The sequence below is a fragment of the Sinohyriopsis cumingii genome, chromosome 2 (assembly GCF_028554795.1).
Source record: "Sinohyriopsis cumingii isolate HCF-2022 chromosome 2, ASM2855479v2, whole genome shotgun sequence".
Classification (NCBI taxonomy): Eukaryota; Metazoa; Mollusca; class Bivalvia; order Unionida; family Unionidae; genus Sinohyriopsis; species Sinohyriopsis cumingii.
The window spans coordinates 57,997,771-58,286,128 of record NC_142962.1 but is presented as its reverse complement, the minus strand read 5'-3'; the positions used below and the strand labels follow the sequence as shown (position 1 = coordinate 58,286,128).

At 36.0% G+C, this 288,358-nt stretch overlaps 6 protein-coding genes across 13 annotated transcripts in view; 3 read left to right on the top strand and 3 right to left on the bottom strand.

Annotated features, from left to right (window-relative positions):
* The window catches only part of LOC149804946 (exportin-5-like), a 119,081-nt gene extending 59,819 nt beyond the window's left edge, over positions 1–59,262 (bottom strand). Inside the window, exons 1-15 of the mRNA XM_089946115.1 lie at positions 59,081–59,262; positions 53,819–53,940; positions 47,863–47,935; positions 42,543–42,680; positions 37,771–37,953; positions 36,611–36,829; positions 33,098–33,174; positions 28,174–28,273; positions 21,938–22,021; positions 21,388–21,513; positions 18,108–18,198; positions 16,377–16,499; positions 10,716–10,885; positions 7,736–7,831; positions 4,286–4,417 (exon numbers count right to left, since the gene is read on the bottom strand). Of these exons, the coding sequence (XP_089802241.1) occupies positions 4,286–4,417; positions 7,736–7,831; positions 10,716–10,885; positions 16,377–16,499; positions 18,108–18,198; positions 21,388–21,513; positions 21,938–22,021; positions 28,174–28,273; positions 33,098–33,174; positions 36,611–36,829; positions 37,771–37,953; positions 42,543–42,680; positions 47,863–47,935; positions 53,819–53,940; positions 59,081–59,182 (1,836 nt within the window). The 5' untranslated portion in view covers positions 59,183–59,262. The remainder of the gene's footprint in view (positions 1–4,285; positions 4,418–7,735; positions 7,832–10,715; positions 10,886–16,376; positions 16,500–18,107; positions 18,199–21,387; positions 21,514–21,937; positions 22,022–28,173; positions 28,274–33,097; positions 33,175–36,610; positions 36,830–37,770; positions 37,954–42,542; positions 42,681–47,862; positions 47,936–53,818; positions 53,941–59,080) is intronic.
* A 78-nt stretch (positions 59,263–59,340) lies between these two features.
* Positions 59,341–93,523, top strand: LOC149804945 (uncharacterized). Of its 4 annotated transcripts, XM_089946095.1 has the most exons (4): positions 59,341–59,382; positions 65,958–66,033; positions 82,962–83,051; positions 87,579–93,523. In XM_089946095.1, exon 4 carries the CDS (start codon positions 88,039–88,041, stop codon positions 89,560–89,562), a length of 1,524 nt encoding a protein of 507 aa, XP_089802221.1. In that variant the 5' UTR covers positions 59,341–59,382; positions 65,958–66,033; positions 82,962–83,051; positions 87,579–88,038; the 3' UTR covers positions 89,563–93,523. The 4 variants fall into 4 exon arrangements, 2 of the variants coding, with proteins under 2 accessions (XP_089802221.1, XP_089802217.1); XR_016417306.1 differs by lacking the exons at positions 82,962–83,051; positions 87,579–93,523 and adding an exon at positions 74,106–76,263; XR_016417309.1 differs by lacking the exons at positions 82,962–83,051; positions 87,579–93,523 and adding an exon at positions 66,325–66,415.
* A 40,247-nt stretch (positions 93,524–133,770) lies between these two features.
* LOC149804944 (uncharacterized) lies at positions 133,771–136,968 on the top strand. The gene is made up of 2 exons (XM_089935649.1): positions 133,771–134,114; positions 136,712–136,968. Exons 1-2 carry the CDS (start codon positions 133,859–133,861, stop codon positions 136,798–136,800), a joined length of 345 nt encoding a protein of 114 aa, XP_089791775.1. The 5' UTR covers positions 133,771–133,858; the 3' UTR covers positions 136,801–136,968.
* A 1,409-nt stretch (positions 136,969–138,377) lies between these two features.
* Positions 138,378–141,231, bottom strand: LOC149804943 (uncharacterized). Its single transcript, XM_089933384.1, has 2 exons — positions 139,426–141,231; positions 138,378–139,106 (listed from the first exon to the last, which is right to left on the bottom strand). Exons 1-2 carry the CDS (start codon positions 141,229–141,231, stop codon positions 138,378–138,380), a joined length of 2,535 nt encoding a protein of 844 aa, XP_089789510.1.
* Positions 141,232–145,324: 4,093 nt separating this feature from the next.
* On the bottom strand, positions 145,325–180,836 carry LOC149804942 (uncharacterized). 4 transcript variants are annotated; one of them, XM_089946052.1, is made up of 6 exons: positions 180,796–180,830; positions 157,696–157,729; positions 152,617–153,095; positions 150,498–150,668; positions 149,233–149,426; positions 145,325–146,209 (listed from the first exon to the last, which is right to left on the bottom strand). In XM_089946052.1, exons 3-6 carry the CDS (start codon positions 152,972–152,974, stop codon positions 145,997–145,999), a joined length of 936 nt encoding a protein of 311 aa, XP_089802178.1. In that variant the 5' UTR covers positions 152,975–153,095; positions 157,696–157,729; positions 180,796–180,830; the 3' UTR covers positions 145,325–145,996. The 4 variants fall into 4 exon arrangements, with proteins under 4 accessions (XP_089802178.1, XP_089802175.1, XP_089802186.1 ...); XM_089946049.1 differs by lacking the exon at positions 180,796–180,830 and adding an exon at positions 155,752–155,907; XM_089946060.1 differs by lacking the exon at positions 157,696–157,729 and having other exon boundaries at positions 180,796–180,836.
* On the top strand, positions 180,017–286,032 carry LOC149804941 (kynurenine 3-monooxygenase-like). 2 transcript variants are annotated; one of them, XM_089946039.1, is made up of 14 exons: positions 180,017–180,246; positions 184,930–184,994; positions 190,975–191,162; positions 195,382–195,430; positions 217,910–217,997; positions 226,904–227,072; positions 229,924–230,117; positions 234,457–234,514; positions 235,304–235,393; positions 246,826–246,883; positions 249,917–249,999; positions 258,384–258,485; positions 262,459–262,518; positions 279,179–286,032. In XM_089946039.1, exons 3-14 carry the CDS (start codon positions 191,052–191,054, stop codon positions 279,320–279,322), a joined length of 1,206 nt encoding a protein of 401 aa, XP_089802165.1. In that variant the 5' UTR covers positions 180,017–180,246; positions 184,930–184,994; positions 190,975–191,051; the 3' UTR covers positions 279,323–286,032. The 2 variants fall into 2 exon arrangements, with proteins under 2 accessions (XP_089802165.1, XP_089802159.1); XM_089946033.1 differs by having other exon boundaries at positions 180,018–180,246; positions 184,930–184,999.
* The last annotated feature ends 2,326 nt before the right edge of the window (positions 286,033–288,358 follow it).

Here is a 288,358-nt window from a genome sequence, read left to right as displayed (position 1 = left end):
CGATACTGACTCCTGCTTCGATGGTGTGGTTGAATATTACAACATCAACGTCATTGAATGCGTTATTTATGTCTGAGAAATCCTTTGCTCGTTCTGCCGCATTGGTATCGGCGTGATAGTATTTGACACGATATTTTAGATGTTGTAATTGTTTCGCGAGTTGCTCAACGGAATACGACCCGTTCAGTTTGTTATGTGTAAAGATTACAGCTCGTTTTCCGCTTGATAAATGTTTCAGAAGATTAACATAATTATCTTTATGATCGTTCTCCACGATGAATTTCTTACCATGATCAGGTTTATATTTATTCATTACGAATTTCATGTCAGGACGGTTTAGTTTATCGCAAAATAGAATCAAATCCTCGTTGTTCGCGTCGGCATCGGCCACGATTACACGAGGAGCCATCGCGATCAGTCCAGTAAATTTATCAAATAAACTTTTGTTGCAGCCTGAATAACATTGACGCATTATTCCGTGTAATTCATCAACGATAATCACATCAGGAACTCCTTCTACGCGTAACAAAGACTCCCACTGAACTATTACTTTTCTTGATTTACCGAGTACAATATCACCTGTGATGTCCCTGTAAGATTCAAATCCGTAATCGGCCTTAACTTTCTCTGTAAAGGTGATTCGGTAGGACAAATGCAACACAGAGTCGTCTTCGTTTATCGATGATATCGCCGCGATAGATTTTCCCATACCACAGTAAGATCCATCCATGTAGTCGCCGCAGATGATTTTACATCCCGGTCCAGACTCATGTAAGGGTTTACTCGTGTAATTGTAATCGGATGTCTTATCGATAAATGTTCCAGGGTGAGTTTTCTTCCTGTATTTGGCCGACATCAAATATTTAACGTATTCCGGATTTTTCTGGTCCTCCGGTAATGATTTAACTACATCATCAACAACGTTATTAGTTGCCCCTGCAAAGTACTCGTGGATCTGTTTATCGTAACTATTTTGTATGATTATTTTTCCATTACTACGAGGGCAGGTAACAACAAAGCTATCTGCGTGGACATATATCAAGCAATTGTCACATTTGTCCTCAGGATGATCATTAATCTCATTCCAACCATGACGTCGTTGGCATATATTGCAATAGTGTCCTGGTCGTCGTTGTACCGTTAATCTGTTTCTTGATGACGAAGTGACGGTAATTAATTGATCTGGTTCTCCAGTTAACTCTATCAATATTTTCTCGAGATCCTGCTGGGAGATCTCATTGGCATAATCACCAAGATCAACATGCGCTGGTTTGATATATTCTATTTCACGCGGTTGTATTAACGTAGGACAGACCAATAAATCTCGCGCGGTTGTGATTTGTCCTGATATTAATCTTTTACAAACGGAATTGATTTTATTCGATTTTGTCCCGGATAACTTTATGCTATGTAGTCCAGCCTGTTTATCTAACTTCCATGTTGGATTATCCTTACCAGCGTTGTTAATTAATTCTATCTGATCATCGAACGATACGGGTTCACATTTACATAATACATGATATCCGTGTGTTGTTGTGAATAAAAATATTTTATCGCGGTCGCAGTTGCATAATTGTGAAAAATAATCAATAATTTCTTCGTGAGAGAGTCTTTCTTCTGAATCTTTCGAGGTTCCCATTAAATATCCGTAATTTATGCGTTCTCGGTATTGTTTGAAGAACGAATCGATGACTAATACAGGATATCTCAATCTGAATTTCGGTATAATTTCAGTAACGGATGATAGCCCTAAAAACTTATCCGCGACTGATTCAAAGTCTTCGTTGGACAGAAATTATAAAAGTTTTTAAAGTGCTGAATAATCACACCAAGAAGATGATATGTTGATTTACATTCAGATTGAAGACTCTGAATTGCTTCTTCTTTAGTTTGTACTGAAACAGATTCATCTAACGTTGAGGCGGAGAAAATATTATAATAATTGCACAACATGAAATAACTTCTTCTAGATAACACACGCGCGTCTTTGTTGGTAATGTTGTCGAATAGCGTGTCTAGCGTAAATGTCGGGTCGTTCTTGAGACACAAATATTTTTCTTTTAAAGATCTGCTTGAAAATATACTGGTTGTATTAGTCACGTCACAAATAACATCACAATTTTTTTCGCTCATTAGATTTAATATCCATATATCTAATTAATTTTTCTTTTAATCACCAATTAAATAAAGATATTAAATATAAGATGGTCAATAAATGTACCTGGCTTCTTCAGGGTTCCACTAAATTATGTGGAAGAAATTGTCGTGGTGATTTTTGTGGTGATCATAAAAAAGTATCAAGAAAATCAAATAATTCACGAGATCCTCAGAGATGTTTTAGTTGCTCTTGTGGAGTTCATGGTAAAATTCCATTGTGTATAGATTGCGGCGGACCAAGATATCAATTATTAATTGTCGAATATAACACAAGAACAAATAAACCAATACCATCGTTGGAGGAGTATTTATCATCGTGATTCTGCCCCATATGATGACTGCAGGAACTTCCAGAAACAATATTATTATTAGGATTAAGGAAGATTCTGCAGCGAGATGATGATCTCGAGGGGACAAAAATAATTGTTTTTTTGTTATTGAATTTAGCATACATGATTATGGTGATGGGGGAAGTCTCATATTTATTAATATTATATATTCATGGGAGTTCCACCGAACAAGAACGAATCATTGGAGGAGTATTTATTATTGAATTTAACATACATGATTCTGGTGATGGGGGAAGTCTCATATTCATTATAATATTATATATTTATGAGAGTTCCCCTATGTCGTGATGATGATCTCGCGATATGAGATTATTTTACTTCCTCGCCGGTTGTTTCCATGTAATTTGTTTCCGTGTAATTTGTTTCCCCAGCGCCAATTAAACGTTATTTTGTTTCCTTGTGATTTGTTTCCCCAGCGCCAATTAAACGTTATTTTGTTTCCACATGGACTTCTCGTAATGATGATGTTTCTGTGTGTTATTATTTGTTCCCGCGGTGCTGATTTCACATTATTTTGTTCCCGTGATGATAAACTCATTTGTCTGAAAACAAGCCCGGGTCAAGGAACCACTAACAAATGTGATAAAAAATGTCATGGAGAATATTGCAAAAAACATAATTATCTTATGAAGAAAAATCCACATGCTGGTCCACGAAGTTGTGTTGAAAACAACGGCATGAGGATTATATCAGATTTGCAAAAATTGCGGTGGAGATCGATACAGAAGTTTGATGATATATTACAGAAAAAGAAAAAACATAAATCCAAAAATAGAAAAACCACCATCAGAACTTGAAATTTACTTGAAACATAGAACAAATGAACATAAAGATTCCCAGGATTCAGATGAAGATTCCCAGGATTATTCAGTATAACATAGCAGCAGAGAGGGCCTTGTCTACAATTCTGTTTGGGACAAACAATAATCATAGACGTGGTATTGACCTCTATGAAGGGTCACTATTTTTTTTGTCTAAAAACAAGGGTGACCATTCCCTAAAGTGGTCTGATCGCCCTCTCTGCTGCTATAAGGCTGCACTCAGAATGAAAGAAAAAAAGACCCAGAATGGATAAGCATTTCTTTTGAATGCTTTCTGAAGTAACTAATCAAACACGTTTAATGTGAATGTTGAAACAAAGAGTTCTGATGCATTGTTTGATCCTTAACCAAAATTGATACAACTTTTCTCCACATTTATTTCAACAGATGATACGATCTGTAAGGACTTATTCTTACCTTCTCAAACTGAGATAGCTTAATTACTTAATTTCTTAATAACTAAATAAAACCAGTACAATCATATAGCAGGCCTTTAATGCATGAATGGGCAACAAAGTTTAATTTCTCAAAAAAGTGGCAACTCATATAGAAATGATACATAACAATGTAAAACTGGAGACTGAAATGACTAAAGTTTCTGATTCTCATCATGCAATTCAATTTACTTGACCAAGACCTATCTGCATCACATGCTGAGTGACAAAACTGAGTAAAGAATGTGTGCTACTGGAGGGTACAGATGTCTGTCACTGAACTCAACTGACAGCTTTCTTACCCTTTCAATACCACATGCCAGTTATACAAGGCAGAAAGTCAGGTACAATGGCAATAAAATATGGCAACTTACACAATATAACTGAATGATCAGATCTTATAAATAAATTACAAAAAAATAAAATAAATGAACAAAAAACTTTTTAATTCAGCTAAAATCTGAGTGTCATGTTCCACAGATAATGATGAAAAGAAAAGCACTGCTAATCCAGGAATACTTACAAACAGCAATTCGGAATACTGCCGACAGATTTTGACTAGTGCTGAACATGCATGCTGCCTGACATTCTTGACGGCCTTACTTCTGGTGGCTTTTGTTTGTCCTGGCAAATTGAAAATAACTGCAGAAAATACCTGAAACATATAAACGTATTGTTCTTAAGTTTGTATTATATATGTTACCCATAAATAAAATGATGGAAATCACCCACCCCAACTCCAACTCGCTCTCAGAAATGGATGAGCCTGCAAAGATCCTCAAATATCATGTATCTGAGAATTAGTCTGTATCAAGAATGTATCAAAAATATGGCAAATAATCGTGGAGCGGTGATGGGAAAATTGGTGTGGACAAAAAGCCTCACAAAATGATACATGATGTAGAGACAAGTATGCAGACAAATGGAAATGGTGATGGTGATTATAACAATGCACTTTCATTTCAATGTGAAGTTTAAAAATTTCAAAGACTAATGTAATACTAAATTCCCCTTAATTTGTGAAAGACATTTAATAAGTGAACTGCAATACGCCTGCATAAGATATCTATGCACATTTTTACATGACAACATATAATTTTAAAATCTTACCAGTCTTTGATAGAATTTCAACTTTAGACATTCCAAAAATGTTGCTTCTAAAAACAAATGTTTGATCTCGACAGATTTCCTCATAATCATGCCACAACACTCCATAGGCCCAGATTATTTACTGTCTCATCACTATTATATTACCATCCTTTCCCTGGATGTTTTAACTGCCATTTTGACTGAGTTTTTTTAACAAAATGTTTTCTGACAACCAATACCTTTTGCAGAACTAAGTTTTTCAAGCTTTGTTACTTTTGGACATTATTTTAAACAAATTTTATTTATGCACTTAAGTTTTCTGACAAAACAAGGTTCTCAACTCATAAGAAAAAAGGCTTCTGGAAGGCGAAGGAAAAGCTTGCTTGTACCTGTTATTAAAAGGAGTGTGTGTGTGACTTGGATTTTTAATGTAGCTTTAAGTTTTTCAGTCATATCACTATGATGTCTGCAGTGGGACAGTTTATAGTGATATCTAGTAGTGGGGCATCATGCTGCAGACATGTAGCATCATGTCCCACCCAGACACATTTTCCTGACACCAGGCCAACTAGTCCTGACACTAACCTCATAATGCTGAGTGCCAAGCAAGGCAGCTGCTAGTACCATTTTCATAAATCTATGGTATGACTCAGCCAGGGTTTGAACCTGCAACCTCACGCATCTAATGTGGATGCTCTAATCACTTGGCCACTGGAGTGGTATTAAAAGAAGAAACCACTGAAATTTAAACCATCACTAGAAATGAAATGCATAACAGCTCCGTCATGGTTATACTAAAACTTGCGTCCAGTCATATATAGGGGCCACGCAGGAATGAGTTTCACTTCAGAATAACTTATCTAAACCTAGAGGAATGGCGAACAATTTGCTCATGTAAATATAATCCCAACCAATAGCCTATAAATAAAATGAGTTCATAGTAAAGAAAAAGGCAAAACCATTCTGAAAATGGAGTTTCATTTTCAATAACTGAACATGGTAACATGCTCTTCACCAGGAATATTGACTTGGCATTGCTGATTGCCACAACTTTGGGTGAATTTCAATTAAAATTCTGCCACAATGTATCTTGAATTGTCAACTGATTCTTGGCCTAATTTGAAAACTTGAGGCAAAGCAGAAGCTGTTTTATCTGCATGTTGCTTTTTCAAATAAGATTAAATATTTGTGTTATTTGGACAGTTTTGCATTCCAAACAAGCATATCTCTCTCTAAGAAGATAAAACTTTTCCAAACAGCTGAATTTAATGAAGACAGGGCCTGAACAGTTTATAATTTTGTTGCCATAGATACTTTACAATCAAAAATATGCAAGACAAACATCACTTATATAACTGCTGAAATCTACTGTAGAATAAGCTGATTTTACTGGAATGAATAAATTATACATTTTTTCTTTTCTTTCAGTCTTTCATGTACATGTTCACAACTACTAAAGTGAATCAAAATGCGTATAAATACAAGAAACAGTGAAGAGGAAGAAGAAACCATTTACTGGGATATATCAAATGTATTCAGATCACTCAAATGTACATATGCTATTAATAATAGATGTTACCTCATGAAAGACTAAATTATTTGTAAACTTAAATTTAACAAGAATATCATGTTGCAATTACTTAGGTAAATATAGCAGGTTTAAAAAGACAAAACTACAAGAGTCCAAAAAATGGCCTATGTATTACTGGCAGAGAGATAGATAGTTTTTTTATTTATGGTTTAAGCAGCCTGGTAGTTTACTGAGACAGATGAAAAAATGTTCATTTTCGTACAAGTTATATTATTTAGTTCATGTGTCATTCACAAAAAAAAAATCATTCTGTATCAAGAGTTTGAGTCTGTATTACAATAACACTATTGCCAGAGAAAATACTGATGTATATCAATATGTCAATCATATCAAGACAGCCATACCTGTATTTATTCAAAATAAAGTTTCACTTCATTGACTGCAACGATTGTTATTTCCTTTCATCCAGGTAATGTCATCACTCTTCAGTATACCATACATGCTCACTTTTAAGTTGTGACCAACTGAAACTGCACCAAGCCAGACCTGCCACCACATAATGCATTGGCAGATCTGGGTGTATGCATGCTGTAAGGAGTAATCAGTAGAACCAAAACCACAGACCCTGATCTGCTGGCAAAATAAGCAATGGCAGATCATCATCTATGCTGTTTTAGTTGGACTTACAAGTGCATGCATATGGTAATTACAAATTAAAACAATTACTGTCTTTAAGTTCAAGGATGATCACTTGTGAAACAGTGGAAAATTACATAGTTCAGGATCCAAGCCAAAAACCACTTAAAAATTGATTGGTTTGTCTTCTTGTCCTACTCCATTAAAATCTTTCCTCAAGTAAATGTCATAATATATAAAAGTATATGAATCACTAATTGTCCAAAAAATAATGATAAATCAGTATTGATAAATAAATCATATTTGCACAGGTATAACACAGGTTTTATGATCAAATTTATTTGATGCACACAAAAAAGGGCCAATTTATGGCAGGTCAAAAATCACTAAACAGGACTCTTATGAGGGTTTAAAAATTGGACAAGCATTTTTTTAAATTTATTTTTTCATTAGTGAATAGACACCAAAATCACAACCACGCCAATTATGTCAAATGTTTCCCAGAGTTCAAACCACTATGATACACTCAGGTAAAAAGGTAATGATCATCACAATGTGGCAGTGAAGAAAACATTGTCTTCACAAAAGTGGACATCCTTATATGATTAATTGTCTAACAACTGGAGATGTCATGCTATTCAAGTGTAACATGACATGCTATGGGTGGAGAATTAATCCTGTCACTTCCAAACATGGAAAATAACTGTGCAATCATACCTTCCGAATGATCCTGAGAAGTGTCTCTGGAGTGTACTGTAAATACACAAAGAGGGCCGATATACATGACAGCAGGCATGATAGGATTAAGGGATCCTGAAATGTAAGAGAAAATAACACCAATAAAAAATGTACTCTTCTAATTGGAAAAACATTTTTACTAAATTCTAGCCAAGAGATGTGTATTTCTTTGTTCAAATGCTTCACTTGTTATGATGAAATACAAATGTCCACCGGAATCACGTTCATCACATAATGCTTAGCTTTATAATCATCATAACAATATATCATAAAATCATTCAACACACTAATGTCTAACACTTAGCAACATCACCAAGTCATGCAAAGAAATATAATATTAAACTTGTATCCATTGGAAATTAATTTTATTACACTTGTTGAGTAATATTATATGCCACTCACTGCAATCAATTCCTGGCATACTGCAGTATTCAATGAGTTTCATACTTTATATCAAATGAACAACTGTGAGCTATGCTCTGTTTCAGGGCCAAGCATATCCCATAGTCCAAAATTGGAAAGTTGGTAAAATTGTGTTTTTGATAAGAAGTCCTATAAACTAATAAAGACTTGTCCATTATTAATAATAGTGGCCATATTACATAGCAAATCAGTATCACTGGCACAAAATTGAAAGAGAATAAACAGTTAGATGAGTCAGTGAAATCTGCATGTCCATCAACTAAAAACTGACTTAATGAAGCTAAGAGAGCAATACATGAAGTTGTCCAAAGATAGTGAAGCTCAACTACACATATTTATCCTGTATGTAGCATATGTACATGCATGTACGTCAAATATAACTGCCAACAATACAAACCCTGATCTGTCATCACTTAATGCACCTGCAGATCAGGGTCTATATTGTTGTTCTACTGATTACTCGCAACAAAGTACACAGACCCAGATCTGCCTGTGCATTATGAATGAAAATAAATAAGGGATTATATGGTAATCGGTTTATCTTCACACATGGTTTTCAACTTTTCATACGCAATAAGGAGAAAACAAATTTGTATCCATCAAGCTGCTGTAAACATCAGCTACAGATAAAAACAAAACTCATTTGAAGGGATGGACCCTCTACTGTCTGAAACATTTTTCTAGGAAATCAAGACAAGATCTACCCTTCTCCTTTTATCTGCTGCATTTTGTAACAATTTCTGATATTCTTGAGCTATGAGATGTTCAAATTTGCCATACTGGATGTAAGATCAGCACTATTTAAGCATTTAAGACAAACTAGACATTATTAGACTTTGGTGAAAACCCCATGTTGATATGAACATTCATTCAAAATAAGACACAAGATTTTCAATATGTTCATTGTGATAGGTAAATTTGAGGTCAGGTCCACACCACAGTGGATGTCTGTACAGCACCATTTTCATTAAGTTGACCTCGAGATGAATGTGCGTGTAAAGTTTCATGACAATCCTCTAAGTCGTTTAAGAGCAGCAGAAACTTGAGCTAATAGATGGAGGGATGATGGATAACAAGCTCTTCTATCATCAGTGGAGACAAAGAAAACAGGAAAATAATGAATTCATTTATACATGAAAATGTATGAATATTATTGGATGCTATTACTTTTTAGTTTCATTAATTAGTGTGAGTCGACCATAACAACAAACTAGGATGTTAATTCGATTTCAGAAACCCAGAAATAAATTAAATTGAATGCTCATCTTCAAAACAGACCCCAGAAGAAGAAAAAAAGAACATACAACACAATTCTGTGTAAGAATTTACACACAAGCAAGACATCCAGAATTATCAAAACATACAACAATATGAACAAACAACACAATTCTGTGTAAGAATTTGCACACAAGCAAGACATCCAGAACTATCATAACATACAATAATATGAACATACAACATAATTCTGTGTAAGAATTTGCACACAAGCAATACATCCAGAACTATCAAAACATATAATATGAACATATCCTCTGTTGTCTCAAATTTCTAGTTGCAAATATATTTAAAACAAAAACAATTATACTCATTCTCCATAAAGGCACTATAAATGCACTTGATGCAAAAGCCATAAAAGACAGCCATAAACCTATCTTTCATTATGGTTCCAGTGATGTACAACTTGTGCATAAAGTATATTTCATTAAAGCTGACAAAATGAGAGAATTTCAGACATAGCATCATCTAAAGTATATTATCCAAATATTGATTGGCTTTAGATATCAGCATTATGATTTTCTGATTACTATAATACAGCATGTACACTATCATGTGCTGAACACATGCTCCATAAACCAGGTTTCAAATAGTGCACTTGAACCCATTTAAAAGCACAGTAATATCTCATCAACCAGTCTGCTCTAACTGACTCATGCCAAAAGAAGTAATTTGAACTTTTGAAGGCTACCGCATGAATGACTCATTTACAAGTCTATTCAAATTTAGATTTTTCATGCCTCAAAAAAGCCAACCACTGATAGTAAATAACAGGTGTTGGAAAGCGGAAACTGTCATGATTGTCAGTAAACATCACAAAATGTAACAGTGCTGTTAAAAAAAATTTATTTATTAGAATCACCATTTTCACAATGCATATTGATATGTTTGAACATTTCACTAAATACATATGTCTAAACATAGATAACAGAAAAGAGATTAATATAGTTAAATGATCACTCATTCATTTGTGGACATACCACAAGTCCAGGGCTTGCCACTAACCAGAACCCAATGGTTGTAGACCAGTGGACCCTAGCTTTTACTTTCACCTCCTAATCTAGTTCTGTTTTGAGTTGATAAAGGTTTGAATATACCCATCTTTCATACTCCAGGAGAACCTTTAGATAATGTATGCTTTCATCAACTTCTGGTTTAAGCTGACAAAGCTTTAACCTTCCTCAAATTTTACACTTCAGTTAAGAAGTTGGTGTATGCCTTCACCAAGTTCTGGTTCTGGTTTATAAAAGTTTGAACATACCTGTGTTTCATACTCCAGGACAACCTTCAGAAGCTGTACACCCTCCGCTGAGTCTGGTTTGGGCAGGTCAGACAGCATCAGCTTGGACATTACACTCTCCAAAAACACTGTCATTGCATCCCAGTCAACAAAGGATGGGGAACTAAGGTTGCAGTTTCCATTCTCTGAACCTAATTCCAATTTAGAAATATGATTACCATGAATGGCACACTATATGCTTGCCCTATGTTTAATGATCATCTATGTAGGCATTACTATGACATGATTAAATTATTGATCAACACATCTCAAAAAACATAGACCATCAGTCAAGGTATGATGTCTTATCTCAGCTAACTGTCCAGAAACCACTATTTTCATACTACTTCATCCACCCTAACCCTAACTTTGACCCTTGATCTACCCTAACCCTAACCTTTGACCTTAAGACTTGCAATATTTTTTCTTCATTACTTTATGTGCAAGTCATCCACAAAGGTTTGTCAAGAAACTTACTCTAAAACAAATGTTAATCATCAAAACCAAAATGACCTTGATCTCTGACCTTTTGATCCAAATATCAAAAGACTACTTCTCCACATTAAAGTGCAAATCATTCACAAACTTTGCTCAAGACACACATGTTAAGAACTAAAGTTATTAAGTAAAAACCATTTTTCTTCTTTCAATCACAGTGAAATTGACCACTAATCTTTAGACCCCAAAATCAACAGGCTTCATTCTTGCCCAACATTCAGTCAAGCAAGAGAACCATGAAGAATGGCTTTCATTTTGACCAAGCTGATGTAAAGAACCTTTTCTTGGTTTGACCACTTGCTGCTGACTGTCAAAACGTCTGCTGCCCACCAAGCTGGGTTGTGAGCAGATTGTGAACTCTGGTTGTAGGGCCTCTAATGACATTCATGCCTCAACCCAATCCATGTTATGCCACTTAGACAGGAAATGTTTGATGTCCATTGATATCACAATGCAGTTATTCAGCGGAGCATATCTTGGGCACTACTAAGAGAGGAGTGCCATCTGCAGGAGACATGACATGGCCTAAGGATATTAGATCCACCACTGCAATGAAGAGGCAGAGTCAAAGAAACTCTTTCACTGTAACAGCTGTATTAGAAGAAGTCTGTTGAGACATTAGAATTTTCTTGTGTATTTGCATAGAAAGAAAATTAATGATATTGATATGAGTAAGGAATTCCTACCTTGATGAATGAAATGCTGAGAAGAAATGATGTCTGACTTCTCCAGATTTACTATCGAAACCTAGGCAGCAAAGTAGGTAAAATAGTTTGTTCACATCTTGAACAAAATCCTTTCTTACCATATACTTTTATGATATATCATCCAGATAGGCTGATGTCATGGATGATGTCATGGATGATGTCATGGATGATGAAGTTAGTCTAAAGCATGTTACTTTGCAGTCCGGTGAATGCCAGTGAGCTAATCCTGAAGACGAATGGGTTAGTTCAGAACTAGTACATCACTCTGCAGTAACCAAAACAAAGGTTGATTGGAGAGATGAAAATCAGCATTGGAGAAAACTAGGTTTCTCACAGGCAGTTTCCATTTTGACTTTGGGTGCTCCAACAAAATGATTTAGGTTGTTTTGGTCTATTACAGGTCACAGTATCCTGTTGGGTTTAGCAGCCAGGAAGAATCTAGCGATGAACCCCAGGATACCAGGTTTTGAACCTCAACTGCCAGTCTCTCTAATAAAGTGTTGATCTCTTTCTGTAATGTTTTCCCCTTCATGGAATTGCTGGGAATGTCCATCATGAAGGTACAGAATTAAATGGGAGGGGTCTGACAAATGATATCTAAAACCCATCCAAACTAACTAAAGCAACCAGTCATTGTATGTATGGTAGCAAGCCACTCAAAATGGAAGAAACCTGGCACCCACCAGGTGGGTGACTGTGGGAAGTAGAGAGGGCAAAATTGTTGAGGGACTAAAGGAAGGAGAAAACTAGTTTTCTCCCTTCTCATTTTGTATGTGAGAAGTAGCTGGTTACAACCACCTATTACTTACTAGGCCACTGTGGGGTGATCTTGTCTGAGAACATCTCTATAATTCTGCTGGCATTTATCATCCCTTTTCTGAAATGACTCTTGGCCAGGGTGTAGTGGGAAAGGGGCCTGGACTGATAGCTGAAGGTGTCAACAGATCCAGTGGTCTAAGGGGTTAAAGTACCTGCCTCAGAAGCAGGAGGAGGCGAGTTCAAACCCCAGCCAAGTCAAAACCAAAGGTTTAAAAATGGTACTAGCAGCTGCCTTGCTTGGTGCACAGCATTAAGAGGTTAGTGTTAGGACTGGTCGGTCTGGTGTCAGGATAATGTGGCTATGTGGAACACTATGCTACGTCTGCTGCATGATGCCCCAGTGCACTATAAACTGCCACACTACAGACATCATAGTGATGTAATTAAAATTATTAAAGCTACATTAAAAATCCAAATAACACTAACACACACACACACACATTGAAGGCATAGTTCCTGTGCCAGTTATTTTCTTTCTCAATTCTGCCCCCACACAAGGGGAAAGCTGAAAGAGAGACAGCAAATGGCTGTTGTGTGGTGTTGTTTGAGTGATGATGACTGCAAATGAGTCCCTTTTAACCTAGTCTTAATTGCAATGAGCCATTTGAGCAGTCACCATTGTGTTGTGTGCTGCCCTATTTATCACCCTGGAGATGTGGCTAAAAGCTTCCAAGCATGGTCATTTCTTGATTTTCCCACCAAACAATAAGTGACAAGAGATGCCAAATCAAGAAGCAATAAAATCGAAATGATGTTCTTAACCAATTCCTATGTGGCATTAAACCACCTTGTGGTACGGACATATTAGAGGCCATTATATCCTTATATTTTGTAGGAACTTCTGTACAATAAAAACTGGTATGTAATATACCAATTTGGTGAAAAGGAGCTAAGGGTCTGACTGGCAGAGAAAAAAGCCTTGCTACTGCCTGAATCAAATGTTTTGTCAGCAAGTCGACCAGAAGTTTCAGCAATCTATGAAGACTGCAGGAGAAATTTGAATGACTGATGTTCGTCTGCATCTTCTGCATCCAAGGAAGTTCTCACTTTGTAAGTTTTGTTCACCACCGGTGGTGGAGGACATTCAAAAGGAGTATTATGTATACATGCATCCTGCACTTTTAAAAAAGGCTTATCCCAGGATGAAATTAATTTTTTCAAGGTTCACATATTACCATTACTGAATGGAATTAAAGAACATTTTAGCTAATAAAACATGCATTTTTTTCAATCAAAAGATGTTTTTATTTCAAGACTTGGCCAAAATATCTAGGTCAGAAAATATGATCATACAACCAAACTAAAAATGTATCACATGAAACAAGTTCGACTCCTGTATATTCCTATAAAGTCATTTCAATGCAGAGAATCAAAATTCTAACTTTACTTTGCTGATCTGCATTATGATGGTACAAAGAAACAACATAATGAACATAAATTAGTTTTGTTTCCTTTCAAACCTTTTAATTCTTAAGAAATCAGAATAATCAGTTGTAAATCAAGAGAGCAATCTATATGCATATTACACAAAATAAACATTTCCTATCACAGTATAAAAAAACAATAAATGCAAAGTATTAGAATCTAATCTTCTAAAGAAAAAAGTTTAAACCCTAAATTCATCTATGCCAATAAAACCCAAAACAATATATTTCTAACCACCTAACTCCTTAAGAAGATTTGATTAAAAATCCATTACTGAAAAAGACCTAATTACAAAAGGGTTGATTTAAATTTTGCCAAAAGGACCTTCAATATTATATACTACTGTATAGACAAGAACTGTATTTTCTGTAAAATCAACATATATGTCTGCCTGCATTGTGATAAACCAGTCCCCAAACCTGTATTAATATTCACAGGGGCTTGTATTGTTTTTAAATACACACAATACAAGGGACAAAAATCTCCCATTTCTCCTGTGACCAATTTAAAATCTAAAATCAATGCATCAAACTACATATTAGTGTAATAGTTTAGCACCAAAGTTCAGCTAAGAGATTCAACATTTCGGACTTTTAATTTGACTTAAAATGAAAGACAGTCTGTTTTCTAATCAGGGTTACCTATTAATATATACCCATTTTTCACATTGGGACATTTAGGTTGGTATGTGGGGTCAGACCAATTGCCCATCAAAAAATGAGAATTTGCCAAAACCATGCAGTAGTGGCAAATGGTAGTCACTTACCTGCAGGCCTAGCAAAATTAAACAACGTTACATTGAGTCATGCGAGCATGAAATCGATAGGAAAATGATTTATTTTCTCAGAAATGGCAAGTACTATAATTGTTATGTCTTTAATCCACTGATAGACTAGATGAAACTACAGCATTGACGAAACCTGGTCCAGTACTTGCCATCTACATTACTAGTCACATGACTAAACAAATCTAAGACTAGGACACCTTATGTGCAATAGTCACAAATTCCTAATGTTGTACAGTAATTCAAATATATTAAATGAGTCAGATACCTTTTGTAAAAACCAGAAAAAAACATATTTCACAATGTAATTATTTGGAAAACAACAACCAGAAACCTGTCACTGTTGCAGCAATCTCGACAGTCAGATTCATCAAGCAGAAAGCACATGTCACATGATACAACAAAATCTGTGAATAAATATAGAATTTTCTGTTCCTTCATCAAACAGGATAAGACTTTCATTTAATAATGTTTTTTCTTTCTCCAACATTTGAAACAGGTTATTACTGATATCACGTGACTACTAATCTATGATGTCATGAACAAGTGCATTGCGAGATTGGTATACTTGTGCAACTCACAATGCATAAAGTGAGTACCAGGTCAAATTACATCAATGCCATAGTTCCATCTCATCTTTCAGCAGATTAAAGACATAACAATAAAAAACTCGCAATTTCTAACAAAGTAAATAATTTTCATACTGATTTCATTCAGAGATATGACTCAATGTAAGAGTACAAGTTTGCTAGGCCATCTTGTAAGCATCTATGATTTGCCACCACCACAATGGCTTCTTGTGATGCTAGACTGGTTTTCATTCCTTCTGTGAAAAGAAGGATACCAATATAAAGTTGTCTGTGAAATAACCAGTCTACTAGACGAATCCAATCCACTGAGCAATTGGATTGATTCAACAAATATGCTTATGGCAAGCACCCAAATCATCCATACTACAACCTGCGAATATTCTAGTAAGACTCAATAAATTGAACTCATGATCAGTTCAGTTACAACTCAATTACATAATTGTTTCTGGTGTCGAGTGGTGGCAGAAAATGTCTGGGTTTTCCTGACTTTCATCAATATTTGCAAAATTCAAGGAGTTTTCACGGCTGGGAAAAAAATGACCATCTCTCCCAACATTTTCCCAATAGCATGAGAACCCTGTACAGATTTCCTCAATCACAGCTTGGAGACTAAATTCTTTTCACTCCGTAGTGGGTTTAGAATTTTCAAGGTCTTAGACCATACAGTCCTCCACTTGTGGAGTGATCTCCTCCTGTAAATTGTTTTCCTCCTGTGACAAAGACCAATGGAAGAAGATATAGCTGGGAAGGGCCAACAAAAGCAGTCTAGAAGAGTTGTTAAACCTACATTAAAAATCTAAAATCCATCCATCCATATTACCTTCACCAACATCAATGGGTTTTCTTATAATGTTCATCAGCCAATGGTATGCTATGCTAAAGGTGATCTTAGGCCGTAGTAACGTGGACAAACGAATTATTTCTGCTACCTCAGCTCGATACTCTGCAAACATAAAATTACAACTATTTAAAGGACAGGTTAAATTAATCCTTTCAAATAAGAAATGTGTATGGATGACATGAATTCCCTCCCAAACCCGCCAACCCTTAAAAAGACCTTCTCAGTAAGGCAGTCAAAACATTTCCACAGGTTAGACCAATTTTCATTAAGATGTAGAGAAGTTCTGTGTGCTGCTATTGTCTATGTAGAAACAGGCATTTAAAAATTTCAGAAGTGTGATCGGAAACAAATGCAGCAAAGTAAAACATTATGTTCAACGAAAAAGTTCATTAAGTAAACTTAAACTTTAATTATCTCCATTAATTTTAGAAACTGCATTTCCAAATCCCACAGAGATCAAAGGCTTCTTACTAGATCTCTCAACTTGATGATGTCTCTGGGTTTGTATTACTTTGGGGTTTTTTTTGTTTGTTTCTTCAATTTCAAGTGGTGATGGCAACTATCTCTACTGCATATCCCAATCAACACAACGTGACAGCCAATAAATGCAATTATTGCTTTTCCTGCACTTTTCCAAAGAATACTTATATGCTGACCATTTAAACGCATTATGAGACCTATTGTCCCTTTCATCTTCAAAGTTCACTGAATGTCATTTCTAGAAAATGTAATAAACATTTTGCATGAAAATATTGGCAGTTTAATGCATCTGAGGTACTACTGTAAAAAAGTTAGGCTGGTTTCCTGACCAATTCCACTAAACCTAATATGAACCCAGATCGAGATCAAACACAGAAAAACCAGTTTCCAGAACTGACTACAATGATATTTTTTTCAAAATTGTTGCTATTCTTCCATATTTCCATAACTTAAGGGTCATTTCAGCAAGATTTATGGTCAAAATGTAAAGACTGGCAGGTTTGTCTTCCCAATACTATTATGATGCAATAGAACAACAAAGCACAAAGGAAAACAAGAACTGTAACTCCGTTAAATTTTGCTGGAAAAATGAAAATCAAACTTGACTTAGGACTTCTTAGTATAAAGCTTTGTTCCAAATTTTGTTTCAGTCTATGACAACCTTCAAAAGTTACTTAAGAGAAATAAAATTCAAAATGGATGATAAGACATGACATGTGATGATATGATGTGATAGGATCTACATATTCAAGGTAATACTATGAAGGGGATCATTCCACAGACAAGGTAGGGTTAAAAAAGGACCAATCTGTATGTGAAATTGTCAGCAGCTTAACACAATTTTCTAATCCACATAACTTAAAGTGATACAGGGGAAGAGTTTATCAGAACTAATATGGAGTGATATGTTAAAGATTCATATTCAATCTAACATTGTCGTACACAAAAATTTAAATCATCTGAAGTAAAGACTTTTATCTTTGATAACAAGAAATTTCAGTTTTTGAATGATTTATAGTTGACTCATTTATTTATACCTATTTTTTGATTTGCTATTGTTTGTACTTAATTTTTGCTTCTTATCTTCATTTTGAAAATCAAATTTTGGACAAGATGACATGAACACTGAACAGTCAAGAGCTTGTGGGGTTTTACTTAACATCAATGAACTGTAAAACAAAAGTGTATAAATCACAAATGGAATAACAGTTTCAAACATGCGAAACTCACTGGCATAGAATGTGTTGAACTCTTCATCACTATCAAAATCAAGCCTTGCATAATCACAGCTTACTGAATTAGATTGGCTGGGGTATCCCACCTGAAAAAGATGTGGGTTGTATAAGTAATATCAAGAACATAAGATAACAACAAAAAAGCAAACAACACAATGCTGAGAATACCCTACTCTGGTGACATTTCAAAATAGACAAATTTATTTGTCAGACACACTGAAACAAGTAATTTTAAAAAATTGTAATTTTTTTAAGCAATTTATTTGCCTATGAAGAGCATTCAGAATTAAACTTGTGTGCATTCAATTAACATTCCATTTCAGATATCATCTCACCATTTTCATTTTGTGTCCCTAAAATGGATTCTGACTTTGCATTATTTAGTTTTATTCATTACATGTATTTTGTTTAATTTTTTTCATTGCAAAGAAATGGAAATGCATTTGCGTCCATTTCCAAGGGTTCAAGGGAAAAAATTACTTTCATCACTATTAAAAGTCTGTTTTAACAAAATATGAAATTTATAAAATGCAAAACACAGCCATGAAGTCACGACAAGTAAATATATAACTGTAAAACTATAGTTGTAGAGTCTCTTTCAGCAAAGTACATTTTCATTCAATAAAAACTCCACAGATAAACATCAACACATCAATGGCAGCTGATTATGTCTGCCTCAGCAAGAACAATATCACAGCTTCGATGTGTGAAAAGTTATATTTCTGTGTAAAGAATCTGATCCTGGATTAACATTCTAAAGTGTAAATTAATGGAATATCAGTTGCATTATGTTTTTTTGGCATTCGTTATTTTGCATTTGCACTGTTTTGTTACTATGCGTTCATTAGTTTGTGTTCATTCTGTATCTGCATTATTTTCCATTACTTCTTCATTCTGCTGCATTCCAGTTTTGTTTCACTAGTAAAATAACCGATTTCATGGTCTGTTGGTATCTCCTTTAATAATGTGAGATAAAACCTATCAAAACTTTTTATGTTTACATGTGATTACTTTAATTTGTTTAATCCTGGTTTTATAACATTCTGCCTGTTTTCCCGATGTAATCTTTCTCAAAATCATTACATTTGATATAATAAGCCACACCAGATCTCTTCAAATTTTCAGTTTTGTCCTTCACATGTGTAAGTTGTCTTAAAGAGTTGTATAGTTTGTCATATACCTTGATCCCAAGTTGTCTGATTACTCTCACTGGGACTTCTGATGTACAATGGATATATGGCATGCCAATGTTGGTTCTATTAAGGCTACTCCTGGTTTTATGTGATGTTTTTATCAGCTTGTAAATCCACCAGGGTTCCTTAACCTGAACCTCAGCCTTTTGAAAACTAAGTCCAGGAGTCCTTTAACCTGAACCTCAGCCTTATGAGAACTAGGTTCAGGAGTCTAACCTTAACCTCAGCCTTATGAGAGTCAGGTTCAAGAGTACTTTCAAAATCAGGGGATGTTAACTGGAACACTCAGCCATATGTGAACCAGATTCCAGGGAACTTTAACCATAACCATCAGCCTTAAAAGCTCTAGATTTTGGGTGAAATTTATCCTGAACTCATAGACTTAAGAAAGGGGATTATGCAGGGTTCATACAGAATTCTGAATGATAAATTCAAAGACCAGAAACATAACTTTCCAAGACATATTTTTGCCAACATTTTGTGATGGTGCTGACTTCCTTTGATGAAGGGTGCATAAATTTTTTTTTGTAGATTGTAGCCGGTTTGCTTTGATGAAGAGTGCATGTGTTATTGAAGTCGACGCCAAGGCCAACTTTGGATGGCCAAACAAATGCTCATTTGTTATTGCAGTGGCAATGAAACTGAACAGGTCATCAAAAGAAAGAAAACAAGAAAACTTGATTACATCCGAATCTAATAACCTTGGACAATTTTATTTGTGATTATGAAAAGAAATTAAAATGTTTGAGTTTATTTCAAGTTTCAAAGACTTTTAAGGGCAACATGTTTGATTTTCCCAAACTTTCAAGGCCTTGAAAATGCTACTTCATTTCTCCCAAACTGTCAAAGACCTTCAAAGACCATAAGAACCCTGTTCAGGGTATCTTTAACTGGAACTATCAGCCTTACAAAAGATTTGTAACTGGAGATATTAAGCTGAACCCTCAGTCTTATGAGAGCTAGGTTTAAAGGGACTTGAAATGGAACCATCAGCCTTATAAGAGCTAGGTTCAGGTGACTTGAACCTGAATCCTTGGCCTAATGAGAGCTATGCTCAAGGCTGACTTTAACTCCCAGTCCTATGAGAGCTAGGTTCACGGTTAATTTAAACTGAAATGTCAGCCCAATGAGTGCTAGATTTAGAGAGAGACTTTAACCAAAACCTTCAGCTTTATGAGTGCTAGATTCAGGGGTGTATTAACCATAACCCTCAGCCTTATGAAATCAAGGTTCAGAGGGGACTCTATCCTGAACTCGCTCGCAGACTTACAAGAGCTGGTAGAGGGTGGCTTTAACTCGCAGACCTATAACAGCTGGGTACAGGGGACTTTACCTGAATTCACAGACTTATGAGAGCTGGATACAGGGGGACTTTAAATTGAACTCACAGACTCAGGAGAGCTGGGTACAGGGGACTTTAACCTGAACTCACAGACCTATGAGCCCTGGGTACAGGGGGGCTTTAATCTGAACTCACAGACCTATGGCTTTAACCTGAACTTGCAAATTTATATGAGCTAGGTACTAGGAGACTTTAGGAGACTTTAATCTGAACTCAGATTTATGAGAGATGGGTACAGGGGGACTTTAATCAGAACTCACAGACTTATGAGAGCTGGGTACAGGGGGACCTCACCTGAACTTACAGACTTGTGAGAGCTGGATACAGGGGGACTTTAAATTGAACTCACAGACTCAGGAGAGCTGGGTACAGGGGTCTTTAACCTGAACTCACAGACCTATGAGCCCTGGGTACAGGGGGGCTTTAATCTGAACTCACAGACCTATGAGCCCTGGGTACAGGGGGGCTTTAATCTAAACTCACTGACTTATGAGAGTTGGGTAAAGGGGCATTTTAATTAGAACTCACAGACTTATGACAGCTATGTATATGCAACTTTAAAAAGGTACTAAAAATGAAAAGGGGTAATGATTCTGCTGAGTCATCTTGTGAATACTACAAGTTGATGTAATAATATACTACAACTACTAAACATTTAAATTTTTGATGGTTGTCATTTCTGCAGCAATAAATGATTGGAGTGTCTTACATCTTCAGCAAGTGAAACAAAGATTGCTGACCTTAAGTAATGTCTTTGATGCCGATTCCATAATTCTTGGAATGAAAGACAAGAATGCTTCCTCTGTGGAGATCTGCTCATGACGTAGAAAAGTGGCCCATAATTGCTGAGTTAAACTGCTCAGCATCTGTAATTATAATGTTTAAGTATGCCACATCATGTTTCATAAGAAATGAACAGGTGCTAGATGCCTACATTAATGACAAAGTAAAACAAATTATGAACAAATTATACTGGACGATGTAAAGCAGTCATTATCAACATATACTTCAGTAACAGTAACATTAAAAATAAAATACTCTTTCTTCGAAAACCCATCATTAAGGATCTGGTTCAGTTCCAATGCTGAACTTTAAAATAAAACATTTTCTTGAACAAACAGAAGCTCTATGAAACAAGTTGCTTTTCTACAACAGTAAAAATGTGTCAGTGTTTTTAGTTCCAAGAATTTTAATGTATTGTCCTGCTAACACTTTATAATAATAATAATAATAATAATATTACTTATTATTATTATTAAATAAAATATCTATATCGCTTAATGTACCTACTTGACTAGGATGTCGTGTGAATGCTAACAATGCTTCTAAGTACTTTGCAAAGTTAGGTGGACATTTCACATCTGGAGTGGAACCCTGAAATATAAAAAGCAAAATTTTGCTCTAAAAATATCATGTACATACTGCTCAAAGGAAAGTAAATTAGAATTCTGTATTATGTAAAACATATCCATGCAACTTGCAGGTTCTGACCCCATCCCTGAATTTAAGCCTCTTTACTATGTTCCTAAAGGCACAGATATATGGTACAATGTCAAGTGCATATCTCAATTTGTTTCTTTCATACCAAGTAAGAGTGTGTGTATATGTATATATATATATATATATATATATATATATATATATATATATATAAACTGTTTGTAGGATATCCAAAATGGAAACAAATATCTCACTTCATAAACAAAAATGTAAAAACAATCATTAGCAAGTTTTTTAAACAGTCCAGTATGTGAAACTGGAGATTCTGGAAGCAGGATTTGCACAATAGAGAAAATCTGTATGTACAGTTATAGAGCGAGGATGAGTTGGGATCTTAAAAGTTTCTTTGTCATGACCCAAAGGCTAAATCCCTCTGCATTACAGAAAGACTGCAGGGTATCACCAAGTGGCACCAGTCTGAAACTTGGATCATTCACTGGTCACATATTCTAAAATATCATTGGCCCAAGGTTTTGTCTAGTGTAGAAGGAGTTCAAGGGAATTACAAATATACGTACATACAAGAGGTCTGGAATTTGTTTTCTATGTGTAACACTCAAAAATATTGACCTTTATGAATACTTAACACTTAAACAAGTGAAAAATACAAGCAGTGTGCATGAATAACACCCAACCATGAGCACCAATAATACTGATTTGGAGGTCAAACTATTTATATCCACAACCATGAAAAAAATCACTAAGTGTTTATCCAATTTCACAAAATAATTATTGCAACATGTAGAAAATACATTTTTACACAATATTATACTAACTTTGTTGAAAGACAGTTGAAAATTACAAAGATGATCCCTGAGTTTGGGAGACCAAGCAGTATGATGTGGATTTTACCAAGTGAAAGCTTAGACTAGTAAACATTTGGCCAATGGTTAGTCATTTAGTGGTGGCAAGGGGAGGTAACACTTTTTTCACTTCATATATGTGTTCTATAGAGAGGAATGACAGAAATTTTGCTGGTACCGTATTTTCTGGCGTATAAGTTGATACTTTTTGACTTGAAAGTTCGGTCTTCGTCTTATATTCCGAATCGACTTATATATGGATTGTGTCATTGAAATTGCATCGACTTATATATGGATTACAGTATCCGGTATGCTATTGACATTGCTCTATAATCGGCATAATCGAAAACAGGTCACACTGAAGTACAAATTCATGTTAAATTACTATGTCAATAAATTGTCATAAACTAATACGACTGCATTTATATTTGTAAGTTTTGTCATTATTTATTTTGCATTCTGCGTGTTTTTTCTTATTTCTCAAACATAAAATAAAAGAAAACAATCTACCGTACCGGTAAAAGCTTCACCGGGCCGCATAGCACACTTACGGTCTATATTCTATAGTGTACTGTACTAATTCAAAGCATACTGTTTGTTCCTAAAAAAAGAAGATATGAAATAACTGGTCCATTAATATTTGATTTTCCAGTATAATGTTGGACACACGTGACCAATTACCGGCATAGCTTTTTCATTGATCCAATTGATCCTACAAAGGGATGTAATCCATATTAACTCGAGCGTTCTATGATTATTTATAAAATAATGTAGATCATGCATTCTACTGAATCCCCCAAATTATACGTTTCTAATTGTATTTGACAAAGTTTCTCAAATAAATTAGGTTTAAACTACACTAAAATCAGATATATAGATGGACTACCAGTACTCATAGATCATCAGTGATCCATGATTTTTAGTTTCGCAATTTAGTTTAAAGCAAACTGTAATGTCAACACTTCACCTATATTTATTCTTAACCAGCTGACGATTCAGTGTCTCTCTTTGATTATACCGGTTGTTGATAAATTGGTCTTTGGTTTCCAACAACAATCAAAGCCAGTTGCCGCAATTGTTTAGACCTTGATATTGGCTTTAGCTACCGATACTAGTTACCATATTGCCGGTACCCCATTGTTCTTTATCATTAATCCGCATCAATTACGCTACCCTTTTTTAATATCAATGGGATTAAGTACAACAGGAAATGATGCCCACTCCCTTCTCTAGATGTAAATAATGAATTTAGCCATGGGCGTTGTTTTCATTGCTACAGTACGGGCACATTTTAATGAGTTCGGTATATTTTGATCAATCTTTTCAGTCATAATCATTCATATAAATATCCCCATACAAATCATACAACTTATCTCACAATGCCTCCCGTCAAATCACACAAGTCTTACACAGCGGCTTTTAAGCTGGAAGTTTTAAAGTTCGCTGAAGAGAAAGGTGGGAATATGGCTGCTCACAGGAAATATGGTGTAAGTGAAAAATGTGTCCGGGATTGGCGTAAAGCTAAGGTTGCATTATGCGCTACAAAAAAAACAAAGAAAGCAAATTGTGGCTGCAAAGCAAGATGGATTAATATTGAGGATAAATTAGAAGAATATGTTTTGACACAACGTACCGCGTGTCGTGGAATGAACTCTGTTGATCTCAGACTCAAGGCAAAGGAAATTGCAACTGAATTAGGAATTGAAAGTTTTAGTGGAAGTGTGTCATGGTGTTACAGGTTCATGCAAAGAAGGGGACTTAGTATAAGACAACGCACTACTATGGCACAGAAACTACCAGTAGACTTTCTGGAAAAATTGAACAATTTCCGTGAGTATGTCCAAGACAAGATTAAGACTGACAATTTTGAAATGTCTAACGTGATAAACATGGACGAAGTGCCGTTAACATTTGACATTCCAATGAACAGAACAGTTGAGATTAAAGGATCTAAGACTGTTACTATTAGGACAACAGGTCATGAGAAGTCAAACTTCACTGTAGTTCTCTCCTGTAGTGCCGATGGCGGAAAGTTGCCCCAATGCTGATTTTTAAAAGAAAAACTATGCCAAAGGAGAAATTCCCCAGTGGAATAATGATTGAAGTAAATCCAAAAGGATGGATGGACAATACCATGATGGGGAAGTGGTTAGATAAATGTTTCGCACATCGAGTTGGTGGATTTTTCCAAACTAAGAAGTCTCTCCTCATTATGGATTCTATGCGTGCACACATTAGTGCCAAGACAAAGTTGAAGATTAAAACCAAGAACACATCGTTAGGCATCATCCCAGGTGGTATGACAAAGTTATTACAACCACTAGACATTTCCGTTAATCGATGTTTCAAGGCTGAGCTTCGGAAGTTGTGGGAACATTGGATGACGGCAGGCGACCACAGCTTCACAAACACAGGATGTATGCGGCGCGCTACATATTGCCAGGTTGCGCATTGGGTTAAGGATGCATGGGACAGGGTTCCTGAATTGGCTATTGTGAATGGCTTTGCTAAAGCAGAAATTGTGAGCAGGATAGAGAAGCCAGATGAGGATGATGAGCCAGATGAGGATGATGAGATGGAGACAGACGATAATGAGAACATTTCTAATGATATGAGCCCTGATATAGCTGCCATTTTTCATTCCGATACGGAAGACGAAGACTTCGAGGGATTTTCAGATATTGGAGATGATTAATTTTATTTTCTTACTAATATGTATTATAAAACTGTACATTTGTGTAAATTTGATACTGCATTTCACAGATATGTTAAAGTATAATAAAAAGTATTTTTATTTATTTTTTGTTTGCAACTTTTGTTTTCTGTCTCCTCATTTTCTTCACATTTCTGATTTCCCTATGAATTGCCTTATTTCCCTATTGTTAGCCTCACTGAGTTTATCTCATCTGTTGAATGTTGCACTCAAGACTGGTTTCAACTGGAAGGAATAATCATAGCATGCACAGCCACGTAGCTCTTGTTGCTGTTGTTGTTTTGGGGCTTAATGCCATTTTTCAGCACACGATAGGCTATACATGGCAGCCAGTATTAATGGTGGAGGAAGAACCCGGGAAAAACCTGGAAAGAACCACCGACCCACGAGAAGGCTCTTGTTGCAATGGATATCATAATTAAAACAAATATGGTTTAAACTAAACTAAAATCAGATATATTGTGAGCGCGCACGTGCTTGTGTGTGTGCGCACGAGAGAGAGAGAGAGAGAGAGAGTGAGAGATGAAAAAAATTGTCCATGTACAAGATCGTTCTTTTATTCAGGGCGGTTTTTATTTGTAGCTTTTGCAAAGAGAAAAAAGACGGTATTTTGAGTTACCTGACGATTGTGATAATCCTCATGTATTACGAGCCTACTATATTCCATTATCAATAAACACCTCTAAATCAACAATTCATTCTTGTTTTAATTACGATGTACATTGTCACAACAACCACATGGCTATGCAGTGTTATTTACACGGTAATTAAACATGCTTAGCGCTTTGGCTATAACTGAAACCAGATTGAGGGCAAGAATCGACAGAATAGGTCAAATCAGTGAGGCTGCCAGTAGGGAAATTAGGCTTTCTTTAGGGAAATGAAAATCTGTCAACATTTTATTGAAGTCATTGTCCATACAAAATTTGTTATAAGGACAAGAGATCATACCCATCACTTTGTATTCGAACTCGCCGATAAAGATAATAGTGGGGTATATCACTGAATAGATTAGTAATAAAATGTTAATTATATCCAAGTCCAAACAGAACAAACACTTAAAAAATAGTATACCGGTATGTATATATATATATATACGAATCGATTTAACGGAGTCTGTGACTTTCAAACTTACGATAGAAAATGACAAGTTTGTATAAGTTACGTTCGTAACTACAGTTAATAAAATGAACTACAACATGGATGTGCTTTCAATTATAATAAAACAAGCATGGACTGTTTATTCAGCTGTTTCAATTGATAACAAAATTTAGCATTTCAGAAGTAAAATCACAAGCATGTTAGCATCGGTAATGCAATTTCACGATTGCCAGTAATATGGAATATCATACAACGATATCATCAATATTCATGCAACCGGAAGTTACTAGTATAAAATACAAAGCCAAGTTATTGACCTGGCCTCGTCTTATACTCCGAATCGACTTATATATGGACAAAGGATGGAAAATTTACAAAATTGGTCAATTCGACTTATACTCCGCATCGACTTGTAGGCCGGAAAATACGGTATTTTGTAATCTATCAAAACATGAATACCATTAGACATGTGTAGCATATACAAGGGTTTCTGGTGACTTGGTACATTTGCATGGATGGATGAACTATGACAAAATCCCTCTGTAGCATACAAGCAAAATTTTAATAATAAATAAAAAATAAGACATGAATCAATTTTACCCAAGTGTTCCACATGAGCTACAAGATGGAGACCAATAGTTATTTGCAGTCCCATGTGTACCAAAAGTGTGAAGCACCTGTAAAATAGTTCTATCAAATCAGATTAGATAATCAACAGATGAAAGCAACAACATTGGGCATGTAACATTTTCAATCAAATCAGATCAGATAATCAAGAGATGAGAGTGACAACACTGGGCATGTAAAGATTTCTATCAACTCAGATCAGATAATCAAGAGATGAGAGTGACAAACACTGGGCATGTAACATTTTCTATCAAATCAGATCAGATAATCAAGAGACGAGAGTGACATCACTGGGCATGTAAAGATTTATACTATAACTTTAGATTAAGAATCCAAGGCAATGAACTGACATTTTCTTTTTGCTTTCAATCTTTTCTGGTAACTCTTCACCACACTGAAAACTTGTGATGACAATTCTCAGTAATGACCTATGACCTAGAAAGGTGCAAAAACATAGATACCTTCCAAAATAAAATTGTTGGGATTTTTTGTATATTTTTGGGGAGAGGGTTGGGGAATAAGGTGCATGTACAAGCAGCAGAAAATTATCCCAAAAGTCTGATTTGGTTGATGAATCAAGCTACACAAGTTACCACTGATGGACATGGGTAGATTTTAGTAAAAACCCATATTTTAATCCCAAGGAAAATGGACATAAAAAGGCATTATGAAAATGTAAAGAAAAGTGAAAACGAAAGAAATGGGAATTGTGTGACTTCAATTTTTGTCCAAAACTTGTTTTACAATATGAACAGATCAGAGGAGGATTCCATTATTCCTACCCATAATGCACACAGCTGTTTCCCGATCTCTGTCAAAACTTGGCACAACCTCTTCAAAAACAAGTAGTAGTATTCATCTTTGGATTCCTTCTCCGCAGCTCTACGTAAATAAATGAAATTATATAAAACCAAAAGAAATCCTTAAAAAATATTCCCTCTAAAATATGATCCTTACATGGACAATATAAGCAATCATCAATAGATTTTCACTGCATACCATATATAACCACTTGTAAGTCGAGTTCAACTGCAGACTGCACAGAAACAGATCGACTCAACTGCAGTTGGACTCAACTTATATGCATATAATGTAAATAACCGAACTTTAGCAAATTTACCAAACAAAGTCAAGTAAACTTTAGTACTCCTATAGATGACAAGATCTCCACAGGCATCAACTTGAGTTAAATCATGCTAAGAAATTAAATCTACTAAATAATATAAAGATAAACAAAGAATAATATACAAATAAGTATAAAAAACATACAGACACTTTACATGCTTAACGTAAAAATGCATGAAAAAAGTTATCATAAATCCTGGTAAGGTACTAAATGTATATGGGTTAACATCTAATAAAATCATTGTGGAGCAATAGTCTCGTGCACCATATTCACCCACTGTATTAAATCAACAATCTTTTCCATAAATTTATCAGTGAAACAAACTTTTAGAGTAAAAAATATTTCTTTGAAAATACGTAACCAATCATAAACTGTTAGGAGTTCTTCTACTATCTAACAAATCCAGGCCTCCCAAGCAAAAAAATACATTAACAGTTTTTGACTTCCTTTAAAATTAAAAGTGCTACATTGAAACCTGCAAACCAAAAAGGAAGTCAGATGAGAGTGGTTTTAATACCCTAACCTCAAAATGACCCTGTCTTTGGTCTCCGGTGTGAGCAGCAACTTCAAGTCTCGTAAGTGCTAACTGATGATATCCAAGTTGTCGGAAGGAACCAGACTGTCCCTTCCTGATGGCATTTCCAGCCATCATCAAAAGCCATTTGCAATGGCTTTCATCTCCAGAAGCCTGATGTACATGCAATGCTCCTAACTGGAACAAACCCCTTTTATTTCTTCAAGGGCATGAGATGGACACCAAGGCCAGATGTATTGGCATCAGTGCAAGCTATGATTTCTAATGGCTGATTTTGAAATAGCATGCCCACTGTAAACCATGAGAGGTATTACCGTTTTACTGAGATGGAGTTATATGTAATCTGAATCTTTGATTGTTTAATCTAGTTTGCATAGGTCTCATGAATAAGTATTTAATTTAGTTTGCATAGGTCTCATGAATAAGTATTTAATCTAGTTTGCATAGGTCTCATGAATAAGTATCTAGTTTGCATAGGTCTCATGAATAAGTATCTAGTTTGCATAGGTCTCATGAATAAGTATTTAATCTAGTTTGCACAGGTCTCATGAATAAGTATCTAGTTTGCATAGGTCTCATGAATAAGTATCTAGTTTGCATAGGTCTCATGAATAAGTATTTAATCTAGTTTGCACAGGTTTCATGAATAAGTATCTAGTTTGCATAGGTCTCATGAATAAGTATCTAGTTTGCATAGGTCTCATGAATAAGTATCTAGTTTGCATAGGTCTCACGAATAAGTATCTAGTTTGCATAGGTCTCATGAATAAGTAGCCCAAAAATGATCAGCAACCACAGAGAGTCTTGACCTGATGATTCGATGTCATGTATATACAGGTAGTCCTAAAGTACAAAGCATCTCCATCCATAACTCTGGTGAACATCCAAGGACCAATGTTCAAACAAAATACATGACGTCCCTGTAAGCAAACCTCACAAACTTCATGTATGCCTTGTGAATTTAAATATGCAAGAATATATCTTGGATATCCAGCTGATTGTGACTGCAAAGTCTCCCTCCTTGACAGCAACATAGATAGATCTTGGGGCTTCCATCCTGAAATTGGGTGCCTGTGTGTGCTGAGAGAACTTAAGTCAATCACTGGTTTTAGCTCTCCACTGGACTTTAGGACAAAGAAAAGTCAGGAGTAAAATTCCAGTGGATTTATGTTGTAATTAATTCTACTGATAGTTTTCTGGAGGGAAGAGTTTTTTTCTTTCTGCAGGTGCACCTTGGAGAACATCTGTAGAAAAAGGTCCCTTAATACTGAGAGAGAGTCGAGGAACATGAATATGTAGGCCCTTCAAAACAGATTGTAAACCCACAGGTCCTCAAGACATATGCTTTCCTGCTCCAAGGTGATAGCCAATTTTAAAGCAAATTATTTCTTCTCTGAGAGTAATTACCCTATCACCTTAACATCAGGGATATAAGCATGCCCCATTAAAACTATTTGGTGCTGTTTCTGCTGTGCATCTGTGACAAAACCGGGATTGGAAGCAACATGGCCTGATGTCAGACACTACTGAATTCTTGGGTCCAGGTTTAGGTTATGTTGGTAAATCAGATCACTGCAGTATTGATGCTGGAGTTGAGAGGGAGTCAGGCCAAGGCAACAAAGATTACTGGGCCAACATTTTCATTTTCAATATGTCATCATAGAGTGAATACAACATCATGAAATTCACAATCAGGGCTGATCAATTATGCATCCTTTTTGGAATGTTTTCTAGTTCTCTAGTTCTTTCTATCTCCCTCTTTAAGTATCGTTCTCGACCAGTTTTTTGTTCTCACCCTGGCCAAGGACAATCAAATCTTAATTGATAGCAATCACTGCTTACCTGTCCTCCAATCAAAGAGTACACATTTCACAGGTGCAGTTTGATTGTTACCTCATTCAGGTAATGTAGGTGGAGTGAGTATACATTGACAGCTAAAACTGCTTGCACACCACACATCTAATACTGCTTATTGTCACATATAATTCAAGAAAACAAAACAATGGCACAGAAAAGCAAAATCAATAAAGCATCATGCAAACCTTACAGTTAAGTAGGCAAAATAAAAATAAATTAAATGCAAGAGCGAATTACTTAATAGATTTTAATTCTGTAAATAAATGATCATTAAGCTGAAATAATGTGTGATAAGGTCAAGTATTTGGATGGATCAGAATGACCATTAGAATGGAGAGTTAGGATGGTGCCATATTCCTTACTGCACAACGAAATAAGCAAACAAAATGTAAAATAATCATGTACAATGTAGATAGATTGAAATTTAGTGATAAAATAGATGGGAATAGTATATACTTCATTATGATGAGAAAACACAGAGTAAAATTCAAAGACAGAATATACAGTGTATACTTCCTTAAGATGAGAAAATAGACTGAAATTCATTGACAGAAAAATAGTGTATACTTTCTTATGATGAGAAAACTGAAATTCTGTGACAGAACAGATGGTGTGTACTTTCTTTTGATGAGAAAACAGTGAAATTCAATGACAGAACAGATGGTGTGTACTTTCTTATGATGAGAAACAGAGTGAAATTCAATCACAGAACAGATGGTGTGTACTTTCTTATGATGAGAAAACAGACTGAAATTCATTGACAGAAAAATAGTGTATACTTTCTTATGATGAGAAAACAGTGAAATTCTGTGACAGAACAGATGGTGAGTACTTCCTTTTGATGAGAAAAACAGAGTGAAATTCAATGACAGAATTAACGGTGAATACTTCCTAATCATCAGAAAACACAGAATGAAATTCAATGATGGAATAGAAGGTTTATATTTTTTTATGATGAGAAAACTCCCAGCAGAACCCAGACTTGAAATTTGTTATGTATAAGCATGCTGTCAAGATGCCAGTGGAAGTAATAACTGGTGAATGCTAGGATTTGGCACCATAAGAAGACCAAAACTGTCTGACGTCTGTCTTGATAAATAGACAACATTTTAGCATTTTCAGTACTGAATCAAGTCAAGAGACACAGATGATATCTTTTCACTAGTGAAGGCTGGAGTTGTAAGAAGTGGAACCACTCCCACCATATGATGATGGGTAATTTTTTTAAGGAAATGGAAACTCTTTAGATTTTAGTGTGTCATCATGTTCACTTAAAATGCTAATTACAATTTCCATACTTTACATTTTCTGATGTTGTATGCTGATAGTAAGAACAACATTATACTGCTGTCACCCTAGGATTCCTAATGATTTTAGTTTTGGTACTGTATACACCAATCTGCAACATCCAGATCTACCATAACATATGCAACAGTTTTTCCTCTGACAAGGAGACATTTTCTGGTTTTAAATAAAGCAGTTTTTAGTGTGTGTGTGTGTGTGTGTGTGCGTGCATGCATGAGATATAATTTTTAATGAATAAAGATAAAACTTCCTTTTAGGCCTTGCAGTCATGTGTTATAATAATGGCACTATATCATATGCATTAAAACTGCATGACTACATGTAACGCTAGATACATTAACACTGAACACTAAATTGCACGTCTGCAAGGTAGAATATTGCCAAGTGTTGCTGGTAAAATGCTTTTTGTGACTAAATAATCAATAAAAGCAGCTCGTTGTTCAAATATGGTAAGTCACTTAGTAATCACTTGATTACAGCAGTTGTTCTGGAAATCATGCACGCACATGACCAGACTGAGGTCAGTTAATATTAATCAATGTTATGTGTCTTGTTATGCACACAGCAAAACGACTACACAATTTCCACTGCAAAAACAAATTATGGAGAGGATTATTAAATTCTGAGTGTATTCATGGAATTGTGCATTCTTGCAAAAATACTGAATACATTGCAAAACTTGTGTCTACGCTGTTCCCACAGTGAAGAGAGTAGCCTCAGATTTGACAAGGCATTATGTAACAGAAGATCTAACCAAATGTTTTGCACAGTCATCTGCCCAGTATGGATGTATACAGACAAAACATATTAAATATTCCAATACAGAGCTAGTGATAAAGAGAAAACTAGCATTATGATTTGAAGAATCATTTTGACTACTTACACTGCAGCATTCCATATAAGACACATGGCATCTTCACTAAACAGAATGAGAATAGGTTTTCTATCCTCCAACTTGCCCTACAGAAATGAAATACACATCATTATTCTATATTACAGTAAGATTGTAAAATATATTAGTGGGAGAAAAATTATATTGCCACAGTGGTGATACACTTTTGGAACTTCTTTCTTCCCAATTAGAAAATATATCGGCACTTAATATGTTATTCAAAACTTTAATTCTATATTTAGGGCTATTTCATCTCTCTTCATCTGCTCCTTCTCTCCCTCCATCCCTTCCTCTCTCTCCCAACAGATCAGTTTGTATAGCTCTTAAAATGTGTCAACTGAATACCCTCTAGTGTACACTTATGCAATTAATCAGATGCCTTCAGAAATGCCTAAAAACAAGCATTAACATTTTTATAATTAGTTTTCTACAGAAATCATGGAAACTGTCAGTGACTGAACTTACACAAGCTGTTGCTATGTGTCATCCAAACAGTATTCCTTCTATACCTGTAATATTTTATGACACATGGTACATATTTTGTGTTTAAAAAATTGTGATAGTACTACAATTTTTAAAGTAGCAATTTTAACTTTTGCATTACAATAGTGTTAGAAACCAATGGATAAATTGGGTGTTGAGCAGTGTTGATTACAAACTGAAATTAACTGACAATCAAAATACATCTGCTACTAAGCTAGAGTGCCAAATGGATCATTTAGTATCAAAGTTGGTGGAACTGAGGTGGCTTGAGTTCTTTCATATGCAAGCTACTGACATTTTTCTTATAAAAAGTAATTACAAGTTTGCATAAATATCTGTTGAGGGTTTACATTGGCATGACACTGCATTAATATAGCAGCACAGTCTGGTGATTTGGAGCAAGCGAAAATCAAATAATTTGGACTTCTTTGTCTCTTACCTTCTTAGATATCTGACTCACAATGATGTGTTAAAGTTCAAAATAGGGAATCTTTCTCCACATCAAAATGATGCCTAACTTACTGAAAAGTTTCACAGTATATGAGAACATCTTTCAGAAATCAAAGACTTGTTGTGAAAAAGAAATTATTTAGTAGACTATGTTTTTCTCTACTTATCCAATCACATCAACATTAGTAAGTTACCATATACACTCAAAAATAAGCCTGTTCACGTATAAACCAACCACCCAAACTGAACAGGTATAAACATTGAAAAGTACATGACCCGCGTATGAGCCAACTTACAACTCTGAGGCATCTCAAGATGCATGAGGCAAGTTCTAAATGCATTTATTTAGGCAAACTTGTATTTTAAAAAATTACAAGCATACTTATCTCAAGGTTGGCATGCAGGATTTTTAAAAAGAAATGGTATAAACTTGTTTGAAAAGTAATTTAATTTTCTGTTTTCTTATTGTTTCTGTCTAATTTAGGTTTGTGTATAATTTGATAGAATGATGACGAATTTAGCAATCATGAGTTTCTGTAACACAACCTCTCCCTTTTGACTCAATTATTGTTTGTATATGCATTATTGCATTGGACATTTTATATCAGTGCACCAGTAATTATGTTTTTACCTTGCTTTGAAACCGTAAATACCTAAATTCATTATAATGTAATCCCAGTATGACAACACAAAGAACAAACAATATGGTTCGATTCAATGCTCTCAATTAGGCTACTGAACATATTTGCATAATGGGGCCACCGCATGTACATTGTAGGTTTGATTACTTGATGAATTAAGTACATCCTTTTAGAGTCGAATCATGGGCACTATTGCGCTCAACTTTTATGATATCTCCAAAATACATTAATAAAGTTTCGGAAATAATGCTTCAAAAATTATGCTAATACCATAAAAGCTGAGTTGTTGTTTGCTTTGATGTAAGCGACCTTACACCATACCCGTCAACTTTCATGCCAAGAGGGAAAAACAATTCCTGATTTTTGGGGTCTCTCCAAGCCTACCTCCTGATTTCATAACATCTTCCAATTTGTGCAGAAAACTCCCGATTATTACATTAGGTCTTCGATTTTCATTTCTTCTAAACAAGAAAAGTACTACATATTCTGTTTTATCACCTGTGAATTATTGTTGTGACAAAATAATTATTTTAGTATAAAGAATTCGCTTCTTCACTAAATAGAACGTTAAGTTTAAACATTATTCATGTAAATTAATGATTTTTTTACCTCTACAATAATAATAAAAATATATAAAAACCAGAACAAAAAAATAAACCAAAGCAATAACATTGTCCACAATTAATTTCAATCCCAAGAATGATCACTACAAATGCTTTAACTCTATATGCTATAGCTCCATTCCCATGAAAGAAGCTTACACGAGTGAACACTGGCATATTTGTACGGTATATACCAATGTTAAACTGGTATAGTTACCAGTCAAAATTCATTCTTATCACAAGCCAGTTTCAGGGTTTTAATGATTAACTGGCCTATACTTTCAAAAGACACTCACAGGGTATGCACTGTGGTTGAGGTTCACCCATCAATACCATTGTATGAATCAAGTACGTGTCCAATATGCAATCAGTACAATACCACCTCATCCCTCCAAATAGTTCTATATGAAGGATGCTAATCTCCAATGATGGGTTTGATGTTCTGCAACTTGTTTGTGGAGTTTTCATTCCATATATTTTCCAAGTATAAAGAACATACTGATTTGTATAATATTCACAGTCATTGTATGGTCTCATCCATTTGGAAATGGGTGATCATACTCAATTTCGTTTCTTATAATGGTCCCATATTATGTGGAGGCTGATGTAGATGGGTGGTAATTCAAGCCCCTTGTCCCTGTTTAGTCACACGATCAACATTAGTTGCTGATGAAGACAGTGTGATACTGCTTCTAAATAAGGACAAATATGGGTGTCTATGGGGTGATGGCATGGAGGGGGGAAATACACAATCAAAATTGTCAGAATTTGTGATGGTGAGCTGCTGCGTTTGCTGCAATTTACCTGTCAAGATGCCAGAAATGTCGACTAAACTGATCCGTGGAGAATATTGCTCCTGTACTATCTAGGACCTAGATGAGCAATATAAACCTCATGGAACAACCAATATTTTACACTCAAAAAGGTAAAGGTGTTAAAAAAAGAACAATTTAAGATTAGACAATAAGACCATAATTTTAACACATCTGCATATGTTAAACTTCATTTGCTTCATCAAATGTTAAAATGCAATCGTAAAATCCAAGATGTACTGTTAGAAACTCCAAGAGTCATTTGATATGATGAATCTCTGTCATGTGGTGCCATTGCGAATTACATAATCGCATATTTTTCGTGAAAATGTGTTTGAATGGAAATAATATTTTGCGTAAGATTATGGCTATTAATGGTGATTATGGTGTTTGAAAATTTTTAAATTCCACAAATGCATCCCCCATAAATCTCAATTCACAACAGTTAAACCATCACTTATATTCTCAAATCCTCAAATAAAAGATTATTATGCAATAATTCTTAGTATTACTTACCTTCCTACTGACAATTATAAGTAGACATTCAGCTGCCTGCAGCTGTAACGATGGGTTGCTGAGCAACAAACACAGCATCTGAAGCAGTACATTGTCTTTCATCAGAATGTGCGACATGTTTACCCAGTCCAGATAACCACCCATTGTGGTCAATATGGCTTCACTGACCCTCGTATGTACCTGACTCAATATTTTATCTGAATTTTCTTCTTTCTTCAACTGAAATTATTATTACGGAAACAGTTATTAATTTTGCTGTCTTTATAAGATCGCAAAAAATAGAACATAATTTAAAGGGAATGTTGATGTTACACTAATATTGGCTTATTTTTTAAAAATAAAATGCAATGGTAATGTATTTGATTAACTAGCTTTGTTTTCAAACATTTATCATAATTAATAACTGTTCATCATAGAACAGTGTGCTGTGTCATAAAATATTGTTACTAAAATTATGACATGTTGAGATGATGGATGGTTAGTTCCTATTGGCACTTTTAACACCTTACTGGCCACATAAGGTTAAAGAAATGGGCCTTTCTGATCAACATACAGAAACAGCTGACACAAGCTTTGGTAAGTATCACAACTCATGGATTCTACAGTTCCCATTATCTAGCCACTTACCCACCACTTCTTCCAATACACAGTGATGCAACACAGTGCAACATAATGTAAATAATAATATTGACTAATCTGAAGTCTCTATGATAATGTGATTAATAAAATCTCACCCTCACAAGACACGATGAACCTTGCTGAATAATACTGTCAAGTTATTTTACAGTGAAGTATTCATTATGGTTATTTTACTGAATGAGTACAAGATGTTTTGAAAAACATCTAATGGATATGACCCTTCAAACAATGCTGGATTTCAACTTGTACAATAAAAATTCATCAAATAAACTTCAATGAAGAATATCTACATGTGAATTTAGTTCAGAAATTAATAATTTGTTTTGTGCAAAGGAACATATCGTTTTTATGATGAACAGTTATGAATTAGCCATCTCAGCTATTGTAGAGAACTGACCACTACAGTGGGTTTTTCCTTAGCCAGAAATAGGCCCAAGGGACAAGTGATATTCCAATGTTAATGCCATAAATGTTGCTAATCCAACAGAAAACTACTGCAGCATAATAACATAGCTACTCACAAATTTTTGTGCCTTGTCTGTGTGTTCCTGTAATAATGTGATGAACAAGCAAAAGATATCTGCCATATTAGCTGTTAGAGCCTGCATTATCTCTCTGCGTCTCTGTGTTGGAAGATTTTGGAAAATTACTACGTCTTCCACCAGTCGCAAATACACTTTGAGAACTAGTTCTGTCTGCACTTCCTGGAATCATACAACAAATCATTTTAATTAAACCTTAAGTAAATGAAATATTAGCACAAAATGAAGTATTAGACAACTATATATTAAAGTGTCCATTTTTACGCATTATGCAATTAATCTCAAAAAAGAAAAGAAAAATCAATCTCAGTAAAAATTTGTAAAATGCTCCTGTCTGAAGTTACATAATAGTCAAATGATTTGTGAAAAAGTTTGTGTGAATCTACGGGACATCATCAACCTGCAGTAAGTTTTGCTTGCCGACATGTCATTTTGAGACCATTTTTTAAGATATGTGACATATACATGTATGCAAGGTTTTTACTATCATTTATTTACAACTGTAGTTACTATTCCTATATTTACTTTCAATGTCAGAAAGATATGCTGTGTAAGATGTTAACAAAATTCAAATGAATGCATGAATAATAAGCGTATACACAGTAAACCTGTCATGAGCGACCTCTGCTATGAGCGACCACCTGTCATTTCCGACCACAATCATAATGCACAGATCGATTTTACTATATAAACGCTGTTATGAACGACCACCTGCTGAACACGACCAGCGACCGCAATTTCTTGGCAAAATATGCATTTTGACACTGCTATGAACGACCGCATTGCCAAAAAAAATAAACACACTGACAGCACTGACCTTAACTTAATCCTTTGTAAACACTTGAGCTCGGGATAATGTAGTATGCAAACAAAGTGCACATTAAATAACACTACAGTTGAACAACCATCTATCGAGATAAACACCTCTAACCATCATTTAATCCTTCGTAACAAAGACTGCATAAATAGTAAAGATTGCTCCAAAATAGTAAAGATTGCTCTGTTTAAAAAGAATCTGTCTTGCTACAGTACCAGTTTTGTGAAATTTATAACTCCAGCGTACGGTGTCATTTGTAAACTGCAGTAAACCAAACTAAAGTACATGTCAAAAACCGCCATTGTAGTGCCAAAGTCATGTGAATAGCCAGTAAGAGTGACATCAAAGGGAGTAATGATGGATATACGCAGTCAATTTAGAGGTTTGTATTTCTTCTTTATCTTTATGAAAACTCACAAAACGCCGGTAGTCCTTATGTCCCAGTGAGAAATCGTTTGAAAAGGCTTCAGTGTAGGTTTGAGTACATCGTTTGTCCTTCCAGTTAATCCATAATGCCTGGAGGGTGAATGAGCTCATTGTCTTTAATACTAGTAAGTGTGAATCATTTCCGGATTTTTTTAAAATTATTTTTTATTTCTTTTGTTAGTGTTTCACAAAGCCACCTAAGCGTCGGTAAAACGCAAGTTCAAAATGTAATCAAAGACAAGGAGTCCATTAGAAACGAATGGCAGAAAGGTGCACAAGCACAGAGGAAATATGCCATGGCACGACAGACAATTTACGGAGATCTGAACGAGCGAGTATGGGAGTGGTTTTGTGTTGCAAGGAGTAAAAACATACCAGTAAGTGGAAAGTTGATTCAGGAAAAGGCAATAATTGTCTCAGCAGAACTGAATTATGATGACTTTGCTGCATCAAACGGATGGCTGGAGAGCTTCAAAAATAGATACAATATCACAGCAAGTGTGCTCAGTGGAGAATCAGCTGATGTGAATTTACAGACAGTTGATGACTGGAAAAAAAGACTACCGACCATCACAGAAGGGTATGACCTATGTGATATTTTTAATGCTGATGAAACAGGACTCTTTTACAGAGACTTCCTGACAGGTCCCTAGTGGTGAAAGATGATGTTCGCAAAGGAGGGAAAAAAGCAAAGGAGAGGTTGACACTACTGTTAGCATGTAGTGCAACTGGAGAAAAACTGGGCCCATTAATTATAGGCAAATCGCGCAACCCAAGATGTTTTAGGTCATTTAATTTAAGATCTGTGGGTGTTGCCTATGAATCCAACAAAAAGGCTTGGATGACATCAGACATCTTTAGTAAATGGCTTGTAACTGTCAACAATAAAATGAAAAGGAAAAATCAGAACATTTTAATTATTGTAGACAACTGCAGTGCACACCCAGATTGTCAGTTTAGCAATGTAAAACTGGTCTTTCTGCCCCCAAATACAACATCTAAACTACAGCCTTGTGATGCAGGGATAATTCAGACTGTCAAAATTCATTATCGGAAGAAACTGCTGCGACACATTCTTTACAAAATGGATGAGTGCTCTACAGCAACTGAAATATCTAAGACTGTCACTGTTCTAGATGCCATTTTATGGATCAAGTCTGTGTGGGATGCTCTGTCTTCATACACCATTGAAAGGTGTTTTGCCAAGTGTGGCTTTTCTGTAAGTGTTGAAGCCATAATGCCAGAGAGTGAAGAGAGCGAAAAAGATGTGCATCCATCAATGGAACCTCTTCTCAATGGCATGACATTGGAAGAATATGCCAATATGGATCACAGTCTAGAAACTTCTAATGTATTCCCAGGGCCTGACTGGGAGAAGGATATTCTTCAGAGAGGTAAATCTGGTACTTCTCCAACTGCAGACAGTGATAGTGACAATGAGTCATCTGTTGGTGAAATTCTGCCTCAGGTTATTTTACATTCAACAGTCACAGAACATTTAAAAGAGATTAAAGAATATGCTTTACAACATGGTGATCCCAAAATTTTGCTTATTTGCTCAGAAATGGAGATACATGTTCAGACCAAACAGCTGAGTAAAACATGTCAACAAAGAAGTATAATGGATTTCTTAAAAAACAAGTGAATAAGTGTACAGAATAAGATATATACATCATATCTAACTGTTCATTTGTTGTATATATTAATGTGATGTTGAAATATAAATTTTATTATATGCATGCAATATTTAACAAGATTTATGAATAAAGGATATGATACATGTACATTGAGTATGGGTATTATTTATTTTTCAACAATGCTAACTATTGACCCTGAAAACCTGTCCATTTTCACACACCTCTTATGAGAGACCATCTGTCTTGAGAGACCGCTTTTGGTTGGCAGAAGGGGCGGTCTCTCATAACAGGTTTTACTGTATAAACATTGCTTTTCTTTTAATGGGTTTTAATGGCACTTTTAACATGTTATCATGCCAAAAGAATGGTAGTTAAGTACCTTTCCCAAGGATACATTTAACCATCACATGGTTATCAAACCCATAACCCTTGGATTACAAGCCTGACACTCCACCAACTGAGCTACTTTGTATTATACTAATACTGAACGATTGCTCTAAATTCATTCTTAACTTCAATAGCTATTATACTAATCTTGAACGATTGCACTAAATTCATTCTTAACTTCAATAGCTATTATACTAATATTGAACGATTGCTCTAAATTCATTCTTAACTTCAATAGCTATTATACTAATCTTGAACGATTGCTCTAAATTCATTCTTAACTTCAATAGCTATTATACTAATATTGAACGATTGCTCTAAATTCATTCTTAACTTCAATAGCCATTATACTAATATTGAACGATTGCTCTAAATTCATTCTTAACTTCAATAGCCATTATACTAATATTGAATGATTGCTCTAAATTCATTCTTAACTTCAATAGCCATTATAATAATATTGAACGATTGCTCTAAATTCATTCTTAACTTCAATAGCCATTATACTAATATTGAACGATTGCTCTAAATTCATTCTTAACTTCAATAGCTCAAAATGCAAAGTTTGATCTTCAAAGTTAACAAGTATTCAGAATAATATTCAAATAGAAATCAGTGAAAATTCACTTCTTTCAGCTTACAGAGAACAACAGTGTGAAACTTAATCTTAAATTTTTCATACAGGTACCATAATCAGCTGTTTTAAACAGTTGTTGTTGTTGTTGGGTTTAATGCCATTTTTCAGCACATGATAGGCTTTACATGGCAGCCAGTATTAATGGTGGAGGAAGAACCCGGGAAACCCCAGAAAGAACCACCGACCCACGAGAAGCTACTGGCAAGCTTTCTCACATACCCACATTGGCTGAATCTGAGACTCGAACAAGTGCAGACAGAGGTGAGATGGCAGTGATCCGTAATGGTGAGAGCTTTAAACCACTCTGCCACTCGAGGCCCCCGTTTTAAACAGATAACTTATGACAATTTTTTCCCACTTTGTTTAGTACTGCCTAACACAGATTTCTGAGTACATTTCAATTTCCAACATGAATTTGAGAGCTGAACTTGCAGGCAAACATACCAGTAGTCTTGATATATATTATGAGCAGACTTCAATTTAAATCAAAACTAGCACAAGACAAATCATATAATTACATTATTTACAACAGTACAAAGATGCTACTAAATTTAGGACAATAAAAAGATGATACCAAATTATGAGAGCAGTGAGTTAACATATCATGGATGTTGGAAAGTTTGAATACTTTAAGATAATTAAAAGTAAAGTACAGATCATAACAAATGCTACGAGCAAATTATTATAACTACATACAGTCACCATATTTACCAGAGCAACACAACAAGCAGTGTTTTTATGCTCAGTCCTTCAGTACTTAAAATTACATTTATGTGTCCATTATGTATTTGGTTATTATTTATTTATTTTCCTTGAAAACATCAACTCATATGTAATATACACTTACCCCTTGTAAACAAAGATTATAGAAATCAGAGAGGAGAGTTGGCCAAAGCTGAGGCCACTCATGTTTAATTATCTCAACCATGACTCGTGATACTGCATCCTTAATATGCATGGGTTCCTCCAGTACACTGCCTGTCCCCTACATAAACAAATAAAACATTTAAATATATGCAAGATTCATTTGTGAAAAGAATTAGAATTTTGTTTATAAACTGCAGCCTTAGTGAGCAGAGAGGAGATCAAATCTTGGATCAATTCAATTAAATGGCACAAGAAGTTTATCTGGTTATCTACCTATGTATACTGACAGGCTTACCAACTTTCATTTGCCTTGGGCATGCAGTTTCTAAATTTGTTGACAAGTTATGTCAATATAAAAGGTAATTTTAAAGGAAAAATTCAATCATATTATGCTCATGTTTATATAAATGTAGCCAGGGAGTAAAAATAATTTCAATTATGTAATACTTATGTGCTACTACTGCATTGCTTCTCCTTTTCCATGACTCCCAGTTCTCAGTCCAAGCTATTTATTCCCTCCTCCGATTAGTATTGGAATGCCAAAATTGAAAATGGCATGATCCCAGTCTTACTTCTTAGTCATAATCTACATAAGAATTACCTTCCTCTTTTGACTTTGACCTAGCCATCAAGACATCAGAGTGGCTTGGGAGAAGGGAATCTTTGCAATAATAGCAGGTAAGTATTACATAATTAAAATTAGCTTTACACACCCAAAAGTACAATGCTGAAGTTACCAGTTACAAGTAGACTGACAACTCAACAAATCTGGTATAGAAAACAACTGCACTTACCCTTGTGGTAGGAGTGTTCACTACTGTACTCTGGTAGAAGGTACCACATATTGTGCTGTTACCATAGGACCCCCCCCTACACACACACACACACACACAAAATATGCCTTCATTCTCCTTAGTCAAAGACTAAAGGTGAAAGAAGGTTGTGTGACTGCCAGAAGGCTGTTGTTGTAACATCATTCAAAGAAGAGTGATTAAAATTCCCTCAAGATGTAGTAATAGACCTAACTTCACGGGCTTTAATTCTAATGATGGACTTACAAGTTCTCTTTATATCTGCTGATATATCAGAGGAACCCTTTAAAAGAAGAAATAGGCAATTCCAACCGTTCTGTCTCCCTTTAAAGGAAGACAAATAAAACTATAAAGCTCTGACTGGACCAAGAATTCTATCTAAATCATTACCAATACAGATATCGCTGAGACTGGTTATCTCAATACAAAGTGAAGCTACTGAAGGTGGCTGATACTTAGCCAGACACCAAGGTTGGCAAAGAAGAGAAACTGAATCATCATTACCTTTGAGCCATAAACACCCATTTTCCATTGACAAAACATGAAGCTCACCCATGATTGTTGACAATAAAATGACCCAGAAAAGATTCTTATGAAATTTTTTATCAATTACAGCTTCACTCAAAGGTACAAATGGGGTTTTGACATAACAAAAGAATCCATATAGACAGCAAGCAAGATATCAGTCTCTGCATACCTGATGAGATCAGAATGATAAGGGTCTGACCAAGTGGAGGAACCCTTTTGAGAATATTTGGTGTGTTTGAAATGACTGCCCAACATCCCCCTAATAGTGGACACAAAATATTCTCTTTCCTCAGAAAGGAAAAGAAAAAAGGCTTCATCTGCATTTAATGTGGGACAGCTAGGATCAACTTGTTTGCTAACAACAATTACATAGGATTTTCCACTCTGCAATACAAACCAAGGAAGCAAATTTGCCTTCTAGCCTGGATGATGCATTTGGCAACCTTTCTCAAAAAATGAGTCAGAGAGAACCCCTGTGCCTCAACAGCATGGCCATTGGGGTGGGGGAAAGCTTGCCCTCCTCTGTGGCAATCACTTGGGCTTATTGACCAGGAGGTCGCTTAAAACTGACCACTGGTGCCAGGGGAGAGGGGCTACCAGGATGCAACAAGAAGTGGAGATCTGCCTTGGTGTAATACAAAAAAAAATGCACAAAATAAAACAAAAACAGAACTCAAACAGGGTAAACAATACTTATCACATCTTTACTCACCAAGGTTCCATTGTGTCAACTTTTTCTACACCTTGGCAGATTGATCTGATATTTCAGTGCTTCAGGTCTATGAATTGCTGCTCCATCCAAACAAAATAAAGTTGTTCAAATTTGAACTGTTCCTACATGATCAAGACAAGGGCAGAACACAACTGGAATGGACTCATAAATAAGTAATTTCTACTGCCAGTTGGTGCTCAAAGAATTTTTTTTTAAACACAGGTCCAGGGCTAATGACTTAAATAAGCCCACAAGCCCTGACTGAAATTTCACAAGCTCAAACTCCAATTTCCACATGCCCAAAATGTCCCATTTTTCAATATTGTCACAAAACATTGCAATAGTTACAATTTGAATATAAATTCAATTGGGTTCAAAGGGGTTTGATGGTAATGCAAGTGTCATTAATGATCATCACTACACCCACTGGGGACTGGACTTCTCTGCTGGATTGTGAGTCTATCTGTTCGTTTGCAGTATGTGCAAAGCATTAATAGCGGCCCACCTCCCTGTTATCTGTAGGTTCTTTTGTTTATTTGGGGTTTTTTTGTATTTGCTGGTGTGCTTCACAAAGTAAAACTCCATCAACCAACAGTTCTGAAATATATTTTTGTTATGTTTTGCTGACAGTTAATTGCTTCCTCAATTGGCTTAAAAAATGAATTACTCTTGGACACTATTCCAACAACTGAAATGATCATGCTTTGTATTCTATATATGCAGTAAAATCCGACTTCAAAGAAACGTCACTATTCACAAACTTGTCAAAAATATAATACATAAAGCTTAAACATTCTCATTCAAGGCAAAGAAATAACTTTTATTCCTGAACACATATCTATAGCTTTATTTATATTTATCTATAATGGGTTGTTCCACTTCCTGATCCTACCTGTGCAAATTAGCACAATGGGCTCACCCAATGCAGCTTTCAAAAACATGTCATTAGCTATAGTCAGACAATTAAGTAATATGTGAATTGGTGGTTTATACCTGACCTTATTGTCTTAAATTGCCACTATTTAAACTGCCATGGGACAGTTTTACATCAGCTCCAATCATGACTGTTTACCGTTTATACATGGTGCATGTAATGTGCATATACTGAAAGTTGGGGTGGGTGGGTTGTGGGTCTATTTTGTAAGATTACTGAAAATTGTGTTTTCTTGAATCACAACCATGTCTGGGGGGTTAGGGAGTACAAAATCATATTGTTAGCATGACACACCATGCTTCAATTTGATTAAAATCAGACGTCAATTTCACACAGAACAGTGGTGATCTGATTCATAATTCACATTGTTATTGCAGGTATGTCAACATCTTGAAAATACCTTTACACATTTCATCAGCGAAAACAAAGTTTCCTCAGGAAAATTATAATCTTTTCACAAGCCCAATGGGCACCTCATGTAGAATACAGGACGGACCCAATCTAAAATATGAGGGCCCCATACATCTGGCTATTGGATTTTTTAGCACTGCTGCCAGCCCATGTTCATACAAATATATCCTTTCCCCCAAATACACCTATAATGGCTTTTCTGGTATGTATTCACACTTTCAATATTAAACTTACAAGTATCCTTTTGAAGACAATTACCTCCACCATTTTTGGCCGATGTACACTGCAGTTGCACGCTATTGATTTGTTGGCATTACCTTGTATGGGAGACAACTCATGAAATGAAATTGATGTTGCTAGGACAAAACACTGAAATACCTGATCAATCCGCCAAGGTGTAGATTGGGTTAACATGCCAGAAACTTGAATAGTGAAGATGTAATTACCCAAGCACCAGAACTGTGAAGGGGAATGCAATTTACTGAAGTGTCACATGCTAAGCAAAGTAAAAAATCATTCCAAATTAACAAAAGGAACACAGAAAACACTTATATAAAGCAAGGACTGAGGATATAAACACTCAGTCAACTAATAATGGTATCTGACATGTCTAAAAGATGTTTAAAAATGAATAGAAAAAAAAAGAATATCAATGAGCACTATAGCACACGCATGCTACACATGAGTCTAAGGAAAATTAGGAAGGTATTTACCATGTTTGCTATAACTGAATAGATTGGAATTATGTCCTTTTCAATTCATGCCCTCCAAAACCAATACTAACTGAAGTAGAATACTTAGCTTGGATTGGAGACTAGGACTTCAGAAAAGGAAAAGCAATGCAAATGAAGTAGGTAATGTATTACTGCTATAAAAACAGACTTTCAAATTTTCATTTGCCTAGATCAATTTCAACCAAATCATGCTGACGAGTTTTACTGAAAAACGTCCAACAAGCGCAATTACTAACAGCAAATACAAAATCCAATTAAACAGCCTGTCAGCTGTATCAGGTCAACTGATGATCCATATAAACAAGCATATAAAATTTCACAGGACTAGGTCAAGTGGTTTTCCTGCTAATTGTACTATCAAGGTGTTAAAAAGGCCAAGTGTACCATGTGTGCCACCCTTACCCCTTAAAGAAACCTGAAGATTACGAGCACTGCCGAAATTTCTTGACAATCTCAATGGGTCACTGACACATAAACAAGTTTACAGGATCTGATTTATCAATCTTAGGCCATTCTGAACTATTACAATTTTTAAAAAAATTACATTCAGGGCTTCATAAATCTTAAGCTACATGCTAAATCTGGTTGAAATCCAATATAGTTTGGTGAAGCTATCACATGGAAAATATGCAATTCATGGACCATAACTCTTTCAAACTACACTAAACCCCTACAAGGCAATGTTCATACCAAATTATATCCAAATATGTTGAATGATTCTTGAGCTATGCCAGTATACTGAATAGTTCTCGAACTATACTAGTTACCAGGAACATCTAATGTGAAGATATGCAGTTAATGGCTAAGGATGATAACTATCCAAAATGGAGTTGATAAGATGAAAGCCATAAAAAGCACATCTAGGTACACAATGGAATAAATCTGAATATGCTGAATGGTTTCTGGGCTTTTTCCAAAATATATTTTCCCCCCTGTACTGATTCAAATGGTTTTGTAATTCCCAAGCTTTCTTACATACATATCTTTTAATGCAAAATTCACTCATATGTGAAAATTTACTTTTACAATTGCAAGACAGCTAAAATTTCATATGGTTTCAGCAGATATGTGTACATTTTATGTGGAATTCTCTTATCAGTGAAAACAGTTTGTAATCCCTTTCAATCACATTAATGATCTATTTCAGCATATGTATTAAATCAACTCACAAATGCAATCATTTCAAGAGAATTCTTCTTCAAAGTTTCTTTTTCTTCTTTGCGTAATGAATTCCAATTGAACCTGCAAGATACCAAAAGTAAATATCGTAAAGTATATCCAAGACAAAGGAAACAAATATGGGATTCACTGAGACCCTAAACCTTGCCTGAATATAGTGTTGTAAGAACACCTGTCACACTAATACAGATCCTAGCATAGCAAGGTACAAATGTAAGGTGTACAGGAAAACTACTGTACTAAAGATTCAGTCAAATGAATAAAGTGGTATGTACATGTAATCAGTACAGTAACTTGTTCTATGTGCTTGTATCACACTGAGTTTGATAGAGGAAGGACATTTGATCTCGCAAGACTTGAAGTGTTGAGCATGATCTGATGTCCTACTGCCATCAAATGAGATTCAATACAAGCACCTGGATCCTGTTACTGAAGATGTGTTTATTATATACCCTACACAATTATTTCATAACAAAAAGACAATGTCCTACTGTGTTACTGTTCTTTTACTTAGATTCTATCCACCTACTCAGATTGTACACTGCATCTACAAGGAGCATGACTGTTGCATGACTTTTATTATGTGATGTTATCCTTGACAGTGAGGAATCTAAATCTGTATTACATACTGATTTGATACAAGGTTTCAGAATCAGATACTCATTTGATACAAGGTTTTAGAATCAGGTACTCATTTGATACAAGGTTTCAGAATCAGGTACTCATCGGATGAGTCTCAAAATCAGATACTGATTTGATACAAGGTTTCAGAATCAGATACTCATTTGATACAAGGTTTTAGAATCAGGTACTCATTTGATACAAGGTTTCAGAATCAGGTACTCATCGGATGAGTCTCAAAATCAGATACTGATTTGATACAAGGTTTCAGAATCAGATACTCATTTGATACAAGGTTTTAAAATCAGGTACTCATTTGATACAAGGTTTCAGAATCAGATACTCATTTGGTATGTCTCAAAATCAGATACTCATTTGATACAAGGTTTCAGATTCAGGTACTCATTTGATACAAGGTTTCAGAATCAGGTACTCATTTGATATGTCTCAAAATCAGATACTCATTTGATACAAGGTTTCAGATTCAGGTACTCATTTGATACAAGGTTTCAGAATCAGGTACTCATTTGATATGTCTTAAAATCAGATTCTCATTTGATACAAGGTTTCAGATTCAGGTACTCATTTGATACAAGGGTTCCGAACAACCTCAGGAAAAGTAGCTTTTATCATGACTTGCACAAGGTTTTATGACTTTCAAAAACTTCAAAGTCTTACCTACGTCTCATTATCTACTAAATTCAGGGTCAACAAATCATTCAGTACTGAGTATTTTACATAAATGATTTTCAGTCATCTTCCACTCTGCTGCTAGCTCAAAAATGCAAACATGCTGATACTGAAAATTTAAAGATTTAATGAAAAATCATTAAATCTTTTGATTGTGCAAATTGAGTTAGAGAGCTTTAGGACAAGTTACACTTTATCCAAAATTTAATAAGAGCTTCTAGCAGTGTATCAAAAAATGCCCTATTCATTTCAAAAATTTGGCTTTAAACTGAAGAACTTCTTTGGAAAACCAAAGTTTGGAGATGAGACATGGGTCTTTAATACTCATAAATCTTCTAAATAATGGTATGGAAAACTAGAAATCTAATTCAGAGTCTCATCAGTTAAAAGGTCAGTAACTACTCTGGTTGAAATACAATATTCTATCAAAATCAATGCAAATAATTGCCCTAAATGACAATGCCCTAAATGACAATGTGGAACAATTAAAATGAGACTCATTCAAGGACTCATTAAAATGAGACTCATTCAAGGACTCATCAATATAAAACTGCATGCAAATTTGATTGAAATGCACCAAAAACATCATGGACAGGAAATAAAAGTCAGGAAATTGGCAATCATAACTCCTGTAATGTGGCACTACAGTTCTGCATTTTGCATAGGGTTAGAATTTTAAAGAAAAAGATTTTCCTCAGGTTCCCTCACTGGCTATAATGGCTATTCAAAAAAGACCTTGTATATCTTAGGTCTTGTTCAAAGAAACTTTAATTCATTTTATTTTCATGTTGTTGTTGTTGTTGTGGTGCGTAACACCATTTTTCAGCACACGATAGGCTAATTTTGGTGTATGGATGTAATATAGGTTGCACAGTATACAGCTTGGCCTTACTCCACATGTGCACCTTTCAAAAAACTTCTATCACCACTTGGTCATTTTCTGAGGTAAATTGTAAAAAGAAAGAGCCAATAACTTTTTCTTTACATTTTATATTTTTGGTAATTCATTAATTGCACTCTCAGAAGCTGGTATAGTCTAGTCTGACAAAATTCATTTTCCCCTTTTAAATAGCTGATAAACATAGCGTACTTTAGACCAATTCAGGCCGATTTTTCGAGCACAAGAGAGCAGATCATGTACAATTTCCTCGAGTATAATATCCAAAGAAATGTCAGCCACATTACATTAAAGAGGCATAGAGGTATGCCAACATTATCTCCATTGTGTACGTTTCAAATGCAAACAACTTCACCTCACATACGTCACTCTTTCAAACGTACATAATAACTGGTGAAGTGCCCCCTAAGCGGAATGCTACAAACTAACACTCCAGGTAAAGCCACATGCAAAATCTGGTTGCATCAAAATATGCTGAATAGTTACTGAGCTGTGTTGGTTACAAGAATGTGTTGGAAGCTCAATGCAGTCATAGTAAGATGTGAAATAAAATAAGTTTCAAAAGATACAAGATACAAGTTTAGGGACTCCATCCAGGAAACTGGGAATTCTTCACCACAAAATGTGTATTTTGGGAAACTTTTATACATATGCTTATGGTTTCTAACTGCCTAACCCTTATAACTGATAATTTTTGGGTGTTCAGATGTTCTTTTATTATAGCAAATAAAAAAATTAAATTGTAAACCAAAATTACCAGTAGTAAACAAGTTGTCTTTTTGAATAATAGTGGTAGTAGACATTGCTTTTGTTGCTGTGGACTAACATTTTTTTTATTGTTACAACATGAACTTACTATTAAACAAATGTATCCATTTATTCATCTAGCATAATATAAATTTTAGCTGCACTATAATAATTCTGTTTGTTGCTAACAGGTGCTATTGGAATATGGCACAATTAAGTTTACATTAAAACAAAGTTCTCTGTTTAAAAGAATAGGAATCTTTACAGCATATTTACCAAGAAGACATAAGTCAACACAATAAAATATTAAACACCATCTAAAACCATATTCCATTTTAATTGTGAAAAAAGCATGAAATAGAATGCTATTTAAAAAAAACAGTTTGGTTCATGAGAATTAAAGTAGTTAAAAAGTCATTCAGCGTCTCACACTAGACCAAGTATACTGTACCTTGCCTAATGGTGAAGCAAGAGCCAAAGTTTGCGATGAACTAAAAATTGCTGAGTTGACACTTCAAGGTTGGCTTAATGACGAGCAGAAGTTTCAGGATTGCTTATATGATGTTGATTCAGATGATGGGATCAAACGAAAACAAGCATGGACTGCACAAGATACCAAATTAGACGATGCTGTGTACACACGGTTCACACAGCAACGTAAACAAGGTGTTCACATCTCTGGAACAATTCTCAAGGCCCAAGCAGAGAAAATGGCAAAAATTATGGACAATGAATCTCCTTATAGGGCAAGCCAATGATGGTTCTGGAGATTCCAACGCCAACATGAAATTAAATAAAATTAGTTGTTGGGAGAGATATGCTCAGTGAATCAGGAAGCTGCATGTAATTATCCAAACCAACTCAGAGAGATAAACATCTGTGAACAATACACAGAAAACCAAATTTACAACTATGATGAGGCTGGTCTTGGCTACAGAATGATGTCAGACAAAACGCTTGCTACCAGTGATGACCCACACAAAAAGGAGGGTTTCAAGCTGAACAAAGAGATTAACACTTTTGTTTTGTGTGAAGAAAACTGGTACACACAAGATGAAACCGTTATGTATTGGCAAATACAAGTCCCTTCGTTGCTTCCATCATATGAACATAGACAGTCTTCCATTTGTATACAGAAACAGTGGATGACTGCGACCATATTTACAGAGTGGTTTCTCAAGTTGTTTGTCCCAGCCATCAGAATCCACAAGCGCTCCAGGGGCATAATGGAGAAAGCTCTACTTTTATTGGATAACTGACCAGCCATCTCTCTGCTGATTCACTTGTAACAAGCGATGGAAAGATCCGGGTGAAATACCTCCCTAAAAATACAATATCTATAATCCAGCCACTGGATCAAGGAATTATCTGCACTTTTAAACAGAATTGCCATTAAAAGAGGCTGTATTCATGGGTGGTCAGGCTTGGAAAGCAATCACTCCTAAGATCATAGAGGGGTGTTGGATTAAGGGTTTTGGAGCTGCCTTTAACGTAAAGCGAAACAGTAACCGAGACAGTGACGATGATAGTGACTTTGAAGGTTTCAGTGAAACTGATGTCATTACTGCCAAGGCTGTTTGGGAGAAATTTGTACAGACTCATGGTCCTGAGATGGGCGTTTCTCTTGATGATATGGAGTGGATTTGTGGTGACAATGACTGTCCCACAACCAAATACATGTCAGATGAAAAAATTATTAATTCTGTAATGAACAAATCTGCAGCAGAAGACGATTCTAAAATGAGTACCAACAGTGTTAAGAGTAATGCAAACGCAGATGTTGCACCACCTCCCCCCTCTGCACAGAAAGCAATCAAAACTTTTAATATTGCCATATGGTGGCTGGAGACGCAAAATATTGACTATGTAAAGATCATACAGTTGAGAAATCTGCGGGATTTTGTTCGGCGGCAGAGAAATCAAGGAAGAACACAAAAAACTGATTTTTTTCAAATGTGAAATTATATTTGTCAAGCGTGTCACAAACGGTAAGTATTATCAAGTTCAAATTTACGTCGTTTTAAATTTGTAGACCAATTCAATTCATGTTGGTAATGATTAACCCCTGTGATGTTTTTTTTTCATTTTACTTCTACCACAATTAAATCTATCAATCATTCGTTTGTTTGATCAATAATGTTTCTCGAAAAGAGTGTCGATCTTCTGTATTAAAAAACCCCGTCTAAGTTGGATCAAACAATAAAACTAGAATGTATCCAATTCAACATACAAATCAGTAACGTAGTACACAATGTGTATAGTGGTACACGAACTTGAAACCGTGTGGAATAATGTTTTTGATGATCTCCTCAATATACTGTAATTTATCCTGAAATTAATGTTGCTCTATGAGTTAAAAATAAACAAAGTACACCGTTATGAAGAGATATTTATTCACAGTTAATCTCAGCATGATTATAAATTGAGTATTTAACACTAAAACCTGCCAACCCACCCACCCCCTTTTTGCTGCTATGTTGATCCCTTTATTGGTTCTGGCTTTTTATATAGGTCCCTCAATAACTTGTGCCTCACTTATAGTGAATAAGGAATTTTTTTTTCTCCATAAATGTTTGATAATATTAAGTCATTACTTTATTATTCACTAATCTTGAGCCACTATTTTGAACTATCTATACACACTTGCACCTATTTTAGCTAAATTCATCTATTTTTCCAGCTTGGACTCTGGTTTATTATGACAAAGTGCCAAGTTTCTATATAAATAGGATGACCTCTGGTATAGAAAAGAGGTAAAATAACAGTTTCTATCCAATAACACAGGTAACAGATATAAATGGAATGATGGAAAAGTGCTGGCTAGAAAGATTTACTGATTTTAGATTCTGATATTTCAAAATAAAACTTCTGGAGCCTCAAACAAATTATTCAAAGCACTTCAATTCATTTTACATTATTCAGCATAATTAATGCAGAGAAATCAATTTTGCAATTAGGAATTGTATAAATGAAATCTATGTTCTGCTTACCTAACAGAATGTTCTAAAAGCTGCAGACCAAAGTGGCGGATAATGGGCGAGTACTCTTTTGAAGCTAAGATGAAGCCACACCTGATACATAATGGGGTGTTCTCCTTGAAGCTTTCACACATCTGAAATTAGAAAAGTATCTTATTTTAATAATAACATGCATTTTTTTTAAAATCTGAAATAAACATGTACTATAACACCTGAAAAATAAATATATCAACGTCACAAAGTATGTGTGTGTATGATTTGGATTTTTAACGTAGCTTTAACAATTTTTCAGTCATATCGCTACAATGTCTGCAGTGTGGCAGTTTACAGTCATGTCTAGCACTGGGGCATCATGTCGCAGACATGCAGCATTATGTCCCACCCAGTTACATTATCCTGATGCCAGGCCGACCAGTCCTAGCACTAACCTCTTAATGCTGAGCACCAAGCAAGGCAACTGTTAGTGCCATTTTTGTAAGTCTTTGGTTCTTTGGTATGACTTTGCCAGGGACTGAACCCATGACCTCCCGCATCCAAGGCACACGCTCTAGCCACTAGGCCACTGGAGCGGTCTACATCACAAAGTAAAGTCCTCCATTTACTGTAATACTAATAAAAGGAGCCATGCAACTGACCTGCATAAAAAGACACAATAACTTTAAATTGAGGTATGTTCTGCCAAAGCTGTGAAATCAAAGTGTACATTACATATAAAAACACAAACAAGGACACTTGATGATGTTAAATTGGTTCCAAATAGCAAAACATTACTCAGATCAAGTGAAATTACATTGCAGCAATAATAGAACAAAATTTAACCAATTTAATTGAATCCATGACCATAGCTGCATATTACATATTAAGGGACTTCATAGTCAAGGAATACTGTAGCAATGTAAATTATATGTGTTTGCCAATGTTGCAATCAATGAGTAATTCATGCATTTTCCAACCAATACCCTACAACTGAGATTTTCCCTCATTAACAATTTTAAAACATGTGCCCATTCAAAAACATTCTGAACTGTCTCCGTTTAGAGCTAAAACTTCCCATGTAATACATAAAAAAAGTCTATGAATTTATCAATGAGCAAAACCAAAATAAAAACAAGAGCCCAGAGAATGGACTGTTATTGTACTATCTGAGAGGAATTTCCAGGAATTCAAAATAAGATCATTTCTTCTCTTTAACTGTCAAGTGTTAAAACCAGCTCTGATATTCTTGAGCAATAAAATTTTCAAATCAGCTGCTGTGGCAACCACATTGACTGTAAGAAGGGCATCATAACTGTCCAATGAGATAAAATAAAGTACGACCGAGTAACATTAGTACATACATTAAACTGCAAACATAAAAGTAAATAATTAGTAACAAAATTGTTAAAAATGTTTATTGTGCTCTTTATTATTATTCAATTACAAATTATAATTGCGGTGTATACACTGATATAAACAGAAAACATGCAAATAATTGTGTATTTTAGTGTGTAATTTGGTGTTTCTAGTAACCACTTAGGCAGTCGTACTGTACTGCATAGAATGTGGGACTATTCTGCCCATAGCTGAGTCGGCCCATTAACTAACTCAGTCTACCCAAATCGGTCCATAACATACTTGACCCATAATATACTTGGTCCGCATAACGAACTCGGCACATTATGTACTCAGCCCATTATATGTTCAGTCAGCCTTTCAGTCCACAATTGATATAACAGCAATGTGGATTACATGTTTGTGTTCAATGGCCATTTAATTATTTATATTGTTGTACGTTTCTGTCAATGGTAATTTATTCTGCAATAGAAATATAGTGGAAAAAAATAAAATTCCTAGATTCTTTAAATTATATACTGCATAGTCAACATTTTGAAACTGTCCATGTCTAGCCTCTATTAATTATTAATTGAGTTTTACAATAGCACATGTCTGCTCTACTCTACTATTTGTAACTGGCATGTGTGAATCTGATTACAGTCACACTTGCCATCCATATACCATAAATTCTGTATCAACAGTATATATTTTCCATTATTCTAAATTTAAAACTTCTTTGTCCTTGTAAACCTGTTATGTTAATTGACTTAATTAGTAGATATTATATTTTTATAAAAAAGATAAGCACAATGACAAAGCAAACATGTCAAATTTTTGTGTGTTTATTCTTCTAGTACAATATTTTGCATCTTTGCTGGCCTTTGCACTATTTTTCCCTTGTTTTCACATAACCTCACATAACATATGCATTTTCATATTGCCATTTTGATTCCCTAGCCATGTAACTGACACCTAACAACATTGTTCTTCCTACATAATTATTAACTCATTAACCCCTGGAGTTTTTGTCATTTTCGCCTGACATGTGAGTAGGGAACACATTTTGGGGGCTATTTCTGAATACATCCTAATACATCGACTTCCAAGAGATTTTCCATTAGCCTAATGCCTAGTTGTGTTAGAAATTACATTTTCCTTTGGTTATTTTGCTCACGCATAGGCAAAGGGTTAAAAGTTGGAATTTGTTTGGGGTTTTTTGCATAATGAACCTATCATTTTCGTATCAAGACCACTCTTTATTTCAAATGCCCACCTTATCCTACTTTTTGCAAAGGTTCACCTGTCTGTGTGCAGTTCAGACTAGTCTGCCTTAGATCTGAGGTCAAAGAGTCTAAAATTCAGACACAAAATGGGATTATGACCACGAGCAAATTTTGGGTAAAAGAAAAAAGTCCAAAATATTAGGTTTTTTCCTCTGTATTTTGTAGTGCAAGTAAAACGTCCAGATTATCTGGTATCATTGTAGAGCTACATCTGTCTACCTTTCTATAATACCACCCACTTTAGTGATTCATACATGACCTTGACGCTTCAGAACTTGGCAGTAGGCTACTACCTCCTGCCATGTAAACACAGCACCAGGGGTTAATGAGTTAAGGCAAGTCCCATTTTGTGCGTAAGGATATCTTTAAACACCACATTGTTATGCATGTCAACCACATGAAACTGAATGCGTTGACTTTTCCCTCTTTGTTCTTCTAATAAAACACTGAAATTTCAACCATCCTTGTTATTATTTCATAAACAAACATATAAATCAATAAACATATGCATAAACAAAATGACAAGTTAAAAATTATAATGATTTTCAATTTTCATGGGCTGAAATCAATCATTTAGTTATCGTTTTTACTGCATTAATTTGCTCTGCTTTATTTATCATTTGTTAGGTGATAACCATATCAAAACTGACAAAAAGTTAGAATTTTTCAAATACTTTTTCATTGACACATGGATAATAGTTATCATTGAACTGATAAAATAAAGACAAAAGTCTGAATTCGATTTGAACAAAAGCTTGATTTTAGGCAAGCTTTAAAATATTTTTCTCTACATTTTCAGGTATGATAAAAAAAACATCATTGGGCAAAAGATATTCTAAATGTCCTTGTGATCGAAATATGGGTACCAAAAAAATGGACTGTAACATATGTGTATTACAAACTCTTTGTTGCCATGAGTTGCATGAGTCGCAAGCAAGTACATACTGCTTTGCAGTTACAACTCTTGAACACTCCACACAAATGTCTTTATGTCTTTACCCACGAATGCACCGACATGGTCATTTAATTTTGGGAGCAGATGGATGTGTGTATATATATATATACATTTCAGCAGACCATTTGCAAAAGAATGTGACTGTTCTTCTCATCAAACCCACAAAGTCTGCATACTCATTAATGATTAACTAATTAGTAAATTACACGTTTGGATTAAATATTTCTTGTTCAATAACAACAGGTGTGACAAACCCATATAAGATCACCAAAAATACAAACTTTGGTCCAAAATGGATATTACTGGCTAATTATTGTTCAATAGCAATAGGGTAATCTGGCCATAATCTGACCACTGAAGTCGTTGACACGAGATTGACAACTTCATTATTGAAGCCAACTACTGTGAACCTAAAAACGATACGGGAAGCAGTCAATCGGGCTTCTTGCAACAAGTTTCACTATTCAAAAAGCATATTATTTGAGTTCTTCTTACTGAAAAGTGATTTTATTATGACTATATACGCAGGGTGTAAATCCAACCATCTTGTGGCTTATTCTGACCTCTGATATGTAAAATTCTGGCTATCATATACTGACCATGCATATACAAGTTTCATCTATAAAATACAAAGATTTTGTTCATCTTGACAAATTTTAAAAGCTTTAAAGCTTTAAATTGTTTTTATTTTTATCAAATAGAGAATTAGCAGAAAGAAAGAAATATTTTTATATTGATAATTGTGGATGTTGTTATAGAGATAATTATGGAGAGAAGTAACATTTTTATTTTTTATTTAGATTTATACCTTTGATTTTTATTTATTGTTTTTAATTACATATTTATTCCTGGGCTTTTATTTTCAAAGTTCAATACAAACTAATTATAATTCTACATTTTCTTTAAGCTTGTGTTAATGGTCGGAATTACCCTCTTATGATAAAGAACCTGGGGTTAATCCAACCACTATACAGAACAATAATATTGTTATTTATCATAAAACTGGTGCATTTTTTACTTTTTTTTTAGCAAGAAAAAGCATAATTTTAAAGCTACAATAAAATAATTATTATGTTATTGAAAGCTATACAAATCTTGGAAGATTGATGCCTGACTAGGGTCCTGAATAAAAATTGTGATGAATGCCATTTCCGAACTTGCATGGAAGAGAGAATACTGAATCGATTACAACATTTTGTCACGCAATGCCCTCATCCCCTTGAAACATCTTTACTAATTTGCATATGCATGTGCAAAAATAAAAACAAAGAACACAGCTAGTAATTTGCATATCTTTGCTGTAAACAGCTGGACGTACATCCACGGTTGGTATTACCCTACAGGTCGGAATATGACCATGTTACCCTAAGTGTTACGAAACCATACAAGTGCATGTGTAAGGCATACTTTGATGCTTTGTTTAAAAATGTCTTGTTCAAAAGCTACAGGTGTTACAAAGCAATACAAGAGCACAAACAATAAACAATTCGGTCCAAAACTGACATTGTTTTACGAAGCCATACAAGATCACAAATTGTACAAGACGGTCGACTTTGTTGTGGACCACTCTGTAATGGGCCGAGTATGTTATGGGGAAAATTCTTAATTCAGTGTGTGTGTGCCGAATCTCTAACGGGCCGACTTTGTTCTTGAACCGACTTCGTGATGGGCCCACACCTCAGACCACACGAGCCCATTTTATAAAAAGGAATCTGTGCGAACCTCGTGTGCACGCTGCCGCTCTTCTGGCGAAACAGTCGGGTTCATAATGGTTTCCACTGCCCGTGTGAGGGCTGGAATGATCTCCTTGAGTTTTGGATCCATCTTTGATGGAACACCGATCTACTACAACATTATTGCAACCTGTATCTGTTTAGCATTGCTGTGCTAGTAATAGGGTGCTCTCCCCTGTCCTGACTTTGACTGGTCTTCAATAAATTCATCTAAAGAAGCAATTAAAAAAACAAGAATTGAGTACCCACGTGTCATTCTTGAAGCCACTGAAAAACCAGTTGTTAGTTTGAGTATGGTTTGGGTTTTTTCCTTTACATAATTTACATATTGTTAGTTTTTGTTTTGATAGTTTTAGTGAATTATCGTAAAACGTACCTTGCCAAATGTACGATAAATTGACGGTAAAACTATAGCCAATAGTTTTATACCTATCTTTTGGTTTCGTTCTTAGTCATTCAATGTAAGAAGCCTCCCCTGACATATTTTTAGGTCGACATCTTACTGGCTAAATAACGACGTTGTGTAGCGTGTTCCTCGGTAAACTTGGCAGCCCATATTGGCAGTTTTCCACAGATTAAAGTCATATTGTAGGGATAACAGGCCAAATGTAAAATTTCATCTCGGGTTAATAAATATGGTATTTTTTAGAAGGTCAGAGCATCAGAAATAACAGATAAAGTATACTCCTTTTCATGGTTTTTGCTCATAGCAAGTGCAAACAACTTATTTTATTGCCTGCAAAAAAACACCTTAATACTCCAAAATGTGATCATTTTATATACAGTGTATATATTGAACACAAATCCAGTAATGGAATGGTTTTTTGGGGGTTAATTAATGAAATGGGTACTAGAGAATATAGCCAGACTGTTCGGGTATAATTTACAAAATATGTGGTATATAAAAGAAATTTGGGGGAAATGTGCCTTGGCCAATCCAGAATTTGCAGCTTTAATTACTCAGAATTTACAATTATGACGGTATGTCCAATCCAAAAGCCAAATTACGTGTAAAGCTCATTTTTATTCATGTTTTATTCACGTGAAAGTGAAAAACAAAAGAGATTGGTAATATCTACCTCCTTACTTTAAATTTTTTTTTTATAAGGATGATGTAACAAGACAATTCAGGTATTTATTCCTTATAAATGCCTACCTGAATGAGAATTTTTTAGACTAATTCATCAAAAAATATTGTTTTTATGACTTAAGTTCACATAAAATATTTATTTTTCTATAATAATTTCTATGAAAAGTTGTATAGAGTACTGTATATACTTTTTAATTTTTATTTATTTATTTATTCTGCAGTTGCTTTATTTTTATTGCATAGTTAGATTGTGCTGGCATGTTTTTTTGTACTAACACATTTTTGAAACAGTGTAAAATAATGATAAAATCACAGATGAAGATGTTTATGAAGGGGATATGGCTGCTACAACAGCCTGAGCTGTGAGCAACCTTAAAAACTTTAAAAGTTTTCTTTTAAATTATCACAGGGTGGGGGGTCTTTTTCTTTAAACAAAAGATACAAGTATAAATTTTTATTAATCTTTTTCACTACTACATTAATTTCACATCCAGAGGTATCAAGCAGGTTTGATACTATTTTGTAGCAGTAGTAATAAAAACAAACTGCGGGTTAATGGTAATGGCAGCAGCAATATTAATATTCATTGAGTATATAGTTGCTACCAAATAAGTCTGACATTTTACAGTAAAGTACCTTACAATAAATTGCCTTATATGTACTATAAATATGTGTATATTTATTGTACAGATAAGGCGTTCTTGTGTTGTCACAGATTTTGTTGTATCTACATATGTTTCAGCAATTTAGATTTCAAACCCAGCAGCACAAATCGTGCCTCACATGGCTGGTCTTTTTGGTTTGTAGAATAGTCCATTTCAGTAAAACCTATTGTCTGCTTCCAGTATTTGCAATGTGTTGGTTTAATGTCTATAAAAATAATTTGACCAAATTAAAAAGAGAAATTCTTGTATACATGTGTTCAAATTTAAAAAATTATTACAGTTATCAAAGACAGTGAGCTATACCACATCTGTTGCTTGAAAACATACTCGTTCATGTAAATATGGCAACCATGTTGCTAAAGAAGCTAATGTTTCATTAAAACTGCCAGCAACATGACAGGTTATGGGACCCCCTGGTGACAGTTTTGTTTGAAATTATCAATTGATAAATAAAAAGCTTAAGTGCATTTGTTAAATCCTTGATGCTTTTAGTTTTCTGAATCAGTAGCAGAATACAAACTAATGGGAGGGTGCACAAATACTATAGTTCGATGCTACATCATAATCACATATTTGCACCTTTGCAACAAGTTATTTTAGAAATACGCATGTCATACTGATTTTGAAATGGTTTTCAGAGTATTTGTCAGTTGTGATTAAGGGCTGTTGATAATGCGAATAAGCTTAACATTTTAGTGTGTGGTATAAACAAATATCAGATATAGTATGTAATAAGTGAAAATTTATAAATTATTAACTAAAAAACATTCATTTAAATATTCTGTTTCGAAAGTATATATATGATCTTAAATAGGTAATTGGATATTAAATTTTATGTGCAAGAGATCATGGCATTAAAATAGTACTGCAGACCTGGCAGCCCTTACAGTTTGACCATAAGTCTTATGGAAATATAATTGTTGCAGTAAAATCTGGATACTGGCTTGTCCTGTTGGTTTCATATTAGAATCAAAACTGCACATACTTTTTCATGCACAAAATGTCAGCGTAATCTGGCTGTCACTAATTTTTTTTAAAAAATGCTGTCCCGACAAACAACTTGTACAGAAGAATAAACAACAGTATTTAGAATTCTTGGGATGAAAGTAGAAATGGGGACAGTTTATTGAACATCATGAGTTCATTTCAGTGTGTCTTGTGGCAGGAGATATGACTGCTGTTACTACATGAAATTAACAAAAAGTGTAAACATTTACATACAGTTTAGGGACAGCAAGAAGCCATTAAGCTCCATACGGGTTTGGAAATGCTGTTTGTGGAATTAATTATGGTCTACATGTACTGTTGCTGTATCGGTCTCAAAATACACTTCTGAACTTAAAATGTGTATTTGTGAACTGGACCATATCTGTTATCAGTACATTATATATTATTTGACCTTACTAAAAACTGATCTGACTTGCTGTAAAATATTAATTGCCTTACTGAGAAGGTCTTAAGGTTGGTAGGTCTGGTACTGAACTATTGCATTGTAATTAATATTGTGCATGAAGACTAAGCAAGATGCAACAGGTGTTAAATTTTTCATATACATTATGCCTTACATTATAGTTCACAATGTCATATAATGCCATATTGGTCTTTTTTTTTGTGCGTGTCCTTAAAACACTGGTAGTGGGTAAATTAGTTTTTATCGGTCTACAGTGTGGTCATTTGTAATGACAAAGGGTGCTTTAGAAACCAGGATACAAGAAGGCAGCTTAGTCTGGCTGGTGGTCTACATAATGGGGAAATATTAGTCCAGATTCTTACATTTTGTCTTGAACCCATTACAACGATACCAAGAATTGGTATAGAGATTGAATCTCAAGACTCTTTAATAAAGTATAGAAAACTGAAAGTAGAATAATAGATGTCTACACAACATGTGTTGAAAGATAAGTGAATAGAGTATGAAATATTCCACACTGTTTATTTTGGGGCTCATCAGAATGTCTATGACTAAAATTTGTGTCATTATTAGTTTCCAAAATATATGTGGAATTATGTCATTGTCTTCATCATTAAATGCTGCTTATGGCAAGTTCAGGCTCACTACCTCTTTTTAGGAACTACTGTCAAGATTGTTCAGGACAAAATCTGTTTATTTAAGAACAGTATGCACAGAAACACAGCTGATGTTTTATTTCTCCATCCACTTCTCCTTGCCACTAAATGAATTATTCTTGTGTCAGTGACATTTATTTTTCACTGCATACAGACTCCATATTGCTGTACACTGCATCAAAGTCTGTGGACAATATGTTATGGAATTTGTTTATTGTAAATTGTTCTTCCAAACACTGCTTACTAAATGTTGCAGAATATTTAACTAAAAGAAATTGGACATCACTATTACCTTTGTTTAAGCCATTTTCTTCACAGAGTACCATCCCTCACCCATTTATACTAAACTCTGCATTACCAATAGCCTTTGGGTCCAATAAATAATTATGTTTGTTCTGGCTACCTGACAGACTATTTTTACCTGCCAACCCTAAATTTGGGGTGGGGGGATTTGGAGAAAGAAAGGGATATAACTGTGAACAAAGTTAAATTCAGGATGCAAATAATGCTTACTGTCCAGTTTTTTGTTTGATTAAGATCCATACAGACCAAAGAAAAGTTAGTACTATCTTAACTTACCAATTTTTTGTCCATTGTAACGAGAACCACACATTGTTTTATTTTTTTACTTTAATATTTGTGGAAACAATTTCCATTGTTTGGTACTTTGGAGAGTGTTCAGTGGTGTCATTAAGTGTAGGGGTCTTGGTATTTACCCTGGCAACTTCGCTGCTAGTACCTGCCTATATTCAGTAAATCAATGAATGTTTTTTAAGACCAAAAAATATTAAAAAATCCCTCCTGATTTTAATGAAAACCCTTGTTCTTGTAAAATTAAATAATACTCTGAGTGCTGTATATATGTATATTATGTGTATTACTTTCCTAAGAATAGTTTTTGTAAGGGTCATTCAGTTAATGACATTTCGAACGATGATATCCTTTGATCGAAGTTTTACATAAGATGAGCCCACTATAAATACATAGATCCATTTTTAACTTCCAAAGTTGTTTTGTGCTCTAAGTACAACAGGGTTCCCATGCATGTTTTCAATTCTGGAAAGGTCTAAAATTTGACAGTTGCTATTCAAGGTCTTGAAAATGTTTTGGAAAACTAAAAAATGACTCGGAAGTCTTGAAAAAGTCATACAGATTCATTATTACAACCATCTTAGAACATGATAATGTGACTGCTCTTTTGTGTTTGGGAGAAGTTTTAGTATATGGATTCTGAGCTCTTCAGAAATTGGGAATTATTTAATTTTTTGTATGGAAAAGGTCTGAAATCTTTTTCAAATTTGTGGCAGTAACTCTGGTACAAGTAAACATGATCTGACAAGGATAAAAGTTTTGGTAAAAGGCAAAGCTGACTTAGTTCCTTATTGGTCAGTGTTATAACAGCTGATCTGTTCACTGATAAGAGTGATTTCAAAATACCAAGATGGTTCATTAAAGTGTCTACGAATGTTCTAGTGTCCTAGTCAAAATCACCTGTACTGAAGTAGCAGTTATTTATTATTATTATTATTATTATTATTATTATTCTGCAACGGCTCTGGTGGCCTAGTGGTTAGAGTGTCACCTTTGGAAGCGGAAGGTAATGGGTTTGAAACCTGGCCGAATCATACCAGAGACTTACAAAAATGATACTAACAGCTGCCTTGCTAGGTGCTCAACATTAAGAAGTTAGTGTTAGGACTGGTTGGCCTGGTGTCAGGATAATGTGACTGAGTGGGCCATTATGCAACATGTCTGTAGCATGATGTCCTAATGGTAAATATCACTATAAACTGCCACACTGCAGACATCATAGTGATGTGACTGAAAAATTGTTAAAGCTACATTAAAAACCCTAATCACATACACACATATTCTTATTATACTGTATGATGCCTAGTCACGTGAGATTAAAGGGTATTTAAAAGGCAGATAAAGTAGCCATAGCTACCCTGCAGTCACCCATTTCCAAATGGAAGAATCCATATATTGACTTGAACTATTGTATAGATTAGCATGTTTGTAATACTTGGCAAAGTATGTGGAATGAAAACTCTATAACCATGAGAACATCAAATCCTCTATTGGATAGTTGCATACCTGGTTTACAGCATACATGTACTGGAGAGATGAGGTGGCTTTGTGCTAAGCTGGAATAGTTTCAGTACCTACTTGACTGGTTCTGGATGATTTCTGTACTGCACATAAATCTACAAAACGGTATTTTGTTCTACCTCTGGTAGAATCATGTGCACGTTAAAGCTTAGTGAGCACTAAATATAGGTAACCCAGGTAATCTGTTCCACATAGATCACATGTTTTGCTTTGTACACAAAATCTACAACTTTCAATAAAAGTATGATAGTAGGCAATCCTTATAAGGGTATGGGACGTACATAGGGATAAATATTAATAACTTACTAGTCTTTCAACATTTTGAAAATAAATTTCCCCATTTCATTGGCACATTTGAAGTGGGGGAGTAATGAGAGGCTGCCCTTATGCGGTGGAGAAAAATAGGACTACCCAGGAGAAACCACCATGCCACCAGAAATAAGGGTAGACACCTTTGCAACACATCACTTTTATGCCATTCACAAGGTTCAGTCAGGCACACTGTATGTCATTCTGATGTTTGATACAGTTTACATTCTAGTGAGTTGAAAACCCAGTGTTCATTACCACCCAGCCACCAAGGCCACATTTGCTTGATCTATGCAGATTTGACTCTTCATAACATGTTTGAAATAAATTCTTTGGCTAACTGCAAAATAAGCAGTGTAGTCATACTTCTACAGAAGAGAAGATTAACATTCTGTTAGTGTCTATTATTAACTTTTTTGTCTTGGTATGGATTAATACAAAGCTCATATTGACGAGCTGCCAACATGTACATCACAGGTAAATGTATAATCGTTGACACTTAAACTAGTTTACTTGTAACTATACTGACAAAAGGATGTTTGCTGTGTTGTCTGGGGAATATAAAAAGATTAACTGAACCATTCTTGACCAACAGCTAAAAGTAATTTATCTTTTTCTTTCAGATTATCCATACGATTGATAGAAAGTAGTTTCCAGCACAAGTTAAGGCTCTGAGTGATGTACATCACACAAGAGAAGGTAATTTTAGCCATTACACCATTAATATGAAGGATAGGGATGCAATTTTGGCAATTTTTTTATGGGGAGCACTAACACAACAAGAAAAGGTCACAGTGACCTGCATTTACCACCTCCATTGTTGTTATCATCAGTAAGCAGTAATCATCACGAACACTGTTATTCACAATGTTTTGTATCTGCATAAATATGAGGTGAGCTTTGCTGTCTTTCAACAGTTTCACGAAATTAATGCATAGGTAGAGAATTGTGTTTTACCTATATCAAAGCTGCATGTAATGTTATTTTCAGTTTACCCTCAAAGATTAGGTAAAAGCTCTGGTTGTGAAATCTATGGCATCACCAATTATTCATCTTCACAATGATTGCCAAGAGAACAGATAAGTGGGATAATTAACTCATTCAACCCCAGCACTGTTATCAGTATCACTGCTGCTATGCCCAGCAGCACTAAGCTGTGTCTAGCTGTTTTTGACCCAGAGAGTTTTTACCTGTTTGGAAAATTTTGTAAACATCATGCACATACATTCACTCTTACCTTAATTTCTCTTTTTATATCCAATAAAAATCCACAAAATTTTCACCAATTAATTCCAAATGAATTAGTCTACACAGTGATGTATTTTTTCCCCTATTTGTTCAAGTCTTTTACAACTTATTTATACACTATTTACAAAATTATTTGCAACATTTTTAGAAATATCATGTCATCAGCCCTTAATTTCATCATTGCTATCAGCATCCTCTTCTGACGATTCAGTCTCATAAACTTCTATGTCCAGATCTAAATCTTGCAAAATATCCAACTGCCGAACATATCTTTCGTCTGCTTGCTCAGTATTTTCAAGATCAAACCCGCACAACTCATTTTCACTCTCATTGCCATCATTTATGATTTTTCATGAACAGAACATGTGTAGTGAAACTGCTCTCAATTAGTAACCCTTGGCATCTGAACAACTCAGATTTGCCCAAAGAAAAGTAAAATCATTTCTGATTGGTTTAATATTGGTCTGATTCTTGGGGGGAAAAAACATTTGTAACCAATCAGAGATGTATCTAACACACATTCACCAAGACTGGAGACAGGATTGGCCATTGAATGCAGTAAACAAACCACGGCTACAAAAGCAGGCTCGGACATTGAATGCAAAAACCGGGTCACGTGTACAGATGAGATCAGGGCCAAATGAGTTAAACTACATTATTTTGAAAATACTGTGTTAATGTTTCAAATTTTTTTTAAAAAAACAAGTCCACTTAAATACAAATTTCAGGGCTGAAAAAAGAGGAGGGTTTACATGATAAAGAGACTATCAAAATATCCCAAGGGATTACAGTCCAGCAATATTGCCACATAAGATATATTGACATTGACACATCTGATAAGTCAGAATCTAAATCAAAGTCAAACACGGAATTGGTTTTGTATGTCGGCTTCTTTTGGGCAATCACCTGTTTTGGGAGGTCACTTGTAGTTTCCCAGAGGTAGATGTATGCATGTACATATGCAAGTATGTATTTAAATATGAATGTATGAGACTTTTACTAAGGCTGACTTCTTTACTAAGGTCAGCTTCTTTACTAAGGTTGACTTCTCCCTTGATAACATGTGCACAATGGGGTCCAGAAACATAGACTGCATCATGGGTGAAGGTGCAAGTTACCAAAGGATTTCAGAAAAATAAGTTGAAGGGCTGCAGGTTAAGTGTTGAATAATTGTTTAGTAATCACACTGGGAATAAATAGCCTTTCTGTGTAAATTACCTTCATATTGAATTATCCAATCTCTGCAAGATATTTTAAAACATTCTCCAAATGGTTTGAATATATATGTACCAGCAAAAAATTATATCACTCCTTTGCCAGTGAATGTGGACATATACTGAACACTCTGAGGACCAAGGCATTTGACACATACTGTACTCTCTGATGGCCAAGGCAGCATACTGTACACTCTGAGGGCCAATGCATTTGATACATACTGTACACAGATGGCCAGTATATTTGACACATACTGTACACAGAGGGCCAAGGCATTTGACACATACTGTGCACTCTTATGACCAAGACATTTGACACATAATGTACACTGATGACCAAGGCATTTGACGCATACTGTACTCAGGGCTAAGGCATTTGGCACATTACATTCTGAGGGCCAAGGCATTTGACACATACTGTACATTCTGAGGGGGGCCCCAAGTGGTCTAAAGCGCTCTTTGTGATGGATCACTGTGGCGGTTCGAGTATCAGATTACGCCAATGTGGGTATGTGAGAAAACTTGCCAGTAGCTTCTTGTGGGTCGGTGGTTCTTTCCAGGGTTTTCCCAGGTTCTTCACCATTAATACTGGTCGCCGGGGGTCTCGGTGGTTCTTTCTGGGGTTTTCCCAGGTTCTTCCTCCACCATTAATACTGGCTGCCATGTATTGCCTCACATGTGCTGAAAGATGGCATTAAACCCCTCAACAACAACAACAACATTCTGAGGGCCAAGGCATTTGACACATACTGAACACACTGAGGACCAAGGCATATGAAACGTACGATATATTTTGAGGACCAAGGCAAAGTTCATCTAATGCTGAGCAATCTGTGTCAAGTAGAGTTTTTTCAGACCTTACCTACCCCATTTTAGATATTTTAACAGCAAAAATGTCAATATTTAAAATGAGGTGTGAAAGCCCAGATAAAAATTGGATTCTGCCAAGTGAATTGTTACTTTGGGGCTAATGACTGCATACAGATTGATTTAATGGGTGTTTTCCCATCTGTTTCACTGAATGAGCTTTGAATGGAAAATGTGTTCTGTTTTGTTTGGGTGTTTGCTATCTTTTATTTTGGAAACATTTAGACTTGAAGTCTTTGTTAACTACAGCACTGAGATTCAAAGATGATCCAGCAATCGAAGGAATGATCATGTGCTTTGAATATTTCAAAATATTATGGTTGGTAAAAACTTTATATGATTTAAGAAGAAATCAAGTAGTCTGAATTCTGAGTTTGCATTTGTTTTGTTATTTTTTCTGTCTTTCATTATGGTAATGCACTGCAGTAAATATTTACATGTCAGACCTTTTGGTTGGACCATTCTTTGGCGAATGCAGACCTTGGGGGTCCTACTGGTTCTGGAACAGTGAGACAAGAGTGAAATTTTCAGGCCCTGCTTTTATGCCAATATGAAGACTTTATGTGCATTCCAGGCAGGGCTGAGCAAATATTTTTTTTGACCACTAGTCCAGGACAAGTGGTTTCAGATAATTCACTAGTCCCACCTTTCTCATCACTAGTCCCACCTTACTCTTCACTAGCCCCACCTTACGTTTTCACTGGTCCCAAAATGGCAATCACTTGCCGAGATTTGATGAGATGTATGTATTTAATCCATAGAAAAGAAGGGGAAAAAAACGAAATAATATACAACATAATTATTTCTTAAAAGAATTTAATTTTTCAAAAACATTTGTTGTTGTACATTTCGCTTCTTCAGGTTCATGTATATATGTTTTAGCTGATGGATTTGAAAATATGTCCAAGTATATGTCTGCCACCTGCACCAGCACTAAGCCAGCAGTTGATAGCTGTGTCTGGGTTAAAGTCCTCAAGCTCTTGTCCATTTGCAGAAATGTTCATTAGCATTTGTAAACTCTTTTGGTTTAAGGAATTCCTCAAAGAAGTCTTCTCCGAATCGCCGTTATTACCTTCCTTTGGGGGGGGGGGGCACCAGACAGATGTCCCCCACCACTTCCAAGAAAAAAGAAAAAGGTGCTTTATTTACGTGTGTACCCCCTCAGATATGCTGTGTGTTGTTGTTACAGAATTTTTTATCAAAAATTTATTTTGAAATTTTTGATGGAGTATTTTATTTCCTTCCCTTGCGAAAATAATTTAGCAAACTCATTTTATCCACAGAGTATCAGCTTGCTTGACAACTACTTATAAAGTGATCATAACATCAATTTTCTCTTTTAAATACGAACTGAAACAGCTCATTAATTAGCATAATTGTTTTGCTTCAAACACAATATCACACGTGGAAGTTAATCATCAGTATAATCAATTATAAATTAAAGAATCATTACTGTCATTTAATCAGTTCATAAAGGAAACCAACTCTGATGTTGGTAAAGTACCTTTCATTAATTTAATTACACTGACTCGCTGGATTAAAATCATAGTGAGCCGCTCGTTATGATCTAGATTGAGTCAACTCATTGCAACAAAACCGCTTACACACTGCTAATCTAATTGATCACACTGGCTTTCTTTTGTTTGACGTGTTTTGATTTGCCAATAATTTGGTCGCTTAGCCCAATATGCAGTCTAGTGGTAATAGGATGTAAATGTATACACGAAGAGGGGTAGAATCAAGTATTCAGTACGCCCGGAGGGCAAGTTTGGCCAAATAAAGGTAGATATAGTGATTAAAGCACAAAAAAAAAAGGACTAGCCCGACTTTTTTAAAAAGCACTTGTCCCAGACTGTGTGACCTGGAAAATTTTACTTGCCCGACTTCAAAAATGACTAGTCTGGGACATCGGGCTATGGGATTTGCTCAGCCCTGATTCCAAGTTAAGTTTAAACAGTGTAGCATACTAATTTTGCATCATGATCTTCAAAAGTTGACATCATCGATATTTATACTTTATTGCAAAGTTGCACACTAACTTCATGAGAGGGAGGCATTGTTTACTGTTTTTCCTTGAGTGGCTTAAATTTATCCCATTGTTACAAAGGAAATGTACTTCAATGAGAGGCATACATTTAAATTCAAAATATATGCCACTGATATTTAAAATTAAGAAAAGAAGAGAAAATGCCCAGAATTTGTACAGCTTTGAACAAGCATAGCTTTTGAGTATGTGTACTGTAACAGGGATCTGACCTCAGTGATGAAGACTTAGGAAGCCATTTTTAACAATTATAAATATTGATGAGAATTGGATGTCCGTTTCAGATTCTGTTTTGGTAAAGGTGTCGTGTATATTACACAGTGTCATATGGCATTGAGTATCACATTTAACAGACCCATTTATAGCCTTGCATTGCACATAATTCAACTGATTTAAACTGATTGCTGAAATGAATAACATGAAGATTGTTGTGATTTAAAAACTAATCTGTATGTCTTGCATTTTTGTTTTTAGGCTTACAAAGTATACAGTGTTTGGGAATAGAAATGGATTTTTTTATCCCTTTTTACCAATCATGGTTAATTTAAAACACTGAAATTCACTTTTGTCTGTAACTCCATATTCTGCAGATTTTTTGTCACTGTTTACAGCTTATGTTTTGAGTTGAACATACCAGTGCTCACAGGCCCCGGGCTGGTGACTTAAATAAACTCACAAGCCCTGACTGAAATTCCACAAGCCCCGACTCCAATGTCCACCTGCCCAACATTTCCCATTTTTTAATATTGTCACACAACATTGCAATAGGTACAATTCGAATATAAATTCAATGGCATTCAAAAGGGTTTGAAGGTAATGCAAGTGTCATTAGTGTTCATCGCTACACTCACTAGGGACTGGATGGTCCTGGTGTTCAAAGTTCTCTGATGGATTCTCAGTGAATCCTGGTCAGGACCATGTTAATGTATGTTGATGTGTTATTTGCAGTACATTGTATATGCAATGAATTAATAGCCCCCAGTACCCCCCTTATCTTTTTGTTTCATTTTATTGCTTGGGTGCTTCACACAGTAAACCTCTGTCAACCAAAATAATGATCATACTTTGCATTCTATATATGCAGTAAAAATCCGACTTGAAAAGAAACAGTGTTGCTGTTCACAAACTTGTCAAAAATATAATATGGCTTAGACATCCTCATTCAAGGCAATATTCTGTAATAACTTTTGTTCTTGTACACACATCTAGCATCTCTTAATGGGTTGTTCCACTTCCTGATCCTACCTATGCAAATTAGCACAATGGGCTCACCCACTGCAGCCTTCAAACATATTTCACTAGCTATTATAGCCAGTTAAGTAATAGGTGAAATGGTGGATTATACATGACCTGTTTGCCTTTAATTGTTGCTTTTTAAACTGCCCAGGGGATAGTTTTACATCAGCTCCAGTCATGACAGTTTACCATTTATACATGCTTCATGTAACAGGCATATACAGAAAGTGGTGTTGCGATTGATTTTTTTGTTGCTATTTTAGAATTGTACCTTTCATTTGAACCATAATCTTACTGTTGTTCTGAAATACTGTCAAACTGCACAAAATCTAAAATTTAAAATATCACATACACTTCTCTCGACATCCAGTTATTCAACAATATTACTTTGGGTCTGAGGATGTTAAATGGGTAGTTATTTACTTTGATACCTAAAGAGCACCTTGAGTATGTAAATGGGAAATCCAAGGGACCTCAACCATGGCAACATAATGTCTACTGCAACAACCAGAACTCTCTTTTGCTTTTACTATAGAAGTCTGGTTCATTCATCTTCTAAACCTAGATGTCTCCTAGTTAAAAAGGCTGTAGTCAGACAATTTGTTGAAATAATATTGTTCATTACAAATCAAAAATGTATTGAGTGTAGTAGGTAATTAAGTTTCACTCCTTTTTTCTCACTTGATGTATTTATATCTTAACTAGGATAATTGAATATCCTGTAATACTAACCAAAGCATTTTCTGGTATGAAGTTTTGGGTTCAGTATGCATCATGTTGAGGCACTTAAACATCCATTCTCTGGGATCCAGTAGTAGTTCTTAAGGGTACACAGGATGCAAATGATTGTTCAAAGAGAGGGTCCAGGACTAACTTCTGGGCATCCATGATGCACAGCTACTGTATACAATTATCCTGTTTTATACTTCCAACTGCAAACAACATAGACCCAGATCTGCTTTTGCATTATGTGATGGCAGATATGGGTTGATGTATTTTGCAGTTGGACCTGACTTGCAGTAATGCATGCAAAGAGTTCTGATCCAATATATAAGGAAAGTGAATAACATACCATGTGTTTTATGAACTTCACTGCTAGAAATTCTTAAGTGGAAGAGATTCATGAGACAAATGGACATGATATGAGAGCATGAATATGTCACTAACCTTCAGGACTTAAAACAGTCACACTTGATGTTCAGAGCAAACATCCATCATTTCTAGAGACAAAAGGACATCAGTTTTCTGCCTGCTTTAAGTACAGACAAATATGCCCATCATATGACAACACATAAAGGACCTGAATAAAAAAAATAATCCACTGACCATTTAAGACAGTCCTAGGACATAGATGAAAGGAAAAAATTTCAAACCGAAAAGCTCCATTCAAGCATTGATCATAAAAAGCATATAAACACGTGGGTGACTGGCATGCTGCCCTGAGATATTCCCAGACCTGTATTCTAAGGATAATTTTCAGAAAGGAAGTAATAAATTGCTTTGTATTGATTCAGAAATGTATTTAGATGATATTTTGGGCATTTCAGTATTAGCTGGTAGCCAGCAATGTGTCACCTTTATACTTGTACAGGAATCATCACCTACAATTCCAGAATTTCAGAAATGTTCATTTTATAAGTTTTATAATACATCACCATTTTCTGTTGGAGATAAGAGTATCATCTTTTATTTGATATAGATCAACCTAGGCCTGAAAGATGCCTTTTCAAATTGAGAATCCATTAATGAGAACCATAACTGTATTATTTCTTGCCTTCCATGCCCAAATGATAACAAGAAGGAGTGATGATCAAGTGATAATAATGAAGTGAGGAAGGTATTCACTTGACTTCTGACTAAATTAAAATTAAAAATCAAAATCAAAAAGTGATCTATATACATCATTAAGTTCTGTATAATTGTGCAGTGTGGAGAGACAAACATAATAAGACAGGCAAGTCATCGCGTATTGATACATTATACAAATGATATCACTGATGATTGACTTGGCAAATATTTTGGGATTATAACAGTTCTGATTAACACGTATGTTATTTTTAAGTATATGTAATAGACAGTAGAATAAGAATGGAATTGTTCTATTCATCAGTTTCATGCTTAACTGCAAGGAACCAGTGAATTTTCCTGTCTGTTCATTGCAGAATATTTACTTGATCGATGAAAATGGAGAATCAGTGCTGACCTTAACAACTTCAAGCCAAGCCTTTTACTGACATCAGGCCAGCATCATCATCAGCTCATGGCCAACAGGCATGTTTTTGACGCAGACTATGACGAGTCAAATGATTCATACTATGACAATTATTCTCCAAAAACGCAGATTCCAGAAGATACTTTTCATGGTACATACAGTCGTTATGAACTTGAGAATGCTCGTAGTAGTTTGGTAAATAATGTCTTGGGTGCCACAGGTGGCATATGGTTTCAGCTTAAGTATAAATTAGGAATGTGTAATTATAACGAAGGTGCAGGCTATAATAGAGGGGCAATGCACCAGTGTATGTTTGATATGCATTCCTCTGAATGGTGCCATAGTCCTTTGAATGACAAACGATCAACAACGACTTTACCTCCATTTAGAAGGAATTCTAATGAAATCACTTCATCGCATTGTAAACCTGCTGATGTCGGGTCTGGATCATCTCATGGAATCAGTCCTGCAAATAATAATTCAAAGATTGTAATATCTGACAACGATGAAGATGATAATGAATTAAATGCCAGTTCTCCAAAAGACTCGACAGTGTCAGGCCAACAGCAAAAGAGACAAAAGGAGATCGTGATAGATTCAGATTCAGAGCCAGATTATTCAAATCTTGGCTTTCTGTATGAAAACTAGAATTATCAAGAACCTTATTGTGCTGGCTACAAAAACAGATTTGATGCAATGTGTGAAGGCCATTCAGAAGGGACAACCCAACATCTTCTATAATAGAAGGGCAAAACCAAGACAGGGAATAAGAACCAGAAAACAAGTTTTATTAATAGAAAGTTAGACATTGAATTTCAGACAAAAAGCAGACAGACAGGCATCTTAGCAATAAAATAAACTCCAATTATGGTGAAACCTGTCAATTAGTGTTACTGCAATGACAATGAATGTACACATCACAGACATCTTTCACATAAAGTTGTCACCTCAAAGCCCTTTGCATTGATACAATTTTAGACTCGGTTGTCATGTAGACAAATAATTAGACATGTTTACTCCAAACAGTTTAAATAACAGTTGAAACATACTGACAATTAATGTTTATGATAATGATAGTGATCACTGTGTGATCAGATGAAATGGTGGATATTATTACACATATAGCCATAATAAAAAAAATGTGCACTTGACAATAAACACTCCGACTATGATTCCAGGGAAGCATTGGATTTTATAAAGGAATCTGTTTTGCCCGAGTTTATTTCTTTGGATAATATTAAAATAGTGCTTGAAAAGTATCCCTGTAAAGGTTTTATTAAATTTAAAATTGCCATGATTGTTAACATAGCTCAGCATCTGTGTTTAACATCTACAGCATAGCTGATGGAACCATACAGACGTGAATATTTTCAACAAGAAATCAGGATTCCCACCATTTTAGCAGAAGGCGTCTTCATTTGTCAACAATATACACCACTCCCTCGATAACACATGCCAGGACGACTAGCAAACCCTCTTATAACTCGGGGGGGGGGGGTAGGGGTCCCATTTTGTTAAAATTAGAAAATACAAAAAAAATTGGCCACTAATGTATTGAATGCAAAGAAAATCACACTCATAGTCAAAAAAGGTGGTGTGTACCTGGAAGTTGTAATCTACATCATAAAATTCTCAGAATGAATAAAAAGCTACATATTTGTTAAATTTTCTTTCCAAACATTTTCTCAGCATTGATAATAACAATATTCAATTAAATTTCAACAAAGAAAATCTCACTAATGTCTACTTGTGGCAACACTTCGATAGATGAATATCAATTAAACAAGTTTTGTCAAGTGAAATTCATGTTTTAATTCCCTCTTTTAATGTGGTTTAAGTATATTCCTCATAAATGCAATATGCCCTGTTGTATTTAAACATTACAAATGTCAATCTGCTATGTCCGCAAGTGTTTCTGTGAGGACCTTATTAATTTACAGACTTCTGATTTTTAACTTACTGACTTATTGAAGTTATCTGTTGTATTGTTAAGACTTGTTTAAAAGCAGATCTTCTTTGTATTATTTTAATTGTATCAAAGGAGATAAATGGTGCACCAAAAGAAGGCATGCAAATTGAACCTGCATAAGAGCCGGCAGCGACAGTTATTTGTCAGATGCTTTTGTTTCAATTGATCAATTGAAGACTTATAAATATTATGCAAGTAATATAATTTAATAATATAACAAGTACCTTGAATCAGCATTCTCATTCTCAAACGTGATCAAAGATAGCAAGGCAACTAAATTAAATGAGTACTTGGCGAATAAAAAGCTTTATTTCACAGATACTGTTAAATTATGGAAAAGATTTCCAGAGTTTGTAGTGGACTTAAAATTCCAGAATTACCACTTAGTGATTTCCAGAAGAATAAGAAGTTTCACTATTACAGCATACATCAGTATTTAGTAACAGAACACTAAAAAAACAGAATAAAGTTTAAACTTTAACAGTTTGACAAGATTAATGTCCAGTGTTTTATGAGAAAACGGAATTTTGTTTTGTGACTCAAAAATGACAAAAAATGCAGTGACACAATGGTTGTTGAAGCCTGCTGGAGTAATATCTGTAAAGATCTTTCCGAGGTTGCTTGTCTTGGAAATAAAGAAGACAAACACCTTCATTTGAAAAGTTCAGTAAGTGCATGAAAATGACAATTGTTGTGAACATAAAATAATGAACCCTCTTAATTGTACAATATGCCACGTCAAAGAATATAGTAAATATGGCATTTATCATGCATTTATGTTGTCTCCCTGACCACAAATGAAATATCTGGTATGATTATAATAATAAAAAAGAACCATATGCTAACAGAGGTTATTAAGGTGTGATTGGTGTGCTGGAGATTGCTGTCCCATTGTTGTTCAACATCTCAAATAGAGGCATGCATGTCGCAAGACACTGAATGCAGCAGTGCTTTGGCAAGCATCACCTTCAGCACAAGCGGGGGGGGGATCGCTCCAAACTGTTAAGTTTCTAAATATTAGTACCGTATATATTAGTGATTTCAAACTGCAAATTACAAAGATCCTTATCTACCATAGCATAATGGACCTGCAGATCAGGGTCTAATTCCTAACAAACTGCACATACCCAGATCAGCAGGTACATTATGTGCCGGCAGGGCGAGGTATTTACAGTTTGCAGTTTGACTCTTCTTGTTAGTATGGTAGTCATGAGAATAATTACACATATTTTTTTAATGAAAAGCTGTATATTTAAGTAAAATGCAACCTGATCTGCAAAATTGGCAACTTGCATCATTCATCCCTTACAATGGCGCTCTGCTTAAGTATAGTGTTAAAACATACTCGTATGTGTTTTCAACAAAACTTTTTAAATTTTTTGCATCAAGCCATTTAACCCAAATAGGAGCGATCACTTTGCTGCCAGTGTGTATCAGTCCATATGTCCATCCAGCCATCCATACCCCTGATTGAGATCAATGTTGTTTTTATTATACATTATGATTAGTGTAAACGTTTTTAAATTTCTAGGTAAATAAAAGATATGTTAAACAGAATATTGAATATCTTGTTAAACAAAATTTAATACATGTGCTTAATTTGATGATGTGCAGTAAGAAATATACAGGTCAAGAGAAAGGATGTATTGTGGTTTTACTGTGCATTGCAAAGGTCTTTACAATGTTTGTTTTAAATTCTTTTAGGGAAAATGCACCATTTGAGGATCACTGTGACAAGCTTTTATATAATTTTTATAGTTCGTACAATCTTGAAAAAGGTTTGAATATGATGGGTTGCCTTGAAAAGTGTTCAGTTTTGAAAAAAGTTGATTTTATTCTTGAAAAGTTTGAATTTGTTGAAAAAATCCTTAAAATTTTCCCCCAGGAATTTTACAAAAAAGTTCATACTTACTAAAAGAAACTAAGAACTTTTAATTTAGAATTTATTTTATTTACTTTTTCCAAAAAATTATGCATAAAATGAATCCAATGGGATCAAATTAAGTTGATCAAATGGTGTTGTGTGCTAGTTAGTTGCATGTATTTACTTGTATTTTTGTACCTGTTTGGGCAATGTTATACCAAGTAACATCAGAAATTTCCATTAGGAAAAGTACTTGTAAACTTTAGAAAGTCCTTTAAATAAAAAACTACTCACTGCAGCTGTGCCTGGCTTTTACACATTGTTCAATAAATTCTGAATATTGATGAGCACAAAACTCGTTTTCTTTTATTTATCAGGGGAAAAGTTGCTGTTATAATCTTTTAAGACTGGTTGATAAAACAAGTTTTATTTATGCAAGTTGACCTGTCTCTATTGTCAGTTGCATGGTCAAGAATATTGGATGTGGTTATTTAATTTTTAGTTGTACTGGTCATAGATTTGAAGAGCTTATGTGATGGCTTTTCTCAGGCTGTCATATGGTATGCACTGTCTGTTGGCACAAGTTCGTTATTGCTACTCCTAAGCTACGTTGATGAATGCCATGTAACAGGCACATTCATCCTAAGGTCTAGTTAGTCTTAAAAGAAAAATGGTGCACATCAGACATCCAGATATATACATCGGCACATTTAATATACTTGGCAAACATGTGGAATTAAAACATTGCAGACAAGCTTTGAAACATCAAACCCATTATTGGAGAATGGCATCCTTCAATACTATCTATACTGGTTTATAAGTTCAGTTGCGAAGACCCAGATCTGACATTGCATAATGTACCAGCAGTACTGGGTCTGTGCAGTTAGGAGTAATCAGTAGAACAAAAAATATAGACCCAGATCTGTAGGTGCATTAAACCTTGGCAGATTGGGATCTATGTTGTTTGCATTTTGGCTCAACTTATTAGTGAGTGTAGATGGCAAAGATGAGAATATTATACCAGTCATTTATAGAACACTGATATTTGGCTCATGCATATCTGTGTAGAGTGAATCTCAATCAGAGTGGTATATCCTGCTTCTCTCAGCTGACAGTGATATTTGACTCATGCATATCGCATGTAGAGTGAATCTCAATCAGACTGTATACCCAGTTTGTCTCAACTGACAGTGAAAAATTTTCTTGTTGGATTTATTGACTTCTACCCAGTTAAAGAGAAGTTTGGGTTTTTTTCTCCCTAAATTTGATGAAGGAACTTTATTATGTTTGTATCACATAATGACTCTGAGGGAATATGGTTTAAAGAACCAGTAATGGCGAAACATTTTCAGGGCTGATCAATGATCAAACATTTTCTTTACCTGGAAATTCTTTTCAGCCAGTAGTACATCAATCCCTTTGAGGGACTCGTGCTTAATCATATCTTCGGGGACCCGAGTGACCAAGTGGTCTAAAGCGCTCTCCATTACGGATCACTGCCATCTCACCTGTCTGCGTGGGTTCAAGTCAAGGATTCGACCAATGTGGGTATGTGAGAAAGCTTGCCAGTAGCTTCTCGTGGGTCGGTGGTTTTCCCGGTTTCTTCCTCCACCATTAATACTGGCTGCCATAGCCTATCGTGTGCTGAAAAATGGCATTAAATCCCACAACAACAACAACTTAATCATATCTTCATTATATCTCACCAGCAGAGTCATAACAAAGATTTATAAATTGCTCAGCATTATGAGGTTAGTGTTACAACTGGTCAGCCTGGCTTCAGGATAATGTGACTGGGTTCGACATGATACAACATGTCTGCAGCATGATGACCCAGCGCTAGACATCGCTAAAAAATGCCACACTGGCATTATGACTGAAAAATTGTTAAAGTACGTTAAAAATCACACGTTTATATCTCAGGATGGATATATTTATGTTGAGATTTTTTTCAAGATACCAATACAGACAAAGTCTTAACACTCAATATGTGTATCATGTGAAGAGCTACAGACCATAATCACGCCCATCATACCAAATGATTACTTGGATTATCGGTAATGTTGGAGGGTAAACCTACAGTGTCATGTATTACTTAAAAAAATTACATTCAGAAAAGGATTAAAAAAATATGAGATTCAAACTTCTGGCATACACTGTCTTTTCTATTCTCCCATTTTTATCATTTGCATATACCTGGCATAAGGTAGAGCATGATATGTTGCAATGTTTGTCCATGTATCTATTACTAGTTTTGTTTCTGCATCATAAATTGACTTGTTCACCATCAACAATTACCATTCTTTGTGAATTACTTGAAGTTTGAGTAAATAAGAACCCTATTGAAATAGTCAAAGCTTGAAATCTGTAATTGTTTAAGAGGAAAACATTGGTTTCTGCACTATATCTCAAGTTCTCCACAATCTACAGTTGCAAAACTTTGTGAATGGTTTGTATTTTGGGTAAGGAAGAACCCTATCAGTTTTGGGGTTAAATGTTGAGGTCATTTGAAAGAAGAAAAGTAGGCACACTGACTCGAGTTCTCCATGATCTACAGCCACCATGATCTACAGCCATGTAATTTTGTGTTTCTGGTAAGGAAGAACCCTAGCAATTTTGTGTTCAGTGGGTCAAAGGAAAATACCCAATCAATTTTGGGGTGAAAGGTAAGGGTCACTGACTAAAACAAAAACATGTTTTCTGCACAAATTTGAATTATCAACTCGGTACTTTCACCAGTGTTAGTGGATGCCTTACACATTGGGTAAAAAAGTTGTCTCTTGCTGTCTTGGTCCAAAGATAGCTGCGACTGATATTTTTGCGTAGTAACTTTACTTCTAGACCATGTACCTTGACCAAAACGTGTCCAGTTGAGGTTTACAAGATGCTTATTGAGGTTTCAGCTGAAATTGCCAAATTGGTCAAGATTGTTGTGGATAAAAAAAAATTGGTTTTTGGAGTGTAATTCGTTTTGAGATTAAGTTTCTTAACCAAACTTTCTGGATGGCTTGCAATTAGGGTAATAAAAAAAACTTTAGATTCTGTGATCCAAAAGTCAGAAGTCTCCATTGTTGGAGTTTAATAAGAAATAATGGTTTGTGCACATTACATTTAGTACATCACATTGCCTACAAGGAGTATTAAACATGGGGCAGTCATTTAATGTTATTCACAATACCGTTGTTACACAACTTGACATTATGGGTTTCCTTGGGCAGGAATGTACCAATCATTGACAATTTTAGTTATTTATTCAAGGTGTAATACTAGGGAGATTATCATTAACTGGTCATAATATGGAAGCAGCATTATTCAAACTTTATAGTGCTAAAAAGGCTAGAGCTAGTAGCAAGGGTACATTGCAGAGAGCCTTTCTCAATAGTTTGCTTTTATGGTCTTAAATAAAAGATATAATATCAGTCATAGGAGAGCTAATGTCAGAAAACAAAAGGGGGGGGTGGCATTCAGGAGCCATAACTCTTACAAATATTATGGAATAAGGAAGATACAATTCATGCAAGGTTAATCGGTGAAAATGTGCATGATCACATTATTCCATAGTAAAGTTATGCTGTGGAAAGCAAAGTTGGGAGGGCAGGCAATCGGGGGCCATAATGCTTAAAAGTAATAATTTGGAACACCTAAAATTAAACTCCTTCATGATCTTGAGAGTATAATGCTGCATAACAAATGTGGTTGAAATAAAACAGTTAAATCCTGACACTGTTATGCTGCATAAAACAAAACTTAAAGACAATGGGCAGTCCAGGCTGAAACTTCTTTAAATGATGTGAGGAAATGTTAGAAATCAAACCTGTTCCAGGTGTCATCAGCCTAAAGTCACATGAAAAATTTGTTTGAAATTCAACTATGTTGATGAAGTTATAGTGTTGAATAAGAAGTGAGGAGGATGGGTAATTAGAGGTTCAAAACTCTTACATGTGAAACTAAATTCATCAAAAGGTGCTTGCAAATCCATGAGACAATGTTCATACCAGACTGCTTCAGAATAATAACATTGAATAATTACTTTGTGATGCCAGTTACAAGCAACATCCAGTGTGAAGATATGAAGCTAATTGTCAAGGGCCATAACTTGACTAAAAATGGAATCGATAAGACCAATTTCATGAAAAGTACATTTAGGGCAGTGAGACAATGTTAACACCAGAATGCATCAGAATCTATTTTATGGTTCCCAAGCTATGAATGTTACAAGAAGCTGCTGTAACAGATATGTAATTTTGATAGATGGATACTCCATACCTCTGTCAAAATTAGACCTGAAAAAATGAAACCTTCAATGGTACTTATGTGATGGGCAATGCACCCTACCAAATGTCATCTAAGTATGTACAAAGGTTGCAGAGCTGCTGCTGTATGCAATTATTACAAGCTACATTCCATGTGAAGTGTTGAAGTTAGTTGTAAGGGGTCATAATTCTTACCAAAATTGATTTGAAGTGACAAAGCCTGTAAAAGGTGCATCAGGGTTTATAATGTACATACCAAACCGTATCAGACTGTGTTGAATTATTCCAGTGTAATGTGGGTACAAGGACCTGCTGTAGTGGAGATGTATTAATGATGGGGCGAAAAGGGCAAGAACTCCATCAAAGTTGGACCTAAAAAGATATATAGGTACTTGTTATGGGCAACCCACCTACCAAATGGCAACCATTTGTATTCAAATGTTGCAGTTATGCTGGTAACATGTATGAATGGATAGGCAGACTGTTGGATGGAAAATGTTATTACTATAGGGCAAGAGCATTTCGATGTCAAGCCTTTAAAAGATTAAGCACGCTTCACTTGCCATCTTTCATGAAAGGGTAATCAAAATAGCAACAGATTGAGAGCAGACATGTTTAAGGTAGAAATATATGCAATAAAAAGATTTAACATTTATGATAGCATATGTTTATTTAAATACCCCTAAATTGTAAAATTATTTTTATTTCTTTTTTTTTAAGGATTTGCAAACTTTTAATAATTGTGTTATGGATTGATAGTAGTAATTGACTACTGCTGCAGCCAGTACTTTGGACCTTGCCAAATTTAAGGTAAATACATAAAAACTGAATTCATTAGACAAGTATTTCAAATGATATATAAAATAGTGTTGCACACGAAGACAGGACTATGAGCCTGTAAGGACATTTCATTGCAGTCAAGTCGCAATCTTTTCTTGGGGCACCCTTATTTAAAGAAGGTATGTTTATGCATTTTGTGCATTTAAGATTAAAAAAATTCTTAATTTAACAAGAGGTCCAATGGACTTCATCACACACCTCAATATAATAGTTTACTATTTCGCTAAGCATGTTGGGACCACTCCAGTGGCCTAGTGGTTAGACCATCCACCTCATATGCGGGAGGTTGTGGGTTTGAACCCTGTCTGAGTCATACCAAAACATAAAAATAGTACTAGCAGCTGTCTCGCTTGGCACACAGCATTAAAAGTTAGTGTTAGGACTGGTCAGTCTCGTGTCAGGATAATGTGACTGGGTGGGACATCATGCTACATGTCTGCAGCATGATGCCCCAGTGCTAGACCACTATAAACTGCCACACTGCAGACATCTTAATGATATGACTGAAAAATTATTAAAGCTACTGTAACATTAAAATCCAGACCTCTCACACACATGCACATGGCCTATCGTGTGCTGAAAAATGGCGTTAAACCCCACAACAACAACACATGCACACTAAGCATGTTTTTATCGTGTTGTAAGAATACAACCCTTTGTAAACTATCTCCCAACCTTTTTGCGATGTCCATCATATCTATTTTATTTGAGTCTGATAAAAATTATTTCATGTGATAAAGACAATGAAAATGTGTAGATTTTCTGAGATCTTAATGAAAAAACATATGTTCACCAAGTTTGATTGAAATCAAATAAATATAGTCTTTAGAGAGGTAATGGGATGCAAGATCACCTCGTTTATATGCACAGATTTGTTATAGAATACAATCACCTTTTATATGCATAGATCTGTTATACAAAACAATCACCTTTTATATGCACAGATCTGTTATTATATAGTACAACCACCTCATTTATATGCACAGATCTGTTATAGAATACAAGTTCATCATGTTGCAAGCTTAATTAACCAAGTTTGAGCTATCTGGTGAAAATGTAGCTTCAGAAGTGGTCACAAGCCCAACCAATCAGATACAGTATATTTTTTTTGTATGTAAGTTTGATCAAAATCTGATTTTGTAAATAAAAGCTTTGCTAGTGTTGAGAATACCTAATTAATTGGCAAATATCATACACATCTGAGGTCTTGATGCCTGTTTACCAAATTTGATATAAAAAAAATCTATCAAAAAATATAATCCTTTGACTGGTAGCAACTCCAACCAGCCAGTCAGATGCAGTTTGACCTCGTCAGTATGCAGAGGTATCACTCATGATAAAGCTTGAACAAATTCTTGATAATCTTTGCCAATTAAGATTAAATTTTTGTCAGAAATACAGCTTACTGAATGGGGAAATAATTCAACAAACAGATGCCAGATCTCCTCATTGCACCTCATTCATAGGCTTAAATCTTGCTACAGATGCCAGATCTCCTCATTGCACCTCATTCATAAGCTTAAATCTTGCTACAGCTGCCAGATCTCCTCATTGCACCTCATTCATAGGCTTAAATCTTGCTACAGATGCCAGATCTCCTCATTGCACCTCATTCATATGCTTAAATCTTGCTACAGATGCCAGATCTCATCATTGCACCTCATTCATAGGCTTAAATCTTGCTACAGATGCCAGATCTCCTCATTGCACCTCATTCATAGGCTTAAATCTTGCTACAGATGCCAGATCTCCTCATTGCACCTCATTCATAGGCTTAAATCTTGCTATAGATGCCAGATCTCCTCATTGCACCTCATTCATAGGCTTAAATCTTGCTCATAATAAAATTTGCTTTACATCTTGACAGATCTTTTATTTTGACTGGTCAGTTACATTTTAAACTGTAATATTTGTAACTACATGTGATTCGTCAACTTTTAAGTTCTAATCTAGTCATGGCGGGGGGGGGGGGCAGCTTGTGAGCAGGCTTTGAAATGCTTTGACAATGCTGATTCTCAAAAGTTGGCTTGTGGCTTGTCAAATATTTTTTTATACATGATTTTAATGCAACTAGGGGATTATTGTTATTAATATGATATAGCCTATAGCAGGTATGTTTGGAAATAAAAGGCACTTGTCTCTAACGATTAGCCACAGTGGTTTCTTTAAAAGTGTGGTAGCAAAAACTCTTACTTCCACAAGCAGTGTTTATCATCAGTTGTTTACATAATAACTACATGATATCTACTTACTGTTTGGCAGATAATTAAATGGATAAAATAAATGTTCTCAGATACTTGTCTAAAGTCCGATTGTCAGATATTGTTTGGTACATGTCACTGATTTCAAGATGACTAGATGATAATTGTTAAGTAAATGGAAAAAGTACATTTTCTCAAATCTTTCACTTGTGATTATAAAAACAATCATTACAAAACGTCTTGCTTTCATTATTGTTGATGTCGCTGATGAGAGGAGTCTTCTAGCATATCTAGACAAAAGCACAAAGTTTACACAAATTGCAAGACTACATAAAGAAAATGTCATGATACTGTACATTAAAACATGATTAAAAGTAATTAACACAGTTAACACAGTTCTATTCTTGGTCATCTTTAATTTGTCAGTTCGTGGTCTTCAACCTAAACACCTCTTGCTCTTCCTATTAAAAATCAAGTTGTTTCTAAAACCTTATATAAATCCATTTATTTGTCTATACATATGTCTGGCTTTACTCTTCTAACTGTATATGCATTCCAAACCTATTTTCTCATCTACATAGCAGTCTTCATGTACTATTTATCTATACCATTTTATTTATACCATATGGCTTTAAAGTGCAAACCAAGATAAAAAAGACATGTTCTTTATTTGTAAAAAGAATGTAACATTATTTTGAAAGAACATCCTGCATTTTATGTTAGCTTTTAACATTTGTTGTCATATTTTCAGACATTCTCAAATCTCCGAAGGTAAAGTTCAGTTTTCCAAACAGCTTGCCCTAGCTCAGGCTTTATAAAATTTGTAAAGTCCTGTACATTCTGCCATTTGAACCATGTCTTCAAAGGTCAAATCTCACTTTGCCTACGATTAACCTAGGGCAATGACTAGACCGATAAATCAGCCTTTCCTCAGTGATGATATTAATAGCTGCACAAATCTGCAGCCACTTTTGGCTGCACACATCGGTGTACAGTTTATACACCTAACTGTATTTCTCAAAAATATGGAGCTACAATCAGGTGAAAGGTTCTTTTGGTGGCATGTACATTATATTTCCAGAGCAAATCCTATGTTTGGTGACTTGTAAATTCATGTGGAATAGCACAACCATCTGTCCTGTGGTCAGATATGGCTCTTACTGGTACGTATGTAAAATGTGCACAGGTTTGTTCTGAAAGATTTGCATGCTGCAAAATTGAACATTTTAATGAACAAGCGACATTAGACCCGCATATTGTCTGTCAGTATCAACATAGATTGGTAGGGGGTAATTTATCAGACTAGGCATAGACAAGTCTATGCAAAGTTAATCTGCTTTGATTTCATGTACGCAGCATAAAGTCTGATATACATTGTAGAGTTTATGTGGTTGCAGATACAGACGTACACTGTTTGCAGTTAGATGCACTTTTAAAGCATTTATAGATAATGCTAACAATATGTCAGTTCAGTTAATGTACTTTCATTTTCCATTTATAATGAAGAAATAACGTTCAATTTGTGCCACTGTGCAGCAGATATAAAATACAGCACAACACTGGTATAGTTCTACAATGTAAGACATATCATAGAGACAGGTCGAAGTCTTGCTGCCTGAATAAATGTTGTCGTAGTGCATGTTGATCCTAAAAATAGAAGTCGAATCTTTTAGAATATCTCAGATAGTTGATCATTATTGCCATTTTTGTACAGATTAAAATCAAATTGCTTCAGGCAAATTATACCTCTGTAATGCCTTTTTCCATCCCAAATTGTATCCAGGAATAATCAAGCAACCATGTTTTTCAAACTCTGTTGTGGACTTTAGAGGTCACTGAAAATCACTGGTAGCTGAGGAATGCCAAAGCTGGTTAAGAGGCAGTTATATTTCTTTAATGAAATGAATGTGGCTAATCATATTTGGCCAAATGTTCTCAAGCATGATGTTTTTTTAAAGAAAATATACCATAAGCTAAACAATTTTTGCATTTAATGGCTGCCACTCTTCAACCAAGTGAAATATTCATCCATTGAAAACTGTGAGGTACCAGATTTTGTTGTAGGCTACCATAGTTTCACTGTCAACTTAGTAGCCTGGGGTTACCATTTTTTTTTAAAGCTGACACTCCTGAGAGTGGATGAATCTTAGATTTATGCATTTAAGGACTGGAAAGGAGGACATATCCAGTAAAAAGAAGACATAAGGCAACCCATTTGACAAGCAGATATATCAGTGATTTGTCTACCCCTGAAATATAAAACCTAATCAGTAATGAATTTCTCACTTCTTTGCAGATTTCGAAACAGCTGCTGATAATGAAGAAGACAAGAACACAAAGAAGAATCAAGAGAAAATCTTGCCAAAGGCTTGGACAATTTTATATACTGAAGAAAATTTCAGTTAATACTAGGACCTGTTAAATATAATTTTTATATTAAAACAATCATTGCAAATTAGGAATGAGTGCTGGATTTAGAAGCTGAATTACCTGGTGAAACTATGGATGGTTCGATTTTTATTTTAGTTTCATTTTAATTTTTAAGACCATTTTTTAAATATTGGTCAGTCTCCTACAGATCTTTTTTGTTGTCAGTGAGAATTTTTTTATTTTCACCTCTCAGAATTTTGTTTACCCTGTCATAACTGAATATAGATATAGGATCATGGCTCAGTTCATGTTCAGCTAATCTCGTTATAGGATTATAACAATTACGGGATTGCAGATTAGTGCAGTCTTCTATCATACATTCCAATATGCAAAGACCAGGAAAACAGAAATGGAAAGATAGGATGGAAAAGGGTGTTAAGTCACTTTGCAAAGACCTTGATGCAAAGAATACAACTGAAGATGATAGGTGCATTAAAGCAGCAGAGGCTATGGTATATACAGGAATTTATCCCAGGCAGGAATTAGTGGCGGCCAGAAAAACTCTTGTCAAGTCCATACAATGTCAGAAATCTCCATTCTGGAAAATCCTTAAGAATAAGTTGGGAATTTTTGAAGATGGGAGTTGGCTTGCTCCCCGTAATCCAGGCAACCGTCCTGGGGTCAACCAGCAGAAAATGGGGAATGATCTCCATAATGAAATGAGTATTCATGAGGAGTGTGCTATTTCGCTTACCATGGGCCATGAAGAAATGAACCAGTCACAGTCATTTTCAGATGCAACTTGTGAAAACAGGACTGCAAGAGTAACAGTGGGACCTGAAAAACGAGAAAGGACTCAGGGTCTTTCTAAGTACAGTGAGGACAGAATTTCAGCTGGGAAAACTCCAACTAAGGAGTCAGCCATTCCTTTCTCATTTATAATCGACAGAGTCGGACAGAGCACGTCCATGTTGCCTGCAACTGATTTAAATGAAAATGTAACAGTGATGCAAGCTTTTGTTAGAGAAAATCAACATTTAGCAACATCTTCTACAAAGTTAAATGAAAGTGTAAAAGTTGATCAAACTGGGATTGGAGACAATGAAAATAAAGAATGTTCTGATGAGAATTCAGAACTAGAGACAAAAGAGTGCTATAAATGTGATTTATGTACCTTCATTTCTTGTGAAGCTAAGATGACTTTGGAGCATATGAGGGAAAAATTACACTACTCGGCCAGCAAAGTGCTTGCAACAGCTAGTTACGGTAATTTAGTTCCAAAAGAAATCATTACAGTGATGGTTCTTAAACACCAGCCAGCTCTGTACAAAAATCTAGTCCCGCTTTGTCCAGTGTGTAATTTATGTTTTCCAAATACATATGCTTGCAGCCAGCATTATGTTCAAGTACATGCACTCTATGGGGAGAAATTTTATAGTCTTGGTAAAGTACGCTCAGAAATAGACATATATATAGATATTAATGATTTCAAGTGTAAATTATGTTCATATCAAGGGTCAAGATTAAGTCAGTGGAATAAACATATGCAATCTCACAAAGAACTTGACCACCAGAGACCTCATAAGGATGAAATAATGATTTGCTTTTGCCCCTATTGTTTACTGGGCCCATCAGATTATCATAGCTGTCTGTCACATATATTCTGCAAACACAAGAAGGGCAAAACTTCCTTCATAATTAGAGCAGCCTTTGTGAAGAAGTCGATTGCTCGTTATCAAATGCTGTCACTCGGATCAGAGGCAAATTCAAAGCCAGAAGATGCAGTACAAAGAGAGCTTAGTTTGGTGCGGGCGATAAAGAAAGCAAGCAATAGGAAAAGTAAGGCTAATAGACAGGTGTGTAAAATGTTGAATCGTCAAATTAAAGAGCTAAAACTACAAGTTAAATAGAAAATGTTCTCTTTTTGTGTTCCCACCATATTCTGTGGAGGGGAGAATGATGTTACCTATGTTCTTGTGCAATGTACAAAATGAATTTTGTTTTTGCCTGATGCGATCAGCAGCTTAACATCTAGGAAGTCAGTATCCAGTTTTCAATTTCCCCCACTGCTTCTTACATGGGCATAATTTGTTGGTCCTGTCTAAGCTTCCAGACATCTGTACATTCATCCTTTCCATCATGAGAAAGCTTGTTAGCAAGATAGGCAGATGAAATTTTGAAAGCATCAACAGATAACTTGATTAGATTTTCAAGCCAGTACTACATTGCTATTCTTAAACCACTTGAAGGAGTGCCATGAAACTTTACACCCACATTTGTACTAAGTGAAAATGATACCCTCCGATACTGCATATCATTGCAACAGTGGTCATCTTGAAAATCTTGTTATCCCTATTTTTCCTGAATAAATGGCCATACTGACATCAAATTTTTCACTAAAACACTTGTGATGCCTAGTAGGCACCAACTGAAAGTGATTCTAATCTGAGGTCTAGTAAGTCCACCATGGCAGCCATCTTGAATATCTCATTTTGAGCAGATTGTCACATCAGCATTAAGTTTTCTCAGAAGACTTATTAGGAGGTCTAGTTGGTTGCAAATAAAATGGTACCGATACAACATTCATTGCATATCCTAAACATGGTTATAGCAGGGATGTTTACACTAAAAGACTGCTTATGATATCTATTTAGTCAAGAAAGAAAATTGTGTCAGCATGGTAGCCATCTTGAAATCTTGTTACTGCTACTACACTGTAAGAGAGCACCATCCTGACAGGGGCTTAGACTGCTTATCACATTATTTCATACTAACTGAATATGCTGCCAGCCATACACCCAATATATCTACCACGTTGGCCATCTTGAAAATCATATTGCTAATTATCGTGAACAGGTGGGCACTTCAGCATGTTATTTGCATCAAAGGACTTTTTGATGATGGCTGGTTGGTAAATGTAAATAGTGCCAGTTATATTTCCAGTGTGGACACAATGGAGGCCAATTTGAAAATCCTGCTATTGCCCTTATGCTGAACAGATGATTATATACTTCTTATGAAAACAAGTTTGTCCTAAATACAAATTATGCCCATCTGACCTCCAACTTGATGGCCATGGTGGACATCTTGAAATTAAATCATTATTACTACTACTCATTGTGTCTCAATGGTACCAACATGTTGTTTTCACTAACACACTTCTCACTACATGTAGTTGATCAGGGGCCCTGAGTGGTCTAAGGCGCTGTCCGTCACGGATCACTGCCATCTCACCTCTGCCTGCGTGGGTTCGAGTCTCGGGCTCGGCAAATGTGGATATGTGAGAAAGCTTGCCGGTAGCTTCTCGTGGGTCGGTGGTTCTTTCCGGGATTTTCCCGGTTCTTCCTCCACCATTAATACTGGCCGCCATGTATAGCCTATCATGTGCTGAAAAATGGCGTTAAACCCTATAACAACAACAACAACATGTAGTTGATCCTAGATGAAAACAACGTGAACTTCAAGCATGTGAAATAGTTTGTTTCAGCTACTTCTCCCAAGTGGATAGTCCTTCCTATATTAAAATTATGCCAATCCAACCTCCAAAAAGGCTGCCTTGATAAACAGCCTGAAAATCTTTATATCGATACATCTTTTTAAGCAGATGATTATGATAGTTGTATTAAAATAGAGTTTTCACAAAACCACAACAATAATGTAAAATGGTTCTTAGTGAAACTGGTGCCCATCTGTCTGTAAGAAAGGCAACATAGTGGCCATCTCAATTCTTGTTATCACTGCTACATTTTCTTAAATGGTGGTATTGTTATGGGTTTTTATTACAGCACTTGCAATATGTAATTTGTTCTGTATGAAAATGGTACAGATCTGACCACTAACTTATCTATACTTTTGTGCATGAGTTTGAAATGGGGTCAAGTCAAGGTCATTGCTTGCATTTTTGTACTAAAATGAGCTGAAGAACAGTGATTTGTACATGTATACATTTGACCATACTGTATTTAGTTTCATTCCAGTAACAATTTGACAAGTCAGCAATCTGATATTTATTTTAAGGTTCCGGTCTTGACTAATTTTTTAGCTGTACTTGTAAGCATGATAACAAAAACAAGTGGATATTTATCAAACCCAGTCTATGGATATACCATATATACTCACTTATAAGTCAAGTCAGACTGCAAATAATAAAGAACCTGATCTACCATAGCATTATACACCAGCAGCTTAGGGTCTGTGTTTTTGTTCTACTGAATGCTCCTAACAAATTGCACAGACCCAGATCTGCCAGTTCATTTTGCGACAGCAGATCTTGGTCTATGTATTTCACAGTTGGACTTATTGAACACATGGTATGTAAAGAATACATTGAATTTTTATATTTTAATAGCTTGGGGATTTTTTCAACTTGTCTGAAACAATTAAGTTCATTAATCTTTTCTTGGTCAAAGGCTATGACAAAGAATATTATACTGTACAAGTATCTTCTGAACATGTTAACTCAGACATGTAAGATAATATTTGTGTTACCAAATTTGTGTGTGTGTGTGTGTACATTATTATTCTGTGACAGTCTTTTTTTTCTTCTCATTTGGAGACCTCAATGAACACTTGATCACTGTGTCACTCTTTATTGTTTTTGTTCTTGTTTTAATGTTTATAGTCATAGAAGTTTTGTAGAAGTGTGTGTGTGTGTGTGTGTCTGTGTACACATTATTATTCTGTGACAGTCATTTTTCTTCTTCTCATTTGGAGACCTCAAGGAACACTTGATCACTGTGTCACTCTTTATTGTTTTTGTTCTTGTTTTAATGTTTTTAGTCATAGAAGTTTTGTAGAAGGATATAAAAATATAGTATTTTTCAAATAAGTAATAATCAGTCACCCCATATTTTTACTTTAAATTAATTGTTCCCTATTGTTCAGCAGGTAAATTAGGGTAAGATATGTTACTAGTTAATTGTTCTTCTTCAGCCTTAGGCATTGTTAGAACCTGTTGATTAGGAATCTAAGGGTATGTCATTGTTCCTTCTTATTAATTGGGTTATGTACCTTTTTGTTTTGCCTTTGTTTTTAAAAATAATTATTATGACAGTATGTTTACTGGCTTTAATATATTATTGTAGTACACAACATTAGACAAACTCAGACATGACATCGCATGGTCTTTGCAGTTTATTCCTCTTAGGATTTTGGAATAACTCTGTAGACCCTGATCTGCCAAGCCAATATGCAATACAAGATCTGGGTCTGCAGTGTTTGCAGTTGAGTACATGTTAAGTAAGGATTAACATGGTATTGTTAGACAAAGTTTCAAAATGGACTTATCAGAAGGAGGCATTTTTTGTTATTGATAAAACCAAATCAATGTATAGGATGAAAAGAGTGACATTTCACCTTTCATTAGTAAAGTTGTTAAGGAAGGTTGGTACGATGGTTTGGTATCATACACACAAGATACACTGCACTAAAGAACCTATTTTTTTGAGTGAACCAGGTTCTTATGACAATATTGCCAAATGTTGAACATGCCATTGTTATCATCATTAAGAAAATCTAGTTGTACCATATATAATGCCAACTCAGCTTTGAATGTTGTAGGCCCATGTATTCCATTGCATGAGGTTTTTGTAGGTCAGGATCTCTACACTTTGCACTAAAGATTTGCAGCAAAGACTGCAGGCATATTGAAATCTGTACTTTCTTGCTCAGGATTTGCAACACACAGACCACTAATTAAAATTTTGCAGCAGATGATGCAGACACATCATGGTCTACAATCTTTGCAATAAGGATGTGCATCAAACAGTGCTGGCAGATCTGGGTCTCCATAGTTTCCTGTTGAGGGTACACTATATATGGGAATTTTCTGTTTTAGCACCTTTAAGTTTATGAAATAAACTCTTAAAACTGTTCAGTTTGGTACTTTGTATTTGCTGATTCATGCAACAATGACTTCTAAGTCAAGTCCAAGTACAAACTGCACAAACTCAGATCAGAAATAGCATAACGCATCAGCAGAGCTGGGTCTCTGAAGTTTGTATGAAGTGATCAGTAACACAAATAACATAAACCCTGATCTGCCAGTCCATTATGTGATAGAAGATATGGATTTGTGTAGTTTGCACTTAAACTGAAATCATAAGTGAATATATATTGTTACAACTCTATGGTCTTAAAGTAAGTAACAGAAAAGAACAAAAGCCAACAAGTTCTGTAAAATCTTTCAGATGATTTATTTCCTTAGAATAGAAGCTGAAAATTTAGAAATAACTTACTGTATTGTGAATTAAATTCCAAATAGTCCTAAAAGTTCTATCATGAGTCCAAATGTATGAGTTCCAGTTGAATGCCAGTGGAATTCCAAATAAATTCCAATGTTGAATGTGTTGGTGTGCCAGTGGTCTCTAAGGTGATAGTATGTCAGTTGCCTGGAATGTGGCAGTGTGTTAACAGTCTTGATGTAACACAATAATATAATTCAAAAAGTCCTTGAAAAAATTTCTAATGATACCACAATAATGATTTAGTGTCAAAATGTTATTGAGCACTTTGTAATTCCAGTGCATAATAATTTGAATAAATGATTTGGAATTTCCAAGTGAAAAACTAATGTCCTAGACTCAGATTCTAACAAATTTCTTTACCTCCATTAATAATAACCTGAATATTTAATCTATAATCATAGAAAAATATTAGCTGTAATGTTAACAAAATAATTATCATTAGTCAGGTAGACCATTAATTTAATTTGGATGGTCATTTACAAAATACAGATATACATAACATGTAATCATTAAGAAAAACCAACAAACAAACAAAAATTAAATATACATAACAATATGATATGTACTGTGTTTGTGTTTGTAATGAAAAGTTAGATATGGTCCCTTGAAATGTTGCCACTCATGGCAGGGCTCAAAATTAGCTCTAATCCAAAACCCAGATGGAACTAATCTAGGCAGTGAAAATTACACTGGTCGCCTTAAGAAGTGGTTGTGTTTCGGCATTCCCCTTAATGTTAATTGTGTTAGCTGAGTAAATAACCAACATCCTGAAGTTGACAAGGTACTGTAAATGCTGATGGTGCAGATTGACAGGTTTAAACCACTCTTCCACTCATCGAGTAAATTGGTGTGATTATTGTCCAAACAGTCTTTGCATAGGTGGAACTAGCCTGGTATACTGTCTCCAAGCACTGATCTCGTTATTGATGGAAACAAAAGGTATTGGGTCTCAGGCTGCTATTTATCAATTGAAAAAGATCATGTTCAGCAATGGAATAAATAATCCAGAATTATACAGAACAATGTATTTTAATACATTGTGCATTGTCAATTGTTAACATGTGGAAATATTTGTAAGATGTACAGGCATCACCGAAACACCAGAAATTAGATAATGACAAGCGAGAGCACAATCGCAGATATGACGAAGAGACTAAGGTAGTACCAGAAATGCTGGGAAAATAAAGACAAATGACAAGTATGGCCCAAGAAAGGCTGTGATGTGATCTTTCTGAACTGAGTACTCAGAGACATAGTTTTAAGTACACCAGGTACATCATTCTTGGATGGGTTTAACAGCTTTTCCTGGAGTCACACAAAGCAAGCATCCTACAAATAAGGGCAGATGGATACATGAAATCAAAACAGAAAGTTGGTTCCTCAGAAGAAGAACAAATTGTAAGATCTTAAAATGAGCATCTTGAAGAAGTTTGAGCATGAACTTCAAACTTTATTGAGTCATGTTTGTTAAATACAGCTATTATTTTAAGATGATGTTAATTGACAATAAATGTTAAATTTGGAACTGAACTGGCATCTAATTGCTTTTAGCAGGATCAGAGATATCTAGGCAGGATCTGTAAACACTTGATTATGGTGATCTTGTGGGTCTGAAATAAAGATCCTAATTCAAACCCTGTTTGCGGTCATACATTAGACAAAGAAATCATTTCTTTCATAAATTTTGGCCCGAGTTAATTTCAGAATGCTTCTTATGTTGTGGTTTTTTTTTAAATTATTAGTTATTTATTGAAAAACAGAAAAATTGTCCAGAATTGGCAAAAGAAAGAAAAAAATTTATTAGAAAATTACGTTCACAAGTAATGACAAGAAAAGGTTTTATTAAATGGTTTGTGCATGTTAAAAATTGATGAAATAAAATACTGTTTAAGTATATGTTACTTAATATTGTTCACTGTAGTATTGCTCCTTGCTTATTCAGGTACTTGTTCACATCTAAGTTTCATTTTGTTTTTAGCTCGACATTTAGATCAGTGTAATTCTATGAAATGCCAAAAGCTATCTTGAGTTGTCCATTTTTAATAAATGCATTTGAAACTATTTGCAGTGCAGTGCTTATATGTTAGTTTATTATTATATGCTGTGTGTTTATTATTATATGCTGTGTGTTTGTAATTATATGCTGTGATTTTATGATTATATTCTGTGCATTGGTCATTATATGATATGCATTGCTCATTATATGATATGCATTGTTCATTATATGATGTGCATTGCTCATTATATGATGTGCATTGTTCATTATATGATATGCATTGTTCAGTATATGATATGCATTGTTCATTATATGATGTGCATTGCTCATTATATGATGTGCATTGTTCATTATATGATGTGCATTGTTCATTATATGATATGCATTGCTCATTATGATGTGCATTGTTCATTATATGATATGCATTGTTCATTATATGATGTGCATTGCTCATTATATGATGTGCATTGCTCATTATATGATATGCATTGCTCATTATATGCTGTGCATTGCTCATTATATGATGTGCATTGCTCATTATATGATGTGCATTGTTCATTATATGCTGTGCATTGTTCATTATATGATGTGCATTGTTCATTATATGATATGCATTGCTCATTATATGCTGTGCATTGTTCATTATATGATATGCATTGTTCATTATATGATATGCATTGCTCATTATATGATGTGCATTGCTCATTATATGATATGCATTGCTCATTATATGATATGCATTGCTCATTATATGATATGCATTGCTCATTATTCATTATATGATATGCATTGTTCATTATATGATGTGCATTGCTCATTATATGATGTGCATTGCTCATTATATGCTGTGCATTGCTCATTATATGATGTGCATTGCTCATTATATGATGTGCATTGTTCATTATATGCTGTGCATTGTTCATTATATGATGTGCATTGTTCATTATATGATATGCATTGCTCATTATATGCTGTGCATTGTTCATTATACGATGTGCATTGTTCATTATATGATATGCATTGTTCATTATATGATGTGCATTGCTCATTATATGATGTGCATTGCTCATTATACGATGTGCATTGTTCATTATATGATGTGCATTGTTCATTATATGATATGCATTGCTCATTATATGCTGTGCATTGTTCATTATACGATGTGCATTGTTCATTATATGATATGCATTGTTCATTATATGATGTGCATTGCTCATTATATGATGTGCATTGCTCATTATATGATGTGCATTGCTCATTATATGATATGCATTGCTCATTATATGATATGCATTGCTCATTATTCATTATATGATATGCATTGTTCATTATATGATGTGCATTGCTCATTATATGATGTGCATTGCTCATTATATGATGTGCATTGTTCATTATATGATATGCATTGCTCATTATATGATATGCATTGCTCATTATATGATATGCATTGTTCCTTATATGATATGCATTGTTCATTATATGATGTGCATTGCTCATTATATGATATGCATTGCTCATTATATGCTGTGCATTGTACACTATATGAGTGCATTGTTCACTGTATGATATGCATTGCTCATTATATGATCTGCATTGCTCATTATATGCTGTGCATTGCTCATTATATGCTGTGCATTGTTCATTATATGATATGCATTGCTCATTATATGCTGTGCATTGTTCATTATACGATGTGCATTGTTCATTATATGATATGCATTGTTCATTATATGATATGCATTGCTCATTATATGATGTGCATTGCTCATTATATGATATGCATTGCTCATTATATGATATGCATTGCTCATTATTCATTATATGATATGCATTGTTCATTATATGATGTGCATTGCTCATTATATGCTGTGCATTGCTCATTATATGCTGTGCATTGCTCATTATATGATATGCATTGCTCATTATATGCTGTGCATTGCTCATTATATGATGTGCATTGTTCATTATATGATGTGCATTGCTCATTATACGATGTGCATTGTTCATTATATGATGTGCATTGTTCATTATATGATATGCATTGCTCATTATATGCTGTGCATTGTTCATTATACGATGTGCATTGTTCATTATATGATATGCATTGTTCATTATATGATGTGCATTGCTCATTATATGATGTGCATTGCTCATTATATGATGTGCATTGCTCATTATATGATATGCATTGCTCATTATATGATATGCATTGCTCATTATTCATTATATGATATGCATTGTTCATTATATGATGTGCATTGCTCATTATATGATGTGCATTGCTCATTATATGATGTGCATTGTTCATTATATGATATGCATTGCTCATTATATGATATGCATTGCTCATTATATGATATGCATTGTTCCTTATATGATATGCATTGTTCATTATATGATGTGCATTGCTCATTATATGATATGCATTGCTCATTATATGCTGTGCATTGTACACTATATGAGTGCATTGTTCACTGTATGATATGCATTGCTCATTATATGCTGTGCATTGCTCATTATATGCTGTGCATTGTTCATTATATGATATGCATTGTTCATTATATGATATGCATTGCTCATTATATGCTGTGCATTGCACATTATATGATGTGCATTGCTCATTATATGCTGTGCATTGTTCATTATATGATGTGCATTATATGATGTGCATTGCTCATTATATGATGTGCATTGTTCATTATATGCTGTGCATTGTTCATTATATGATGGGCATTGTTCATCATATGATGTGCATTGTTCATTATATGATGTGCATTGTTCATTATATGATGGGCATTGTTCATCATACGATGTGCATTGTTCATTATATACTGTGCATTGTTCATTATATGATGTGCATTGCTCATTATATGATGTGCATTGCTCATTATATGATGTGCATTGTTCATTATATGAAGTGGTCTAAAGCACTCAACATTATGGATTGCTGCCATCTCACCTGTCTGTGTAAGTTCAAGTCTCGGGCTCGGCCAATGTGGGTACATGAGAAAGCTTGCCAGTAGCTTCTCTTGGGTCGGTGGTTCTTTTGGGGTTTTTCCCATGTTCTTCCTCCACCATTAATACTGGCTGCTATATATAGCCTATCTTGTGGTGAAAAATGGCATTAAACTCTACAACAACAACAACAGAAACATTATTTATATATGCAGCAGTTTTTACTATAATATGATGTGCATTATTTATTTTATGATGTACATGTCTGATTTTATGGTGTGTGAATTTCATTTTTATTTTATGAGCTTTTGTTAATATATGACATGATGAAATAAAAACCTTTATATAATTTGCACACCTCATTTTTAGTCCTACATTGTATGACATTCACCTGATATTGTGTTTTTAGGTTGCCATTTTAGTGCCTATATAACAGCACTGTGTAGTGTGTTCTAGGGTTGATGTAAGAAAAACAAATATCATTGTATGTGTCTTACATTGTAGGACTAACCTCATTATGAAATGTGGATGTTTTATTACATACTGTGCATTTTTATTATATCATGTACTAATTCTTTCTGCTGAGGGTCAAAATGAAATCAGTTTGAGGTGTTTGAATTTACTGATGCATCAGTTATGAAGGAAAATGCATTGCAGTTAGCTCATGTGGTTGAATTACAACATGGTAGCACTGTACTAGCTGAGGTTGAATTACAACATGGTAGCACTGTATTAACTGACATTGAATTACAACATGGTAGCTGAGGTTGAATTGCAGCATGGTAGCATTGTATTAGTTGAGGTTGAATTACAATATGGTAGCACTGTATTGGCTGAGGTTGAATTACAACCTGGTAGCTGTGTAATAGCTGAGGTTGAATTGCAACATGGTAGCATTGTATTAGCTGTGGTTGAAGTACAGCATGGTAGCACTGTAATAGCTGTGGTTGAAGTACAGCATGGTAGCATTGTATTAGCTGTGGTTGAAGTACAGCATGGTAGCACTGTACTAGCCGACGTTGAATGGCAAGTTGGTAGTACTGTGCCAGCTGAGGTTGAATTGCAACATGGTAGCACCATATTAACTGAGGTTACCTAAGTTCTACAATCCACTTGCTATTTTACTTACAGACCCATTGGGATGATGTCTTCAGCAGCCATATTGGAAAACAGCTGATAGGTCTTAGTAAGCATTATACAGAAGATATGGCAATCAAACATTCTTTTCATTGACCACAACATTTCTCATCTGCAAGTGACTTCATTGACATTGTTCTGTCATGTGGATTTAAGAACGTAAATGCATTAACATATTCAAGAAATTTTTTGCAATCTGGTATATATAGCTGGTTATAGAGTATTTCTACCACAGTTTTAACAAAATTACAATTGCTCACACATTAGACAGCAAATGTCCTACTAGTTCCTTACACTTGAAAGTGAAAAATGTTTGAAAATCTATTAATTGCACCCTTTTATTTTCCAATTCGGTTGATTTGTTTATTTACAACATCCATTTAAACTTTTAAAAATCTCAGACAGAATACAATTTTCTAACTGGTACACACCATGAAGCAACCGCTCCGTTGGCCTAGTGGTTAGAGCATCTGCCTTGGATGCAGGAGATCGTGGGTTTGATCCCCAGCTGAGTCATACCAGAGACTTATAAAAATGGTACTAACACCTGCCTTGCTTGGCACTCAGCATTAAGAGGTTGATGTTAGGCCTGGGCCCCCGAGTGGCCGAGTGGTCTAAAGTGCTCTCCGTTATGGATCACTGCCATCTCACCTCTGTCTGCGTGGGTTTGAGTCTAGGATTCGGCTAATGTGGGTATGTGAGAAAGCTTGCCAGTAGCTTCTCGTGGGTTGGTGGTTCTTCCAGGGGTTTTCCCGGGTTCTTCCTCCACCATTAATACTGGCTGCCGTGCATAGCCTATTGTGTGCTGAAAAATGGCGTTAAATCCCACAACAATTTTAGAACTGGTCAGTCAGGATAATGGGACTGGGTGCGACATCATGCTACATGACTGCAACATGATACCCCAGTACTAGATATCACTATAAACTGCCACAATGCAGACATCGTAGCGATATGACTTAATTTTTTTTTTAAAGCTACACAAATTGTCCAAATCTCACTCTCACTCACACCATGAAGCACTTGGAGCACTGATTTTCAGGCACCATTCATATTGATGCACAAGTACTTTACAACCATACCCAAGTCCTTAACAATAAAGTCCCATCATAAGAAAGATAGAAAGGGACTTGAAGCACTATAATAACCACAGCTGTATATACTAATGGTCATTAAGGATTCTTTGATACAGTCTGTTTATTTGGAATATAACACCAAAATATTTTAAAGTGGAATACCCTCAACAATGATGACAAGCATCCCCTGTCCATTCCCATTATATGGGATGGATCATTTGCAAAACAAACAAATAAAAAACAATGATAACAGACTTCCCCTCTATATTCCCATCACCAGGAATCCTTTGCAAAGAACAAATCAAAAATCTGAACAATCATGTGTCTCTGGTCAACCAATTGTAATTTTCAATTAAAATGGTCATGGCATTGAGCTTGTAGAATAAATGATTTTTGACTAGCCACAAGGATCCATCAAGTGGTTTGAGTAATGTAAACAACTGAAAAACTTTAACCAAAACCTAATAGCAAATCTACCAAGTCCTTTACCATGAACCCATGTGTGTTGGAATGAAATGTCTTTTGTTAATGATAAATCATCCCAATAATAAACAGAATTATTGAGAAAATGGAAGCAAATGAAAGAAGAAAAAGGTTGTAATGATACCTTGACAAGGAGTTCTCAGAAAAGTGAATATGTCTCAAATCTGCTGATGTAGGCTGAACAAAAGCTCATCTTTGCAAATTCTCATAATTCTCACTGCATATTTCAGGCTTCCCCTAAAGAGCATAAAATGGGCCTTTGTTATGAATACATATATATTATTTGTACACAAAGTATTAAAAGGTGTTGAGGTAATTGCAGTTTATAATGTTTGACAAATCTTGCCCAAAGTGGAGGATTCCAAGGATGATTATTTTAGAGTCTTTAGTAAATTTACACTTGGGCAGTTAAGGGCATTGTGTGGTAACAGACCAAGGGACAGACAGGATAAACAATTAATAAATTATATTTACATAAAACTCTAAACTCTAATGGTCAGAAATAAACATGTATTAAGGGCAAAAGCTGGTTTAAAGGTTTTTTATAAGTTGACCAAGATTGTCAATTTCCACATGGATAACAGACCAAATCAGTACACACATTACTAAGACACCTGCAGAAAGACCATTTTCTACCCATTCTGTTGATATTAGTTATATTATTTTCTTTGGAGATGAAAATAATTTGAATTGTAATACCAGTTATGATCCATAATAACCCCTATCAGCTGTCTTCAAACCCCTTCATAGGTTGAGAGGCCTAGTCTACTTAGAGAGTTTGAGGCCACTAGGCACTGGTTATATTGAAATTTGGAAACAAATTGAATGCCAAAAACAAGCCAGTGTAATTTACTATATAAAGATATATAAGACAACTAGGCACACATCAAATTCTTTTCAGAATTGTTTTTTTAGAAAACACTTTTTCAGTCCCCCTTTACCTCTGGACCTGGCTGTCTTCCAGGACAGATGCAGATGATGTTATCCAGAATTGTCTATAAGTAAAATATTAAGGGACTTGTCGAGTTTAGGCAGGCTTAGCTAGTTCGGTACTACTATTCAGCCACTTGGACAAAAGATATTTGGCCAGACTGCAAAGCATTTTCCTTTGTAACAGGTGCATCAGTAAATTCTCACACTAGATGGTGTTTTCAATTTGATCCTCATCATAAAGAGTTTGCATATCATATAATGAAAACCACACAGTATATATCAAAACATCCACCTCACATAATGAGGTTTGTACAACTTAATAAAACATCTACCTCACATAATGACTTTTGTATGACATAATAAAACATCCACCTCACATAATGAGGTTTGTGCAGCATATACTTATTTTACTATCGTACATCATTACATATTAACAAATGTTGATGAAATAATAATGAATGTAGAGCATATAATTAAAACAATAATTAGCAATGCACATCATTAATAAATGATGCATAGAATAGCAACAGATATAATACATACACACACAAAAAGAAATATACATATTAGCAATGTGCTGCATGTAATAGCAAATGCACAACATATAGTACGTAATGTATAATGTAGTTTCACTGCATGTTTAAAACAGACACAGATAGTTTTGGCATTCCATAATTCTATAAAATGATGGTCAACCAGTTTTGATGAGAATAGTTAAGGGATCAATAAATGAAATGTCACTACTCTGTGGTCTTAAAGTAACAGAAAAGAATAAAAACCAAAAAGTTTTGTAAAGTTCAAACAAATAATTTATTTCCCTAGAATACAAAGTGAAAAATGTAAAAAGAAGTTGTGGTATTGTGAATTAAATTTCAATCCTCCTAGAATTTCCAGCCCAAATGAAATACTGGACACAACTATAGTGCAGCTGATTCTGCTCAGATCTTACAGCATGAATGAATAATTTCTAGATAAACAAGATTTTTAGTTCTCCGCTTGACCATGTCACAATTAGCATTTTCTAAAAAATAATATTACCTACTGGAAAATTTTATTCTGGAAGGTTCTAAATGTTTACAAGATAAAATCAGAGTTATAATTAGAAGGTCTGTTACTAAAATTATAGGGGTCCCCAAGTGGCCGATTGGTCTAAAGTGCTTTCCATCATGGATCACTGCCATCTCACCTCAGTCTGCATGTGTTCGAGTCTCACATTCAGTTAATGTGGTTAATTGAGAAAGCTTGCCAGTAGCTTATCATGGGTCATTGGTTTTTTCCAGGGTTTTCCCGGGTTCTTTCTCCACCATTAATACTGGCCGCCATGTATAGCCTATCGTGTGCTGAAAAATGGCATTAAACTCTACAACAACAACTAAATTTATAAAATGTGGGACAAGTGCAACTAATTTGACTTGTGATAAACCTGGCTATCTCTGTCAACATACTCCTTTAACATATTTATATGGCAAAGTTGTTTTTGTTTTCGCCAACCTGCAGTATTGATGATATTATTTAAATAACTTATTTTCTTTTCAACTGTGTAAAAACCATAGTACTTGGCCTGAAGGGGGATTTTATGGTACATGCAAGAGAGCCAAAACACTATCATCAGACTGAAAACACCATTCTTTTGTATTTTTGTCACACGTTAATTTCATTTTTGACTGATTAGGATGCAGATTAGTTCATGCAACTTCATGAGCCTCTGATAGTTATATTTAAATTAGAAACATAGTCAAGAAGATTAATTTCTGTATCTTCATTTGAAAGAAGCTTCTATTCTAACAATTTCAATGGTCCACATTGTGTTCAAAAACTAGTTAAAGGGACTAAATCCTAAAAATACTTTTACTGATGCTCTAACAGCAAACATTAAATGAACACCTTTACCCTTTCCATCATCAAAACAGTATGTTTGATGAAATCATTCTAAAGTCCCATGGTATTCAGGATGATAGGCAGAAGACTTGAATTTTGGATGCCAAATTCATGCATAACTTGCTGCAAAATTCCAGACATAAAATTTGACCCTTGATGAGATTGTACAGATTTGGGCAGGCCAAATTGTGTAAAAAAAAATATGAACGCTTTTACTATTGTTTAATCTTAATATTCCTCAGAAGAATTGCCTCTGGGAAACTTGTAGACACACATTATGGTCGACCAGTATTGGTTGCCTGGCTTGGTCCTAGTAAAGAATAAACAGTCTACCATTATTCTGCTAAATTGTTCATCAAGGAATGGGTTGCAGATGAGCCTTAGGTATCTTTTGATTGGGTTTTCCTACCATTTGACATGTGTGACAAGATTTGCATTATTTATAAACATGACTTAATTTTTTTGGCCAAAAGAAATTATTCATATCATGTGATAAGTTTTATTGATCCCTAATTAACCAGTTGAAAGAGTTTCATTGGTTGAACTGAGAATTTCCTGTTTACACAACTTTGGAACTACAGTTTGATAGTTCAGTGACCACTCATCGCCAGAAGGTACCTCGGATGATCTCCATTTTCTAACAAGGACCCCATTTTAACAAAATAGCAAACGGGTGCTTCCTTCGCTTCAATTTCGCCAATAGCCCCCAGAAACAAACATATCTCACGATCTTTTTCCTGTTCAATGATATGCGATTGTGGTTTATTACCCTGATTAGAATAAAGATAATTTTTAGTAAATAGAGGATCACTGTGATCAATACCTGTTTGATTGATCAATACAAGGAGTAAAAAGGTACTTCATCAAAAGCCTGACCAATACATGTCAGCTAAAGGAATACTTTCCTGATCAACATCATTCTCATAAGCTTTCTTTGCCATAGCTTTTTTATCTGCACAAGCTGGGTAGAGTAAGGGTTTTCCGTTCAATAGGATCTACTTTCAGATCTAAACACGTTTTGTGAGTTTCAAGTGAATTATCCACAACCTTTTCCCCAGCTAGGTCATAGAAATCGCTGCTTCAACTGTCATGTGTTCTAAGACTTAAGGCTGATGACAAATTTACTCATTGGAGAGGAACCATTAACAAAGCCACACTCTACTCCCTGAATAAGAATATTCTCGTTAGAATAAGACTTCTCGGAAAAGGCAAAGTACCTGAAAATGAAAGATTCAGAGAAGCTCCTGTGCCCCATAAAGTATACTAGGGATAGGATTGACAGAATCACTCATGAGTGATATAGAACCGATCGACATGAATGGTTCGTAATTCTCCATAATAAAGTCATTCTGGTGTTTGACCCAACAAATGTATTGATTTCAATACGTACCCTAGATCTCTTAGAAATAAGAGCATCTGAAATAGGTCTGTATTGCTTCTATTGCTTTTTTTCAGTGAGTAGCAATCAGAAATAATGCGTCCTTTCTTCTTACGATAGATGGACGTAGGAAGAGATAAGGATTTCTGATCAATGTTAAAAGAAACATTCCAAAAGGTTGTGCCAGATTGCGATTAGGAAATGCTCATATTAGACGAAATAGCTTCTTACCAGAAGACTGTGGAGCAGAAGACTTACTGACGAATTTTTTTTAATTTTCTAAGGAATACTCGTCAGCTCTACAAGCAGCATTTTCTAAAGTCGCGACTTTAATATGGACACATTTCTTGAACTCTTCAGTTAACATGATTTGTAAGATTTTCATAATCTCGACCAATCACGATCTATGAAATAGTTTCTCTTTTTCTCTTGCAAATTCGACATGCGTTTGTCCAGCTCCTTCTTATAGATCCTAAACTTTTGTCGATAAGCCTCCCATGACCCCTCAAGATGTCCCTTAACCAGTTCATAATCAGCACTTTGCTGTACTGACGGGGGAGTGTTGATATCAAGACCTTTGCCCAAAAGTGCACATTGTAATAACCGAGTCCAATGCTGTCTTGGCCATTTTTAATTTTAAGCATTTTTTTTTTCAAAATGAGGAAAATATTTATCTGCTTTTTCTTTAAAAGGGGATTCTAACCTAATATTTTTTGTAACATCAAAACCCGAACATATATGTAAAGTGGGACTGTGATTTTCACGTCCCAAGTCTAATTCTTTTAATCCAAATGAAATTCCCTTTCTTACTTTTCTCTTTATCTCTGTATTTCTCTCATCTTTTTCACATTACATCTCTTTCTCCAATTGCATCGGGTTTGCTTTTTTAAGCCCAAGCTCTCTTGGCTCTATTTCATTCTTGTCTTTTAGTATCAATTCCATAACTTAGAAGTCAGAGCCAGATGGAGACTCACCCATCAAATCCAGAGCACCTATATCCAAAACATACTTTTCCACCAAATATTGGGCCAGAATATTCGTTATGTATTGCTTAGTTAAAGAAGCCTTCTTCTCAAAAAAATCATATTTTCTGGCAAGCTGGTGGAATTCGTCCTTTTTCAAGGAGCCGGACCGTTCCTGGGTAGGATTTGAAACAAAGTTCTCCGCTGTTTTCCGAAATTGTTTAGAGAAATTCTTATACCAAGGACGAGCCCCCAATTTTCTGCCACGACTCTATGAGGCAACAGAAAAGAGTGAAAACCAAAAAGTTTCATAAACTTCAACAAATAAATTATTTCCCTATTAATAATAATAATAATGAGGACTTTGTATAGCGCCTAATCTTTAGAAGCTCTAAGCGCTTTACAACATTAGACAACACCTATAAGATAAAAAAACATAATGATATGATTACCAAAAATAAAAAAACACTATGAAATTAGAAAACAAAAATAAAAACATGCTGAGATTATTTCAGGTAGGAAACATTATTAGGTATTTTAAGTTTGTTCTTGCAGTCGAAATAAGTGAGTTTTGAGAGCACTCTTGAATGGGATCACTGTGTCTTTGTGTCTAAGTTCAGTGGGCAATTCATTCCACGTTTCTGGGCCCTGGTATTCAAAAGAACGCTGTCCATATGACTTTGTTTTCAGAGAGGGAATAATGAGTATACGATTGTCAGAAGAGGAGCGTAAGTATCTTGTTGGTATATACACATGGGTGAGGTCGGATAGGTATGTTGGACTAGAGTCCGACAGTGAACGTAGCACAGAGAACAAATTTTGTGTTTGATTATGGATCGAATGGATAGCCAGTGTAGGGTATAGAGCAGCGGGTAGGTGTGTTCTGATCGTGGTACTCTAAGTATGATCCGAGCAGCTGTGTTTTGAAGTTTCTGGAGCAGATATTGAGATGAACCAGACATAATTGAGTTACAATAGTCCAGTCTTGAAAGTACTAATGAACACACAAGTGTTTTAGTGGTCTCAACTGAAAGATATTTGCGAATTGAGCTGATGCGTCTCAGCTCAAGATATGCAGCCATGCATATGTTCATGACATGTTGGTGCAATGTGAGAGTACTATCCAGAGTAACACCTAGGTTTTGTACTGATTGTTTGAATTTAATGTTGGTGTTGCTGATATTTATTGTTTGAGGTAAAGGATGTGAATGAAAGTTTTTGTGCTGTGATCAGAATGGCCTCAGTTTTATCATCATTCATCTGCAGCTTGTTACATGTCATCCATGATTTTACATCAGAAATGCACCTCTCTACACCTTGGATGGTAGCATCAACTTCAGTTGGGTGGCTAGATTTGTATATTTGGGTGTCATCAGAGTATAATCGGTAAGACACTGGGTGATGATCTATGACACTTGAGAGCGACTGAGTAAATTAATACAAAGTGAAAAATGTAAAAAGAACTTAGTATTGCGAATTAAATCCCAAATAATACTAGAATTTCTAACACAAGTCATAATGATCAAAGTTCTGAATAAACTTTAGCTGTATAATATAAATTCAGCACTGGAAGTGTTGAAGTTTCTGTGATGGTATGTGCCGTAGTGATGTGCCAAGTCTTTTTTTAATCACAATAATACACTCCAAAATATATATTTATTTGAATTCCGCTATAAATCCAAATCTTGTTCACAAAAGATTATTTTGAGCACTTTGTATTTCCAGAGAAGAATAAGTTTAATTACATCATTTGAATAATAAATTCCAGCCCATTTAAATACTGGAAACAAAAATTGAAACATTTGACTCTGCTCAGATCTTAACATCATGAATGAATCAGTTCTATTAACACAGAACTATATAGTCCTCTATTTTACCTCGGGTTACAATTAGCATTTTCTAAGAACTAATATTCCCTAGTAAAATATTTCAGTTTGGAAAAGTAAAATATGAAATGTGGTAGTGGACCCGGCTCATGTTGTGGACTCAGATTGAGATATATATTTGTACAAAACCAAAATCTGTTATCCAGGTCAGGTACAAAATGTACTTTATTTTGGATAAGGTCAAGTCAAAAGTACAATTATCCGTATCATATAATGAATAAAAAAGATAACAAACAATGCAAATTAAATATACATAAAAGAAAGGAGAAAATGTTTACAAATTCCTTTAATTTTTCTTTACATTGTGAATACTTTCCAAAATGCAACCAAGAAACACATGCAATGCAAAAGTTCCGATATTTTTTAACCGAGTTACATTGCATTGTTGTTACTGAAACATTATACCGAACCAGCCGAATTGTTGAATCGTGATGGCTATTTTATCTGCCTTGCAATCACATGTACTGTTTGGAGAAAGTAACTTTGGTTTGATATTTCTATCACTGATTAAAGATTACGATCTGAAGATAATAATATGAAACTTTCACTAACAATCAACTCTTAAGTCAACCACATAATGTATAGACGGTTCATGTGCATGGAGAGTCCTACTTGAAAAAGTTGCTCTTATTTTATTTCCCTCTGTCATATGCAAAGTTGAGACTTTTCTGACTGCTTTCAGATAATTCTCAAATTTCTCGACAGATCCAGCATTTCTGAATATTTTTTAAAATGCATTAACGTTTGTTACAGTGCGTAGTTGGGAGAAGTAATTCTTGCTTCTGTTACGCCTCTGTGGTCTTAAACGATATAACAGAAAGGAGCAAATCCAACAAGTTTAGTAAAATTAGCTAATAATGTATTTCCCTTTAATTTAAAGTAAAATTGTAAGAGGAACTTGCAATATTGTGAATCCAATCGTAAATGTTCTTCCTTAAATCCAAAATTGTTGAATGTTCTAATGAAGCCCAAGTCTTGAATGTCCGGATGCACCAATAAACTTGAATATCTTGATGTTGTTATGCTGCCAACAATGTTGCTCCGTTTCCAACAATGCTGCCCTGTTGCAAACTGTACTGCTTCGTTTCCATCAAAGTGCCATATTGCCAACTATGGTGCTTCGTTTGCAACAAAGTTGCCTTGTTGCTAGCCAAGCTGCCACACTGCCATCTATAAATAAACCAAACTGGCTAGTGTATTATATTGAATAAACAGCAATAATACTAAAATCTATATATCCATATAAATATAATGCAAAAAGCCATTTCAATACATGCTACCATTAATGTTCTATTCTTTAAAAATATCTTGACAGTAAACTACAGCAAACCAACTTTTTCGTACCCAAACAATGTACAATTTACCGGAATTTCAAACATCAAGAATAAAAGATAAAATGATACATCCATACGAGATATTTAAAGCATGAATACAATTACAAAATAAATTCCTAAGGTAAACTAATATTCACCTTATTGTTATTAAACTGTGAAATAGACACTTCCTGACATATCGTGATCACTGTACGAGATGCTCATATTACTCAACATTAGTCAAGGTTTAAAAAAATTAACTACTGTTGGTAACGCTGTACGTATCAAGGAAATAAATCACATATAATCGTTTTAATGTAGCATCAAGTTATTGTGTGTTTATGTTTGGTTTGATTGGTGTTTTTTCTTCTTTTTTGTAGTCCTTATTCCATTTCAATTGTCAACAAGTTCGATGCTAAAACATACCAAACGTGTACACAAGATTAGACCTTGAATAAAGTTTTAAAAATAAATGACAAAAGTCAGATAGGCCAAGCTACTTCAATCGCAGACAAAAGTCACGCCCACAATTTAAATTAAATATACATAACACTTGTGTGATTGTTGTCTTTCTTGAAACCCAATTTCTCTTCGAAAATATATGTAAATTGTCACATTAAAGATTTAAAAATAACTTTAAAAGAATTTTTGAAACGTGAATGTAGCGACGCATGATTCCGACTTATTAAGTGTGCTGCTCTTTGCAATATAAAAGTAGTTTAGTGAATTATCTATGATCAACGAGAGAGAGACAGACATACAGACAGAGAGCACCAAAACTGCATATTTCATTAAATTATTGTAATTGTATACATGTATTCTGGGTGTATAAGCCTGTTTTGGGGACAGTCTAAGTAAGGGTATTTCGTTCAGCATGTATCAACATGAGAAGAAAAAAAATTGACTGATCTTACTCGATAATTATACAGGGTAGAAGTTTTACTGATCACTGTCTTTTTATTTGGTTTGATTTTATTTAATTGCCTACATGTATCCCGGGTAGTTGAGGTTGTTTTGCAGTTTTATGGTAATCATGGGGTCTTTCATTTGGTGATTATCTTGCTAGATAAGTATACAATGCAGGAGTTTACTGATCACTGTCTTTTTTAAGGCTTGATTCAATATAACTGTATACCTGTATTCTGGGTAGGTGATAGTGTTTTCGGACAGTCTTGTGCTAGCCCCCTGACTTTCAGGGTGATAGGTAGAAAAATTAAACTGTTGGGTGTCTAATTCATGCATAAGTTTTTGGTAATAATCAAACATAACATTGCTGGCCAGATTTGGGGAGGCAAACAAGTGTTAAAAAACATTAAACTTTTATAACAGTTTTTGCTTTAATATTCTTCAAAGGAATATTCTATGGAGATCTTGAGGACGCACACATTATGGTTAACATGTATCGGTTGCTTGACTTGATATTTAGGTAAGGAACCGACAGTCTACCATATTTCTGCTAAATAGCTTGTCAAATGGTCAAATGCAGGAAGAGGTTGCAGATGAGCCTTAGATATCTCCTGGCTGGGATTTCCTACCAATTGGCAAGTGTGACAAAATCTTTGGTACTTATTAACATCATTATTAATTTTCGGCAAATAAAAATGATTCAGGATCTTGTGATAAGTCTTACTGATACCAAAATGACCAGCTTCGGGAGTTGTGTGGGCTAGACTATGAATTTCCTGTCTATACAACATAGGAATAACAATTTGATTGCTCACTGACCACTCATCACCAGCAGGTACAAAGGTATCAGGTGGTCGCCATTTTCTCATAATGACCCCATTTTTCACGAAGTAACAAACTGGTACTTGTGTGGTTTAAATTTCTGAAACCCAGACTTTGTGTTTTTTTCTGAGGAATAGTACTTGAGGGCCTATAATTCGCATTAAAATGTCTTGCATGCTTATGAAGTAGCTGTTATTTTCAATTCAGATATCTTACAACTGCAGTCAGAAATTGGCTAGTGGTTTCTGTTATTCTGTGAAGAAACTAACTTACTTATGAATCTCTCTCTCTCTCTCTCTCTCTCTCTCTCTCTCTGCTGAGTGATTAAGTCATTTAAATTATGGTATTTACCTTATCCATTATTCCAAGGCACATATATTAGAGATAACAGGCCAAATTTAAAATTTCATCATAGTTTTGTGAAGGTCCAAGCATAAGAAAAAACAAATTAGCAAAATAAATGTAATCCTTTTCACGGAATTTGCTAATAGCAAGTGCAAACAACTTATTTTATTGCCCGCAAAAAAAACAATTTTCCCAAAACATGAGCATTTTTGTACAGTGTATCTATTGAATACAGATTCAGTAATGGAATGTTCTTTTGGGATTAATTCTTGAAACTGTCACTAGGGAATATAACCTGACTGTTCTTGAGGCATAATTTACAAATGTATGTGGTATACTAAAGGAAATGTGTCTCGGTGAATCCAGAATTTACAGTTTCAATTCCTCAGAATTCGCAATTATGAGTGTATGTCCAATCCAAAAGCCAAATTGTGCGAAAAGCTTGTCTTTATTCATGTTTTATTCACGTGAAAGTGAAAAACAAAAGGGATTGGCAAACGAGTATATAAAAACAATGTAACAAGACAATACAGGTGTTTGTTCTTTATAATTGCCTACCTGTATGATAATTTTTGTTTTAGACTAATTCATCTAATAATATTGGTTTTATGAATGCCTGCATACATTAAATATTTATTGTTCTCTAATATTTCCTATGAAAAGTTAAACACAGGACTGTATATAGTTTTTATTTATTTATTTTGATATACATGTATTGCATAGCTGAATTGTGATGATATTTTTTGTGTCATGACAATATTAACTTATATATTAAACAGGCTAAAATAATGATACAATCACAGACAAAAGAAGATGTTTATGCGGTGGTGGTGGTGGGGGGGTTTGATGCTACAACAGCCCGATTTTAAAATGTGGGGGGGGGGAGGGGCGTCTCACTTCTAACAGAAAACAATAACATCTGTAGAATATGCATGTAAAAATTTGTTTTAATATTTTTAACTACTACATTAATTTCATATCCAAGCGTATCAAGCAAGTTTGGTACTGTATTATAGCAGTAATAATAAAAACAAATTGAGCTGGTTACTGGTAGCGGTAGCAAAGTTATTTACATTCAGGATATTATATTTTCATAGTTGCTACCAAAGGAGTCTGATGCTTTATCAGTGAGGTACCTTGCAATCAATCATCTTATTTGTACTTTAAATATCGCTTCATATATGGATGACTACGATTTTGGATAATAAAAAATTGTAGTTTCCAGTTTTGTATCTGTTGAAATAAAGCATCTCATAATTGTATGGAAACGTTCTTTAGGTTAAGATATAGAAAATATATTTCATATTGTTAGAATTTATTTTCTTATATAATGAAACAAGTTCATATTTTTGTTACATATATGTGGTGTCCTTGTCTCAAGTCATTTGCCTCTTGTTGTTGTATTGGAATTGTTGATTTAAAATGAAATTGGAGATACAAGATTCTTGTCACAGACAACTAGTGATAATACTTGCTGGCTATTGCATAATCATCCATGCCATACATATATAAGAATTCTGTATAATTTGAATATTTACCTTCTTGTTACATATATATATATATATATATATATATATATATATATATATATATATATATATATATATATACTGGCTACGTAAACTGCAAGTTGACAGTTAAAATTAATTTCATAGAGATGAGAGAATAAACAGAATCTTCATCTCAACAATGTTCTCTCTCTCTCTCTCTCTCTCTCTCCAGTGAATAACGACAGAGAAAGCATGCCCTTGGTGTACAATTATCTGCAATTTGCTCCAACCTTATGAGGTCTTTACTGGATACAAACAGCAGAATTTTCACTGTACTCTAAAATAATAAACATGCTCTAAATTGATAATATTGTGAATGAGAATACATAAACAAATTAGGACCTTAAATCTTGCGTGTAAGCGGCTACCCTTTTCTGACACTGTGGGGTAGCGGTAAATTACATCCACAATATGTCCAAAATAAACATGGGGGTGGGAACGGTCCGCGGAAATATAACATTGTGTAAATACATCTAATTGTGTACAATTTGATTCATTTAATTTGTTTTGTGATTCTTGCCGGTCAGCTCTCTTTCGAATGTTAATACTCTGAGAAATCAGCTGAATGTAATGTGGTAATATAATTTAATGAGATTTGAAATAAGACAATCAAATATGCCATAAAGCGGTATAACCTCTTGTTGCTAGGGTCAGGATTGTAAGAAGTTGACGTGTCACAGCGCCGTCTGTTGTCATACTGAGGCATTATTTTATGCTAACTTCCGTGATGCTAACCTGCAACGTGCTTGATGCTACATTGTAATCACAATTTTAGAGGGTGCAATCTGTGTAACTTGTGATATAGCAAGTTTATAAATAGAATATTAAAACTTGTAATTACTGACATAGCATTTGCCATACGACAAACTAAAGAATCAGTTTAATAGTTAACAAATTGAAAGATACAATGCCGCAGAAGTTAAGTAGGTCTTAGAATTTGCAAACAGCCATTTACAGTTTGCATCAATGCAGAATAGAAAATTCATGACTAGAATTAGGAATGTAGCACTTGCAAGCAGCCATTTACAATGACGCAGAAGGAAAGTAGCACTTGCAAACTGCCACTTACACTTTGCATCATTGAAGAATACAATATACATAGACAGAATTATGAAAGTAGCACTTGTAAGCAGCCAATTACAATAATGCATGAAGGAAGATTAGAATATACGCATATAATTATGGCGGTAATCCCCCCTCCACACACGCATGTCATCGCTCACCGCGAAAATTGTGCATAAATAATCATTATTTATGTACTAGCTTAATTTAGCAGTATCATGTTGGAAAAATTACTTTTGATTTATGCTGTAACTAGGATCGCATCTACAGCGTAAATCGAGCGTCGCGTGTATTATGGTAATAAATTTGCCATTTGTGTTCTAGGCAGTAATGTGATACAATAACTGCAGAGATGGACACATTGGTAACATATTTTAGCAGCAAGTGTAAAATACAGCACAGCCTACAATGTAAGACATAGCCCATGATGTTTATCATAGAGACAGGTCGAAGTCTTACTGCTTGAAAAAATGTTGCCGTAGTGCATGTTGACCCTTGAACTAGAGGTCAAATCTTTAAGATTATCTCACATAGTTGGTCAGTATTGCCACTGTTGCACAGATTAAAATCTAATTGCTTCAGGCTAATATATTTATGCAATACCTTTTTCCATCCCAACTTATATCCAGGTATAATCATGCAACCGTGGTTTACAAACTCTCTTGTGGGCTTTACAGTTCGTTGAAGAACGCTGGTAGCTGAGAAATTCCAAAGCTGATTAACATGCATTTTTATTTCTTTAATGAAATGAATATAGCTAAACATATTTGGTCAAATGTTCTCAGACGTGATTGTTTCATTGAAGAAAACATACTAAAATTTAGCTTTTGAGAATTTCTGTCATTGCTTACATTGCACCACTTTTACAGTGTTATGTCTCGTTGCAAAAATGTTCTCCCAGTTTATTTTATTGTATGCCATCGTTATATTAATACTAAAGTATCTCTCAAATTGATTTACTCATTGTTATTTTCACTGTCAGTGTTACTGCATATACTTTCTTCATCACAAGGTTCGATCACTGACGACTCGGTTAACGTCAACGACTTAAAACTGTTCTTGCACGATATCATATAAGGACATTTCACTTTTTATTGTATTGTTCTCCAAGTCTGCGTCATTGTGATTCCAAAATAATTCCAACTCAATTCATGTATTAATAAGCTCCGACTATGTGTTTGAAAAATGATACATTCTTCGGCAGAAATCGAAGTCTGTCCGGACAAGGTTGATATTGCTACAACAATTCTCGGACTCTCCAGATACAGTGACGATTATGCAAGATGCGCTCCTCTGTCTATGATTATCAAAAACACACACAACAATGTAGATCATATTTTGTATCTTTTTAGTCTACTTGCACAGGATTCTTTCGTGGACCCACTACCCGTTGGTGTGCTTGTCATACCTGGTGTTGGCAGTGCCTCTACATTGTTTGATGCCAACCAACAATAAACTTTGGCTCTGCAAAGCGACGAAAACAGCTTAACGATATCAGTGAGTTTTCCATTTTAACACATATTTGGATTCTGCAGAGACGTTCGTAAGTTCATCTTCTACGTCAAACAAACAGTCGCGCTGACACATAAACTTCACACCAATAAGGATACAATGGGTCGTAATGTTAATGTCCTTGCCGAAGATAAAGTTGACTAATCTAAAACATACACTCTGGATGCCTGCAATGAGTCCCATGCTAGCAATGGACGAACGTTTGACAGCAATTATAGGGCTTGGCGGAACAGATACACCTCTCTTTTCACGATAACTATATAAACACAGACTCAATGCAAAGCACCGTAAGAGGAGAACTCGTATCGCAAATAAGGACCCAACAAGGCATTAGTGCACTACGGCAGGTGTTTTTAGCTTTTCAAGCCATGTTAAATATAAACAACCAAACGGTAAGTTCTGTGTTAGTTTCATGACGTAGTGAATGAGGTCTCGCAGGGGTTAAACGATCATCAAAACCCACCAAGACATTTATATTCCCTCGACTTTGTGCATAATAAAGTCGCGCGTGTTTATCATCGGCTTTTTAAATGACGAGATCCGAATGGGTTTGAATGGCCGAACGAGGGTCATTATCACGCGAGTGGAACATTCATTCTGAACAAGTAACGTTTTTAATAGCATGTCACTTTTGCGTACACTTGTTGAGTAGACCGAGGTCAAATTGAAAAAGTTCTCAGCCTCAATGAAAAAACAAGCCGAGTTCATTTAAACTTTCCTGACACAAGTTATTCAGGGCCACCCAACTGATAGTAACAGACGCAACATTTTGAAGGATCCCAATGTCAACGCCCCGGGATAACTATTAACTTGTCAGCAGCCGGCGTTGATGCGATGAAAGCTGATGGTTCATTATTTCCTCTCAGCTATTTCAGCATTAGTGGCGGCTGCGGCTCCTGCTGTTGCAAAAGCAGTTGCGTAAGATGCCGTCGGAACTGCATCCGGGATGATTCTGAAAGAGGCGTTTGGTGGGGGCTTAAAAAAAGAAAAATGTCTTCGATTATCCAGGCGTGGGAACAAACGTTTCTCGAGGGGAAGTGCTCTTCGGTTGTGGCCCCGCCGTTGACACGTCCATTGACCAATTTTGATTTACTCGCCATGACAAAATCAAACATTTCCACGGTGTCTTTATGCGGAATGAACCTGCATCGACGATTCCCCGCACAGGAAACTTGAATCGTTAACCTAGATTCAACAACGGGACCTGGAATACATTTCGTCGCATACATGGTGACACCCAATCATCGTTTGTATTTTGACTCGTATTGACTTACACTATCAATTGAAGTTGTTGATTTTTCAACTCAGGGCGGTGGACGATAACCGCTGTTTTATTCAGCACTGACGTTACAAACTCGAGTGGACGGCCCAATGTCCTGCTAAGCGCTTCGTGCACCTGAACATTCACCAATCACTCAAACGTTTGTTGATTTTACATTAAAGTACGAATGATAGTATACAAAATGCCTGTTAATTACTACAGACCCTAAACAGCCTGATGACGTGGCGCTGACATGGTTCTGACCAGGTATGCCACCAAACTGATTTGGCTGAGTTTATTAGCCGGGCTGCTTTTGACGTCGACCCGTTCGAACTTGCTACTTTTAAAGATCGAACTGGCAAACTTAACACGTCCAATGCGGACATTCAAAATATGTGTTGTTAGGTTGTGAGCCAGTGTCGTTCCAAACCTGGCCGTAATCAGTAAAGTCGGGAAAAGACTCTTGCATTTATCAAAACTAAGTCAACACTTTAGTTAGAAAGACTGGTGATGAATGAGCGATGGCCATATCATAAATGGAAACCGAATTTAACTGAAGCAAGAGCCAATCAATGATGATGACGATGATGACAAAACATTACGTGGATATAAAAATCAGTGAGATAAAGGCCATGGTTGTTAACGCTAAATTCTAATGACCTATAATAAGCGTATATATTATGTGCCATATATGTACGTATATGATTGTTTAATTACAGCCTCATTATATTTATGAATCAGTCTGTAGTTTCCACTTGACACTTAACATAATCTGAAAGACAAGTACACGTAAGTTGTGAAATAATAGCGGCTTTTTGTGTTGGTTACTGGTTTAGGTTACGTCCTTCTTCCCAAATGACAATACTCTTGCATGGGCGCTTGTTGATAACTTTCAGGTATTACACTCCGCGGTTAGTATGATACGAGGACAATGTCATGAAAAAGCTGTGTCCTGGATCAGTCACCAAATGTCCAAGCCCACTTTTATTACACTACTACCGCTGTACCACTACTGCATTGGGCGCATTAAGACCTATGGTTCTACTAACTGGAACATTATGGGCAGCCGTCGCCGCCAAAATTACATTAATCAAATGATCTAGTATGAAATCAAATGATTTAACCTAGCAAATGAAATGATAAATCCAGATTCCAAATGATGTGGTGTCACATGAAATGATTTAACAAACAAAACCGAATGATGCATTTAAATTTCAAATGACGTGGTATTAAATGAAATAATGTAGAGTGAAATGAAACGATTTAACCCATCAAACGGAATGATGAATTCAGATTCCAAATGATGTTGTGTGATATGAAATGATATAGCATGAAATGAAATGATTGAACCCCAAAAATGAAATAATGAATTCAGATTTCAAATGATGTGGCGTTAAATGAAATGATCTGGTATTAAATAAAATGATTTAAAGAACAAAACGAAATGATGATATATGCTTCCAAATGACGTGCTATTAAATAAAATGATGTAGTCTAAAATGAAATGATTTAACTCAACAAATGAAATCATGAATTTAAATTCCAAATGATCTGGTATTAAATAAAATGATTAAAAGAACAAAACGGATTCATGAAATCTGCTTACAAATGACATATTATTAAATGAAATTACGTAGTATGAAATGAAATGATTTAACTCAACAAATGAAATGATGAATTCAGATTCCAAATGATGTGGTATTAAATAAATGATTTAAAGAACAAAACGGATTGATGAAATCTACTTCCAAATGACGTAATATTAAATGAAATTATGTAGTCTAGAATTAAATGATTTAATCCAAAAAAAATGAAATGATGTATTCAGATTCCAAATGATCTGGCATTAGTTGAAATGGTCTGAAGAACAGAATGGAATGATCAGCTCATATTCCAAATGATTGGTATTAAATGAAATGTATGGAAAGTAAACGGTCTGATCAAAATGTAAATCAGCTAGCGTAAATTCAAACAAACACGGGGGGGGGGGGGGGGGGCGCTGTTATCTATGACGTATGATGTCAGCACACCGAAACTAATCGACGGGCGTATTTATAGCATTCGGCTGAGAATTTTTGCAGACGACAGTTGGACAGCATAGCAAAGGTAAGTGTTTCTTTTCGTATTTTATAAACAAGAACCATGTTTTCCAATCAGCATAAAGTGATTTTATCCACATTAATGAATGTGCGTGTATTTTTTTTTCTTCAAGTTCTGCCCTGTACTGCGAGAGTTTCTTAGGCTTCAACAAAGCGAGATCTATCAACTAAAGAGATTAAATCTTGATTTTATTTTATCAATATTAATTACCATGTTTAATGACCTTACACACTAAGCCAAAAACGTGTTTCCCGTCACTTTTTGGTATATTTTACATTACCGGCCCTACGTGCATACGCATTATTCGTCCAAGGTCTTTATGTTATCAATTCTTCTTTTTCCTCCATTGAATCTAGTTTGCAGCGACAGCTAGTGCTTTTTTTCTTCTTTTATATTTCCTCTTTGATATCGAATATAATTTTTCTTAGAATCCTTTTTTCACGAATATTAGTGTACTTAAACACCCCACTCTCCTTTCCAAACGTATTGAAAATTGGGATGGGGGAGGGAACTTAGTCATATATTTTGAAAGAATAATACGTGAACAAAAAACAGTTACCTCCTTTGGAGTGTTTTATGGCGAAGAAGAAGCACAGATCATGTTTGAATAAACCCACAATTTAGCAAATGATGTATGAAAATAACAAGGAAAGGCCATGGATTCTATCAGAATTTTAAAAAAAAACAGCATCAGCGATTTGTAAGTGATACCACGTAGCCCTTAGGGTAAAAACGTTCTCTCTCTCTCTCTCTCTCTCTCTCTCTCTCTCTGCATTAGAACGGTCGAAGCTTGTACTTTCTGCTTTCTGATGACTGCTGGACCAATGCTAGATTTTACCTGATATCCTACGATTTAAGTAGTGACTATTTGGTATTTATTTGTACTTAGCTCAACTGCCTGTTTCAACCAAAAAAACAAATTCTCAAAAAGTAAACAAAAAATAATAAAAATGGGATGAGCATATTTTATTTTTTTAAAAATTGAATTTAAAAATACAAAAAGGTGTTTAAAAAATTGCGACCTCTTGTTTGGCAGCCTGACACATAGAAAAAGATAAATGTGGGTATCAAAATAAAAAAGCCATCCATTTATTTTAAGATAAAAATTTTTAAAAAAGTTAAATTGGGATGAGCGAATTTGAAAGAAATGCCAAGAAAGGTATTTGCAAAAAAATTGGGATGCCATCACGAGTTTCGAACTCTCGACATCTTGTTTTACAGTAGCGAGGCATATTTGATCTACTTTGATGTCATTGGCAGTGCCAACAAGAACAAAATATATGGTGCCCCAATGCCACTAGCGCACGGAGCAAACACTCCGTCCGTACCCCAAACCCTCCTTTACAACACTATTGCATGCAAGTTTATATTATCTACTTCCTTCTCGTGACATCATATTAGACCTAAAATCAACGTTCTTAATGGTATGCTTCCAAATATAAGTCAAGCCCTATAGCTCAGTGGAGCCCACCCCACCCCACCCCAGGTTTGATCTCCTTGTTATGCCACTTAATATCAGATAAAATGAATGAGCGATATTAGTTTATTACTAAAATAGTCCATTTTAGTCAGAAGAGATTCAAACTTAGAACTAAAGTAGGACATTATCATCGTTGTGTATTCTGAGACGATGAAACATAAGGTAGCTAGGGTAAATCACCCTTAGCTGATGGTTTGATAATCTGTGGAAGTGAGAAAAAATAATTGACTCGTTTGTGTAATTATGTCACAGACACACAAATATAAAAACCAATTCCACAAAAGCACTGTACCTCTTCATCAAATATTTAAGTCCAATTTTCATCGGTTCCCAAAAGTGTTTTAGCAGAAGAGTTTTTTTAGATGATCACAAATATATACAATCGGGTTAAAAATAATGTTTAAGCAAAAAATAAGCAACCTCCAGCTCATCATCATCACCATTAGCAGCACTATCATCATTGTTGCCATCACCATACCATTATATCAGTTTAGATAATTCATTTTCTTCTTGTTCTTGCTTTTCTTCTTCTTCTTCTTATAATACTAATAGAAAGAGGAATAAATAGATTTATTTATTTATTGTCATGGTAGCTTATAACTTTTCAGTACTGACTAACTTTAAGATCAACCAATAACAGGGTTCTCTCCAAAATTGTATAATCCTGTCAGTTTTACAGGCTTCCACATATCAAGAAACTCGGTGTATATGTTGCTTTATTTCTTATATATTGGTCACTATAAAGGAGGTTGTACTTTAGGAATGACATTGTTTGTTTTTTGGCTATATTTTAAATGTATTACCAGTAAACGGTAATAATATATAGCTATATGTATATTGAAAGTAACATTGAAAAAACTAAGACGATTAAAATATTAAAATATTAAATTAAAATAAATAATTTAAAATAAAAATTAAATTAAATTAAATTAAAGTTTTTGAAATAATATTAACATGGAAGTTAATAAAAGTTTATGATTAAAATTTACACGAACCTTGTGCATGCAACATTCGTGCAAAAAGTTTTATCAGTTTGCATAATAATTAAATAGTTATTCTTTTGTAGTTTCTATTTCTGTCCACATTTCATCTTTTTTAATAAGCCAAACTTTTAGTCTTTTATCTTCCAAGATATATATAAAACCTAGTACCAAAATAATAACTTTGTATTTTATAAGAATATCTAGTTTGAATGAATTATTAATGTCAGGTAGTTTCATAATTCCATTCCAGTTTCCATCTGCACATTATTTCTGGTGCGTCTACATTTTTAATAAAAACGAAGATGGAACCTTCATGGTAATATATGGTTTTGTAAAGTTCCTTGAAAAATTGTGAAAACAGAAAATATTTTACAAGAATCATAGAAGACATGATCTTGGGATAATTCAGAAAGAAGAATAGAAATTGATTCCATTGCTGTCTTTCTTTCGATATATGTTTCAACACTACAAGGACTTCCATATTTGTAAAGTCGTATGTGATGAGCCCTTCGAAATTCAAACGGTCCACATCTCCAAATAGATAAAACAAATCAACATGGAACGTGTATCAACAATTAGCATCTCTTGATACTTTTAAGTTTGGGTCTATATGAAGTGTTACAACTTTATGGTGTTAAACTAAGTAACAGAAACAAGCGAAACCGTAAAGTTTAAGAAAATCTATCTTTGTGCACCATCAACAGATTTATTACGTCAAGTAAATTCTTCTTCTTCTTCTTATTATTATTATTATTGGTGAACATGATATTTGTGCTGCTGGTGTCTTTAATTTATTCTCTTGATATTGTTTTATTGTGGTGCTGTACACGCCTACAAGCACTTCTCCGCATTTTTCTGACATGACTGGAGGCGCCACTAGTTATTGGTCTAAGTGGTGCTAAATAGTGATGGTGATTGTAATGTTTTGTTATTGAAGAATAACTCCAGTAGCGATCTATAACTTTTCTCATAGATTTTATTCAATAAAATATGTATATATGTCAGCAGTATCACATGCGCAGGCGCGCACTGAGAAAATATATTATGAAAAGGAGAGCGATAGATGCATTCCAATCAATATGTATGTACAGCAAGTATGACTTAGAACGCGATGAGAATAATGATAGCGTATGACATGAAATTAATATTACGTATAAATATGAGTGACAACATCATACGTGGTAATTTTTCTAAAAGAAATTTGTTCACAGTATAAAGACTTAGTTTCTAATGATTCGACGCCAAACTATATAAACAATATGTTCAGTAAAAGGACAAATAATGTCAATACAGTTTCTGGTCTATCGATACTACGCTCTATGCCAAGTTATTACTTTCTTCTTTCTAAGCCCGAAATGGAATTGTATAAAAATAGTTTGGGTCCAATCATTTGGAACTGTCTACTTATAGATGTTAAAGAAGAACCATCAGAACATTCCTTTGGTCAAAGGCGTTTGAAATGGATACAATCTAAATAATTTCTATAATCGGTTATGGGCAGCTTTCCCCTCTGTGTGTGTGTGTGTGTGTAAAGCTTTCAATCATGCATGTTGGTGTACACAATGCTTTCTGTGCTGTATCAACACTTAATTGTTCCTGTGTATATCAATCATTAAACCTTTTCTGTATGATGTTTGTTTCTCAAATGTATTTTATATATTTGCCTCTACATATGTAGATAATAAAGTGCCACAAGTGAGGTTAGTTTCGGTACTAATTGTGTTACCATCATCACATAAGACCTTTATTATTATTATTATTATTACAAAATGCAAAGAGAAATTAACATTGAACCAAAGGTGGAAAACAAAGAGAAACGCGTGAAATTAATATGTAAAACTCAGGCGTGGATATGAGTTACGCGATCAGTGAAGTATGCATTAATAATAATAATAATAATAATAAACTATCTTTAACGAGGATAACACATTTGGTTATGGCTGACCCATCTGCCGTGTGGTCCTCAGTTTTTGTAATTGGTTATGTTACAATTTTTTTAAATATTTAAAACAAAATAAGAAAGAAAAACAAATACACAAAATAAAAATATTAGATCATGCACATAACCAGGTATCGTCGCACTCATTCTGACTATGTGTGACTATACTGGGAAACATACAACTATGAACAAAATTCAATACACAGGTACATACATTTCAGCATAAGTCTTACTTTATATATATATATATATATATATATATATATATATATATATATATATATATATATATATATATATATATATCTGGATATATCAATCATGGATATGATTATAAAGTTTTCTATTCAGAGCTTTTAGTATGTCTTTCCAGCCGGTCTAGAAAGAATTTCTTTAATGATATTTTAAAAGAAGCAAGGAAAGTTGAATTACGTATCCTCACTGATAAGGAATTCCATACAGTAGGTGCTGATACAAAAAATGAGCTTTTGTAATAACTGGTTTTCGACCGAGGAATCTGGAGATCGTTGTTAGTCGTCGATCGGAAATTACGCTCAGTATTCGATGATCTTAGTTCAATTATGTTAGAGATATAATCTTGAGAAAGACCGTTGAAAGACTTGTATGTCATGACTCCTTTAAAATAAAGAATACATTTTTGTATAGGTAGCCATTTCATACGTGAAAACAAAACATTTGAGGGGGTCATAACAGAAAATTTCAGTATTATTTGGGCTGCCCTTTTTTGGAGTCTATCAATTCTGGACAGATTATAATTTGATGTGTTTCCCCATATGGTACAGCCGTAATCTATCAGTGGTAGTATATAACTCGAAAAATAAATGTCAGGTGATTGTGGAGGTAGAAATTTCGAAAGCAATTTTAACAGTTATTCTTTTGACTATCATTGCACATCGGTGATCGATATGCGCATTCTACCATTGCACATAGGTGATCGATATGCTCATTCCAGCTGAGGTGTTGATCAGTGTAGATACCAAGAAATTTCTGATTTTTGACAATAGATACGTCTAAGCCATTTTGAGTTAGAAGTAAATCCATGTTAGTAGATAGATGCTGCCTTTTTCCAATTGTCATACATTTCGTTTTAGAGATGTTAATATACATTTATTTTGATGACACCAAACTGATATATTGTTAAGGTCGATTTGAAGTTTATTTTGAATGGAGTCTAGAGATTTACCAGATAAATGCAATGTAGAATCATTGAATGAACGATGGAATATAGAATATGAGGGCGATTATTGACTGGGAAGGCAATGTACAGTGTGAAAGAGGTAAAGTATGTGGTGGGGAATTATAATTTGTTATAGGCTGCTATCAATTACTAGTTCGAAGTTATATATGAAACAGAATATTCCAGGTGAGCACCATTTATCAATAAAGGGTGAACCAGACTCAGTCGGTAAAAGACGGCTTTTATTCTGCATACTAACCAGGATGGTAAAAAGGCTAACAGTGCCTTACTGGATATTTGCTTCCTTATGATAATATGAACTAATACGTTTAATCTATATGGCGTATTTGTATTAAACGCATACTAATTATTTATTAATTACAAGACACCAGTAAAGCTGCAGAGATATGGTTGCCCTCAAACTATTTTTCTCATTGATCTTAAACCCTGTGAGGGAATAACATCAACCAGCTGTTGATGTAAATCAGTTCTAGTTGAGTGATATTTCAAGCTAATTAAAATTAGGCTAACGCTACATCTCAAATCCTGCGTATGTTAACATTTAAAATGAAACGTGACCTGGTTCTGTCTCTCATGTGGGTTTCACAGTCTTCCCAAACGTGTGAAATATCAAGTTTGCTTGATAGATGCTGATTTGCTTTCATCAAGTCAAGTATCAGGGTTTTTAAAGAAATCACTCGGACAAGCTCTGATACTGTGGTAGGCATGAGCATTAAATGTCTATATAGCTTTCCGATTTCTTCAGTTTCTTTAAATCTTGCCATTTTCTGCTGCAAGTTTTCTGGTGCCGGTGGCAAAGTAGCTAGTAATTTTCTTCCGATCAGTAGTAATTCAGCAGGGCAGTATCCATTCAGTATTGATGTTGCACGATAATGTCAAAATAGTTTTGTAAGGATTGTCTGTCTTTTTTCAGCATTCTTGTCATTATTTGTATATGTGTTGTACATACATACATACATACATGTCGAGTGTGTTGATTTCTTTCGATACCAGCTTGTTTACAAGGAACAATTTGCCATAATTTAATAAATAAGAAAAATACAATTAACAGGGCTAGGAATTAACCTTTCACTACTAAGTGAAGGACAATATTTATGAATTTCTTATGTATGCGATTTACTGTACGCAGTTGACCAACAATCTTTCTTATACAGTTTAAATCCTTCGTGTCCATGTCTAATTATGCATAATTACAGCATCAAGACCGGACTAACATGTTTTATAGGAAGAATCTTAGTAAAACAAATCAAAAGTCGCCGATGCCTTTACTCTGTGCATTGTATCAGACAACGCTAGAACTTGTCCGCATCATTACATTATGCCTTAGGGTTAGACAGTATTACACAAGATAGTTCATATGTACCTTTGTGTAACTGTCTTCAGGAGCTTTATTCATTATGTAAAGCATTTATATATTGGTTTCCTCAATCGTCGAAAGTCGATGCCATTTTGTTCACTACAGTAACTCAGAGTTACCTACAGATTCCCCACTTCCAAGACCTCACGTTTCTAGCCATGAGCACTCCGTTTTTAACACTTTGTCTACACTGTTCTACGTATTTACTATCCGATTTGATAGACATGACGACACACACACACACACACACACACACACACATTATTACGACTCCGTCGTTTTAAATATGTAATAGAAAAGTGTGAGAAGCAACAGATTGTGAAAAATTCAACAAAGACTTTATTTCCTTTGATTACAAAGTGAAAATAAAGAGAAAGAAATTATGGTATTGCGAATTAAATCGCAAAATAATCATAGAATTGCAGACAAAAGTTCCGATGATAAAAGGTATGAATAAACTTTAGTGGAAATCCAAATTAAATCCAACGCTGAAAGGGTTGATGTCTCTGCGATGGCTCGTAAAGTGTTGTTTTGTCAACAGTCTTTTGTTGAATTACAATAATACAATCCGAGATTATATCCTTTTTTGTATTTCACTATAAATCCAAGTCTCTATTTCCAAGAATGTTATCAGAGCACGTTTGTATTTCCAGAGAAAAAATAATTGGAATAACTAAAATTCCAGCCCATATGAACTACTGGTCACAACAATAATACAGACTAATTCTACTAAGATTTTAAATCACAAATTAATAATTTTTCCAGTGACAATATTATATAGTCCACTACTTGACCTCCGGTCACAATTAGCATTTTGTCATACAAACCCTTACAGACGGCTCCTAATGTTTACAAAATAAAATCTTAGTTGTAATTATTTATAACTATATTTATAACTATTTCTAAAATTATAATACAAAATGTAGTGAACAACAGGAAAACCTGGCAATTTATGGGGAATTTCCAATAACCTAGACCCAGACCCAAATAAACATGTCTACTTCTATTGATAATAATTTTTATATCAACCCCATACACAAAGAGAATATTTTAGCCATATATTATTGTTCATGGTCTTTAAAAAAGTCAGTAATTAAAGTCGAATATAAAATGAACTTGAATTTTTACAGGGTTAAGTCCAACATACAATATTACATTAGAATAGTATAAAATGAAATATCTTTTTTTTAAACAAAACTAACAAGCAAACAATGCAAATTTAAACATACATACATTCATACACACATGCATACACACATACACACAACACAACACACACATACACACACACACACACACACACACACACGTATTCCTCATTGTGACAACCAATTCATTGATATTACAGAACAGAAAACGATTCATACAAACAGCTTGCACGCAATTACTGTTTATAGAGTTCCATAACTATTACCAATTTTGTTCTTAATTCAGACATGAGTACAAACCTCGATGATGCCATATCTATCTTGAGGAGGATCGCAGACCAGATTTCCTCCACCTCATCATCACTTACATCCTCTGCATCTGGTTCATCTGCGAGTCAGACATCATCTTCATCGGTATCGGAGGAACACAGACGCTTGTTTAGTAGAACAATGGTATATAATTTCAACAAACGTCTCCTTTTTGCACTGTTTAATTCCATGAGCTACATCATTGTCATCACGGTGTTTCGTCTTTCTGTCTGTCATCATGAGTTGTTGATGCCACGAAGATTTTAAAATTGAATCTTAACTTAATGTTATGCAACTGTCCCATATTAATCAATTTAATTAAGTTTAGTGGATTCAACAGCCACTAAACTGAATTAAATGCTATGCGAAAAACAATGAAACTATTAACACCGTCTAATTTATAGTTTTGCCTTTCCGTAACTTGCTAATGTCCTATTGCTAATGTGTAAAAATATAATATCCACTAAACTTTAATTAAACGTTATGATTCATAAAGTGTGTTTCCGTACACATAAGCCCTATAACATTCATAGAAGCCTAGTGTATCAAATAGGTCTTCTTTCAATAGAAGAGTAAACGAATATCACCATGAAATGTTATTGATTTTCCCCAAAATATAATGACCTAGACATCATCTTTTGTTATATGAGAAAAACCCACATCATCTTTTTCTGTACATTTAGACTTGTCACATGTTCTTTTTCTTTTGCACAGAGATTAAATCCATATAGGTCAAGAACTGGTAGGACTGATAACAAATTGGTCAGGATTGATGGGAGAAGAAAAGGTACCCTTCATTATCACTATATATCACTATTTTATATAGTTGCTTTATTTCTGTTTTATTTTGTTTTTTGCCATATTAAGCACCCAAGACAACACTTACGAACGAAAAAATACATGTCATACAATGCATCTAATAGAACGTGTACACACAGACACACAAATACTCTCACACAAATAGGTTATCCCATATATATAGTCAATATATAGCCTTTATTGTCTTGATGTGACACCAGCACCACATCACTTCAACATTCAAGTTAACCACTAGAACAAGGCACAATGTTTGTTTCTTTTTAAATATTTTGTACTAGTATTATTTTGAATATAAAATAAGTACCCCAACTATTGTATTGACTGTCTGCGTGATGTGTGTCTGTTGTATGATGCACAAATGTTACTATGTGTTTGTTTCTCCCCTCTTATGTTGTTGTTGTTTTTGTTCTGCTGTGTCTTTTCGTTAGTGTGTTTGACGATTCACAAATTTACATTGTTCGATTTTGATGAAATGCCTACATTTAAAATTTACAAAATGGAATTTATCACATTTTTTCACACACAATTGCAACAGAGAATATGAAACCTAAGTATGATTTATAAATACATGCATATTTATTTCTTACTTTAATTTTTGTCCAACAGGAACGTGTGGGCATCCATGTCTCACATACACATACCTAGCTGCTTCACTCATGCAACATAAAGTTATATAAAGTTTTAGGAAATATTGCTAATTTTTATGTCCTGATTCTAGTCACCAAAACAAGTAAACTGCGGCGATACATATTTCTATTTTAGGTCGCACTTCGACTCGATCTTTTGTTTGTCTGAGTTCCAATATTTCTACTACTATTCCATCTCTGGAAGAAAGGAGAATCCTACGTAAAAATGGCCTTGGGGAAAAGAAAGTTATTATTCCTGCTGATGCTTTACATGACCAAGTGAGACAGGCCATACTAAAGTAATTATGTTTTCCAAAAAGTAATGAAAGGTGATCGGCAAATTTTTGAAATGAAGGAAACGAGTGAAGTGCATAAGAATAAATGCTTGTATGTTACGTTCTAAATCTGTAGAGAATGAACTGTAAAAAAAAAAGCAACAGCAGGTAGGCACTATGCAACTCGGTTTCCGCCTCTAGGTTGCTCATCTAGTTACAGTTGAAGTCATAATAGAGAAGATACACCATCGCTTGTTGATGTAAGTTATATCTACTGTATTTCTTGATGCAAATGTCACTTTCAAATTGTATCTCTATGTGCACTTCTATTTCACAAAATACAGATTTATTGAGTCATAGAGATTAACTTCCTCACAACAATGCGAACATGTACAAATTCCCATCTTCAAGTTGTTTCAAGCCTCAACATGAAAAGAATATTCCAGCTGGAAATGTTTTTCTATAGTATTTACTTAAAATATTGTTTCTTGGTAAATCAAACAATTATGTACTTATTACTAAACCATCAAGCTTATGTGTGAGTGGGAGTGGTGGAAGCTAATATTTGTTGGACCATAAATTATGCGTTAAGCTCCTATTGCATTTTTAAATAGAATATTCTACAAAATAAAAGTTCAGAAACACTATGTAAAATATGAAATGTACAGATTCAGTAGATATTGTCTATTTTATTTATAGACTTAACTGTATCCCTTTTTGCGATTAGTTTTAATACTGTACTTGTAAGACCAAGTGTTTTTCTAAACGTTTATGCGGACAAGTAAGATTTGGTTGAACAAGCTATGTCCTACGGTTTACTTGTCAAAATCAAGTAAAAGTATAAACCAAACTTTAGATACGTTCACAAAATAATATTATCTGAGTAAAAATAATTGAATGATATTCAAGAAATTACTGAAATATAAGACTAGATGACGATTCCTCTCAGTACTCAACATCATCCATTCAATATTTCCAGCCTGAACCAACCTTCTAAATAAATTTAACCATATCTTTATTCCTGAAATCCTAATGCCAAACAAGCACATTACATAATTGTTTTAAAATTGAGTTTAAAAGTGAACATTGATAAAAAAAAACTGTTATCCGTACTCGAAAATAAAAAAAAATGTAATATTCATTATCTGTTTTCCAGCTCTTTTCCGGCTTTAAATCAGGGTGGTGGTTTTGAGCTGTTAACGCTAAAAAGCAACTCCATAAAAGTTTTAGCCACAGTAAGTCACGGAAGATGCAGTACAGAAGACATTAGGGAGTTCGGTACAGGTCGCATATACATCAGTCAGATTCAGAAGAGTATTGCTATAATTGACATAGAAGACTCCTTTGAAGAGCAAGAAAAGTGTTTGTCTTGTTCAAGCATGGCACCTATAAAGGACCTGAGAGAACACATGCAAACTTGTCAGGTATGGTAGTCTGATTATCAATTAATTGTATCATGTATTTTGCTCATGTTAAAGCTTTAACATTAATCCAACAGTATGTTACCTCCGTTTATATAAAATTCATGTATATTAGACAAAGGTGCAATTTCTAAGGGCTGTCATCTTCGCAAGGCAAGGTTCCAATATGATAACCTATCACCGCCTCGGCGTATCGGGCAGATATTTCTGTGTTTCATGTCTATGAATTTCACTGGATACAACGCCAAGCCACCGCATCCAATCAAAATTAAGTTGTTCAAACGTGAACACTGTTCCTACATGATCGGGACAAGGGAAGCACACAGCTAGAATGGACTGATAAGTAAGCAATTTTCTAGTCTCAGTCCGTGTTTGCACAATTTCCTTTCTCTCAAATACACCTGTAATGACTTCACTCTGGTACATATTCATACTTTCGAACTCAAACATCCAAAGTATCCTTTTAGGTCAATTGCCTCCATTATTGTCGGCCAGTGTAGAATCCACCACGCTATTAGTTACTTGGCATTATGTACGATGGGAGGCAGTTCAGGAAATCCAATAGATGTCGCTAGGACAAAGTACCAGTATATATGTTCGATCCGCCAAGGTGTAGATAAGATTATCATATCGGAAGCTTGGCTAGCGAAGATGAAGTGCTGTGTAAATGAAGTTTTGCTTTGCTTTTCTGCTGAGAGTATTTTTTATAAACTTTACTGATACCTAGACAGAATCAAAGGGTATGCACTTCTTTTGGTTAGAAAGTGCCTGTTGTTTAGATCACTAAATTTATACGATGGTATCATGTGTGCAGAGTATTTGCGTAATGTTGGGGATTGAGAGTGTTATTGCTGAAAACGTACCCCAATATTTTTTTATGATTTTCAGAAATCAGGAGAAGATGCAGATTTCATTGAAATTTTCAAGTAAGTTGTATGTCTTTGAACCTAGGTTTTAGATCTACTTGGCTCAGGACTAGACAATTTGTGTGACGGTCTTCTGTCCATCCTTCAGTACTTGATTATTTGCCTTAAATGATTCATATTTGTGTAGAGTGTGTAACTAACTCTCTGTATATTTGATAAATGATTCATATTTGTGTAGAGTATAGTATAGTTGCATGTACAATTGATACATGATTTACGTTCATACAGTTCCTGCAAACTTGATATGTGATTTATTGGAAGTAGACTGAATATAAATGTATGGAATCCACTAAACATCACAATAGAGTATCACTTTAGTGAAAAAGAAAGTGAGGCTCCAGTGCAGATTGATCATACATTATACATTGTCCCCTTTACTCAGTCCACTGGTCACTACCCATGTAAACTAACTAAATGTCCTGTTGGTGGATTTTTACGCGATGTTTTGCTTCATTGTCAGTCCTCTTGCATGTTACAGAGTCTGATGATGGAATTTAATCATCCTTGATTAATAAATATGCCACTTCATAGTCATTCCAGTTTTGTCCTACATAGATTTCAACTATTACAGTACAGTTCTTATCTAAAATATTTGTCTTGTAGAATGCATATGCTTTTTATGAAACTTACAGGACGACATAAATCTGAATCGATCTATAATCATCTGATTTGTCAAATGTTGTAAATATATTTCTGTGTTTTCAGCCATGATTCAGCTAACGTTAGTGAGCAGCCTAGTGTTGTAACAACACACAACAACACCAGTACTGTAGCCCCACTTCTCAACACTGATGAAATGTACAGTAATGTACCCACAATTCCCCATATCATACAACAGGATACTGTCGTGGCCACGTTTCCCAGCTCTGGGACTAGCGAGCATGCTGGTATAGTAGCAACAGTCGACCGTACCAGTGAAGAGCATGGTGCTGGATCAAGAAACACTGAACATCATAATGATGTAACCGGACATCCCAACATTGGTGATCTGCATCATACTGTAATGACAAATTACAGGTCTTCTTGTTTAGTTGACAACATGGCTGTGATTTTGGAAGGAGTGTAAGATGTTTCTTTAAAAAAAAATTTTTGGAAAGATCCAATTATGAGATGCCATGTTGTATGGTTGCTGTATACATTCATGCTTAGAAAAAAATTGATCAATAGTCTTTGATCAAAGTATACGAAAAACAAAATTTCCTTCTTGAGGCCAATCTGTGCCTTTTCAGCGATACACTACTTTATATGAGATAGTGGACATTCTTTTGTCTAGATGGGTCATAATAACGCATAATAAGATGCAGGTAACTCTAATTAGTTCATTTTACATGCTGGACTATGTATTTTTGTGCCAAGTGACCTGTTTATGTTTCCATCTGCAAAAAGGTAACTGTTTTCTTAATATTAAAGACTGGTTTAACACAAACACACGCACACCAATAAGCACCGATTGCTAATATGTCTATCAATAAGTTAATCTTGTTGGATATCTTCTGCTTTGTCATCCAAGTAAAATATATTAATTCATGTATATATAGCTTGACTTCAATTACACGTTTTCAGTGGATATCTTTATTTCCCACTGCCACATGCATATGAATGAGTGTTTGCCCTTTGAATTAGGAAAGTTAGATAGAACTGACAAATTTTAAGATTCTTAGACTCCGTTGCTTTTCTTTTCTCTTGTTTCAGTATATATTGATGCCTTCTTAGTTTACAAAATTCCACCTGAATTCAGTAATTTAAGTACCTTGACTTGCTCTTTTTTGTTGCCACAGCAAGAACATTCATGACCCAGTAGCTGTCTTGCGCTATTTTCAAATATCTGTAATGACTGGAAGACAGACCAAACATCATTAAGAGAACCGCTGGAGGGTGAAACCCATCCCATCTATGTGTCGCGGATGAATATGTTTGTAACAGGAATGGAGGAGATCTTGGTAGCGCCAAACCTTCTGGTACCCCTTGAGGTGACATTTTATGGAGAAGAGGCTTCCGACCTAGGGGGACCAAAGAAGGAGTTCCTCACTCATATAATGCAAGAGATAATAAAAGAAGAATGGAGACTTTTTGAAATGACTGAGGAAGGTGCATACACACTGAAAGATGACTCCGGTGGACTTGAAAGGAAATACTATTTTGGTGCAGGGCTAGATTGTGGTAAGTGGTATATTTTTGTTACTTGCTGTAGATTTAATTTTTACTATGCTGGTCATAATTCGGCTATCAATGGACAACATATTTGCGATGTGAATATTAGGCGGAGCACAATATGCTTTCATGTTAATTTTTGTGGTAAATAGCTTTGGTCTGCAATTTGGTAAGTAATCGATAAAGCAAATCGTTTGTCGTGCAAATGAATGGCATAGGTCTTTCATTCTGTTATTGAACGAAAGTATACTCTCTCTCTCTCTCTCTCTCTCTCTCTTGACATATAAAGCGATCCTAACTGTTTTAGCAAAAATATTTTTGACATTCTTTAACTCCTATACCTCAGTTTCAGTTTACACGACATTGTTGCATGCATGGTCAATACATTGCTATTTTTGGCGTGCATTCATGTGTCACTCGTATTTCAACACCTAGTAAGATGTGATTGTGATGACCCACATTTCTTGCTTAACAGGCTGTGCCTCGTTTTTGGAGTTAATAAGCGTGAAACAGAAAAATGATTCATTTGGTTTAAATATATCTTTCATTTAATATCACGCGCGCGTCATCTTTGGTACTTTTCTGAAGTACCCATTCTATTCTTGTTAACAATATTTTTAGGTTTGTCATTGATGCAGAACGGGCCTCTACCATGTTTCCTAACAGAAGAAGAATTGGAAACGCTCCTGTCCCAAAACTTAACACCAGTCCAGGCACAATTTAGAGATGGCTTAAATCGGCTTGGTTTTGTTGATGCAAGCACAACTGAGTATCTAAACTTTCCCAAACCTGCAGCTGTAACCCGGACCTATAAAACTCTTGTAACCTGTTATCATTATACACTAAAAATCTTGGCAGTGATTTTGGGACCACAATATACAATATAGCTTGTTTATTAAATAAGGATTGTAAACATTGTTAAGGCTATTTTAAAAGCATAAGCTTAGCATGTATTAGATTATGTGAATATCAGCTAATCTCATCAAGCTTTATAAATTTAGTACCCCTCATATTTTCCAATTCTTGAGAGGTAAACTGAAGATGCGCATAACTGGATAAGAATCAAACTGATAATAAAGTCTTATGCGCAAATAGAAGTTATGGTACAAAGACCCTTTTGTTAGTGAACCTTGTCAATGAAACAGTTTGGGTCAATTACAACTTTTTATGTATTGAAATGTTACTTTTCAGTTAATGCGCCCAAAGCCGTGTATTAAATATCTCTTCAGGCCTTCTGCAAGGTCAACTCTGACACAGAGAAAATTGATCCATATCCTAAAACCAGTATTCTCAGATATCGGATCTAACAGAAGATTAAAGGAGGATGGTACATATCAAAAATTCATAGCATACCTTAAAGAAGTTTCAGGTAAATATATAACATCTGTAAAGACAACAAGAAAGAGGTCGTTCTGATTTCATAGATTATAGATATACATTTATCAAAATGAAATATGGGGTAAATGTTTTTCGTTTGCGCCATGGTTATACTAGTTTCTTAAAGATTATTATTAATATAATGATATCACATGTTTACTCCTGAATTACTCCATACTAAATTGTATCTGTGTTCAGTCCGTTGTACCTATGTTGTGTTAGATTAGCATGATTACTAGGACTCCAATATATACACATTTTGAGAGACGTTGGATGCGAAAGGTTTATATAGCCTCTAAAGAGAGGTGGACATTTTCTTCTTTTACATTCACATTTCTACGACTTATTGTAAAACAATAAGTTCAGTCCTTCTTTGTGGCAGCTAGCGGAATAGTCACATAAAGTTGTTATATCAAAGAAGATCATGAATTATAAGGTTTGCATAAACGATAAACACACACACACACACACACACACACACACACACACATATATATATATATATATATATATATCCTTTTCTATGTTAATACCGTTATATCTCACTGTGTAATATAAAAAACGTGACATTTCCATTTCAGCGAGCTTGAAGTCACATGTTCAAATATAAAATATATTGCTTTTTGTTTCACATGAAATATATTCGGTATTAACACATGAAGACAACATTTTAATTTTATTAAATAACACACTTGCTGTTATGTTTATTGTATGAAACCTACTCATGAACAGGATGCTAGGAGAATCACTCTTCAGCACGCAACCACCATCCCTTATTTTTGTATTCACCGCACTGTGAACGGCATTCAGTATCAGCCAGCGGCTATTGGTACATCAGCACATTCAAAACTGGAATTACACTGGAATTCACTCCGATTAGTCTATAAAAGATATAGACTAATCGGAGTGAATTCCAGTGTAATTCCAGTGTAAGGCCAAAGAGGCCTTGTGATAAAACATTTATGACTATTTAGTATCCATTTCACTATACTGCAAGTTTTCTTTTCTAAATTTTCATTTCGTATTCTAGGGAAATAAATTAGTTGTTAAATTTTACAAAACTTGCTGGTTTTCGCGTTGAACTGTCACTTGGTTTAAGACCATAGATTTGAAGAGAGAAAATATATATATATATATATATATATATATATATATATATATATATATATATATATATATATATATATATATATATATATATATATATATAATTCTATTGCTTTTTATAGGTGGTAGAAGAGGAACGGAGAAAGCCAAAGTTACACTGGAGAAAATATTACAGTTTGTGACGGCATCATCAGAGATACCAGTTTTATGATACTACATGCCACCCAAGATTGAATATTTTGATGATGGAAGTATGCTTCCTAGAAGTTCTACTTGCATAAGTGTCCTTTATTTACCTTTGGGACATTTACCAGATGATGCCGCATTATTTTCCTTTTTTGACTATGCATTTCTGAACAAATACTTCGGAAAAATGTAATCTGACATTTTTCACCTCAGTCAAAATCTGCTGGGAGATAGGAAATGAAAAAAAAAAGCAATTTATTTGTCTGATTTTACTAGCATTGAATATTTGGCCATGTTGTTTTATCATTAACTTCACAGAGATGATGACTATGACTTGATAATATATCACTGGGCGTTAGTCAAAAATCATATATATTGTAAACGGGGGAGAATTGTCCCTCCAAATTTGGTTTTCGTTATCTACTGGTTGACCGCCCTCGATGTTATTGCCCGGTTCGAGTAAATATAAATATAAGTGGTGAAACTTATAGGTGAAGTAGATAGAGATCTGAGCAGGTATATAGAACAAACCAACACGAGCCCCCGTACATGTAAACAAACAATTTAATCAATTACATAAAAACACTGTGAAAATTCATTACATCAGGAATATACTCTGCTTTTAGAAATTTAACTTTCACCAAAATACAAAGAAAATGCAAATAGATTTAAGTAAAACAGCCGATCTGTTTACTGATAGATTTAGTTCATCATAGGATCGAGTGAACAATCGAAGTCAGCGTCTTGTACGATTGCATGACCTGCTCGTCCTCAGCTTGTCTTGCTTCCTCTGTAGCTGTTTAGACCCTTGGATCTCAGGATGATATTTTCCACCGTCCGTCTCCGGATACTCTCAGTATACGTCTCAGAAATTAATACGTCGCAGGGATGCGTCACAGGATAATACGTCTCAGGATAACACGTCTCATACGTCTCAGGATAATACGTCTCATATGTCTAAGGAGCTATTTTCTCCCTTTGCTTTCAACGTTCCTCCCTCTAATCGGCAAATTAGTTCGTCGGTTCCTTTCGACAATAGTCCCCTTTTGGACAACAGTTCCTTTTTACGAGAATTTCTTGCAAATCTTCGGAGTCCTACTTTGGTTTTCACGTAGAAAAGCTTAGACTGATTAGAATTTCGATGTGACTATTTTAAAAGCTAGAAAATTTTGTGTGGGAAACACACCCCTTATTTAATGTAACCAATCAGAATCAAATATATCTGCCGCCTTTTTCCAGAGGCGCCAAAGTCAGGGTCAGCTTGACCTGGTAGTTTGAGTAACAGAGTTTCTGCGTTCTCTCAATTGTGACAACTTTACCATGAAAATGAAGTTTTCCTTGTCCTTAATAGTCCGCCTGGCTGCTGTATAAACAAATGTTTAATTAGGAACGAAATTCTCCCTCTAAAGGACATTACCGTACACGGTAGTATGGCGATATGATACGCGCTTGTCTCCATAAATCTAATTAATGGTTCCCAGGTCTCAACTAATGTATTCTTGTTAGATCGACATAAAATTTGCCACTTCACATAGGCCCCTCCTTGAAGAGTAAAATCAGGGATTTTGCTCTCCAAATTTTTGGAGATCTAATCTTATTCAGTTACACGACCTCAGGTGAACCCTTCACCTCAGACGTCCCTAGTCTACTTAAGCAGTCAGCTCCTACATTCTCGCTGCCTTTAATGTATCGTACCTGGACTTGGTACTGCTGTAGAAATACTGACCATCTCATTAGTCGTCCATTTGTCAACTTAGCTTGAGCTAAATAAGCTAGTGGTTGGTGGTCAGTTTCCAAAATAAATTTTCGTCCATACAAGTAACGTTGAAATTTAGTTATCCCAAAGATAATTGCCAAGCATTCTTTCTCAGATACCGAATAATTGCGTTCTGCAGTCGACAATTTCCTGCTACTGTAAGCAACTGGGAATAAGCTTCCGTCACGCTCTTGTAATAACACTGCCCCTAAACCTCCTTCACAAGCGTCAGAACGTAAGACAAAATGTCGGGTTACATCAGGCAATTTCACTACTGCGTCTGACGTCAGTCTGTCCTTTAACGTCTGAAATGCTCGTTCACATGCGTCTGTCCATACAACTTTAGTCGGAACTTTTCCTCGAGTTAAGTCAGTCAATATAACTCCCATGTCTATCATAGCTTGAATTTCATTTCCAACCGTTTCTAATTTCGCATAGGGTAGCGGATATGGCTTTAACTTCACTGGTTTCTCATCCAGTAATTTCAGGGTGAACTCCTCCAACTCCGTCTTGCCAGGTCTTTCTGTCAAGACGCTTGAATAATCTTGGAGTAACGACTCCACTTTCTTACGTTGCTCTGATGTTTAAGGTCCCGTCAAGCACAACATCGACGTAGGTTTCTTCCCTCGTCAAAGGACAACTAGGGAGTACTTCCGCCTCTCCTCCGTTGTCGTCGACTTCTTCCGTTACAACCGTAGCTACCACGAACTCTGTGGGTGTTTCTCTTTTACGGTAACGTTTCAGGAGATTTACGTGGTACAACTTCTCTTTGTCTCCTACCCGGATACGATAGTTCTGTCCACCCTTTTTCTCCGTTACCACGAATGGTCCCCTCCATGAGACTTGAAGTTTGATGTGCTATAACGGTAGCAACAACAACACCTTGTCACCCACCTCGAAGTGACGTTCCTTCGTCCTTTTGTTGTAATATTTGGCTTGACGTCCCCTTGCGTCACAGAGATTCTCCTGAGCCAATTTCGAAACCTCTTCCAGCTTGTTGCGGAGATCAACAACATATTGGTATGTTGTTCGCACTTCCTCCGATGCTTTCTCATCCGTCCATAATTGTTTTAACACAGCCATGGGTCCCCTGACTGTCCTTCCATATACTAATTCAAAAGGTGAAAAACCTAAACTTGCCTGTGGCACTTCTCGATACGCAAACAGTATCGCGGGAAGGTATCGATCCCAAACCCTAGGTCGGCCTTCACATAGCTTCTTCAGAGCCTGTTTCAATGTCCCATTGAAACGCTCCACCAAACCATTGCACTGCGGGTGATACGGGGTAGTCGTCAGGTGTCTAATAGATAGTAATCTATTTACTTCTTCCATCACCTGGCTCACGAACTGCGTCCCCTGGTCAGTCAGTATCTCCTCAGGGACACCAACTCTAGACCAAACTCCTAACAAGGCCTCAGCCACCGTGACGGAGTCAATGTTCTTCAAGGCCACTGCCTCTGGGTACCGAGTGGCGTAATCTACTATCGTTAATATATAACGATTACCGCTTTCTGCCGCCGGCTTTATCGGACCTATCAGGTCCATCGCCACCCTCGAGAAAGGTTCGTCAATCAGTGGGGTGGTTCCTAGGTGCACCGGACGATGGGAGGTCTTGGGTGCCACCCGCTGACACTTGTCGCACGACAAACAATACCTCCGAACATCCCCATACACACCTGGCCAGTAGAACTCCCTCACTAACCTATCTCTGGTCTTCGCCACGCCCATGTGGCTTCCAAGTAGACCCTCATGTGCTAGCCTAAGCACTTCTGCTCGCTTCACTCTGGGCACAACAACTTGCTTGAACGTATCGGTCCCTTTCTTGGCGTACCGATACAAAATACCGCGTTTCGTCGCGAACTTCACCTCGCCGTCTGGCATTCTCCATATAGACCTATCTTTTGCGTACCTGCGTACCTTGTTGAGAGACAAATCTTCCTCTTGAAGCTTCCTTAACTCGCCAGGTAACACATTGTCTATGGGCGAAGTCGTGGGTCGTAGCGGCTTTGACCCTGACCTTCGCTTTATAGCCCTCGTCTCAACAGACCCGACGTATACAGGTGTACACGTCATAGGGTTAGGTTGCGGCAACACATACCTACACCCTAATATTACATCATGAGACAGTCCCGACAAACATGCTGCTTGAATTCGTCCCTTTACATACGGCGAATCAAGATCAATGCTAACGACCGAAAGCGAATCCTTCGTCCGGTTAGCAAACTGGACCTCAACCGTCTCGCCTGTATAATCCCCAGGCTTGACATACTTACTATCCACCAAGGCAGGATAACTGCAGCCAGTATCATACAGTACGGTTGCCCTCTCACCGTTAACCGTAGCTACCGCTGTATTAGTCAACTCCACTGTTTCTTGTCTCTTAACAGTATTCGGAGTTACCGAATTATTCGTTGTCGGACGATACTTCCTACAATCCTTAACGACATGGCATGGTCTGTTGCACCCGTAACACACCGGCTCACCTTTCCTCCCCGTGGCATCTTTCTCTACCCCCTGAGTCTTCCCCGACCCACGGAAATGTTCTCGGCTGAGATTTCCGGCCCCTGGCCTCCCACCATTCTGTACATTCCGTCTTTGGGGTGTCGCCTCAGTGGTCTTTCTATGCTCGCCGATTCCAGGTCGGTCCCTGCCACCCCAGGTGGTTGAACGCGAGTGCGCGCTCTCATAGCGCTCGGCCATCACGCTTATATCATCCAAGGTCGAGAACTCACGCTCCGCTAAGAATACTATTAAATCCTTCCTGTACATACTTAAGACGTGCTCTTTCAAAATTTCTTCGCGTATGCCTTCATACGTTAGCGCGGTGTCAGACATTTTCATCCATTTATCAAAAATTAGGCGTACTCGGCTATGGAATTACGCGTGCGTTTCGGTAGCTCTCTTCGACGATTCTCTAAAGAGTTTCCGGAACGTTTCTGCCGACAGCTTATAGTGCCGTAGTAGCGCCTTCTTCAGAGAGTCGTAGTCGTCTATCTCCTCCGGTGTCATATTGTGGTAGACGTCTTTCGCGGCTCCCTGTAAGAATGCTGAAACATTGATAGCCCACTGGTCTCTGGGTAGCTGATGAACCAGTGCCAACTTTTCGAACTGTGTCAGAAAGTTGTCAACAATTTCGTCCTTGTCATTGAACATGGGCATGGTGATCTGTATTGGTCGTCTGTCTTCAGATCGTCTACTTGTGGACCCTGGACGTTCGTTCGGATCTTCACCCCTCCTGAACTCGGCTTCGATCCTCAGTCTCTCCATGGCTAACATATGTTCGCGTTCTCTAGATTTCTCCTCGGCCTGCAATCTGGCTAGTTCGAGTTCTCGTTCAGCTGCTTGTCTGTCTTTCTCTCGTTCCCTTTCCTCGGCCTGCAATCTGGCTAATTCGAGCTCTCGCTCACGCTCAGCTGCTTGTCTGTCTTTCTCTCGTTCACGCTCAGCTGCTTGTCTGTCTTTCTCTCGTTCCCGGGCTAATTGCTCCTTGTGTTCCCTAACACTTCGTTCGACAAATTCAGCTAACTGGGTCCCATCGTAACCTAACTCCTCTTTTCCTATTGACTTAAATTCCCTAACTAATTGTCTGTCTGTCGCCATCCTGGTCTACTTGTAAGGTGACACAAAAATTAAGTCTTTTACCTATAACTTAAGTTTTACTGCCCTGTTTGACAATAGCCCCTCACGTATTTATCGTATGCCTGACTCAGTTAAACCAGACGGTCCCTGTACCAATCAATCAATAAATAAACGGGCAGTACGCAGCTGGAATGTCTCCCCAAATTAGTGCAGCGCTTACCCACTAACAAGGCGTAATTTATTACTGCGGGCTTTGCCTAAATATCTCTTCTCACAAGAGAATACAAAGGAAATTTTCCACTTTACCCCACAAATTTAGAATACGACTTGGTAGCAAAGGTATGTGTCTCAATTCTTGCAATATTCTCATCACATTATGAAAAGAAATGGCAAGAAATTAGCATGCACAATATATATATATATATATATATATATATATATATATATATATATATATATATATATATATATATATAAACATAATAGCAGACAATGACTCGATTCACTCTGATCCTTATTCCTTATAGTAATAATGGAATTATTACTATACAGATACTGATTTTGTTTTTTATTTGCTCAGACTCTTTTACTCGAATGAAAATGTTCTGATATCCCGGACGAAAGCTCCCAACTTGTAAAACGGGGGGAGAATTGTCCCTCCAAATTTGGTTTTCGTTATCTAGGGGTTGACCGCCCTCGATGTTATTGCCCGGTTCGAGTAAATATAAATATAAGTGGTGAAACTTATAGGTGAAATAGATAGAGATCTGAGCAGGTATATAGAACAAACCAACACGAGCCCCCGTACATGTAAACAAACAATTTAATCAATTACATAAAAACACTGTGAAAATTCATTACAGCAGGAATATACTCTGCTTTTAGAAATTTAACTTTCACCAAAATGCAAAGAAAATGCAAATAGATTTAAATAAAACAGCCGATCTGTTTACTGATAGATTTAGTTCATCATAGGATCGAGTGAACAATCGAAGTCAGCGTCTTGTACGATTGCATAACCTGCTCGTCCTCAGCTTGTCTTGCTTCCTCTGTAGCTGTTTAGACCCTTGGATCTCAGGATGATACTTTCCACCATCCGTCTCCGGATACTCTCAGTATACGTCTCAGAAATTAATACGTCGCAGGGTTGCGTCACAGGATAATACGTCTCATACGTCTCAGGATAATACGTCTCATATGTCTAAGGAGCTATTTTCTCCCTTTGCTTTCAACGTTCCTCCCTCTAATCGGCAAATTAGTTCGTCGGTTCCTTTCGACAATAGTCCCCTTTTGGACAACAGTTCCTTTTTACGAGAATTTCTTGCAAATCTTCGGAGTCCTACTTTGGTTTTCACGTAGAAAAGCTTAGACTGATTAGAATTTCGACGTGACTATTTTAAAAGCTAGAAAATTTTGTGTGGGAAACACGCCACTTATTTAATGTAACCAATCAGAATCAAATATCTCTGCCGCCTTTTTCCAGAGGCGCCAAAGTCAGGGTCAGCTTGACCTGGTAGTTTGAGTAACAGAGTTTCTGCGTACTCTCAATTGTGACAACTTTACCATGAAAATGAAGTTTTCCTTGTCCTTAATAGTCCGCCTGGCTGCTGTATAAACAAATGTTTAATTAGGAACGAAATTCTCCCTCTAAAGGACATTACTGTACACGGTAGTATGGCGATATGATACGCGCTTGTCTCCATAAATCTAATTAATGGTTCTCTGGTCTCAACTAATGTATTCTTGTTAGATCGACATAAAATTTGCCACTTCACATCTATCTATCAACACCTCCCATTTCACATGTTTCACAATACCTCTCACTGCGACAGTACTCGTCAGGCTTAATCATCAAATGTGAAATTACCCCAAACTTGTAAACAGGTTCATTATTAAGACTGATTTTGAAACAAGTCAACACATATTAATGTACCTTCATTGCAATCTTAAGTAATGCACCAAAAAGGAAAAAATATATACGTAACAATATAGGTATAATTTAATGTGAGACGGGCATAGCAATATATATATATATATATATATATATATATATATATATATATATATATATATATATATATATATATATATATATATATATATATATACCGCATTATAAGCGAGGGCGCGAGTTACCGAGGTACCTACAAACATTGAAAACAATTCGCTTTGACATCCAGAAAACGGTGGGAGGTGGGAGTCGTTAGGGAATTGGGCTGTTTACTGACTGAATCCTCATTTTACAATCACGTCGATAATAATTTTTAATAACGCGCTTTTTCTAATGAAGTTGTTCGTTATTTTGTATACATAACATTTATTTTCAAAATGTTCAACTTGTAAAAGATCGTTCCAACTGGTTTCAACAAACATCACATGTACGCGAAAAATCTGTGTAACACGTCAGTGCTTTTTATTTTCTCGATGAGTCTAATTCCCATAGTGATGTTTAATAGTATCCTGTCAAATCGGGAGTCCACAGAGCAGGGAACTAGACTAAATGTTGATACACCACCAAACAAGAATCCTTTTTTTAAAAAAACAAAAACAAAAAACGCGACATTTATTTCGTGAAACGATCTTCTATGTCGAAACTCAATTTTTGTATTGTTCATTTAGTACAATATTGATGTCGTGATTTCATTGGAAGTATTAATGAAACTTCTTATCATCCTTGAGGATATCTCTAAGTGCCAGTTCAAGAATTCTTTAAAACTCGCTTGCCCACAATGGTCCGTATTTTACGAAGTATTCATTTCGCTTGGCTGCAATGCTATCTTGATAACAGTGATGAAAGAGTCTGTTAATTTAAGGTAGTTTATGTCAAATACACAATAACATTTATAACAGTATTCGATTGATCAAATGAATCGAGTTCACACGACATACGACCGGGGTCACTTGATTTTAAGTTTATAAGATTTTTGTGCCTTTTAACTTTTCTTTTATTCCACCTCCTTTATTTGATTCAAAAGACATAATTAACGTGATAATACAAAGGAGGCCAGCTTTTCGTTCAGTGCAACAATACAACAAATACTTCCACAAGTCAGTTATCAAAACACGGTCGGCACTTAATTAGGTTCTCGGAGAAAAGCGCGCGGACATAGCTGTCAAGAAAGATTGACGCATTTTACGTTTAATTACAAGAGGACACATTGTATTTATGATGATTACACTTAAAAGAAACTAAAAGATATAACCAGAACACAAATTTCAGTTGATAAAGAAATTATTTAATTTGTATTTATTTATTAAAGTACTGCCTCCACTCGGCGTAAGTGTCATTTTCATTGATTGAAATTAACTTAGACAAAAATCAGGGTACATATAATCAATCATGGAGGATTACAAATATACACCAAACAGAACGGAAAGTGCTATCCCTGAATTACACAGAAGAATGCTTGATAATACTGACAGAATTTGTATAAATACGAATAAATAATATTATCATACAGGCAAGATGCGTACTCTGCGGAGATTTCAGTTGAATTCAATCAAAAGCATGTTCTATTACTGCTTATTGGATTTTTTATAATATAAAAAAACTATCAACACTATTAATTAGATTTTAGTACAGTCGGACATACCTATTTGGAGTAGATTTGATACTCAGATTTCAGTTGACGAAATCTTGCGCAAGTTATTCATTTATTATTTTAAACATAGAGCTGTATTAGATCAGTCTATTTAATAAGGAACAAAGATTATGTTATTAATACATTTGTAATCTTGCAAATAGGGAGTTAAGATGAATTTAATTACAAATGGAGGAATGAAAGAAAGTTGTCACTGATGACAAGATACTGCATTGAGCAATTGCAGAAAGTAAAATCGCCCCATATAATCACTGGAAATGTAGTAGGTACATGAATTATCGACTTCAAACTTCCAAAATCTCATCTACAAAATCTAAAGCATGCAAATATGGTTCAATGCCAGAAAGGTCAGCTACGTGAATTCCACGCATTTTGGCATTGAAAGAATGCAACTGTTCTTCATTAAGGAGCTCTATTGATGGCACGTAGATATTGTCTTCATCACTTGGCTCAGGTAACGGTGCATCTGGATCCATTCCATACTCAGGTAGAGCGTCCTAAATGAAGAAAACAATACTATTTTGTCTGTAATGTATTCATTCATTTTTTATCATTAAAAAAAAATGATTCAAAGACACAATTAAGTCTGGCTCTTAAGAAATTAATTCGTTTAAGAGAATGAGCTACGGTGGCTCAGTTCTTACTTCCAAATACCACCAACAAATGTTAGGCTAAGAGAATAGCATATACTGTCTTGCAGAACCGGCAATAAACAAATTTTAATTTGGTCTCTGCATGGTAAACTCATGAAAGTTTTCCGTGCTAAAAGAAATTGTTCCTCGATATTGGACAAACAGTTTTCTGAAATTCTAAAAATTTTGTCGAATACTGTCTGTTAATTTATATAAAGCAGAAATGTTACAATCATATGCCCTTTAAATGCTATTTATATTGACATACATGGAATTTCGCTTCTTTATATTGTTATTGTAATGTTTCGCTGATTGTAAATTTGGTATGTTTTATGAGCTTGATAGAATATATTTCGAAAATACAGGTACTTTCCACTTAACGAAATAGCACATTATGAAGTTGTAGTCATTTGTTATGACTTTGGTAATCAAATACACTGCTAATTAGAACCACACACACACACAGACATTGATAAAATAATGGTAGTTATTTTAAGGAACGTGCAGATTGTTTAGTGCCCAGTTTCAAATCTCTTCAGTCTTTCTGGTTTCTTTCTTTACCAATAGGCCACATTGTTTAATACGAGACAAGCTTCTCATCTGATCTAATTCTTGGAAGTATTCGTTAGCAATTACTTGATTCTCGTTAAATATACGCTGCAGTCCAAGTATAAATAGCTGGCAGGGAGTCTTGTTGTTCTCAGTTCTCAATTTATGATTGTTCCATGAATTCATAAACTGGAATAGTCTGTCATTTATCACATTTCTGTACACATAATGCAAGCAGAAGACATGTTTCTCCGAATCTGGATCAAAAATGCCTTTGACTTCCAATGATACGAAAAGCTCATAAAATAAAGAAAGCACAGCATTATACACATCACGCCATAGCCTCTCTATCCTCGAATTATGGACACATTTTCCAGTTAGAAAACTTCCCCTATTAAGGCCCCGACGTGTGAGAGAATGTACTGAGCAACTTCACGGTTTTCCACACCCATGTTCCCTCTCACTCGGGAAGTAAGGCTCCATTTGGAAACGGCTTCAGTGAAATGGTTTAAAACTGTTGAAGCTCTATTATCACAGTTGCAAGCTAGGTAGACAATAAGTCTTGTGAAACCATCGATGCATCCGCGTATTACAAAACGCCATCTGCAGAATATATGTATATCGCTTTCCACGTTATATGAGACAAGAAAATGTATTGTTTTTCCTGCAAGAGATGGATATAACAATGATAACACCGCGCGTATTATTATCTAATATAAAGTAGATCACTGACACATTGCTTGATCTCTCACTCTCGAATGTCGTCCATCATACCTTACAATCCACATTTATAAGTGTTAAATGTAAACTCCAGTTATTAAGATATTTGAAAATAGCTAAGAAATGCATTATAACTGAAGAAAATCTCCAAGTGTTCCTATCAAGTTTGCTAAGCAGCTGAATGTCAACACATTCTTGATTCATTCATATTAAACATTGTATTGCTCAGATATTTGTAAGATTCATAGTTATTGGTGTCATATCTTAATTAAACATGAATACTAAATGACCAAATAACTTATTGATGTCTTTATGTTTATAACCAATGCAGGCAAAATGTTTTTCGGCCTCTGCTTTGTTTACACAAATGGAGTAATATTAGCAACTCTTGGAATAACAGCTGTAAGACAACGGCTAGTTTCAACTGCACCAATGTTTGAAGCTGTTTCTTTTCCAAGCTAATTAATATTTATATCCCAAACATGTTCTAATCCTAAATATCTTATTAAGCTTGTGAGAATCTTGCACTATATAGTCGTGTCACTGTTTTGTGTTTTCATGTGTACATTTGTATGCAAGGGAGTCCTTTGGGAGTTCGATAGATATACCCGGTATTATGTGTTCAACAAAGCATATGAGATGGAAATACTCCCCTAACTCGCTGCTGCTAAACGTGTTAATGTCCAAAACAAAATGTCAAAATCCTAATAAATAGTTAGTCATATGCATTCATGTCATTTAACCTCTTTGCATCAATCAGAGTCGATTATGTCAAATTTCATGATCGTAAGTTGTAATAGGTTGAAGAACAGAGTTTATAAATTTAGCCCCCCCCCCCTTCGCATTTGTCTGCGATGGCTACTTTTTACTTCGACATAAATATTCAAGCTTACCAGAGCATTAAACAATTATTCCAAAATACTTATATGTTCTGCTAACCTCAGTACAATTAATTTTATTTTAATTGCCAATTATTGATAAGTTTACCAACTTCATGAAATATTACCTCAAATTGTGTTAGTGTTAAAGAGTTAGACACCGTCTCCGTCGGCATTTTGCAAGCCATTACTTTTAGATGCATATATTATCAAATCATCTGGGCACATTAAGCAATTAATATAAATATCATATAACACGACAAGATCACATGAGGAAAAAAACATGTCTGAGAAATTATTTGTATATGCGTTATTTCATCAACTTGACCCACTACTATATGTCATTTCCAAGATGATAAATACTATACTTGTAAAACTCGGGAAAATAAGCACCAAATTTACTCTTATCTAATCATCATCAACGTCCAAGATCAACATGAATTGAATATCGTTAATAATACTTACATTAACAAGTAACTAACTGCCATTGATGGATCTGATGTTATGATGTCCTTGCCGAATTTTCATGTTATACGTCCGAAACTATTTAAGAGAACTGATTGAATATTTTATGCTGTAACTTTTTTCCTTCCAATAAAATTTGGAGTAAAATTATGTGTCTTTTATTTTTAGGATTTCGGGGCCTAGGAAATTAAATTAACAAAACTTTGGGTACTGAGAATTAGAGATTACACACAACTTTATTGTTAGTACATGTCATGTAACTGAGTGGAACAGTACCGTATCAGTTTGTGATAGCCATCCATATGCCACAAGGCAAGAGGGGACGGAACTGAATAAACCCTTCGCTGTATACACCCGTAACTGCCTCAATTGTTGTCCAACCGGATCTACAGTTCTAACTGCTCTCCTTATTCTCTCTCTTTGTACATGGATACCTTGTGAAATTAGATGACCTTCGATTGTCTTTAAACCTAAAGAAACAAGTATTTAAAACATGACTACAAACATTGAATTCATAAAAAAAACATTATTTATTTATTTGCAGATATAACATTTACAGTCTGTACCATTCCAGTATATAATTAAGGATCTAAATGAATTAAAATTTGATTGGTTTTTTTAGGTGATTCGGTAGCTCATTCCACAGAATGACAGTTGCATACCTAAACTATTTGTTTGCCATACAATGAGGTTTTCATTGTTGGGGCAATTAACATAATTCACTATCTAAAATTGTACTGATAAACAAATATTTATTATATTCTTAAAACATATACAATTATCCAAACATTCGGAAGCGCACACTTATTCAGAATTTGAAAATCTCTAAAGTCATGACCTAAGTTGCATACTTTCAGGGTTGTCAGTTTTGCCTTAATAGTTCATGATAAATGCTTGTGTAAATAATCATACTCACACCTATAAGCATGCTTTTGTTGTTGTATTTTTCAAGCTTAGTAGTGTTCAGGTCGCTGCAGAAGTAGCAGGCCACTGGACTGAATTTGAAATTTGATAGGATAAATGTATCCAAGATCGCCTGTTTGTTGAATCTGATTAACTTCGGACCAATACTTTCAAGACAGTTAAATGCCTTTAAGCTTTCCCACAAAGATTTCGTTTTACATGCAAATCGAACTGCAGTTGGTAGTCTATGACAATCCCCGGCAGTCAAACGATATCGTCACAGTTTATGAAAGCACTGATCATGTTTTCATCTGTTTAAATACCATTCTTGTTGCAAATAAAAATGAGAGTTTTTAACACACGTCAGTTATTGTCTACAGTTTGAGCCCCATGCCGAAATATCTTTTAGTTGGCGATTGGGCTATGTTGGGAAAAGTCGCTGTATGGAAAAATGACCAGGAGTCATTACAAAGTTAGAGTCGTTAATTGATCTTTAAAAAACAGTTGCGGAAAACCAAAGCCCCATCCCCAATACAAATTTCAAAACTTATATAACAATATACACATCAATGAACATAAATTACAACTATTTTACTGTACACAGAGAAGTCATTTAGTTGAAGAAAAAGAACTCTTACCTGAACGAGGAAAGTTGTTGATTATTGAATGCACCATCGATATTAGCTCATTATCACTTATATCACTGAATCGTATCCCATGAGTCAAGCGGAAGTTTGCTAGTCTCCGCTCTACAGTTCTCCTGCTTACCCCAAGCAAACTTGCCATATCTCCTGATGTAAAGTAATTTTCTGGAGAAAAATTAATACAGACGTGATTACAAATAATTTTCCAAAGCACGAGAAAGATTTTGCATAAAAAGGCTTATGTTATGTGGACATAATAGAGAGAATATAAATCGGTTAGTAATGTCTAAAACACATTTCAGCGTATAAAAAGCATTAACAGTCACTATAGGCACATTTTAATTGTGTATGATAATAAAAAATTTGCACCAGGAAAACTTTGGAGCCCGAGCGCGATCACGATGGTTCAAAATCATATGAGTTCTTGGGCAAACGTTTGCACACATCATAAGGTATATAGTATAGTTATTCTTACACGCTGAAGTCTTGGCCACTTAACATGTATTCCAAATACCCAACGAATGAAGTTTCAAACAGGAAAAGAAAATAATAATGTTCAAACTGCGCGTGTAATTCTGATGTATGAAAACAGATGACGTCAATAAAATGCATGAGGTCAAAGCACGCTAAGATGACCCAATCACGTGTGACGTTTTATAAAGTGATGGAAAATGAATATAAACTGTCAGGCAGATTTTTTTAAAATAATGTTTTACAGCATTTGGTAATAAAAATATTATTTAATTAAAACGAAAATAACAGCTATGGTTATTTTCAGACGCATAGGATATATGTTTCTAATAATATCCTATCTTTTTATACTTTCTTCTTGGTGAAAGTTTTGCGTTATGAAATAATTCAATTAATTTTTTTAAAAAATGCACTACATGACCATATATATATATATATATATATATATATATATATATATATATATTTATAATGTGGAATAAAGAATCATGCACAAAAAAACAAAGAAAACACAATTTCTCTTATAATGTACCGTGGTAGAAGTATCGGTTGTAGAATATCATGTGAAGTCTTTGACAGTACTATATATTAAATTTCAATACACGGTTCTTTAAGGACTAAAATATTCGTACATGCTCACATTTATTTGCAAACCTCCCAACACACACACACACACACACACACACACACACACACACACACCGATGTTTAAACGAAAAGGCATCAAGGATAGCAAAAAATTCACAAAACTTAGTCATTTTATTCATAATTTCTAACCTGATCGTCACCAAAGAGTCCCATGCACTGTCATTTTGTTGGCATTTCGAATCAAACGGGAGTTTTGTAAGTAACGTAGTCGCCATATTTGCATAGGCAAGTCTGTTTTTAAGCAACAGGGGTAATGTAGTTCACCGTCTTTGATAATTTCATTAATTCCGGAAAATTTTGGTGTTACATGTCTCTTACACGTGTATACAAGAGTTGTCCTTTTTATTTGCTCAATTTGGTCACGAAATATTAAACAGACATTTTTAATGAAATGGACTGTTCTATAAACCAGAAAAGGTCAGTGAGCAATCTGTCGCTTGTTTATATCGAGAGCTTCCGTTTGCTTTGAAATGCCAATTGGTCAGCAGTGTTAAGGAACTATTATCAACTATAAGTTAGAAATTATAAATCAGTGAATGAAATTACTTAATTTCATGTATCTTTATGTCCTTGATACTTTTTTATTGTAAAATTTGTAACGGGGTACAAACAAACGGGGTGGTGTGCGAATAATATACTCAGTGGCATTACCTAACTGACGTTTACCATTTATCATTCCTAAGTGTTGTTGCATAAACAGCTTAAATCCCGATACCTTATAATATTCAGGATAACGAAATCATTTAGCCAGACGGACAGATAATGATACTCAAGAAAGAATGTCATGTCTTACAATATTGAAAACTATCAACGCTTTAAAATGACACCTCTATGATTTGCTTGCATATGGAAGCATTATCAAATATTGTGCATGAACATCAGAAAAATAAAAAAGTTGGAAGCAGTAAACACAGCTTATGTGTTAGGGGATAACAATGGAACATGTAAATATAATATACAGCATATTAGTGTGTCAGTTGAGTTAAGAAATTACCGATGAAAAATTGTAGTTGTTCCTTTCTTATGTCATAAAGAGGTCTGCCCCTATGCCCACTATAGACTTGCGAGGATCTGTACTGGTGGTCTTCGCTGACTGGCATAGAATTGATATCGGTTTTGTCAAGGATACTACGAACTTGTCCAAGTAGCCCAATCACTTCGACAGGCACTGACACATCCTGCATGGAGTCCTTCATTAAAATCTCAATTCCACGAACCTGAGTCCTTATAATGTTCTCTGCTTCTATCCTATTTGACATGCGCTCTTTACACTTTCTCAATTCTTCCATGATAAAGTTTACTAACACACCAGTCCTGTTGAGCCAGAATACATTTTTGTGGTAACATATCATCAGAGTGAAATGGAATTCAAAAGTACCCCATTATCAAGAATGGCAAAACTGTCTTTAGAGTCGATTGCGTTCATTTGTCATTTCAGGCAATGGAATTGTGTTGATTTGAAGAGGCAATGAACTGAAGTGATAAAATGTTTAAATAGTTATAAAATCACACATTCATCGCAAGTAGTGAAGCTATTACATGTGGATAAAGCGTTTTTCCTGGAACAACCAATGAATAATTGTGAGTAATGCTAAATATTAAGGTGTTATTTCCAATTCAACATATTTAATCACTTTCGTATGTTATTTTTAAAATATCACTTTTAAATCACGAGATTGTTGAAAACATAACTCAAGACTATGTGGAATGCTATCTATGCTATTATACATAACAGCAATTGAAATTCTAAGTATAAGAATAAGACTAAATAGGAAGATTGAAGGTATTACAGTTCCAAATGTAAAAGACAAAATAAAAATGCTACAGCATGCAGACGATTGTACGAACTTTATTAAAGACCAAAATTCCTTTAAACACCTGGAGAAGGAATTTGAAAAATTTGGTAAGGCATCTGGGTCAAAAATAAATTATGAAAAAACTGAAATACTGAAAATAAGGAGCTGGAGAGGAAATCACTCAGGATTACCACCACACCTAATTAAGGAAAGAGTGAATGCGTTGGGCATTTATTTTGGGATAAGAGAAGAACAAGAAAACTATAAAAATATGAAACAGAAATTAGAAACGAATGTGGACACCTGGGCACTTACGCCATTATGTCTAATGGAACGGGCCAAAGTGGCCAAAACGTACATGTACGCGAATATAAATTTTATTACCAAGTCTATTGACATAGAAAATACAAATTTAGAAAAACTAGATAAGGAGATTATTAATTACAAATGGGATTTTAAGACCCACTACGTCAAGAGGGAAACTTTATATAAAGCACAAGAGAGGGGGGACTGGCACTCTCCAACCCCATTTGGATAAAGACTGCAAATATTATAAATATATTTAAAAAGATTAAAGCAATACCAACATCGCCATGGGAGGGAATATACATCTACTGGTTTGGATTCACAATGAGAAACATGGGGGACATTTATAAAAATAATAAACTTGTAAACAAAATATAGAAATACCAAGAAAATTTAGACATAGCAAAGAAATACTAACCAAATATAGGGATATAAAAAGTTTATGGGACCAGGAGGAAAACTAACATATAGATACATTAGAGAGGAAATAACAAAAGAAAAACTAAAAGTAAAGTAGAACAGGAGAACATAGAGATTAACTGGAAAAGAGCATGGGGGCATTGGACCAAATTACGTTCCCATAAAATATAAAGCCTCTGCTTCAAATACATGCACAATGCATGGTTGATAGGAGAGGTAGCAGTGAGACGGCACATGGTCAGAGTATCGCCAAAATGTCCACTGTGTAAAAAAGCCCCTTTTAGTAAACTACACACATTGATACAGTGCGAGAGCAGGAAAACATGTAAATTGAAAGTGAGAGAAGAAATAAACAAAGGGGGGAGATATCAAAAGGCAAATATATTATACATGGATGGAGACTGCAATAAAAAAAAACTTTATACAAAATTACAGAGTACATAGTAGACACCATGATGGCCTGTGGGCAAATAATTATGATAAAGAGGTAAAGAGAAATATAAGGGGGAAAAAAAGTGAATTTTTTTTCTACTTTTTTGTCTTTTATATATATATATATATATATATATATATATATATATATATATATATATATATATATGATTCTTACTTAACTTAGAAAACTTATAGACAAAATATACAAAGATACAGGGAACCTACATGGGGTAAGTAAAGACTATGACATCATGGGGCTAAGTCACATGGCGCTACGCGAAGTGGACAGGCCCATGAAAGAGTTTTGAAAAAATACCACATGTAGAACATAAACAGACCAAGCACAGACATAAAACACAAACAGGGGCTAATTCATAGTTTAATATTTTACTAACTTTTTATCTATTTTAAAACCATACAGCTCCCGTACTTTATGGTTTGACCAACCCACATGTGGAAAATAAACAATTTTGGAGGCTTTCTAATAAAATATTTAGATAAATTAATAAAAGGAGACCTAACTCGACTCAGGAGAAACACAATTAAAATAAAGAAGTGTGGACCTTGAATCGAGCGTAACCTACCTTTTGATACTCCTAGAATTACCTCGAGGAACGACACATATTAGCACTAGATTAAAACAATAGACCCCCCCCCAAAAAAAAAAAGGAAAAAAAAAAAAAATACACCGTTCCATCGTCAAAATTCAAAAACCAAAACTATTTAATCGAATATAACATAACAGAATACATCTGATCCAAAATCCAAATTAGTAGAAAAGAAATACAACTTGGAAAAATAACACTGGATCTAAAATTGCTGTCTCAAACATATATGTATATATATATATATATATATATATATAATAGCATACACACAATATAGCACCACTACATATAGCAGATACTGAGACCTAGGCGACGTCTAGCAAATGTCACAAAAAAAATACAAGGGAAGGAACTTCGAGCAAGGTGAAAAAAACAGGCTCGGACGAACAACCTTTTAGATAACACTAAGGAAACATAAATACCCCGTCAAAAATTCTAAGACTAAATTTTTTATATAAAATTCTATTTTAAATAAAACATACTACATATCTGAGGGGGAACACACAAAAACATAAAATACCTTTTTAGTTTTTTTGAGGGGGAACACACAAAAACATAAAATACCTTTTTAGTTTTTTGGAAAGGGGGGGGGGCATCTGTCTGGTTGCCCCCCCCCCCCCAAAGTAATTAACAGCAATCCAACAGCCATCAAAAATCACCTAGCTATGACTTGGAAAGGAACTACTATCAAAATTTACCTTACACTCTCAATTTGACCAGCTAGAAAAAAAGAAGAAAAAACATAATATAGTACAAAGCTAAAACTGGAAAAGAATTACTATCCAAATTGCCTCAACACACTTAATCTACCCAAACAGCATTATCTCAGAGGGAACGTTGCCCTCACCCACAACATTAAATGAAGTTTCAGTAAAAAATTTCAAATAACATTTTGTGCTTGCTAAGCGTAGATGTCCACACTTACCTGCTGGACTATTGAAAGTAAAATTAAATATGTTTTGCTTTCGTAAGTATATTAATACAAACTCGAATATGATTAGTATTCCTATATATGGTGCAGCACAATAAGGTGTATATACAGTACAGCACAATAAGGTGTAGATACAGTACAGCACAATAAGGTGTAGATACAGTACAGCACAATAAGGTGTAGATACAGTACAACACCATAACGTGTAGATACAGTACAGCACAATAAAGTGTACACACAGCACAGCACAATAAGGTCTAGATATAGTACAGCACAATAAGGTGTACACACAGTACAGCACAATTAAGTGTACACACAGTACAGCCCAATAAAGTGTAGACACAGTACAGCACAATAAGGTGTAGATATAGTACAGCACAACAAGATGTACATATAGTACAGCACAACAAGATGTACATATAGTACAGCACAATAAGGTGTACATATAGTACATCACAACGAGATGTGGATATATAGTACAGCACAATAAGGTGTACATATAGTACAGCACAACAAGATGTACATATAGTACAGCACAATAAGATGTACATACAGTAGAGCAAAATAATGTGTACATATATAGTACATATAGTACAGCAAAATACATATAGTAAAGTTAGGAGCTACCACGACTAATAATAATAATAATAATAATAATAATAATAACAATAATAATATTAATATCATTATTATTATTATTAGAAGAAGAAGAAGAAGAAGAAGAAGAAGCATAACAGAATTAGAAATAGATAAAGCGATTGACCAATTAGCTAGGAATAAAGCTCCGGGGTTAGATGGGATAACGCCCGAATTTTATCAAAAGTTCAAAAAATATTTAATTCCAATAATGAAAAATCTCTACAATACTATTTATAAAAAAATCAAGAAATGATAGAAAGTATGAAAACAGGAGTTATTACACTCATCTTCAAAAACAAAGGCTAGACTTCAGACCTAAAATATTGGAGACCAGTCTCGTTACTTAATATTGATTGCAAAATACTCAGTAAATGTTTAGCAAATAGAGTTAAACCAATATTAGGGTACATAAACGATCCAAACCAAACGTATGGTGAAGAAGGCAGAAATATACAGAATAATATACTTTCAATAAAGACAATAATAGATTATATGGAAACACATCTAATATTGATGGCGCTTTAATCCTCATTGATCAGGAGAACGCCTTTGATAAAGTAGGAATAAATCTAGGGAAAGTCAGTAAAATGCTAAATTTTCAAAAAATTAGAAAAAAATTAGAGAAATATGCTATAATATGGAATGATAGGCAAAAAAATTTATTTGGAAAAATACAAATTGCGAAATCGTATTTATACAACTCGATTTCGTACGAATTTGACGTATCGGACTTTGAATTTATATATCTAAATAAATTTGAATCGTTAATAATAAAATTTATACGGAATGGGATCCACAAATTACCAAAATACACATTATAAAAAGATAGGAAAAAGGAGGACTCAATCTCATGGACTTGAGTTAAATAAGTAGTAAATTATATTTCCAGACTAAATAAACGTCCGGAAAATCCAGAATATCACTTGCAGGGCATATACCTTTACTGGTTTGGCTTTCTTCCATCCAGTAAGCCTGAAATTTATAGGAATAATAGCATAACAAAATTGCCAGTGCACCCCAAAATAGCGTAAAGAATAACACAAACTATACGAAATTACAAAACAAGCAAAGAATATTGGACAATGTTTAATAAAAATGAATTGGAAAATATGATAAAACACAATACAAAAGTAAAGCCAAACAAGGTGGAAACACTAAATTTAGAGATTGACTGGAACATAGTATGAAAATCGTTGCAAAAAAAAAATAAAAGAGATAAGCAAACAAACGAAAACTTACCAATATCTACATGATGTAGGGTGAACAGGTGAAAGTGCCCACCAGAGACACCTTATCTCAAACATCCCTTCTTGTCCCGTGTGCAAGGGACCACATAGCAAAAAAACATAATTTTATACTGCAGATCCTTAAATAAACAAAGACAAAAATAAAAAGTAAATGTATAAGCAAATTAGGCAATTTTTAGCCAAAAAAATCTTCCTTATGCCCATAAAATAACAGACAAAATTGTGTACAGAGAAGTGATAGACTTCAATTATAATGCTATGTAAAATAGAAGATAACAGCTTTGGATTACTGAATTATATATTCTGGAAAGCCAATAAGCGGCTAGCAAAAAGTCCATCAGAAAAACAAACTAACTTTGAGAAACTAACTCCCGGAAAAGCCACTTATAAAGAGCTTGCTATATGGACACCGACAGACCCCCCCCCCCCCCAACAGGCAAGGACCCGACTTCGGCATTTGAAACCCAGCAAACCTTAATACATGTAACAAATGTAGCCGAAATAGACTCGTTAAACCAGACTATTAGAAATTAATTTCAGACAGAGAGATTTACCGTTCCTCTAAAACAAAGTGCGGGTGAAACTGGACCGAACTCCCGCCAGCTGATGACAGATAGAAGACAGCAAATGGTGATTAAATTACCAAATAAGACCGAAAAGCGTGCCCACATAAACCTGCAAACTAATGAGAAACGGTTAACACAGAAGAAACTAACATGAGGGCACATACGAGTGATTCATATTAAATACCACAGGGGAGAATTAGCAGTAAATGATCAGGAAATAGAGCAAAAAAATACAAAATAATTCTTAAACACAGGGCAAAACAAGAGCTAATGAAACTTAGCCAAAAATTTTCCTTATCATGCCTACAAAGAAACAAACCAAAAAATCATCTTGTCTCCGGAAAGCCATCTTAGGTGGCTAGTAAAATTACACCAGAGACTCTTTTGATCTGCATATTTTCCATCACGTCCGCGTGATGGAAAAAATTCAATCCCATCCCAGGGCAAATGCAACCGAAGCTTGCTATCTAAATAGAACCCACATGAGTTGATGTAATTAATAACAATGTCATCGTGGCCACTTTGGCTCATGCATAACTACATACCAAACAAAGTATTTGAAAAATGGAAAATCAGGAGCAGGACTCCCCGAAAGTGAGAGTCTTGAAACTGTAATACAATAAAAGAAAATAAATGGTAAAATATAGAAATAAAGAAATAAAACAATTTGTGACATAATAGTAAACGGAAGCAGGACTCTACAGTGAACAAGCCACTCAGAAGTGGCACGCCAATGAGATTTTATGAAAGAATTTTGCAACCGTCCAGTTGAGAGCTAATGACAATAAATAAACAAAAATGACATCTCTTCCCCTAGACGATCTCAATATGGACATGACGACAGACTAATGACAATATCCACTTTAACAAACATTTTTTCCATCACGTCCGCTTGATGGAAAATTTCAATCCCTTTTCGGGGAGAAAGCAACGAAAAGTTTTGATCAATAATAGAACACACATATGACGATTTATTAACGTTGATGTATTACCCTAAGGGTATCACTTACAATCGGTGATGCTGTTTTATTTTATTTTTAAAAATTTGATAGAATCCATCGCCTTTCTTTGTTATTTTCATACATCATTAGCTAAATTTTGGGTTTATTCAAGCATGATCTGTGCTTCTTCTTCGCCATAAAACACTCCAAGAAGGCAACTGTTTATTGTTTACGTATTAGTCTTTCAAAATGTATGACTAAGCGGCCCCCCCCCCCCATTTTCAATACGTTTGGAAAGGAGTGTGGTGTTTCAAATGCACTAAGAGTCGCGAATCATGATTTCTAATAAAATTATATTCGATCTCCTAGAGGAAAACTAAAAGAAAAAAACAACAGTAATATGTTAATGCAAACTAGATTAAATGGAGGAAAAAGAAGAATTCTTACATACAGAACTTGGACGAATAATGCCTATGTACGTATGAGTAGTGAAGGGGGCCACCATAGGGACAATGGGAATTAGCATTACAGACCCCTTCTGGGCCACTATAGGGACTATGTAAATTTAACATGGTAAAAATTGCTAGGCCACTATAGGGACAATGGAATTTAACATGGGAATAGATTTTGGGCTTGTTTAGGGACAAGGGGAATTTAACATGGGAGAAAATAACTACTTTAGGGACACGGGGAATTTAACATGGGATTTTTAAAAAAAAAATAAAAATAAAAATAAAAAAAGGGGTAGGCAATGGAAAGTCATTCTCTTTTCGAGACCTATGAGTGGCCCTGAAAACGGCCTTTGGGTTTCTTCTGCTTCTAATTTCTTCTATTTCTCCACCAACTTCTTATTTTCTCTCCTACACTCTTTCTCTTCTTTTCTTTCTTTTCTTCCTTTTATTCTCTTCTTTCTTCTTCTCCTCCTATTCTTTCTTCCTCTTCTCATTTTCTTCTTCTTTTTCAATTTTTTCATTCCATGCTTTTATCCTTATCATTTCCTCTTCATCCTCCTTCTCCTCCTTTATTTCTTTCATCACAGCACTTATCATTTCCTTTACTTTCCTTAAGTTGTTAATCTCCATCTTCACTCGATGGGGGCTATAAGAATAGTGATCCTCGTTTAACCTCACTAACATTTGCTCCATCATACCCAAATTGTCCAGGACGTCTTACAATGTTTTCATTTTATCAAGCTGGTTCGAAGCCATCTTCTGTTTTATTCTTTGTAGAATGGTTTGAACGACGAATACTGTGGGTTCTTATAGTGAAAGCGCGGACGTGATGGAAAACATCCCCTAAAACATAAAATTGATATTACCTAGATCATAACCGAACAACGCACGGACGTGAAGGAAAACATCCCCTACTTTTCTCATTTCATATGATCTACTATCCACATACGTGAAGCATCAATAAACAAACCCCTAATCTACTATTTACACACGCAAAGCATTAAAATGAAACCCAAATCTACTATCCACACAAACCTACGTCAGCGCTTACAAACACAAACACAAACACTATAAAAAAAGAGTCAGTGTTTATATTCACACTACTCTACCTACACACATTGGCAAATCGATTGTTATTTCTTTTCTAAAGGTTTGGGTAGCCCTGAAAAGGGCTGTTTGTTTTTTTTAACTCCATGACACCTGGTTAATGATGGCACCTTCCAGGCCTGGTACCACACACACATCTTCTTCCCCAGTCTCTTTTCACTTTTTGGGGGGGAAGAGCAGAGGCGGGATAAGTGGCTTCAGAATCCCAATTTTCTGTCTCTGGGATTCTGAAATTCAACAAGGATCAAAATGAGTCACTAAATGTTCTAAGGAATAGCCCAGGCTGCGATGATGCAGAAAATACACACAATATTGTCCACACACCAAGGAATCTGTGCCTTGTAATTTCACATTATTGAATCGGGTGGTCTGAGCATTTCTTCTCATAAAGTCGATGATATCGTCTTCCAAAGGAGGCAATCTGTACGAATCGAAATATTCCACACATCCTTCTTGAGGAAAGTAAACGGCTACCCAGTGGGTTCCTGGGAGATGACTGTCGTCCGTGTTGATCACATAAGCTAGATGGTCTTGAGGTTTGCGATGAGGGAGTTCATCTTTAGCACAGACGACAGGATTCCAAGAAGCCGTATACGAACTGTGGTTCAAAAGGTAATAAAGTTCCCAGGTATTCATTTTTTGTGTGTTTTTTTTTCTTCTTCACAGGTAATAATAAGTCATCAATTCGATCCTGACTTTTTGCTTGAAAATGTCTGACAAATAACCGTTTCTTCGTTTCGTCTCCTCACTTTGATTCAGGAGAGCTTCGATACGATCGATCTCTTGAGTGGTTAATGGTGGACAAGAATGTTCACGCAAGTCTTTATACCACTGATGCAACACGACTTCGTCCGAGATGAGACTCCAAGCTTCGTCCAGATACTCATCCAATTTTTCTTCTTGACTCAGCATCAGGCATTTATTGTGTTGAATTTGACTGGGATGATCGTTTTGACATCCATAGCAATCTTTCTTGATCAATTCCGTCATTTTTTCGACCAAGTGTTTGGCAAAACAGGAGACTAAATGGGCTTCTTGTTCTGGCCATCTCGACTTCATCATGACAACTTCTTCGTCTTTGTCTTGGGATTCTCCTTCCACGGTCTCCTCACATTCCATGTCCAAAGTTTCTCCACTAGGTAAAGAGGGATAACAGTCTTCCATAGCTTCTAATAGTCTAGAATGACTTCTCTCAAACTGTTGATTTCTATCGTATTATCGAATTCTGCATACAGGATGACGTTCACTGTCTCTTTCACTTCTTCTGCAAACTGAAGTTCCACACGAATCTGGCCGGATTTTATAGGGTGGAAATGTCCCTCGTCACTGCCTTGGTCTGGAGTGAAATTGAAAGCCCACAAAGCATAGCCTTCTGCGTAATCGTCGTACGTAATGCCGTGACTGGTGTTAGTCCCTAACTGGCCGATGGCTTCGTACAGGGACAAGTACGATCTCAAGTAATTCATCTTCGTGTCACTAAAGTCAGGTTCGAAAGGTCTGGTACACAAGGTCTTGCCATCGCGACTGACTTCGATTTTCTTCACCTTAAAGTGTTTAAACTTAAAAGGATTTTTAATGAAGTCTCCGTTGAAGGCTGAATTCTTGACCATACCAAGGATTAAACGTTTGGGTAACTGTCCTTGAAACAGATGATCTTGGATCATGGAATGATGTCCAGTGGGAATGGTGAAGATTTTCACTTCCACGCGTCGTATGGGATATTTGGCGGTCGTTCTGCTCAATGTCTGACTAATGTCGTTTCCCACTTTGGGTAACACTTCCACGCGTCGTACGTTGAGTTTGACCTCCTCGATTTTGCTTTTAGGATTGCCACCAGTAGTAGCATCAGCATCAGCCAACAAATGGAAAGCAGCACTGCTACGATTCAGTCTCAAGCGAACATTTACACCGTTCAGCAAATATTTCTCTTGCAACAACATGTCCAAATGCAAACGATCCATCAGTTCTAAACTCTTTCCATTTAATATTTTGTTTCTTCGTTCTACAAATCCCTCATTGGTGTCTGCTTTTTTTGGGGGGTCATCACTAATACCTGTTTTATCAAAATCGCCCGCTTCGTCAGGTTCCCATAGCACGCAAGCATTGAGATGGGTGTTCTTGGCATCTATTCCATACGTCAAGAGATTTTCCAGGTAGGCACGGTAAGGGTAAGTATCCATGCTGCTACTGACCAGTTTGTTATTCAAGTACAAGTCCACTGAGCTGAACAAGGACTGCATGAAATTGTTGACGGGAGCTACTTTCTCTTCGCCGCTTATAGAATCTCCTCCCTTATCTAGAACTTTGACTTTCAAGTACAAGTAACTACTATTCAGATCGATGTAATCTTTGGGCTGTCCCTTGATTTCAAACTCGATGGGAGCGGAATCCGTCAATGACGAGACGGGATGAAATTCCACCCACTGGGATTCTTGCATCGTCATCATGGTGGGGGGCATGGCAAACAGATCCAGTTCCGACTTGGAACAGGCGCAAGACTCTCGGTGCATCATTTTTTTGTTGCTGTTTCTCAATAATCGAAAACGTCTAAGTCTCGAACGGTTCTTCTTTTCTTTGCCTTTCTAGCTTTAGACGTGTCAAGTCTGGTGAAAGGGTGTTTTCTTCGTCGTCTCTTTCTGCCTTGTCCTTGCTGAATGCCTGACTCAGTAGCGTGCAGGGCATTTATAGGTGTGTCTCGTCGGCCCAAAAGGTCTTTACCCGTTTGTAGCAAGACATTTTTGCCTGCCCTCATGAAGGCTTCTTTGGGGTTTTGTTTGTCGATGAGGACATTTTGGAGAAATTCTTTGCCTTGCGTCAGTGCCGCATCTTTCAAGGCGTGCAATCCGCGTGTCACCCTCGGTTTCAACACCGGGGCCACCGAACGAAAGGCCGATTTTAACATATCTCCTAAACCGTGTCCTCGCTGTCGAGCAACCCCTCAGTACACTGGATACATGACTTACGAATCGTGAGAGAACCGTTTTCGAAAATGGAGTTTCACCGTGACTTTTCCTTTGGTGAATGGAATATTTTGTCCCAAATCTCCTTTTATAGCAATGTTGACCGTGTCCAAATACGACTTGCTGACAGGCAAATAGTGAGGATGTACAAATTCGCGGTGGACGTGATAAGTGTTTCCACCTTCCTCGTCAGTGACCGTGGCAGAATCCACTTTGAAAGGAATGACACGCAGTAACGGCACGGAGGTGTGTCCCACCACGTTGTACTCCACCACATCGGAGTACACAAACATCAAATTCAGTCCCTGGTTCAGTTCTACCGTGAAACGAAAATACCTCGCAAAATGCCCGTTGTTGTCAATGTCTGCTTTCTCAATTTTTTGGGAGTGCTTATCTGTGACCAAATTGAGGTCTCCACCCAAAATGTCATACAATTCAGGGCAAAATTTAATACGTATACTTTTTTCCTCACTTTCAAATTTGATGAGTAGACGGTGAGACAGTTTGTGGTACTCAATGGTGACACGTTTTTTTAGTCCGGTCAGAACTTTGTCAAATGTTGCATATAATTTCTCAGCGATGGCCTCCACCAGATGTTGACCACTAAAATAATGGCCTGAGTTAATTTTAAAGTGATAAACGTAAAAGGAGGAGAAGTGTCACTGCTGCTGCGGGGTATTGGGGTCTTGGGAAGTGATTTATGTTGAGAAGTGGTCGTCATGGTTTTCTGCACTGTTGGGTCCAGAATTTCGACGTCAAAAGTGTTTTGAGTTTCAGTGACGTTTTTGACTTGTGTTGGGTAAATCATTTCTACCAAAGCCACTTCCCAATGGGCTTCGTGATCTAATGGGATGGTCTGAGGTAATTTGGCCGTGTAACAGCACAACGTGTTGTGGGGAAACACCTCCATGGAACTGTCACTGGGTAAGGTTAAGTAAAATTGGTTTTGGTGACTCATAATCCCAGAGTTCTGTGGCTGTCCGAGGGGTTACTGGACGTCAGAGGCGTGTCTCCGCCCAAAATGGGGTTCTGGTTGTGGTTGTTGTTGGATTGGTGACTGGCACTGGCACTGGACACAAGGTTTCCGTGGTTCCCGTTCGAAGAGAATTTCAGGGAGGGATTGGGAAGCAGGTAACCGATGCAACTTCTCAATAAAATGGTCCACAATTGTTTGTCTCCTTGTTGCAAACTCAGATTGGCAATGGCTGCCCCGATGACACAATACAGCACAAAGATTTGGCAGAAAAAGACGATTTGCGTTTTAGGCACACGTTCTCCACACCACACCCACAAGGGTTGTTTTTGTAAATCTTGCACAGAAGAACTGGGTGAAGGAGTGGTCGACGTAGCTGCGTCTGTGTGAAAGGGCATGATGGTCACTTCTTTTTATAGTCGATGACTTGCGAAGCGTCGATCCAAGAATCAAAACTGGGTGGATATCCTTTCCAACGTACTTTGACTTCTTTGACACGTCGTTTGCCCACTTTACGGGTTCTGCGTTCGAGAATGCTTTCGATGTCGTACACGTCGTCTTCTTTTTGGTGACACGTTGTAACTCGGGCAAATAAAACGTTCCTTTGAGCACTTCTCCGTTCATGTCTTCCAATTTATAGACTGCAGGATGACGGCCATGCACTCGTCCAGTGACACGAAACAATTCGGTCGTCCAGTTAGGTAAGTAACCTTTGACGAAAGTGCGTTTGGTTTTGCCAATGCGCACCCAATCTCCAACGGTCAACTCTCCACTTTTCTTGGGGACAGCCCTCGTCGGGGACGTACCAAACAGGCGCTCAAACACCAACACTTCGTTGTCGGGAGTCACTTCTTGCGAGGCACGTCCAATGCTTCGATGGTAAGATTGGTTGTACGCTTGCACCAGGTGCGGTAAGATGTCGATGTACTTCAGAGTGTGGTGATGCGTAAAATATTTCCACATGCGTTCTTTCAAAGCGCGTTGAAGACGTTCCACGATGCTGGCTTTGGTTTCGGGATTCTCGGTGGTAAAAAAATGAATGTCACGTTTCTTTAATTCTTTTTGGAAAGCTTGGTTCAGAAATTCGGTACCTTTGTCCGTTTGCCATCGAAGAGGGTGACGTCCGCTTTGTTTCAACACCCGTTGCAGGGCAGGCACTAACTCGCTGCTCGATTTGGAAGTCAAGGGCACGACCCAGGCAAATTTGGAAAAGACGTCGATGACACAAAACAAATATTTGTTGCCACGATTGTAGCTGGCCAAATGAGAGACATCGGCTAAGTCGGCTTGCCATTGATGATCGATGCCTTCCACTCGGGTGCGACTTCTGGAAAACTTGCGTCGAATAGGTTTGTGTAAACTGTAGGTAGCTTGTTCTTGTAACCATCGTTGCACTTGAGGTAAACGGAGACTTTTCAGTCGCGTTTTGGCAGCACGATACAATTTTTGAACTCCTGCGTAACCTGCAGGATGGGAGGTATCGTAGTAAATGCTGGCTAAGACTTTTTCCATTTTTTGTGTTTGTTTGTGTGTTAATAGGTCACCCACTCTTCGGTGATGCTACTTTGGGTGGGTCGAAAGGGTGGTTTAGAAACGGATTTACGTGTCCGATGGGCTACGGGAGTAGAAGTCGAAGGTAGTGGTGGTGGTGGAGGTGGCAATGGAATGGCTTTGGTCTTCTTTTCTTTTTTCACTTCTGGTTTCCCTTCTTTCTTTTTCACTTCTGTCGAAGGAGGAGTGGAGATCATCTTTTTAACCCAAGCTTTCATTTCTTCTCGTTGGGGTGTGGGGGACGGGGTCAACAAGGATGCTGCAATCTTACTCGAAATGGGAGCTGCTGACGGTGTTTGAAACACGTCGCGCATCTCTTCTTCCTCAGGTCTTCGTGGGGTAGCATCTCTGGTGACCCGTGGGGATGGCAGTAGTGGTGGTGGTGGTGGTGGTGGTAGTGATGATGGTGCTGGACTTTTCATCAAGGTCTTAAAATCTTTCAGAGTGGGTAGAGCTGTTTCGTCTAAAGCTTTCTGGTGAAAGAGTTGCAGTCGTTGCAAGAGTTGACCGTACTTTTGCGATTTTTCTGTTTCGGACAAATCTTGGCGATCCGTCAAGGACTGCAATTCGTGTTGTAACTGGGACATCTCGCTCAAATTGGGATTGGGAGGTAAATGTGGAGTGCGTTGTTCTTGCCAACGATGGTAGTCCATCCATCGTTTGTAAGGCACTAAAGCTAGTTTTCGTCCTTCCATGGGGTTGTCAGGGGTCGATTCTGAGATCTTGGGACTTCCGAGGGCCTTTTTATCTTGCTCCCACCAGTCCTCCCAACATGGTTCCGAAGACTCCTTTCAGTAAGGGGCCTAACAAGAGGGGTAAAATGCCTCCACGTTGGACCAACATCTTCTTGTTTTGACGAATGGGAATTTTCTTTTGAACCATTTGGCGCAGAACGTGACGATGTTTGCCTAAGAATTGTTTCTGGTGTTTGGACAAAGGGATCGTGCCTTTCAAAACGTTCAAACAACATTCGCACACGGTATCGATGACCTCTTTGGAGGCTGATTGAATGAGCTTTTTTCGTAGAGGTGGAGAAGCTTTGGACAGGACAGATAACATGTCCCCATGTTTGACTAAACGAGGAGGCAGTCCTTTTCTTTTCTTTCCTTGGGGTTGTTTAGAAGAGGGATGTTTTCTGGAGGGTGACATCTTCAGGAGCACCAAAACACTGATACCCCCGACTTGGTCACAGGCCTTTTTTATACTGGAACGCGTCGCCACTCATTGCCTTTACGTCGTATCAACTTCAGGACAGGCATGACACGTCGTGCAGGGGTACGCAACGGACTAAATCGAGCCAGTTCTTGCTTGGACAAATCCAGTAAACTTTGTAACATGCCCGATCTTTCTTGGACTTTGATTTTGGGAGAAGGTACTTTGTGAGCAGCAGCCACTGCCACCAAATTGGAGGTTCCTGCCACTGGGGAAGTTCTTGGGGTCATCAACGGAGAAGTTCTTGGTGTGATCAACGTCTCCAAGTACTCTTCAGTTCTTGGTGTCATCAACGGAGAAGTGGATGAACGTGAGGCTGCCGGAGACGCAGTCACCGCCGTGGCAGGTCGTGGTTTGCGAGTGTAAGGTTGCGTCCTGGCCGAAGTGCCTCTCTTGCGACTAGTTTTCTTCTGTCGGCTTTTCTTTTCCTGGGGACTTTTTCCCTGTTTCTTTTTCTGGGGGCTTCTTTTCTTTTTCCGGGGTGGTGTCTGGTAAGAGGAGGGTCCCGCCACTGGAAAAGTTCTCCTTGGGGACCTGGTCTTTTTCTTCTCCTTGGGGCTTCGTTTGACTTTTTTCTTGGCGAGAAGTTTGGGGGCATTAGGATCCCATCTTAAGAGAGAGAGCGAATGATGACCCCTCCTAGAGTACCGCTCCCTCCAGGTTTCAAAATGATTTGTTTTTTGGTTTGAGTGTCGATGCGGAGATCGGCCAGTTGGGTCAAAGCGACTTTGTTTCGATCAAAAAAGCGTTTGGTTTGATGAGGAATCTGAATGATTCCTTGGAGTATTTGACGTGCCGTCACCGTGAACCATCGTAAGACTTCTTTGAGACTAGCTTCTAAGACACGAGCTCGTATTTGTGGATTTTTTCTCGACTGATGCCATACAAGGCACGAATCAATTTGACGGGAAGATGCGACTGAAGGGACGTCATGTTCAAAATGTGTGTGAGACAGACGAAAAGAGTCTGAGGTTTTTATAGATTTTTTTTTTGTGGAGTTGAATTAGGTCGAGGACGGAGACGTGTACAGGACAGGCCCTCCGTCTTGGCACCAGTGGTGAAACAATTGGGTACGAAATCGCAAATCATCGGGGGTCGTAGGTTTCAAATCGACGAGTAAATAGGTGTGTGGCGTTTGAGTGGCATCGTCGTAAGCCTGAGTCAGCCAAGGCGTTCCTAACTGTTTGGCTAAGTCTTGCACTTGCGATTTATCTCGAGGGCTTTCAAACAAGACCACGTAATGCGCATTGAGACTGATGGTGCGATGGGCTTTACTTTGTTGAAACAAATTTTGGGTGATGTAAACGACACTGGCATTACGGTGATGCCCTTTGCGCGTGAACCGCAGTTTAATTTCTTCTTCGTCTTCTCCTAACATGTCGTCAAAAATGACCAAATGGGTTTGACGGGAGTCAGAGACGATGCCGTCGTCTTCTTTAGGAATGCCTTCCACAAACACGATGGAATCGCCTTGACTTTCTCGCAAGAGGCTGTACGCCGATTGCCACTCTTTGTAACACCACACGATGCGTTGAGGTGGACGATCGATCAAATGATGTTTATGTTCGATCAAACGTTTGACGAATTCGGTTTTGCCTGAACCGCTAGGTCAGGCAATGAGCATGTTAAAGGGATGGCGAAGATACAAAGCCTCCCAACTGGCACGATCTAAGTGTTCGTCGATGACTTTGACAGTAGAGGAAGAGGGAGCAGAGACAGCAGAAGTAGCCATAGTGTCAGGAATGTCACTTGTGACACGAAAACAAACAAGACGAGAGTTTATATACTTTTTTCAGAACACGTTTATTGAATGTTTTAAACATGAATACGAAAGACAAAAATACATAAAAGCCAAAGGCTTAAGTACAACGATAAAAGGCACATGAAAATCATTAACGTGGAATAAAAACAAGTGTACAACATGTTTTGGGTAAAGTTCTGACCAGTTCTATAGGGGGTAAGGTCACACAAGTGTCCTCCCGAAAGGGTCTTTCAGGCCTGTCCACGACAGTCCTGTCCTGGGTGACGGGTTCTTCTGGCACCGTCACTAACACTGGTTGAAAAGTAACCTTTTTCCTTGACCAACTCTCGTGCATACTGGGCCACTTCCTGGGTCCAAGCCTCAAAATCCCATTTTTTCCAGGCACGGACATCTGTCGAATGGGGGTGTAAGTCACAAGCTACACACACATCATCATACACGTCTTGGGTAGCTAAAAGTTGACGAGTCTTTTTTTCCTGTAGAGGTCGAGAAGTATCCAGATGAAAACGTAAGGTTTTGAGCAAAAGGAGTCTCTCGTGAACATTTAAAGGCACCACTTTCATGTTGAATGGGTGGTAAGTACTGTTCGTAAAGAGTCCACAAGGAATCGGCTGGTAAACGAAATCCCAGAAAACAAGTCACTAAGACACACACCACTTGTCGACCCAAATTGAATGGATACAGTTCTTGTAATAATCGATGGTAATGATCCACGGTTTGAATATAGTCATTGAGTTCCTTCCACGGAATCTGTTCAATTACATGCGATAAAAGTCGTGGCATGGCAGCCTGTTTTTATAGTCTCTTTGTTTCGGAAACAATACACGTACTTTCTAGCCAGAGATCTTCGTTCTCCAGTGGGGAATTTAAATGTTGCATACTGTAACCGAAACTTCAGAGTTCGTTTAGAAGTTTCCTCTTCCTCTAAGTAGATTCCACGTAAAATATGTCGGTAATCCTTTACCTTGTCTTCCTCAATGCGTTGCACTAAGTTAATCTCGAAGTAACCAAAATGATCAACACGTGGATCATCGGGGGCCTGGAAGTATTGAACAAGGTCTGGCCACTGAAACAATTTCTGACGAATCAGTTCTCTTATACCATTCAGGTACCAGTGGTTAAAAATCTGGTGACGTAATGGATGCAACTGTTCCTTGCGTTTGACTTGTATTTTGACCAGCTCTCGGTAAATGCGTTCTCTCAACTCCACAGGCAAAGCACGAATGTTCTCTTGTAAAGTATCCATGAATAGGTCAGTCCGTACAATTCACAATCTTCTCCTAGAGCAAAAGTAATCCACATAGTGAGTAATTTCTGACCACTGCCATTCAGGGTAACGTCCAAGAATGTCACTGAACTCTTTTGATGTAAACGGTCTAGAGTAATACAATAGGACGAATGCACACTTGATCCAAAGAAATCTAACACACTGGTTGACTTTTTTCACTTTCCTCTTGTGAATTTCTCGGCACAAAAGTTCTACAGTGACCCATTGAGATTTCACTCTGGCAAACCCCTGCCAAACTTCCTTGTAAATCTTCTCTTGTAGTTCTTTAGGTAATGATTCAATATCGTTTTTGAAATGAAGTTTAAATACTGGTCTCGGTGATGTCCAACATTTGACTCCTAGCCAAACTGGTTTCTTCTTCGTCAACGACATGGTAAGTTACTTTAATGTCTCGGTCCCACTAAGGGTAAGTAATGACAATTCGGTGACCATCGAGCATGTTCTACGTAGGCCGAATCTTGCGGTTTCCAGTGGTGAAGTGACACACCGCAACTGAAGCACTTGACTTTATCTCCTTCGCCCAAGTAGAACAATCCGGCTCTGGCTAATTCTTCGGGGGTCGGTCCTCCCAGATACTTAGGCCAATTTCCTTTGAACGATTGAAGACGATTTTCAAAGTCGCAGTATTCCGACAAACGCACAGGAAACGAATATTCGTCTTTCACAGGTTCGTTTCGATGAGGGTTGGGTGACATGGACAGGAGTTTGCTCAGAGCTGGATGACATCCGTAGGGGGGGGGGGTAGACGTGAAGGTGAACATCCACCTTTAAAACGAAACCCAGTAAAATGTCCAAGAGGACGAGCGGCATCGCTTTCGCATCCCTCAGGTTTGGCACGCACAGCATCACTTTCCATGATAGGGGTAGTGAGAACAAAGTTCCCATGATGCTTTACGGTATCGCTAAGGTCACAACGTACAGCATCGTACCCATCGCAAGGCTCACAATCGCATTCCACTTCAGAAGCCCCACACTTGAATTGTGCCTTTCTAAACTTGTTTTGTGTTTCTCTGAAAGTATTCATCTTGTTCGCTTGGTCTTGGTAGTCACAATGAACTATCGATCTTGACCATAGTCCCTTTTTATACTAGTCGCAATGCAGTCTCAAGCTTGTACATCGTTCCTTTTTTATGTTTTTTATATCTAGTTTTGGAAGGTACCGTCTCTAAGGTGCCGTCATCATTGTACCGTAGTGTCATGGGTGGAAAGGCCATAGAAAGGTAAGGACAGTGCGGAGACCATCGAGTATGTTCCAGAATAGCTGAATCTTTGTAGATACATAGATCCATTCGTAACTTGAGTCCGCAAGCGAAACACTGTACTTCGTATCCTAATCCTGACTCAGGTCCCAAGTAGACAAATCCTGTTCTAGCTAAAATATGCGAAGAAGGTAATCCTTTCCTATCCGTAGGCCATGCTTGAAACGTGTCCAATCGACGGGCACAATCACAATAGTCAGGCAAGAAAACCGGAAAATGGTAGGCTTTAAACTTGGAGTTCTCATCGGGTTTCTCACTCGATTCTTGCTGTGGAGAAGTCATCCTTCTGGTGGGTGGCTATCCGCTTACAACCAATGTTTTATACCAACATGTCCATACGGCAAAGTAAAGTGGTTGGGCAGTCGCACTCGCTTCTGGTACACGATTTGATAGACGTTTTCCAAGGGTCGACTGACGATGTGGTGAGTGGGTAAACGTACAATCTTGTTCGGTTGATAAGTGGTCACTTTAAAGTGTTCATCCTCTCCAGATTGCAAGGCTTCTTTCAATACCCCAAAGTTGACCACACGACTGGTACGATAATTCAGAGTCAGTCCTTTCACTTTGCACTTCGTGTGCACTTCTCCTTGTTTGTCCCGGTATTCGTAGCCGTAATTTTTTGGACCGCCACTGACGAAACTTAGAATCTTGTCGTCGGGATGCTCGTCTGTCCAGGCTCCTAAACGGTCTCCTTCGATATCAGGGTGATGTTGACTCGGGTGATGGATGTAAATGCAACTGTCCGTGTCAAAGTACAGGACGCGTTCCCCTAACAGTTCTAAAGCTTCGTACAATTTTAAGCGAGCATGAGCTGTCACGTAAGCCGCAATGATGACATTTCCAAAAGGGTCGTCTTGTACAAAGTCCAGATCTTCTTCGTAATTGACCAAGATCAAATCCTCACGAATGACGTCCACGTGTTTCATGTATTTGGTTTTGTCGTGAATCATCTGGAAGTAACGGGAAGGTTCTGTCAAATATTCCGTCTTGGGTAAACACGGGCGTTGTTTCCATTTTACCCCACAAGCAATTTAACATCACTTTGGCAAACGATCGCCTGCCTTCGTTTTTCTCGATGTGGTCTAAAGAGATGCCTTCTTGTTCAAAGTATTTCTCTTTGAATTTTATTTGGTCTTCGGAAGTGTGACACCAGGAAGGATAGCCGCTGGCTTCTTGCTTCAGTTTCAAAAAGGCATCCACGTAGTCGGCGAAAATGCCTTTCTGACTGGGGTCACCCTTGTGGTATTGTTCTGTCTTGGGAAAGTGACAAATTTCGTAGACTTCTAACAGTTGGTATCCCATGTCCAGAGCTTTGAACAATTCTACGCTGACCCAGGTTACCGTCAAAGCCCGTTCTTCCTGGGTGTGCTGACAAGGCTGATCTTTGTTGCACGTTTCGGCACAAGTACGGCACAAAGGAAACATCAGTTTGCCTTGGCAATGGTGAGGTAGCACGGGATGGTACAAGTTAGTGGGAGGCAAGACTTTGCACTTGATCAGACCTTCTTATTGTCGAATGTTTTTCAGGTCGATGTGTTCCGTCAACAATTGTGGGTGCCCTGCAGGAAAGCGACAATATTTGCACACGTAGGGATACAGCGAACACACGTCCAAGTATTTTATTTCTTCTCCTTTCTCTTCGTCGGCTTGGTACAGCAAACAGGTGGCATTCATCCTTCCTCCGTACAAACTATCCCTCGGGTCAGCGGGTCCATGAACTGGTAACTTTCCACGAGGCGTTTAAACTCGGGATCGGTTTTCAAACGGTGATCGTACTCGTGTTCCCACATTTCCACCACTTGGTATCCTTCCTGTTCTAACTCTAGGCGTCGCTGACAAGTGGCCTGGTACAAGTCTTCCATGGTTCGTTGTAAAAACTGATTTTTAGTGCCACGGTCAGGGTAACAGACGGGACATCCGTGAAATAAGCAACCGTTAAACTCGTACACGATCTTGGGGTTTTCTAAGTCCCAGCCATCGACCGAATGCGTTCCGATGGTCTTTTCGCCTCCTCCATTGCGGGCATGCTGAATCCATTTGTCTTCCTTGTCGCACAAGTAATGTAACCAGCGTGAGGCTTGGACCGAGTATTGACGTTTGACATAGTTGGTCGTTTGAGGACTGATGACAGCCACGGTGTTTTCAGGCATGAATCGTTGCCGGTACACTAAGGAACACGCTTTGGTAATGGTGCAAGCTTCTTTCAAAGGATCGACCCCTCCGTGTTCCATGAACAGTTCTCGAAATTTTCCACAGCAACGTCGTAAAATGTCCATGTCGGAACGACAATACTTTAACATTTCTTCCTGAAAGCCGAAAGTGTCGGAGGCGTGAGCCTGGTACCAAGCGTAGAAAGCTTCTCGTTGTTCGGTAAGCATGTTGTCAGGGCCGTAATAGTGAGCCTCAGGCAAATGGGGTAGAACGACGTGTTGATTGGCTTCCGTATTGAAAAAGTGTGGAAAGTACCCTTTAGCCATTTCTTCATTCCAAATGTTTTAGCATTCGACTCAAAGGCATGGCCAAATAGCTCATCGAATCTTTAAACTGTACTTGTCCCACTTGCATGAAAATGATTTTGGCTCCGTTCAAAGCGACTTTAGGACGCTCAGTGCCTTGTTCCGTATAGTATCTCAAAAGAAATTGTCCATCGTATTTGGAGAAATTGTGAGGCATCACCGTGGCATGACGATGACAATCTCCGTAACGTTCGATGTCCTCTTGGCTCCACGTCTTGTCGATGGGGTCTAAGACCCATTGGGCGAAATCGGCTAGCGTGTTCGGTCCCCGAAAGATTTTTTCACGTCCTCCAGGAATCTTGCTGCAGTGAGGGCAATGACTGAAGATAGGTTCTTGAATGCACTTCTCGCACGCTCGATGAGCCACGCAGAAATTAGGAATGTGAATGCCGGTCTCTTGCATGCATTCGAAATCGAAAAAGATGAAATTGCCTTTCTTCTTGTGTCGATCCTCTTTCTCTGGGGGTGGTATTTTTGCACGTAGCATTCGTGTTCCAAGTCCACGATGTGGTGACAAATGTGACATTTTTTCTTTCCTAAACATACGTGTGCCTTGGCATTATTGGTACGTAGGCCTTGTCCACACGTGGGGCACAATCTCAGCAGTTGACAAGCACATTTCTGCTGTGAACCTTGCGTCTTCAAATGTTGTTGGTAACAGGTAGGACTGACAAACGTGCGCAGACAAGTTGAACAATGCACTGGTCCTTCGCTCAGACAGGGTGGAGAGGCCAAACATTCTGAGCATTTCAATCCGCAATGCTTGTGTTGCTCTCGATTATTATAACCATGGTCACATTTCTCACAGTAATATCTGTATCCCAGGAATCCGGTGGTACTGGTAATGGTATCGAAATGGTCATCGTGATAATAGACATGAATGTATTTTCCATCCTTAAAGTCTTTCCCTCGAAACAACAGAGGCCCACGCACTTCTTGAGGGTACACTTTCAAGGTGTAGCGTGGAGCTAGGACATCTTGCAATTTTTGCATCTCAGGAATGCCACAGGGTGTGTCTTTGGACAGTCCGGCTTGTTGTAACAGGAGTTCTGCTTCATTTCGTTGTTTGGCTCGGTCCGATTTTGGAATATTCTCCCAGGCTCTTTTCCATTCTACCGTGTCGTTTTTGTTGGCATAGGTTCGTCCCACCACGATAGCCCTGACTAAACACATCTGGTCTTGAGGGTTGTAAATTTGGACGAGGCTACGCTTAATGATGCGAAGCTCGTTCACCAATAACATCTTTTTGCGTCCAGTCCCTTGAGGAGGAGAGACGTGGGTCATGTCCAGTGTGGCTTTTCCATCGGTGATGTCAAACTGGTCATTGGATTGTTGTACGTGTTGAATTTTGTCCATGACTTTGGAAGCGGTCAATTCTGCAGGGGGGGGGGGCTAAACTCGATCCAAACAGGGGATTTCAAACCGTCGTGTGGTATGGAGAGTCTCAAGCGATCGTCTTCTTTGGGTTGACATTGTCGCTTGAGTGTGGTGAGCAAAGAATCCCACACTCCGGTGATGAACCCTTCTGCTTTCTGTAACGGTACTTCAGCCTTGAAATCTTTGAACTTCACTGTGTATTTGTAAGCCGTGGTTCTAAATTTTCTAGAGGAGCGCTTTTCCGTCTCTCGAATGGAATAGTACTTTTCAGGGTTGACTAAGGGTGGCGAACTTTGTTTAGAGGGTTCGGATTCTGGTTCACTCATGTCCTCTTCAAAATCACTGGCATGAATTTGTGCCAAGACTTCAGCTCTGGTACGAGGCGATAGATCACGTTTCTGCCTCTTACTTTCTTCTTCTTCTTTCTTCTCAAATGAATTGGATCGTTTCATCTTGAGTGCAAAACGTCAAATGACTAAAGTTTAAACACCATAGACTAATTTATAGTCATGGCAGACCAGCGTATATAAAAGGGTGTGTGTCTTGTCCTTTCACTATTCATTTCACTCTCAAACCGAGCACAACGATGGAAGAGACTAGCCAAATCGAACGTTTCATCAGAGCTTTGCGAGGGGTCATTAGAAAATTCTCTTCAGACCAGCCGACGGACTACTCTCCTTTCTTTCGAGATAAAAGTCAAGATACTTGCTATATCTGTCAAAAAAAGGGCATTGGTCTTCAGAGTGTCCAGACCGTCAAAAAAGAAAAACAGGGGCTAGAAAAGACAAAAGTCAAGATACCTGTTATTATTGTCAAGAAAAAGGACATTGGTCTCCAGATTGCCCAAAAAAGAAACAAGAGGAGTCAGAAGAAAAGAGGGATTTTTCAGAAGAAGAGAGGGATTCATCAGAGGAAGAGAGGGATTCTTCAGAGGAAGAAAGCAGCCAGGTAAAGAAAAAGAAACAGGAGAAGAAAAGAAGAAGGAAAGAAAGTGAAGAGGAAGAGGAGGAAAAGACTGTGACGGTGAAGAAATTTAAAAAACAGACAGACTAAAAAATGAGACAGAAGGAGTGTAAGAACTTTTTTAAAGTGCTCTGTTGTGAATTGTGAATTGGATTGTAACTATTGATAAAAGAATAAATTAAATATATAAGGTAAGTGTCTCTGAGTTTTGATTTTAAATAAGAAGCTACACTTACGCACTCATATACACGTACTATAGGGGTAAAATGTTTTTTTTTTGGTTGATTTTTGGAGTTATTGGCAATTGAAAGTCTATCTCTTTTCGAGAGACCTGGGTGGCCCTGAAAAGGGCCTTTGGTTTTTGGTGTAGGGGTGAGTTTAAGCAATCAACTTTAACTGCCTTAAGCCTTTGCCACGGCCAAGGCCTACTTCTGGACTGCGTACTGTTGATGATGATGATTTGGTTGAAATCACTAAGGGTGGTACGGTAGGCTTAGTCACAGGGTTGGAGTGTTTAGCTCGGGAAGGTCGTATTCTCTTCGGTCGTAATAAAGAAGTCTGATACATTTGTTTCAGACTTCTTAACTCCGCTAAAATGTCCAACAGTACCGTGACCGTTTGATTTTCACCCTCTTGTTTCTTTGCTGCTACTTCTTCTTGTTGTTGTTTTTTTTCTTACCTCTTCTTCTTGCTGCTGTTGCTGTAGGAGAAAAGCTTGCTCTGCTTCCTTTTGTCGTTGTATAAATTTCTCCAATTCTTCTTTCTGTCTCTGTCTAAAAGTCTCCAACTGCGGTAATGAAGGTGACGAAGGTTCCGGAACAAATTCTTGCGAGGTAAGAAAATCCACAAAATCCCAATTTACCTCTTCTGAAAGTAAGTCCGGGTTCCCTTGGGCGGTCTCCACTGCTGGTGCACCCTAATGGATCGTTTTCTGAGTTTCCGTCATGTTGAATCACTGTCGCATAGATTGACTGCACACAGGCGCTAGCGAATCTATATAGACCACGTGACGTGACAGACTGCTCTCTTCGGATTGGATGCGGGCTGACTGAATTTTGTAACGCGTGTTTGGATTGGTCAACAAACTCAATCCGTTTCAATCCTACCTCTACCTATAAATAAGTGCAGTTCACTGCATTGATTCACCTGTTCTCGGTGCCTCAAGATGTGGACCGATGTGCAATCTTCTACGCTTGTGTCTTCAATGATGTTCCGGACGGACATACCCATGTATGTCCGATCCAAGTGGACAGTTGTCCACAGGACAGACACCAGTCTGTGGATACGTAGGATCTACGTAGAAAGACAAGGATGCCTCAAAAGAGTCCTGATTTACGGTCCTACAGTGAGACGCAGCCTAAGGACAAGAAGAAGACCAATGCGGTGCCCTTTATGTTAATGGATACATTAACATAAACCCAAAGGCCCTTTTCAGGGCCACTCATAGGTCTCGAAAAGAGATTGACTTTCCATTGCCTACCCCTTTTTTTAAAATTTTTTTTTAAAAAAAATCCCATGTTAATTTCCCTTGTCCCTAAAGTAGTTTTTTTCTCCCATGTTAAATTCCCCTTGTCCCTAAACAAGCCCAAAATATATTTCCCATGTTAATTTCCCTTGTTCCTAAAGTAGTTTTTTTCTCCCATGTTAAGTCCCCCTTGTCCCTAAACAAGCCCAAAATCTATTCCCATGTTAAATTCCATTGTCCCTATAGTGGCCCAGCAATTTTTACCATGTTAAATTTACATAGTCCCTATAGTGGCCCGGGGGTGGGTGGGTCTGTAATGCTAATTCCCATTGTCCCTATGGTGGCCCCCTTCACTACTCGTATGGCCGGTAACACGAGACATACAAAAGGTGGCGGGCAACAAATTGTTGGTTTAGTGCGTATGCTACGTTAGGTCATTAAACATGATGATTACTATTGATCAAATAAGATGAAGATTTAATCTCCTTAGCTGATAGATCTAGCTGAGATGAAGCATTGAAAACTCGTGCAGTACAAGGCAGATTTTAAAATAAAATACACACATACATTCATTAATGTGGATAGTCAATTTATCCTGATTGGAAAACATAGTTCTTGTTTATTTGAAAGGAGAAGAAACACTAACCTTAGCTGTTAAATGTCGTCTGCAAAAATCTCAGCCGAATTTTGTAAATACGCCTGTCGATTGTAAGTCTGCCTAACAGCGCCCCCTGTGTTTGTTTGATCAGACCGTTTACTTTCCATACATTTCATTTAATACCATATCATTTGGAATATGAGCTGATCATTCCATTCTGTTCAGACCATTTCAACGAATGCCAGATTATTTGGAATCTGAATACATCATTTCATTTTTTTGGTTAAATCATTTAATTCTAGACTACATAATTTCATTTAATACTACGTCATTTGGAAGCAGATTTCATCAATCCGTTTTGTTCTTTAAATCATTTAATTTAATACCACATCATTTGGAATCTGAATTCATCATTTCATTTTTTGAGTTAAATCATTTCATTTCATACTACGTAATTTCATTTAATAATGTCATTTGGAAGCAGATTTCATAAATCAGTTTTGTTCTTTAAATCACTTTATTTAATACCAGATCATTTGGAATCTGAATTCATGATTTCATTTGTTGAGTTAAATCATTTTATTTTAGACTACATCATTTTATTTAATAGCACGTCATTTGGAAGCATATATCATCATTCGTTTTGTTCTTTAAATCATTTTATTTAATACCAGTTCATTTCATTTAACGCCACATCATTTGAAATCTGAATTCATTATTTCATTTTTGGAGTTCAATCATTTCATTTCATGCTATATCACTTCATATCACACAACATCATTTGGAATCTGAATTCATCATTCCGTTTGATGGGTTAAATCATTTCATTTCACTCTACATCATTTCATTTAATACCACGTCATTTGAAATTTAAATGCATCATTCGGTTTTGTTCGTTAAATCATTTCATGTGATACCACATCATTTGGAATCTGGATTTATCATTTCATTTGTTAGGTTAAATCATTTGATTTCATACTAGATCATTTGATTAATGTAATTCTGGCGGCGACGGCTGCCCATAGGTACACAGCGTAGTTTTCCCCATGCTCAGATTGGTTCTGGGAGAGGACAGGTCTGGTGAGGACTAGTACTCACGAAGGACGGCGCATTCCGGATACTTGTCAGCAGATGACCAGTCAAGCATGATGTTTAAGTGTTAAATTGAGCTGTGCCGAGCGAATAAGAAAAATACACCAGGATGTCGGAAGAAACGAGGAAAAAACGTGTTGCAGTTATCGGAGGAGGACTGGTAAGCATCTAGTCCTACATGTAAGACCTTGACGCTGATATTTATGTTTCGGACGTCAACATGTGCTATGTCTTAGGACTAGTAAGCATCACATACAAAAGAGTTTTGTAACTCAGTTTTACCCTGGATTTTATTGCCGTACCTTATGATGGATAAACCTGATGTAGGGAATTGTATAGTCTGGCTCCGATCCATTATGAATCGTATCCCAGCCCCGGTCTTCGAAAGTATTTACCTGGCACATTTACTTTCTGAAAATTATTTAATCCCTTTAAACCCCACAACTTTCATACTAGTCTACAATGTAAGACATAGCACATGCTGGTTTTGTTTTCGTGCAAAACATAAATATCAGCGTCAAGGTCTTACATGTAGGACTAATTTCATACCAGACCTTGTTGCGTCTGCGCAAACTTTAATCTGAAATAATAAATTCGCTACGGCGAGTGCAGTGTTAATTAAATGCTATTTTTAGTAGACAGATAGTCCCGCAAATTACAATGTAATACGCCTCTCGTGATATTTATGTTTAGGTCGTTCTAAACTTACACTTGAGAGGAGACCTCTTGCGTTGTAAGACTAGTACGGACAGTTTAATGTACACCTCAAAGTGCATCGTCCTGGCGCGGTTTCTCGCGCATGTAAAAATATAAAATCGTACATGTATGCTGCATACAACGAGCAAAATACCCACCGCTGCAACCAGTAAAATTAAAAAAAAAAAGGGTACGAAACTACATTAACAAAATTGTCTGAATCATAAAAATGCACTGTTAGTAGAATATAGACATTATCAATTTTTTATATATACATACCACACATTCCAATATAATGCAGTCTGAACAAAAATGACTTTAAAGTATGTTTGTAAAAGACCTAATCATCATTTAAACTGTTAGTGCCTTTAGTAATATTGATATAAAGTAATAATGAAAATATACAGATGACAATATTTTTTATACCAAATCAATATGATTAATGATAGAAATAATATTGTAAATTAAAAGTTCATAGTTTTATTGTAAGGTGCATGGTTGTAATCTTTACCATAGAAATATGTTTGATTCCTTTCTAGATGGCATTTAACATGCCAGCAAGTTAAAATTTAAAAAGAATATGTAATGTAGACATTATTGTTAGTGTTGATGTTGTTGCAGATACAAATATTTCATAAATATAAGTGTAAATATCTGATGAATATGTAAATCATTGTTATTAACATTATTTCTTCATTAATCTGATTAAATTTCTTAATTTTAAAATTATGGTATAAATATTAACCATTGTTTTACAGTATTATTTCTCTTTTTTTTGGTATGCATTATTAGTTTGATACAAAAAAGTTGTCATCTGAATATATTAATTATTGCCCTATGATTACATATGCATACGGTTCTTTCTGTTTTTAATAATTATAATTAGAATGTGTGATTTGGATTGTGGGTGTGATTTGGATTTTTTTAAGTAGCATTAACAATTTTCCAGTCATATTGCTACGATGTGTGTAGTGTGGCAGTTTATAGTGACATCTAGCACTGGTCAACCATGCTGCAAACATGTAGCATGATGTCCCACCCAGTCACATTGTCCTGACACCAGGCTGACCAGTCCTGACACTAACCTCTTAATGCTGAGCACCATGTGAGGCAGTTGTTAGTACCATTTTTAGAAGTCTTTAGCATGACTTGGCTGGGGTTTGAACATGACATGCGACCCCCAGCATACAAGGCAGACTCTCTTCAAAAACTGTATTTTAAATGTTATTACAAGTTACGTGTGTGTGATTTTGATTTTTAACGTAGCTTTAACAGTTTTACATTGCTATGATGTCTGCAATGTGGCAGTTTATAGTGATGTTTAGCACTGTGGCATCATGCCGCAGACATGTAGCGTATCCCACCAATTCACATTATTCTGATACCAGTCCGACCAGTCCTAACACTAACCTCTTAAAGCTGAGCACCTAGCAAGGCGGTGTTAGTACCATTTTTGGTAAGTCTCTGATATGACTCAGCTGGGGTTCGAACCTGTAACCTCCAGCATCTGAGGCAGATGCTCTAACTACTTAGGCCACTGGAGCAGTCTTATCACAAGGTCTAAACGAAATGAGCAGACTATTTCTGTAAATTTATAAAGTTTGTTGTGTAAAACTGAAGCGTTGGAATGTTAAATGAAAACAGTAATCTTACAACAGTGAATATTTTCAGCATTACTTAACATCAGTGGACAAGTTTGCTTTTGATTGTCTTTTACATCATGGCAAAAAGGAACACTTAATTTATAAACTGAGTCCAGCTGCAGAAACCCAGATATGACATCACATAATTGACTAGCAGCTCTGGATATATATGGTCAGTTAAAACTAATTGGTAGAATAAACCATATAGATCCTGATCTGCAGGTGCAGTTTGCAATGGCAGATTATGGGGTCTGTGTTGTTTACAGTTAGACAACACTTACAAGTGAGTTTAATGGTAGATTATTTAGTGACAGGATCATTTGAGTAAAGTGACTTTCCCAAGGACACAACATGGTAGTCAACACCGGCTGGTCTCATGGTAGAATTCCAAACCCTTTCTAGCCACAGATTCACCATGACTTCTACCTACATTAGATGCCTCTCATGACATGTGGGAGAATGCAGTATGGTCTATTCTACATCCCTGACCCCACTTGGAGTATTTGGTCAAATGATAAATTCTGCAAAACAAGTAGTTTTTTTAAGTCACTTGTTTGGTACAAATGGATTGAGAAAATGTTTGCTCAATATTGCAGTAAAAACCCAGAATGTACCAAATTTGGCTCAAAAGTACAATGTTGACCCTGATATACTTTTAATTTTTAAGCCATTTTAATAAAAACTTTGGTACACAGACCCAGCTGGGTTTTAAGATAAAATTGTGATCTCGCCAGGTTGGTACCCCTTTCCCACAGGCTGGATAGTTGAGACTGTTGAACTGTTCCTTCGCAACAGGCACTTCAATGTCCACATCAGAGAGAACTGCAGCTCGTGGATGCATCAGATTAATGGACTCCACAAGGGTTTGTTTTTTCGCCAAGTTTGTTCAATGTTTGCATCAATGACTTACTTGTAATACAGTCATGCAGGTTCATATATGCAGATGACATTGCTCTCAGGATCCAAAGTCACTCATTTGCTGAGCTTGACGGGGTACTGAATAAGGACCTGGTGGATATGACAGACTTCTTCAAGAAATGGCATCCAAGTGCAAGAAAGACAGTCTCCAGCATCTTCCACCTTAACCATGCAAATGCAAGCCATGAGCTTTGCATCCTCCTCAGTGGGCAGCAAATAAAACATGACCCGACACCAACATACATTGGTGTGACTCTAGACAGATCACTGACATTCTACAACCACATCAAGAAAACTGCAGCAAAACCTAGCACTCAAAACAAGCTACTCTACAAACTGGCTGGCTCAACCTGGGGTGCTAGTGCTCAGATACTCAAGACATCAGCACTGGCCCTCGGTTATTTGACAACCAAGTATTGCACCCCTGCCTGGGCTTGATCATCCCATACTAAGCTAATTGATGTCCAGCTCAACACAACAATGTGCATAATCTCTGGAACACCATGGCCTACTTCTTTACCATGGCTGCCAGTACTCAGCAGTATTCCTTCTCCACATCTGTGTTGCCAGGAAGTAACCACAAAAGTGTTGGCTAAGGTGTATGCCAGTGAGAAACTTCCACTGTACATGGACATCACCTCACATCCAGCAGTCCGGTTGACTTCAAGATGCCCAATCTGGTTAGGTTCATTGCCAGATGATATGACAATTATTTCAGCATGGAGCATTGAGTGGCCTTCAACAGATGTTGTAAAGCACTCCCTCGTAGCTGAGCTTTGTATCTGCCCTCTGAGCTTCAACCTTCCACAACATCTGTGGACCACACTGAACTGCTTTTGGACAGGACAGGGGCGTTGTGCAGTCAACTTTGTCCGATGGGGCCATTCCAATAACTCTTCCTGTTGCTGTGGAGTTCTCCAGACCATGTGACGTTGTGAACAACTGTCCACTGACAAAGTTCCCTGGTGGACTGCAGGCTCTGCATGTTGCTGATGATGATGCGGTTAAATTGCAGAGCATGCACTGCACATGATAATAATAATAACTGACAGTAATACAATAAATATGTTGTACAAAATTTGATGGTTGACATAAATGGGGGTAAAAAAGGGAGTGGGGAAACTGGATAAAATGGGAGTGGAGAAACCTGATCCAGGAAAAAAACCAGCCTGAAACCTGATGCTAGCAAAATTTCCTTGTTGTCCATCCCTAATAAAACATTTATTCAGAAAGTATTTAAAAATATTTAAAAATATTTTTGTAAAAGAAACAAAAGTTTGCATATTTTGTTTTATAAAATGAGGCCAAAGTGATCTGTATGTACCTGTGTTTAAAACAAATTTGTCTTTTAAAGTGATTTTTTTAGCTATATCATGTCTAGAAAATAAGGGCTAAATGCATTTAATCAAGGACACACTGAAGCAACCAGTATAGGGTGGCCTGAGGGAGTATTGTCCCCACGACCCTTGGATTACAAGTCTGATGCTTTACTAAACAACAATGGCCATTTTAAGTGTAAGAAAATGTGCGAAATTGAATAAAACCCTGGATGGATTATACAAGTTGCTATTCTTCTCTTCTGTTAGGTGGGTGCCCTTAATGCCTGCTACTTTTCAAGGAGAAAATACAAGGTGGATGTGTATGAAATGAGGTCAGGTATGTTTCATCCTTTGCACTTTTCTTTAGTTAAGATACAAATGCATTATCTGAATTGTTTTAAACACATTTTGTCATTTACTTTTTTCAGGCGTACAAATACTTATTGATAAAAACTTAATAATTGTGTTGTTGTTGTAGGGTTTAATGCCATTTTTTAGCACATGATAGGCTATACGTGGTGTCTAGTATTAATGGGGAGGAAGAACCTGGGAAAACCCAGGAAAGAACCACTGACCCACGAGAAGCTACTGGCAAGCTTTCTCACATACCCACTTTGGCCGAATCCAAGACTCGAACCCATGCAGATAGAGGTGAGATGGCAGTGATCCATAACAGAGAGCATTTTAGACCACTCAGCCACTCGGGGCCCCTAATTGTTTTGTTAAATAAACTAAAAATTACCAATTTTTAGCAAGAAGAAAATTTTCTATACCAAAATTTTTGGGAAAAATCAAACTTTTTGGATTTATAGTTTTTGTAAAATTAGAAGGCATGAAGAAATCACAAATATTATCATATATTGATTATCCAGTCAAGTTTTAATTTACGCTCTAATGAATTTGAGTTCAAGATCCAACAAAAATCTAAAATGGAAGGTGATGACGTATACTGTAGCCTATATAGCACTAAAGTATCAACAGTTCTTTGTTGAATGACAGAAAATAATCCGGTGTTTGAATTCCGAATAAAATTTCAATAAATGTCTTTGTCCAAGAATTCTGTATGAGCACTTAAATATTCCCAGGTGAAGTATTACTCTTAGAATCCAAATAATTTGAAGAAAAATTAAAATGTAACTTCCAACTGGTCACAAGAGAAAAAAACCCACCTAGATATCTAAGTGTTTAAAAGCCCAACTGGCTGGTTCATTTCAAGAAAACAATTGTACAGTCTAAGTAAGACGCAAAATAGATACATGTATGAGGGTCACATGATCACTTTTTAGAAGCAGATCAAAGCTTCAAATGCTTAACATCATGTACTCCCAGTCAGCCTCGATTTCACTCTTATCAATCCCACATTACAGATGAATAATAAAAAATGTTGTTTACTTGATTCTCAATCAAGTTCAGGAACTAGGTCAGCTTTTAGATACAAAGTTCTGTTCTTAGGTGTTGATGACAAAACAGTCAGGTCAAACTAATTTCTGGAAAATGTCAAATTCCAGTACACAAAATTACATTACTATAACATGTAATGGAAATAAAAAAATGTAAAACTAACAAGCAAAGAATTTAAAAAAATCAAATATACAATAAATCAAATATACATAACGGTAGGTCTTATATTATGTAAAAAAAATGAAGTGAAACCATTAATTTAAGTAAAGTTCAGCAAACAATTTATTTCCCTAGAATAAAAAGTGAAAATTTAAAAGACACTTGAAGTATTGTGAATTAAGTCCCAGATAATCCCAAATGTTCTGATGTACCACAGTGATGTAGTTGTTGTTGTTGTTGTAGTGTTTAACGCCACTTTTCAGCACAACATAGGCTATACATGGCGGCCAGTATTAATGGTGGAGGAAGAACCTGGAAAACCCCCGGAAAGAACCACCAACACATGAGAAGCTACTGGCAGGCTTTCTCACATAACCACATTAGCCGAATCTGAGACTCGAACCGACGCAGACAGAGGTGAGATGGCAGTGATCCGTAACGGTGAGCGCTTTAGACCACTCGGCCACTAGGGGGCCCCCAGTGATGTAGTAAAAATGTCTTTGAATGAGTTCTCCATAATCTCAAAGTAGTATTTTAGTTTTAAAAATCAGTGAGCATTTTGTAATTCCAATAAATAAATTAAATAAATAATTCTTCTAGAATTATATCTGGACACAACTGCGAATGATTCCAAACACTGATTAAAGCAGGAATGAATAATTGTGTATCAAACCTCTTCATTTATAAATACCCACTTGACCTTGATGCAATAATTTGCTCAGGAAAACCCAAATATCCGATGGAAAATTCCACCAAATTGTAAACAAGATAACTTCTAGAACCTTCTAAGCTTGTAAACAAGATTAGGTCTCATATCTTAGTAAAGATTGGAGAAAAGTCATCTAGGCAAAACTTTACATCCTCAGTCATGAACATGACACAATTCAGATACACAATATAAAATAAACATGCATAACAGAGTGAAAATGTACAACTACAGTGTAATATATATTTCATAAAAGATAAGAAATTTAAGTTTTAATATTCTTACAAATAAAGGTTTTTTCTCTCTCTGTTGTTATGTTTATACCAGTTTAACACAAGTAAAGAGGAAATATGGCTTTCCGATCACATTTTATTTTTAATTTTCCATTTTTTCAGTAAACAATTACTCTCCCATATAAATCAGAAACATTTATAACTGTTTAGTCACCAATAACTAAGGGTTAATTTGACATATTAACCCTTGACATCATATCGCAAAAAGCATGGATCAAAATCTGCGATCAAAAATTTATATGCTGGTAAAACATGTATATGCTGGTAAAAAATTTATATGCTGGTAAAACAAGTGATGGATCTCAGCCTATTATATGGCTGTAGTGACAGATCCCAGCATATTACAAGGCTATGATGACAGATCCAATTATAGGTTGATTACAGAGTTTATATATATATATATATATATATATATATATATATATATATATATATATATATATATATATATTGGCATTGGGCTTTATTAAAATATATGGTGTAAATTTCAGGGCAATTAGATGCAAATTTTGAAGTAATGGTAGATTTCAACTGATGTATTAGATGTGAGGTAGATGACCTTCAGAATTATTATTATTATTATTATTATTATTATTATTATTATTATTATTATTAAAAAAGAATCAACAACAACAACAAAAATAAGAATACAAAAATAAGAATATCACATTTAGATGATAATAACTTCTTCTTTGTTCATCATATTATCAGACTGAGTCTCACTCATGATGTCATTACATTACATGTGTTTTTTTAATGGATGACCCAAATATGGCAGACTATCAGTGTGCAAAATAGTTACTGTACTAGATCTAGTTCCACAATGATAGAATAAACCATTTCATTACACCTAATAAACATATGTACTCACTTAAAAATTAAGTCCAACAGCAAGCTGCACAGATCCAGATCTGTAGTTGCATAATGCACTGGCAGATATGGGTGTGTATAGTTTGTTGGAGGTAATCAGTAGAACAAACAACATCAACGCCAATATGCTGGCACATTAGGGGACGCTCACCAATATTATGTACTTTTGAGAGAGTGATGTATGTTAAGATGAAGTTGTTTGCATTTGAAACATGTACAGTGGAGAGAATGCTGTCATACTTCTGTGCTACTTTGATATAATGTGGCTGACATTTCTTTGGATATTGTACTTAATCGAAATTGTACATGATTTAAGCACAGTGATAACTAAAATAATGCTCTCTTATGCTAAATAAAATCAGCCTGAATTTGTCTAAAGTACACTATCTTTAGCACCTATTGTAATAGGGAAAATGAATTTTCCCCAACTAGGCGATACCAGCTTCTGAAAGTGCAATGGATGAATTACTATATATATAAAATGTACAAAAAGTTATAGGCTCACTTTTTTACAATTTACCTCAGAAGTCCAGGAAACGAAAATGACTAAGCAGAGCTAGCAGTTTTTGAAAGATGCACATCTAGAGTAAGGCCTAGCTGTATACTCTAACCAAAATTACACCCTTCAATCATACACCAAAAAAAAGGGAATTAAAGGTTCTTTGAACAATACCAAAGATACACAAGATCTTTTTTAAATATTCAGTTTTATAGTGAGGAAAAATGGGGAGATTCTTTCTCTTTAAAATTTTAACCCTGTGCTAAATACAAAACTGTAGAGTGGCACCTTATGTGGTACTAGATCAGGGTCTACATTATTTGAAGTTGGACTCGTCTTAGAAGTGAGTATGTATGGTAATTGAAGAAGATATTTGCATTTACATATGGCAGGTTACTTTAGGGGTGGAGAAATTTTAGTGGTTGAGTGGTCTCAGATTGAAATCACAATAATACATTTATTTTCTGCTAAAACATAGTCAGATGTTAAGTTTATGGGGTTGGCTGTAAGGTTAAATGAGAACTTAGGGCTCTTTATCCTGCATATGTCAACAGGTGTTTAATTAAGCTTCTCATAAACCATTACCACAGAACAAAAATTTGGTAGAGAGCATCATGGCATGATGGGCTTTATCATTTTTGTAAATGGCATCAATCTACCATAAAAGATGGCTCCCATTGCTAAAAATAAAAACCTTAGACTTCACAAAAACAGAATTTGACCAAATTTGACACCAGCCATTCTGGCATAGAGGGCTTTTAAGTTTTACACAGATGATGCCATTCTGCATAATGGTTTGTCCAAGTTTGCTAAAATCAGAATTTAACTAAACTTCACAGAAATCATCATTGGTTTTGGTTGAAGTGATTTTATTTCCTTAATTTCTTAAACCCTTAATTTTTCTTTAAAATTTTTGATGAATGATTGTAAAGGTAAGAGAATTCATTCTATGACATGTGTGCACAACCTTTAAACCATGAGGTCAGGGTTATGCCTAACTCCGAAGTGCTTTGATTATGGACTGAATATGTAGGCTGTCCTTGTTTTCTGTTTAGCCCTCTGTTCACACCTTATGGATATCAGACCATTATGATTAACAGCCATGAATGTAATGCACAGACATGGGTACTTTTAAGGGCATTTATAACTCTAGTCTTTCATAGAGTTGCAGAATATGGTAAATGTTATGGGATTACATATATCAAAATATATACATGTAAGAAGTCATTTAATTTTGATGTTTGTCCTATCACAGTCTATCAAATAAAGGGTATTCAGTTTAAAAGCAGCGAACTGTAACATGATCTAAAAAGGTGTCGAAGACCAGCAGTCAACCCTAGCAAGCCAGTGAAACTACTCTCTTCCTTTCCATTTTTCAACACGAGTTTTTCCACCCAAATAATTCTTGTGTAGACAAAAATGTTATGATCCAGTGATATGACAGTTCTTAAATTGTTACATGAATTGAGAATCAGATGTAAGTATTTCAGATCATTAATATATTTAATGTGTTTTTCAATTTAATTAGGGCTGTGTTTGCTGTTTATTAATGATGGTGCAGTTTTATTCTATTTTTAGTGCTCTTCAAGAGAATTATAACGCACTTCAGATCAATTAAAAGTCTTTACTTTTACAGAACTCTAATTCAGTTGTTGGGTATAATAATTAATTTAAGAATAATGCATTGTTTTTAAATTTCATAGGATTATAGATATCTTTATTTTTTATTTTTAGAGTGGTTTAATTGAATTGAAGAGATGTTTTAATTTGATAAAATGGCCACCATAAGGAAAGAAGACACAAATACCATATTTGGTTTTCTTTGTAATATGAAATATTTAAAATTACAATCGATTTTCCTAGTTTCATGGGCACCTTTTAAACAAATCTCTCTTTTGTATATATTCAGATCTTCATACTTACACTATATATTCACTGTAATACTCGGTATTGAATATACTGTATATACACATACTCAGATCTTCATACTTATACTATATACTCACTGTAATACACAGTATGGAGTATACTGTATATACACATACTATCTTCATACTTACACTATATACTCACTGTAATACACAGTATGGAGTATACTGTATACTGTATATACACATACTCAGATCTTCATACTTACACTATATACTCACTGTAATACACAGTATGGAGTATACTGTATACTGTATTTACACATACTCAGATCTTCATACTTACACTATATACTCACTGTAATACACAGTATGGAGTATACTGTATACTGTATATACACATACTCAGATCTTCATACTTACACTATATACTCACTGTAATATGCAGTATGGAGTATACTGTATATAAACATGCTCAGATCTTTATGCTTTTACTGTACTTTCTTGCTCATGCAGATATTCGCAAGGCTGAGGTTGTGCGAGGGCGAAGTATAAATCTTGCCCTTTCAGTGCGGGGTAGGGAGGCCCTTAAGATGGTGGAAATGGAGGAAGTGGTCATAAACAAAGGGATTCGCATGTACTCACGAATGATCCATGACCGTGATGGCACCCTCAGAGTAATTCCTTATGGAAGGAAAGACCAGGTTAGGTTCATGTCTGTAATAGTTGCATTTCCATTGATGAAATGCTCCAAAAATGCAATTAACACAATTACACATTAGCATAGAATCTTTTATAAAATCATAGTTTAACGTTTGAAAAAATGTATACTTTATAATGAGAAATATTTATCTTTCTTGTGATGTATAGGAACACAGAGGTCTCGGTTTTTTAAAATTATATTTGTTGTTGGCATTGGCACTGAAATAAAACTTTTTAATTTTATGCTCTTTCTCTGACACTGTTGCATGTACATGTGGGAAATCTTGATGGACATTTACACACCTAAATCTTGATCAATGATGGGTGTGTTCCATGTTCATCATGAATCATGAAGGGTGTGTTCACCATGAATCTTGAATTTTGATGGGTGTGTTCATGATACATCTTGATGGGTGTTTTCTTCATGCATCTTAATGGGTGTGTTCACCATGAATCTTGATGAGTGTGTTTACCATGTATCTTGATGGGTGTGTTTACTGTGTATCTTGATGGGTGTCTTCATCATGAATCTTGATGAGTGTCTTCATCATGAATCTTGATGGGTGTGTTCATGATACATCTTGATGGGTGTTTTCTTCATGAATCTTGATGGGTGTGTTCACCATGAGTCTTGATGGGTGTAGTTACCATGTACCTTGATGGGTGTGTTTACCATGTATCTTGATGGATGTGTTCATGACACATCTTGATGAATTCTTCATGAATCTTGATGGGTGTATTCATGATACATCTTGATGGGTGTTTTCTTCGTGCATCTTTATGTGTGTTTTCACTGTGTATCTTGATGGGTGTGTTTTGCCATGTATCTTGATGGGTGTGTTCACCATGTATCTTGATGGGTGTGTTTGCCATGAATCTTGCTTGGTGTTTTCACCATGAATCTTGATGGGTTTGTTCACAGTGTATCTTCATGGGTGTGTTTACCATGAATCTTGCTTGGTGTCTTCACCATGACTCTTCCTTGGTGTTTTCACCATGACTCTTCCTTGGTGTTTTTACCATGAATCTTGATGGGTGTGTTCATCATGAATCTTGGTGGGTGTCTTCATCATGAATCTTGATCGGTATGTTCATCATGAATCTTGATTGGTGTGTTGACCATGTATATTGGTGAGTGTGTTCACCATGAATCTTGATGGGTGTGTTCAACATGAATCTTGATGGGGGGTGTTCATGTATATTGGTGAGTGTGTTCACCGTAATCTTGATGGTTGTGTTGCACATGAATCTTGATTGGTGTGTTTACATGTATCTTGATGAGTGTCTTCATCATGAATCTTGATATGTGTGTTCATGATGCACACTGATGGGTGTTTTCTTCATGAATCTTGATGGGTGTGTTCATTATATATCTTGATGGGTGTTTTCATGATGCACATTGATGGGTGTTTTCTTCATGAATCTTGATGCATGTGTTTGTGATACATCTTGATGGGTGTTTTCTTCATGAATCTTAATGGGTGTGTTCACAATGAATCATGATGGGTGTGTTTACCATGCATCTTGATGGGTGTGTTCACCATGTATCTTGATGGGTGTCTTCATCATGAATCTTGATGAGTGTCTTCATCATGAATCTTGATGGATGTGTTCATGATACATCTTGGTGGGTGTTCTCTTCATGAATCTTGATGGGTGTATTCATGATACATCTTGTTGGGTGTTTTTTTCATGCATATTGATGTGTGTGCTCACCATGTATATTGATGGGTGTGTTCATCATGAATCTTGATGGGTGTGTTCACTATGTATCTTGATGGGTGTGTTCACCATGTATATTGATGGTGTGTTCACCATGTAACTTGATGGGTGTGTTCACCATGAATCTTGATGGGTATTTACCATGAATCTTACTGGGCATGTTCACCATGAATTTGGATGCGTGTGTTTACCATGAATCTTGATTGGTGTGTTTACTATGTATCTTGATGGGTGTGTTTACCATGAGTCTTGATGGGTGTGTTCATCATGTATCTTGATGGGTGTGTTCATCATGAATGTTGATGGGTGGGTTCATCATGAATGTTGATGGGTGGGTTCATCATGAATCTTGATGTGTGGGTTCATCATGAATCATGATAGGTGTGTTTACCATGAATATTGATGGGTGTGTTCAACATGAATCTTGGTTGGTGGGTTCATCATGAATCTTGATGTGTGTGTTCATCACGAATCATTAAAGGTGTGTTTACCATGAATCTTGATGGGTGTGTTCACCATGAATCTTGATTGATATGTTCATCATGAATCATGATAGGTGTGTTCACCATGAATCTTGATGGGTGTGTTCATCATGAATCATGATGGGTGTGTTTAGCATGAATATTGATGGGTGTGTTTATCATGAATCTTGATGGGTGTTTTGACCATGAATATTGATGGGTGTGTTCATCATGAATATTTATGGGTGTGTTCATCATGAGTCATGATAGGTGTGTTTACCATGAATATTGATGGGTGTGTTCACATGAATATTGATGGGTGTTTCATAATTAATCATGATAGGTGTGTTTACCATGATTCTTGATGTGTGTGTTCACCATATATATATATATATATATATATATATATATATATATATATATATGGGTGTGTTTACCATGAATCTTGATGGGTGTGTTTACCATGAATATTGATGGGTGTGTTTATCATAAATCTTGATGAGTATGGTCATCATGAGTCATAATGAGTGTTCATCATGAATCTTGATATGTTCACCATGTATCTTGATAAGTGTGTGCATCATGAATCTTGATGGGTGTGTTCACCATGAATACTGATGGGTGTGTTCACCATGAATATTGATGGGTGGGTTTGTTGTTGTTGTAATGGGGTTTAACACCATTTTTCAGCACACAATAAGCTATGAATGGTGGCCAGTATTAATGGTGGAGGAAGAACCCAGGAAAACCCTGTGAAGAACCACTGACCCACGAGAAGCTACTGGCAAGCTGGGTGTGTTCACCATGAATATTGATGGGTGGGTTTATCATGACTCTTGATAGGTGTTCACCATGGAGAGTATATTGCTCATCATGGACAGTTGATGGTTACTTTGACAACTTTCATGCTCTAGCGGCTACATTAAATTTTCGCATTTACTCAGTTGTGAAATTTGAAGGGTCGATTTCTTTTTAAATATTCTTCTCACGATGGGGAAAAGTAAACGTAGATCACAATGACTCACTTTTCTTGTGAAGTTTGTGGATTAAGCCACAGAAGAGCAGGAAAGGCATAAAATTCAGCATAAGTCTTATCATTCAATAGTGATAGGAACTATTTGCTTTTGTATAAGATATTTCTTGCTCATGAAACAAAACTGTAATTTACATGCTTAGAATGGTCACTGCTGATATGCTTTCTGTGACCACTCAAGGGAGTAACCACTCTCGGTTAGGAAACACATGGCTTCTAACTGCTGAAGGCAGATGATTGTTCTAAACAGGGCATGGATGGGAACTTTGTGTGTGTGTCTGTGTGGAAAATTAGAAAGGCTTTTGTTACCAGGCGACTGTTACGACAGGTTTGACTGTAGATATATATCATGAGTAGACACTGTTACTTACGACATCTGTGTTCTGAATTCAAGATCATAGAAAGAGAAAATATAAATCAGTGATCTCTATCCATGGACAGGTAAAACTTTTAAACCAGTGAAAATATTTTAATGAAACTTAAATCTTTTATATATCTTGACTTGACATTGTCTTAGATATTCACAATAACTCCCCCTGCCTCAAGGTCAGTGTCACTACAAAGGATAACATAAGCCGTTTCCCTGTTTTGTAATTTAGGCTGTCCCATTTTAACCTTTGCAGATATTCTGATCAAATGTTGCCTAGGTTCACACCTTATCATACAGTAATTAAGTCCCTCACTCAATCAAAGGTCATTAGTAGGGAGGTCACTAGATGGCCATATTATGCCATTTGCCTGTTGGGTTTAAGGTTTTTTTGTGCCATTTTTTGGATACTAAGCTGAAGGCATTATATAGCCAGGATTGTGCTGTTAAATCTTGTACAGATAATACAGTTCATGACAATCATGTTTATTTTTTTACCCTTTAATATTTTCACACACAGAATTTAGTATTTTCATTACAATTTTAAAAAAATATGTTGAAAAGAATCAGATAAAAATTGTGATTAATATTTTCAACTGTTTTTGTTCTATAGTATGTGTCTCTGTTCTGTCTTTCAGTACATTATGTCCGTTGATCGCAGGCATCTCAATGAGGTTCTTCTGACAGGTAGGTTTAGACAGGTAGGTTCTGACTGGTAGGTTTAGACAGGTAGGTTCTGACTGGTAGTTTTAGACAGGTAGGTTCTGACAGGTAGGTTTAAGAATGGAGCCGTCATTATGAACGTCTTTACTAAACATTTAAAATATTTTTCTTCCTGCTTCTTTGTCCACTATGATGAAACTTTAAATGAACTTTGCAGGCAATAAAAATTACACAGAAATCCTAATTAACTTTGCAGGCAATAAAAATTACACAGAAATCCTAATTAACTTTGCAGGCAATAAAAATTACACAGAAATCCTAATGAAGTGAAGATTTCTTTTAAAAGAATATTTATATGACTTTAAGAAAGATTTTATGATTTCCTCAGATTAAGTGACTTTTTATCAACTCCTCACAAACTAAACATTTGCAGGCTAAATTTTACTTCTTTATGCCATCTGAACTAATGACAAACATTCCAGTATTAACAAGATTATAATATGCAAAAACATCTAAAATCTCTATTTCAGAAAATGCAAGAATGTAAGAATGTGTTATATATATATATATATATATATATATATATATATATATATATATATATATCAACACACTTTAACACCAGTAATAACTCTCTACTTGATTTTTCTTTCATGACAATAGATATTGTGCATGGTGACATGAATAGACTCATAAAAGAAACTTATTGGATTCATAAGTTAGATACTTTGTATCCTAATGGCCTTAATGCCAATGCACTATATAAAATTGTGTAATTTAAATTGATATATTGTATATCCTTTATAACAATATAATTATATGTATGACTGTTTGTCTCTATTTTATTCTATTATTTTAGTGATTCAGGTTTAATTAGAGGCTCATGTATCTTTTAGATCCTGCCATATATATATATATATATATATATATATATATATATATATATATATATATATATATATATATATATATTAATTGTTATGACGGTGCATATAATTTATGAGGTTACACAATGACGTAATTGTTATTTTAAAATAAAAGAAGTCATCTGTTTTTTTTTTCTCAAAACATTGCGTGCCTGAAGAAGCAGAAATGTGAAACTAGGTGTACAGAATTTTCGGCATTTGTGTTGTTTTTTAGCTCTCTCTCTCTCTCTCTATATATATATACATACTTGTTTATAAGTCAAGTCAAACAGCAAATCACAAAGGTCCTTATTTGCTGTAGCATAATGCACATGCAGAGCATTTTTGTTCCATTAGTTACTCCCACTGGCTACTCCTACTCCTAACATTAACTGCATAGACCCAGAACAGGTGGCGCATTATGTGACAGCAGATCTGTCTGTGCAGTTTGTATTTGGACTCAGCTTGTAAGTGAGTATACACAGCATAGAATTTGTTTAAGGATATGCAAGAACACATAAAATCTCTATTTCAGAAAATGCTTCATATTACACAATTTCCATCCGAGAGTATGCAAGAATTAAATTCTCTCTAGGAGAATATGCAAGAACATAAATTCTCCATATGAGATAATGCAAGAACATATAAATTCTCTTTGAGAATATGCAAAGACATAAATTCTCTATGGAGATAATGCAAGAACATATAAATTCTCTTTGAGAATATGCAAGAACATATATAATCTCTATTGGATAATATATGATGTAAAAAAATCTCCATTGTAGAATATATGACATCAAAAATCTTTGTTTAAGAACATGCAGCACACAAAATCTCTGACGAGAAATTTGAAAATTATTGTGACACTGGTATTAATTCAGAGGTGCCAGTAAATTTTAATGGAAGAGGGGATTTTGAAGAAATATACTGGAATGTAGGGAATTTTCAGAATGCTCAGCATTTGTTTAAGTAAATATGGATAGAAGTTAAACTAGCAGGATGGAGATTCCCAGCCATTGGCTTGCAGTGTTGCTACTGACAGTAATACTAATGTTTTGGTATACATTCCCATCCTATTGGGCTGGTGTTTATTTCATGTTAACTCTAAAACCCCTGGTGCCTTGTTGACACGTCAGGAAGTAGTAGCCTACTTCCGAGCTCTGTAGTGTCAAGGTCATTTCAGGTACCCTAAAGTGGCTGGTATTATAGAAAGGTAGATAGATGTAGATCTACAATGATACCAAATAATCTGGACTTTTTTGTTACACTACAAAATACAGAGGGAAAAATGTAATTTTTTGGACCCATTTACAATGAAATCTGTTTATAAAGTATACAGTTGTTGAAACCTGTAGAAGTCCAGTATGGACAGGTGTAACATTTACAATGAAATCTGTTTATAAAGTATCCTTTGTTGAAACCTGTAGATGTCCAGTATGGACAGGTGTAACATTTACAGTGAAATCTGTTTATTAAGATACTCAGTGAGACTAGTAAATGTTGTCCATTATAAGCAGATGTAACACGGAAACCAGTCTTAACATGTATACTGAAATCTATCTATAAAGGATACTTAATGAGACCTTAAATGTTGTGAACAATTGTGGACAGGTGTAACATGTATACTGAAATCTATCTATAAAGGATACTTAATGAGACCTTAAATGTTGTTAACAATTGTGGACAGGTGTAACATGTACACTGAAATCTATCTATAAAGGATACTTAATGAGACCTTAAATGTTGTTAACAATTGTGGACAGGTGTAACATGTACACTGAAATCTATCTATAAAGGATACATAATGAGACCTTAAATGTTGTTAACAGCTGTGGACAGGTGTAACATGTACACTGAAATCTATCTATAAAGGATACTTAATGAGACGTTAAATGTTGTTAACAGTTGTGGACAGGTGTAACATGTACACTGAAATCTATCTATAAAGGACACTTAAGGAGACCTGTAAGTGTTGTTAACCATTGCAGACAGGTGTAACATGTACACTGAAATATGTTTGTAAAGAATACTCAAGGAGACCTGTACGTTTTGCCCATTTTGAACAGGCAAAACTTCTAAATGTTTTCTGTAATCACTGAAATCAGTCTACAAGGAATACTTAGTGAGACCTGTACTTGTTATCCATTATGGACAGGTGTAACTTGTATAGATTTAAACCTGTCTGTAAAGGATGCTTAGAGACTTGTAAATATTGTGTATTGTGGACAAATGTAACTTGTACAATCTGAATTCTTATATAGACTCAAATCTGAAAATAAGGGATACTCGGTGAGATCTGTAAATGCTGTCCATTGTGGACAGGTGTAATTTGAATACGCTGAAAGCTGTCTATAAAGGATACTCAAAAGAAATCTGTAAATTCTGTCATGCCTAACTTCTGTATACTGAAACCTGTCTATAAGGCCAAAAAATATGTTTCCAGTTGGCTGACTGTCCTTGGGATTTATTTTGACAATCCTAGCACTTTTAAAAAGTTGGATTAAAAAAAAAATCCTGAAATTTATTTGTACATCTAATCGAGCTGGTTTATCCCAGTACTTAAAGTTCTTAGTACACTATATATATATATATATATATATATATATATATATATATATATATATAAATGCAATAAACTGACAATGAACAGTGTGAAACTAGTATCTAGCTTGCCTAGTGTCAACTAGTTTATTTCAGCTTGTTGCTGATACTGGAAAATATTTGTATTGACCTAGAAATTGATGAGCCATATTGACATCTGTTATTTTATGTAAATTTATGTAAGTACAGATTATATCCCGGATATTTCATTGCTATAGTAGTCATAGGCTATTAAGCAAATTTAGGGAATTATTTTTAAAAAAATGTGTTGGCTGCAAAAGATAATTTTATTTGTGCATGTTGTCTTTTTCTAGTCTTCTGGGCTTAAACTGCTTGGTTTCAATGTCCTAAGGTGGCGTATCCAGTAAGGTTCCTTTTCTTTCCTGGTTTGGGGACTCCAGTTGGGGTTGTCAGCAATTGCAATAAGTGTTATACCACTGAAAGTGTGGCCAGGAGAAGAGAAGTGTTCTGCGACCAGGCTTCTGTACAGCTTCTCTTTCATCCAATCAGATCTATGAAGGTTGATCCTTTTGTGTAACTTTTCAGTTTCTCCATATACTGAAGGCTACAGATCCAACATGATGAGATAAATGACATTCTCTGTTTTGCATGTTTGGTTTGGACCATGTATGTTTAATTTTTCTCTAGTCACTGTGCTAGAAAATGTCCTGGTCTCTATCATATGTTGACAGGTTTTGGACCTTTAATCGCCACAGGGGCCAGATTGACTAAGGTGGTCTTGATTAGTGATTGGCGTTAGCTTCGCCCTTACTAGGATGTCCTTGATGGTTTTTGGTCTCTGGTAGGCAACTACAGGTTTGTTATGGAGGATTAACTTTAATGCATCCAATGATTCCACGATCAGCCAGTGTTTCCCAATGATTTTACCTACATTGGGGTTGTTTGGATGGTAGGTCAGGATAAATGGTATCCTATCAGCCTTTTCCTTCTTTCCAGTTTTAGTAGGTCATCATGGTTTGTTTGTTTAACCATTTGCATTGCCTGCGTCATCATGTCTTTGTCGTAGCCTCAGTAAATTAAATGTTTAGATAGCTCTTCAGACCTTTTTAGGAATGTTTCATCGTTAGCTATTCAGACCTTTTTAAAATCTTGATATTTCTTTCTGAGAAACAATTACAATAATGTAATCTTGATACTCCTGTCTGAGAAACAATTACAGTAATGTAATCTTGATACTCCTGTCTGAGAAACAATTACATTAATGTAGTCTTGGTACTCCTGTCTGAGAAATAATTACAGTAATGTAATCTTGATACTCCTGTCTGAGAAACAATTACAGTAATGTAATCTTGATACTCCTTTATGAGAAACAATTACAGTAATGTAATCTTTATACTCCTGTCTGAGAAACAATTACAGTAATGTAATCTTGGTACTCTTGTCTGAGAAACAATTACAGTAATGTAATCTTGATACTCATGTCTGAGAAACAGAAGATATAATTTCTGCAGTGCTAATGTGGAGTCATGCAGCTGAAATTCATGATGTAAAGTCCAAGAAGGGAACATAAACCTTAAACTTGACTTGAAATCAGTGAAACTTGTTGAAGAATATAGTCTATGTCATGAGATGCAAACAGTCAGTCTAGTTAAGACACAATGATAGTACCGTAGTTTTTGTAACCATGACCCAGTCTAGTTAGGACATAATGATAGTACCGTAGTTTTGTAACCATGACTCAATCTAGTTAGGACACAATGATAATACCGTAGTTTTGTAACCATGACCCAGTCTAGTTAGGACACAATGATAATACCGTAGTTTTGTAACCATGACCCAGTCTAGTTAGGACACAGTGATAGTACTGTAGTTTTATAACCATGACCCAGTCTAGTTAGGACACAATGATAGTACTGTAGTTTTGTAATCATGACCCAGTCTGGTTAGGACATAATGATTGTAGTTCTATATCTATAGCCCAGTCTAGTTATAACGTCAGTGATAGTAGTTTTGTAACTATAATCCATTCTAGTTAGAACACAATGATAGTAGTTTTGTAACTATGACCCAGTCTGTTTAGGACACAATGATTGTAGTTCTATAACTTGTTGTTGTTGTTGTTGTTGTTCTAGGGTTTAACGCCATTTTTCAGCACAAGATAGGCTATACATGGCGGCCAGTATAACTGGTGGAGGAAGAACCCTGGAAAACCCAGGGAAGAACCACCGACCCACGAGAAGCTACTGGCAGGCTTTCCCACGTACCCATGCTAGCCAAGCCTTGGACTCGAACCCATGCAGACAGAGGTGAGATGGCAGTGATCCGAAACGGTGATCACTTTAGACCACTCGGCCACTCGGGGCCCCCAGTTCTATAACTATAACCCAGTCTAGTTAGAACACAATGATAGTAGTTTTGTAAGCATGACCCTTGTCTAGTTAGAACATCAATGATCATAGTAGTTCTGTAACTATGACCCATTCTAGTTAGAATACATTGATAGTGGTTCTGTAACTGACCCATTCTAGTTTGGGCACAATGATAGTAGTTCTACAACTATGACCCTAGTCTAGTTGGAATACAATGATAGTAGTTCTATAAGTATGACCCTATCTAGTTAGGGCACAATGATAGTAGTTCTGTAACTGTAACCCATTCTAGTTAGGACAGTATGATAGTACAGTAGAACCTGTCTTGAAAGACCACCTCTTTTGTCAAAAAATTATGGTCTCTCAAGACAGGTGGTCTCATAACAGGTCACAATGCTATATAATCAGTAAATTTGTGCATTGAGAATGTGGTTTCTCAAGACAGGTGGTCTCAAATAGTGGTCTTTCAAGACAGGTTTTACTGTAGTTCTGTAACTGTGACCCATTCTAGTTAGGACAATATGATAGTTGTTCTGTATGACCGATTTCTTGTTAGGGCACAGTGATAGTAGTTATGTAACTATGACCCATTTCTAGTTAGGACAATATGATAGTAGTTCTGACCACTAAGATACATGTACCTTGGTTGTATTGAATGTAGATGAGATCCTGTCCTTCTCACTTGTACTGTAATTATTCATTTTAATTTGCAACTTAACTAGTTTAGATTCAGATATGTCTTTATATAATTTGCTGACAGATCAGGGTCTATGGTTTTCATTTGAAGTTATAAGAAGAGCAGATGGTGTAGATGCTGATATACCAAGACATTTTGGGATGGCAGATATGAGTCTACTCTTTTTCAGTTGGAATTTTGTTTACATGGCTAAATGTGGGTCAAGGTAAAACGGTGGTTTTGATAAACTGATTCACATGCACCTTGTGTGTTAACAATGCCATCAAGCCCAATTAATTAAATTATTGTGTTTCAACATTACATTACTATAGTTTGGATTATTAAGGCAGTTAGTTTGAAAACAAGTTACAGTAAATTAGTTTTTTCATCATGGTACAGCTTACTTAAAAATTAAATTTAATGAAGGGTGATATTTTATTCAGATAAAGAAAACCCTGTTTCAGACACCTGCCTGTTTATGACATATCTTACAAAGAATTAGAAAGAAGCCCAACATTAAAGAACCTTGCTTATACATGACAGATGCTTATAAAGGACTCTTCGTATAAAGGACATGTGCTCCTAAAGGACGCATTATAACAAATATCTGCTTGTAAATGAGATACTTTTAGCAAAGAACACGTGTCTGTAAAGAGCAGGTTTAAAATGAACACCTGTTTGTAAAGGACATCTACTTAAATTGACAGTATATATGAAATTTACTGAAATATGAAGGATGCCTGTCCATATAGAATAACACTGTGGTCCACAGACCGTTCATTATTGAGAAATTTCTGTTAAATGGAGATATCCAACAGAAAAATAAATAGCTACATGTATGCATATACACAAGACAGTGGTGTGTTAACATAAATACTGAGGAAAACTTGTCACAGTAATACATATTGCAGGCATCTTTATGTTCATAGGTAAACAGATACATTGTGGATTGATACAGAGACATTTTATAACAAAGGGCTTCATACACATTGACAAAACACATTGACAAAATAAGGTTGAAAAGAACCTGGGATTGGCAGTTCATTGTTTAATGGTAACCAGATACTCCAGACCTTCAAGTAACCTTTGTCTGTTCCTATCATATAATTCAGAGTGTCAGAAAAGGTCATCTGATATTTACATACCCAGATTGAATTAACTACAATCATACATGGATTATCTCCCTTGTTGCTTTGAAAATTAGTCTAAAAATACTTGGTTGGAATTGTCTAATTCTAAAAATAATTGAGATTATTTGGGAAGTAAAATTGGACTTCAAGAAGTCCTTAAATTGGTGAAAGATATAAAGAGCTACATGCATATGAATTCTTTTCTTAGGTAAACAAGGTCTGGTTCTGGATTTTAAAAAAATCAATTTTAATATATGAGCCAAAAGTTGTACATGTAACCCAATATTCCCAATTTTTGTTACTGTATCATATAATTATCTTGCCATATTAATAATGTGACACAGTGTCACTATATACAGATGACAATGGGTGGGGGGACACTTCAATGGGGAATAGCTAAATATAGCTACAAACATGCAAGGAGTGATCCACAAATAAACAGATGGATTGAGAGATGGACACTGCCATTGCAATACCTGATAGCACCATCTGAAGCCAGTTACCAGATAAAACCTCTGTCTCCATACTCAAAGCTTTAAATTATGCTAAAACTAGTAAAAAAAATCATTTTTTTAAAATTCCTTTTCTACATTGAAAATCTTGCAGAGTCTTAAATCCAATAACCCATTATAATTATAATTTAGGGTATTACTCATGGGCCTTCCTTGGCAACCAGGAGCCAAATGATTTACCTGGCTACTTTTACTTTACACCTGGCTATTAATAAGACTGTATCCTCATTGGACAAGGTCCTCCAACCCCCAATTCCCTAACCGACTTTGTCAACACCCACTAACTTTAAATTTTATGGAGGCCCTGTATTGCAGAAACTCCATGTTCTCATACAGTCTGGAAAGGAACTCTGTACTGTTAGTTGCTGTGTTACATTGGTATAAAGGCTTTTGTAGGGGTCGATAAAGCAGCTAAAGCTGTCCTGCAATCACCTGACTTTAACCCTTTTTGTTTTAATTTGGGCATGCATGTCTTAGGCTGCATTGAACATCTGATACCATTTGTCCAAGGCAGTGTTGATATCAGCTATAGTGCAGACTTACTGGAAGGGTTTGCAAACTAAATCATTTAAGAACATTTCCTCATCAAACTGTTTGAAGTCCCTGTATTGTATTTCAATGTGTTGGCCATTTTTAGATGATTTCGGAATATGACTAGCTATACAGACTGGGTAGGGGTCACTCAGTGCACACACTGGTACCTTAATTTTACTTATGTTTTCAGGTTTATTAGTATAGACATGATCAATGATAGTAGCACTTTTATCCCTTACTCTAGTTGGGGTGTTAATTCATTGAGTAAAGTTGTAAGTTTCAAAGTTACTTATCCATGTTAATGGTGGAGTTTTCATGTAGTCAATGTTAAAATCACCTAATATGATAATTTCTAAATCTTCCTTTAGTAATGCTTTTTGAATTTGAACCTCAAATCTATCAATCCAATCAGCTGTGGAACTAGGTGGCCTGTAAACCGAACATAAGAGTATTGGCTTTGATTGGGCATGGGTTACTGCGATCCAGATGCTCTCTACCCCAATAGTCTCTAGATCAACACGTCTGTTATAAATAATGAAACTGTCTACATAGAGAAGAATACCCCCACCCCCATGGATTCTCTGTCTTTTCTTTCAAAGTTGAGGCCCTGTATTTGGAGAGCCAAATCATCAGTATCATCGGAAAGAAAGGTTTCACTTAGACCTAGAATATTAACTGATCTAGTTTGCTGTAATATTAATTTAATCTCATTCAGTTTAGGGAGGATGTGTTGAATATTTAGGTAGGTTACTTGCAGACCTTTTTTGAGGACGCCAAAGACATGACAATTTTGATCAGAGCATTGATTTTCAGACAAGGTAGTATGCAATATATTGTTTTTAGACTTGACAGATTTCTTTATGTTGCCTTGATTATTTACATAAACATACGAAAAAGATAACATACAAGATCCATCTGTTGTACCATGACCACATGTAGTGGATATATAAGAATGTTCAATATGAAACTGATTTACATACATACAAGAAGACATTGCCATATTAGACACTTTGGGGGGCCTCAGAGGGAGAAGTAACTTGAACAGCATCACATAGTTGTTTACATGTTAACAAGTTGAACTTTGTATACAAATCAGATAGTGCCTACAACCTGTTTATAGAATTATAATTATTACATTGAAAAGTATACACATATTCTAATGCATTATTTTGTTGCTGGATACATGTTGCATAGGCCTGTACATCATAGCCTTCTACCTATTGGTATGTGCACAACTTTTGCTTATGTCCTAGCTCATTACAAAGATGGCAACGAATCTGTTTTCCATGCAGACACCGCTGTGTTATATGACCGTGCTCTCCACAATACAAGCAGTTGTCTGACTCATGCCTAACCCCTTTTATAAGTCTTATGTACTGGTCTATATTCCTTAGGAGCATGGCAGTGCCTCTGTTGGACAAGTGGATTTGGTCTCGCTTGTATAATTGTTGGTTCACTCGATTGTCTTTGAAGAAGGTCCAGTATTGTGGAACAAAGAGTATTTGGAAATTTTCACACAACATACTTAGGGTGTCATTTAGTTGAGTCATAAGTGCATCCCTTCTTGGTGGTAGACCTGAGATGATTATTTTACACTCTGCGTTTTTGGACTTGATGGCATACAACAAACTTTCATAATCATCCTCAATGCCCTTCAAAGATTGGCCATTACTGAAAGCATTGCCACCAGTGAGAAGAATTACATTATGATATGGTGACATATCCATTTCCAATATTTTTTCTGTAATAGTGTTAATAGTTGCACCTCTATGAGTTTTTACGTCAGTTTTATATAACCCTCTTGTTCTTACTCCTTTGATTATTGATGATCCTATGAGAAGAGATCTGTCTTTAACTATGTTGTTGATTTTGACAAGTGGGGGGTTCAGATGCATTGCTTGAACTTCTTGTTTTCCATGACTAGACTGACTGAGAGTTTGGTGACTGCTGTATTTAGTATTTGTATTTAATTTAGCTTCTTGCTGTGGGTGATTGGAGGTTGTCTTTAGAACAGTTTCTTCAGTACCTGGATTTGATGTTGAGTGAGACACATGATGGTCAGTGTTTACAGCATGTGCTTTAGCTAATTTTTGGCTCTGCCCATCTAATACCTGTAGAACAGACTCATCTTGTTTAATTGGTGTGGTTGCATCTGTTTGTGTTTATAATGATTTTTTTCTAATAGCTGGTTTTGGTATGGTCTGAGTGCCCTGACATGCTTTCTGGTCCTTTGACATGTTTGTGTATTGTGTTGTCTGGGTTTTCTGGCACACTTTTTTGGCACCTGGTGTATCCATTTGAACACTGTGTAGACTCTTTGATTTTAGTGCAGAGAGTTCCTGTTCTAACCTTTCTACTTGGGCCTGGAGAATACCTATCACTACTAAGCACTATATGGAGGTACAAGGCTGGTTATGGGTTCCATGGAACTCAAAGGAATTTGTTGCACCTATCATAAACTGGGGTCCTGGAGTTTCCTCCCCATTGATAGCAATCTGGCTTATTTCATGTAAAGCTGTGTTACTGTTGACTGGATTTGGAGATCTGTGGGCTTCAGGGATGGGTGTTGAAGCCCTTGGCTGAGAGGTAATTGATTTCAATCTGGTGTTGTCTACCATTTGCTGACAAGTGTTGATAAAATAATTTACCCATTCTGTGTAGCCTGGCCCATGTACATGAATTTTACCAGTTGTTATGTAAAGAGTTACTGTGGCAGAATCTATATCACTGGTCAACAGTGAAATCATTACTGACTTGAAAAGGCCCTAATCTGTAGTATTTTGGTGTGCCGAACACGAATATAACCGTGAAAAATTTGTATTGGCTCTCGTTTTGAAGATATTCATATACCTCATTTTCTATGTTTCACTGTGTAAATTTCTCCAGTAGGACTGCAGCAACATCCGGAATAATGATGTAACATTGCATAATACCATCATGCTCACATCATCCACAGTTGATTGCATCATTTTCTGATGCAATGCAATACTAATGCCATGCGGCTGCTGAAGTAAGTTGACGTCAGCAGTGTACTATACATGTGTAGGCCTACTATACTAATGCCAGGCGGCTGCTGAAGCTGACGTAAGCAGTGTACTATATAAAGCCCAATCAGATAGGTTCAGCATTTAAAATATTTTAGACGTTGTGCGAGACAGTTCAAGCTACTGTTACATAAAACTTATTATTTTATCCATTTACGTACAATAAAGAACAGTAATGCCTCGAAAGTGTGTTAATACCGCGGACAATTTTTGCTATATTTGTGGGGAAGTGACATTTGCCAACCAGAAGAAAAGTATCAATTCTCAAGTGAAGAAGGCATATCATCTTTACTTCGGATGCAAGGTTGGTGACCAAGACAAGCCTTGGGCTCCGCATATATGCTGTGCTACATGTACAACACAGCTTTCACAGTGGTTGAATTGCAAAAGGTCATCAATGCCGTTTGCAGTCCCAATGGTGTGGAGAGAGCCAAGCAACCACCTAAATGACTGTTACTTCTGCTTGGTTCCTCCTCTTTCCGGCGGAATAACGAAGCGAAAGAAGTCGAGAATAGTCTACCCAAACATTCCGTCTGCATTGAGACCAGTTCCACATGGTGAGGGACTTCCTATTCCAGAACCTCCAGCAGAATATTCTCTTGATTCATCTGACGAAGACAAAGGTGAGTCGACCTGTTCTTCTCCTGGTCCATCAGCATGCAGTGATCCAGATTTTCACTGTGGTGCATCATCAACCCCACACAGAATAACACAGGAAGAACTAAATGACCTGATTCGTGATTTGGACTTATCAAAGAACAAGGCAGAATTGCTAGGATCAAGACTCCAACAATGGAATCTTCTAGAAGAAGATGTCACAATTACTGCATATCGAAAGCGCCACCAGCAATTGGAGCCTTTCTTCAGAAAGGAAAGTAATCTGATATTCTGTTCCGATATTGAGGGCCTCATGAATGCTTTAAAAATCACTCATGACCCACAAGAATGGAGACTATTTGTGGACTCTTCGAAACTGAGTCTCAAGGCTGTGCTTTTGCACAATGGAAACATTCTTCCATCTATTCCAGTAGCGTATGCTGTCCACATGAAAGAGACATACGATAACTTAAGGCAGCTACTGAATTCCATTGAGTATAACAAGTACAGCTGGCACCTCTGTGGTGATTTGAAGGTAGTTGCCCTTTTAATGGGACTGCAGCAAGGATATACAAAATACATGTGTTTCTTATGCGAGTGGGATAGCCGAGCAAGGGAAATGCACTACATGAGGAAGGAATGGACTCACAGGCAGAATGTAGCCATTGGAGAGAAGAATATCCAACACCCAGCTCTGGTTGAGGCTCAGAAAATCTTGCTACCACCCCTTCACATCAAACTAGGTTTGATGAAGAACTTCGTGAAAGCCATTGACCGGACTTTGCCAGCATTCCGATACCTGCATGAAAAATTCCCTCGACTCAGCGAAGCAAAGATTAAAGAGGGAGTTTTTGTGGGTCCTCAGATTCGAGAGCTTTTCAAAGATGACCGGTTCAACAACTTGCTGGAAGGTGACGCGAAACAAGCATGGAATGCTTTTCGCCTAGTTTCTACAAACTTCCTCGGAAATGTTAGGGCAGAAAACTATAAGGAACTAGTAGAAGACATGTTGATGAAGTATAAGAAACTTGGCTGCAATATGTCTCTAAAGATTCACTTCCTTCATTCCCATTTGGATTTCTTTCCTAGCAACTGTGGTATTGTTAGTGATGAACACGGCGAACGTTTTCATCAAGATATCGCAACAATGGAACAAAGATACCAGGGAAAATGGTCCACTACAATGCTGGCTGACTACTGCTGGACACTCCTCAGAGATGCTCCCGAACAGCTGTACAAGAGACAAGCGAAGAAATCTAAGATGTAGTCAATGACTTGATTTTTTATAGGTAGGCTATTACAGTTGACCTTTTACTATTGGAATGCATTTCGTTATGTAAACATTAATTTCTTGCAGATTACAAAAAAACTAGAGCCAATTTTGCAATTTGACTGTCATATTCGTGTTCAGCACATAAAAATTGATAAGAATTGACTAATTTTATTTCAGTAACATGACTTTTGTAAAAATTTGTTGTCCAGTGTATCCATGGATTTATAGATCAGTCCATTATGTGAGTGTCCCTGCAGGAAGTGTAGATTCTCATCCAAGAATTTCTTGATTGTTGGAATTTTGTTGGAGTCAGCTGTGATTGTTATACTCTGCATATTATGTTGGATTTTAAGAAAGCTTGGAACTGAAGAGGAGGAGTCAGCCATGTTGGATTTTGGTGTTACACAATCTTGGTAGGTTGAATCTATTTCAAGTGAATATTTCTCTTCAGTATTAAGTGTGACTGTATTTTTTGTATCATTTAAGAAATCATCTTGGGTAAATGCTGAAAATGAATCTGATGAATCTGATTTGAAATATGAGTAGATCCACTGAGACAGTGAAGAAGTGGCCATATTTGTTTTACTCTTCTTTTTGTCTGAATATGCAAACATGCAAATCTGTCCTTATATCCACAGACTGAGGTTGCTAGGTTACCCTGATACTTTATGCACAACCTATATTAGTTGCTGGTAGGACTTAGAACTAGTATATTTTCTTCTGTTCAGATATATTTCCAAATGTTTCAGGAGCTGGCTAAGAGTCTCATACCATGGCGGCCATTTGTTCTCCTTCTCCTTCACTATGGTTCTCTCAAGCCTGAGGTTTGAATTGTCTTTTTCAATAGACAGGTGTGATTGACCACAGAAGGAAATCCATGATGATGGCAAAGATCAGCCCTCTGTATTTTCTCATGATTTGGCAACTCACAACCAATATGGGTCATTGAAGTATCTACCTTAGGGATGCATGATTGAGAGTCAAAAAATCCCCTTGGTGTCATAACTGGGGGATCAGACATACTGAGTAAAAAAAACAAACCTTGCAGGTATCAGAACTGGGGGTCAAATTAAAACTTTGGGGGTCTCTGCTGGATTTATGAGGATAAAGGGAAATGCTGATCTACTAAAGCCAAATCAATATTTAAGAGGGATTGGGGAGTTTTTCTGGCCCATCTTTCCCCACTTACCACAGGACAATGTCTAAGTTTGGCTATGTACCTGAAATTGCTATTGACTGTAATGGTAATATGGTCTGCATATTCAAGCCAGAGCAACACAGTATCAAGCATATGCGAAACTTCATCTGCATAATAGCCACATCTGGATTGTGAACTAGGACATTAAGATATTGAAGCAGCTCTGTGTGAACAAGCCCATCCATGTAAACCAACTACCACTTAAGATGGGGCCCCGAGTGGCCGAGTGGTCTAAAGCGCTCTCCGTCATGGATCACTGCCATCTCACCTCTGTCTGCGTGGGTTCGAGTCTCGGGCTTAGTTAGTGTGGATATGTGAGAAAGCTTGCTGGTAGCTTCTCGTGGGTCGGTGGTTCTTTCCGGGGTTTTCCCAGGTTCTTCCTCCACCATTAATACTGGCCACCATGTATAGCCTATCTTGTGCTGAAAAATGGCGTTAAACCCTATAACAATAACAACAACCACTTAAGACCACCAACCAGCCCAGTAACAAATGGTTGATGCCCAAGTTGCAATTTTCCTGGTTGACTCTGCCAACAACACTGGAAACACTCTGCCTCGCTGCAGCAGGTACGGCAGCGCGAGAGCTGTTGAATGATAGTGGTTAGATGATGGTGACACAAGTGGTCAGCAAAGTCTCCTAGGTTATGTAAATGGCTTTTCAATTCAGGTAGGCAAACCAATAGTCAGAATTCAGTGCACTAAACCTGGTGACATTTTTGGTTACCATCCAGATGACCTCAAGACCTCAAGAGCTGGACCAAGATGTTCTACTGCCAGGTTATGGGATAGGAAGAAAAGCTGTCCAATGAAGCGATCCCACTGGCTGTGTTCTTACAGTACAGTCAAGATGCACTTGCTCTCCTTGACCTCTACCACAGTGATCCACTCAGTGGGCTGTTTGTTATTATGCAAGTACTGGAACAGCTGACACATGGAACTAATATTACTGGCATTGCAGAGCTCGTATTTGATCCAGTTTGGTTGCCCACTTTTACCTGTTAGAGTTGTGAACACTGTTCCCATTATGGTATTGATTTGATTCCCCTAGGAAAGCTTGCACCACACAAGACTAGCAGATGAAGGACTCACGGTACTAATTCCACTCCAATGGTAAACATATGGAAACACTATCATATTCAAAATTCAATAACTTAAAATTTATGGGTGCTGATAATGACACCTATAATTTTTCGTGCACATCTAACCTTGGTGCAAGCTTATGTGTGGAGAACACCATATGACCCGCGGCAATTTGTTTACATACATGTGCATGAAACACGTGTTATTGATTCTGCACCATACACTGTATGAATCAGGTGCTACTTTCAGTATTGAGTACTCCTGAGTCAAGCCTGTAAAAATGCTAAAGTTGCATCAGTAGAAATTTGTCAATATTTTTTTTACATTACATATAGGATAAGCTCTCAAAAGATATTTTTCCTAAAATTTTAATTTTCATTATTAACCAATTATGGATCACCAAACCTGTAAATACTCTATCATTTCTTCACCCATTTCTAGACTGGTTCACAGTTCTTCCGTATAATTAGTACCGTGTGTCCAATAACCAGATTTAATTTTTTTTGAAAAAGTTGTATTTTACTCCTTGATATTAGAGCATAATTGTAAGAAAGAATTGGCCATGCTTGTGCATGGATAATAGTGCAATAGCATTTTATGTGATACCAATATCTGTAGTTAAATTGCATCCGCATTACATGTTGCTGTGTTGTATTGTACTTATTAATGGCTTTTTCTTGTTATTAAAATAATTGTTTTCTGCCTTTGTATCTTCATGTTATCTTTCTATGGCATGCATGCTACACAAAAGAAACACAAGCATGCTGACATCAGCAAGTATGACATCACAGGGTATCAAATTACATGACGCATTGTATTTTCATCTCTCACTGGCTATAAGACAAGTTTTAAAAGTTTTAAATTTCAAAATTGCATTTCTTTTCTTGCTGACTCTCACAGAAATAACACACAGTGCATCCCTATTCACATCAATCAAACAAAACAAATAAGTGTGCCACATGACAGGTCAAAATGATACGAGGCCATTGCCCTTTTGTGACTAAAACAAATACACACACCCATGAAGCATCAAGAGATGCTGATATTCCAAACTTATCTAAACTATCATCACATGTGATTCATGACCCCCAAATGTTAATAAAAAGGTGTAAAAGCCAAGGAAGAGTTCCATAAGCTGTATTATACTGAATAATTAAATAACATAGTGCTACTTTTTAGTATAAAACTATGGGGAAGGGTGAATAAGCAAAGAATAGACAGAGTAATTTCTTCAAGCCTGGTAATGTTCCCCACAACAAAGGGGGTGGGGGGAATGTATATCAACCCAAATAACACATCAACATGAGGTATGTTACATAAGGACATCAAGAGACAAATTTGAAAAAGCTATCCAAAGTTCCTATAATGCTGACATTGATGTTGGAGACAGAAAGTGTATGCACAAACTGTTATAACTCAAGCTATTAAGTATGCTGGAGGTGGAGAAATGTGTGAAAAACTTTGCTATGCCAAGACAAGTTCATGTCTCTATGCAATATGCAGACACTGATAAAAATTGTCACTGAATACACTACTTGTTAAATTTAAGTAATAGAACTGAATTGCATATTGAAGTTGTCTAATACATAAACATATACCTACATTTACCCAAAGCTCATAAAAAGTTAAGAAAAAGTCTAAAAATCATTACTGTGGCTGCTTTCCACTATAAGCACTGTTAAATTACTTACTTTTTAATATAAAGCTGAAAAAATGCATACATTATTGAACAAAAGAGAAACAAAGCAAACATTGCAATCACTCAATTACAGTCAAAGGGGAGGTAATACACCTTGATTTGGCAAACCAAATAGCAAGGTCTAATTTACAGCTAAATGATTCCTTACTATTACTTGATGGTAAGAACAGAGCAATGTAGGTTTTATAAATAGCTTTTGTTTCAAATATGAAACCATATTTCTGACATGAAGCTTGTTTTCATTTATTCACAACAACATATATGGTGAACAAAACACATATCGCTTAGTGCACGCAGTAATCAAATGCTGAGATTTGGAATAATGTGTTCTGAGACCACAAGTTGCAACACCCTGAGTATGAAGGTTTTCTATCATGGGACTTGGTACATGAAGAAAAAAGAGATCTGGTTTGGTGGGAGAGAGCAGTATGTTCACCATGCAGTTATACATCAAGAATGTTTCAACTGTATGAAGGGAGGTTGGGGAAGAAAAACTGCCTGTGTAAAGAATGCAATACAGATAGGACTTTTGCAGAGTTATATTTGGAATGAAGGGTTGAAAACTATTATTTTAAGTGAAAATATCCCTCCCTGCTCCCTCAACAAAAGGAATGCAGAAAAGTTCCAATACTGTTTACCCAAAAATGTAATGTACCAATATGAGAAACATGCTGAACATAGAATAGGTGTCAAGGAGTTTAATTCTAGGATAAGAAATAAGACCGGTATAATTGATATTCAATGTGACTCGACATATAATAATTCAGTTTACAGGTTGAGGCAATGCAGCATGTGCAGTTTTGTGCACAGTCCTTATTTTTACAATGTTCTCTGCTTTGATCTGCTGAGTGTGTCTCTAAAGATAAATGATCAGTACTGATACATAAGTGATTGTGACATAAGTGGCTTACATATAAAATCTCCCCCACCCCCACCCCCTTTTGGGGAATTGTTGCATGTGTTAAATGGTATTTAACCATATAGGCCAATCTATGGGTACCATCATATGAAATTCTGCCATCAGGCCATACTATGCTCTTTTCCCTATGGCCTGAGCTATCTACTTCCACTCTCCATTGTATAAAACCATCCCCATCTGTCTTTTGTATAGAATTTTTCTCCAAAAGCACATTCAAACCATGATAAAAAGACTCCATTATGATTGTCATATGTAAAAACCACCAAATTGATACCCTGTATGCACGTGGTAACCATGGAAACAACAAACTCCTATTATGGTATAGGTCGCATATAGGACTCGCGGTACTAATTCCACTCCAATGGTAAACATATGGAAACACTATCATATTCAAAATTCAATAACTTAAAATTTATGAGTGCTGATAATGACACCTATAATTTTTCGTGCACATCTAACCTTGGTGCAAGCTTATGTGTGGAGAACACCATATGACCCGCGGCAATTTGTTTACATACATGTGCATGAAACACGTGTTATTGATTCTGCACCATATGAATCAGGTGCTACTTTCAGTATTGAGTACTCCTGAGTCATACCTGTAAAAATGCTAAAGTTGCATCAGTAGAAATTTGTCAATATTTTTTTTACATTACATATAGGATAAACTCTCAAAAGATATTTTTCCTAAAATTTTAATTTTCATTATTAACCAATTATGGACCACCAAACCTGTAAATACTCTATCATTTCTTCACCCATTTCTAGACTGGTTCACAGTTCTTCCGTATAATTAGTACCGTGTGTCCTGAAGGAACCAATTTTCTATGTCAGCTTTATAGTTGTGCCAGCCCTGATGTTTTGAGTTTAATGAAACCTATGAACTTGAGCCAAGTTACCTAACTGAATATGTATTAATATAAGGGTATGCATACGTTTTCCATGGCATTTTTCCACAGTGTTACCAATGATGTAACGATGCAATAGCCCCTTGAAATAAAAAGGACCTAACTGTTATTCCCTGGCACACATTGTAATATGTATTATACTAAACTTTATTTATTTATTTTTAAAAACCTATAATTATCTTCTAAAACAAATTATCTTTCTCTCTCTATCTCTGAACCATCATTGAAGCTATGGGCAAAAATCCATGAAAAAGGAAGGAGCATAGTGGATATTTGCAGTGACATGGGACAATGTCTCTGGTAAAATTGACAGAAAGAGATGGAGAGGTAAAACGTTCCTTTGGTCAGTAGCAATAGTACATTTTTATGGTCAGTAGCAATGGAACATCCTTATGGTCAGTAGCAATGGTACATTCCTATGGTCAGCATCAATGGTACACTCTTATAGTCAGTAGCAATGGTACATTATTATAGTCGGTAGCAATGGTACATTCTTATAGTCAGTATCAATGGTACATTCTTATAGTCGGTAGCAATGGTACATTCTGATGGTCAGTAGCAATGGTACATTCTTATGGTCAGTAGCAATGGTACATAAAGCATAATAATGACTGGTAAAACTGGCAGAGAAAGAGAGGGAGAGGTAAAACATTATTATGGTCAGTAGGAATGGTACATTCTTATGGTCAGTAGGAATGGTACATTCTTCTGGTCAGTAGCAATGGTACATTCTTATAGTCAGTAGCAATGGTACATTCTTGTAGTCAGTAGCAATGGTACATAAAGCATAATAATGACTGGTAAAACTGACAGAGAGAGGGAGTGGTAAAACATTCTTATGGTCAGTAGAAATGGTACATTCTTAAGGTCAGTAGCAATGGTACATTCTTATGGTCAGTAGCAATGGTACATAAAGCATAACAATGACTGATAAAACTGACAGAGAAAGAGAGGGAGAGGTAAAACATTCTTATGGTCAGTAGCAATGGTACATTCTTTTGGTCAGTAGTAATGGTGCATTCTTATGGTCAGTAGCAATGGTACATTCTTATGGTCAGTAGCAATGGTACATTCTTTTGGTCAGTAGCAATGGTACATAAGCATAATATTGACTTAGATCAACTGTCAAAATAGATGTTTAAGTTACCTCTTTATAGCTCATCATTTCGCTAAGCCTATTCCACACTTTTTTCGATGTACTCTTTGGTGATCATATATCTGGGCTTTCAGTGATTGTACTCATTGGTGGTTATATATCTGGGCTTTCAGTGATTGTACTCATTGGTGATCATATATCTGGGCATTCAGTGATTGTACTCATTGGTGATCATATATCTGGGCTTTCAGTGATTGTACTTATTGGTGATCATATATCTGGGCTTTCAGTGATTGTGATACTAACCATTCAATGTCTGCAGTCCTCTACTTTTTTCATTTAAGCTAACTTTCATGGTTAAATCCTGTCTCATATTTTTTTTGATTGACATGGGACCGCTATGGTGGCCTTGTGGTTAGAGCATCTGCCTTAGCTGCAGGAGGTTATGGGTTTGATCTCCAGCCAAGTCATACCAAAGACTTAAAAAAATGGTACCTACAGCTGCCTTGCTTGGCACTCAGCATTAAGAGGTTAGTGTTAGGACTGGTCGGCCTGGTGTCGGGATAATGTGACTGGGTGGGACATCATGCTACATGTCTGCGGCATGATGCCCCAGTGTTAGACATCACTATAAACTGCCACATTGCAGATATCGTAGTGATATGACTGAAAAATTGTTAAAGTTATGTTAAAAATCCAAATCACATCACATTTAATTGACATGGATGAAATTAGTGGCTCAGAAAGAATTAAATTAACAAGCTATAGAACTGCTGAACTGCATTTTGTAGATGAGTTGAAGAGTTCACTCCATCCATCAATAGACAGTTCCTTGTAATAAATCTTAAACTCCCGTGGCAACTTAAGTGTGCATATTTGTATGTGGTATAAATAAATGCATGTCTGGTATGTACATGTATGCTGTATCTATGATATACCACTCATAAATTTGTCATGAAAATGAAATGAGACTTTCTCAGTATCCTTTTAATGAAAATATTTTGTGAGTGTTGTATTTTAGGTACAGGAGGTTTGCCATGCTTAGCAAATTTTACCAGTACAGGAAATTGAATGTATCAGTACCCCAAAATAAATTCATTGTATCTATAATTTGCCAAATTCATGAGATATTGTGTATACTATATTACACTTTTTGGGTGTGCAAATTTACTTTGTATTGACCATCAGCTCATTGTATACATGTTCTTAATTTGTTTCTTGAATGTTGTAAGAGCAACTAATGAGACAATATTAGTGCAATGGAATGTTTTCCACGGTGCCATTCCAGTGGTTGAGCAGTTTGTCATTTATAAAGGGTCTGGCTTATATAAAAATTGGACTTCTGTCTTAAGAATTTTACTCTTTTTATTCTCCTGCTTATTGCGGAACATATTATGTTACTATGTCCATCCACCCACCTGACTGTATATTACAGATTTTGTTTCTGCTCATTAACTCGAGTTCTCCACTGTGTATAGTTAACAAAATCTTGTTTGATTGCACTGTGGATAAGTAAGAAGCCTACTGATTTTGAGGTCAAGAGGTCACAGATCAAGCTCATTGTGACTTTTTGTAAGAAGAAAAATGGTTTCTGAACAATGAATTTGTTCTGCATCAAAAGACAGGGAATACATTTTGTGGAGGCTTGCACTTGGGTAAGGAAGAACCATTTCAGTTTTGAGGTCATAGGTCAAGTCTGCTGACTGAAAGACAAAAAATGGTTTCTGCCAAAAATTTCAGTTATCAGCCAGGTAGCTTCAGTAAAGTTTGTGGGTTACTTGCATGCATCTTATAAAATCCTGTGGATTTTAGCATAAAAAATGTCAAGGTCATATTGAAGGAAGAAAATGTTTGTTTTTTTCATATAAAGCTTTAAAGTAGCAAACTGTTAGACTGAAAATTAGGTAATGTTTTAAGTGGACATTCATTAGCAAGTATTCAGTGGGAGACAGGTCTCCATATGCCCGTCTGTTTCAGCTTATTTCTTGTCTTATTACAGCTGCAGAGAAGAACCCTGATATAACACTCCATTTTGAACACAAGTTGGTGAACTGTGACTTTAATACTGGAGAAATAGTGTTTAAAAGGTAATTTTGTCTTACCAGCATAATGGAAAATGTCTTGACTGTACAAATTGTTCTGCCCTTCCATTATTGCATTAGGATTCGTCCATCCTTCCTTGACATCCATCCAGCCTTGTATTGCAACTGCACTAATCCCACATCTTTCCATGGACTGTGTTAAGACTTATCAAACATTATTGACATGAGGAGAGCATGTACATTTAATTTGTTGTATGTTTTGATTTTGTTTCTCCCAGAGTTATGTTCCTTTCTGGTGTCAACTGTATGTACGGCACATGATAATTCTTGTATTTGCAGCAGTCCCACACATTTTCAGTGAATTGCTCCGAAACTCGACAAACATTACTGACATGAAGTGAACATCTGCATGTAATTTTTCATGGTCTTTTGACAAGTTGTTCAAGAGTTATGTCCCTTTTTAATGTATGTACTATATATGATAATTCATCTCTGTGAAACTACTTCCACAATTTTGGATGAGTTGCCCTGAAACTGGGTAACCGTTTTTGACATTGTTCTATCATCATGCTGTGTTGAAGTTTGTCCAGCTTTGTATTATTATATGTATGCACTAATGTGACGATTCTTGAATGAACTACTTGTCCCTGAGCTACTTGTCCTACACCTTCTGATGATGAAACTTGGCAGACTATATATATATATATATATATATATATATATATATATATATATATATATATATATGTTGAAGTTTCAAATATGCATGCATTCTGCAAGAGTTATTGCTCTTTTTTACATGTACCAAGCGTTCAGACAGAAAAGGGAAGGGTGCATCCATATCCTTTGGATACACTTGTATTATTATGAGGTTCAGTTGTGGCTGTAGCCACAGTTTAATCAGTTGCATTGAAGGTTTACTAATGAAACTAATCTTTTGTGTTAAAGATTTACCATGTGTAATGTGAACCCAGCTTGATTTAGCATAAACCCAGATCTGCCATCACAGATCTAGATCTGTTGTGATTGCTAAAAGTCATATGTATAATAAGCAGCTTAGACCCTGATCTGTCAGCTATTACAGGTCTGGATATAAAATGTTCTCAGTCATATTATATGCCACCAGATCAATCTGCATATTTTGTTGGGAATCACAAGAAAAATTAATAATGAAGATGAATATGTTACAGCAGATATGGGCCTATTCTATATCAAGTTGGGCATGCCTTGTGTTACAGCAGATCAGGGCCTATTCTATTTTAGGTTGTGCATGCCTTGTGTTACAGCAGATCAGGGCCTATTCTATTTTAAGTTGTGCATGCCTTATGTTACAGCAGATCTGGGCCTATTCTGTTTCAAGTTGGGCATGCCTTATGTTACAGCAGATCTGGGCCTATTCTGTTTCAAGTTGGGAATGCCTTATGTTACAGCAGATCTGGGCCTATTCTGTTTCAAGTTGGGCATGCCTTATGTTACAGCAGATCTGGGCCTATTTTGTTTCAAGTTGGGAATGCCTTATGTTACAGCAGATCTGGGCCTATTCTATTTCACGTTGGGCATGCCTTATGTTACAGCAGATCTGGGTCTATTCTGTTTCAGGTTGGGCATGCCTTATGTTACAGCAGATATGGGCCTATTCCATTTCAGGTTGGGCATGCCTTATGTTACAGCAGATCTGGGTCTGTTCTGTTCCAGGTGAGGTGTTTATTATGTTATGGCAGTTCTGGGTCTGTTCTGTTTTAAGTTGTGTGTGTATTATGGGTGGCAGATCTGTGCCTGTTCTGTTCCATGATCAGTGTGCATTATTTGATGGTATGTCTGGGCCTATTCTGTTTGCATTATGTGACAGCAGATCTGGGTCTTTGGGTATGCATTATGTGATGGCAAGTCAGGGCCTATTCTATTTCAAGTTGTGCATGCCTTATGTTACAGCAGATCTAGGTCTGTTCTGTTTCAAGTTGGGCATTCCTTATGCTACAGCAAATCTGGGTCTATTCTGTTTCAAGTTGGGCATGCCTTATGTTACAGCAGACATGGGCCTATTCTGTTTCAGGTTGGGCATGCCTTATGCTACAGCAAATCTGGGCCTATTCCATTTCCGGTTGGGCATGCCTTATGTTACAGCAGATCTGGGCCTGTTCTGTTTCAAATTGGGCATGTCTTATGTTACAGCAGATCTGGGCCTATTCTGTTTCAAGTTTGGTGTGCATTCTGTGATGGTAGATCTGTTTTTTTTTCTTCTTTCCAAGTTGAGCATGCATTATGTTACAGCAGCTCTGGGTCTGTTCTGTTCCAGGTGAGGTGTATATTATGTTATGGTAGTTTTGGGTCTGTTCTGTTCTAAGTTGTGCATGTATTATGGGTGGCAGATCTGGACCTGTTTTGTTCTAAGTTGTGTATGTATTATCATTGGCAGATCTGTGCCTGTTCTGTTCCATGATCAGTGTGCATTATTTGATGGTTTGTCTGGGCCTATTCTGTTTGCATTATGTGACAGCAGATCTGGGTCTTTGTGTATGCATTATGTGATGGTAAGTCAGGTCCTGTTCTATATGAAGTATGGTGTGCGTTTGATTTGGGACCATTCTGTTTCAAGTTGCATATCTGCATTATGTGACAGCAGATCTGGCCCCATTATTGTAGAAGTTGGGTGTGCATAATGTGACAGCTGATCAGGTCCTATCATTGTACAAAAAGGGTGTGCATTATGTGACAGCAGATTTGGGTCTATTATTGTAGAAGTTGGGTGTGCATTACGTAACAGCAGATTTGGGTCTATTATTGTACAAGTTGGGTGTGCATTGTGTGACAGCAGATCTGGCCCTATTATTGTACAAGTTTGGTACGCATTATGTGACAACAGATTTGGGTCTGTTGTTGTACAAGTTGGGTGTGCATTATGTGACAACAGATCTGGCCCTATTATTGTACAAGTTAGTTGTGTGCATTATGTGACAGCAGATTTGGGTCTATTATTTTATTCTGTTTCCAGTTGAGTGACATCAGATTAGGGCCTTTTTATGTTCCGTATTTTGTGTGAATTACATGATGACAGATATAGGCCTATTCTATTCCAAGTTTGGTATGAATTATATGATGACAGATTTAGGCCTATTCTATTCCAAGTTTGGTATGAATTATATGATGACAGATCTAGGCCTATTCTATTCCAAGTTTGGTATGAATTATATGATGACAGATCTAGGCCTATTCTATTCCAAGTTTGTATGAATTACATGATGGCAGGTCTATGCTTATTCTATTCCAAGTTCACTATACATTGTATGACAGCAGTTCTGGACTTATTCTGTTCCAAGTTTGGTTGGCATTGTGTGATGGCAGATCTGGGCATGTCATGTTTTGTGTCCATTATATGCGAATATATACATAATGAAATAACAGTCTTTTTTTTCTCAAAACTATTTGAGGAGGAAATTTTACCTCAAGCCCATAAAACTAAATTGAGATGTGATGTATGGAGTAAATTGACATGTAATGTATGGAATAAATTGACATGTAATGTATGGAATAAATTTACATGTAATGTATGGAATAAATTGACCTGTAATGTATGGAATAAATTGACATGTAATGTATGGAATAAATTTACATGTAATGTATGGAATAAATTGACCTGTAATGTATGGAATAAATTGACATGTAATGTATGGAATAAATTGACCTGTAATGTATGGAATAAATTGGCATGTAATGTATGGAATAAATTGACATGTAATGTATGGAATAAATTGACATGTAATGTATGGAATAAATTGACATGTAATGTATGGAATAAATTGACCTGTAATGTATGGAATAAATTGACATGTAATGTATGGAATAAATTGACCTGTAATGTATGGAATAAATTGACATGTAATGTATGGAATAAATTTACATGTAATGTATGGAGTAAATTGACCTGTAATGTATGGAATAAATTGACATGTAATGTATGGAGTAAATTGACATGTAATGTATGGAATAAATTGACATGTAATGTATGGAATAAATTTACATGTAATGTATGGAATAAATTTACATGTAATGTATGGAGTAAATTGACATGTAATGTATGGAATAAATTGACATGTAATGTATGGAGTAAATTGACATGTAATGTTTGGAATAAATTGACATGTAATGTATGGATAAATATTGACAATTGAAATTTTTATATTCTAGTAGAGGAAATAAAGGTGGGTAATTCTTAAAGTTGTATGAGCCTAATTTGTTATGTTTTAAAAATTACAAAACATCAAATTTTACAGTCTCTGAACTTTAGCTGAGTTGTGTGTGTAGAAGGTTTCAAGAATATGGGTTACCATGGTATTATGGCCAACATTTTATGAACCTAGTTAATATCAACTAAACTAGGAGATGCAAGATGGCTGACATGAATACCTAAGGGTAAGTTCATTAAAATGTACAATATACCTCAGCACACCTAATGGCAAACATTAGTATTTTATTTACATATATATTTGCTATTTTACACTGAAAATGGCATTTGTCGTACAATCGTGCATCAATTATTTCAAATGAATTGACCGAACATAAGAGTCCCTAAATGTGCCAAAATGTTGTTAGCTGTATGTACTCATAAAAGTGCTTTATGGATAGATGGTATTGTTTCAACTGCTGTAGAAATTTGTTTTTCTGTGTGAAGAGGAGGTTATACATGCTGAAGTTAGTTAATAAAAAGTAGGTGTCACTGGAATAACTTTTTATAAGTGATGTAAAAAGTTGTCATTTTTATTATTTTTCTTGCTTTGGGTCAGAATTTTAATTTTGACAGTTAGATACATCAGAAGGAATTTTCTAATATTTTACTTATCTGTTGAATAAAGCTCCATAGTTCCAGTATTAACACAGCATAGACTATCAACAACTTATTTGTACTGATAGCTAATTTGTTAATACACTGGCATCTGGTAAATGATTGTCAAAGACAGAAAATGTTACCCATATTAAACATAAAAAATTAAACTATGTCTACCGAAACAAATTTTTTGTTATTTATCCCACATATTAAGTGGAGTCCTTTATTTCCAAATTTAAAACAATGTGGGCACACACCACTGTTCTCAGCATAAAAGAACTTTTATTACATCTATAGCATAACAAGAAGAAAGGCATATTTGATTATTTTGTAAAAGTACTGACCATACTTTTATAATTATTTTGAAATTCTTTGATATCCTCATTTATTTTACTGAAAAAAATGTCCTTTTCTTGCATGAAATTGATATTTTTTTTTGTATTTGTTAGCTCCTCCAGGCAATAGTCAAGTGATATTATGGTATAGTATTTCGTGTTATGGACCATCTGCCATCTGTTCATGGGTGTAATTTACAACTTCTTCACAAAAACCACTAGAAAAGTTTGCACATGATTTTATTGGAAGCATTCTGGGATTTTCAGATTTTAGTGGATTCCAATCAATCATTCAATATGGCTGCAGAATGAAAACCTTAAAGAGCTTCTCAAAAATGACTTGATGAATTTGACCAAATTGAAGTGAAACATCCTGGCATGAAGCCTTACGGATTTGCTCAAATGACATCATTCTACCAACTAATATGGTCACTATTATAACAAGAACCCTTTGAATGGACTTTTTCTTTACTAACTGAAAAGCATTTCCAGGAACACCTTTCTTGATTTTAACTCTTGGGTGTTTAAATTTTTAATGCTGTTCATGGCTGTAAACAAGATTTTCAAAATGGCTGATGTGGTAGCCATACTAGATGTTGGAAGTTCATAATTTTTATTTTGGACCAACTAGATGTCATTAAAAGTCTTCTGGTGAAAGCATCATATCTTTATAATGATCCATTTAGAAAGAGTATAGATAACTAGACTTCCAGGATTGCCATCAAGCTGTTTGATTGCACCATTTTCATTTAGGACCAAGCAGATATCATATGAAGTCTATTGGTTGTTGTTGTTGTTGGGTTTAACGCCATTTTTCAGTACACGATAGGCTATGCATGGCGGCCAGTATTAATGGTGGAGGAAGAACCCGGGAACACCCCGGAAAGAACCACCGACCCACGAGAAGCTACTGGCAAGCTTTCTCACATACCCACATTGGCCGAATCCTAGACTCGAACCCACACAGACAGAGGTTAGATGGCAGTGATCCGTAACGGAGAGCGCTTTAGACCACTAGGCCACTCGGGGCCCCTTCAAGTCTATTGGTGAAAACCCTGATGTTGATATAGCCATCCATTCAGGAGGAGATATTTCAGATTGCTACCATTGCACCTATAATGAATGTCAGATAATAATAATAATGACCTTATTTAGAGAGGGTAACAAAATTAGCTAAGAACTAATCTACCTTGTAGCCCTCATACAAAGGAATTTATTTATTTTAGCTGCATCTCTGAAGCCACTGGATATATTGGTGGGGAGTATTGCCAGGTAGCTTATACTGGAATAGTGATTGTAAATTTTCAGGAGCACTATTATGGGATATCCTGTACATTAATTTTCTCAAAAAGATTCCATCTTTAATAGGTAATACTTTTAACTTACCAGCTAAATTTTCCTTTTTCTTTCTGGATTGATGTTAGCCCTAATGCTCTTTTTTGAGGATGTGCCAGCTTTGCTATGTTTTTATCATTTGAATTACCCCATCCTGTAATACAGTAGTCTAAATAGGGTTATATGTAACTGTTATAAAATAGTTTTCTTTGCCTTTCAGGAAGAAAATGTCTTATCCTACTGAGAAGCCATAAACTTGAATTGACTTTTTTACTGATATGTTTGATATGTTCAGTCCATGATAGGTTATCTACCAAAACACCAAGTAGTCTATCACAACAGTCCATTTGCAAATTTTTATCCTTCCATGTGAGACATAGTTCATCACTATCAAAATTTGTCCTTTTTTGCCATGTTGAGATAAGTAATATTTTAGTTTTACCGGTATTTATCACCATGTCATTGTGTGTGCACCACATAGACATTATTGTCATAGTTTTTAGATGGTTGCCATATTGAAGTCAGCTCAGCATCATTTTCATTTAAGACCAACCAGACATAAAATGGCTTTCATGACATCCCATGTCTGTATGACCATTCATCTAGGAGATGTAGCAATAATGAGTTTCTAGATGGTAGTCATACTGGTGTAATATCATCAACATTTCCATTTAGTATCAGCTTGATCATAAGAAGTCATAAGGTCAGAATTCATTTTTTTTATGTGACTGTTCAGGAGGAGTAGTGATAACAGGATTTTCAAGATGGACACTGTGGTGGCCATATTTGATGTCAGGTCAGCAGCATATTCATTTAGGACCAATTAGACATCGTAAAAAGTTTTGGGGTAAAAAAAAGCCCATTTTGAAATGACCATTCATTAAGGGGGAGTACAATAACAAGGTTTCTAAGATGGCCACAGTGGTGGTCTTCATTTATGTCTGAGTGGCACCTTTTTCAGTAGAACCAGCTAGACCATGGGATGAATATGTGCCTGTAAACTTTCATGGCAATTCTTAGGGTAGTTCAAGAGGAGTAGCAATAACAAACTTGTGCCATTGAAGGACAATAGGCCATCCCATAAGCCCTTCTGGCCTATGACCAGTAGAACTAAACTTAGAAAAAACCTTTAAATGATTTTTCCAAAGCTGATCAACAGAATTAGACCCAAATTTAATAGAATTCATTCTAGTTTAGAGGGCTTTCAAATTGGTACAAGTGATGCTGATGCACTATCAAATATGGCCCTTTAGATAAAAATTTAGACTGGGACAAGATTCTAACCATCGTTTTAGCAGTCCATGATGTGTGTACAGCTAACATGATTGCCACAAAAATGTATTTCCAGAAATTAAACTTATTCAGTTTTGATAAATGAGCAGGATGAAAAGATGGAAGCCTTTTCAGACAATTTCAGTTGGCCGAGTGGTCTAAAGCGCTCTCCGTTACGGATCACTGCCATCTCACCTCTGTCTGCGGCGGTTCGAGTCTAGGATTCAGCCAATGTGGGTATGTGAGAAAGCTTGCCAGTAGCTTCTCGTGGGTCGGTGGTTCTTTCCGGGGTTTTCCCGGGTTCTTCCTCCACCATTAATACTGGCCGCCATGTATAGCCTATCGTGTACTGAAAAATGGCGTTAAACCCCACAACAACAACAACATTTTCAGTTGGATAGTATCAGGTTGATTTATGAATTTGGATGATTTTCTATTAAAACGTTGTTGAAATGTGTATGAATCACAGCTTGTGGAGATGTTTGTTTGCATTAGGTGTGAAAGGTTTGCATTTATTGCTATGTTAAATATGAATTCACTGGTATGAGGCAATTATCCATCAGCTAAGTACTCATCATCACAGTGTACATTATAGGTGAAGGGTTGAAGTCACATCCATGAACAAGAAAGGTACAGAGTCATGCAAACTTTGCACCTGCTTTTGTGACACCATTTACCATGCATCTGTATCTTTCAAATTTGAGTGGGACATTAAAATACTTTTTTTCTTTTGTGCAAAGATGAAGCCTTGATTGAACCCAGTTCACTTGTGCTTAATTGTTAAAAGCAAACAGATTTTGTCTGAATCAGTACTGCATTATTTCAGTTCGCTTGTAGTTAATTGATAAAATCAAACAAATTTTGTTTTGAATAAGTGCTGCTTTATTTCAGTTCACTTTACAAATTGATATAAGCAAATTTTGTTTAAAGTAGTGGAGCTTTATTTCACAGAACCATCCATTGCACAAATGGTGTACACCACCTGTCACTTGGAAGCATAATATAGTTGAGATTAAAATCACTGTTTTACTTGCATACATTGATGTTTCATTTATTGCATATGCAAATTATTAGTAACCTAAAGGCCCCCTGTAAGCCAAGCATGTATCATTAATAAGTTGGAATAAGTTATCTTCATAACAGCAGGTTACCGAGTTAATACAGGAATGATTTTTTTTATTGTTCAGGAATGATGGAACCATTGTGAAGGATTTTGTGGATGCAATAATTGGTTGTGATGGAGCTTTCTCTGCAGTGAGGAATCAAATAATGAAGAACACACTCTTTAACTACCAGCAAGAATACATTCCACATGGTTATATGGAACTCAATATGCCTCCAACCCCCAGTGATGAGGTACAGACTGCTGTAACTGATCACATTAGTGAGAAAGCGAGACATAGTGGTCATTTTATGTTTCACCATAGTAGGACAAAGTCATATCCTTGCCTGAACATCTATGCATACTGTAATGATTACATGTCTTGGGGCAGGAAATAGGAATTATTATTTTTCATGTCCAAAGACTTGTATGCATGCACAAAATATTAACATTTTTGGTTTCTCAACACTAAATAGCACTAATGGAAAACACAAATGTCAAGATGAAATTGGCAAGATCGCCATTACACCACACAGCAATGACCAGCTTTTGTTCAGTTGCCATATCAATAAACTACAGTGATTGTTTTGTTATTTTTTTTGCATGTTCATATTTTCTGATTTCTCCAATATTAAATAAAATTTAAGGTAATTAAAGAATTTTTTTAAAAATTGTGGCGATCGATAAAATATGCTAAGCAATCAGTAGGAAAAAAAATGTCTAAGGTGTCCCAAGATTTAAAGTACATACAAAATTCTTTAATTTCCTGTCTGTACTTTTGATGTGTTTTGTGTTTAGGCTCTAATAAACAGTGACAAAGAAAGAGTGAAAACAACAAAGTTTGAAAAATTTAACAAATAATTTGTTTCCCTGGAAAAAACACTGCTAAAATGAAAAAATAAGAACTTACGGTTTTAAGAAATCAAATCCAGAAATAATTCAAGAATAATCAATGAATTAAATTCTAGAAGTCTTAGTAATGAAATGTTTTAATGAATTCAAGTTCGAGTCCCGAGGAAAATTCCAAAATGGAAGGCGATAATGTATACAGTATCTAGTATTGTGCTGTTGTGTCTACAGCTCTTTGTTGTTTTACAGACAATATTCCGACTTTTGAATTTCAGAACAAAATTTCAAGAAATGTCTTTGTCCATAATAAGTCTTGAATTATGGTTTTGTTCTTGTTTTGCAGAGAAGCTGCCTTTTTTTGTAGTAGTAATAGTTGTTGTAGTAGTGGTGAGGATCTGCAACCAACAAATGTATTCATCAGATCTATTATTAATTTAGGTTGCGTTGTAATAATTATGATTGTTACTTACAGATGTTTGTTGCTGGAATGAGTGTGACCTCGGATCACTTTTAGTTACAGTCACATTGAATTGAAATTGTTTTATAAGGATTGGGATTTTTTGCAATATATTTAATAAGCAGACAAGGCAGAAGACTTGAATATTGAACACTGTTAGAAGCTATATTCCATTTGCAATAAAAAGAGCATGAAATAGTTTTATTAGAAAGCATAATTTGCTTCTCTAGAAGTAAAGTTGTTAAAATAGTCATTTTGTGTTTAATGTTAGACTATTTGACTCCAGGCATACATCAGCATACATTAATATTATGTTTTCTCAGCTATCAAAACTGCTATTCAAAAATGTGTTGTATTTAATGGAGAAATATATGCCATGATCACTTTGAAAATAGAGGTGCTATTGGCTTGCTTGTCAGCTGTTTAACAATACACATAGGTTAGCAAAGCTGAAGAGTTATTATTCTTAGATTTTCTTACAATCGTTGCCAAGCTTTTGTTTGATCAGGATGACTTATGGTAAGGAAAAAGGTAAAATTATGTTTGGATGCAGTACCTTTTGTTGCTTTTTTTATTTCTTTGTTGCTTTTTTATTTCTTTCTTTTGTTTTTACCAAAAGATTTCTAATAATGTCTAGTTAGGCTTAAATGAAATGGTTCCCAGCTTGCATCAACTATGTCCACCATAGAGGCTGTTTGGAAAATCTTGTGATTGCAGGAGGAGATTGGAGATTGTTTAACCCTTTACCTCATAGAGCATAGTGACAAAGTGCAGCTCGCTATACATAGAACACAGGTTACCTAGTCGACCGCATACGCATAGCTTGCCTGTGAACTATTAAGCAATGTAGTGTATGTTACGTTTAACAGCAATTTTAACCATTTTACATTTTTGGTACATATCTATTACATGTGGAACAATTTAAGAGTAAAGTCCGTTTGTTATAGCTGTGTAATTATTTATCATGGAAGAATTTGTTATGTGCTTTAAAATCTGGAGAGAATTCGTTCACCGTCATGTCAGTGAAGCCGTGTGACCAACTGTAGAGCTGCCCTTTCTCATACTCGAAATTTACAAGTTTTTCATCTGTGTCTACATCACTAAGTCATCTAAATTTGATAATTTGTAAAAACTAATTGCAGCCTATATCAATATCAGAGCCTTTACCTAGGTTATTGAATCTTTCATAGTTGTGATTCTTATCATGAAAACTTCGTAAGTACTGAATGAAATCCATGACCGCCATTTTGGAGAGTGGAGATTATGACCCAGTTACTTTAAATAGCCGATATCAACCAGAACATAAACAGTGACCACGTGATCTGACGTAATTGTCATTCACAGAAATGAATGTAGTATCTAATAAAGGGTTTTCCCCAAAGGTGGCACTACGAAAACCGGCTTAAAATGGCTGATGTTTACAGCAGATGTCAAAAGGCGCTTCTATGGGACTTTTGTAGAAGCGTCAAAAGTCGCTTCGATGCGACTTTTGTAGAGGCGTCCAAAGACGGTTGTATGAGGTAAAGGGTTAAACACTCAAAAGCTAAAAAGAAGAAATAGTCTCATGTTGAAATCCCTCTTGGCCAATAGAGCATCAGTCCCTTCAAGGGACTCTTGTTTGTTATCTTGTTATGCTAACTTGGCTTTGTACTTTTGATTTTGAGCCATCTTCTTCAAATGATAATGTTTCATGAAACATTTGTTGATTTCTGCTGTATGACTTTAACCATGTTAACGTACACTTCTATGTTTTTCATAAAAGAGGACAACTGCCTGATAGCAATAATTTTATTTTTCAGTTTGCAATGGCAGTTAATCACTTGCACATCTGGGCAAGGAATGAGTACATGATGATTGCCCTGCCCAATCAGGATAAGTCTTTTACTCTGACCCTCTTCATGCCCTCTAAGATCTTTGAGTCCATAAAAACAGGGGATGATCTGATGAATTTCTTCCACAAGAATTTTCAGGACTCTATTCCACTAATAGGAGAGTGAGTATAGTTTTGGTGAATAATTTAAAATGATTTAAAAAGTGCTTGTTACATTCCAGATTACATGTTATCTCAGTGTACCATACAGGTGCCAAATAACAGCAACTCTTCTAACAATGTATGATATTATTACCTCCTCTTGCCACTTGATACAATGGATGTTCTTCATTTGAAGCTTTTACTGTCTGTATCATGTCAATATACCTCTCTATATCCACTAGATTTTGCATTATCATCAGTCCACTTGCAATTTGTTGTTTTTTATAGCAGTTCACTGCTACATTGATAATTGGCGTACAGCTTGGTCCAAAAACATCAACTGCACTAAAAGGGAGGTTACAAATTACTAAAGGATCTATATAAAAAAAACTAAGGAATGAAAATCGACAGCAAGAGGCAAAAGTAGAACTGGGGGTGGGGGCTTGTAGCAGGTTCCATTGTTGTATAATCATTTTAAAATTATGCTGAAATTTTTTGTGATAAATTACCGTTGATTCCAAGATAAGCTATATTGAAGAGATCATTAAAAACGTTATTCCACATAGTTTCCATACACTTAACATGTGTACTGCTAAATACACTGTGTATTATGTCACTGCTTTTTTGTGTTGGATAGTTCTATCGGAATTAAAAAGTTTTATTTTTTTCAAAAAGATTGACCTTCAGATTGTGAAACAACATCAAAAAGCGTTGTTTTCATATTTTTATTCTTCAGTCACTTGATCAATTTATAGATAGTTTGAATTAGTTACAGTAAAATGCAAATTCACAAAGGAAGGTTCCTTGGGGTGAAAAGGTAAAAGGTCATTGTCATAGTGGCTGAAAAGAAGAAACGTGGTTTTGACACAGTAACTTTTCTGATGCATCACAGACCTGGACTAAGGTTTGTGAATGGATTGCATTTGGGGTAAGTAAGAATTTTATTGATTTGGAGGCAAAAGGCCAAAAATCAGTGTCCTGTGACTGAAAAATGATCTCTGCAAAATGCCATAGTTCAACATTACAGAGCCAGACTAAATATGTATGGCTTGCACTTTGAGTAGGGAAGAAACAGAAGAATGAAAAATGGTGTCTATGCAAAACAAAATTCAGTCCTCCACTGTGTGCTGTCACCAACGTTTGTCAATGAGCTACACATTGGGTAAGAAAAAGCCTATTGATTTTGAGGGTCAAAGATCAAGGTCATTAAAACAAAAATCTTTCTTGCATATTAACTTTAGTTCTAGACCTCATACCTTGACCCAAGTTTATGTAGGGCTTTAAAGTAATGTAAGAAACAGGCCTTATTGATTTGGGGAACAAAAGGTGAAAGGTCAAGGTCATTGTGACAGAAAGAAAAAGCTGGTTTGCAATGTTTCAGAATAGTTCCTTGACCAAGCTCAGTATATAGCTTACACTTAGGGTAAGAAAGAAACCAGTGTATTTTAGGATCTAAAAGATCAAAGGCCAAGATCATCAATCCTATCAAGAAATGATAAGATAGTTTTCTGCAGAGTAAGTTTGGTTCCAAATTATTTATTTGACCAAACGTCACTGAGACCCATTGGTTACAAATGTTCAGAGTCAACCATGACCTACTTATGACTGCATAGAAGACTTAAACAAGGGGAAGGTTTATAATGTACCTTTTACAGTACTCTGGAAATAAGGACAAAAATATTAGCTGAGCTAGAATACAATACATATGGTACACCAAGATATATACCAATGGCTCAACAATGACAGAACTGCTGCAGCAGTAGTAATCCATGAAACCAACACAGAATTCAGAGCTAGATTACCTGACACCTGTTCCATTCACACAGCTGAATTCTGGGCTATTATTGAAGTTCCAAAATGGATCCAACTAACAAACATTAAACAAGCAGTTATCATTAGCGACTCCCTTAGCATCATCACTTCGATTAAATCAAACCACTCTATCACAAGAAGCGACTTCCTGAAGGAAACCAACCACTGAAATAAACAACTGCATAATAGAGTTCTTGTGGGTGCCCTCCCATATCACACTAGCAGTTAACGATAAAGCAGACCAAGTAGCTAAACAATATCTCCATGAATCTGACTCCATAGCATTATACTACAATGTCCAAGAATTGTATAGCATCATCAGAATTAAAATTGACAGTAAGTGGCAACAACAATGGGATAACAGCAAAAAGGAATGCAAGCTATACTCCATACTAAATAAGGTCACAAGACATACCAACCCACCACAACTTGTTAGAAGTCAGGATCAGAAACTTATCAATAGGATACTAAGAGGCAAAACTAAATTAACCAGCAGCTTTGGGAAATATTTGACAATCAACATAAACTCAAATGGCAAATGCCCACACTGTCCACTCCAAGAAGATTTAGACCATGATTTTAACAGCTGCCATAAGTATGGAACCCAAAGAACTAGGTTTAGGACTAAACAACATAAAATAGGGTCCCCACCGACCTATCCAGATTTCCTCAAAGAACAAACCTTAAATAAGGGCATTACTTACCAAAATATTATTAACTTCCTAACCAACATTGGATAAAAAGCGGGGATTTGAACAAAAGTGTATGACACGCTAAACAATAAATAAATATCATTCAATTAATTACAACTAGGGGACAGGCTAACAAACTAAATGTAAGGAACAAGACCAGATGTCTTTGACATGTCTTAGCAACCTGAGTATTTGGCAAAGATATCTGTCTTATCAAACTAGATTTAGCCTGAAAATAACATCACATAAATAACTCTATCCACAAGCTAGGATAATAATCAAAACAAAACAAGTCCAAACCTACCATAACTAGTAGACAGGCTGACAAACTTAAAATTAGGGAATAAATAAGAACAGATGTCTTGGACAAATCTTAGTGACCTGAGTATTCAGCAAAGATATCTGTCTTATCAAAATAAATTTAGCCTGAAAATAAAATAACATCACATAAAATAAAGGCAAAGATATTTGTCTTATCAAAATAAATTTAGCCTGAAAATAAAATATCACATAAATAAAACAAAATTGGAACAACATGCTAATAGCTTCATCCAGAAAACTAAATCAAACATAAAGATAGATTAGCAAGTAATTTACCCCACCCTAAACCCACACATATAGAAACAAATAAAATGCAATAAATTTTTTTAATAAATTATTTTTCTAGGGCATAACAATCCTACAACATGAAATTAAGGACACTAACATCTTTTCCTACCGCAAGGTGACTGCAGATTATCTGTAGTATAACAAACGCAACTGCACTAAGGCACAGCCTCTCCTCGAGGCACTAAAAACAATTAGAACACCTAGATAAGACTAAAAAACTAGAATATAAAAGGTGGTCTAAAAAGCCCAATACCATCAGGCCCCGCTGCACAGTGCGGCAACCAAATACCTAGCGAAACTAGTTAGGACCCTAAACTTAAGAATACATGAGGTGGTCCAAACCCCAAGGACCATCAGGCCCTGTTGCACAATGCGGCAACCAAATACCTAGTGAAACTATTTAGGACCCTAAACTTAAGAATATATGAGGTGGTCCAAACCCCAAGGACCATCAGGCCCAGCTGCACAAAGCAGTGCACCACTAAGCCTAGGAAAGTTTAAATGACCATACACAAATGGGTGAACCCAAACCAAGAACCACCCCACCCAAATCAGACTCGATAGATAAAGTTTAAATAACCCTACAGACTATCACTAAGCAGTCACTGGTGCTGTACTATCTTTAATAAAAATGGCACAGAATATATCTCCAAAAATCCATCAAGACGACAATTTTATTAACCTTTTGGCAAGGGAGTCAAAACATTTATACCCTGGATAAACCAAGGTGCCTTCCTAGTGAGCAGGCTCATCCCTGATCGAACCTCCCTCCTCACCACAGCTGGAACATTAATTTAAAAAACGTGCATAGCACATATTAAATACATGAAGGGAGAGGCACTTTTTCCAATCTTCATGAACAATTAATTAACCCTCCACATGGTAATAAAAACCTAGGTGTCCTGATGTGATGTCATAGTGGTGATCTATCACTACTGGTGTCACATACTGCTTGGTGCTTTAACTTGAGTGTGTGCTCAATCAATCATATAGCCTTATATTCAGGTCGCTAGGGTCTATGAAGCCAGTCATATTGACACAAGACCTGACGGCTCAGTTAAATAGTGCCTTTTATGCACAGTAATGCCTGGGGGATGAGGCTCTAATTCCTTGCCCCTGGGATCAATTAAATAGACCACTTATGGACATTAACCAGACGTACATGCCCACATGGGCAAAAACGTCTGTAATTTAAATGATGATGATGATACTCTAGACTTCATGTGATTTCTTAATTCTAATTGTAGAGAGGAATTGAAGCAGATGTATTTCAAGAGCAAAGCTTTTCCACTGATTTCCATAAAGGTAAGGAGAAAAAAAAGAAAAGCATTTATTTAGCCATAGACATCTGTATTCATATTGTTTTATTTAATACTTCATTGGAATGATTTGATTCAAATATACTGCCTCCAACCCTAAACCTGAATCATTTTGCAAAATACAGCAGCATTAATATTTTGTAAAAGTTCTTATGCTGACATGGCTGTGTACAGTTTTCTATTCTAACATGGGCTGTGTAAACCTCTCTGTGCAGACATGAGCTGTGTAAAATTTTCATTGTTGATATGAGCTGTCATTTTCAATTTTGACATGAGCTGTTTACAATTTTCTATGCCGACATGAACTGTGTAAAATTTTCTTTGCTGACATGAGCTGCATAACCCTTTCTATGCTGACATGAGCTGTGTAAAATTTTCTATGCTGACATGAGCTGTGTAAAATTTTCTGTGCTGACATGAGCTGTGTAAACCTTTCAGTGCTGACATGAGCTGTGTAAAATTTTTATTTTGATATGAGCTGTCATTTTCAATTTTGACTTGAGCTGTGTAAAATTGTCAGTGCTGACATGTGCTGTTTATAGGATTGAAAATTACCAGATCTTTAAAGAAAGACTTCCAAAGACCTAATATATTCACTAGATCATTAATGGATGCCAGCCATCTGTACATTCATCTTTGATGTCTTGTTGTGGAGATTTACCAGGGCCAAATATAAATTAGATTTATATTCAACATTAAATTGTAATTATTTTAAATACATAAATTTTCAGTTGGACTTTTATTACTACTAATAAGACCATGTTTTTTATTGCAGTGTTCACCATACCACATTGGGGACAAAGCACTGATTATGGGAGATGCAGCCCATGCCACAGTGCCCTTTTATGGGCAGGGGATGAATTGTGTCAGTAGAAATTCTTCACCTTTCAGAGTCAACCCTTTCAATTTTGAATTTGAATATTTTGCCATTTGTTCCCATATTTCCCTTTGAAATTTCTAATTGTGAGAATCTTTATACTTTATGTGCAGTTGAAGTCTTTATCTTGCATGTGACCTGTATACTATATATAAATTAAATTATTTTTATTATGGTCTGGGATAGAACATTTTCTTTGTTAAAACATAAGTTTAATTTCCCTGGCCATATTTCTAATTACTGTGCATTCCATAAGTTTTTTTATAACAATCCTTTGTTACAAAGTTTAATTTGTTATAGTGTTTGATATGTCGTCCACCTGAGAAAATTAGCTAAATTATAACATTTTCACCATCCGATGCACCAAAGCCAGATAAACAAAGGCATTCATTTAAATAACAAAGGTGTTGGGTAATAAAAGCATGATAAATCATTCTTAATCAGGAAATAACAAAAGGCCTAGCAAAGGTTGAAGGCAACCTCATTCATAATTGGAACATTAGAATCATGGGTTTCTGGTTCAATGCAAATTAAAGCATGGAAAGAAATGTTTTTGTTTGGTACTTTTTTGATGAAATAATTAAAAAATATCAGTTCTATACTTGTATATTGGCTAATTTAATACATTTCAAAGTAAATCTCCTTCATGTTCATTTTAAGTTATGATTTTTGTGAAAATGTCTGAAAGTTCACCAGTCATAAAATGAAAATAATTGTCTCTTTAGACAAAAACTAGACAAAACAACTAAAAACAGTACCATGAAGTAAAGCTACAATTAATACATGGAATCAAAGCTACCATTAATACTGGAATAAAATCTGCAAATAATAAATGGAATTAAAGCTACCATTAATACATGGAATAAAATCTGCAAATAATAAATGGAATAAAATCTACAATACATGGAATTAAAGTACCATTAATACATGGAATAAAATCTACAATACATGGAATTAAAGCTTCAATTAAATCATGGAATAAAATCTACAATACATGAAATTAAAGCTACAGTTAATACAATAAAATAAAAGCTACAATTACTACATGGAATTAAAGCTACAATTAATTCAATAAAATAAAAGCTACAGTTAGTACAATAAAATAAAAGCTACAATTAATACATGGAATTAAAGCTACAATTAATACATGGAATTAAAGCTACAGTGCATGGAATTAAAGCTACAGTTAATAAAATAAAAGCTACAGTTAATACAATAAAATAAAAGCTACAATTAATACATGGAATTGAAGCTACAGTTAATACATTTAATTGAAACTACAATTAATACGTGGAATTAAAGCTACAATTAATACAATAAAATAAAAGCTACAATTAATACATGGAATTAAAGCTACAATTAATACATTTAATTAAAGCTACAATTAATACATAGAATTAAAGCTACAATTATTACAATAAAATAAAAGCTACAATTAATACATGGAATTTAAGGTACAGTTAATACAATAAAATAAAAGCTACAATTAACACATGGAATTAAAGCTACAATTATTACATGGAATTAAAGCTACAATTAGTACAATAAAATAAAAGCTACACTTAATACATGGAATTAAAGCTACACTTAATACATGGAATTAAAGCTACTGTTAATACATGGAATTAAAGCTACCGTTAATAACATGGAATTAAAGCTACCATTAATACAATAAAATTAAAGCTACCATTAATACATGGAATTAATGCAATCGTTAATACAATAAAATAAAAGCTACCGTTAATACATGGAATTAGCTACTGTTAATACAATAAAATGAAAGCTACCATTAATACAATAAAATAAAAGTTACCGTTAATACATGGAATTAAAGCTACCATTAATACATGGAATTAATGCAACCGTTAATACAATAAAATAAAAGCTACCATTAATACAATAAAATAAAAGCTACCGTTAATACAATAAAATAAAAGCTACCATTAATACATGGAATTAAAGCAACTGTTAATACTTGGAATTAAAGCAACCATTAATACAATAAAATAAAAACTACCATTAATACATGGAATTAAAGCTACCGTTAATACAATAAAATAAAAGCTACCATTAATACAATAAAATAAAAGTCACCGTTAATACATGGAATTAAAGCTACCGTTAATACAATAAAAAATGGAATGAAAGCAACCATTAATCCATGGAATTAAAGCAACCATTAAGACAATAAAGTAAAAGCTACCATTAATACATGGAATTAAAGCAACTGTTAATGCAATAAAATAAAAGCTACCGTTAATACATGGAATTAAAGCTACCATTAATACATGGAATTAAAGCTACCATTAATATATGGAATTAAAGCAACTGTTAATACAATAAAATAAAAGCTACCATTAATACAATAAAATAAAAGCTACCATTAATACAATAAAATAAAAGCTACCATTGATACATGGAATTAAAGTTACCATTAATACATGGAATTAAAGCTACCGTTAATACATGGAATTAAAGCTGCCATTAATAACATGGAATTAAAGCTACCGTTAATAACATGGAATTAAAGCTACTGTTAATAACATGGAATTAAAGCTACCGTTAATACATGGAATTAAAGCTACTGTTAATAACATGGAATTAAAGCTACTGTTAATACATGGAATTAAAGCTACTGTTAATAACATGGAATTAAAGCTACTGTTAGTAACATGGAATTAAAGCTACTGTTAATAACATGGAATTAAAGCTACCGTTAATAACATGGAATTAAAGCTACTGTTAATACAATAAAATAAAAGCTACCATTAATACATGGAATTAATGCAACCGTTAATACATGGAATTAAAGCAACCGTTAATACAATAAAATAAAAGCTACCGTTAATACATGGAATTAAAGCTACTGTTAATAACATGGAATTAAAGCTACCGTTAATAACATGGAATTAAAGCAACTGTTAATACAATAAAATAAAAGCTACTTTTAATACATGGAATTAAAGCTACTGTTAATACAGTAAAATAAAAGCTACCATTAATACATGGAATTAAAGCTACCGTTAATACATGGAATTAAAGCAACCATTAATAAAATAAAAGCTACCATTAATACAATAAAATAAAAGCTATCGTTAATACAATAAAATGAAAGCTACCGTTAATACATGGAATTAAAGTTACCATTAATACATGGAATTAAAGCAACCATTAATACATGGAATTAAAGCAACCGTTAATACAATAAAATAAAAGCTACCGTTAATACTTGGAATTAAGGCTACCGTTAATACATGGAATTAAAGCTACCGTTAATACATAGAATTAAAGCTACTGTTAATACAATAAAATAAAAGCTACCATTAATACAATAAAATAAAAGCTACCGTTGATACATGGAATTAAAGTTACCATTAATACATGGAATTAAAGCTACCGTTAATACATGGAATTAAAGCTGCCATTAATAACACTGGTCAACAGTGAAATCATTACTGACTTGAAAAGGCCCTAATCTGTAGTATTTTGGTGTGCCGAACACGAATATAACCGTGAAAAATTTGTATTGGCTCTCGTTTTGAAGATATTCATATACCTCATTTTCTATGTTTCACTGTGTAAATTTCTCCAGTAGGACTGCAGCAACATCCGGAATAATGATGTAACATTGCATAATACCATCATGCTCACATCATCCACAGTTGATTGCATCATTTTCTGATGCAATGCAATACTAATGCCATGCGGCTGCTGAAGTAAGTTGACGTCAGCAGTGTACTATACATGTGTAGGCCTATTATACTAATGCCAGGCGGCTGTTGAAGCTGACGTAAGCAGTGTACTATATAAAGCCCAATCAGATAGGTTCAGCATTTAAAATATTTTAGACGTTGTGCGAGACAGTTCAAGCTACTGTTACATAAAACTTATTATTTTATCCATTTACGTACAATAAAGAACAGTAATGCCTCGAAAGTGTGTTAATACCGCGGACAATTTTTGCTATATTTGTGGGGAAGTGACATTTGCCAACCAGAAGAAAAGTATCAATTCTCAAGTGAAGAAGGCATATCATCTTTACTTCGGATGCAAGGTTGGTGACCAAGACAAGCCTTGGGCTCCGCATATATGCTGTGCTACATGTACAACACAGCTTTCACAGTGGTTGAATTGCAAAAGGTCATCAATGCCGTTTGCAGTCCCAATGGTGTGGAGAGAGCCAAGCAACCACCTAAATGACTGTTACTTCTGCTTGGTTTCTCCTCTTTCCGGCGGAATAACGAAGCGAAAGAAGTCGAGAATAGTCTACCCAAACATTCCGTCTGCATTGAGACCAGTTCCACATGGTGAGGGACTTCCTATTCCAGAACCTCCAGCAGAATATTCTCTTGATTCATCTGACGAAGACAAAGGTGAGTCGACCTGTTCTTCTCCTGGTCCATCAGCATGCAGTGATCCAGATTTTCACTGTGGTGCATCATCAACCCCACACAGAATAACACAGGAAGAACTAAATGACCTGATTCGTGATTTGGACTTATCAAAGAACAAGGCAGAATTGCTAGGATCAAGACTCCAACAATGGAATCTTCTAGAAGAAGATGTCACAATTACTGCATATCGAAAGCGCCACCAGCAATTGGAGCCTTTCTTCAGAAAGGAAAGTAATCTGATATTCTGTTCCGATATTGAGGGCCTCATGAATGCTTTAAAAATCACTCATGACCCACAAGAATGGAGACTATTTGTGGACTCTTCGAAACTGAGTCTCAAGGCTGTGCTTTTGCACAATGGAAACATTCTTCCATCTATTCCAGTAGCGTATGCTGTCCACATGAAAGAGACATACGATAACTTAAGGCAGCTACTGAATTCCATTGAGTATAACAAGTACAGCTGGCACCTCTGTGGTGATTTGAAGGTAGTTGCCCTTTTAATGGGACTGCAGCAAGGATATACAAAATACATGTGTTTCTTATGCGAGTGGGATAGCCGAGCAAGGGAAATGCACTACATGAGGAAGGAATGGACTCACAGGCAGAATGTAGCTATTGGAGAGAAGAATATCCAACACCCAGCTCTGGTTGAGGCTCAGAAAATCTTGCTACCACCCCTTCACATCAAACTAGGTTTGATGAAGAACTTCGTGAAAGCCATTGACCAGACTTTGCCAGCATTCCGATACCTGCATGAAAAATTCCCTCGACTCAGCGAAGCAAAGATTAAAGAGGGAGTTTTTGTGGGTCCTCAGATTCGAGAGCTTTTCAAAGATGACCGGTTCAACAACTTGCTGGAAGGTGACGCGAAACAAGCATGGAATGCTTTTCGCCTAGTTTCTACAAACTTCCTCAGAAATGTTAGGGCAGAAAACTATAAGGAACTAGTAGAAGACAAGTTGATGAAGTATAAGAAACTTGGCTGCAATATGTCTCTAAAGATTCACCTCCTTCATTCCCATTTGGATTTCTTTCCTAGCAACTGTGGTATTGTTAGTGATGAACACGGCGAACGTTTTCATCAAGATATCGCAACAATGGAACAAAGATACCAGGGAAAATGGTCCACTACAATGCTGGCTGACTACTGCTGGACACTCCTCAGAGATGCTCCCGAACAGCTGTACAAGAGACAGGCGAAGAAATCTAAGATGTAGTCAATGACTTGATTTTTTATAGGTAGGCTATTACAGTTGACCTTTTACTATTGGAATGCATTTCGTTATGTAAACATTAATTTCTTGCAGATTACAAAAAAACTAGAGCCAATTTTGCAATTTGACTGTCATATTCGTGTTCAGCACATAAAAATTGATAAGAATTGACTAATTTTATTTCAGTAACATGACTTTTGTAAAAATTTGTTGTCCAGTGTAACATGGAATTAAAGCTACCATTAATAACATGGAATTAAAGCTACTGTTAATAACTTGGAATTAAAGCTACCGTTAATAACATGGAATTACAGCTACCGTTAATACAATAAAATAAAAGCTACCATTAATACATGGAATTAATGCAACCATTAATACATGGAATTAAAGCAACCGTTAATACAATAAAATGAAAGCTACCATTAATACATGGAATTAAAACTACTGTTAATAATATGGAATTAAAGCTACTGTTAATAATATGGAATTAAAGCTACCGTTATTAACATGGAATTAAAGCAACTCTTAATACAATTAAAAAAAAGCTACTTTTAATACATGGAATTAAAGCTACTGTTAATACAGTAAAATAAAAGCTACCGTTAATACATGGAATTAAAGCAATCGTTAATACAATAAAATAAAAGCTACCATTAATACAATAAAATAAAATCTATCGTTAATACAATAAAACAAAAGCTACCGTTAATACATGGAATTAAAGTTACCATTAATACATGGAATTAAAGCAACCATTAATACATGGAATTAAAGCAACCGTTAATACAATAAAATAAAAGCTACCGTTAATACATGGAATTAAAGCTACCATTAATACGTGGAATTAAAGCTACCATTAATACATGGAATTAAAGCAACTGTTAATACAATAAAATAAAAGCTACCATTAATACAATAAAATAAAAGCTACCATTAATACAATAAAATAAAAGCTATTGTTAATAGATGGAATTAAAGTTACCATTAATACATGGAATTAAAGCTACCGTTAATACATGGAATTAAAGCTGCCATTAATAACATGGAATTAAAGCTACCGTTAATAACATGGAATTAAAGCTACCATTAATACATGGAATTAATGCAACCATTAATACATGGAATTAAAGCAACCGTTAATACAATAAAATAAAAGCTACTGTTAATACATGGAATTAAAGCTACTGTTAATAACATGGAATTAAAGCTACCGTGAATAACATGGAATTAAAGCAACTGTTAATACAATAAAATAAAAGCTACTTTTAATACATGGAATTAAAGCTACTGTTAATACAGTAAAATAAAAGCTACCGTTAATACATGGAATTAAAGCTACCGTTAATACATGGAATTAAAGCAACCGTTAATACAATAAAATAAAAGCTACCATTAATACAATAAAATAAAAGCTATCGTTAATACAATAAAATAAAAGCTACCGTTAATACATGGAATTAAAGTTACCATTAATACATGGAATTAAAGCAACCATTAATACATGGAATTAAAGCAACCGTTAATACAATAAAATAAAAGCTACCGTTAATACATGGAATTAAAGCTACTGTTAATAACATGGAATTAAAGCTACCATTAATAACATGGAATTAAAGCAACTGTTAATACAATAAAATAAAAGCTACTGTTAATACATGGAATTAAAGCTACTGTTAATACAATAAAATAAAAGCTACCGTTAATACATGGAACTAAAGGTACCATTAATACAATAAAACAAAAGCTACCGTTAATACATGGAATTAAAGCTACACTTAATACATGGAATTAAAGCTACCGTTAATACATGGAATCAAAGCTACCGTTAATAACATGGAATCAAAGCTACCGTTAATGACATGGAATCAAAGCTACCATTAATGACATGGAATTAAAGCTACCGTTAATGAAATGGAATTAAAGCTACTGTTAATGACATGGAATTAAAGCTACCGCTAATGACATGGAATTAAAGCTGCCGTTAATGACATGGACTTAAAGCTGCTGTTAATGACATGGACTTAAAGCTGCCGTTAATGACATGGACTTAAAGTTGTCGTTAATGACATGGACTTAAAGCTGCCATTAATGACATGGACTTAAAGCTGCCGTTAATGACATGGAATTAAAGCTGCCATTAATGACATGGAATTAAAGCTGCTGTTAATGACATGGAATTAAAGCTGCCGTTAATGACCTGGAATTAAAGCTGCAGTTAATGACATGGAATTAAAGCTACTGTTAATAAGTACATGGAATTAAAGCTACCGTTCATTAGTACATGGAATTAAAGCTACCGGTCGTCAGTACATGGAATTAAAGCTACCGGTCATCAGTACATGGAATTAAAGCTAACGGTCGTCGGTACTTGGAATTAAAGCTACCAGTCGTCAGTACATGGAATTAAAGCTACCGGTCGTTAGTACATGGAATTAAAGCTACCATTCGTTAGTACATGGAATTAAAGCTACCGTTAGTTAGTACATGGAATTAAAGCTACCAGTCGTCAGTACATGGAATTAAAGCTACCGGTCGTCAGTACATGGAATTAAAGCTACCGGTCGTTAGTACATGGAATTAAAGCTAGCGTTAGTTAGTACATGGAATTAAAGCTACTGTTAGTAAGTACATGGAATTAAAGCTACTGTTAGTTAGTACATGGAATTAAAGCTGCCGTTTGTTAGTACATGGAATTAAAGCTACCGTTCGCTAGTACATGAAATTAAAGCTACCGTTCATTAGTACATGGAATTAAAGCTACAGTTAATACGTGTAATTAAAGCTACAAATAATGCATGGAATTAAAGCTACAATTAATGCTTGGAATGCAAGCTACCATACATGGAATAAAAGCAACAATTAATACATGGAATTAAAGCTACATTTAATATATGGAATTAAAGCTACAATTAATACATGGAATTAAAGCTACAGTTAATACATGGAATTAAAGCTACCGTTAATACATGGAATCAAAGCTACCGTTAATAACATGGAATCAAAGCTACCGTTAATGACATGGAATCAAAGCTACCATTAATGACATGGAATCAAAGCTACCATTAATGACATGGAATTAAAGCTACCATTAATGAAATGGAATTAAAGCTACCGTTAATGACATGGAATTAAAGCTACCGCTAATGACATGGAATTAAAGCTGCCGTTACTGACATGGACTTAAAGCTGCCGTTAATGACATGGACTTAAAGCTGCCATTAATGACATGGACTTTAAGTTGTCGTTAATGACATGGACTTGAAGCTGCCGTTAATGACATGGACTTAAAGCTGCCATTAATGACATGGACTTAAAGCTGCCGTTAATGACATGGAATTAAAGCTGCCGTTAATGACATGGAATTAAAGCTGCTGTTAATGACATGGAATTAAAACTGACGTTAATGACCTGGAATTAAAGCTGCAGTTAATGACATGGAATTAAAGCTACTGTTAATAAGTACATGGAATTAAAGCTACCGGTCGTCAGTACATGGAATTAAAGCTACCGGTCGTCAGTACATGGAATTAAAGCTACCGGTCATTAGTACATGGAATTAAAGCTACCAGTCGTCTGTACATGGAATTAAAGCTACCGGTCGTCAGTACATGGAATTAAAGCTACCGGTCGTTAGTACATGGAATTAAAGCTACCGTTAGTTAGTACATGGAATTAAAGCTACCGTTAGTAAGTACATGAAATTAAAGCTACTGTTAGTTAGTACATGGAATTAAAGCTGCCGTTTGTTAGTACATGGAATTAAAGCTACCGTTCGTTAATACATGAAATTAAAGCTACCGTTCGTTAGTACATGGAATTAAAGCTACAGTTAATACGTGTAATTAAAGCTACAAATAATGCATGGAATTAAAGCTACAGTTAATGCTTGGAATGCAAGCTACTATACATGGAATAAAAGCAACAATTAATACATGGAATTAAAGCTACAATTAATATATGGAATTAAAGCTACACTTAATAAATGGAATTAAAGCTACAGTTAATACATGGAATTAAAGCTACAGTTAATACATGGAATTAAAGCTACAATTATTACATGGATTAAAATCTGCAAATAATACATGGAATAAAATCTGCAATACATGGAATAAAATCTCCAATACATGGAATTAAAGCTACAATTAATACATGGAATGCAAGCTACAATATATGGAATAAAAGCTTCAGTTAATACATGGAATTAAAGCTACAAACAATACATGGAATTAAGGCTACAGTTAATACATGGAGTAAAAGCTATGATTAATACATGGAATTAAAGCTACAATTAATACATGGAATTAAAGCTACAATTAATACATGGAATTAAAGCAGGACATTCACAAAAGGTCATATCTGACTTGTTCAGGTTGCAGTTTAAAGATTGGATCTATTTGGTTTTCCTAGGTTCTTCCTCCACCAATTATACAGGTCACCATTTGCAGCTATCTTGCATGTCAGAATTGGCTTTAAGCCCCAAACAGCCACAACAACCACCACTTTATTCTGACAAGGATTAACCCCTAGTGTTTTCCTCTGATAATACTGGTGTATTTGAAACCATACATTAGAAGAATTCATTGTTGTCGAGACTGTAGAAGATTAGAAAACAAGTAGATCAGGTAGGTCATTCATGCTTGGTAGTTGTATTCCAACTAGTGGAAAATTGAAAGATGTTTACAGTAACATCTTAACAATGCTTTGCGTTGTAAGGTAAGGTTTTCAAACTAATAATACATCTTTTAATGCAGTGACAATACAGATATATCCTTTACTTGCGATATGTATTAAGGTCATATAGTGATGGGAGAAGAAAAGTGCAGATGTACAGGAAAATCAGTAGTGGAGTTGGCAAAAACCAACTATTCCCTAGTTTTGATATGACTCAAAGTCCTGGAATCCATAAATAAAAATCTATCTTTTTAAACATTGTTTTATATGTTAAAAAGAAAACTGATATTTTAAATTATTTTGTGTCTTGTGATAAAAGTCCATCACATGTGATGATGTAACTGCATTTGGGTTTCAAGTCAGTCATTATATCTCATAAATAATTACATATATTTCTCAAGACCGCTCCAGTGGCCTAGTGGTTAGAGCATCTGCCTTAGATGCAGGAGTTTGCAGGTTCAAACCCCGGCTGAATCATACATAAGGATTATAAAAATGGTACCAATAGGTACTCAGCATTAAGAGTTAGTGTTAGGACTAGTCTGCATAGTGTCAGGATAATGTGACGGTGGGACATCATGCTATATGTCTGCATCATGATGCCCCTGTGCTAGACATCACTGTAAACTGCCACACTGCAGACATCATAGCGATATGACTAAAAAATTGCTAAAGCTACATTAAAAATCAAAATCATACACACACACACACACACATTTCTCAAATTGATTATTGCTGGCATTAGGGGTGTAACACATACCTGGGACCCAGAGAAGATGCTTTTATTGTGGGGTACTCACCAATAGATGCAGTTTAAAATTTTCTGTTAGTAGAGTGCTGAAATCATATTCCAAATTTTGTGGGTTTGATTCTTCCCCACCCCCCAGTCCAGGTTGACTGCTGCTGTGTGTCAGTGGAAAAGGAATACAACTCCTATTTCTGAACATGATATAACTAATAAGGTGTTGAGACATGAGCCATTTCGAGTTTTGTGACTACTAGACCATTTGTTATTAACACTTTTCTTGCATAAGAGATGAAAGTTACGATTTTGTGCATTTACCTAAATAAAAGTTTAATTTAAGACATGTGATATCGTTTGGATATGCTGTAATTTTGATTCTGATATTTACTGTAGGGCTTTGAGGACTGCCTTGTGTTAAATGACCTGCTGGATAAACACAGAGATGACATAGGTAAGTATATGTATCCAGTGTTCTCCTCCCTTAGTGTGTATCAGTTTTTGTCTTATCTGTGAAACAGTGGTATTAGTTTTCTGCTGGTGTTGTTATTGGTGGTTTAGCTGGACATATACCAGACAAGAGTTTATGGGATAATGGATTGCCTGCTATCTGTCATCTGTTCTTCATCAACCATCTATCTGTTATCATTTGTCATCTGCCTTCTATCATCCATTTGTCATCCATCATCTGTCTGTCATCCATTTTCATCCATCATCTATCATCCATCATCTATCTGTCATCCATCATCTATCTGTCCTTTAGCACAAGTTTGTTATTGCTACTATACATCACGAATAATCATCCCACGGTCTTGTTGGTCCTAAATGAAGCACAGTGATCATCATGAAAATCTTGTTATCACTCTCGTACTGAATGAAAATTAAATGTCTTATAATGTTTTAAATTAGAATGGTGCTACTCTGGCATCCATTCTGGCCATCATGACAAGCATCTTCAAAGTTTTGTTATGGCTACTTGTCCTAAATGGAAACTCCAGGATTTAAGAGCTTTCACCAGAAGAGTTATTATCGCGTTTGCTGATCTGATATCCATTATCTTTACCATGGCAGCCATCTTGAAAATCATGTTATTGCTTAAGAATATCAGAGATGATTTCAACATTTGGCCATAAAAATAAACCAGTCTTTACTTGGATTATTTTCTGCCAGCAAAATTTAAGTACCACTGTGGGGAACTTATGGAAATACTATGATTTCATTATTTGTCATGCTTTTCTTATGGTAATGCTCCGGTGGCCTAGTGGTTAGAGCATCTGCCTCGGAAGCGGGAGGTCGTGGGTTTGAACCCTGGCTGAGTCATACCAAAGACTTACAAAAATGGTACTAACAGCTGCCTCGCTAGGTGCTCAGCATTAAGTAGTTAGTGTTAGGACTGGTTGGCCTGTTGTCAGAATAATGTGACTGGGTGGTACATGATGCTACATGTCTGTGGCATGATGCCCCATTGCTAGACATCACTATAAACTGCCACACTGCAGACGTTGTAGCAGTATGACTGAATAATTGTTAAAGCTATGTTAAAAAACCAAATCACACACACACACACACTTTTTCTTATGGTAAGAATTTTTTAAATTGTCCATCTTCCATGGATATAAAAAAATCAATGAACAATCATCATTCTGTAGAATCAATAGGACAAAGTACATATAAAGATGTCATTTTTTGCAAATTCCACCAAAATTCATACCCATGAAGAAAAAAAATTCACAGTATTTCATGACTGAAGTGGAAAGGTTGTATTTTCTTGTGTTGTAATTAAACCATGAGTGAAAATACAAAATGTTTCCAATTCTTGAGTGAAATATTCTCTTGTATCTACTATTGTAAACTTATTTTTGTTTTATGTTTTTTAGACAAATCTGTCTGCTCAGATGATTTTACATTCTGTGCCAATGTAATAGTTATATTACTACATTGAGAGAAATTCAGACATTTTACAGTAATTTAGGACAGTGTTATTTTACAGATTTGCCTCCTAAATGCAGTACTTCAAATTTTGGGTCCAAATTAGTGACTGTTTTCTTATAAAAAAATGTAAAATGATTTTTCTTTCATTTAAACTTTTCTTGTGCAGATTGAAATGGTGAGGGTAGGAGTCAGATCATCACAGAGCTGTTTGAGGGACAGACTTCTGAATGTATTATCATTAAATTAAAGAATTTAATTATTGTATCAGTTCAGTAACAGACTTTATACCCAAATTTTGATTGTCACTTAATTTAATTTTTTAATTTATAATCAACACTCATCTATCCCTGATTTCTCCATCACTTTCACTTTTTTCAGTCATGATTATGAGAGTTTAAATTGCAGATGAAATAATTGTTTGGTATTACAGTAGAACCTGTCTTGAAGAACCACCCCTTCTGAAAAGAAATAATGGTATCTCAAAACAGGTGGTCGGTCATGACAGGTTATAACACTATATAACCAATAAATCTGTGCAAGGAGAACCTGGTCTCTCAAGACAGGTGATCTTTCATAGCAGTGGTCTAACTGGACATGTTTGCTATATATATATAATGCAAAGGTTTGGCCCCAAAACTTTCAGCAATTGTTTTAGGGTATAACAGGTACGGGTGAAACTGAATATGTAATTAAAGTAGGTTAGATAAGTTCAGTCAATGACAAATTGCACAATTTGTGTGGAAAACTATATTAGACAATTTCTATAGTTGTATCCTACTTGTTATTTTTTGGAGTTTGATATTTGACATTTTTTATGGCACCTCCTCATTGCTTGCATGAATGTACAGTATTTGCATTTTTTATGATTTGTTTATCCTAATGGGGAGACAGAAAGACAGAGGGAGGGAGGAGAGTGAAGAAAGATTAATTGGGCCTAAATATGGAAATATACCGTATTTAGGTAGATATATTTCCTGTAAGGGCAAAGAAAGTAGTTCCATATGTGATTATGCCACAGTGATTTTACCACCGTTATAGCCACTTTAATGGTATCATTATTTTTCTGAGACTGATACATGTCAATCTCATTTTGAAAAATATGATAAATTTGGTTATTTGGTTAATACTGATGGAACATATGAAAATTAGAGAATCTGTGGTGTGTTTGGTATTAAAATGAAAACAAAACCCATTTTTGTGTCTTTTGTTTTTTTCATTAACAGAAAATAATATATTATTTGCTATTTCCACCATAAATTCATAAAACCCAAACTTATTTGTGAGTCACTCTCAACATTTATATGGTCAGTAGCCCAATTAGTTAAAAAAAATACCTTGTTTCCTTATGCAATGCACATGGCCAACAACACTTAACTGAAATCAATTAGTCATGCTGTAACACTCCTGTATATTAATGTGTATATCATTAATTCTAAACGTTATTCAAGCAAACAGGATAGATCCCAATATGTGATGGCTGCTCTGGATCTATGTAGGTTACAGTTGGGTGTGAATTACACCAAAAAAAGTAAATCTGAATTTATCAAAATTTCAGGTGCCGCTTTTGAAGAATATACCAAAGTCCGTACTGTAGATGCACAAGCCATAGTTGATTTGTCCATGTACAACTATATCGAGGTTTGTGAAGTCATTATAACAGTAGTTTTTAATGATAACCTATGGGACTTGCCTGGTAAAGTTTGTGAAATGTTGGGTTGGTTGAATCATTTGATAAAGTGATGTAACGTTTTGCATTGAGGTCAGTTTTTATGCTTTATGTATCATGAATACATCTTTTAGAAGTGAATCTATTGTGGTATTCTGATAGTGTCATGTATTGAATATCAAATTCAAAAGAAATGCAGCTGAGAAAGTTGAAGGTATGTAAAAATATCAAGTAAACTTTAACATATGATTTTGTGGAGTGGATGGTGTCAGTTTCATGCAATAATAGTTTGTGGAGTGGATAGTGTCAAAGACATGCAATAATAGTTTGTGGAGTGGATAGTGTCAAAGACATGCAATAATAGTTTGTGGAGTGGATGGTGTCGTATACATACAGTAACAGTTTGTGGAGTGGATGGTGTCAGTTTCATGCAATAATAGTTTGTGGAGTGTATGGTGTCATAGACATAATAGTTTGTGGAGTGGATGGTGTCAGTTTCATGCAATAATAGTAAGTAGAGTGGATGGTGTCAATTTCATGCAATAATAGTTTGTGGAGTGGATGGTGTCAAAGACATGCAATAATAGTTTATGGAGTGGATTGTGTCATAGACATACAGTAATAGTTTGTGGAGTGGATGGTGTCAGTTTCATGCGATAATAGTTTGTGGTGTGGATGGTGTCATATACATACAATAATAGTTTGTCGAGTGGATGGTGCCATAGATGTGCAATAGCACTTTAAGCTACAATACATTGGTAATCCATGTGGCAGTCTTGTGTAATTTCCTTTGAGGAGGTGTGTCTGGGATTGACCAATCAAGATGTTCATAGCAAAAGCTATAAGTTGATTGTCTTTGTAGAATTTTGCTTGTGACAAAGATTTTTGCTCATGACAAAACTGGTTGTCTGCTTTATATACCTCAAAACTAGATTTAACGTAAATGAAGGGATCTGTGGTAGCTCAGTTGGTAGAGTATTAGACTTGTAATGCAAAAGTCATGGGTTTAAAACTCACCCATGTCAGCCGTTTTGGGCTATTCTTGGGAAAGACACTTAGCTCCCATTTCCTAGGTATGATATAGTCAGTAATGCAGTGAAAATGCCATTAAAATTCAACCCACCAATCAACCAGCTTATCATAAATGAATTGTGAAATGTATGCCATTGTTTTGCCATTTTCATTCAACATTTTGAGGCATTAAGATCTTATATTGTCATAGGAAGGGTTGTCAGAAGTAAGTAGGGATATGTTTGTGTTCAAATTTTTCCTTCAGATACATTCCCCAATCATGTTAATGATAGCATTATAAACCCCACTACCTCATGAATCAGTGCTGTCAAAAAACAAAAATCTATTTTCCAATTTATCATAGACAAAAGGCCATACCGCTTACTCATTACCTCCCCTTGCTGCTGACAGATGATGCCAATTTTTAGCTTTTGCTCTGAATGGACAATACATTGTTCATTGCATCCCAGACGACATTGGACATTTATGCTAATTTTATCCATCCACTGATAATTTTGTTATTTTCAGACATATTCTACCGGAGGTATACATAATTTTTTAATATGGCAATAGTTATATGAATATTTTCACTTAAGTAGACTTGTATTCTGCAATCTCTGTCTGCTTGGTTCTTCATGATAACATTATAATAGAACATATTGTTCATGTTTGTGATTTGTGCACACTATTGTCTCACCCTTGTGTAATGAGTTTCTGGCAGTAACTCACTTTTATATTAATTCTCTCCTTTCTTTACGTTGTCATTTTGGAATAAACAGTGATGACAAATTGTGTTAAATGCAAGAAATTCTAAGCCAGCAATTGCTTTCATGACTTGTGTCTTGCATGTTCAAGGTGTACATTGTCAGTTACGTGTGTGTCAATTGGTCTGAGAGTACTACATAAAACTTTAAAAAACCCAGGGAGGGACATGGAAATTTTTAAAAAATACTGATTTATTGAGCATTCATTTGGCCAGCATTTGTTGTGGGGTGGTGGATACCATTGGGGCCCTTCCCCAATGAAGATATGACATACTACTGTCAATTACAGTTACATCAGGAGAAATGGAGGAAACTGCGACTTCTCCTCAACTGTTTACACCATCTCTGGAGCCATAGTTGCGTTGCTTTGCACAACAAGAGACTGATTAGTTTGGGCTAGTTTTCCCTGCCTTCCAGTCAAGGACTTCAACACTTTAGGGGAGTATCCACCCAGTTCTAGGCAGCACAAACAGTTGCCTTGCTAAAAACTCAGCATTAAGGGGCTAGTGTTAGGACTGGTTGGCCTGGTGTCAGGATAATGTGACATGATGCCCCAGTGCTAGACATCAATATACACTAGACCATGGTGCAGACATCATAGCAATATGACTGAATTTTTTTTTAAAGCTGCATAAAAAATCAAAATCTCATGCATGCACACACTTTTTATGCCTTGACAAGCTGAGCCATGGAATGTTAACTTTCCCTGAGATCGAATTGATAGGTCTGATGTCCACCTAATATTAAGAATGCTCGGGTAGAATATCCATCCATATCCCAACACCCTTACTGATTTTGATTTTTGACAAGGTCTTCTTACTGATTCGATGACTACATCATATGGATATGGCTAACCATTTTACCCTCTTGGATGGTGCTGTGAGAATCTTAGACAGCCACGTCTTGTCTATACTTCATGGAATGTCGATCTTGAATCCCGAATAGGATGACCTGCACACTGAGTGTGGGTATAAGCCTGATGATGTTTTATTCTCAGATATCCCACTATGGAGTGGAATGAGTATCGCATTAAGGCTATAATAGAGGAAATATTTGGAGTGTTGCTGAATTCTGAATGCACCCCTACCTTTTACGCCAGTCTGCAGGTCAGCCATTCCTTCTGCCTTCTCCAGCAGTATATGAAAATCAAAGAAATTGCCAAGAGGCTAACTGCCAAGATCAGTGACTCTGGTAATTCCAGACCTTTTTTGTCAGAGTGACCAACCTTGGATCTGGTTGTTATAAGACCCATTCCAGCGCCGCCTTTACAGATCTCCCAGCACTTGACAAGAACTACATTATAGTCAATCTGACTCCACCAGTTTATGATGAAGCGGATAAAGGAATTCAGCACACCACTTTGAAAACAGGTTCCAATATAATAGTCAATTCTTTGTTGTTGGCTTTGGCATCTCTGGAGATCTTCAGGCTTGCAGAGCAGTAAGGGAATGAGCATGCTGGGATTCAACTGTTAGGACAGCAAAGGCAATTAACAGGGTGGCCAAAGATGTGATGGCAAATATTTTGATGGCTTCTGCCAACCTTGTAAGATGGGACACACATTTATACTCAACCTTGCTCAAGCCACATCACACCCTGACAGAATGAACCATTCCAATTGGTTCATCTTTGATGTTCAGTAGCAAGATAATATAGGACATGCAAAGGCAAGTAGTGCAATAACTGCCCTCCCCCCATGTTGTGCAGTCATCATCTTTTTATAAATCCCTTTCTCTTCCTCAAAGATGTGATGACTGAAGATGAAGGGATACAGAATCATTCGCTACACAAACCCCAAACCAGACTTGATCACAACCCTATATATGGTGACAGTCAGCTAATCAGTCTCAGAGGCAGCCATATTGAGGTGGTAGGAAATAAAGTTTCTCTACCCCTAAGCCTCCACCCTTATACCATTGACTTATGTCCCTGATCACCTGTAGGAAACCTTCCTGTAGGCATCTGACTCCTGCAATTCAAAGGGTATTGGATTGATCTCATTCAAGGAGCTTCATAATTTTGTTTTGCCAACCCTCTCCTCATTTGTCATCTCCATTCTTGTGGAAGTACCATTGGACTTGATAAAGGATACACTCTTACAGCAAGAGATAAGGACACTCTTTGAAAAGCAGGAGATGGAGATTGTTCGGAATCCACAATCACCCAGATTTTACTCCAGGCTTTTTCTGGTCAGGCAGGCCAATGGCAAACTTGGGTCAGTTATTGACCTGAGTCTCTAAATCAGTTCATATTCACACCAAAATTCAAGATGGAGATGGCAATATCAGTCCACCTCACCATCTCCCTGAATGAATTTGTCATCAGTCTAAATCTGAGAGACACATATTGTCATGTTCCATCCAGCCGTCCTTGTGGAAATTACTGCAGTTTGCATACAGAGGAAATTGTTGTCAGTTTTCATCACTCCCTTTCAGCTTGAATATGAGTGCTTAGGGCCTTATGAAATTAATTTACTGTGTCGTCTTCATTTTCCATGGCAGCGTACCTAAAATGACATCCTCCAGAAACATTAGGATAAGTTAAGTTCTAGTTTAAGGAAAAAACAATCTCACAACCCTTTTATATATCATCTTGGGTTTCTGATTAATTGGGAGAAGTCTGATCTATTTCTGTCTCAACATCTCTAATTTCTGACCCATCTCAGCCTTGTATGTCTTCATTACCTTTGAGTGGTCCAAATCATCAGGCTGATAGAGTCTATTTTCAACAAATAATGGATCACAAGTTTCTAGGACTCAGATTGTTTAATGTGGTAGTGAATCTCATGCCACTGGGTCACCTCAACATGCACCCTTTGCAGATAGCCTTGCTGTCTCAGTGGTGCCTCTTTTCACGGCTCCTCAATTACAGGATTGGCATAAAGAGTTATTTGTTATCAGTCCTGGATCAGTGGTGCAACCAAGGTTGGCTCACTGAAGGAATTCCTTTGGAAAAGACACAATGGGGTGTGATTGTGTGTACAGATGCAAGAACCTTTGGTTAGAGAGCCCAGTAATGACACGTTCAGCAGCCAGTTGGATCTGGAGGACACAGGTCTTCACATCAGTCTCTTGGAAATTAAAGCTGTCATCACGACCTTCCATTTTTGGAGGGCAAGGTCATGATCATCATGTCCAGCAGCTTGGCAGTAGTGATGTACAGTGTGACCCCACTATAGCGCGCTCCATTATAACACAATTTCGGATATAACATGGTTGTGGTGTGGCTCCCGAAATTTCATATATATGTATTTTTCTTGTTCACAAAAATGTTTCTTTCTTAAAAGTACGAATGTACCTCCTCATGCAGGGTAGTACCAACATCCAGATCAGATATATTCCTGGCAGACTCTAAGGATTAGGGAGGTAGTGGGGCTTATATTCCTAATGTGCTAATGTGATTGGGTGTGTATTATTGGAGAAACATAATTTATAGACACAATTTGTTGTCACTTTTGATAAGGTGGTATTTTTTGGGAGGGGAAAGAGAACTAGTTCAGCTTAGTTTATGTAGTATATGAGCAGTTCTTGCCAGAACACATATATAACACAGTCCACTCCATCAGCTTCTGTTAGCTTGAGATGACATCCAATGAAGGTTAACAAGTGGCATGTGCTAATTTATACAGAAAACTGTGATCCAATCTGCTGGTGTATTATATCAAGGAAGATGTTGGTCTGTGCTCTTCGAAGTTCAGTGTAAATATTGTGTTTAACAGAGCAACATACAAATTCATAAAAGTAATGTTGGTAAGTTGTTTTATGGCTGATTTCTGAAGTTCTTTGCATACAAAGTCATAAGGCTAAGTTAGCTTTATATAGAACATGCTGAGCATCATATTTCTGTCACTTGCTTATTAAGTGTTGCATTGCTAAGCATCTCTATTGCTTAATTGTTGCCACTGTTAGGCATCACCTGTCTGTCACTTGCTTTTTAAATGTTGCCTTTCAGCATTTTCAGTTTTCTTGTCAAACCACTGATTAAGTTATTTCAACTAAATTTGATAGCATCCTTGCTTGAAGACCCTTCACATTTATATCAATGATGCTGTTCCATTTGGCATTGTGTCTAACTGAATCATAACAAAGACATGAAAATGGTACTATCAGCTGCCTCGCTAGGCACTCAGCATTAAGAGGTTAGTGTTATGTCTAGTCAGCCTGGTGTCAAAATAATTTGACTGCATGGGGCATCATGCTACATGTCTGCGGCATAATGACTCCATGCTCAACATCACTATAAACTGCCACACTGCAGGCATCATAGTGATTGTTAAAGCTACAAAAAAAACCAAATCTAAATCATATACTAGTAGTAAGTAACTGTAACCTCCTTAAGAGTTTTGTCTACAACTGTTCTTTAGGGCAATTACTTTATTATTTGAATATACATCTTCTTGTTATTGACTGAATGATGAATTTATTGATTGATTGTCCTGCAGTTAGACTTTAGTACGACATAACACACTTCAGACTAATCCACCGCTTTGGAGATCATATTGTAATAAATTTGGAGTATGCGCATTTGGTACTAGCACCCCATTTTAAGGAATTCTTAGATTTGTCTGATTACTTGTTTGATTATTGGAACTCGGTGCAATGGAAATATTCCTTAGCCCGAAATAATTAGTCAGTTAGTTGGAGCAAATGTCACGGAGTGAAGTGAAGTTTCCATGATGCCATGGTTGATTTTTAGTGAATTCAGGTCAAAACTACATGAATGTCCCTGGAATACCATAGTCTTTATTAAAACCTAGTGGTGTACATCGGTGGTGTGACTGCAGTGGCAGTATTTACAGTAGGAAACCAGTAAATTGCACAATGGGATCAACAAGAAGGGACATGGCAGATACAGTTTATGTCACCATGGTGGCAAATGTGATGCAGTTGTACTGGCAAAATGTGCCTTGAAACCATGAATTCACTGGCCTAAGGTGGTACAGTAAAAATAGTTGCCCGTGTTAGAGGATAGTTGTATAGTTTTTATGGCGTGAAATGCTGATGGTACTGAAAGTTGATGAAGGGAAACCATGCAGATGTGCAGTTAATAGATATCTGGCAAGTTTTGATATCTGTGGTCTTGCACTGATGAGTGAAAAATGTATGTATAGAATGGACACGTCAGGCTTTGGTCTTGCACTGATGAGTGAAAAATGTATGTATAGAATGGACACGTCTGGCTTTCTAATTTCCAACTGAAGTTGTATAGAAGTCTTTGGAAATTTGGGTAAACTTACGACTTCTAGCGGAATCATGCCAGGGTTTGACACCGCTCGGTCAAGCTAATACCCCTGGCTTGTAACAATACTCTTTGACTAGATTTGAGCATCTATGGCAGGAAATTCACCTTACAGGCAATTACTGTTCACTTTTTGACAAAACACACACACACATGCTCTGCTCATCACGAGGAAAGGGCATCTTGAATTTGGTCTATTCATCTTGACAGTACTTTTTATATATATTGTAGAAGTCCTGGTTTGATTGAAGTCATTAAAGCATATTTCTTAAAAAACATTTGAACTTTTGTTGTTAATTTTTGTGGTGAAAACTTTATATGGTTTATGGTCAAAAACCACTTGAATAGACAAATGAAATATGGTAGAAATGTCTTTATGTCATGGATCTGAGACTGCTAAAGAAATTTTTTTTATATTCTTTTTGTATTTTCACTCTGCTGAAAACCATTTATATAAAGTTTTCACAAAACCCACTTAACATAGTCGAACAAAATTTTGAGTCTTGTTTGTAGCATATGTATATGACCTATTTAATATTTTTGAATATATATATTATTTTGATGAAACCCTTATTAGCAGGATTGTACAAAACCACTGGACATTGATAAACAATCTTATGGACATGTTTGTATTCAGCTGTAGATAACTTGCTTTTTATTTTATGTCACCTCAGCAATATTTTAGTTTTTGCATTTATTTATGATCAACTTTTTTTTTTAAATTGCACTGTGGTTATAAATATTTCATAAGAAAGTCAAGTAAAATTTGAGTCATTTGTTTTTTTTATATCATCTGTATCATAATTATCTAAAGCCTGTTACATCTAGACTAATCTAACTTCCATGTATACTCTGCATTGATGAAACTTTGTACGTCGATGTATCATAATGTATATTACATTGCAATAGTATTGCCAGACTCCATGATGACTCAGTTCTTAGTTTAGACTTGCAGCTCATGTTTACTAGGTGTGAATTCTGTTCAGTCCAGCCTGACTCAGTCACAGCCTGTAAATGCAATGAATTTCCATTGCCTAATGAATTTCCATTGCCAAATGAATTGTTATTGCCTAATGAATTTCCATTGCCTAATGAATTCCTATTGCCAAATGAATTGTTATTGCCTAATGAATTTCCATTGCCTAATGAATTCCTATTGCCCATGCGTCAGTTCTCACTACCAGTATTCTACAGTTTGTTGGTCACACCAGATGTACTTCTGTTGACAAGGGGATTCGTTTTTATTTTTGCAAGTAAACACTTTGTTTTGGTGGTGGTGGCAGAGTTTCCTTTTTGCTTCATTTTTTTATTCAGAATTAATTTTCTATTCCTGTCGGTAATAGATGAGACAGTCTGTAAATTCCCGCATATTTTTACTGAGGAAGAAAGTTGATAACTTGTTAGCCTGGCTGTTTCCAAGGACATGGATTCCCCTCTACACTATGGTAAGTTGTACTTCAGGTGCAGTATTAGATTCACTCTTGAAAATGGGAAGAAATTCCTAGAAATTATAAACTGATTTTATTGATGGAAGAAAGCTGTTACAATGGAAGCATGTTATTCCAAAGTCTGAATATCTTAATTGCATTCGAATCAGAGCTGAAGCCATGTCTTAAACCTTTTGATGATAAGATTAGTAACATCTGCATAAGCAAATGCCAGCATATTTGAACTAAATGGACAGTATGGATAAATAGACACCTACTGATGCTGCAAAGGTAGATAGATTTATAGGACTTTTTTTTGTTACAGACACCTACTGATGTTGCACAGGTAGATAGATTTATAGGACTTTTTTTTGCTATAGACACCTACTCATGCTGCCAAAGTATATAGATTTATAGGACTTTTTTTGCTATAGACACCTACTCATGTTGCCAAAGTATATAGATTTATAAGACTTTTTTGTTATAAACACCTACTCATGTTGCCAAAGTATATAGATTTATAGGACTTTTTCTGCTATAGACACCTACTCATGTTGCCAAAGTTTATAGATTTATAGGACTTTTTTATTATAGACACCTACTCATGTTGCAAAGGTAGATAGATTTATAGGACTTTTTTGTATTAGACACCTACTCATGTTGCCAAAGTATATAGATTTATAGGACTTTTTTTGCTATTGACACCTACTCATGTTGCCAGAGTATATAGATTTATAGGACTTTTTTTGTATTAGACACCTACTCATGTTGCCAAAGTATATAGATTTATAGGACTATTTTGTTATAGACACCTACTCATGTTGCCAAAGTATATAGATTTATAGGACTATTTTGTTATAGACACCTACTCATGTTGCTAAAGTATATAGATTTATAAGACTTTTTTGTTATAGACACCTACTCATGTTGCCAAAGTATATAGATTTATAGGACTTTTTTTGTTATAGAAACCTACTCATGTTGCAAAGGTAGATAGATTTATAGGACTTTTTTTTTGTTATAGACACCTACTGATGTTGCAAAGGTAGATAGATTTATAGGATTTTTTTTTGTTATGTTGATACATTTTTTAAACCTATGTATGTACATTCTGGAGTTCCTAAGGGGCCATCCATTTAGTAATACACATGGAGGGGGATAACCCAAATGCATATGCTTGCATCTGTGTTTTTTTACTGATAATATATGTAAGCATAGGAAATGTGGGGTGGGGGTGAAACCTCAATAATAATTTGTCTAATGCATAACATGTTCAACTGGGTTCAGTCGGCATTTGAATTTAGCGGACACTAGACGAACTGTTTAAAGTTACGCAGCTTATTTCTTTGATGCAGCTAGACATTCAACGTTGGTGGACTGTTTTATTAAACATGTTAATAATATTAATCCTTTGTGGTTTCTGCATGGATTAAATATAGGAAGTTCTGTAGAATTTGGAGGGGGTGCATCAAGCGTACATATGCAGGTGGGAGGGTTGTAAAATAGGTATGCATGTGCACTGGGAGGGGTCAAGCTTTGCCAGACTTTTGCGAATGTACTAAATGGATGGCCCCTAACTAATGAGGCTAAGTTTTACCAGTTTCATTTAGTTATAGGAAACCTGTTTCAAGAAAACTCAGCATCTTCAATAACAAAAATTCACATGTAGGATCCTCAGCTCAGAATTTAAATTGTATTCAGTCTGTTTCAAAATATTGTTATACTGGTAGTTCATACAGAAAACATTCTTAATTTTAACATTTAACGTTTTATGCATATCAATATTTTTTATAACTCCAGGTGCATGATTTTATCTAATATTTGTAATTATTCATGGCTGCAAATTGTACAGATTATCATTAGTTAGATTTTTCATATGCGAGTAGGGATTTGTTTTAGGAATATTTAGAGCGTAAAATTACATAGGATCTATAAATAGCTTACATACGTGTTGACATTTACTAATAATAATCTTAATAAAAAGACTTAATGATGTCTTTGGGTTAATTTCTTATTAGCTGATGGGGTTTGGATGGTTCTAGAAGAATTCAATGACTTCCTATCTGTTGGGCTTGGTCAGCTGAATAGGCAATTTCAAAATAAATTTAGTAAGATCTGTCAATTGGGGTATGTTGTGAAATATAATCTTAGTATAAGGTATATAGCAGAGAACTGAGCAGTCAGATTCATTCCTATTTTGAAGTCATTCTCATTTATTGTATTCCTGTTGTAAGTCTGCAGATGTTCATTTATGTTGTACTTGGATATTATTTGAGAAGGAAAATGTTTGAACTGTTCAGTGAAAATAGAAAGTGCTCATTATTTGCACTATGCTATTAATCTGGAACTATTGTGAATTATTCAAAAGAGTTCTGGATGTCAATTTGACAATGTCACAATTCTTGGTGGACCAGTACATTTCTGGTTTTGAAATTTATATGGAACATTTAGTTTTTTCGACTTTCATAGAGTTAACTTTATCAGGAATATTGTGGATTCACTTAATAATACTTCAAGTTCTTTCACATTTTCATTTGTAACTTTGATAATTTAATTAAGTTTTATAAAACTTAAATTGACAACTTGTTGGTTTTGCTTCATTTTGTTAGTTAATGACCATGGAGTCATAATAAATGAAATTAAATAGGCTTTAAAATGAATATCAGAGACTTTCAGAAAAGATTTTCAGGTATTGCCAATTCTTTTCTACATGTGTTGCTCCAAATTGTATTGATTTGTTTGGTTTCTATAAGGTCTAGAATTTTGAGAACCAAAGTGAGGTTTTCTGTTTGTAAAGGCAAGTTATTCTTGATGTCCAAAAATTAAAATACTGTTAAAGAGTCATTTGTTGACAAAAACCAAGAAAATTATTAACCATGAAAATAAAGAAATTTTAAGTATTTTAAAATAACAATGGACATCTTTTATTAAAATGTTTATTGAATTATATCTGGAATAAAATGCATGACATGTTAGGTAATAAAACCCGTAATTATTGACCTAGAGAGTATAGGAAAATTGTTATGATTTTGTATATGTTCCTGCTCTGTAATATAGGGTTGGAAGGGGGTGGTGGTGGCAGTGATATAACTGTTGCTATGTCCATCTGTCTGCCCCATAACGTTTCCTTTTCTGGAGCATAGCTCTCAGTCTGTTCAAGATATTTCAACCAAACTTGGTTATGTGTCAAGGAAGTGACATAGAGGTGCATTTCATTACTTAGAATTTTTAACATTACAATTTATTTTTGCATAAATAGTACATAAATTGTGGCATCTTGGCCACAGGGTACAGGCATAAGTGGTGTGAAAACTGGTTTCTTGGCCAGGGGTCCTAGCATAATTAGTATAAAATTTGTGACTTTTAGACCACAGGGTACTAGCGTAATTAGTATAAAAATTGTAGCTTCTGGACCACAGGGCACTAGCGTAATTAGTATACAAATTGTAGCTTCTAGACCGTAGGGTACTAGCATAATTAGTATACAAAATGTAGCTTCTAGAGCACAGGGTACTAGCATAATTAGTATACAAATTATAATTTCTAGACCACAGGGTACTAGCATAATTAGTATAAAAATTATGGCTTCTTATCAACAGGTACTGGAATAATTAGTATTAAAATTGTGGTTTCATGGTCACAGGTACTACATATAGCAAAATTAGTATAAAAATTGGCTTCTTGGCTATAGGTACAAGCATAATTAGTCTAAAAATTGGCTTCTTGGCTATATATATATATATATATATATATATATATATATATATATATATATATATATATATATATATATATATATTGGTATAATTAGTATAAAAATTTGGAGTTTTGGACCATATGTAGTTTTAGTGTGAGTCTTCACATATGCAGGGAGCTAGTGGGATATATCACCTCAGTGTCTATTATTGACACCTTACATGACTATTTTGTTTCATCAAATTCGAGATTGCTTTAATTTTACTCAAAGAAGTTTCTGATGACAATTTTTCAGGTTGCTTTCACAAGAACAAGGTATCATGAATGCATCCTTAAGAGACAGTGGCAAGACAAGGTAAGATAATGATCATCTGCGCAGTTTTCTTGATAAAACTTTGACAACTTTGGTCTGGAAGAGATTGCCTTGTGCACACAGCATACATCATGCTTGCATGGTCTGGAAGAGATTGCCTTGTGTACAGTGTGCATCATGCCTTGCATGGACTGGAAGAGATTGCCTTGTGTACAGTGTGCATCATGCCTTGCATGGACTGGAGGAGATTGCCTTGTGTACATCATGCTTACATGGGCTGGAGGAGATTGCCTTATACATAATGCATCTTGTTTAAATGGTCTGGAGGAATTGCCTTGTGTACACAGCACGCATCTTTGCTTGCATGGACAGAATGAATTGCCTCATATTTACCCAGCATGCCTCATGCTTAAGTAGTCCTCAGGACCCTGATTAGGCTGGAGTAATTGCCGTGTGTACCCATCATGCATCTTGCTGGTATGATTTTCAAGAATTGCTTTACTTGCATAATGCAAACATACCACTATCATTTTCTCACATGTATTAATGAAACACGATACTGACAGATCATTCTTGTGTTACAGCAAGTACATTATTATTATTATTATTATTATTTAATGTGGCATTTTCATTTTTATTTTTGAAAAATTTTCACTTTTATGAACTTTTCAGATCTTTTGTATGTTATGTGTATTCTAAAATGGCACCAGTACAGTGGAACAAAAAGCCTTTCAATAGCAGTAATAAATTACCTGCAACTATTGCATTGCTTGTATTTCCAGGATGCAAAGTCCCATGGCTAAGCTACATAATTATAATTGGTTCCTTTGTCCTATTAATATGTAAGGTTATGGAACTGAGAAAAGATCCATGTCCCAGTCTGATGCCAGCGTCATAATCCACATCCTGTTTACTACCCTCTTTTCTTGGATATATGGTACATGAGCAGACATGTTTTATTTAACTTAAAAATTGCATTTGCTTTTGGTTTCCAAACATATTTTCAGCAATTCACTTATAATTTGCGTTATTCAAGTTAGTCTCCCCCCCCACCTTGTGGGTCAAGAATGTTCTCAGACTTCTATGATTCAGAAGTCTAAAAAGACCCAAAGATCCCTGACATTGATATGATGTCATCAGTGCTGGTGAAGAATCAATCCTGCATCCTTCTCTTGGTTTCCTGCTGTAAGGTCCATTCATTTGTAACTTATGTTAACTCTCCAGTGGCCACAACAGTCATGCTTTAGCGATCTACTCAACCTTTTGGTAGACACAGCTGAGGAGATTACTAGAGGAGACACCTTTTATCACAGTCACACATCCTCCACATTCCTGCTTGGCTCATTTTAATTGATCAATCCAATATGACCAGTTTTCTGGCCAGGTTGCTAATTACATTGTCCAGGGTAAGAGGCAGTCCACTTCCTGGGTTTAGTGGAGAATTTTAGGAGATTGGTAATGTGTGTTCCTAGCTGTTCCTCTTTGAAGTGACAAACTTGTCATTCTTTTTGAGGAGAGAGAATATTTGGTATCTGTATTTAAAGAGCTTAGGATGGCCCTTTCAGATGCACTCAGGTTCTTTAGCAGTCTCACCATTGGCTTGGATCCTCATCTTTGTGATCTCATCAGATATTTTGAGCTTCAGAGATAGCTTCTCTCATTAATGCCTAGAAGGAATATCTCATGTTGTTTGAGTATTGTCAAAACCCTCCTTTTAAAAATCTCACTTGTTGTTGTGGTCGCTTTAGCCTCAGTGACAAAGAGGAGCAAGCTTGATTACAGTAGAAATACATATACTTGCCAGCCTGGGTGTATAATGTAAGCCTAATTAGCTATGTAATATCACTTGACAGTAAACGTAATCAGACATTCCACACTGGATTAGAACTGATACACACCAACAGCTGGGAAACATACTCTCAGGGCAGTCTTGACTCCCCTTCCTAGCTGTATTGATGTCTTGTATTTAATAGTCAGAATGCCTTCTGTGGTATTCTTCAATAACAAATAACATTACATGGTGGTAGCGATAAAATCACAGAATTGAAATTATCAGAGTTGAAAATAGCTTCATTTCAATTTACAAATCTGGACAAATTTGACTTTTCAAGACCTGAAAGTTGGGAAAAGTGGTTGCAGTGCTTTGAATGCTTTCATCAAGTGTCAGTACTTGGTGAAAAAGAGGAAGAAATTCAAGTAAATACCTTGATTTATTCCATGGGAAGTGAGGCTGATGACATTTTGTCTTCATTCAACCTGACAGGAAGATCAAAAGAAGTGGAAGCCTGTCACAGATTCGTGCGATATTTCATTCCAAAGAGGAATGTAATTTTTGAAAGGGCAAAATTTAATCAAAGAAAACAGGAAGAGGGAGAAACAGTGGACAGTTTTGTTACAGCTGTCTATGTGTTAGCAGATAATTGTAATTTTGGGCCACTACATGATGAAATGATTAGAGATAGACTTGTAGTTGGACTGCGAGATTCAAAACTGTAAGAAAAGTTGCAGTTAGATGCAAATCTAACTCTAGAGTCTGCCATTAGTCAAGCACAACAAAATGAGGCTGTGAAAAAGCAACAATCAACTATACGAGCAACTGGAGAATAAATGACTGCAATGGATGCAGTAAAATTGTCTTCACTGAAATGTGGGGAACAGAAACCTAAAATCCCAAAAGTTCAGCAGAATAGTGTCATCAGAAAAGGATGCATGAGATGTGGACAGAAAGTTAATCATTCTCGAGACCAGTGTCCAGCAAGAGAAGCAGAATGCTACAAGTGTAAGAAAAGGGGACACTTTGCAAATTGCTATCTGTCAGAATCAGCAGTTCGCACAGTAGAATTGAGAGCAGAACCTGGATTTCTAGGGACTATTAAAACAAAGAAGGATCAGTCATGGATAACGTGTGTGGTGAGATTGAACAATGCTTCACATTTATTCAAGATTGATACTGGAGCTGCTGTGACTAATTCCTGAGAAGTATTTACGAAAACCAAAAACTATCAAAGTCTGATCAAAAATATATGGACCTGGAAACTTAAGGTGCTGGGAAAATTTACATGTGGACTGGAATCGAACAATGTGTTCAGTATACAAGACATATTTGTTGTAAAGGGACTGAACTGGGCACTCTTGGGCAGGCCTGTGATTCAGGTTCTCAAAATTATTGAACAGGTAAATATATCCTCAGTAAATGCCTCAGATAAAAACTCACAAAATGCAAGCAAAATACATGATTTTAAAAAAATCCATAAATTTAGATAGGCATTATCATGAGAAATTCCCAATTTACTTAAAGGTCTAGGGAAAACAAAATGGTTCTATAATATAACAAAAATGCCAAGCCTTATGCCTTATCTACCCCAAGAAAGGTTCCTACCCTTTATTGAATAAAGTTCAAGGAGAGTTGGATGGAATGGAAAAAAGTGGGTATTATTTCAAAAGTAGTTGAGCCCTCTGAGTAGTGTGTGGCAATGGTTGTTCTGAAACCAAACAGTATGGTAAGAATTTGCATGGATCTAACTAAACTGAATGAATCAGTTAAAAGAGAGAACCACCCACTACCATCAGTTAAAGAATCCCTTGCAAAACTAGCACATGCAATTTCATTAAGCTTGATGCAAACTCAGGCTTTTGGCAGATAAACCTGTCAGAAGATTCATACCGCCTTACAACTTTAATTACTCCTTTTGGTAGGTTTTATTTTAATCGCCTTCCATTTGGAATCAGTACCGCACCTGAAATTTTTCAGAAAAGGATGTCAGAACTCTGGAGCAACATGGAGGAAAACTGTCAAATGAACAATGTTCTTGTTTTTGGGGAAACGCAGAAACAGCATGACGAAAGACTAGAAATAGTAATGAAATCACTTCAAAAGGCCGGCATCACTTTGAACACTGAAAATTGTGAATTTTCGAGACCATCCATTAGGTTTTCTGGGCATGTTATTGAAGAAAATGGTTGCCAACCTGATCCAGAAAAAGTCAAAGCTATAACTGAAATGGAAACTCCAAAATGCATAACAGAGATAAGACAATTTCTTGGTATGGCAAATCAGCTTGGCAAATTTAGTCCAAATTTGGCAGAAAAATCAAAATCATTACGTGAGCTTTTGAAAGGTAAAAACTGATGGGTCCAGCTCAAAAACAGCCTTTTAGAGATATCAAGCAATAAATAATATCTTCACCAACTTTAGCACATTATGATCCAAATAGAGAAATAGTTGTATCTGTAGATGTATCTTCGTTTAGACTGGGTGCTGCGCTACGGCAGAAGCATGGTAGCACTCTGAGACCAGTGGCGTTCGCATTGCGAAGTATGTCAGAAACTGATCAACACTATGCTCAAATATAAAAAGAGGCCCTTGCAATCACTTGGGCTTGTGAATGCTTCAGTAGCTATTTAATTGGGTCACAATTCAAACTTGAAACTGACCATAAGCCAGTAGTACTACTAATGAGCACAAAAATCTTGGGGGATTTACTCCTATAATTCAACGCTTTAGAATGCGTTTGATGAAATTCAACTTTTGTATAGTTCATGTTGCTGACAAAAATCTATTAACTGCTGATGCTCTATCCAGAGCACCTTTAACTTTTCACTCTGAGAGTGACAGAATTTCAGGCTGAAAAAAATGCCTATGTTGATTTCATATTTAACAATTTGCCTGCATCAAATACTTAAACGAATAAAGTCTGAAAATCGAAATAATTCAATTTGCAAACAACTTGTACAATTCTGTGAAAAGAGGTCGCCAGAGAAATCTGCTATTGACGGAAAACTTCAATCCTACTGGGCAGATAGAGGTGAATTTACAATTCAAAATTGTCTTTTAATGAAAGGTTCATGCCTGGTTGTACCAGAATCACTTTAAAAGAAATCCTAGAGATAATTCACCAAGGCATAGTTAAATGCAGAGAGCGTGGCAAAACGTTGGTTGGGTGGAAAGGACTAAGTACTCAGCTAGAACACTTGGTCAAGTCTTGCCAAAATTGCATTGAAAACTCAAGAGATCAAGCTGAACCAATGATACCAAATGAATTTCACGATACATCAAAATAGCAAAATTGCAAGGCACAGGTTCAAAAGCAATTGTCAATCATCTCAAATCAATCTTTGCCTGACATGGTAAAACAGAATTATTAGTTTCAGATAATGCTCTGCAATACACATTTGCAATACTCAAAGAATTTGCGACAAATTATGGATTCAGGCATATTACAAGTAGTCCAAAATATCCACAGAGCAATAGTCTCACTGAAAGAGCTGTTCAAACAACTAAAAGAATGCTTAAAAAAGCAAACAATCCTTACATAGCTCTTTTAACATATTGCATAATGACATTACCAAGTACAACCCTACTGAATTATTGAAAATTACAAACTACTCTGCCAGTGGCATCAAACAACTTAGAGCTGAAATGGCCAGATTTAATGAAACTGAAGAAGTAAGATAACTATCAAAAGCAAAGTCAAAAGAGAAATTACGATCATCGACATCATGCCCAAAATATGAAAAAACTTCAGGTAGGGAATAAAGTATGGATTAAAGATAATTTTTCTTCAGGAATTATTTAAATCTGAGGCATTTACACCTCATTCATACATGGTAGTAAGTGATGAGGTAGAGATACGGCGTAAAAGGAGAAATTTAATTCCCATGCCTACTGCATTAATGGAACCTCTCAGAGTGACGGTTTCAAACCCAAATACTTTGACTGACTCAAATGAAAGCAAAGCAGTGCCAACCAGTCAAAATGGGTATTTCACACTTTCGGGAAGATTGTCGAAACCACCTGAGAGACTGAACTTGAAAAAATAAAAATGAAGCTGATGTAGCTTGTTTAGAAATGTGATCATCAGATCACGTTTCATTTTAATGTAAACTTCTCAAGAGGGGTGATGTAATGTAAGCCTTAATCTAATTAGCTTTGTAATATTACTTGAAGTAAAAGTAAGCAGATATCCCACACTGGACTAGAACTGATACACACCAACAGCTGGTTTATGTTATATATTCACTTAGGTTTATGTTCCATGGAAATATACTTTCAGGGCAGTCTTGACTCCCTTTCCAAGCTGTATTGATACCTTGTATTTAATAAATAGTACAGAACACTTTCATTCTGCAGTTATTCTTCAATAACAAATAACATCACAGGTGACTGCTCAAGAACCAGCATCCTTCATTAGTTCCACTTCCTAGTGAAATGGATATAATCAGGATAGGTCTTTTGCCCAGCAATAAGGTTTTATTTTACTTCTCTAATGGGAGTAGGAAAGATAGGACATGGTTCTTCCTCCATATAAAAGGTTCCTTGCATATTTTGGTGAATTGTCACAACAATTGAGAGAGCTTATCAGTCCATCACTAAGCAGGATCTTACCCAAGAAGATAGAGCTATTGCCACTTGTTTGGCCAAACTGAATAATTTATCCTTGGATGATGTTGGAGCTGCCTTTATTTCCTCATTTTACTACTCTTTTCTTTGGCACTCCCTGCCAAAGTAATTTTGTTGTTGGGCCCGATTGTAATGGCGCATCGCATGGCTCAACATTCTACTAGCTCTGCAATAAGGGGAAGTGACATATTTTTATTTTATGCATTCAGCCTGTCTGCTAACTCATAAATTTAGCTATGCAGTAGTGGCAAATAATGTATTACTGCTATTAAAATGTACCACCTATACTCACTTATAAGTTTAGTCAAACTTCAAACAAAAAAGATTGATCTGCTGTAACATAACGCACCCGCAGATCAGGGTCTGTGTTGTTTGTTCTGTTGATTACTCCTCACAAACTGCACAGTTTGCAGTTGGACTTGTGAGTAGATATGGTAGTTATTTTGTATGTGTCGATGGGGGAACTAATTTTAATAATGCAATACTGACCTGCTACTACTGCAAAGATTCCATCTTCCCACCCAACTTTCATGTCCTGTCCCCTGGGTCAGAAGTAAAGAGGATAGTAAACAGGATGTGGACAACTCGTACATATCTTATGTTCTTTTGCATCATACAAAGTTGTCCAAGACTCCATAATTGTTACCTTGTTTTTCTAAGTCTATTAGAATCAAGCATGAACCTTTTTAGTGGTAATATTATTGATTGTCTAGAGAAATAATCATGATACAGTTTTTTTTTAGTCAAAATGAGGGCATCTTCATCAGCAAAGGGTCATTAATCCAAGTTTTCCCATGCTGACCCATGACATATATAGTTAGCAGAAAGGGACACACCATTGGTACTGATAACTGCATCTTTGCTAGCCTTTGTCATCAATCCACTTTGTTCCACACCATCCATTGGCAGAAAGAGACACACCGTTTGTCATGATGAATGCATCTTTGTTAGCCTTTGTCATCAATCCACATTAACCCATGGCATGTATAACTAGCAGAAGGAGACACTCTTGGACCTGATGAATGCATGTTTACTAGCCTTTGTCATCAATCCACATGGCATGTATAACTAGCAGAAAGAGATACTATTGACCCCAATGAATGTGCATTTACTAGCCTTTGTCATCAATCTACATGGCATGTATAACTAGCAGAAAGAGACACACTCTTGGCCCTGATGAATGTGTTTTCTAGCCTTTGTCATCAGTCCACATGGCATGTATAACTAGCAGAAAGAGACACACTCTTGGCCCTGATGAATGTGTGTTTACTAGCCTTTGTCATCAATCTACATGGCATGTATAACTAGCAGAAAGAGACACACTCTTGGCCCTGATGAATGTGTGATTACTAACCTTTGTCATCAACCTACATGGCATGTATAACTAGCAGAAAGAGACACACTCTTGGCCCTGATGAATGTGTGTTTACTAGCCCTTGTCATCAATCTACATGGCATGTATAACTAGCAGAAAGAGACACTATTGACTCTGATGAATGTGCGTTTACTAGCCTTTGTCATCAATCTACATGGCATGTATAAGTAGCAGAAAGAGACACACTCTTGGCCCTGATGAATGTGTTTTCTAGCCTTTGTCATCAGTCCACATGGCATGTATAACTAGCAGAAAGAGACACACTCTTGGCCCTGATGAATGTGTGTTTACTAGCCTTTGTCATCAATCCACATGGCATGTATAAGTAGCAGAAAGAGACACTCTTGGCCCTGATGAATGTGTTTTCTAGCCTTTGTCATCAATCCACATGGCATGTATAACTAGCAGAAAGAGACACTCTTGGACCTGATGAATGCATGTTTACTAGCCTTTGTCATCAATCCACATGGCATGTATAACTAGCAGAAAGAGACACTCTAAGCCCTGATGAATGTGTGATTACTATCCTTTGTCATCAATCTACATGGCATGTATAAGTAGCAGAAAGAGACACACTCTTGGCCCTGATGAATGTGTTTTCTAGCCTTTGTCATCAGTCCACATGGCATGTATAACTAGCAGAAAGAGACACACTCTTGGCCCTGATGAATGTGTGTTTACTAGCCTTTGTCATCAATCTACATGGCATGTATAACTAGCAGAAAGAGACACACTCTTGGCCCTGATGAATGTGTGATTACTAACCTTTGTCATCAACCTACATGGCATGTATAACTAGCAGAAAGAGACACACTCTTGGCCCTGATGAATGTGTGTTTACTAGCCCTTGTCATCAATCTACATGGCATGTATAACTAGCAGAAAGAGACACTATTGACTCTGATGAATGTGCGTTTACTAGCCTTTGTCATCAATCTACATGGCATGTATAAGTAGCAGAAAGAGACACACTCTTGGCCCTGATGAATGTGTTTTCTAGCCTTTGTCATCAGTCCACATGGCATGTATAACTAGCAGAAAGAGACACACTCTTGGCCCTGATGAATGTGTGTTTACTAGCCTTTGTCATCAATCCACATGGCATGTATAAGTAGCAGAAAGAGACACTCTTGGCCCTGATGAATGTGTTTTCTAGCCTTTGTCATCAATCCACATGGCATGTATAACTAGCAGAAAGAGACACTCTTGGACCTGATGAATGCATGTTTACTAGCCTTTGTCATCAATCCACATGGCATGTATAACTAGCAGAAAGAGACACTCTAAGCCCTGATGAATGTGTGATTACTATCCTTTGTCATCAATCTACATGGCATGTATAAGTAGCAGAAAGAGACACACTCTTGGCCCTGATGAATGTGTGATTACTAGTCTTTGTCATCAACCTACATGGCATGTGTAGCAGAAAGAGCCACTCTTGGCCCTGATGAATGTGTGATTACTAGCCTTTGTCATCAATCTACATGGCATGTATAACTAGCAGAAAGAGACACACTCTTGGCCCTGATGAATGTGTGTTTACTAGCCTTTGTCATCAATCTACATGGCATGTATAACTAGCAGAAAGAGACACTATTGACCCTGATGAATGTGCATTTACTAGCCTTTGTCATCAATCTACATGGCATGTATAACTAGCAGAAAGAGACACACTCTTGGCCCTGATGAATGTGTGTTTACTAGCCTTTGTCATCAATCTACATGGCATGTATAAGTAGCAGAAAGAGACACTCTTGGCCCTGATGAATGTGTGATTACTAGTCTTTGTCATCAACCTACATGGCATGTGTAGCAGAAAGAGCCACTCTTGGCCCTGATGAATGTGTGATTACTAGCCTTTGTCATCAATCTACATGGCATGTATAACTAGCAGAAAGAGACACACTCTTGGCCCTGATGAATGTGTGTTTACTAGCCTTTGTCATCAATCTACATGGCATGTATAACTAGCAGAAAGAGACACACTCTTGGCCCTGATGAATGTGTGTTTACTAGCCTTTGTCATCAATCTACATGGCATGTATAGCTAGCAGAAAGAGACACTATTGACTCTGATGAATGTGCGTTTACTAGCCTTTGTCGTCAATCTACATGGCATGTATAACTAGCAGAAAGAGACACACTCTTGGCCCTGATGAATGTGTTTTCTAGCCTTTGTCATCAATCCACATGGCATGTATAACTAGCAGAAAGAGACACACTCTTGGCCCTGATGAATGTGTGTTTACTAGCCTTTGTCATCAATCCACATGGCATGTATAAGTAGCAGAAAGAGACACTCTTGGCCCTGATGAATGTGTTTTCTAGCCTTTGTCATCAATCCACATGGCATGTATAACTAGCAGAAAGAGACACTCTTGGACGTGATGAATGCATGTTTACTAGCCTTTGTCATCAATCCACATGGCATGTATAACTAGCAGAAAGAGACACTCTAAGCCCTGATGAATGTGTGATTACTATCCTTTGTCATCAATCTACATGGCATGTATAAGTAGCAGAAAGAGACACACTCTTGGCCCTGATGAATGTGTGATTACTAGCCTTTGTCATCAACCTACATGGCATGTGTAGCAGAAAGAGCCACTCTTGGCCCTGATGAATGTGTGATTACTAGCCTTTGTCATCAATCTACATGGCATGTATAACTAGCAGAAAGAGACACACTCTTGGCCCTGATGAATTTGTGATTACTAGCCTTTGTCATCAACCTACATGGCATGTGTAGCAGAAAGAGCCACTCTTGGCCCTGATGAATGTGTGATTACTATCCTTTGTCATCAATCTACATGGCATGTATAAGTAGCAGAAAGAGACACACTCTTGGCCCTGATGAATGTGTGATTACTAGCCTTTGTCATCAACCTACATGGCATGTGTAGCAGAAAGAGCCACTCTTGGCCCAGATGAATGTGTGTTTACTAGCCTTTGTCATCAATCTACATTGCATGTATAACTAGCAGAAAGAGACACACTCTTGGCCCTGATGAATGTGTTTTCTAGCCTTTGTCATCAATCCACATGGCATGTATAATTAGCAAAAAGAGACACACTCTTGCCCTGATGAATGTGTGTTTACTAGCCTTTGTCATCAATCCACATGGCATGTATAACTAGCAGAAAGAGACACTCTTGGACCTGATGAATGTGTTTTCTAGCCTTTGTCGTCAATCCACATGGCATGTATAGCTAGCAGAAAGAGACACACTCTTGGGCCTGATGAATGTGTGTTTACTAGCCTTTGTCATCAATCTACATGGCATGTATAAGTAGCAGAAAGAGACACACTCTAGGCCCTGATGAATGTGTGATTACTAGCCTTTGTCATCAATCTACATGGCATGTATAACTAGCAGATAGAGACACACTCTTGGCCCTGATGAATGTGTGATTGCTAGCCTTTGTCGTCAATCTACATGGCATGTATAAGTAGCAGAAAGAGACACTCTTGGCCCTGATGAATGTGTGATTACTAGCCTTTGTCATCAATCTACATGGCATGTATAAGTAGCAGAAAGAGGCACTCTTGGCCCTGATGAATGTGTGATTGCTAGCCTTTGTCATCAATCTACATGGCATGTATAGGTAGCAGAAAGAGCCACTCTTGGCCCTGATGAATGTGTGATTACTATCCTTTGTCATCAATCTACATGGCATGTATAAGTAGCAGAAAGAGACACACTCTTGGCCCTGATGAATGTCTGATTACTAACCTTTGTCATCAACCTACATGGCATGTATAACTAGCACAAAGAGACACACTCTTGACCCTGAATAATGTGTTTTCTAGCCTTTGTCATCAATCTACATGGCATGTATAACTAGCAGAAAGAGACACTATTGACTCTGATGAATGTGCGTTTACTAGCCTTTGTCATCAATCTACATGGCATGTATAACTAGCAGAAAGAGACACTCTTGGCCCTGATGAATGTGTTTTCTAGCCTTTGTCATCAATCCACATGGCATGTATAACTAGCAGAAGGAGACACTCTTGGACCTGATGAATGCATGTTTACTAGCCTTTGTCATCAATCCACATGGCATGTATAACTAGCAGAAAGAGACACTCTTGGCCCTGATGAATGTGTTTTCTAGCCTTTGTCATCAATCCACATGGCATGTATAGCTAGCAGAAAGAGACACTATTGGCCCTGATGAATGTGTGTTTAATAGCCTTTGTCATCAATCCACATGGCATGTATAACTAGCAGAAAGAGACACACTCTTGGCCCTGATGAATGTGTTTTCTAGCCTTTGTCATCAATCCCATGGCATGTATAATTAGCAAAAAGAGACACACTCTTGCCCTGATGAATGTGTGTTTACTAGCCTTTGTCATCAATCCACATGGCATGTATAACTAGCAGAAATAGACACTCTTGGCCCTGATGAATGTGTTTTCTAGCCTTTGTCGTCAATCCACATGGCATGTATAACTAGCAGAAAGAGACACACTCTTGGGCCTGATGAATGTGTGTTTACTAGCCTTTGTCATCAATCTACATGGCATGTATAACTAGCAGAAAGAGACACACTCTAGGCCCTGATGAATGTGTGATTACTAGCCTTTGTCATCAATCTACATGGCATGTGTAACTAGCAGATAGAGACACACTCTTGGCCCTGATGAATGTGTGATTGCTAACCTTTGTCGTCAATCTACGTGGCATGTATAAGTAGCAGAAAGAGACACTCTTGGCCCTGATGAATGTGTGATTACTAGCCTTTGTCATCAATCTACATGGCATGTATAAGTAGCAGAAAGAGACACTCTTGGCCCTGATGAATGTGTGATTGCTAGCCTTTGTCATCAATCTACATGGCATGTATAGGTAGCAGAAAGAGACACTCTTGGCCCTGATGAATGTGTGATTACTAGCCTTTGTCATCAATCTACATGGCATGTATAACTAGCAGAAAGAGACACACTCTTGGCCCTGATGAATGTGTTTTCTAGGCTTTGTCATCAATCCACATGGCATGTATAATTAGCAAAAAGAGACACACTCTTGCCCTGATGAATGTGTGTTTACTAGCCTTTGTCATCAATCCACATGGCATGTATAAGTAGCAGAAAGAGACACTCTTGGCCCTGATGAATGTGTTTTCTAGCCTTTGTCATCAATCCACATGGCATGTATAACTAGCAGAAAGAGACACTCTTGGACGTGATGAATGCATGTTTACTAGCCTTTGTCATCAATCCACATGGCATGTATAACTAGCAGAAAGAGACACTCTAAGCCCTGATGAATGTGTGATTACTATCCTTTGTCATCAATCTACATGGCATGTATAAGTAGCAGAAAGAGACACACTCTTGGCCCTGATGAATGTGTGATTACTAGCCTTTGTCATCAACCTACATGGCATGTGTAGCAGAAAGAGCCACTCTTGGCCCTGATGAATGTGTGATTACTATCCTTTGTCATCAATCTACATGGCATGTATAAGTAGCAGAAAGAGACACACTCTTGGCCCTGATGAATTTGTGATTACTAGCCTTTGTCATCAACCTACATGGCATGTGTAGCAGAAAGAGCCACTCTTGGCCCAGATGAATGTGTGTTTACTAGCCTTTGTCATCAATCTACATGGCATGTATAAGTAGCAGAAAGAGACACACTCTTGGCCCTGATGAATGTGTTTTCTAGCCTTTGTCATCAATCCACATGGCATGTATAATTAGCAAAAAGAGACACACTCTTGCCCTGATGAATGTGTGTTTACTAGCCTTTGTCATCAATCCACATGGCATGTATAACTAGCAGAAAGAGACACACTCTAGGCCCTGATGAATGTGTGATTACTAGCCTTTGTCATCAATCTACATGGCATGTATAACTAGCAGATAGAGACACACTCTTGGCCCTGATGAATGTGTGATTGCTAGCCTTTGTCGTCAATCTACATGGCATGTATAAGTAGCAGAAAGAGACACTCTTGGCCCTGATGAATGTGTGATTACTAGCCTTTGTCATCAATCTACATGGCATGTATAAGTAGCAGAAAGAGGCACTCTTGGCCCTGATGAATGTGTGATTGCTAGCCTTTGTCATCAATCTACATGGCATGTATAGGTAGCAGAAAGAGCCACTCTTGGCCCTGATGAATGTGTGATTACTATCCTTTGTCATCAATCTACATGGCATGTATAAGTAGCAGAAAGAGACACACTCTTGGCCCTGATGAATGTGTGATTACTAACCTTTGTCATCAACCTACATGGCATGTATAACTAGCACAAAGAGACACACTCTTGACCCTGAATAATGTGTTTTCTAGCCTTTGTCATCAATCTACATGGCATGTATAACTAGCAGAAAGAGACACTATTGACTCTGATGAATGTGCGTTTACTAGCCTTTGTCATCAATCTACATGGCATGTATAACTAGCAGAAAGAGACACTCTTGGCCCTGATGAATGTGTTTTCTAGCCTTTGTCATCAATCCACATGGCATGTATAACTAGCAGAAAGAGACACTCTTGGACCTGATGAATGCATGTTTACTAGCCTTTGTCATCAATCCACATGGCATGTATAACTAGCAGAAAGAGACACTCTTGGCCCTGATGAATGTGTTTTCTAGCCTTTGTCATCAATCCACATGGCATGTATAACTAGCAGAAAGAGACACTCTTGGACCTGATGAATGCATGTTTACAAGCCTTTGTCATCAATCCACATGGCATGTATAACTAGCAGAAAGAGACACACTCTTGGGCCTGATGAATGTGTGTTTACTAGGCTTTGTCATCAATCTACATGGCATGTATAAGTAGCAGAAAGAGACACACTCTAAGCCCTGATGAATGTGTTTACTAGCCTTAATCATCAATCCACATGGCATGTATAGCTAGCAGAAAGAGACACTATTGGCCCTGATGAATGTGTGTTTAATAGCCTTTGTCATCAATCCACATGGCATGTATAACTAGCAGAAAGAGACACACTCTTGGCCCTGATGAATGTGTTTTCTAGCCTTTGTCATCAATCCCATGGCATGTATAATTAGCTAAAAGAGACACACTCTTGCCCTGATGAATGTGTGTTTACTAGCCTTTGTCATCAATCCACATGGCATGTATAACTAGCAGAAATAGACACTCTTGGCCCTGATGAATGTGTTTTCTAGCCTTTGTCGTCAATCCACATGGCATGTATAGCTAGCAGAAAGAGACACACTCTTGGGCCTGATGAATGTGTGTTTACTAGCCTTTGTCATCAATCTACATGGCATGTATAACTAGCAGAAAGAGACACACTCTAGGCCCTGATGAATGTGTGATTACTAGCCTTTGTCATCAATCTACATGGCATGTGTAACTAGCAGATAGAGACACACTCTTGGCCCTGATGAATGTGTGATTACTAGCCTTTGTCATCAATCTACATGGCATGTATAAGTAGCAGAAAGAGACACTCTTGGCCCTGATGAATGTGTGATTGCTAGCCTTTGTCATCAATCTACATGGCATGTATAGGTAGCAGAAAGAGACACTCTTGGCCCTGATGAATGTGTGATTACTAGCCTTTGTCATCAATCTACATGGCATGTATAAGTAGCAGAAAGAGACACTCTTGGCCCAGATGAATGTGTGAATAATAGCCTTTGTCATCAATCCACATGGCATGTATAAGTACCAGAAAGAGACACACTCTTGGGCCTGAGGAATGTGTGTTTACTAGCCTTTGTCATCAATCTACATGGCATGTATAACTAGCAGAAAGAGACACTATTGGCCCTGATGAATGTGTGTTTACAAGCCTTTGTCATCAATCTACATGGCAAGTATAGCTAGCAGAAAGAGACACACTCTTGGCCCTGACAAATGTGTGATTACTAGCCTTTGTCATCAATCTACATGGCATGTATAACTAGCAGAAAGAGACACTACTGGCCCTGATGAATGTGTGTTTACTAGCCTTTGTCATCAATCTACATGGCATGTATAACTAGCAGAAAGAAACACACTCTTGGGCCTGATGAATGCATGTTTACTAGCCTTTGTCATCAGTCCTCATGGCATGTATAACTAGCAGAAAGAGACACACTCTTGGCCCTGATGAATGTATGTTTACTAGCCTTTTTTTGTCAATCCTCATGGCATGTATAACTAGCAGAAAGAGATACTCTTGGCCCTGATGAATGTATGTTTACTAGCCTTTGTCATCAATCCACATGGCATGTATAAGTAGCAGAAAGAGACACACTTTTGGCCCTGATGGCCTTTACTAAATATGGTCATCAATCCATGTTGACCTATAAAGATAGAAGAGACACACACCATTAGTTCTAAGAAATGCATTTTCACTGGTCGAGGGTCATATATCCACTTCCTTCTACACTGACCCATGTCATATGTAGCTAGTTTATACTGCATCAGTCATTCTTCTGATTGGATGCAGCTAAAAGAAACTGAGCCAATCAGATTGCTTATTAGATTTATCTTCAAATATATTTAGAATAACTATTTGCAGCATCCATAGACAACAACACATTTTTTTGGTAACCTTCTCCCATTTCAACATTGTACACACCATTTTTTTAAAGTCAAGGAATGAGGGCATCATTAAAGTATCTTTATTGAATATGTGTAATTAGTTCAAGTTTTATTGATCAATTAATTGTGCATGGTATGGGCAGCAAGGCTTTAATTCAATAGAGGGCTCTTATTCAAAACGCACTGCATATACCAGGTGTCAGTTTGGAATAGAGTTGATCAAGAACCCTTGGCTAGCAAAGATGTGATAACTTTAGAGCACAAATAAGCAACATAATAAAAACCAATGTTTTACTGTACACAGCCATACTCCATGTGATTTCTCTTAAAACATACCTACAGAGTTATAAATTTATAGCATGTTTGATAAATCAGTTATCATTCATCATTTTCAGGTGATTACCTACTTTTTATTAGCATTTGGAGGTACGTTTTGTGTGTTGGCAGGACTGGGCATCTGGCAAATCTACCAAGGAAATCTTACTCTTCCAGACAGTCTGCTTCATCTTGCCAAGTCATTCCAACGATACTGGTCATAGGATCACATATATCTGGACTTGTGTGAAAAGAGTTTGATTTTCTAAACTTTATTGATCTGCTTATTTGGTTTATCTGAACCTGATTGATGTTCTTATTGTACAAGACACTTGTGTATTCCCAAATATACCATATTTATCCAGTGATAGGACCATGTTTGACAATAGGCTCACCACCATTGTAAAAAATGTGTGCCAATATTTACTGAAGATATCTGTCCAATAATAAGCAAACCTCTATTTTATTGTTAGATTTACTAGGCTGGGCCCTTTATCGTACAAAAGGAAAAATATTGTACTAAATAAATCAAAAAATTATACCATATATACTCACTTATAAGGTGATTCAAACAACAAACAACAAAGATCTTGATTGGCCATAGCGTAATGCACTTACAGATCAGGGTATATGTTGTTTATACTACTGATTACTCCTAATAAACTGGACATACCCAGATCTGCTGGCACATTATGCACTGGCAGATCTGGGTCTCTGCACTTAGCAGTTGAACTCTAAGCAAGTATATACAGCAACTGAAATTGAGGGGCAAGTATTAAGTGATTAAAACAGTTTAAACTTTTTTTAAATCTAGTTGATTGCATACATAGGTCCTGACAACTCATTTTATATGCTCTTGATGGTTCAGATGTTGGTGTGATGTTGTCCTGGAGGTTGATAAACTGGACAAATGAAGTAAGTCACTGACCTTGGAGGGTGGCTGCATACCCTTGCACATGTAGGACGCTTGCCTATAGAGATGCATAACAGTTTTATCAGTGCTGCATTATCCAGATTATTTACACTGTAATTGACTTACAGATTGTGTGTAAAACAAAGCCTATGCATTTTTCACATACCATATTGTTTTAGAATACTCAAGATTTTAGCATTTACCTGCCTTGCATATTACTTTAAAAATCTCAATGTATAATTATTAACCGTTTACCTCATGCAAGCGCCTTTGGACGCTCTACTCCATTCTCATGGAAGCGCCTTTGGGTGCCTCAACCTGATTTGCATGTAAACACCTTTTGACTCCTCTACACCATTCTCATGGAAGTGCCTTTCAACACCTGCTGTAAACATCAGCCATTTTGAGTGGGTTTTCGTGCGCCACCTTCATGCAAAATCCCCATATTAGATACTACATTCATTGATGTGAATGACCATTACATCAGATCACCTGGTTGCTGTTTAAGATCTGGTTAAAATCTGATATTTAAAGTAACTAGGTCTTATTCTCCACTCTCCAAAATGGAGGCCGCAGATTTCATTCAGTACCTACTCGAGTTTTCATGATGAGAACTATGAAAGCTTAAATAACTTATGTAAAGGCTCTGATATTGATGTAGGCAGCAATTAGTTTTTATAAATTATCAAATTCAGAGGATTTAATGATGTAGATGCAAAGAGTTTGTAAATTTCAAGTATGAGAAATGGCAGCTACGGTTGGTCACACAGTTTCACTGACTTGACGGTGAACAAGTTTGCTCAAGATTTTAAAGCATATAAAATATTCTTCTGTGAAAAATTATTATACAGCTATAACAATCGGATTATACTCTTACGTCTTTCCATACATATGTCTACCAAAAATGTAACATGGTTAAAATTGATGTTAAACGTACACTGCTTAACAGTTGACAGGCAGGCTATGTGTATGGAGTCAAATAAGTAACAGGTGTTCTGGTTATAGTGCACTGCACTGGGTAACATTGCTACATGTATATTGAAGGGCTAAAAAGCCATACACTCTATGAGGTAAAAAGGGTTAATATTAGTTAACTAGGGAAAGGGAGTTAATTACTGAAAACTGCATTAAATTACTGGAGATTTTTTGTATTGATGTGAATGGGATTGCTGTTTTGTACATTGCCAGTATCATGTAGATTGTTCTTGTTCATCTTCATTCATTTATCAGCAATCCTTGATTGTAGAAACCACACCAATTGGTGACCATAAAAGGAATTTGTATTATGTAGCCATCAAGGAGTTATGTATTCTAGAAATCTTGTAGACTTGTAATTAACATTTATTCATTTAATCAGGATATATTTAGGTGATATTTCCATGCATTTCTTTTTTATATATACAAAAATGAAAGTTTTTAAAAACCTTATTCACAATTACCATTTTTTTAATTTAGTGCAGGCACTTGAAAATGTTAACCTAAATTTGATCACATAAATTGCACAGGCAGCCATTTAAATATTTGTGAATAATTCATCAAAAGTTGCCAGTCTTATTAATCCAAATGTTTGAACAGTTTTTATTTGGATTGTACTGTAGAACAAACAGTTGTAATGTGGATATTTTTGTACACAGATCTTTGATATCATTCAATTTGTACAGCTTTTTTATTGAATTGTTGACACTGTCTTGGAATCTGGAAAATTTGATCATGGGGACTGGTATATAGACATACACTAAATTGTCCTGTTCCTCTGAAAGGCAGGATAATAAGGTATCTTTTGTACCATATTCCTCCTGTGTTAAGCACTTACCTGTGTACTTCGTTTTAATGAAGACTGGCTTATCATCATAAGCTTTTATAAAGATTTGACTAATTATGTAAATCGGGCATGAGCTTATCATCAGACTTATTGTAGTTCTTTACATTGAAATTGATTAAAACATAACTTCTTTGTTATCCTAAACTAACTTGTGAATCGTAGAACTAAAAAATTTCTTGTATGGCCTTCTAGCACAACCTCTTAAAATGTTGTGGTTCAATAACAAAAATTTTCTCATCCTAATTTTTTATATAAAATAGAAAAGAAAACTGATTTGTCCCCCTCCCCCCAGCCATGGCTACATTCACAGAAGCAGGATTTAATTTTATCCTTGTCTGTCCATTATGTTTGTTAGTAGAAGATTAGACTTGTAATTAAAGGGTCAGAAGTATGATACCTGCCCAGAACAACCTGGGGTGGTAGCCTCAGCGAGTCCTTTAATAAGTTACTTGTCTCCCGTTGCCTCAGCATTATATATTGATTACAGAAACCAAGCATCTGTTATGTTGCATTCCTCCCTGTCCCTTCCATCACAGATATTGATTTCATTCCGTAACTTTTAATGGACTGAATCAAATTTTGGCATGACAAATTACTTTAATGAGCCCTAAGTCAAGTGTGATTGCCTTTGTTTGACTTGGAACTTATTTGTATTTGAGTCACTTGGACATACTTCAAATGAAAATTTTGTGCATTTTTCCAGGCTTGCCTCTACATTGTAACAGTGCTGCTTTGTTTAATCTGTACAATTAAATGAAACTTTAATCTTTCCAGAACATGTGAAAGTCCATTTGATGAGTGTGATGTAGTAGAAACCTAGTTTTCTCGTATGCAGTCAATAGTAAAAATGTCTTGATTTTAAGGATATTATGGGCATTTTGTGTTATTAATTGTATATGAAGCAACAGTATCTCATTATTGAATCTCTATGCATTAATAGCCTACAATTATTGAGATTATTTTATGATAATTTTGTACCATTTGTAAATGCTTTTCTTGTACATCTGTCTGTCTATCCATCCATTATGAGAGAATTTATGCTTTCAAAAAATTTAATGGAGAAAGGTTAAGCATTTATAGGGAGATGATGATTTTGTTTATATGTCAAATATTGTATGCAAATATACATGTACTGTTTGACCACAAAGTGGTATCGATGCAAATATTATATGAGTAGATCTGTTTTGTAGCTCCAGCTATTTCTTGCAATATTAATCTCAGACTTTCCTAGTCATAGTTTCATCAGCAGTGTATTTAAGGAAGCAGAATAAATTTTTGACTGCAATATAATTTGTACAGAGAAATACAACACAGTACAATCAATTTTCTCTAGGTTTATGTTAGTGCAGAATAAAGGCCCCTTTTCCAATCTAAAATGATGTGTATTTTTCTAAATTGAAAATTCCCAGTTGAGTTAAATGAGGCATTCACAGCACAGTTGTCATGGATGTTCACGAATTTGTTCAGAGCTCAAAAATGAAAACTATAGAACAAAATGTAAATTAGGTGACATATGATTTATTTCTTTCTCTTATTCTGAAAGTTTGTAAAAAAAATTGTGTTATGTGAGAATTCTCCAAATTTTATGATCCTCAGGTTCTATTAATTAAGTTTGAGGATAAAATATGCTGTGGTAATTTTGTAACAGTCTCTACATTAACAAAGTGACTGCAATGTGTCATGCCTTTTGACATAGAACTGAATAAAAAATATATTGGAGCTCCACATGGCCAAAATCCCTATGAACTTGAACTAGTTTTCTAGTCCCAAATTTCCCATCTTCTAATAGATTTATTGAGTAAACTGAAACCACTCGAAACAAAAACCCGAGTTTGGTCTCAAGGACATTTAGTCATGAGAGGTTTTATTCCCAAAGACTTGAGAAGTTTTAGTCCCATGGACTTTCAGTTGAGAGGTTCAAGTCCCAAGCACTTTAAGTTTTAAGAGGTTTTAATGCATCTTGAAGACTGGAAATTTATTTTTTTGGGTATAAATTTTAATCATTTTGCAAAATAAATGCCGATGTTTGCACTTAATTTGATAGATTGGATAAGAGCTCTGTTCACTTGTGGAGGCATTTTGCTGGAAATCAGCTTTGTCTGATTCTTACTTCAAACTTTGTACAAACGTCTACAGATACTGAATGATGATTAAGGAATGCAAGGTCTTGTTTAAGAAAAGCATGATTTGTATGGCCAAATTTGACATTGCATGACGTAAATAAATTTCTTGTATTTTTGTCTTGGATATATTTGTTACTGTTCAAGAAGTTTTGTATGATTAAGATTAGTCAAGTCAGAATCTGTGGTTCTGGTCAGGCATTGAAATACAGCTAAAACCATTCCCTGCAATGTCCTGTTCCAATCAATGAGACCCTCACGATCATGATGCCGATGTCAGTACGATTTGCATCAGTTAATTCAATTATTGCTCGAGTTTTTACAAGCTACAAATTTTGAATAATTATCACTGCAGTTCACATGATACATTTGTTATGAACTTAAAACTAGCATTATAGGAACTATTGTAATGTTGTTTTCTTGAGAAATGCAGTAATTCTATAGATACAGCCATCATAAAGGAATTTTGGCATTTACTGTAAATTATACTTCCTAACTGAAAGAGACATTAATTAACCTTCTAAAGATAACTGAGCTTGGGCATTATCAAGGATTATAGCTATCTTTATCAATTTTTAAGGGGCCCCCGAGTGGCCGAGTGGTCTAAAGCGCTCACCGTTCTTGATCACTGCCATCTCACCTCTGTCTGCGTGGGTTCGAGTCCAAGGCTCGGCTAGCGTGGTTACGTGGGAAATCCTGCCAGTAGCTTCTCGTGGGTCGGTGGTTCTACCCTGGGTTTTCCAGGGTTCTTCCTCCACCAGTTATACTGGCCGCCATGTATAGCCAATCTTGTGCTGAAAAATGGCATTAAACCCTAGAACAACAACAACAAATCAATTTTTAAAAATTAATTTAATCATAAAAATGGAAGGGTATACCAATTAGACCATGTTGAAAACTACCATTTTGAAAACTGAAAGGTTATACCTACTAAACCATGTTGAAAACTGGAAGAGCATACCTATTAGACCATTCTGAAAACTGAAAGGTTATACCTATTAGACCATGTTAGAAACTGGAAGGTTATACCTACTAGACCATGTTAGAAAATGGAAGGTTATACCTACTAGACCATGTTGAAAACTGGAAGAGCATACCTATTAAACCATGCTGAAAACTACCATATTGAAAATTGAAAGGCTATATCTATTAGACCATGTTAGAAACTGAAAGGGTACACATATTAGACCATGTTGAAAACTTGAAGAGCATACCTCTTAGACCATATTGAAAACTGGAAGGGTATACCTATTAGACCATAATGAAAACTGGAAGGGTGTACTTATTAGACCATGTTGAAAACTGGAAGGTTATGCCTATTAGACCTTTAGACCTTGTGTTTGAATTCATTTAGATTTTTATATTCCTTGATTTCTTTAAGAATTGCCATATTCCCTCATGTGCCATCTGTAATCAATGTTGAACTACATCAATGCTGTTCTTCTGTTAATGATTTCAAGCAAACATAGGAACATTACACAATGGCAGATCTGGGCCTACACTGTTTCACATTTTATGTATTCTAAGATTATCTTGGAGAAGTGTGTGTTTGTTGAAATTAACTGGACAAGTTACCATGTCTGGTTAAGACTGTCTGAAATGCTTGCTGCAGTACATGATTTATAAAAGTTCTTCATTATCAATAAGTTTACTTAATTCTCCCTGCCTAAAAAATTAGATGTAAATATTCACCATAAACATGTAATAAATATTTTAAGAAATTCAAAACAAAGGTATCTGATCTGAGACTAACATTCCTATATATCCACACCAGAAGATATTCTAATTTACAGATGTTTATTTTATTCGTGCAAATTTTGACACTGAGTATTTTTTCAAATTCAAAAAAAATATCATACCATAGTAAACAGATTTAAACTTTGCTATTTTATATTTTATGTAAAATTATTCTTGATGTGTCTGAATTTTATTTTAATTGTGTTGGATTCATGTTTTCTAATCATATTATTCAGCAATATACACTGTTCTAATTAAGAATGTAAACTGTTTTCTTAGTGTCACAAAAGAAGATAATGTAAAATTTCAGATATAAAACAGATTAAATCGTGTTTTTGCGAACACTTGTGTTTTTGCTATATTCAACAAATACAGTAAAATGGTCATCATTATAACCACTTTTTCTGACCATTTACACTCATATGTAGGTCCAAATGCAAACAATATAGACCCTGATGTTTTGTCATATAATGCACCAGCAGTTCAAGGTCTATGTTTGTTCTACTGATTACTCCTCACAAACTGCATAGTTCCTGATTTGCTGGTTCATTATGCAGTGGTCAGAGTCTATGTTTGTTCTGCTGCTTACTCCTCATAAACTGCATAGTTCCCGATTTGCTGGTTGATTATGCAGTGGTAAGTGTCTATTTTGTTCTACTGATTACTCCTCACAAACTGTATTGTCCCTGACCTGCTGGTTCATTAAACAGTGGTCAGGGTCTGTGTTTGTTCTACTGATTACTCTTCCCAAACTGCATAGTCCCTGATGTGCTGGTTCATTATGCAGTGGTCAGGGTCTGTGTTTCTTCTACTGATTATTCTTCACAAACTGCATAGTCCCTGATGTGCTGGTTCATTATGCATTGGTCAGGGTCTATGCTCTTTGCAGGTGGGCTGGATTTGTTTTTGAGAGACATCTTGCTAAGATACTGGTTATCCTGGTGACCAATTTTCCTGACAGAATCCGTGTCTCCTTGTCAGTCTAGTCAACTGATATATTTCCTGTACAAATCCTTCGTCCTCAGTCTGGTTGTTGGATTTAAGGAACATTTATTACATCTAGCTATCAATGCTGTCTTGTTATCAATAGTTCTTATTGGGGGTGTACATTTTCTAGGATATTTTGTTTGCATTCAGTAAACCAACAATACATATTTGCATTACCATACAATTAAAAATGCCACTTGTCCTATTTATATCAAAGAACATAATAAAAATAACAATATTTGAGCATCAATAAATAAAATGTAAAATGCCATTTGTAATATTACCATGGAAAAACATGCTATAATTTACAAACTTTTAGCATCATTACATTTTACTGAATCTTGAATTTTAGCATGTTGGTGGGAAAATGTTTGAGGAAATAACCAATGGGTGAGAAGTACATTTCTTGTTTAGTTTTACTGAACCTAATAAAAAGTAGTCTTGTCTCTAGCATGTGTGTGTGTGTGTGTGTGTTTGTGTGTAATGCATGCAGACTTGAAAGGTTAAAACTGTATTTCAAAAGAAATGTAATACCCAAGTAATAATTCTCCACTTTCCCAGTGTACAGTGTACAGTTTGATAATGAAATCCAGTTTTTACAACCAGAAGTAAAAGAGTGGGTTATCTTTACTTGCAGATTGATAGCTGGAGCAATGCATAACCCCATCCTGATATGACAAATGAAACAATGCATAGCCCTATTCTGATATAAGAAAAAGAGCAATGCACAACCCCATCCTGATTTCACATATGGAACAATGCATAACCCCATCCTGATATGACATGTGGAATGATTCATAACTCCATCTTGATACGACAAATGAAACAATGCATAGCCCCATTTGATATAGCAAATGGAGCAATGCATAGCCCTATCATGATGTGACATATGGAACAATGCATAGCCCCATCCTGATATGACATGTGGAATGATTCATAACTCCATCTTGATACGACAAATGAAACAATGCATAGCCCCATTTGATACAACAAACGGAGCAATGCAAAGCCCCATCCTGATGTGACATATGGAACAATGCATAGCCCCATCCTGATGTGACATATGAAACAATGCATAGCCCCATCCTGATATGACATGTGGAATGATTCATTAACTCCATCTTGATACGATAAATGAAACAATGCATAGCCCCATTTGATATAACAAACAGCAATGCATAGCCCCATCCTGATGTGACATATGGAACAATACATAGCCCCATCCTGATGTGACATATGAAACAATGCATAGCCCCATCCTGATGAGACATATGGAACAATGCATAGCCCCATCCTGATATGACATGTGAAACAATACTACATAGCCCCATCCTGATGTGACAAACAGAACAACACATAACACCATTCTGATATGACAAACAAAACAATGTATTGCCCCATCCCAATATAACATATGGAACAATGCATAGCTCCATCCTTATATGACAAACAGAACAATGCATAACCCCAACCTGTTATGACAAATGAAACAATGCATAACCACATCTTGATATGACAAAATGCATTGCCCCCTCCCAATATAACCAATGGAACAATCCATAGCTCCATCCTTATATGACATATGGAACAGTACATAACTCCATCCTTATATGGCAAATGGAACAGTTCATAGTATTAGGACTCTAAGTATGTAAAACAAGTAATTGAAAAGAGTGAGAAG

Bases quoted from the DNA above. Each gene is read 5' to 3' on its own strand.
- LOC149804945 (XM_089946091.1), top strand. From the start codon at position 88,039: ATGCAAAGACCAGGAAAACAGAAATGGAAAGATAGGATGGAAAAGGGT.
- LOC149804942 (XM_089946060.1), bottom strand. From the start codon at position 152,974: ATGATATGTTACCACAAAAATGTATTCTGGCTCAACAGGACTGGTGTG. The intron at 150,669-152,616 runs GTAATTTCTTAA...ATTTTTCTCCAG, and splicing joins ACAACTACAATTTTTCATCG to AAAATTACTTTACATCAGGA. The intron at 149,427-150,497 runs GTAAGAGTTCTT...TTGTTTCTTTAG, and splicing joins CAACAACTTTCCTCGTTCAG to GTTTAAAGACAATCGAAGGT.
- LOC149804944 (XM_089935649.1), top strand. From the start codon at position 133,859: ATGAATATGTTTGTAACAGGAATGGAGGAGATCTTGGTAGCGCCAAAC. The intron at 134,115-136,711 runs GTAAGTGGTATA...TGCTTTTTATAG, and splicing joins TGGTGCAGGGCTAGATTGTG to GTGGTAGAAGAGGAACGGAG.
- LOC149804941 (XM_089946033.1), top strand. From the start codon at position 180,196: ATGTCGGAAGAAACGAGGAAAAAACGTGTTGCAGTTATCGGAGGAGGA. The intron at 185,000-190,974 runs GTATGTTTCATC...TTGCTCATGCAG, and splicing joins TGTGTATGAAATGAGGTCAG to ATATTCGCAAGGCTGAGGTT. The intron at 195,431-217,909 runs GTAGGTTTAGAC...GTCTTATTACAG, and splicing joins CAATGAGGTTCTTCTGACAG to CTGCAGAGAAGAACCCTGAT.
- LOC149804943 (XM_089933384.1), bottom strand. From the start codon at position 141,231: ATGGCCGAGCGCTATGAGAGCGCGCACTCGCGTTCAACCACCTGGGGT. The intron at 139,107-139,425 runs GTGGGTGACAAG...TAAACATCAGAG, and splicing joins CGAAGGAACGTCACTTCGAG to CAACGTAAGAAAGTGGAGTC.